Genomic DNA, 288,358 nt, shown 5'->3' with positions numbered 1-288,358 from the left:
AATTAAATTTTAACCTTGTTAACATCTTCATTTGTTGTTTTTATGCCCAGTTCAGACCAAAGATTCCTGATGAGACGAAAATGTTTCAGAACGTTGCAGAGAAAAGTATCAGCGGTGTGAACTGGCCGGTCTGAGCTGGACTCAAGCCGGCTGATAGTGTCACCTGACACTCAGCTGGTCAAATGGCCAGCGGCTGGTTTTAAAGCACGTCACCTGTTTCAACAGCCAATCAGCTTGTAGTGAAGTCTGCTGGTCAAGTCAAAATGACCACAGACGGCAGTTGTCTGTATTCATCATTCAAAAAGGGAAACAGGAGGAGCGTCTTGATGCTAGTTAGCCAGTTAGCACATTAAAACCACAATCAGAGCATATATAGCAGTGAACAATAACAAACCATCAGGAAACATTTCTGCTAAAGAGATAGACTCACAAGTCAGTCTTTAGACGCTTTGCTTAACTAAAGACTGATGACTTTCTCCCTGATTTTGTGTTTAGATGGGCGGATACAATTTCAGAGTTTAAAAAAACTCCCTACGTTGCAGAACCAATAGTAAATCTGCAGGGCGGTCCTTCAGTGGCTCGCTGAACTCTTGTGCTCGTAAACATAGTCCCACTAGAAACACGTGTAGCGGTACAAAATGGCTCAGCCGTGCTCGCAGAAAACGCCGTCAAAGTTCAGTGGATGTTTGTCGCGTTTGCGGCGACACATTCTCACCAACTAAAAGAAAGAAACATAATCTTTTACAAGGCCATGACTCATCCGTCGGACTATAGAGGGAATCGCCTTGTTGTTTACAAATACTTCCGGGTAGAAAACCAGCAGAGCTTTTAGCTATATATATATATATATATATATATATATATATCTATCTCACATTTTTCACATCACTGTATCACCGTTTAGACTAATCCGATGTTTGTAAAGTCTATAAACACAATGTTTGAACAAACATTACTATTTCTTAGCCGTTAGCAGTGTCTGTAATAGGTAATAACTCTTAAATGGTCCGTGAAAAAAATATTTTTCCAGCGGATATCTTAGTTACAACATGGTTGAGCTAGCAAAGCAGTTTTTTGTTGCTATGTGTGGTATTTATTCAGTTTTGGGAAATCACAATGTCTAGAAAGCATCAGTGGCTGCAGCTGACTGGGACAGCTAACACTAGCAGCAAAGCTAACATCAGGACGTCATCTGTTAAAAGCCTCCCGTTGTCGGATACGACATGAAACTACTCCAGTTAGCTCAATCATGTTGTAACTAAGACATCCGCTGGAAAAAATATTTTCTTCACGGATGAGCACACGTTTGATAAAACCGAGTTAAATCTCTCGGCATCCATTTTCAAGCTCTCTGTGTGTTTGTTTCCTTGCGGACGAGAAAAGGGGGAGCGCACATTTCCGAGTAGGCGTGTCCTTTTCAAAAATGCAAGAGGCGTTGCTTTGGTGCCGGCCGTTTTCGCCGGTGTGTTAAACACACTTTAGAAAGGAGTGTCCCCAGACTATCAGAAGGCGCAGATCTCTGATTGGCTGGTGGCGAGACTACTAAAGAGAAAAATAATCTGACCTTATGGAACAAGTTGGTTTTAGTCTCACTCCCTCTGGACTTTAGATCCTCCTTTACTCACTGACGCTTCTCTGCTCCTCACCTGAGCTCAGCTCACAGTCAGAGGGAGGTCATTCAGCGACGAGCTCCACCATTACCATCAGCGATTCAACCAGCTAAATTGGCTGAAAAAAAAAAGACAACAAGGGCTGACGAGAGCCAACTGTGTGGGACACACTACAGAGACCATGGTAACAGACGCTCATCGACGGCCCAACATTGACCATCAGCTTGGTGCATCTGGGCCTCAAGGTTTCACTTTCAGTTCAACTTGTCTGAGGTTGGTACCCTCAGGGTTCTCCAAGTTAAACATAAAACTTTTTAGGACCTTTTTTATTCCACTTAGAATGAAATTTAATGTGACTTCATGTTTATACTGTCAAAAGTATGAACAATATAACGCACAAACTTGTAGAATATCATGGGGGCCGTTCTATGAGAATACGTTGATTTGGTGATGTACATGGTCTTGTTGGTTGTGACGTTACACACACATGCACACACACACACGCGCACACACACACACACACACACACACACAGTTATTTATGAAGTTACAGTATTTATTCCATCCTATGAAAAGAAACAAACAATTTCAGACCTTTGTAAACAAAATTTAAAACTCTGTCAAAGAAATTTAAAACTTTTTAAGGCCCTTTGTTGAAAATATTAAATTCAATGCTTTTTAAAAAATACTCTTAAAACCCTGTAGAGCCATCAGTTAGGAACAAGCTTCATCTAATAAAACAAGGTATTATCAGCTGTTTGATAACATAGTCAAGCTGAAGGCTCAGATTATTGATCAGGTTTCCTGTGCAGAGGGATAAGCAGAGTTAAAGGAGCACCTGAGGGTGGGTGAAGATGGAGGCATACTGCATATTCATAGACGGGTGCATAAATGAGGCAAAGGCGAAGAGTTTTAAGGCACGACTTCAGGGATTTTTCTTCATGGTAAAAACTTCCAAATATGTAATTCTGATGAACAGAGAAGAGTTTTTGGAGGTTTAATCACTGCAGTTAATTCACTCTCAGATGTGTAATGTGATGTTTCTGCTGAGGATCTGACTGAATGTGAAAATCTGACACCAGTTTCAAGGCTGTTAAATTAACAAATTTAATAGATTTTCCTCATACTATCTGGTCTGTAACATGTATTTATCCTCTGCCTAAAACCACTGGGTACAGCTGCAGCACAGGAGGCTGCAGCTGTAGGACCCCAGTTGTTTTGCCACAGTGCCACCTACTGAATTGGACGACCAAGGACCGCAATTTTAAGATTTCAGATGAAAGACAACAAACACGTGTGAGCACTGAAAGTGAATAAAGTTTTATTTGTTTAACATTAAAAACAAGTCTGTTGTCTGGAACTGGACCGGAGAGTTAACGTCAGCTTGCTGAAGTGTGCGATAAGGTTACGTAACGTTAAGTGTGAGAAGCCAATGATAGTTTGCTGCCTGTTAGCCTGTTTGTTTAGCTACATCTGGAGCTACATGGACGCCACACGGACGTTTTGAGCAGACTCCCTTATTTAGCCTTCAGGCCTGTTCTGTTAATTTCACAATCAACACAGGAGGGGTTAGTGATACAGGTGGTTGAGGTCACTTTGAATTAACCCCATACTAACAGTGAATCTCCAACGTTGAAAGAGGACGTTTTCACAAGACGTAATGTACCAAATAATATTAACAAATCATATTTGACTATTGTCCTACTCTCAACTTAGCACCTGTCTCTTTAAGACTCAACCTGAAAAGGTCTGCTCTGATTGGTCAGCGTTTCCAATCGGTCTCCTGTGAAAAATCACCAATAGAAGCTTCTAAACACAACAGGACGTGTTCCAGCAGGAATCTGATCCACAATCAACATCAACAACCCAGATTACATGTTTCCCTGATGTTAGCATGTAGCTACATGTAGCAGTGTACTTACAGCTGGGGAATGACTGTAACAGAGAACAGCAGCACTTTCTATTGTGAAAAATCACCAGTAAAAGCTTCTACACACAACTGCACTTGTTCCAGCAGGAATCTGATGTGAAATCAGGGAGAAATTAACATCAGACACCAAAATTATGTTTCCCTGATTTTAGCATGTAGCTACATGTAGCAGTATATGTGCAACCGGGGAATCAATGAAGCAGAGAATATCGACACTTGTACCAGTAAAAATCACCAATAAAGTTTCTAAACACAATCTCACATGTTCCAGGAAGAATCTGATCCAAAATCTGGAAGAAATTTATGACAGCAGCGACTAGGATTATATGTTTCCCTGATGTTAGCATGTAGCTACACGTAGCAGTGTACTTACAGCTGGGGAATGACTGGCCGAGATTAGTGGCGCTTTCTCCCGTGAAAAATCACCAATAGAAGCTTCCAAACACAATCTAACATGTTTCATAGGGAATCTGATCCAAAATCTGTGAAAAATTAACAACACCAGACACCACCATCATGTTTCCCTGACGTTAGCATGTAGCTACATATGAGTTAGCAGTGTACTTGCAGCCGGGGATTGACTGTGGCCGGGGAGGGAGTTTGTCCTGATCAGCTGTGAGGGTCAAAAGGACAGAGGAATGTCGTCTGCTGTAAAACCTCTGAGGCAAATTGTGATATTGGGCTTTATGAATAAAACTGAATTAGATTGAAGTTTAATTTGATGATCCTTCACTGTAACACTATAAATATATAGCACACAAATGATGGAAAACAGAACAAGTCTTCTTTGATAACATTTCAGAGATCTGACTTTGTGTTTGCACATTCAACTCTTCTGAATATGTCTTAAATCAAACAGCTGTTTGTTTCATCTGGTTATTAATGGACTTTGATTTCAGAGGGTTTTTCTGAAGGATGTTCTGAACGTCTCACACTTTCTTACCAGCTGATGTTTCTCTGTGTACTGTATGTGTTCTTGGAGTTCCTTTTAAAGACATACATATAGCAGCAGATGATCTCACACTGACTCTGAGTCCTGTACAGTAACATCCAGCTCCAGATTGTTTCAGTGTTATTTTTATCGCAGGTAATGGATAACTGTTCTCCCCTCTCTATACTGCCAATTGCTGTATTTTCTAACTGCCTGCACCATAATTACATGCTTGAGAGGCGTGAAGGGTAGCCATTAATGTCAGCCTCGTCAGAGTAAAAGGTGAATGCAGAGTTATAACTCCAGCTAAAAGGAAACTGTCGTCCAATCAGCTTTCCAAGCGCCCGCTGTGTTCCTGCTCCGTCCCCACTGAGATGAGGTCTGAATATTTCATAAGCGATCATTTGAAGGGTTGCAGGAGCTCCCAGCGTGACTAAATATTCACTGAACTGCAACTCACATTTTAACCCACTGGAACGGGATGAAAGGCAGCATCGTGGACGAGACGTGAGCCGCTCCTCTTCACCTGGAGGATCGGCCACGACTCCCTCTGCGCTGATTCTCAGGGTCAGGTTTCTGAAATGAGATCAATTATTCAGTGATGAATTTAAACATCTTTAATTGATGGTAATAGTCATGGCTGGTATTGTATATGAGACGAACCTCAGTGTGAACTCGTTATGCAGACAGGTTTAAGATTTATTGGTTATAATGCTGAAACACTTTGATATTTATAGATTATAGATGCAGTGTTACAGCAAGGAAACTGGGCGTCTCTGGGATTTGGTGTGTTGTTACAGCAGATTGATCAATATGGCGATGTCACTTTGGGCTCAGAGAAACTGAAGAGAACTTTCACAATGTTTGGACATTGCTGAAGTTTTTCAGAGGACATTTAATGCCTTTCAGAACATCAACGGGAAATAAGGGAGAGAAAGGAGGAATGACTTTTAACAAAGGTTTCCAGCCTCATTCGGACCATTAAAGCTGTAGTTGGTAAGGTTTATAAAAAAAACTTCTTCATACTTGTGGAAACTGTCGCTATTTTCACACAGAATATCTGTGAAAAATAATCACAGTCCTCTGCCGACTCTGCTGCCTCGCTCATGACCTCAGTGTGTATGAACAAAAACAACCAATCTGGTTGATTGGTTGAATATAAAACAGGATACAAAGGCCAAATAAAATACAGAATACAAAGTATTTTAGTTCTTCATGAGAGCGTAGCGTTGATTTCAGAAGTCAGGAGGACGCAGTGAATTAAAAAAACAACACAAAAACAATAAAGAAAAACAAACTTGAATTGATTCGATTTGATTATTATTAAAAACTCAAACTGATGTGAAGGTCCAGACTTGTTGGAGAACTGCGACCTGCGTTAAACTCCAGTGTGTGAACATTTGGCCTGAACCCTTCTGATGTGTCCTTGAGCAAGTTGCTCAGCTGCTGCCGGAGCTGGAGGGACCATTTGGTTGCTCATCCTTCACGTCGACCTCCCCAGAGGGACGAGACGAGCACGTATCAATAAAGTCTCCCATTATCATGAACCTGAACAGCAGCCAAACGCTCCGTACTTTGGCTCCACGCTGTATTAATCCTGTTGATTTCTGGAGGCACTTTGTTGCACTCAGTCTGTTTAATGAAGGTTTGAATCGACTCCAACAACCTGTGACAGAGGAGTGCCCTGCACAGTAACTAAGTACATTTACTCAAGTACTGCAGCGCTCTCTCTCTCAACACTTGTCACCCCCATTCGTCACTTAGACACAAAAACATGAGAAAATAGAGTCCAGGTTGAAAAATACAGAAGTTCCCTTTAATATGACTCAAGTTAAAGATCTGAATCTTACTTCTGCCTCTACTGAGACAAATATGATCAAAGTCACATGACCCACAGAGGCTCTCCGTCCTCCCAGGGTCTTATTCTGGACCTGAACACACTGAACCCAAACTTAACAACCTTTGAACTCATGTGTAGCCCAAACCATTTTAAACATCAGGCAGTGTGAGCTGCTGACACGACCACCGAACCTGACGGACCTCTCCCTCACCCAGAGACCCCGGCACCTTTACTGGTCATGTGATATTTATTAAATTCACCCTGTGGTGTCCATCACCCTGTCACCCTGATTACAAACAGTAGGTTAGCAGTCGTCAGTGCAGCTTTACAGACGGCTCAAAATGCTCGTGAGCATCGAGCTTGGTGCCTGTGACACTCTGGTCGTACTTGACTCCAGTGTAATAACCTTCATCAAATAGAAACATATCATTTTTTCTCACTATCACAGCAGCTTTGTCTCCGTCCAGTGACTCATTTATTTGAAGATGACAAACTGAAACTGGCTGCTGATGAATTTCAGCTCACTGTGTCTTCACTGACACATCACAGGCTGCTTTAATGCAGGATCAGGTTTCTGTACTGGTCTATATACTGCTTAAAGTGTGTTACATTATGCCCACTATTTTCTGAGGCATGTCTGTTTTCAGATTCAACCCGGTCTCACTCCAAAGTCAAATACCAGTCGCGTTGTCAGTGAGTTACGCTGTCAGACACCAATGAAAAAGCTGTGCTTTCATGTTGGTGTGATACGCAGCCGGTCGCCATTATTGTGCAACACATTTGGTGCTCTCGTGAGCGCTGGAGGCAGGACGATAAATGTGGGATTAATTGAAAATAACTGTGTTCATGGTAATTAAAGAAAAAAAAATATCCAGTGTAACAGTCAGTCTGTTTCCATGACATCAGAGAAAACTGATTTATTGTGTCAATCTGTGTAAACATGTCAGTGTGAGTGAAATGGTCCTAAAGTGAATTTGTCACAGTGGGACTAACACACTCAGATAATGTGACTCCTGCATATATACAGTCAATCAGACCCAAACTGGCCAAGGCGCTCTGAGCATGCTCCACAGTTTCCGCCCCGGGCTTTGACCCAGAAGTCCAATAGCATTAAATGTGTAAGAGAAGAAGAAGCCGGTAACAACTTGGAGAAATCTACATCCAGAGCTGTGACTTTTTGGACGGACCAAATGTACAGAGCTGTAAAGTTGTCCACCATGGTACCAGTTAGCTGCTAGCTAACCGTAGCTAACTTGTTTGTCCATTGTTTGGTCTGTGACGTAATAGGTCAACAGGAAAAAGGTCCAATACTAACAAGCTGAAAGGGGGCATATCTCCACCTATCGTAGAGGAGTCGCACATACTTGGGTCAATAAATGGATTCCCCTCCCGTGCTTGTATACTGGGACAAGGACAGTAGACCAGTTAAATGTCCTCGTCCAGCTGGGACTGTAGCTCCACTTCATTGTGACTGGAGTGTGTCAGTAGATGTTTGGAGCTCTGTGGTTCAGAGGACTCAGTTATGACTGATACACAGACAATAGCTGGTGATGAGATCACTTCATTGTTGGTTTTGGTATTTTTGTGGAATCTGCTGACAAGACAACATCTATAGAAAATTACCAGATGAATAATTTCAGTAAACTACTTGTAGCAAATAAGCTACGATGAGAAACAAACAATCCTGAACAAATAAACTCTCTGTGGTCGTCTTTCAAACGGAGGCAGCAGAACTCATCTGATGTTTGGCACAAACAGAACCAGCGGCTGCAGATAACACCATGTAGGGGAGGAGGTGATAATGACTTTTTAAAATGATTTGGGGTTATTTGTCCCCGTTTAGGAAACAGCCAGAAACAGAGAACATTTCACTTCAGGCCAACGCGGTTGCTGAGTTGTGCTGTGATCAAACCTCGAGGGTCCTTCACGGCCTTTACACCGACACGCCGACTCATCTGCCGACTGTATGTTTCTGGAACAAAGCGTTTGGCTCAACCTCTTATCTGGTAATCAACGTGAAGAGACCACTCAACATAATTGATATAGGATGTGATGATGGGGTTTTTTCTCGACTCGAGCGCGCACATACACACACACACACGGACGAGGCTGGAGCAGCGGGCGAAGTGGAGACTGAAGAGGAGGGCGTTGTAGAGGATAACTTAAAATTTGCATATGAATAAGAGTGAATAATGAATTCCTCCTACTTGTTATTGTTTGAAGAGAAGCAGCACACGTGTTCGCTCTTAACTGAACAGCGTGCTCACTGCTCATTGTTCCAGACGCTTCATTATTGTCCTGCATCAAAGAGATATTTTAGTATTTCTGAGTGAATCCACTGTAAAACATTATGGCCCATTATGTCACCTCTGCCTGAAACAGCTGCTGTAAAACTACTGTGTTTTATTAGGATCATCTCCTACTCCTGTATCACACTGATGATGATGATGATGATGATGAATATTTGATGTATTTTTCATTTAAAGCACAAATCAGATGAGAAACAGAGACGCTGTAAACAAAGAGCCACATTTGTAAGCGACAGTCGTTCTCAGAGAAACAAAACACGAAAGCTCGGGGACCTGAGTGAAAATGTCCGACAGTAAGTATCTGAGCGTTTTACACTGAGAGCGAGCTGAAGTCCCAGCGGCTCATCTGACTCACTCATCTGAGCCAGTAAAATATAACAGAGCCGTGATGGACGTGGCTCCGGTCTCACCGGGTTTCCTCCTCCCGCTCCTCGATGAATTATGGATGAAATAGTTTGTCTTTAAAAAAAAAAAAAAGTGGTCATTGGGAGAAAAACTTTGAGCACACACAAACAAATTGTCTAATAGTTTCACAACATCTGACGCCAGCTCTCCAACAGTGACATGAGACGACATACAATCGAACCATCACGTCATCTTCACGCAGCATTTAGCCCGGAGTCTGGAGGTCAGAGTTTTGTCATCCTTCACACATTATAAACTCTTTTTTATGGCGGACATCTTGACCTGTCACAGCAGGAAAAGCACATGTGAAACACATTTAAGTTAAAGGACGAGTCATCTGTGTTCTTCATGTTTTCCAAAAGGAAACAGCTGTTAGCAAAAAGCAGTGACGTGGGTTAGAGCGTCCAGTTAGAGCTGCTTTCACACTGACGTGTGGTAACTCACTGCCTCCAGTTACTTCAATGAGGGGAGGCGGCAGAGGGGAAGTAGTTTCCAACATGGCAGTCGGGGTATGAGGTGTTTCTGCCTTCGTGGACATACACAGATTTTGTTCTGCTGTGCTGAGTTCACTGTGTTGAACTTCTGGCAGCTGCTGCCTGGCTTCATCAAATAGCAGCATCATGATAGCAGAAAGAAGACAAGATGGTGGAGCTGATCATGTTGGTGTCTGAAGACCTGGAGTTGCAGAGCCAGCAACTGACGAGGACGACCAGAAGAAGAAGTGGGCCATGAACATTTCTACCAAACTTCAGATGAAAAATTGTCCAAACTGCAGAAATCTTTGGTCATTTCAGTCTCTTCTGTTGTCTTGTTTCAGTCTGCAGCTACATGCCAGCTTCACTTGTCATCACAAAAAAAACCACGTTGCTTTTTGGGGAGCCCCTTCACAGGTTGGTGGTTGTCAAGGCGGCGACCTCGCAGCAGTGTGAAAGCAGCTAATGATATTGAGGTGAGGTTGTGTGACATACTCGTCCATCGACAGCTCTTTCCGGAAGATGAAGCTGTTACATTGCTCTCCTCAAAACCACCAGACTCTGACAAAAAGTAATTTTACCTCTCAGAACACGAGGAGCTGCTGGTGAATCAGTTCCTCCGTGTTACTGTAAGACTTTCAGGACCAAACTAACGTGGCGTCCACAGGAGCACACGGCTCAGCTTCTGTGACGGTGAGAGGGTTTGAGGAATAAAGCTAGTTTAGAAGACTGCTAACAGAGTTGTCAAAGATGGCGTGGCTCAGTCATGAAGAGGCACGTTAGGCACGCTCAGGGGTTCATATGCAGCAGCTAGGCCTGGCTGGTTTTACAGGATTACAGGATACAAGGGTTTTTACAAATCCTGACGGTTTGATTTTCAATACCATCCAAAATACAAACATGCCTCTTCCTGTTAAGATGATGCCGTATTAAGAGGTCAGTTTCTACTGGCTGCTGAGCTGACTGTGAGTGGTGGGGATAACGTTACAGGACTGTAAACAGCCACAACACCAGAGGGAGAGACCTCAGGGTAAAACAGCATGTCTTTACAAATAACTCTGTAGATTAAGAGTTTATATAAATCAAACCAGGATCAGTTCTGATGGCTGATTTAATGTTGTAGTCACATATCGAGCAGAAATGTCAAACATGAATCTAAAATATGAAGATTTGCTGCTTTTCTGTTCGACATCACTGTAAACGGAAGATCTTTGAGTTCTGGACCAAAAGTTGCACAAACCAAGACATGTGAAGACAAACATGTTTTTGTTCATGGACTGAGCATGAATCTGAAAACTAATCTGAGGCCAAAACTTGATCCATACACGTTAAAATAAGCAGTTTTGGCTCAGCCTGCTGCCTCCGTGACCTGGACCCAGATAAACGTCTGAAAATGGACGACGAATGGTAAACTGATGGATTACAGTCCTCGAGTGGAGAAACAGCTCACAGCTTTGCCTCCACGATGATTTCAAGCAGCCACTTTGGACCCCTCACTTGCTGGCATCATGGCCGGCGCCTGTTGTGGTAAATTCCGGCTTCTTGGAGATTATTTGTGCGTCTGGATCACATCTCTGAACAAACAGATTGCTTGGCTGCGGCTCCTCCTCTCTGATACTCAGATGCCGGTGCATCCAAAGTTCAAGCACCTTTATTTTGACGTGGTGATCGCTGAGATGCAAAGACACATTAGACAATTTATGGCAGCACACCGCCCCCCCCCCCCCCCCCTGCACACACATTATGAGCCAATGTCACCTCTCTTGTGTTCAGAGCAGGCGATCCAAACTGATGCTGTAATGAGCTGCTGTTTGTTTGGCTACAGGCTGTCTCAGATGACACATGATGCTGTCACTCACATTTCATGGCAGTGGCCCCCGTGGCACTGAATCACCATCTGAGTCTCTCGCCGTCCCTCGTTTGATCAAAGGCAAGTTCTCAAACAATTTCACCGTTATCTGTGGTGTAAAACGTCCTTATCCTGGCTTTATTTCTTCTTTTTATTACTGCTGTTAAATCTTTATTTATCCAGAACATGTTCTTATTTACACAAATGACTGGGGAAGTTAACTGTGGGGGAGGACGTGTTACACATTATTCATTTGCCAGTACCCACATCTACAGTGATTATGTGCTGCTGGCAGCTTCGCCGGAGCAGGTGGGGGCAAAGTGCCCTGCTCAAGAGCACATAAATTATACTTTCTGACACTCGACCGATCAACTGCAGCTGTACACAGGCCTGAGAGTTTCATGTGCTAAATCAGTCGTTAAAAGAGCCACACTCAGGCCTGTAACTGGTAACTAGTGACAAGTAACCCGACCACCTCCGGTTTTATTTAGATGTAAACATGTTTTTATGGCGTCGATATAATTAAACAGTTTATTTGTGTCATTATTGAAGCGTTCTGGCAAAAAGCTTCACTGTTATGGCAACTAACATTTTAGATTTCCACTCTGCCGCCCACACAGGTCTGCCCTAATTCATGATGACAGCGTCGTGAATCTGTGGAGGCACTTCAGCGTACCTGTCATTACATAAACACCTGTGTGGTAAACAGCTAAACATGTCAGTCTGAAAGGGAAGCTTACACTCTGCTGTTCTCTCTCTGCTTCAGGTCCGATGCACCTGGTTGGTATTTATGCTGAGTAACTGAGTATATTTATATCTAAAGTGTAACTTCGTCTCTTCCTGTTTCACTGAATACAGAGAATCTGTGTTCATAAGTCTATTCACTAGTTTTCTTTCAGCTCCATTTCAGTCTTCATTTGGTGAATCTGCAAAAATTGAAGGTCAGAATATCAACGAGAAACTTTAAATGTCAGTGAGACGTGATTACATCACTGCAGTTTTAACCTCTTTCCATTGACTTCAGAACAGATATTAAGATCCATCCACTGATTTTCAACCACTGATCTGAAGCCAGGTCCCAGGGGCAGCAGGCTGAGCAAAGCCCACCAGATGTCCCTCTCCTCAGAAACGCTTTCCAGCTCCTCCTGGAGGACCCCGAGATGTTCCCAGGCCAGATGAGATCTATAATCCCTCCAGTGTGTTCTGGGTCTGCCCCGGGGCCTCCTACCAGCTGGACCAGGAGGATCCTGATCAGATGTTGAACCACCTCAACATGAAGGAGCAGCGGCTCTACTCCGAGCTCCCTCCAGATGTCTGACTCCTCCCCCTATCTCTAAGGCTGAGCCCAGACACCCTACAGAGGAAACTCATTCCAGACGCATGTATCTTTGACTTTAACGTGGTGGAGGGATTGGTGTGTCCCCGTGATCCTGGGAACTGTGTTGTCTGGGGCTAACAGGTCTCCTGAGGCAAAGTGGTCCCAGGGGAGGGGCCAGACTAAAGAGTGGTTTGAGAAGACCTTGATGAAACAGCACATTCAGGAAAAGAGTACCTGGCCAGTATGGGGACACCGGGGCCTCCCTCTGGAGTCAGACCTAAGGCTCAAACCACGTGGGCTCCATGTCATTCATTTGAGCTGAAGTTTCTGTTGTTTTAACTTAACAGTGAAATAAGCTGCTTGATTTATAAACTGTACGTTGCCGTGCCTTTTCACCAGCCGATGTTACAAAACTTTAAATCATCACTCAGCAGGCAAAAAATAAAGCACTGAGACGAGAGGGAGCCACCGAGAGAAAGACTAAGGACACTGATTCAGATTTAAGAGATGAGCACCAGAGAAGAGGACAAAGACACAATGAATTACAGCCATGTAAACAGTTCGGAGAATCCCGAGGACAGCGACGCCAATCTGAGGTAAGAACAGGACACTGTCGTAGTAGGGACAGGTGAAATTAATTCAAGGCCCTGCTTTTTCAGACTGTCTCTCCTAGAAGGAATTACTGAATTACTCACACGAAAAAATACCAGAAACAGTCGAGTAAACTTTCTGCTCCTGCTCAGCTGACCAATCATGTTGTGACGTGGGTGTGAATGTCAGATAAATAGTTGTGGAAAGTTACAGGGATGTTCCGACACAGACTCCTGAGTCTGAGGATGGACTGATGTGGAGAGAGCAGGAGTCCGAAGCAGTGCTGATGGAGTCGACTTGATAATACTATGATCTGCTGACAGAACAGTCTGCCTCGTTGAAGATGTTTGTTGTCCACCACCTCCTTTCAAATACGCACTGCTCAAAAAACTTAAGGGCAGCATAACGTTCACCACGGCGTCTCCAGACTCTTTCACGCCTGTCACATGTGCTCAGTGTGAACCTGCTCTCATCTGTGGAGAGAACGGGGCACCAGTGGTGGACCTGCCAGTCCTGGTGTTCTCTGGTGAATGATGGAGCTGCACGGTGCAGGGCTGTGAGCACAGGTCCCACTAGAGGACGTGGGGCCCTCATGCCACCCTCATGGAGTCTGTTTCTGACAGTGTGGTCAGAAACAGTCGCCTGCTGGAGGTCATGTTGTAGGGCTGTGGCAGTGCTCCTCCTGTTCCTCCTCACACAAAGGAGCAGATACTGGTCCTGCTGCTGGGTTGATGCCCTTCTACGGCCCTGTGCAGCTCTCCTGGTGTATCACCTGGTCTCCTGGTATCTGGTATCAACCTGACTGGGCTGCAGGTCCCACCTCATGCTGCCAGTAGTGACAAGGACACTAGCAGAAGACCAAACTAGAGAAGAATCAGTCAGGAAGGATAAGGAGAGAGCAACTGTCTGTGGACACCACATGTAAAATCATTTCCTGTTTGTCTCTCCATTGTTCCTGTTGTCACTTTGATTTGCATCAAAGCAGCTGAAACTGATTCACAATCACTGGAATGATCCCTGAAGTTTAACTGACTTCCTGTTGCACTGTGACCATTAAGAGCTCCCTTCAGTTTTTCTTTCTCTTTGAATTATCCTGTTTTTAAAAGAGCACATTTTGTTCGGCACATGGTGGATTTATAAACCAGAGCATGGAAACTAAACAATAAGAGATATTTCAACCTCCTCAGCAGCAAAGGTGTTGAAGTGTCCTCAAGCAAGAACTGCTTGGATTCAAACAGCTGAGCGCGGCCGCAGCTGGCGAGAGCCTGCATCTGAAATATTCCTCATTACCTCGTGCATATGTGATGTAGAGAGCAAACAGCATCCAGCTAAATGTGTTTATTCCAGATGTTCCTACAGGCAGGCGGCTGATATACTGTTGCCCTCCTTAACGCCATGAGAGCTGTTGTATTTCAGTGGAAGGACACGTCAGTCCTGCTCTGCTGTAGCCACTCGCTGTCCTTGAGAGCACGACTGTGCATCGTAGCAACAAAGTGCTTTATTAGACATCCCCTGATAGATCAGGTCTGAGGTAGAACTCATGTCTGCAGTAAGAGTGATGATGTTTGGCTGCAGCTCAGGAGGGAGGCTCCACAGGGTATCTATCACCCGAGGTGACTGGGTGTCAAATAAAAAAGCGGCGCCGGGTAATTTTACAGGATGAATGTCAATACAGTCGATATAGGCAATCATCCGAGGGACGCCTCCCGCCTCTCCTCAGGCTCCTCACTGGTACAGTATTCACAGCCACCCTGGGAATGACGCTCAGGAGGGAGAGGGACTCATGTTCAGAGAGAATACAGTGAAATGTTTAAAGGAAAAGTTTGAAAATTGAGTTTTTGAATCTACTTTTGAGCAGGAAGACAGTGATGTTCTGTATATGAACACTTACTTTAAAGGGTGTTAATTAAGTGAATATGACAATAGGGGTGTAACGATCCATTGATCTATCGTTTCAGTTATCAACAATCCAATATCATCAAATTCTGGTCAGCAGACAGAACACGTCGTACGTAAACAATGCTGTAATGAGATAAAACATGTCGTACCTGCCTGAGCGGCGTCTCACTCCGCTAACTTCTCTCTACAGAAACATCAGCTGCTGTTTCAACCATGTTTGGTTATGATTATCTTTTATGGCCCAAAGTAACAAATAAAGCTGCAGCAGCTTCTTCTGTGACAGACTGTGTTGAATGATCAGATAATATCGCCTCATAACGATCGCAGGACCCTGAATCACATCGCATCCACATCGTATCGTGGCAGATTTTATTGATCAGCAAATATCACATCCTTGTCTGAAGAATCAATATAATATTCTGTCATAATGAAAGTAGTGATTTAGACCCTAATCTATAACCCAGCAAACTATTATCTGTTGTGTAAATCAGCGACCTCCATGTTTGTTAGTGATGTCAGAGGTGAGAGCCGTGTGGAGGCAATCCCTGCTCACACTACAGTGCAGCATCTCGAAAGAAATCCTCACAGACAAGAAGCTGGAACCAGAATATTTAATAATGTTGCTTGACAAATGACTTACGATTAATTGATTATCCAAACAGATGCTGGTTCATCAACCAATCGATTGTTTCAGCTAAAGATCGAAGTAACTTAAAATCCATACTGTGAATTAATATCTCTTACAGACGACCTCAGATCGGAATCTGATTTATCTCGTATTATTATCTTGTATTTGTTTCAGATTTCAGTGACGTGTCGTCTCTGATCACAGTAAAAACATGTGGCGGAGGTTTGTGTCTCGTCCTGAGAGATGGCGGCGATAAGGAGCCCAGACTCACTTTCATGTCTCCAGTTCCGAGTGGGCCAAACAGGAAGGAGACACAGAGCAAAGCAGCCTTTGATTTATATTCAAATGAAACGTATACAGGGGAAATTGGATTTCTCTTTCATTTCAGAGAATGAATTTCCTGGTGGCAGATCGTATTGTATCATCTGGTGGCGTTAATATCCAGCTCTGAGCGTCACGAGGCTGTTCTTCATTACAAAGACTCGGAACTTTTACACCTCCTTGCCACTGAATGCAATGACTATTTCCATTTCTGTCCCCGTGTTCAAACAATACCCCCGAGGCCATTTAAGACATTTTTCAGCACTTTTAATTTACACATGAAAGGTGATAAGGAATCAAAGGAGTCCTGCTTTAAATTCAGAGGAAACTTGTTTCTGTCTCGTGTCCCTGATGTCAACCAACCTGCTAATTCTGTGCCTCAGAGCGAGGCGGCTGCAGGATGCTCCTTTTGTAGGTGTAATTGAGTTCAGTGTGTTTATACACTGATGAAAAATTCAACAATGTACACAGCCATCCTAATCAGGCTGCAGTGGCTCATGGGAAGAAAACACCATCCACCGCTGCCTCCACAGACAACGAGCCGCTCGCCATCAGCTGTGAGGCCTTAACGCCTCATTGTCATCTGGTCGCCGAGCCTGAAACATACATGTTGTAATCCCCGAGGAAACATGCCCAGCGTCACGGCTTCTGTCGCGCAGTTACAGACACAGATACGCAGGGTGACCTGTCTTCATTCAAACCACTTATCAAAACTCTTCTTTTCAAAACAACCTTTACGTGTGTATTTTACTGTGTTTTATTTTATGATCTTTTTAAATAATGTAAAGTGTCTCTGAGTACCATGAAAAGGGTTATATAGATAAAATGTATTTATTTATTTTATTTTATAATCTGGATTTTAACTCCTCTCTGTTCAGTAGCTGTCTGTTATTCACTCACTTTACAGCAGCAAACCACTTTGAAATAAAAGCTCTGTGCCGGAAATTTACTGTACTTCAAAATAAACTTAACACGATGGTGAGTCACTTGCGATCCTTTCAAAATGGACCTGTGATGCACTTTTGGACCGCGACCCACCAGTTGGTGGTATTTATTTAATGTGAATACTCGAATATGGAAGTTACTTAAAATGCCCATCTCTAAGGTTAATTAAACTTAACAAGCGTTAACAAAACTTGACACAAATGTCTAACAGGATAAAATAATGAAGGTCTAAAGGTCAAAGGTCAGCTTGACTGTGACATCATCATGTTTTAACATCATATCTCAGGAACAGAAGGGGAGACATTTGGTGAGACACTGAATTGGTGACTAATCTTGAAACTGTGTGTGAAGCATCCATGTTGGAGCGGTAATAACCCTGCAGCATCACTCAGTATATGAAGCTGCGACATCGCACGTTGTAGCCTGTGATTCAGTCGGCGCTGTCATCGTACAATCTGCAGACATCAAACCTGATGTCATACCAAGTTTATCAGATCCATGTGGCACAGTGTAGCTGCACTAAACTTAGACTGATAAAGTCTCACTGTCTGTAGGAGGATTAAAACTAATAATTTTTTATCATATCTGACAAAGAAAAGCAGCAAATCATCAGATATCAGAGGTCAGAATCAGCAGATGTTCAGTGTATTAAAAATGACAGAAATGAAAGAATGAATTATCAAATTAGTTTGTTGCAGCTCTAAAGTAAGATCTGTCTCTCTGAGCTCGAAGAAACACCGAAATATAAAAGTCTGACGAGACAGAATCTGAGCCGCTCAAAACTATTAACAATCAGACTGTTCACTGAAAGCTACTGACTGTCAGCTGCACGGACGGGTTTAGGATAGTTAATGAAAAAGGGATAAACATCAGAACATGACACTACAGCTCTGTTAAAGAGTTTCACGCTCACATTGTGTGAAGACGCCTCAGACTGCGTTGCGTTTCCTCTGGCACCATCCTGTGGATTAACACAGACCCACACTGACACACTGCTGCAATAACAACACCATTTATCTCCTTATTTCAAGCGTCTTATGTTTTATTGCCACACTGCAGACTGACCCAGGATCAGGTGCGTTAAGTGTCTGTTCACACAAATTAGAAAAACTAAAAATTCTCACTTACAGTTTAAGGTATTCACCCATGTTTTTGTACCACAGGTTTGATTTTATTTCAACAGGTGTTGAGATTTCTGCTGCCACCAAACAGTAGTGTGTAGTGGTGGTGGATGAGGTGGTGTACTGGTAGGAAGATGGGTAAGTTACTGAAGAAGAGGTGATTCTACTCTGCTTTATATTCCAGTGGCTTTTTGGCTGATTGGTGGGAACAGAGACAGAACGTATTTCAGTCCCGCTCTCCACTGACTCTGTACTGAATGACTGTTTCCTTCCTGACATTTACATCTGCTGGCAAACAACACAAAAATACCTAAAAGCTGGTTTGTGGTGGGACGCACCAACAACATGGTGAAGAAACCATAACTACATTTTTACAAACAAGAGCTAACGGAGCTGTGACGCCTGGTTTTGATCTTTGTCACGTAAACTCATGATCCACCTGGTGATTCAATCAAATAGTTGTAAATATTAAAGTTCGCACTACTGGTCATCAGTGGGATCACTTCTCAAAGATAATCAACAGAAGACTGAGACAGATTGCTGTAACGTTTTGCTCTCTGGGAGACATGAGGCTCTAAAATAATACTGAAATGCTGAAATCTGATGTTCTGAGCTAGCTACAGATGTTTTGTCGGCGTTTCAGCCGTCACTGGTTATTAATATAATATATAATTTCTGCTCCTTTATCTTCCACACTGGACCTTTGACAAATAGTCTATATTAAAACCGTTGACCACTTGTTTTGTGGATGATCCTCAGTAACAGACGAACCTTTTCTCCAAAGATGCTGCTGTTGATTCATGTAATTCTTTATTGCTGTGTAATAAACTTGAGTCACCTCTCACTGAGCTGTGGTGGCAGAAAACCTGAAGAAATGAAACTAAAACCATGTGCACAGACTGAAACCTTCACAGGTAAGAGAGATTATTTCCTAATAATTTGGGTGAACTGACCCTTTAAACCTGACGAGCACAACATGAGACACAGAAACAGATATTCAACAGATGAAGCAGAGACGTTAACATGATCACTCTTCTCAGAGACCAAAGACATGACCGATTGTTGTTAAAGTGCTACATGTTGTTAACCAGCTGTGAGGATGTGTGAATCTTTGGCGTGTGATGACAAAGCTTAAAAACATACAGAGATAATGCTGAAGCTTGAACAGGTGTGGCAACTTGCTAAAATGATTTTGTCCTCCTCTGCGTCCGTCTTCTGTACTGATCTGAATCTAAAGTGTCAGGGTCTATGGTTGCTCCTCTGTGTCATGTTCTTCATGGTTTCACATGAAAATAACAAGAGTATCCAAATAAATTAAAGTTTTCTCATCAGTTTATGACAATATTAAATATCTTCTGTCCAAGACGAGGTTTCCCAGTTTACTCCCAATGTTACTCCCAATGTATCCAACAGCAGTAATCCGTCTTGGTTCTCTGTGAGTCTCTGCTTCATAATATTCTACAATGATGCATCATATTGTTCAGAAAACTAAAAGCAGTCAATCTGCACACAGGAAGTTCATGAAGGGATCTCCACACAGTTGGTGAGGCACGTGGCGTCGGAGCGAGATGAACATCAGGATCACAGGCGACAAATACTTGTAAAGTGAAGTTCAATATCCAGAATCAGCCCACAGGAAGTTCGAGATTTTTTTTTTGCCACTCAGTCCCATCTGAGTCTCTAAAACCTGCAACACATCTACAGGAAAAGTTTTTGAGCATTTCGAGTTCACTCTGACTCAGAAGTGTTTGTTCCCCCCCTGCCTTTAGATTAGTGAGGAAAGCCTGTGAATGGAGGGTTGCTGGTTTGATTCCCTGCAGAGGCCCTCTGCAGTTTCTCTAAGCAGCCAGGAGCAGAAGGTTAAATTCATGTTCGAGTTTAAGATGTGACAGCAAACATGATGTTGCTGACATGTGCTCAGCAGAGAGAATAGAAAGACTTGACGTAGAGAGCTGTCACAGATCAGTCTGACACATTTACACCTCAGCTCTACTGTGAAACAAAAACCTTAATGTGTAATCCCTACAGCTGGACAGACCTGCACTTCCTCCTGGCCGCAGGTCTGGGTGGAGACTCAGGTGAGGAGCAGCTGCGTCGGCTTTCAGGAGGCTACTTGGTGACAGAGTCGCCGTCGGGCCTCATGCTGAAAGGCTCCAGGCGCTCGCTCTCAGGCAGCATGTTGTTGAGGCGCTCCATCAGCGGCACCGTCTGGTCGATACCCATCTGGATGCGTCTCAGGATCATGGACATCTCGTTGACCTTCTGGATCTGCTCAGCATACTTGGCGTAGCGTTTCTGGCGCTCCTGCATGATGCTGAACAAAGTTTCCACCGACAAGTCCATCTGGAAGGAAGAAGTCGGGAGAGAGAAGAGAGAGTGTCTCTGACTTCTGATGACACCATGAATCATCCTAACACAACTCAGACATGAATATGATTTAAATAATACAGAAATATACAGTGTGAGCGTCTCTCAGTGACATCACCCAAATTTAGATATAAAGAATAAGAGGCTGGAGGGCGGGACTGTTATGTAAACCTACATCTGTTACAGTCAAGTCACTGCCAAAAGAGTTTGTACAATGTTGATGAAGCTGATCGTCTTCAGGGATAAATCTCTGCATGTCACAGTAACTGGAGCTGTGGTGTCTGAGGTGACTCTCCCTCGCTGGCAGACCGGAAGTAGTTTGTTTTATGTCAACTAGCCAGAGCTAAAGGGAGCAGAGAGAGCTCAGATGCTGCTTTCAAATGTAAGACGAAAGTCGGTAATTCCAACTCGGTTCCTGACTCCCTATCTGCTCAGGAAAACATGGACAAACTGCTGTCTGTATGTCAACTCTCTGCACTTCGGGGCGCCCACTAGCTCACCTGGTAGAGCGGATGCCCCATGTAAGGCTCTGTCCTTGCCACAGCAGCCGTAGGTTCATTTCCAACTCCGGTCTTCGCTGCTTGTCATCCCCCCTCTCTCCCTCCCCATTTCATGCCAGACTTTCTTGTCTATTAAATACCAAAAAATAATCTTTAAAAAATATATAGTCTCTGAGCTTCATGAGCGTCTAAAGATGACCCACAATAATTCCCACAGCAGCACCATTAGTGAGGAGAAACAGCTAAAACAATAAGTCAATTGTCAAACTTGTCTTTGCTCTTTTAAATAATACAACAGCTCAAAACTATGTAAATGGTTGCTGAGCGTAATGGTGTGAATTTTACTTCATAAACGACCCGAATGATCAACTGATCATCAAGACTGTTGATTTTCTATTGATCAGGAAATAATTTCTCTACAACTTAAAATAAAATATTTTCAGACACCCTCTACATTCAACAGGAAACACAGCAGTTAGAATGGCTGTTGTTGTTAAACATTTCATGTTATAGTTTTTTACCTCTTTGATCCTCTTGACCAGTGCGTTCTGGTCGAAGGCCACGGCCTCGGCACACTGGTGGAGGTGGTCCTGGTAGCGAATGCAGAGCTGCAGAACCTGGGCGGCGTCCAGCCTCTCTAGACACACACTGCTGGGTGACGTCTGGCCACTCAGCACTCCTGCAGAGAGCGAAAAGCAAACGGACATGTTGGAACAAAGTAACACTCGACAACAGCGTAACACTTGGTAATTATTGTAATTAGCTATGCTCAGGATCTGACAGAATTACCCCTCTGGTGTGTCAGGAGGGCGCCTACACAGGAAAGTTGGCTCATTATACACCTTCTAACAGCGCTAATGGGCTGCAGCGACAATTAGCTTCACCACACAGAATCTGAAAATGGACTGAAGGGGAGGTGATGAAAATTATATAAAACTCTCAGTAACTTCACATAAAAACTGAAATGATTCAAGTCAGATAAAAAAATCTGGACTGATAACTCTCTATAAATAAATTCAAAGTAGCAACATTTAGATCTCACTCATCTCACTTGTTACAGAGATCACAACAATGAAATTATATTTAATAAACAGATAGGGTGGCACAGTGATGCAGTGGTTAGCATTGTGGCCTCAAAGCAAGACCCCTTCTGTGTGAAGTTTATATGTTCTCCCTGTGTCAGCGAGGGTTTCCTCCAGGTGCTCCGACATGTTCTCCCTGTGTCAATGTGGGTTTCCTCCAGGTGCTCCGACATGTTCTCCCTGTGTCAGCGTGGGTTTCCTCCAGGTGCTCCGACATGTTCTCCCTGTGTCAGCGTGGGTTTCCTCCAGGTGCTCCGACATGTTCTCCCCGTGTCAGCGTGGGTTTCCTCCAGGTGCTCCGACAAGTTCTCCCCGTGTCAGCGTGGGTTTCCTTCAGGTGCTCTGAAATGTTCTCCCCGTGTCAGCGTGGGTTTCCTCCAGGTGCTCCGACATGTTCTCCCTGTGTCAGTGTGGGTTTCCTCCAGGTGCTCTGAAGTGTTCTCCCTGTGTCAGTGTGGGTTTCCTCCAGGTGCTCTGAAATGTTCCCCCCCGTGTCAGCGTGGGTTTCCTCCAGGTGCTCCCACATGTTCTCCCTGTGTCAGTGTGGGTTTCCTCCAGGTGCTCTGAAGTGTTCTCCCTGTGTCAGTGTGGGTTTCCTCCAGGTGCTCTGACATGTTCTCCCCGTGTCAGCGTGGGTTTCCTCCAGGTGCTCCGACAAGTTCTCCCCGTGTCAGCGTGGGTTTCCTCCAGGTGCTCTGAAATGTTCTCCCCGTGTCAGCGTGGGTTTCCTCCAAGTGCTCCGACATGTTCTCCCCGTGTCAGCGTGGGTTTCCTCCAGGTACTCCAGCTTCCTCCCACAGTCCAAAGACATGCGGGTTAATTGGTGACTCTAAATTGTCCGTAGGTGTGAATGTGAGTGTGAATGGTTGTCTGCCTCTATGTGTCAGTCCTGTGATAGTCTGGTGACCTGTCCAGGGTGAACCCCGCCTCTCGCCCAATGACTGCTGTGATAGGCGCCAGCTTCCCCGCAGCCCCTAACAAGGATGACTTGTTATTTTGTCTGGTGAGTGAAGACAATCTAACAGCCACTTGTATATTTCAGCAGCATTTAGCTGGTGGCTGCTGCTGATTTCTAACCCTGCTAGGGTGGGATGAGCCCTTGAGAAAGCTGCATGCTCTTCCGACGCAGTGAGTTCTGTAAATGTCCTCAAAGGAGGAGAGAGGGCAGCTGATGATCTTCTGGACTTTGGAAATAACCCTCTCGAGTGTTTTTCTGTGGGCTGTGGAGCAACTGACGAACCACGCAGAGAAATAGTGACTCAGCATGCTGTTGATGGAGCAGTGATAAAAGGAACCCACAGTTACTCAGCCTGGTTGTTCTTTCTGAGGATCATCAGGAAATGAAGATGCTGCTGTGCCTTATTTGTGAGCATGGTGGTATCTGTATTCCATGACGAGTTGTCATCCCTGTGTACGCCCAGGAACATGACGTCTGAGAGCCTCTCCACGCAGTCTCTGTTGATGTGGATCAGATTTTTTTTCTTTCTGTAGTCGATCATCAGCTCTTTGGTTCTAGAGGTGCTCGGGCCACCACACTGACAGCCTCTGGACCTCGTCCCTGTATACAGTCTCATCCCCCACAGTTGTATCATCCACGAACTTGATGATGGCATATCTCAGGTGTATGGGGGCTCAGTCATTGGTGCAGGGAGTGTAGAGTCGAGGGCTCAGCACTAATCGCTGTGGGGAGCTGGTGCTGAGACTGAGGGAACTGACTCACTCTCTGAGAGCGCTCGACAGAAAGTCTCTGATCCAGTAACAGTATGTGACAGTCCTGTAGTTCAGTGACCAGTCTGCTTGGGATGAATGTGTTAAAGGCAGAGCCTAAGTCTCACATAGCTCCCTGATGTTCCAGCTGGGTTAGTGCCATGTGCAGAGCTGTGACTATGGCATCCTCTGAAGATACAAAGTGAGCTAAATGTGGGCGGGAGGCTGGTAACAAAGCACTTCATGATGACTGGTGTGAGTGCCACCGGATGTTATTAGGAGAACATATCAATTGATTTCACAGAGTGATTAAAAGCTATCAGTGTGGTGTGCAGATCTGTTGTCAGGTTTCTACTTTCAGTTTGTTTTTAATCTAGATCCTGATAAAGTTTTATAGATGTGTGCGCTCTGTCTAGAACTGAAATGGTACTTACTGTATCTCGTGCCCCGAGGGAGGTTTTTTAATTTATGAAAACATATTTCTGTGGCTTCATAAATTCACACAATATCTACCAGAGATGTCTGCAGTGTGTGAGCAGTAAATAGTATTAGGCTGCTTTAGATGTATGGAGGTGTACCTGCTGAGCTGTCTGCCTTACAGATGACACTAAGGTCCCTGTCAGCAGCTGGAAGACTTCAGAAGTTACCTTTTAACAGCGGCTGAAATGTGGGTATCTCCTGGAGTTTGATGACGTCTGGGTCGTTGTGGATATTTCTCATTGACTGTGTCCCCGGAGCCACGACCACGATATCATCCATCTTTGCTTTCTGCTTTGCCGGGGAGGGCACCACTGAAATGAAATAGGTTAATATTAATGTAAGCAGGCAGCAGTTACTATACATGACCTCTCGCCTTTTTGACACTCATGTCCCTGTTGCAGTAAGAGAAGTAATTTTATAATGTAGACAGAGAAAGAAAGATCACACTGACCACAAACAGTAGTAAAAACAACTGAGGAGCAGTGAAGTAAAGTGTGAAGCATTAAATAGGAACACTAATAAACACTCACAGCACTTCACATGAATAAACTGACTGTAAATCAGTGTCAGTGACTGAGCAGTGTTTAATATTAGCTTATATCAAACTCCACCTTCAACAGAAACCGATAACATGACTGAATAATAAACCAGATTAATCAGAGAGGTGATTTTACCTGATGAGCTGTAGTCCGAGTGTTTGTGCTCCGAGTCTCCGCTCTGTTCGGCTCCCATCGTGCTAACGTTTGGCTAACAGGCTAACGGTTAGCTTCCGTTAACGGTTACAGAAACGGGAGCAGAATAAATACCGGATGAATCAAAACGACTCTAAACGACCTCCACACACCCGGGCCGACAACGACAAGACCACGAACCGCAGCAGAGTAACTGAAGGGCAGTTATCGCTGGCTCTGCGGTAACATGCTAACGTTAACGTTAGCTAACGTCAGCTGTTCCTGTTACAGTTTGTTAGCTAACACGTTAGCACACGTTACTGTGAAGCTCAGTCAGAGTTGAAGCAACATCTGCCCCTGTGACGAGTGACACCGAGTTATATTTAAAAACAATTACATTAAACGACACAAAACGACTGAGACAGAGAAATGACTTCAGGTCAGGACGAGGCAACACTTCCGTAAATATTGATCACAAGGTCTGTTCCTTCATTCTTCTTCTGCTGATGTTTAATGGCGGTTAGCAGAACAGCTCTCAGGTACATTACCGCCACCTAGTGGACCGAAGTATAGAGCAGGAGATTAAGAAACCAGCAAAAACCAACCAACAAACAAAAAACAAACATTCCTTCTATTATTCTTATTAGTCTAAAATAATTAAATAGAAGTCTACGTACAATCCTTTATGTCCCCCTAGTGATGTAATGCTGTTCTTCATACACTGCACCAAATCTCCCGTTTGTCTCACGCTCCATTTACCCTCACTCATGATAAAGATCATCCTGACCACTCCACACCCAAACCGCCCAAGGTCATGCTGGAGGTCACGGTGTGATGAAGCCAACAGAACCACATCATCTGCAAACAGCAGACGCAATTCTGAGGTCCCCAGACCAGACCCCTTCCTCCCCCTGGCTGAGCCTCCAGATCCTGTCCATGAACATCACAAACAGGATCAGAGACAAGAGGCAACTCTGTTACTTCACCTGAGTATTTTAACTTTATCCTGCTGCTTCTCTACTTTTTACATTTTTAATATTATATTTTTTACTGCACTTTATTCACCGGTTCCCTTTAGTCACTTTGCAGATGGAGATTTAAACTCTTGTGATGAGCAGATAAAATAAAATGCTTTGTTATACAGAACATTAAAACACCAAACAGTTACATCATTAAATGTATCTGACATGTTGCACCATCAATAGTAATAATAATGATAATAATATTCTAATAGTATAACGTACAAACTCTTTTTAAATGGGTAAAACTTTCAGTCTCGTAATGTCATTGCGCCCCCTAGCGGCCAATTCAGTCCTCCACATAATAACACAGACAGATAGTCAAACACAGTTTTAACTGTAGATTTAATGAACGGGACAAAGGTCAGGCTGAAAAGCACAATTGGGGTGAAAAACACACAACAAGTAAAATGAACGAGTATAAAAACAAGTAAAACACCAACATCTGTCACTGCAGAACATCATGAAACATCCTGGAGACATCAACAACAGCAAAAACATCTTAGAAACATGAACAGATTTCTTTTAACGGTGTTATATTCACAATCAAACCATTTCAATGTGTCGATCTGTAGAAACAGAACAGCTGTATTTAAGACTCTCTTTGACTTATGTTAATAAAATCTTTCACATGTAGTTAGATATAAACAGAGCAGGCCCCTGAACTACAGAAGTAAAGTAAAATCAGTTCAGTAAAACCGCCTCAAACAGAACTCACCATGTGGTGTTTAAGATTTACTACTTTACCAGTTCACCTCATCTGAAGATGAAAACACTGATACAACCAAAGAACAAAACTTCAACAGACTTCCTGCAGGTGATTCGACCTACACGAGTCCCGTCCTCTCTGCGTGCGCCTGGCTCCCGTTGTCTTCGTCAACCAGAGGGTAGGGTCGCAGGTCCAGGGTCAGAATACGGCTGAACATGCATTCATCAAACTGTGAAGGAGAGAACATCGTAGTTAACGCATCATCATCATGACACACGGAAATCAGAGTTCCTCTCCAACGTGTTATAAGAGTCTGTTACATCTGAGTAGACGCCCAGCAAGGCGTCGGCCTTAGAGAAAAACTCCTCCTTCAGAGAGATGACGATGATCTGCATGTTCTGTCTGGACTCGTCTCTGATGAAGCTGGTCACCTGGTTACAAACAGAACAAGCTCATAGAATCCATACAAATAAGACAACACACTTACACCAGGTCCACACTACACAATATTATACAACAGTTCGTTCCGACCAAGTAATGTGATTGGACGAGAGGCATTCCCTGAGTGCTGATATAGAGTATAACATCACTGGGACATGTAGCTAACAGTAAAATCACTCCGCTCACAGGTGTTATAAATATAAATACAACCATTTATTAACCAACTGTCACACCCGCTACACTGACGCAAACTGACGCTATAGCGTTACACCAAGAAGATGGATATTTTCCCCCAAATTACATTTGAATTAAATTATGAGTGGTCGTCAGGAGAGGACGAGGAAAAGGAAAGCCAGGACTTTTCTGTGCAGACCTCCAGGTGTGTTTGAATCCGGCCGTGCCAACATCCAAGTTTGCCAATGTTTCATCAGCCGAACTGAGCGAAGTTCCACAGTTGCAGATCAATGTAAATACAAAGTAGCTTGTGAGTTCCTGGCGTGTGTGCTACGTTGCCTGGCAACGGGGCGGGGGGAAGTGTGTGTTTCCGTGGAGCTACATAACATATTTAAATAATTTATTTCATCACCTTTTGTTAACATTTCCTTACTCAGTATTGCTGTTTAAGCTGTTGTTGAACTGTTGTATAAAAGCAATATCACACTCGAGGTCGTGACGTTGTACTGTATATCATCACGACTGTAATTGTCGAATCACAGCCGTGACGATATACAGTACAACGTCACTCCCTCTTGTGTGATATTGCTTAATTAGTATGTTGTGTAGTGTGGTGTGGACCAGGCATTAAACCTTATTAAAAACATAATGATTAAAGCAGCTGTGCGGAACTTTTTACCATTTATAAAACTGTCCCTAGTTCGTATCACCCCCCCCTTGAAGATCCGCATATTTATTTAACCCAAATAGACAAAAAAGCCTTTCTCTATATGGCTATTTAGCGTAGCCTCGGTCGGGTCGGACACAGTGGAAGTCAGCAAACCAGAATACGGCACCCGGAGGCGGAAGTAAGTCTGCACGCCTGCAGCCATTAAACCACAGAAGAAGAAGGAGCCGAGTTTACGAGTAGGATTTAAGAAACAGACTAAATGACATGTAGTAGGGAGTAGTGAATGATTTCGGACACATTGCACACTCTTGTACAGTAGGTGGTGGTAGGCACCTGGAAGTTGTTTACAATCTGCCAATAAATTGAGAGAAGAAGAAGAGCTGTGTTTACAGAGTGTTCTTCGAGTAAGCGGTACGCAACAGGCATTGCTGAACACATAACAGTTTTACCAGATGTATCTATAAGGACTTGGTTGTACTTTCGATGTCATGGCGGATAAAGAAGGAGCACCATCTAAAAGAAAAAGAACAGAAGAACAGAAGAAGGATAAACGGGACAGTGATAGGGCTCGAGCCCAAATGCGTGTAAACCTCGGTCGGGCATTCACCAAGTGGAGAGAGCTGAGAGATTTGAAAGGTTTTAAAACTGATCCCGAGTTGGCCCTTTTCCTAATCGACAGGTATGTCATTTTTGTTTTTATTTAGAGAATATACCGCAACTTGTTAGACGTTGTTTCACTTCAATATATGACGACATGGAAGTTATAAGCAAGCTAAATGTAACGTTAGCTGATGTGAACCACTTTTGTCTAGTAACGTTACAACAAAATTATCTGTGACTGTGACCATGAACACAAATATACAGCAGGCAGTTGTCCTCCGTTTATAAGAAATTCAGAGCAACACCAGAACATTTATGATTTTCCTCTCGCTCTCCAAAACAAATGCATGCGGTAATTGCTGGTTGCAGTCGAGATTTTACGACACCAGACTGTGGGTGTCATACCGCTTCAACCAAAGGGGGCACTATAATCAATGAAAACGTAAAGTTCCACACAGCTGCTTTACGTAAAAGACACTCTTATGGTTAGTTTTTTCTTATCGCTGTGCCTAACACAACTTTCCCTGCAACAAAAAAAAGAAGTCGCCACTCTGCTGCTGGAAATCCAAAGTGGACTAACTGACCTGACACACAATGTGTTGTTTGATAGCATACAAAGATCTGATTACTAAAGATTCGGGGTGCGACTAACAAATTGTTTTCATCAGTAAATCTTCTTTTTCATTATTCAATTATTCTTTTATCATGTCAAGTATCAGGGAAGATGACTTGATGTGACACATTCAAACGTTCTGCTCCTGAGTCTCACCTTGCTGATGTTAGTATTGTCCAGGGCTGCGTCCACCTCGTCCAGGACGAAGAACGGAGCAGGGCAGAAGCTGAGAGACATGACACCAGTGATGAAGGTCAAATGTCAGAGCCACAGCCATTAAAAACTGATGTAACAAGTACATGATAATGTGCATCTGAAGGAAAGAAGAGGTGAACAAGTCTTTGATTTACAGAGGAACAATAGTCTCAGTACGACTGATAAGAACGAAGCAGCCATGATGGATTCAGAGACATGTCAAGTGTCTCTTTATCAGAGTTCTTCCTGTGAAGTTAACGATGTGAAAGAGGAGATCATCAGGCTCTCTGAACGACACAGCCTTTACTTCATTAGTCCATTCATCAGTTTAAAAACGTCACACGTTCAGTACCTCCAGGCAACTGTTACCCCCAAAAGAAGAAATGATGTTTCTGAAACATATTTCACAGTTTGTCAACAGCTGTGCTGATTCCTGTTTTATTTTTTGGTTTTGTTTCCATAGCTGTGAGGGGTAATTATCCAGCTGTCCGGCTGATTTAATATCCAGCAAACACAGATTATGTTCAATGATTTTAGGAAACAGGATGGTGGTTTGTCAATCTGTCATTAAAGACGTATTCTTCTGTTTATTGTTCTTGTTATCTGGAGCTCTGATGTGCAGTTTAAAGTGATTAGTTTATCTTTCTGTCTGTAACCTTTGCTTCTCACTCAACACAATATTATAATCACGTGTTGGAATCTGATGTCATCTGGTCTCAGGGTTCACACATTTTCATGGACTACATTTCAAAACTTTTCGATGACTTTTCAATGACCCATAATAAAATTTTCATTTGGGAAAAGCACATGCCTCACTGTGTCTGCTGCACCTGCCGGCCCAGTTACAGTATTTTTCTACACGCACACATGCCAGAGAGTATCGCCTTCTGTAAGCAACGCGCCACACTGTCGTCACATACGCATATAACATCTAAAAGCAGAAAGCTTGGCTGGTATAAATCATGGTAAATGAGAACTGTGCAAGATTTCCATCTATATCAAGCATAAAAAGTTGTCTGAGTTAATTTGCCTTACTTGACATTGCACGTCCTTGGATATGCATCGCAGTGTCAATGCTGAAGCGATTTATCCTGCAGCCCTACGTCGATGCATATTCAAGCTATGTTTTGTCAACAGCTAACTTAGAGGAAAAAAAACTGCTGTTATGTTAGGTAATGTGAAAAGTTATCCCCAAAGATGACTGTAACAATTAATTTCATCACACAAAACAAAATTCCAGGAGTTTTATCAAAACTTTCAGTGATTTTTTCAATGACTTTTCCAGGCCTGGAAAACATCACTGTGACATTCCATGACTTCCCCCACGTTTTCCATGAGCGTAGGAACCCTGTGGTCTGTTTCAGGGTTTGATTGTGTTACCTGTGGATGGCGAACAACAGGGCGAGGGCAGCAATGGCCTTTTCTCCGCCAGACAGATTGTCCATGGACATGAAGCGTTTCCCCGGCGCCACACAGTTGTAGTTAATGCCACCGAGGTACGGCTCGTCTGGATTCTCTGCACTCAGAATGGCCTGAAGCACAAACAGCAGTCTGGTTTAATCTCACTGAGTGGATCTCATTATTTAAAGCACCTGGTCTTGTTTGAAACATCTTCTGTATCACCCAGTGTGAAGTCAACGTATTGTTGACACTGTTCAGGTTGAGCTGAGGAGACTTTCATGAGACAAACACACTGGGGTAGGAACCTTTAGTGCAGATGTACACTGACACCTACTTAACCAAGTTTAATGTTCAGTAAATCAACCCTGAACAGCACACACACTCCTGGTTGGTCTGTCAGGTACAGTCAAGTAAGGCTGATTTTGGAGGAGCACATTCTTTACTGACATGACTGTGGAGGAGGAAGAAAATCAACTCAAGTGCAACGTTGGGGGTTATGTTGTTTCACCTGGGCGCTGCTGTTCCTGCAGATTCTCTTATAGATCTGATCGATGACGATGGACACATGTTCAAAGCACTGGCTGAAGAGTTGTAAGCGACGGGCTTTGACCTGCTCGAACTCCTGACTGCATTTTCTGGCTGCTCTGGTGCTGGCATCAAACGCTGACAGAGGTATAAGAAACAAAGTTCAATTAGCAGTCAGGATACTTTAGTTATCACAGTATCTTAGATTTCATAGATACCATCTGTCACTTCGTGTAACTTGTCCTTCACTTCCCTCATCTTGGCCAGAGCTTTCAGGTTTGGCGCTGTGGTGCGATGCAGCACTGCTTCTATAGAGGAGACCGACTCCTTCAGCCGCTCTAAGCAGGCCTCAATCTCCTCGTCTGCCTGCAGACTCTGTACAAACACAAATTCAGTTCATGTCATAGACATTTTAGAGATTTGTTTTGCTCTTTTGATTTTGCATTTGTGATATAATGATTTAAAGATGACAGGAGGTAGCCAATAGTCTTGTAAGATTTATTGACTAAGACGCGTACTCAGGTTCTTACTGCTAAAGCCTCACTGAAAGGTACTGACAGATGTAGTTTAAAGTAGTCCCTACACACCTCTGTACAGAAGGAGCAGCCACTGCTCCAGAAAAAGCTAAACATAAAAATGCATCTCTCTTCCTCCTCATCCTCGTTATCATCTGCTCATTAAAGTCTCTGGCTTCAGCTGCACATCAACATACAAATGAAACCCAGTGTTTCTCACACACTTGATTTATTTCTGGTCACCACAGTATCAACATTGACCGCTGCTCTAAAATCTGAGCCATAAATCCAAACTGAGTACTAATACTCGCAGCGTGAATACAGCCAAAGCCTATGATGATCATGAGGCTCAATGTCTCACCCTGACTTCTGCGTCCAGGCCAGAGTAGTCGATGACCAGAAGTGCTTCTCTCTCGTAGATGTTCATGGTGGCTGAAGTGCTCTCAGATTCTGTGTCCAGCTACACAAAGAAAAGATTCAGACATCAGATAAAAATACTTCGTCTTTTCATTTTCTTCATCTGCTCAGAAGTCAGTAGGGCGTCTTGTCTTTATGACTCTAATCTGAAGGTTTCTGCAGCTCCTGTTATTACAGGCTCTTATTTTTTCTCAAAATATCATCATTTAAGCTCAAATTAATATCCAGCACATTTCCAGAACTGTGCAGGGCTGGTGTTGAAATGGTAAATTCAGTTCTGTCTGTCGTACCTCCACCTCACTGATTTCATCCAGGCTCCCTGACAGCAGAATGACGGGCAGACTCTGGATCTTACAGGCCAACAGCAGGTTGTGTCTGATCAAGCGTTTCTGCTCCAGGGCCGTTTCTGCAGACATCACCTCCCGTTGAAGCTTCACCAACTCTCTGAGAGAAAGAAAGTGACCATCCAAAACTGATCTTCCTGATGGATTGTAACATTTTGGATTTACGAAATACGGTCTTTAAAAACTTAATATTTTGATGGTTGGTTCATGGAATCAAAATCAATCAACTCACACCAATAAACCAGAATTAATCACATTGCAGAGGAAAGATCCCATAACAATACTGTTTCCTTGTGACCTCAAGGTCTTAAAAATGTTGTTACAGATCATGACTAAAAACAGAGTTCTGTTTAAGTAATAATTTTACAGATAAAAACAACCATGGATCATAGTTAAGTTATTGCCAAGACTTATTCTGTCTTAAGAGCCCTGTCAAACAATTTAGAAGTAATACCACATTTTAATGTTTTATATATGGTGTTTAGAGTTCCCTGTTTGTGCAACTTCTCCCAGCAGTCTGCACAGGGAAAACAATCTGTAACAGCAGCAGCATGTCGTAGCAGTAGCAGTAATAATACTCCAACAGCACAGCAAGTTGTGTTAGTAGTTGTGTTACTTGTTGATTTCTTGTAGGATCTTAGTTTTCTGGTCCAGCTCAGCTTTGGCAGCGGACACCTGGCTCTTCTTAGACAGCAGCTGGTTCTTCAGCTCCAGCAGTTTGCTCTGACCCTCCTCCACCGCTGCCAGAAGCTTCTCCTCATCCTCAGGAGTGGAGTGGAAACATCAGGTCAGAGAGGTCTGCAAAGTCTGCTGAGATGTTCATTTCACATCTGTGTCCAGACACAGAACCTAAACACAGATTTATTCTTTAATCTTATTTGGAGGAAATATTCCAAGAGGAGGTGGGTAATAAATATTAACCATGTTTGTTAGTAACTAAACCTGTTATCCTGGACACCTTTAACCCTTTCATACAGGTGGCAGTTTAACACCTGAGATGATACCTTCCTCTGCTCGGCCATGGTTCTCTCCTCCTTGTCGATGGTTTCCTCCATTTTGCGGTGCTTCTTCTTCTGCTGCTCCAGTTGGTCTTGTCTGTACTCCAGCTGCGCTTTCAGGCGAGTGCATTGACTCTCAAACTCCAGCCTGAAAGGAAAATCATATCAAGGTGTTTATGTTGTAAAACACCTGAGAACATGTCACACATCCTAATATCATCGATGCAGTACAAACACAAATCATGTCATTACACACAACTCTAGAATATTCTGAATCTGAAGTTTGCAAACCCAAGCAGTAAGAACATTTAATTTCTGCCAATTTTTTCAGCACTGGCAAAATGGAAGTGCAACGTCTCAGATGATGTTGGTGTTGGACACTTAAACAGTGAATCTTTTATTTGAGCAACTGTTACAGACATTTGTTGACTGCAGTCATACTGTGATGGTATCTTATGCTTAAGTTAGAAAGATTTCCTCAGATAAAACCCTTATATATAAAAAATATAAATGTGATCTCCTCTCCTTTTCAAGTAAATGTTCATCACTTCAGCGTTTACTACATCATATCACAGGTTTGAACTTGATTTAAGTTCAGCAGATCCAGTATATATATGACTGAAGACAGTGGTGTGTTGTTTGTCGTACCGCTTCTTGTCAAGCTCTGTTTGCTGTTTCAGGTGCTCCCGCTCAAACTCTCTGATGCTGTCCACACCGATCTCAGCACAGAAGTCAGAAAACACCAAGTCTTCCATCTAAAGACACACAACATATAAACCGTTAAGTCAAATCAGGTCAGTTTAATTTATATAGGCCAGTAACACAAAATTTGACTCAAAGGACTTTACAATCTGTACAGCATATGACACCCTCTGTCCTTAAAACATGGCTCAGAGAAAGACAAACTCCCCATATTAACATTTTAATCAGGCAGAAAATGGAAGAAACCTGAGGAAGAGCAAGAGAGGGGGTGATTAAGTTTGTCTACCTGAGGCTGTCAGTGAAATACTTTATTTAACCCTTAAGAGAAAAGTTAGCCGTGGAAGCTACACTGTTGTATGCCTGAAGTTCTGACCCATGAAAATTTAGCGAAGCCACCTCATAACGTGAAACATGGCACTGAGACTGATAAAGATACACCAGTGTGGTATTATTCGGTTCAGTAAAAGCAATGAACTGAAATATGAATGGCCTAAAGTTCCTGGTAACTTCAGCATGGGGGTCAGAACTGCAGTCAAACAGGTTCAAAACAGTGTGCAGAGGGAAAGGGATGTCAGGATTAACTGGTTTTGCCATGACTGCGGTTACATAACGTCACGGTTTCATGACCATAAGGATTGTAGAAGCTCCGATATCTGTGGTATCCTGAATCCTGCACTGCAACTCTCCTCTTGTGAGTCACCTGACACATGTACCAGTTTGTTTTGTGTGAGAGAGAATCGTGACACTCAGCTGATCCACTGAGAAGAAGAGCTGTAAAAATGTCAAGAGGGAACTGACATTCTAGCCTCAAATCAGTGTGGACATCTGCTAAATGACCAGAAGGCTGTTGAAGATGAGTATCTAATTTGCAAAGCGTGCCTTTGAAAAGTGACTGTAAAGGGGTCGAACACTTTAAATACATTACAGCATCTTCCAGACAATCATCCACTGCTCTACGCCCAAGTCAAGGTGAAGAAACGTGACTAACTCATGTTCTAAGCCGGACTTAAGCAGTTTAAACAATGTCTCACTGCTTACTTTTGTTACCTTGTGAGGACATTGTCTCACCAGCGTACGAATCTCTCTCTTTATATGAGATAGTGACATGATGCATTGTTTTCTTCACATACTGTGATATAATAAATTCCCTAAACAATAATTGTGAAAACTGTTAAACTGTGATGTTTCCTTTAACAAAAACTGTGATACCAAATCTGATGTCATAACATCTCTGCAGAGACAGTCGTACCTGACTGATCTGGCCTCTGATCCTCTTCATCTGTTCATCCTTTGCCTCCACACTCTCCTTCTGCATCTGGATCTGAGACTCCAGGTTTGCTAATTCACTCTCCATACGAGAAATCTCCTGAAAACAATCAGCAGATGACAAGACAGAGTAAATACTGTGACACTGTGAGTTCATCTCTGCTCCCTGTGTCACCATGACACAGTATATCCTTGTATTTCCAGTGTGCCTCAGGATTCCAGGTGACAGTGACACAACAGGAGCTCTGATTTACATCCACACATAGAGCTGAGCCATGTCAGAGAACACAGTCTCAGTCATAGTATCACATGTGAGAAAGTCAAACTCCTGCGGACCTACCGCTTGGCATTTCAGGATGATTTTCTTCCGAAGGTTTTCCAGCTCAGTTTTGGAGTATTTGAGGCGAGTCTGAGCGCCCTGAGCCTGAGCAATGATCTGTTTCAGCTCTGAGTCCTTCCGCTTCAGCTTTATCAGATCCTGTCAGAACAAAACACAGTGCGGACGTCAACTGGGAATAAGTTACTGACTCTTAAATAGTAATTTCATGCTAGAAATATACTGTCTGAATATGACAGGACATGTTTGTTAAAAACACAAACAACTGAAGCAGTTTTTGAGCTACAAGTAAACTGACTGAAGTTTACACTGAAAGATTTTTTGACATTTTATGTGTTGACTGACGCGTAACTCTGCTGTCAGCTGGTCCTTGCGTTCCCTCAGCTTCGTCATGTCCTTCTCGTCCCAGCAGCGGGCTTTGGTCCGCAGGTAACTGGAGCCTCCAGAGATCATGCCAGACTTTGTAAACATGGTCCCATCCAGCGCCACTGTCTACAGAAAACACATCTGATTACATGTGCGCTGGCAGTAAAGGCCAACACGTTAGTCAGTCAGTCAGTCAGCAAGGTCAGAGCTTCAGAGATGGCCCACGAGATTTACAGTGCTGCCTCTTTAAGGTCACATCCTTATTTTGTATGATTTGGTGCCAAACAAATATATTTAAACTGAACTGAACTGACTCCAGTGTGGCCGAGGTGCTGAGCTTACCTTGAGGCGCACCTGCCCGTCAAAGGCCAAACTCCTTGCATCTTTGATGGTCTCACAAACCAACGCGTTGCCACAGACAAACTGCACCACTTTCCTTAGCAGGGCGGCAGCTGGGCCAGTGTTAACCTGCACAACATCGACCACCATCTTGGCACCTGACATCTCCCGCAGTCGCTCATTCAGAGGACTCACCTGGGCACACAGTGGTGATGGTGATGGTTATCACTGACACTACATATTCATGTACTAGAGACTACTAGAGATTCTGCACACTGAAATACACCAATAACTTTAACGTCTTTGCCAATTTGCATTTTTCACTCACACAGACAAAGTACTTACATCCAAGTAGTCGATGGGCAGGAAAGTTTCACGCTCAGCTCTCTCCGTCTTGATGAAATTGATACAGTCACGAGCTACTGTCTCTGAGGTAACAACAATGGCGTTCATGTTGTGGCCAAATACTTTGGTGACAGCCAGCTGGAACTTCTTATGGATCGGGCTGCACAAGTCAGACAGACGACCAAACTGAGACAGAAAGGATAAAGTATTTAAAAGAAGTTTTTCAGAAAACAAGTGTGTCAGAAATAATTTCATGATACTAACAAATAATAATTTGAAAATAAAAGATTCCTCTTTAAAGATGCAGCCGCACATTAAGGGGCCGTGTCCACCCAAGCGTTTTTTCGTGAGGCCAGTGTAGGCCAGGGGGCATTTACAGTGCCCTACAAAAGCTGTCACTGTAACTTCAGCCGTTCAGTCGCGGTGGAGGAGGAACAAATACCGCAAAGACAAACCATCACTAATTACATGTGCCAAATAACAACAACGATGGAAGAGAAATCTGTTTATACAGTCAGGCCTATAATTATTTGGACAATGATACAGTTGTCGTCATTTTGGCTCTGTACACCACCACAATGGGTTTTAAATGAAATAATCAATACCTGCTTAAAGTGCAGACTCTCAGCTTTCATTTAAGGCTTTTTTCAAAAATGTAGTATGAACCGTGTAGGAATTACAACCATTTCTTCACACAGTCCCCCAACTTTAAGGGCTCATAAGTATTTGGACAAACTAACATAATCATCAATTAAACAGTCAGTTTTAATACTTGGTTGCAAATCCTTTACAGTCAATGACTGCCTGAAGTGTTGGACACATAGGCATCATCAGATGCTGGGTTTCTTCCCTGGTGATGCTCTGCCAGCCCTTTACTACAGCCGTCTGCACTTCCTGCTTGTGTTTTGGGTGTTTTGCCCTCAGTTATGGCTTCAGCAAGAGAAACCCATGCTCAGTTGGATTCAGGTCAGATGATATGACTTGGCCATTGCAGAACATTCCACTTCTTTGCCTTAAAAATGTCTTTGCTTTTGCAGTATGCTTCAGGTCATTGTCCATCTGCACTGTGAAGCATCGTCCAATGAGTTTTGAAGCATTTGGTTGAGTCTGTGGTGGTGTACAGAGCCAAAATGATGACAACTGTATCATTGTCCAAATAATTATGGACCTGACTGTATATTCTGTTTCCTCTCATGAACCCACACTGACCAGCAAGTCCGTCCTCTCTCCCTGATGCTTCAGCTTCCCCTCGTCCAGAGCCAACATGTTTACCTCTGCAGATATTCTGTACCACAGTAACCAGACGCAGCCAAAGTGTCTCAGTTGAAAAAACGCTGCGCCTCCAGAGCGCTCTCAAACGCTCCCAGCTGGGTGTTTCCTGAGGAGTGCCTGGCTCTTTCAGCACTTTGGTGGACACGGGGTTTAAGGGCAACATGAAAATAGCTCTCAGTAAGTATTAAGGCAGACAAGAGACCTTTAAAAATAATTAAATTCTAAATAATGAACGACCATGTAGTAAAGTGGTTTATAGCTACAGTATATTTTAATGATGCTTGAAGGAAAAAAATGTCTTTTGATTTGTAGGGATTATATGGAGGGATTCATTATAATCTTCCAGGGAACTAAATTGAGCCTGAGAGGAGTTATATCAAGAAGTGATGTTTCTATCAGGACTGTGTGCACCTCAGTGCTCTCCAAGGTGCTAATACTACAGCTGGGAACCTCCAGCTTACCTTCTGCAATCAAGGATAATCATCGACTTCACCTGTTTCCTGCCCTTTATGTGTGCACATACCACAGAAGAACTGTCTAAGTTCTATTTGTTGTTTTCAGCGCCATAGACTGATGGTCACCAAGTGAGATCAGTCAGATAGCCTTGTTTGTGTGTCATGTTTTTTGTTTTACTACGGCAGTAAATTCCTTAAACACATCTTCAGTCTCCTGCCTCTCACTGCACATTGGTCCCTACTTTATTCTCTCTGGTCATTATGCCTCTCTGTCTCTTACCACACTTTCAGGGTAGAGCCTGCGGAGCCTCTCCAGCAGCTCTTTGCGCTGCGTCTGACGACTGCTCTCCTGACTATCCAGACAGGCATTCCCCAGCTCCTCCAACACCTGGCCCAGCTCCTGGTTCACCTCCTCGCTGCGCTGGCGGCCCTGCTGCAGCTCTGCACTCAGGCTCTTCTCCCGCTGACGGTAATCCTCAAGGGACAACCTGAAACATGCAGGAACTGATTTTATGTCCTGATTTTAGGAAGTATACGTCACCTCCCTGACAGTCAGCTTTTACTGGCTGTACAGCCATGCTGTAGAAGTTATGCCCATGACGTACGTGCAGGACTTGGTGTAGTCCTCCAGCTTCTCTGCTCTGCGTGTCAAATCATCCAGCTGAGTCTGGTTGTTCCTGATGGCAACCTTCAACAGATGATGTTCCAGGAAAGGTGTCATTAAAGCAGCTGTAATTTATATTTTTACAATAACAAAGTAGTGCAGCAGATAACGACTTAGATACTGGATAGCGTAATATCCCAAGTGCTGTCTTTTCCTGGTTTCAAAGGCTGCTTTACAGTAAAGTCATGTACTTTTCTGATATTACCGGATTATTCTAGTTGTTCTATTATTTGCCTTCTGTCTGCTCTTAGTCATTATATCCACATTACTGATGATTATTTATTAAAAATCTCATTGTATGAATATCTGTAAAAGCACCAAAAGTCAGCCCTACAACATTGTTATCGAGGTATTTGATCAAAAAAGAAATGATGACCTTGTGATATTTCATTTTCTCCACATTGGGTGATGACATGTCAGTGTTGTTAGGGCTGGGCGGTATACCAGTTTGTACCGAAAACCGGTATTTATTTTCGTTATGATATGAATTTTTCATATACCGCAATACCGGTGAATAGCCCAAACAACGTCCGGAACATGCGCGGTGGGAAAGTGTTTCAGCAGGGACCCATTTGTTTCTGTTGTCCAAAAGTGGCCAAAGAAATGTATTATTGCATGTTTCAGGACTTTTCAGGACTAGTATTAATCACAGATTCAGCATGAAACATATTGGACACGTGTATTTCAGCAGCTGTGACTGTTAACAAAGATGTGACGTGGCAGCACCAATGTGGCCCCTGACAGTACCTCCACTTCCTTCTTTCTGCGCTGGTCGAAAGCCATCTTCTCGTAATCCGCTCTGACCTCCCACTGCAGTTTCTCAGCCTGCTGACTGAGGACCGCCCCCTGCTTTCGGGCCAGCTCCTTCAGCTCTGTGTATCGCTCCATCTGTGGCAGAAATACAGTCAAAAACCCACTGAGGGTGTTACAATAATGTCAGGGTGTTTTTCCCCTTCATTTATCAAGGTATCTGCAGTTCAGTAATGTGGCTCTTGACAGCCATCAACAACCAAAGTTGACTGACTTTAACTGTCTGATTAATGGACTTTTGCCATCAAGGGACATGTTCAATTTTGCATCAGCTCATAATGTAGTTCCTTGCAAGATAAGCGTGTGTGGTTGTTACAGCTCTGGCCGTATTTTGATATGTGTCTTAGTTTTCTGTGTCCTTCCTCTGACTGAGTTTTGATTGAGAGTGAGTGCTCTGTATGTGTGAGAATCTCTGTCTCCTAAACTACAGGTGTATCACACTGATTGGCTGGAGTTGGGGCTTCAGTCTGAGGGAGCGTCAACTGCTGACTGCAGATCAAAAATCCTCTGGGTTTCAACAGTCTGACAGCAGCAGCGCTCTGTCCTCGGCCTCCAAACTATTATTATTCTCTATGTCAAACCTGAAGGTTTCTCCTTGGTGACTGGTTCACACTGAGTTATATTTGCTTCACTTTATTGTTAATCTGAATTTATTTAGTCACAGTAATAAATAACTACTTAAACTGCAATCCTACTGTGAGGCATCTGTTTTGGGGTCTGGGGAGGAACAGCTTTTTACACTTTTATATTGAGCTTCTGCCCCCCATGACGGAGGTGTAACAGTTAGATCAAATTAAATTAGAAACATGTAGTGGATGTTCAAGTCTGTAATCATGATATATTGATCACAACAAAACCCCTTAAATCTCTGCTATACATTAGGACCAGATAGTCTGAAGTAAAGCTGCCAAGGAGCTGAGCGATGACTTGTGCTGCACAAAACGAAAACATGATGGCCGACCAGCTCCCAGCAGTGACATTTTAACTGACTTTTGGTTTGACTGGACTTGAGAGGAGTCACCATTGTTTGACAAACACTCACCTGATCTTCATCCAGCACAATGTCTCTGCCCGGGGAGGCTCCCCTTTCCTGTACCTGCCTCTCGTAGTTCCTCCAGGCCCTCTCCAGGTCAGAGATCTCCTGCCGTCCCTCTGCCAGCTCCTGCTCTTTAACAGCCATCAGCCTCTGACTCTTCCTCAGGGCGTCATGGACCTCCTCAGCCTTCTTCATGTGATGTGAGGTGTTCACCTTGGCTTTGATGTACTGGGATCGAGACTGGGACAGGATGTGCTCCTGGGCGCTGAGTGACAGAGTCAGAGGAGGCTTAGGTTAACACAGACCACCAGTGTATTTATATGATATGCCTGTTTCATCAGAACTGAACAGATGCCATCATCAGAGGCCTGGCTGCCTTTAAACATCCCTACACAGAGGAACAAAGCAGCTGGTGAGGGACAAACAAAATATGTCTGGGTGTTTTCTGATATACACACACCTGATCTCCTTCTCGACGTGCTGCTGCTCTCTGTTGAGGCGTCCATGTTCCTTCTTGTGGGTTTTGACTGTCTGTTCTGCGTTCACCACTTTACTGTTCTTAGCGGCTGCAGCCTGCTGTTTCTCCCTCAGGCTGTCGCTGAGAGCATCGATGGCGTTCTCATTGTGGTAGAGCTCAGCCAGGCTCAGCTGCAGGCGGGTTTGGTAAAGGTCATCCACCAGTCCCTGGTACCTCTGGGCCTGGAACAAAATGGAGGTTGATGGAACCAGCCATTTGGTGGGTAGGAACACTCAAGAGAATCTAAGGCCACTGAACTACAGTACAGCTGATGTTCAACAGTCAGTTCATGTGAGGACACATAAATCAGTAATTAAAGATGCTCTCCTCTTCCTCCATCAACAGAATGAAGGCCAGGATAAAGCCCCATAAACAAAATAAATAAGACAAGAGAGTGAAGTTTAAAAAAATCACTTTATGTCATGACATTATGCTACATCTGTATAGCAAGAACATTTTTTCTACAAATTCGGGAAGTCCATTATGCTCTACTTATGACCAGGGATGGGCACAGTTAGTCGACACATAAAGTATGTCTGACTCCGAGCCTCACACACTGGCGCCAGGTGGATGTCTTCTTGAAAGACTTAACCAGAGAGGTGCTTTTGGGGACAGGAGATCCTGCTAGCCTGGATGTATGTGTGTTTGTATAAGTTTGTGTGCACACCCATGCATGAGAGTTACCATCTGAGTGTGTGTGTTTTAAATAGAGATAAATCTGGACGTTAAAAACTCAGTAAATAAAAGTGATTTCTAAGTGTTATTCATTGTGTTGTTGTCATGCTTTGTAGGATAACGTCTGATGTTCATAACGCACGGTGCAGAATGCCGCACAATTCAGTGACATCTAATATATGATTTGGTTATTTAAAAATGTGATCAACGATTTCAAACGGCTTTTATAATATACACATTATTTTTACAGACAATGTTTAACCTTACAGATTAAATTGTGTTACTAATTGTGTTTCCTGAGTGTTTTCTTATCTCAAACGACTCAACTAGGGCTGGGTGATATGACCAAAATCTCATATCACTCATATAGGTCATTTCATATCCCCATAACGATACATATCACGATATAGCACATTTTAATCCAATGAATAAAAAGTCCCCCCCCCCCATGTTGTAAAGCAGAAACACGCCCAAAATATGAAACGATAGACATTTTTCTCTCGTCACACGATAAATATCGTCACATCACACAGCCCCAGGCTCAACTAGTCTAAGGGTTAACTTCCATTTAAACGCCAGGGACATTAGTTGTTGGGGATGTCCCTAGTTCTGCCCACTGAAGCTGTATTTCAGAATACCAGCCTGAGAAATTCAGGCATCAGTTCAGGACAGATGGAATTCATATCCATCATGATGTGCTACTTTACAGTCACACTGCATCACAGTATGACCACCTGCGCCTCGGTGCAGCCCAGACATCCACAGCATTTTATCACAATGCAATCACAGTTACATCATGGCCTGGCTCATTGAGCTCAAAATCCAATCTGAGAGCAGTTAAAGTGTCCAGAGACCAAAATGTTCGTCTGATAGTCCAACGGTGTCTGAGGGGCTGAGTCCAGCAATTCTCATAACCATCCAAAACTGTCAATCTGACACTCACATCCACCACACAGGGGAGTTACAAAAAAAACACATCTGTCACTTTTTGTGTACACAAGCAGATCCATCACTGTGAAGGCCTCACAGGACAGATTGTACAAAAGTGTGTCCTTGTATCGCCAATGATGACCAGGTGTCTCCTCTCTATATGACAGCATGTTTTCTTACCTGTCCTTAATGTGTCAGAACAGCAACACTTCTGCCGTCATGCAGGGTCAAATTAACTTTTTAATTTCAGGTGAACCTGTAGTGAAAGCTGAACTAAGTTATGTTACCAAGTTATTCAATGACAAGTCTGGATCATTCTGGATGCCTTTCTTTTGTTTAGTGCTGCACGATTTGATAAAAATGTGCGATTGCGATTATGGTGGACAATATCGCGATTTGCGATTGCGATTACAATATAATTACAATAAAATATAATAAATAAATGGTATCATGAGTCTTTTTGCTTGATTCAGTGTTTCCCCTACATTATATTAGGGCGGCACTGACCTGACAGTTATTGTTATGGACAGACAGTGAGTCAATGACCATCAACAGACCGAGCACAGTCAAACACGCTGCTCACACAGCAGCGCAGCATGGAATTGTACACACAGCGGAGCGAGCATATGTTGCGTTCAGGCGATGTCATGTAAATGACAAATTCCAGCGTCATAGCACAACACAGCAGCGTGTCAAGTGGGCCGAACCCGAGCAAAGTTGCTCAATTTTTCATTTGTTATGGAGTCCATGATTTCCCTGTGACACTTACAAATGTTTGCTTGACTGTGCTTGGATGTTGTTTTATGAAGCTCTGGCAGCTTTCAGTTGTCTCTTTGTCTTTAACGTTACACGGCTCGGCTTTCTCTCGCATGCACTCTTTCTACTTTTCCTTTTGCTGTCTCAAGTGCTGATATAGATTGGTCGTGTTGCCGCGGGACGTGGCGACTTTAACTTTTACACTTAAACAGCACGTCTTTCTGTTCAACGTACCTGAATTCAAAGTATCGCCATGTAACAGACGTTTTTTTCGCCACCAACTCAGCCTGTTCATGGTCGAGCTCATGCTCTTCTTCAGCGTCTGTGTTGGTCACTGCTGCACGCCGGCTGCACGCACCAGGACAGCTTGTGGGCGTGATGTCAACAAACTCCACACACTACAGGAGAGGCAGTCACGTTCACAGGCACACACGTTAATATTTATTTAGCCTACATTAAATCACAAATCGCAGCCTTTTATGCGGTTATGTAATCGCACAGCCTGACATCGCGATTGCGATTGCGATTAGATTAATCATGCAGCACTACTTTTGTTGTTGTTGTTTTTATGTTTTCAGGGAGACAGTTAAGTCCCTAATTCTGGAAGCAGCAAAAGCAGCATAAGCGATGGTATTGTTGCAGCCTTGTATTCTCTTATTGTTTTCTTATAGGAAAATTAATACAAGCCACAAGGGGTGGGGTGATTCATCCACGTAATTGACTACGAAAAATTTTGCAAAATGTGCGTCGGTGCATCACAAAAAAGTAGGCTGCACCTGGTGAAAACATGGATTCCTCCAGAGAACAAGTGCAGATGAAAACCTCGCCTACAAACTGAAAATGACTTCTCTCAGCAGAACACATGCAGCGCACAGATACTCATAGTGAAAACACCCCAGAGCTCTTTGACAAGATGGCAGCAGAAAGCACCGTCCTGTTCACTTTTTGTCCTACCAAAGCATGATCTATCAGGATTATCCACACGCTGAATGTGTTTCTGCTTGTAGTAGTCACTTAAACTTTCTGCACCGCCGCTAATGATACTGCATGTGTCATCTAACAGCTGTTTTATATTTTCTGTTTCCTTTCACGGGCATGCAAAAGCAACAATATGATTTAGAGATTAGACTCATTTTAAAATATTCCACTACTATCATTGTTTTCAAGAGACTATGATTGAATAAAATATTTAAATATTTATGAGACAATTTTTTTATTTTTGGGTAATTCATATTAATTGAGTTATAACAAAATAACCTTTTGAATGATTGATAAATTAGTCGTTAGATTAGTTGACTAATCAAAAAAATCGTCATATGAATCGATTAAAAAATAATCATTAGGTGCAGCCCTACAAGTAGTCTCTTACACAGACGCCGATGACATCAGCACGCTGGCTGACTTTGTCGTCTGTGGACACTCCCATAGGAAAGCTGTAATAGAACTAGTGCCGGCTCCCAGAGGCAGTGATGTGATTGGATCCAAATCCGTGTACTTCCATACTTCCTCGACCAACAGCTGATTAGCTTTGCCTTACACCCACCTACACTGGAATTGCTGTTCCCCAAATTGTTGTCCGTAGTGCAACAGAAAAGGAAGTGTTCAGTGCATCGCAAGAAGAGATTAAAATGAATATGATTTCATTTGATTCAGCTGCAGAGCTGCAACGTCCACAAGATTGGAGAAATTAAGGATTTACAGCGCGCCGTACCTATGGCAACGCCGTCACGTGGTCTGGATATCCCCGCCCATTTCTATAACAAAACGAAAAAGGAATGTCCCCAGACTCCCATTTCGAAGTAAGGGACGCTGGTCACGCGAGACTACCCTACAAGTGGCCTGCTCTCAGCCAGACAGTTTTTCTGTGAGTGGTTATGAATGTAGCAGGAAAAATATCTGCAAGTGTGTGGTGACTTTGAGGACTGGAGTGAGCAGGCCACCGTAGCTGGGTGTACAGACGGATCCTATTTTTATTTTTGCGTGACTTTACCTCTGCTCTTTCCTGGGACACCTGTTTCCTCTCGACAGTAGCAGACTTCTTCTTGTTGAAGTGAAACTGAGTGTCCTCTTTGGCCTTCAGCAGGGCCTCTTTCTTCTTATTGTACTCTGCAGCGTACTCATTGGACTGACTGATGGTCTCAAACATCTTGGTCCTCTCCTTTGGGTCCTTCAGAGCGATGGACTCCACTGCCCCCTGGTGAAAAACATCGGGACCAACACACTTGTTTGTAAGGCATTATAACAACCAGTCATTATAAATGCTCACAGTCACACCTGATTGTTCTTTAGTTTCACAAACTGGGTCACAGAGCTTATCATTCATACAGCTGTAGGTCTCCTCACTATGAAAACTGTCTCGGCAAAACAGCATAAATATTTTGGGTATATATCAGGGCTGCACAATTAGAACTTACACCTTCACATTTAAACTCACCCAACACTGCTTTCACTGCTGATTAATAAATCTTTAAGACTTTAATAAGGTTCTTCTTCACCTGAACTCAGTGAATCTCCTAGAAGTTAAATACACTGTATAAATTAAAGTGTTTATTAAACACATATCTTCGACCAAATGGAATTTGATTGTTATTTCAGGTCATCTCTAAAATGTAGATATATACAGTGATGCGCTGTACAGTGTTGCTGATGCTGAAAAAAGGATGGGTTATGGTAGCAGGGTAATAAAAGATTTTGAATACCAGTTAGTTTTACAAGCAGGTAAAGTGTAACGACGCCCTGTCTGCAACAAAGAAAATTCGCCTGCAAGAACACAATGTCCAGAAGAAGCTTAAATAGTTGTGGCTTTCTGGAGGATTTGCTGAGTATCATGAGTATGAGTATCATCACCAATTGTTCTAACAGCGTTTACCTGGAACACAAGACAGTTTTGAGCTTTGGTCACAATGCCGATCTTCTTCAGCTCCTCTGTGTATTTGGCCAGAGTGACACGCACCCCGTTGATGTGAAACTCAGAGGAGTCACCTGAAAAATGCAATAAACAGCAGTTATGACAGCACCTGATATATATCAGACCTCTGCAAATAAAACTGCTGTTCATCCTTCTATATGATACTAACGGGGACACCTGGTGAAATATTTCTTTCTTTCTTTTTCGACTGTCTAAAATCTCTTTGATTAAAGTAGAATTGAAAATAAAAGCATTTAAATTCTGCAGACCTTTCATTTCAATATCATGACTTTTGTTATTATTACCCTTTCTAGGAATGGATTAGAATCTCTTTGTGTTAATGCATTTATACAGATCCTGTTTTTTTCATCAGCTGTCTAACTATCAACTGTATTTCGGGCCCATGTGTGTGAATATATATAACAAAAAAATGTCATTTCACCATGCAGGGTTAATAAAGTTCACCTCCTTCCTCCAACTTCTTCATGCACCAAAATGACCAAACCAAATGGCCTGTGTGACGTTATTATGATGACTACATTACTTGGATTAATGGTTATGAATTCATGAATCAGGGCCAGAACAACAGTCATGACTGAGGAGCAGGTCTGACTTTACTGTGGAGCTGGAAGCTCATCTTTACAGCTTTATCCCCCATCACCTGCCCCCCATTGAAACAAACACCTGTGGCTTCCTCAACAGTAAACTACACACCTGTAAATATTATGTACAACTAAGCTCATTAAACTGACCTACTATGGTCCGGCAGAAGGCCGTCTCCTGGTCCTCATCGTCGCAGTACAGCATGGCGACGCGCGCGGTGTCCTGCACCGGCCGCCCGATGTGGGCTCCGTGTATCAGGTCCCGGAGGTGCTTCACCCGGAGAGACGCAGCCCGCTCCCCCATGACAAAGCTCAGGGCGTCCATCACATTGGACTTACCTACAGAGTTTTAACACCTGTAACTTGTCTCTGAATAACTACATTAACATGTAACTTCCAAGCTAACACCCAGCTAACCTACATTTTAAAGAGCCTAATTCATTACTTAAAATATATAATTTACACAAAACAGAGATGCTCTAGTTTTTATATTGCCTACAACAATATATCCAGTTATTAGTTAATATTTCAAATTCGTAAAAAGGGGGATATGTAAAAATTTGTCCAAGAATTAGCCCAGTTAAAAGTAGGGAAGCTAACGTACTTTAGCTAACTAGCTCAATTCAACTAAGCTAGCTAGCTTGTTAGCATCGCCAGCTAACGTTAGCTCGTTAGCTAGAGAGTTAGCAACCGTTATACAAAAGACTTACCGGAGCCGTTTGTACCAATTATACAGTTAAACCTCATGAACGGACCGACAACTTTCTTCCCTCGCCATGACTTGAAGTTTTCAATATCGATTTGTTTCAGATATCCCATTTTAATCCCAGTCAGTGGAGTTAATCAGGCAGCTAATTAATGTGTCAGAGGAAAAGTCAGCTAATCAAAGGAGGCGACAACTAGAGGCGGGAAGACAACTTGTTCCTCTTTAGAGGCACAAAACATATTTTACTTGTTTCTCCACCTTTGTAACTTATATCAGTTCATGTGCTATATTTATCTGTAGTTAAACATACAACAACCGAAGTAATAATAATATTAGGACAGTGTAAAGGTGTAGTTATGAGTGAAAAATTTACTTGTCTTGTATTTGCTCAAAATACACTTAGGGACTGTTCATTGTCAATGGGGGGGGGGGGGGGGGGGGGGGCATGTAAAAACAGATTCTGTATAAACAGTTTCTGTAAAAACAGAAATTACTGTTGGATTTTTAAATATCTGATGGCTCCTCAGACATCGCAGCGACGAATTCTTCTGTCAGAAAAAAAAACAAATCTCAAGTCTGATCTTAAAATAGTGATATTTCATCAAAATCACTTTATTCTACATCTCATGTAACACTTGGCCAAAAATAAACCGTTTGCACGACAAGCGTGAAAAACTGAGCCATTTTTCAACTCCAGGATTTCACCTTCAACTAATTTCTGAATAATACATTTGCAGTGTTGGAGGCAGGAGGGGTCTTTCCAAGCCAAAGCTGCAGGTTTGCTGCCCTCTCCCACAAACCTGCAGCTTTGGCTTGGAAAAGACCCCTCCTGCCCCCTGTGTACGACCCCAGCAACGCTCAAACACATCCTGGTTGGCTGTAGGACCAGCTTCACTCAAGGCAGATACACTTGGAGACACAACCAGGTCCTCAGGTGTCTAGCTGACAAACTTGAGTGTAAGAGGGTATTCATCAACGCCCAACCCTTCAACAACCAGGATGCGCGCCGACACCCACCGTCGTTTGTTAAGGAGGGAGACAAGCTGAGGACCCACCCCTCAACCCCTGATCTGGGCCCACTGAATGCAGCCAGGGACTGGCAGTTTAGAGTTGACTTGGATCAGAGGCTCATTTTCCCCCCGGAGATCGCGACAACCACCCTGTGACCAGACCTCGTCCTTTGGTCTAATTCCTCCCAGCTTGTTTACATCATTGAACTGACAGTCCCCTGGGAGGACGCCATGGAAGAAGCGTATGAGTGCAAGAAGCTGCGGTACTCCATCTTAGCAGCTGAGGCAGAGGACAGAGGCTGGAAAGTAAAGGTGCACCCGGTGGAGGTGGGGTGCAGGGGCTTTGTAGCCAGTACAACAGCAAAGCTCCTTAGGGAGGTTGGAGTCAGGGGACAGACTCACAGACAGGCCATTAAAGAGCTGGCCAGCACCGCTGAGAGGACGAGTCATTGGCTGTGGTTGAAGAGAAACGACACCATCTGGGCCGCTAAGGCAAACAGCTAACCCCGGGACACACACCCAGGCTTGATCAACCTGTGGTGGGCCTGCCTCAGTGGAGGGTGTCTTGTGTTGAATGGCCAAAACACCTGTCGGTGCTGAGGTACACAACTGACAATGTGTCCCGGCGGTAAAGCCTCATAGCAGCCATCTTTCAAGAACTTCCCATGAACAAGAAGTGGTGCTATAAGAGGGACTGCAACATCTAGTCCTTTCAACGAACAAGTTAAATGTTATGTAATTAGATCACAAAATAACTGTGATTGTAATCAGTTACACGTAACGAGAAAAAAGATGTAATTGAAAAGAAATGCCAGGTGTTACATCTCAATTAGTTGACCTGGTATAACAGCTGAACACATTAAGACAAACAGACAGACACAAGGAGGCTGTTCATGACTTTATTGGTCGATATTAAAGTCAGACGTCACACATCAGCCTAGAAAACTGTTTTGAGTGTTAGCTGATATCAAAGTTTCTCTTCCCTCCGTGGGTCACAGCGATCAATAAGGATGATCACGAACATACTCCATGATGTGTTTCAGAGCCAGCCAGGTCTCAGTGGCCGTGGGGAGGATCTGATTGGCTGGCAGGATGAAACCATAGCGACCAGTGTCCCTCAGCTCAAAGGCAAAGGAGTATTTGATGCCCACGTCGTATGACCAGTCGATGCTGCCGCCGCTGGCTTGATCTGAGAGGAGGAGAGGAGAGAGGAAGGTGAGGACACGACGGCAGCCACTTGTTGAACAACATTTGAGTTTTAAAAAGCTGATAACACATCAGCTGGTGTTCAGTGATTTACATGAACACATTAAATAGAAATGAGTCCTGGAATTCTCAAAAAACTGTGATCAGACACAGATGCTGAGCAGGACGTTTGACAGTCGGAAGATAAATCTGTCAGTGCTCTCTGATGGATGTTTACAGATGGATTACTATTGTCTGATATACTGACACTAGTAGCTGGTATCAGTGACAGCAGCTGTATAATCATGATGTTTTTTTAGAGGAAGTGAAATAAATAATTCTTTACCTAAGTTACTGTATTTACTGTGAGCCCATCGGTTCATTATTATTTATCATGATTACAACAACACATTTCAGCCATTTGAGGTGAATCTGAATTTAAGATGCAGTGAAGTTAAATGGACAAAAAGAGAAAAAATAAAGTTACTCACAGATGATTTTACAGATACTTCCAACCTTGTACTGGGTGCCATAGAGAGAAGTGAGTTTCTGCACTGCTGCTCTGCCAACTGAGTCCTGCAGGGACGACAAGGACAAATGACTGTAGTTAAAGTCGAGCCTTTAATTAAGTAAAAGTAACAACACCATGCTGTGAAAGTACTCTACTGCATTGAGTTCCAGTGTGTCAGCCCAGTGATACAAGAAAATGTGGTCCAAAAAGCAGTTGTTCTTTTACCAAGAAGTTGCTGTGTTTCCTGCTGCGATAGTTGCCTGAGAAGCAGTTGTTTATTAGCGAGACACTGCTGCTCTTCCTGCTGGGATTGTGCCCCCAAAATGCAGTACTTTAAGCCAAAACATGATCTTTTCCCAACCATCACCAAGCACCTCAGCACTGTTGATGATAAAGTGCACGACTAACAGATCTGTGGTTTGCAGAAATGTTTGATGCCAACATTTTTTTGTGTGACTGGGTTGAATATGCAAGAAAACTGGAAGCAGTTTGTCTGAAACAGAGGATTCCTGTCTGACTTCAGGGAGATCACTTGTCATATGAAGTACTGATGAGTTTATAATTGGTCGATTCATCAATCCAGGAGCAAATAATTTAGATTTTCAGTAATAAAGCCTGAATAAGATAAGACAGTGTAACCCTGAGTAGAACAGCTGAGACTGTTAGAGCTGTCAGGAGGAAGGATATTGGTTTTTTAAATCATTACGGTTATTGAAGAGAACACAGACAGACGTTTCCATATCAGCTTGTAATAAAATTTAGCTGCCTCGCTGTGTGATTCTCCTGTGTGAGAGCAACTTTGTTTCCTGAGAGGAAAAAGGTGTCAGATTTAATTAACCCTTTGTGTTTCTCCGTCCTTACCAGCTCCGGCTGATGGGCCACATTCTTGCAGGAGTAGCCGTGGGGGTACATGAGCAGCTGGGAGTAGGCGTGGACGGAGATGAAGGACTTGAAGTTTCCGTGGCTTTTGATCAGGTTCACCACGTTCTTCACCTCGATCTCAGAGTGAGCCGAGGGGCCGTGGTAAGATTCAGAGCAGGGGTTCCTGCTGGCACCGGGGCCTGGAGCGAGAATACAACATGACCATTAACACTGTTAAGTTATTCAACACAAAGCAGCAGAGGCATTTCCTGTGTGCTTCTATACCGACCAGCAAAGCCTGCATCCCAGTTCCTGTTGGGGTCGACTCCGCGGCACCTGGAGCCTGGGTTCTCGGAGCGGGTCTTGCGCCACATACGGTCCTGAACATCACACAGTTTCACCTCAGTCAAGCACATAAAGTATGTTTATGGTTTTTTTTTTTTAGGGTCTAAACTGTAAAGCATATCAATTACAACTTCCTCTCAAATATTCACCTGACAAGTAAAATGTCACAAAACCTGGAAAACAAGAAGTAAGATCAAACATGTTTCAGGGTTTAAAAGTCCATCATGTGTCCACTGACTGACAGAGACACACCTTAGAGTGTGTGTAAGCGTAGCCATCAGGGTTGGCCAGGAGCAGCATGTAAATGTCCATGGTGTTCAAGAGGGAGGTCAGGGAGGTGTCCTTACCATAGTCAGTGGCAATCTGTAAACAACAGCAACAACAACAACAAGGCTTTTATTTTGTAGGAGTGACATTCTCAACAGTAAATTTTTTAAGTGTACAAAACACTCTTTCATGTCTTCGTCTGCAGGTAACAACATCCACAAACAAAGAACTAAATAAAATAAAGAAGAAAAAATCCTTATTTTATCCAACATTTAAAACCCCCAAAATATTCAATTTAAAATGAAAAATGACCAAAAAAACACAATAAGACTTTTTAAAATGTTCTTTTTTCTTGAAATATGACTGAAATGATTCATCAGTGTTAAAAAAAATCAAATTTTCTGTTACTTCAGCTCTTATTATGAGACAAATGCCTAAAGGATCTTTTTCTTACAGTCTCTGCAGGAGATCAAAGAAATTTCAATTGAATCTATAACTGAATCTATCACTGTGTTGCTCAGCCTCGTGGACATGTCTTACCTTGTTGGCTGTCCACAGTCCAGTGGCCGGAGACACCCACTCTCTGGAGTGGATCCCCGTATCGATCCAGATGGCGGGACGCTTGTTTCCTCCGGTGCTGAACTAAAACACGTCGACAGAGTTCAAACTGCTGCTGATAAGACTCTGACTGTAGGTGCAATGTGTGTGTGTGAGCTACATGTCGTACCTTGAGCACATACATGGGTCTGTTCTCATACGACCTCCCGATCTCCTGCTTGGAGACCAGATTAGGATACTGAGCCACCAGAGTGTCCATCCAGCTGTAGATCTGTGAGGAGGACGAGTTATAACACAGGCACAGGAGGAAGGTGAGATACTGAATAGAGATACTTACCCATCTGCACCAAAGGTTCGATCATTAATAATTAAAGGCCCGTATTTTAAAACATACTGTGAGCAGAGGAAACACCATGTGCTGAATCAAATACAATAATGATTAAAAAGCAAAATATATCTGGTGTTTTTTATTTGTCATCCTCAACTTTAGTTAACCAACGAGCTGAGCTGATGTCAGACTGACTCTAAGATGGTTTTAATCACTGTGCCACACTGTGTCTGCTCATAAAACAAATACATTTCATATACTTGGCTGTTAATCGACTAATCAACTAACTGACAGAATAAAAAACCTGTGAAAAAACAGATAAGAGGTAGTGACAACTTCAACAATGTTGTCTTCATGTTGTGGCTCTGACAGGAGAGCTGTGCATTTACTCACGTAGTTCAGTACTTTACTTGAGGTGATTCTACTCTGTTACATTTTGGAGGCAAATATTTGACTTTTCACTGTACTCCACTTAATTGAAAGTTTTACTAGATACTTTACAGAGTCAGATTATTCATACAAAATATAAAACCAACTAATAAATGATGACGTTCATAATGCCTTGAATATGAGTGCTGCCATCTTGTGCTTTTGGAGCCAGACTCTACACAGTAGTGACCACAAAGTGAAGCAGCAGTGTAAAGTTTCCGCCCATGAGTCTGTCCAACCAATCCTGAGCAGTGTCATTGATCATGAGCACACTGATTGGCTCACACAGCTGTCAATCATGATACCGACCTTCCTCTTAACAGCATGAAATAACAAATTCAAACTTATCAGAAAAGCGAACCCATGAACAAACATCAGTGTGATGAAAATGACCTAAAATGACAGAAACCATGTTTGGGAAAAATATATTTGAGTTTTCAGTTTGGCTCATGTCCCATCTGTGACCTTATGACCTATACTGTAGCCAGCCACCAGGGATCAGCTGTCATGTCGTCCTTTATATACAGTCATTAAAAATATATATAAAATAAATAAAATTAGCTCCAAATTTATCAGCTGCAACATTAAAGTTAAGCGTACAATAATCTATCAATGATTATTATCCAGAAATATAACGTACATTATTCTGAAATGTGTCATTCTGCATCATGAGAACTTTTACTTTTGGTACTTGAAGTATATGTTGATAACTGAATTTCTTTTTACCAAACTAAGAGCAAATCCAGAACTTTTAGTTGTGACAGTATTTCTACAGCACACTGTGGTGTAACTACTTAGATACTTGTGGTATTCTTTCCACGCCTGTGTGTTTGTCATTAATCAATACTGTGGTGTGAATCTGATATGAAGCTGAGATGAGTTATAACAAGGTGTGTGTGATGAAGGTGTGTGTCTCATGTGTAACTCGAGCGTACTGTCTCCAGATGATGATAAGCTCCGAAGTTAAAGCTCCTGCTGCTGCGCTCCTTCAACTCATTCTGCATCATCTCAGCTTTCTCCTCATCCAGAAGCTCCTGAATGTGTCGTACAGAAAAACACAAATTAATTTTGTCCCTTCAGTCTTAAAATCAGGACACAGGAACTCTTGATGCCTCGACTCTTCTGGTGCACAGGTGTTTCATTATCAGAGTGTGTGTTAATGACTGACTGTGTACCTGCAGGTTGTTGATGAGGACAGAGTATGGGATGTTGTGGGCGTTGAGGTACTCCGTCACAAAGCTGAAACTGGAGCGTGGCACTCGGATGTCCACAGGGAGCTCAGTGGAGACCGGGTGGAGCCAGAAGTCCAGCTGGGATCAGACAGGAAATGATGTGACATCACAGACTGGACTCTAATCATTTATCTTCAGATATGAACTCATGGCTCCAGTTTTAGTTTTAGGCTCCGTTCATCAGCTCACAGAGTGTTATTGACCTGTGGACCACTTCTGTATCTGTACGTATCATTAGCTCCTCTGTACCTGCTGACTCCACCTGAGTTTACATACTGTGATGCAGTGTGTCACCTCGCTGTAAGGTTTAAAGTGGTGCAGTATTATTGTCGGTGCTGTTTTCTCAAAGATAACTGGATCGCTCTCTGTTTTCCTCACAGCCTCGTAACGACCAACGACACATGACACGCTGCATTTTGTTTCTCACAGTGACTTCAGTTGTTCCACCATCTGTCATTTCCACTGCTGAGGCTAGTTACTGACCTGGGTTTAGCTACGACAGGAAAACTTCCTTTGTGTAGTAAATCCAGCCTTCATTTTTCTGCGAGATGGTACCAGGTGGCAGACACACCTGCTTAGTGAAACCGAGGCTGATATGCAGATGGTGTCATTATTCTGCAGCCATTACATTGTCACATTACTTCCTAATGATGAGCTACAGCAAAAACTGTCCTCTGTGTTTCTTTGTCTCTTTTAACAACTTGTTCTTCTTTTTTTGTTTCTTGTTTTGTGACTGAGAGAAAAGTTCAAGTATTGCAACGTGCCTGTGCTCAGTATCTGTGCAAATGGCAAATAAAGCTTCTTGAACTTGAACCATCATAATGCAATCTTTATCAAACCCACTTTTATAACTTTTATATTATATATATTACAGAAGTTTGAAGAGGCCAAAAGACATCGAGTCAAAGTTTTTAGACGTGCATTAATTTACGTTGTGGAGGAGCAGAAATATTTAATAAATAGAATAAAATAAGAGGAGAGGTTAATCTCTGGGTTTATTTCTGTATCAGAGGGCGCAGCAGAAACATGAGCCAGGCCTCTGACACTTAATGACGTTCTGACTCTGTTAACCTTCAACCTGTTAAACTGTCAGGAGGATCATCTCACGCTGAACTCGACTCGTACTTCAGGGGAAGTTCATGAGGAACTGTTTGGAACAAGCAGCTGAGAAAACTGGTACGTAGGTGTTTGTACTGTACACAGTCATTATGCGTGTGTGTGTGTGTGTGTGTGTGTGTGTGTGTGTACCTCCCCCTCCTGCTGCATCTCCAGAGCCTGCAGCAGTTGGATCTGTTCCTCTGTCTCTGCATTGACCCTGATGACCTGATCTCTGGAAGAAGAAGAAATTAATTTCACAGTCTGAGCGTCATTATTTACATTTCATGTTTTCAGCTGATGCTCTTCCTTACCTCAATGTGCTGTACTCCAGGAGGATTTAATTCACTGCTCAGCGATATATAAAAAGTATTTAATTGTGCAGAACAGTCGGTGCCTGGACTCGTGGCTCCCACTGTGTTCCCGTTAATACGACTGTAATTATGATTTAATCCTCCTCTAAACAAAAAGTGGAATCATTTTCTGCCCACTGAATACAAATGTTCTTTCTCAACTCTGACAGTTATGTGACGTGCTGATTATGAGGCATCCAAGGGAGGAAAAAATCCACCTCATCAAGTCTCTAAACACTTTTATTTAACAAGGAGGACTGAGTGTTCTCCTGAATTAACTCCACACTGAGTTAATGGACCTGAACGTGTTGGTGTGAAATTTAATGTCCAAATGAAGATTATTCTGGTATCATAGTTTATTTGTTAGTTAATGTACTTCATAACTCCAGACACAGTCTTAATGTTTCACTGTGTTCATATAAAAACACAGAAGCACCTGCACAGCTTCTACTCTGCATCCAAGTAAGATTTGGTTTATTAATATTTCCTGAGACAAAACACTCAATAAATAAAGTTAAAGACGAATTTCACTGATAGATTTTTCTCAGATTTTGTATATAAACCATGATTCTGTTGTTATTGTCCCGGCCCTACTGAAGAGTAAAGTATTGAAACCCTGTGCAGGCTTTAAATGTACAGTTACACTTAGTGTCCAGTTTATTAGGTACACCTTGCTAAGTGAAAGCACTCTGATGTAACAGCCCTGCAATAAATCCTCCTTCATAAAGGTTATAATGTTCAGTTTTAAAAAGGTGTTGATTTAACTTCATGATCATTTCAGAGGCTGTGGTTCTGTTGAATTGTACGACATTATACTGATATGTGTTTCTATTTTTTTGTCCACCCCATTTACATAACTGAGGGCTGAATAACAGTTCTCTGAATCAGTTAAAAAACAACCACTATAACCTTCATGAACAGAGGGATATCTGCATGAGACTGCATATTTTCAACCAGGTGTACCTAATAAAATGGACACTGAGTGTATAATAAGTATTTTGACGACCCCTGTGTTTGTCACAACCAAAACCAAGCCATGGATTCCAACATAAAAGCTAAAGCATAGAATAAAAGCAGAGACAGATGAACTCACCCAATAAAAACCCTCTCAGCTGTGGCCACAGCCACGAGCACCAGCAGCAGCCAGAGGCCTCTCATCATGTCTGAACGTTCGGACTGTCGACGGACCACCAGACTGTTGGACCTCAGCTCCTGTAGTCTCTTATTCCCATAAGGTGACAGGTGGTGTGTTCCCAGCTTCCTCACTTTGCTGATAATCACTCAGCCCTCCTGTCTGGAACAAAGTTATTCTGAGTCACAGACGTGCTGATCAGGATGTGTTTTATCTGCTCAGAGCTCAGCTGCTGATAGCCACAGCTTTCCCTCAGTTTTTCCTTTACTTCAGTCAACTAGAAAACAGAGGTGTGAGAAGTATTCAGCTTCTGTCGTTAAGTTGAAAATCCCAGTATCACACTGTAAAAATACTGCACGACAAGTTAAAGAACTGTATTCAAAACCTTATTTGAGAAAAAGTGTTATCAACAAAATGTCCCTTAAGAGCTCACAGTGCAGTAAACTGTTTCCTGTCAGTGTTTCATCTTTTTATCCAACATTGTTGGATTAATATTAATGTGTCTGTGTCATGTTCCTGCTGTAGATGTTTCAGGTTGTTCTCATTTCAACTCCTTTATATCAGGAAGTCAGAAAAAAACAGTGACTTTTTCAGCTGATCCAAGACAGGGTATATGCAGGAATCCTGAGGTTAATTTCAATACCTTTTTAAGATTTTTTAAGACCTTCCAAAAAAACCTTAAGACCTCATCGCCACTTCAAGCTGTCTTTAGCAGCAACGCATCTTTAACTTACTAATCAGTTGTAGTTTGCAGTTAAATATATGGAGCACAAACATACAACAGAACTCAGATAAGATGAGACGGATTTTTTATTGTCTTTTGCTCCTCTGTTTGGCGCCTGGACGTGCGCCGTCTCGTGATGTCACACAGGTACGCGCACAGCCCCGAGTGGCAGTCCGAGTGTGCCTACCTACACATCGTTGTTTGTAATAGTTGCGAGGAGGAAAATAAATTATACATTCATGGATACTTTCTGTCAAAGTTTGAATGCCAAGAAAATTTAATACGTCATAAAATCGCGATTAAGACTTTTTAATACTTTTTAAGGGCCTTAATTTTCTGACATTTGACTGATCAACTTTTAATACTTTTCAAGACCCCGCGGACACCCTGCAAGAAGGTTTAAAAGAGTTTATTTAGCTTGGGGGTTGGGGGGCACCCTGTATACCCACACGCACCCTCCACTACACCACTGGATGGTATTATGTATTGGTGTTTATCTGAATGCTGTAAAGGTGCTGCAGAGATTACAACTGAAATATATATATGTATTACAAATATATATAAAAATGTTAGAAGAGAGCTTTGGTGAATTTATTGGACAAAATCAAGTTTAGACAGCGTTAAAATACCAACCATGTAGTTTTTAAATGAGAGCTGCAGTTTTTGCTGTGCTCACAAAATTATTGTTATGTAAAGGAACAGTTCACCCAAAAACAGCTGCTGAACAAATAATGTCCTGTGAAGAATTTGTTGTGCACACGTGTCACAGGAAAACTGAAAATACTTTGTTCAGCATAAGTTTAACAAAAACAGCTGAGTCCTCGAATATCAGGCTCAAACTGATGATGGGCCACAGAGCAGACGCCAAACAGGAAGTGGATGAAAAACTGTGATCTGTAAAATAACTAAAGCTGTCAGACAAATGTGGTGGAGTAAAAGTACAATTTTTAAATGTTTTTATTTCCCAGCTGACTCGAATCAATTTTAGTCCTTTAATTTATTGTCTTAAACAAAAAAAATTACTGCGGCTATCCTACTCTAAGTGTGTAAGCACTATATAGGTGTGATATATCATTATTATTATTATTAGTGTTCTTCCAACTTTGTGCCGACAGTTTGAAGAAGACATGTTTCTGTTTTGACGTGACAAACTCAGGTCCATGAAGATACAGCTTTCCCAGTTTGTTGTCAATGAACCTGACTGTAACAGAGTCCTGACCTCAACACCATCACACAGACACAGTCAGACTGGATCATCCAACACCTGTAGCTGATCTCACTGATGATGGGAGCAAATCTCTTCAGGCAGGTTCCAAAATCTGGAGGAAAGTCTGAAACCAGCAGAGCAGCAGATAAATGCACATGGTTCATGAATCACATGTCAGTGTAACGTTCAGGTGTCCACGTACAGTGACATGAAGTACCTTCATGTGCGTACAGCAGCCAGCAGATGGCAGTACATCACCAATCGTCTGTCAGAGGGTCCCACTCAGTGATAACACTCCGACTCATGACTTCACTCAGTGACATCAGATGAAACAGGCTGGAATTACCCTGAATCTTAAATTATTGATCGTACAGAGAAGATTTAAAATAAAAAATCTTCATCAGTGTCAGCAATAGAGTACAAGTGAGTGGAGAGCTTCTTACAGAACCAGAGCTGAAAGGATCGAACTGTTCTTAAGAACTGATTAATCGAGATCTTAATTAAAATTGCTCCATTTCAAGTAATTCAAACATCTCTGAATTCAAAATGTACTTCAGTAAAAATACAAAAGTATTATCAGCAAAATGTATTTAAAGTATCAAAAGTATTCTTTCCATAGAAATGCTCATTTAATAGTGTTATATTAATATGAATTATAATATTATTCTGGTTTTATCATATCTGATACACTCAAGAGCATTTTTATGTTGTATTTAAACAATGTGGAGACAATTCAAGAAACTTTGTACACTGCTGGGTGGATTAGTACGTTAAGACATTAAAAACATATCATGTTTTTTATGTGAAATGAGTCGTAAATGCAGAAGAGACTAAAACTTGATCACACAGAAAGTGTTTCTGCAGCTGGAGGCGGCTTTTTGTTATAGTTTTTAATGAGAATTAAACTTATTTCTCGCTGTGCTTGTGTTGCTACCTGCCTCATGTTTCTGTGCTCAAGGTGTCTGGTGTTTTTGCAGGAGCGCTCTCTGAACTGAATGACTCCCATCCTCTGCAGGAGGAGATAAAAGCTCTGGAGAGCTCTTTCAGCGATAGACTGATTCACCCAAAGTGTGTGAAGGAACGCTATCGCAGGTCCTTCCTGCCTGCTGCTGTCAGGCTACATAACCAGCACTGCTCACAGTAAACTGCACCATGGACACTTTAGGGACACTATGGACACTTTATAAACACCACAATAAGCATTGTTGTCCCCCATGTTGTTGTTCATTTGCATATTCAATATTCACTTGCACTAAATATTTTCACTTTAATCCATTGCTCACTTTTTATCCACTGCTCGTTATTATTATTATTATTTATTGCTGTTTGTATTTTTTGTACTTTTTTTCTGCATGTCTAGTTTTTTAAATATTGAAATCTTTAATTTGACTCTTTACACTTAACTGCTGTAACACTGGAATTTCTCAATTGTGGGATCAATAAAGGTGTATCTTAGTTAAAAAAAGTTTAAGTCAGAGTCATGCCCGCTCTTTCTCCCATTGTCCAATGGGATGATTTGAGAGGCGGGGCTTCTGTGGTGGTTACAACAACAAGTTTACATTTGGTTGACAATGGAGGAGAAACTGGAGCAAAATGATCGTACACAGACCAGTGGGTGACGTCACGGTGGCTGCTTCCATTATTTTATACAGGACCATGAAAAGGGAATATTCAAGACTGTAGTAAAGGACAGTACTTGAGTAAATGTACTTAGTTACATTCCACCCTGCAAACAAATGACCATTAAACCAACTCCTTGTACTTGCTAATGTAATAAAATGGAGAGTGACCCAGTGGAGCAGACGGCATCATGTCATGACTGCTAGCGAAGGATTCAGGGTTTCGTGTTTGGTTATTTATCCTGAAATCTGCTGGCTGATATCAGACTGTGCATCACACAGCCTCCCAGCTCCCATCAGCTGCTGTGACAACCCGACAAACCCTCCGCCGCTCTCAGAATTAATAAGAAGAGGGTTTTAACGTGTCACTTCCTGTCCTTTTCACTCCCAAACAATCCCATGAGACAATGTGGGAAGGTTGGGGGGGATAACAGGAGCGGGAGGCTACAGGGGACGGGGGAGTTGAGCTGGGGCTTTCCATCTTTCTCAATGTGGAAATTATTTATTGCTTTTCCTGCTGTGTGTGTGTGCGTGTGTGTGTGTGTGTCTAAAAGTTTAATGTCGCCATGAAAAGTGGCTTTACATGCAAATGTGGGTGTAGAGTGTGTGTTTTCCTCCCCTGCCGTTTGCCTCTAAAAGCTATATGAACACGGCGCCCCCGACCGGCCCGTTCCACATGACTTCCTCTGCTGCTCTATAAATAGATCCATTTACATTGCATTTCATGGCTGAGCTGTCTCTCAATATTTCAGAGGCCCACCAGTAAATTGACCATTAATCATTCATCACTCACTTGTTCGTCTGTTTTGTACGTAGCATATACGCTTAGATGTTAAAAAGCATTTCGTAAAACACGATAAAACTTTTTAGTGTCTGATATTTTCTGTCGATAAAAGCTGCAGCACGAGAGAGGAGAGATGACGATGGCAGTTTGTGTATGTTGGTCACCTGAGTACGTCGTGCTCGTGTGATTCCTCTGCCCGGACAGTCTGGTGGTCAGATGACAGAGGAGGTAGAAGAAGTCGGTCACCTGTGACTTCCTTGGTGAGGACAGACTCTTTCCTCTGATTGGATTACACTGTCAGATATCTGCCTGTAGTGTCTCCCTGAGTTTCCTTTATGACTCCGTGCTGTAATTTAACTGTTTGGAGCACCAACTTTCCTCCATCCTCAGATTAACTTTCACCAGAACGAGGCGTAACGAGAGCTGGGTGTGAGTGAGGAGGAGACAGAAAAAGTAAAAGTCAGACCTCCAATTTAAAATGCACGGTGACATGTGGCTGAACTTTCTGATCTATTTGGTGCACAGATGCTGTCACCTGCCTCTGGAGCTGAATACTGAACACTGACTGACGCTGTCCAGGCTGAAAGATGCTCTCTGATTCTGACAGTGATGATGATAGTTTAGATTACTGTTACCATAGTTTACACACTGTATCAGTGCTGGTCATATCTTCACAGCTAAGTTTTTCTAACAACATATAAACTGCTACACAGCTCTGCAAATGAAAATTATTCAAATAAAAACCACATACATATACCCATGTATACACTGGCATCAGCTAAAAGAAGTTGGAAATGTTTTGTGCCTTTCACAGCATGCACATTACTTCACGTTGAAATGACGACAATACAGTCCTGGTGATGTTCTCAAATTCAGCAGTACCTGGCAGGTTCAGTCAGGTCAGGTCTGAAAGGAGCAGGTACAGGCTGGGATCAGGTCTCGGTTTTAGACCTGTGCAGAACTCTACTAGACACCCGGAGGAAACCCTCGTTGACATGAGGAGAACATGTCGGAGCACCTGGAGGAAACCCACGCTGACACGGGGAGAACATTTCAGAGCACCTGGAGGAAACCCACGCTGACACGGGGAGAACATTTCAGAGCACCTGGAGGAAACCCACGCTAACACGGGGAGAACATTTCAGAGCACCTGGAGGAAACCCACACTGACATGAGGAGAACATGTCGGAGCACCCGGAGGAAACCCACGCTGACACAGAGAGAACATGTCGGAGCACCTGGAGGAAACCCACGCTGACACGAGGAGAACATGTCGGAGCACCCGGAGGAAACCCACGCTGACACGGGGAGAACATGTTGGTGCACCTGGAGGAAACCCACGCTGACGTGGGGAGAACATGTCTGAGCACCTGGAGGAAACCCAAGCTGACACGGGGAGAACATTTCAGAGCACCTGGAGGAAACCCACGCTAACACGGGGAGAACATTTCAGAGCACCTGGAGGAAACCCACACTGACATGAGGAGAACATGTCGGAGCACCCGGAGGAAACCCACGCTGACACAGAGAGAACATGTCGGAGCACCTGGAGGAAACCCACACTGACACGAGGAGAACATGTCGGAGCACCCGGAGGAAACCCACGCTGACACGGGGAGAACATGTTGGTGCACCTGGAGGAAACCCACGCTGACGTGGGGAGAACATGTCTGAGCACCTGGAGGAAACCCACGCTGACATAGGGAGAACATGTCGGAGCACCTGGAGGAAACCCACGCTGACATAGGGAGAACATGTCGGAGCACCTGGAGGAAACCCACGCTGACGTGGGGAGAACATGTCTGAGCACCTGGAGGAAACCCACGCTGACACAGGGAGAACATGTCGGAGCACCTGGAGGAAACCCATGCTGACACAGGGAGAACATGTCGGAGCGCCCGGAGGAAACCCACGCTGACACGGGGAGAACGAGCAAACTCCACACAGCAGGGACCCCCCACCCTGGGTTGGGTAGCTGTGAGGCGACGATACTAACCACTGTACCACTGTGCCACCATAAAAACACAAACAAACGAACAAACATAAATATTATTCAGTTGAAGCCATTAAAAGATTTGTGTGCTTCAGAAAGCAGTTCAGTATCTTTAAACATCGGCAAATCTTTGTCCAATAAAACCAAACTTTAACCTCAGAGTTGTTTTTCATCATGCTGCGTTGTTGACAGTGTTTCCCATTGACAGTGATTTGTTAAAAATATGCATCGGGGCGTTCATACTGATGTGTACAGATTACATAAACTGTGAAACAGAGCCACATCTCTCGAAAATCCTCCGTGGCGCTGTCACATTTGCATTCTCCATTTCTCCCAATTGAGTGTTGATGGAGCCGTACATCTGTGCGACATCACAGATGCAGAGAGCGGACAGCCTTGTTTCTCATTATACAAGGACGAGCACTGAATGTTAACCGTCCCAAGGCGCACATCCTAATGGTGAAAATCAGCATTTCTCCTCTTTTAATATTGTTACTTCTGCACACTCGACATGACATGCCTCCCTGAAGACTAACTCATTACCTTTTCCTCCCTGTCAGCCGTCTGGGCTCACAGCGAGCTGACAAACTGTCCTTTGGGCTCTTTAACCCCGTCAGGACTCCGGCACACATTAGTCTTGTTTTTACAGAAAACAGCCAGGCCGCTTCACAGAAACCCCTCCGACACATCGTGCATCAAAACCTCCTGAATCTGTCTCTTTTTATCAGAACACATGATTGGATGATGGAGTGCTTCACTCTGCGTCTGACTCTGCATTATTGCATCGCGCCTGGAGATGTGTTTATTACGTAATAGTCCAAGAAAAGACCAGAACAGCCCAGGAAGGCCTCAGCTCCTGTAAAAATAGAAAGGCAGGCACAAAACGATCGCGTTATATTTAGCAACACCCTCCCTGTCCACTTCTAAGAATAGCAGGGGAGATGTTTCATCCTCAGACTCAGCCTCGGATTTGCCTGAATGTTTCCATCCCTGTACTCTGTGAGTGGAGTGGACAGACGCTGCCTTATGGAGGCTCGCTGTGTGTTTGTGTGCAGGCTGTGGGCTTTCTGAGGTGCACGTCATCAAAATTTTACACACTTATTCCTCATTCCATTACTCATCGCCACCCATTTCGGCGCACAGGCATCTCGCAGCTGATGAGCTTATAAGGGGGAGCCAGGGAAATAAAACTGGCAGATACAGCAGCTCGGAGATTCGAGCAGCTCGCCGTATCGGCTCCAGTGATATTAGATTCATGCTGAGCTTGTTCAAGTCTGCTTTATTGCTTTAGAGTCTCGGTGCTCAACGCAGGTGGTGCCCGCCATGAGGAACGCTGGGACGTGTGATTCCCTGAAAGGTGCACATTAAAACGGACAGTTTTTATGTCAAATAGAGGAAGTGAGGTCTAAATGGACCCGGGCACGAAAAATTAATCGATCTGTTTTATGAGAGGTTTTATCTCTGAGAGATGTTTCTGCCTGTTTCAGTCATTGTGGAGTAAAATTCGATTTGCCAAATCACTTTCCTCTTCAAAACAGGACACTTTATAGACGTACGTTTATGTGCAGATGGTTTTACTGCAGAGATTTTGTTTTTTATTCTATTTATCCTTTATTTAGCAGGAAAGTCCCACTGAGATACAAGATCTCTTCTTCCAGAGAGTTCTGGTGGAGACTGCACCACTATCAGATATAACAGTAATAAAATAAACTATATCACATATTAAAACACAGTCGTTTAATTTGTTCACTGCTTGTGTTATTGTTGTTCTGACCTGAGTGCAGAGTTTGATTCCATCAATCACGCCACTCTAATTAAAGAAATAATGGGACACATGGGAAATTTGCTTCTCCTCTTTCCTGCTGCAGAAAGGAATGTTGGGGAAATCAATACCAGTCTAATATTGGTCCATTTATAATAATACTAGCAGCAGCAGATAATTAGACACAAAACTGGCTGTCATGAATTCGAGGGTAATTTTGCGTGTGATTATTTTGTGCACAAAGTCAGAACATTTCTACACGTGTTACTTAACGAGGCCTGAAGACCTCTTAGAGTTAACGCTGGTTTCCTGGCAGTCAGAAGAACAGCAACAACAAGAGGAGCTGGATTTTGTAACCAGCTATGCTAAGCTAATCGCTGATTAGCTCTCGCTTCATATTTAGCATCGAGACAAACCGGAGTACTACAGGGATCGATTCTGGGACCTGCACTGTTTCCTCTCTACATCTCTGACTCCGTACTGTCCCTACGCAGATGATACAGACTTATATCTGTCATTCAAACAAGAGCGCTTCGCTGCAACATAACGTGCTTCACACTGTGGCCTGAAAAACGTTAAAGACCCCTGTTTTAAAATATAATTCTGGGAGCGCCCAGTACCTCAGTTGCTCACTTAGAGAAAAAAAAAAAAAAAGCGTTGTGGAGCGTCGTTCTTGTGGGCTACCGCAACACTATACCCCTGAGCTTGCCTGAGAAGGACTAAATGCACAAAGCTGCTATTTTTAAATATCCCACGGAGAGAGACTCTCACTGCAGCCTGTTCTATTTTGTTCTGAAAATGTCGGCATGCAGCCTCGTTCTGTGGATGATAAACCAGGTGCAAACTTCCATCTGTGTCACCGGTGAATTACAACAACTCCAGTCACATTTAAGAGGACTGTTTGCGGTGGAAACATTAAACAGACCGAGGGTCTAGGTACCATGTCTGAAGGGTTACTGTTGGTTCCAAAGGGACTACACTGAAAGTGTTTGGTGGAAACAGGGCTTTTGCAATGGAACCAGGGCAACACTAACTTCCATGTCAGCTTACAACCATCATCCCTGCAGCACTCCATGGACCCCCATGGTAAATGTCCAACTTTACAGCAGAAATAAATATGTTTACAGCCTGGTCCAAAAAACAGTTTTGGTCTTTATAGCTAATTTCAACATTCATGACAACCGTACACAGCTGAACTTTTATATAACTCACCAGTTGATTCATTTTTGGGGCAGTCCAGCAAATAATGAGTTACAGTGATCTAGATGACTGGAGACAAAAGCATGATTGAGAGTTTGTTTGTCGCTTATGGAAAGAAATTATATAATTTTGACGATACTACTGATTTGACCGATAGCTGATTTGGTAATGTTTCTAAAATGTTAAGAGAAATTTGAATCCAAATCAAAGATCACTCCCAGATTTCTGGCCTCAGGGATGCACTGTGCTGAAACTAAAATGTTACTGACACAGTCTCTATGTGATTTGGGTCCAAACACCATCACTTCAGTTTTGTCATTGTTTAGCATCAGGAAGTTAAAAGTCATCAGGACCTTACAGCTGTAAGACAGTAGTCTGTTAGAGCGTGAACTGAGGAGCGGTCTAATGGATTTGCAGATAAATAGATTTGTATGCTGTTGGCATAAAAATGAAAAAAATATTTAAGTTTCGGATGTCTTGACCCAGACATGTAGATGCTAAACAGTAAAGTGCCAAGAATGGACCCTTGGGGAATACCACAGGTGATATTAGTGTGGCTGGAGGAGACATTCCCAACTGATATGCAGAAGGTTCTGTTAATAAGGTAAGACCTCATCCAGCATGCTAAGCTTGTTTTTCACTAGCAAAAAATTACATTAGCATTATCAGTTAGCCACAGCTGTAATTGCACAATGCTCACCAAGCTAGCAGCTAGCTTTAGGGTTAGCTCCACTCTTTCATACAAATATGGTCACTTTTGGATCCAAAAAAACCAAGATGTCGACAGCCAAAATGCTAACTGGGAGGCCAAAAAGCCAATGGGTGACGTCATGTTGGCTACGCTGATTTTTTTTTTTTAATGTAGTCTAGTTTTTCTGCACGGACTCGACACTGAAACAGCAGAAGTGTCTCTGCGTTTAAATCTTGTCTTAAAAGCCATTTTCATAGAATTGCTTTTCTACACAACTAATTCATTTTCTTTGTTTCACTGCTGGTCAGTGTTTTTATCTTTCTTACATACATTACAATACCTTCTAATTGTGTATTTTATTTTCTATCAAAGGTGCGACACAAACACAAATGATTATTATTACATCATCAGTCATGATGTGACTTTAACAAATCTGACAGAAAATATAACAGATGTCCACTCTCTACTGTACACTTGTGATATAACATGAACCTACCATGTTCCCAAAGTGTGTGTGTGTGTGTGTGTGTGTGTGTGTGTGTGTGTGTGTGCTTAAGAGTGCCAATTAAAGTTTCTGATTATAGCTTCCAGTGGGCGGCGACCATAATAATATAATAACATGAAGTTAAAAGTCATATGTAGATAAACATACAGAGCCGATAGCAGCAGTAGCAAGTGTTCATTATAATGTTGGACGGGACTGAAACGAGGCAGAGGGAGAAAAGTCTGCTGGCTGTAATTAGCACACTGTCACTTGTTACAAAGCAGCCCACGCCGTTAGCATGTCAGATCACTTCCCAACACCATCAACCAATTGTTTGGTTGCTATTCTGAAAGCATGTAATGACTGAGCCCAATAATAAAACACAAACGCCTCAGATTTAATGGAGAAACATTAGAGCGTGTATTTGTAAAGACAGGAGGTTACTCTGCTCACACAGTGACGCCTCTGCATCGTTCACTGGCTGGACAGTTCAGCAAACAACTGAATAAATAAAATGTGACACACACAAAACAAAAAGATTCACGTGATGCTTTTGTGCACAAACACGCACACATCTTTTCAGAGGTCTGATTTCCTGCACCATGAAGCACATGGTAACACGGCGTTCTGTTATTTCTGTTCTGGAAAAGCCACAGACTTGTTCTCTCTCTGTCGACGCTCCACGTGGTGCTAAATAATGAAGCAGAGACTCCATGAAATGTGATCGTACAAAGGATGTCAGTGTCATATAGTGTAAAAAGTGAAAGGGCTTTGAGGAATCCTTCAACCATGAACTCCAGATGGCTCAATGAGAGCGAAACGACTCTCATGACAGCGCTTCCACCAACGTCTGACGGCTGCTGTCATGTGAAAACTTCATGAACCAAAAACATCTTTCAAAACCTCTGGATAAACTGGAATATATACCAGAGTCCAATTCAGACCTGTTTTTATTAGTTTCTGAAACACTGAGACTTTGTGGATACAAAGTTTTCACCACCTTTAAACTGAACCTCTGAACGTCTCTGCAGCAGCAGCAGGAAATCACAATGATTCACCTGCAGACTTGATTTGTTTGCTCCTACATGTTACTGAAATCAGCCGAAAAGTGCACGACTGAGTTTATACGGAAGATTTAGATGGATGAAAATACAAATATTTAGGATCCTTCAAAGGACGTAGTTTGTGAACGTTTGTTCTTCAGAGGATCTGAAAGCTGTTTTTAAATTATTGTAGAAAACAGTTTAACCAGCATCATTGTGTCTGTGGAGCAGCGTGGATAAAAAGTTCAAGTTTGGTGAATTTTAATCTGATGTACTCTGAATGGCTGAATGCTTTTGCAGTGAGTAAAAATGTAGAACAAATTAATGAACAGTGTTTTTAAGTGTAACAAATCATCACACCAGACCAAACTGAGACCAAACTGAGACCAAACTGAAAACATTTGCTGAGCTAAACATCAGCCTTCAGATTCATTAACAAGGTTTGCTACAAAAACAGCTTTACCAGATGCTACTGAAGTTATTAATATAGCATGAAGTTCTTAAACATTCATTCATTCATTTCTGTATCTGCTTATCCTGTTAGGGGTTGTGGGGGGGGTGGAGCTTATTCAAGCTGACACTGGGTGAGAGGCAGGGTTCACCCTGGACAAGTCACCAGACTTTCACAGGACTGACACATAGAGACAGACAACCATTCACACTCACATTCACACCTACGGACAATTTAGAGTCACCAATTAACCTGCATGTCTTTGGACTGTGGGAGGAAGCTGGAGCACCTGGAGGAAACCCACGCTGACACGGGGAGAACACATCGGAGCACCTGGAGGAAACCCATGCTGACACGGGGAGAACATGTCGGAGCACTTGGAGGAAACTCACGCTGACACAGGGAGAAAATGTCGGAGCACCCGGAGGAAACCCATGCTGACACAGGCAGAACATGTCAGAGCAACTGGAGGAAACCCACGCTGACACAGGGAGAACATGTCAGAGCACCTGGAGGAAACCCACGCTGACACGGGGAGAACATGTCGGAGCACCTGGAGGAAACCCACGCTGACACGGGGAGAACATGTCGGAGCACCTGGAGGAAACCCACGCTGACACAGGGAGAACATGTCAGAGCAACTGGAGGAAACCCACGCTGACACGGGGAGAACATGTCGGAGCACCTGGAGGAAACCCACGCTGACACGGGGAGAACATGTCGGAGCACCTGGAGGAAACCCACGCTGACACAGGGAGAACATGTCAGAGCAACTGGAGGAAACCCACGCTGACACAGGGAGAACATGTCAGAGCACCTGGAGGAAACCCACGCTGACACGGGGAGAACATGTCGGAGCACCTGGAGGAAACCCACGCTGACACGGGGAGAACATGTCAGAGCACCTGGAGGAAACCCACGCTGACACGGGGAGACCACGTCGGAGCACCTGGAGGAAACCCACGCTGACACGGGGAGAACATGTCGGAGCACCTGGAGGAAACCCACACTGACACAGGGAGAACATGTCAGAGCACCTGGAGGAAACCCACGCTGACACGGGGAGAACATGTCGGAGCACCTGGAGGAAACCCACGCTGACACGGGGAGAACATGTCGGAGCACCTGGAGGAAACCCACGCTGACACGGGGAGAACACTTCGGAGCACCTGGAGGAAACCCACGCTGACACAGGGATAACATGTTGGAGCACCTGGAGGAAACCCACGCTGACACGGGGAGAACATGTATGAACACTTGGAGGAAACCCACGCTGACACGGGGAGAACACGTCGGAGCACCTGGAGGAAACCCATGCTGACACCTTAGAACATGTCAGAGCAACTGGAGGAAACCCACGCTGACACGGGGAGAACATGTCGGAGCACCTGGAGGAAACCCACGCTGACACGGGGAGAACATGTCGGAGCACCTGGAGGAAACCCACGCTGACACAGGGAGAACATGTCAGAGCAACTGGAGGAAACCCACGCTGACACAGGGAGAACATGTCAGAGCACCTGGAGGAAACCCACGCTGACACGGGGAGAACATGTCGGAGCACCTGGAGGAAACCCACGCTGACACGGGGAGAACATGTCAGAGCACCTGGAGGAAACCCACGCTGACACGGGGAGACCACGTCGGAGCACCTGGAGGAAACCCACGCTGACACGGGGAGAACATGTCGGAGCACCTGGAGGAAACCCACACTGACACAGGGAGAACATGTCAGAGCACCTGGAGGAAACCCACGCTGACGTGGGGAGAACATGTCGGAGCACCTGGAGGAAACCCACGCTGACACGGGGAGAACATGTCGGAGCACCTGGAGGAAACCCACGCTGACACGGGGAGAACACGTCGGAGCACCTGGAGGAAACCCACGCTGACACAGGGATAACATGTTGGAGCACCTGGAGGAAACCCACGCTGACACGGGGAGAACATGTATGAACACTTGGAGGAAACCCACGCTGACACGGGGAGAACACGTCGGAGCACCTGGAGGAAACCCATGCTGACACCTTAGAACATGTCAGAGCACCTGGAGGAAACCCACGCTGACACGGGGAGAACACGTCGGAGCACCTGGAGGAAACCCACGCTGACACGGGGAGAACATGTCTGAACACCTGGAGGAAACTCACGCTGACACGGGAAGGGCATGGGTTTCCTCCAGGTGCTACGACATGTTCTCCCTGTGTCAGCGTGGGTTTCCTTCGGGTGCTCCAGCTTCCTCCCACAGTCCAAAGACATGCAGGTTAATTGGTGACTCTAAATTGTCCGTAGGTGTGAATGTGAGTGTGAATGGTTGTCTGTCTCTATGTGTCAGTCCTCCCTTCAACCTGGCAACCTGCCCAGTTGATTAATGCAGTAATAGTTAATATAGCGCACATGTTTCCAAACCCTGCATTACAGACTGTAATATCACAATACACACACAGTGAAGCATGCAGCTAACACACACTACAAAGACAGAGTTTGTGTAGCGTGTAAAACACCCCACTCTGCCCCGCCTACGAGATGTGTCATGTCTGTACCCCATGTAGTTCTGCTGCAAAGCCTGACAGAGATCAGTCCTCTGTGCCACAGAGTTTTTGTTCAGGTGTTTAGTGAGGTTTTTGTCTAAATAAAACTAAAATGTGTGACTTGAACCTAAAGATGAGCCTCTTCAGTCTGAACCAGCTGTCACAGACAGGGTTGGGATGTAATGAGAGATGGACACATTGTTTATTTTGGTCTGTTTATGGCATTTGTTGACAGGAAGAAAGTCTTATTCTTTGTCCTGCTTTAGGTTTCAGAATACCGATGCTACAATAGACGACACAGATTTTGTCCTCAAAGTTCAGATACAAAAGAGGCTGCGTTTCTCAGCCACATTTCTTGTGGTTTCTCTGGAACAGGACGGCCTGTCATCCTGCTGTAATGTCTCAGATCTTCAGATGAACACTTTAAAGGTGCAATAGTGTGAAGTACATCTATTCCAGTGTGCTGCTGCTGTTTGAACAGAACAGGAAAGGTGCCTATCAACATGGAGAGCGTCTCTAACAGGAGACAATATTGGTTTCTGTGTTTTAAAACAGGCCACAGTACAGACCGACATGTTCATGGTGTTGTCTTTTCATCCTGTAGTGACAGAAACAACAGAAACAGGTTTGATATGAATATTTATTTATTTAAAGACTCCAATTCTTACAGAAATAGTCATTTAAATTGATCTTTAGTGGCTTCCATATTTCCTATAAGAAGAGTAAAACCTGTGCTGTCTGTTAACACATCACTAACCTCAGTAACTGATCTTAAATACATTATTATGTTTCAATGGACAAATCATTTTGATTAGTGTAATCACAAGCATCATGCAGAAGCCATGAATCACTCCTCTGAGGGCTGATGAAAAATAAGAGCTGATGAATTTTGGGTGGATGAATCGTGGCATAATAAAACACCATTCTGTAGTAAAGATGGCTGTTACAAGGCTGGGCCGCATTATTCTCAGCTGAATGATTCTGTCTCTTTGCTGAGAGCGAGACAGCCCAGTTTTTTCTTTCCTTCCCTCCGTTGGAATCATTCTCCCTCTTATTCACATCACTTCAACCACTGAGAGCTGAGAGAACAATGCTGTGAGATGATGTCTGATGAGTGGCTGTGCACAAGCGAACCAAAACAGAAAAACAACAGTCTCCAAAAGAAACATCTGAAGGCATTGCACAATTCCAAGATTGATCAGTGAGATTTTTAAGGCAAAAAAGTTTCTAAAATACTCCAGAATAACATGTAAAGATGTCATATTACAATTATTTTTTTAACGCATCGATGCATCACTGTTAGAAAAAAATCTACACATGCAAACTTAATGCATGCTATTAAAAAAACATCAGAATAAAACAGGATATTCATCACGAGCATTCAGTTAAACCACCTATTAATATTATAAGGTACAGTAAACAGCGTTCATGTTGTATGTGTGAAGATTACGTGGGCGTTCATATGGCCTGGCATGCTGACACGATACCGCCTTGGCAGAGTGACATGGATGAAGATGAGCGATGGGAGGCAGCGAGGTGTATGAGCCGACTTCATTAAAGCTTGTTTGTCCATTAGAAGCGCAGGCCTGTTTTTATTTATTTGTTTGTTTATTCGCCTTGTAGTCTCCTACACAATAAATGCTTTTGATTGTCACTCCTACACTGACGCAGCCTCAGAGGAACAGTGACTTCACACGTTGCAGCCACACGTGACAAACCCAGCCGTATATGTTAAGACTTCCACTGAGATCCTGTGCAAACAGCGTTCACGTCTTCGTCCTCATCCTCGGGGCAAATCCACGCTTGCCAGAGAAAAGATCTCCATGCTGTCATATCTATACTGCACATCACAGAATAATATGGCAGACATGGAGGTGTGTTCTGTGGCTTTGTAGCCATCTGGACAGAGTTTCTCAACCTCTCACAGGGCTGATCTGTTTTTAATGTTTCAAACGTTCTGTTAAATAAATTGACAGTTTGTTAAACCCCTCCCCTGTACAGCAACTGTCCAATCATAGCATAGCATCCACAGGTATGTTGGACCCGTCAGGCTTCAGATTTCTCTCCATGTTAAAGCGAGCGGCTGCTGAAAGAGAGATACGAGGGCTGAATTTGGTTTCTGTCATTTGCAAAAACATAAAAAAGTGAAGTGAAGAAATGTGTAAATGTTTTTTATCTGAGCTGAAATCATCAGCATCTCCAGCTAACAAACTCACAAAGCTCACTTAGCTTAATATTAAAAGAGGTCACCCATCATACAACCAACAACATTAGTTTTTGGGGTCACAGGTCACGATTTGGGGACGTTCACCCCCCAGTGTTTCCCTCGGAGTAGAGTTGCTGCTCCTTCGTGTTGACTGGAGCCAGTAGGGTTGCAGTGATATACTGGTTTTGAGGTATACCTTGATTCTAAAATTGACAGTGACCATACCGCGTACATTTGCTTATCTTTAATACTGAAAAAAGAATTTTAATTGGAGTGCAAATCTCCCCTTTGTGTTATTTTCAACTTTTTACACAAACTTCCATTAACAAAATGGTTTCAATTTTCAATTTTAGTGATAAAATGTTTGTTTAACCTAAAATAACCCTTCTGTTTTAATTCATTTAAGGATCACTCTGACCAATAATAATTAGAATTTTGTAGCACTGTGATACAGTGAAACTGCGATATTTTCTGAGATGGTTATCATACCATTAAAATCTCATACTACTGCAACCTTAGGGGTCAGTTCAGGTAGTTCAACATCTGATCAGCGACAACATTCACAAACATTCTGAGACCTCTCTCAGAGAGCTCTGAAAAAATGTCACAATTCTAAGAATTTTCTTAGAATGTTGTCACGAGGAGCAACTCTTAGTGCTAGGAAGCTCTGTAAATGGAAAGTGTCACTAGTTACAGGAAGGTCTGGGGTACTTTGCCCAGGCTGGGCCCCGGATAAGAGGATAAAAATGGATGGATGGACAGGAATTTAAATTTTTGTGAACCAATTGCCTTTTAGTTTTTACACATTTCATATTGAGTCCAAGTTTTTGAACAGAATATCTTACACCCCACTGAGCTTGATATCCTGTGATGTGTGTTCCCGGACAGAAGGTTGAGAAACTCTGCTTTTAACAGTGTTAATACTGAGATCAAACATCACGACACTGAAATGACTGTTTCTCTGAGACAACAAGCGTGAAACTCTTCATCTTCACTCATCCCCAGCCTCGTTATGTAAGTGTCATGCATGTTTCATATACAAATACATGTCCTGGATGTACAGTGTATACGAGAGCGTGGCTGTGAGATGACGCTGACATCGTGTCGTGATGAATAAATGAAAGGCCCTGCCTTGTGTTTCAGGAGGAGAGTCACAGAGTCCTGGCAGTTCGCTGCAAGTCAACTCTCCACAAATCATACGTACAGTATATACAGGATATAGAGATATATATATGTACATATAAAAAGACTGTTCCAGCCTGATCTGGGTGGATCTGGTTCAGTCTGGTGTTGCTCCAGTCCGGTACCAGACACCAGTGCTACATTGTGCAATTCAACATCCCCACTGTCGGGCAGGGGCCCCGCCATGAAACAACAGAAGAGTACAAAACCTACCAGACCCCCCGGCCCCACGCTAAGGGACCCTATTCAGTAAAACTGAATAACCAGCTTTACTGGAATGAGTCTCAGCCAACAATGAGATGCTACACTTAACAAGAGATTCTGAATTTGGCAGAAAACTGTTGCTACAGAGTGTTTACTTGTTCATCAGGTCTACTTTAAACATCTGGCACACATGAAACAGACATTATTATCCAACCATTTGCTTACATAAAAAAATACAGGCCTGTCGTTCATGATTTAAATATGAATAACTTATGTATAAACATGAATAAGGCCTGTTAGTCATGATTTAAATATGATTACAGGCCTCAGTATAAAATGTAATACGTATATCAGCAGTAGAAAAGCAGCATTACATAAACAGTTTATATCCACCAATACACAAAAAAGGCAAAATTTGTACAGTGTATAAATGTCTAAGAAAATGTTTTACAAGCAGTTAATAAGTTTTAATGAAGCGTCAACAGCCAAGATGATTTGAGGCGTACGTTTAGAAAAATGTTGTAAACCGTCTCTTACATTGATTCCTTGACTGAATAGGGCCCTAAAAAGTTCTGATAGGATCTACAGTTTGTAAAACACACAGTCGGATGTAGAAACACTGTTCTTCACACATTTACAGGAGTTATGGGGGGATACGGCGGCTGGAGCTTCTCTAAAAGCAAATGTTTTGTGCTTCGTTTAAAGTCACACTGTAAAGTTTTCATGTACACGTTAATGGGCAAAACAGCAAAAAGTTGCATCTGAGTTTCACCCTGAAACTTTCCTAAAAGTGACAGTGCAAATACCTGTTTAGGGTTTGAGTGTTTTCATATTCATTAGGGGAAAAATCTAAAACAACGAGGTCATGAATGTCACATACTCACAACCTGGAGGCTCGAGAAGTTAAGGTAGCTGACTCACTTACAGAGGACAGCAGCTGTGGTTAGTTTGGATTCACAACAGTTACAGTAGATTCTAATGGAGACCCAGTGTCAAGACAAAACCAGAACCACCACCCCCATGGTTGTATGACTCCGCCCACCAGCCCACCCCGTGGTTGTATGACTCCGCCCACCAGTCCAGTGTCTCTGACAGTCTCCATCCACGTCAGTGAAAACATGGATGCTTCACACACAGAAGATCTATACAATCAGCACAGTTTCAAGATTAGAGTCACCAATTCAGTATCTGACCAAATGTCTCCCCTTCTGTTCCTGAGATGTGACGTTACAACATGACGATGTCACAGTCAAGCTGACCTTTGACCTTTTCGATATAAAATGTCTCCCTTTCAGTTTTGTCATAAATAGCATATGAAGTCTTCGGTTAGGGCCAAAACATATTTTGTGAGGTCACTAATGAATAAACGTATTGTATGTTTAAAAGATAATTATCATCAGTCTGAATAAGCCACACCCCCTCAACCAGTAACACCAATACAAACTAATATACCAATATATCTGTAACGTATAAAGTGAGGTCACGTGACATTAAGCAGCAAATAAGTTGTACTAACATTAGCTACATATGCTACTGTCGTTAGCAAACTAACATCGTTTCAGCTAATTTTAGTAAACACCTTAGCAACCTAAGCATAGCTAGCTAAGGTTAGCACTTCATACAACTATTTTGCTGCTTAATGTCTCATGAGCTAACGTTCTACATTTATACATAATATTGTTGTTTCCTTGGTGTTAGTGGTTGAGGGGGTGTGGTTTATTCAAACTAAAGAACGCATGCTATCTTATCTTTCTGATCGTCTCCAGTGAGCTCACACAATTTCAGACTTCCTTCTTCAAGCTCGGGATGTGAAAGAGCCTGATGCAGGAGGTGAGTCCAGACCTGCAGCTCTGCAGCTACACACTTCTCTAAATACTGACTGGATGACAAAGGAGTGGATTATGCTCCAGGATAGATTGTTTATATTAACTTTTTATATGGATTTGTTTTTCACCATGAAACTGTGATCTCGTTAACCTGACGATCAAATGACACGGTCATTTAGTTTTCAGTTAATCTGCCTCAACAGGACTGAGTGTTTGATCAGATCTGACTGACAGAGCTGACGAAACAAGCAACCACAATACTGTCACTGCATTTGATTCAAACATTGTTAAACTGTGATTGGTGCATGGAAGCATGTGACGTTACATTATCCCAGCTAAGCCCCGCCCACCTCAAACCAGCAAAGATAGCACAGACAAAAGCAAAATACACAGAAATCTCTCCATTGAAGTGTCTTTGACCTCACTGCCCACAGGAAGACGCTGACTGAGAAAATAAAAAGGTTTTCGGGGTTTTAGAAATTCGTTGAAAGTCGTTTTATCACAACCTGTACAGCTGTGTCAGTTTCATACATGTACATCGTCAATTTGGAGGTAATTTTTCTGTCGTCATATTTTTTAGGAAAATGACACATTCTCAGTCGCACTAATAAAACTCTGAGGAGCTCAGTTGTTTCTCCATCTGGAAGAAAAAGCTGTCGGTGACTATCACACTTAGAGATCTAATTGAATTGATTATAAAATGGTGAGTGAGCGTCTGTGGAATCCATTTTAAGTGTCGTAATTCTGATGTGAGAACAGCTGCTGCCTTCAGAGCCACCTTCAAGCCTTCAGGAGGTGAGTTTGGTACTGAAATCATTCATGTTTCTGTCGACTGTTCCTTTAAGGAGGCGATTAGCGACCTGCTACCAGACTGATTATTACTTTTAGTGACAATATAGTTGGAAAACATGGAACTAAAATCTGAGCTCACAGTCACTCCTCTGATCAGGATGGGGAGCTGCTAATAAAAACAAAAAGCATCTTTGCATTTTGGTTTGTTGGTTTGTTTTTCTGTGCACGTATTCACAGTGTGTTTCTAACACTAAGGTGTGAGTCACCTGATCTGATAGCTACCAAAGTGCTTCGATTCTCAACCTACAGTTTGGCAAATATTCTATGAATCCTACGTGAGAAGGTGAAAGCGTGAACTCTACAGACCGACACACCAAACAGGTTTTTTTGGCAATATTAAACAAAGTGAGAGGTAGAGAGACGTCAAACTGAACAGAAAAATGCATCTGAATGTTCCATGAAAATAAAGAGACTCTAAAACGTTAACACACAGTCAGGTTCGGTAGTGAGATGTGTGTTTTTGACTTCTGGGCTTGGAGATCCACATTTCCAGAACCCACGGTGGACACGGTGCCTGTGAATGTAAGAGTAAGGCTGGTTCAAGTCCCTGCTGTATTTGATTGGACCAGACTCCTTTTGAGTCAAGGCAGGTGGACGGAGCAGAAGGTCGGAGCGTGGGAAGATTTCAGGTGGGCGATGATGGGTTTGTTCTTAATGAAATATGGCAGTGGTGGTGGTGGTGGGAGGGGGGGCTGTGTGGGAGGGACAAAGCCCTGAGTGCAGGACAACAGTGCATGCTTCTCTTAAACTAGCACATGCTCCATTTATTAAAAAAAGAAAACGTACACACTCTGTAATGAAGACCACGGCGCCAGGGCCGAAAACGTTTTTGTACAAAGTCACAACCTCCAGTTTCTGCAGCCGAAAAATAGGAATCTGAAAGGTTTTCACATTGAGTGGTAAAAATTTCCTCCTGAAAAAACATCTCCACCTTCGTCCTCAAACTTGTAAACATTTATATATTGAGATATTGTGAGAGAAAGAGGAAGTGGAAATAGAAAGAGCAGATGAACAGTGTTCCCAGTTTGGACCAGTTTCAGTCTGACAGCTTCCTGTGGTCCATTTCTGTCCCGCTCACACTTCCTGGTGGAGGGTAGTGATGTCATACCCCCACCATGACCCTTCATACCCCCTCCTTCATCCACTACAGGAAAAGTCCCTTCTTCGGAAAAGTGAAAGCATCCCACTCGGGGGTTTTCCGCATCACACCCACGGCTTGCGGCCAAACGTTTCCGAAAGTGCAACATGAGAGAGCGGCCGATGTCGCCGTGTGCTCAGAAGCTTCCAGTGAAGAGTAGGAAGAAGAAGAAGCAGAGAGAGGAGAGGAGAGACCAGTAGAGTTGGCTGGCCGGCGTCGGAGCGAGGCCTCGGCCTTTAGATTCGGCTTACCCGTCTGCAGAGGAGCGGGTGGACAGCCGGTGGAGGACAGGTGGTGTATGGAGGCGGCAGGGGGCCCGGTTTGATCCCTCGGGTCCTCATGTAGGACAGGAACTGGTCCGGGATCTCTGCCAGTACTTCCTTCGCCAGGCGAGCCATGCTCAGGATGTGGTTTCCACGCCGGTCGATGTAGTCTCTGAAAGGAACGAACTGTGGAGAGGAGAGGAGAAAAGGTGAGGAGACAAGGTGATAAGAGGAGAGGAAACAAGAACAAATAAGTAACGAGGTGAGAAGAGGGGAGAAAACAAGGACAGAGGAAGAGACACGGAGAGTAGAGGAGATGAGATGAGAGGAGACAAACAAGATGAGGAGAGGAGAGGATGCAAGGACAGAAGAGGAGAGGAGAGGAGAGGAGAGGAGACAGTGGGTATAGTTTAGAGGAGTGAGACAGCAGGAGGAGGACAGAGAGACGGCAGACTGAGGATAGGAGGACAGCAGGAGGAGGACAGGAGGACAGCAGGGGGTCAGACACTGTGACCTTTGTCCCATTAATCATAACTCCCACATGTCTCTGAAGACATGTCTTCGTCTTCTTCTGTGTGTACCTGAACAATGTCCCTCTCAGCGTATCGTCCTTGGGACGAGATCCTCTCCTCGTCCCCGTCCAGCTCGATCATCTCTGAGGAGGGAAGCACATCAGTCAAGGCCTGTCAGGAGAACTGGAGCAGCCATGTCACGCAAACACACCACACACACACAGTGTGTGTGTTTGAATCTGCTGGAGCCATTAGCGTGCTGCTGCGTTACATCTCCTCCGTGTGTTGGCGATGCCAAACGCGGCGTGAGTACACTGAATTTGCGTCGCTGAGCGTGAAGCCAGCGGGCCGTGAGCGGCACACAGCCGTGCACATGGAGGGGAAAAACATGCTGTAATGTGTGTAAGCAGAGCGCGGCAATGTGCACCGCGGGGACATCATGCAACCGTGCACACTGACTTCATAAAGCGTGACAATTGGTGAGATCCCGTCGACTCTGCAGCTCATTGCTCATCATGAGTGAGTTTGTTTTTACAGAGGACTGAACTGTAAATGTGAACATGACAAACACACAGAGGAGAGGTGAGAAGAGACAGGGCCAGAAAATACACCACCTCTGGTCTGACAAATGAGAATCCTCCCATCCACTTAACCTCAGAGAAGGAGGAGGAGGAGGAGGAGGAGGAGGAGGGAAATTAAGGGGGAGCAGAATGGAGGAGAGAAGAAAAGAAGGGCTGAAGCGTGTGGGAGGCGAGATAGGAAGCAGAATGAAGGCGAAGGATTACTGCATGCAAATACCACACAGCTCCACATAAAGCGTGCACATGATCGTCACCCTGCTTACCGTCAAACTCCGCTGGGCCAACCCCAACTATTATAATCGACATGGGCAAAGATGCAGCCTGTAAAGGGAGGAGGAGACAAAACAGGCTCATCAAAGAGGGGGAAGGAGCAGCACCCGTCCTTTTCACCATGTGCTATCTTAAACGCCGCAGGCTGTCAGTAAAATGACGAAGTGTACGCTAACAGTCGACACAAAGGAAGCTCAATAGCCAAAATCCGATGCCATTGTTGAGACAGACGGAGTTTGTCCAAATCCATCTGGCTTCTGCAGACACTTTCATAAAGCCTCTCATCCGGCCAGAGTTTTCTAATTTCATGCATCTACAACTTTGTCTAAATCTCCCAAAGCTTGACAGCTTAAAAATGACTCCCATTTACATCTTCCTCCGCCCCGAGCCGCCGCTGAACTTCTGCCCTGCATCGCAATATTGTTTATTAAATCTTGGCCGAGTGGGACAGCAGAGTACAGTCAGAGTGATGAATGATGAATGAAGGCTTTTTTTAGTGTTTCATAACTTCCCCTGGTTATTAGACCGACGCCCAAATTGCTTGAGATATGAAGGGCACGGATCCTCCGCAGGAGAGTAAATAATTACTGTGGAATCTTACTTTACAATAACATTACATCACACGGCGGGGAGGAGGGGGGAAAGGGAAGGGGGCAGTGGGAGAGGAGGCCGCCGAGGCTCCAAATATATGAAAAATCATTACACACATTAACTGTGATCTCTCTAATTAGAAAGCATAGTTATTAGAGCTGAACATCGAAGGATCGGGGGGGAGGGGGTGACCAGGCCCACTCTTCCTCATTAGTGAAGACGAGCAGAGGGGGAAAGAGACGCACTGAAGGAGACGGACAGCTTCATAATGTTTGCTTGTTGGTTGATTAGGGTCTCCATTAGAGGTTTAATCAGAGCTGAACCCTCGGGGGCTCCTCACATGTTTTACAGTAAATTAACTGAATGAATACGAGCGTACAGAGCATCAACCGCTGCCCTCCATGATACTGTCACTGCCTTCTGTTCATGTTGCTGGGTGAGATGGTTTTTAGCTTCATAATGTCTTTAAGTTTAAACACTGAAACACAGAGAAGATAAATTGAGTCTAAATGTGGTACTGTACATTGACGATGGACTCCTTGGTCTGCGCCATGTCTGTGATGACACCGTCAGAGATGATGAGCAGAATGAAGTACTGGGAGCCGTCCGTCACCGCTGAAGCATACCTGAGACAAAGAAGGAGAGAGACACAGGGTCAAAGGTCACATGAGCGACAGGTCCACAGGTGCAATGGACTGAAAAAGAAATTAATTATATTAGAGTGTGTGACTAACTGACAGCTACTTAACAGAGACAGCAGTTAGCTCGACAACATGGCCGAACACAAGTATGTTCTAAAAACCAAAGATATTTAAAACACTTATTTACTGTCTAACGGGAGTCAGTAACTTGGTTTAACAGATCAGTTAAACAGATCAGTACAGTCAGACGCTGATCTGTTTCTCTGACTGTGAGCAGTGACGACAGTCAGCTCGTCTCTGTTCAGTTTAACTTTATTAGTTAAAGGGTTAACGTACGATCAGATGTTGTTCAGGACCTGCTCTCATCCAGGAAGCTGTAACTTCGTTAAAGCCAAAGTAAACTGACACTTCTTTAACACTTTATTAACATTAAAACAGATATTCTGACTTTTCTCTTCTGCTGAGATCCACCTCTCTGTGTTCGTTTAAAAAGGTCACTCCACTGATTTAACACATCAGGACCAACTAACAGGCGACGAGGACGAAGACTCAAGATGACTCAACCTTTGAAACAGTTGTTAAACGTCTTCTGTGACTCTGCAGGAGTTTTATAAAGTCTGAGAGAAATTAACTCTGAGGATGTCACCACTGTTATTTTGGCTCCAGCTCAGAGGTAAAACTCTTTTTCTATACAGGCTCAGAGTTTAAAGACAAACAGAAAGTGTTGCATTATGGGAAGTGTAGGATCCAGTGTTTCTGGAGCTCGACCTACATCAGAGACTGTCTCAAACCACATCACTGCTGCAGTTACATCATCACATAACATCCTGTATTAGATTATTGCCCCTCAGTGATCAATGAAATCAATCCTATTTTATCCAGAACAAATGGTCCAATTACAGAGCGAGTATCAGTGCTGAGCCTGAACAATGTACGCCAGGTAAAATGAGAATCTAGTTATTGATCGTGAAAATTAATATTTTAAGTATTTAAAGCATTGAGTATATACTTAAAAAACATGTACAGACTAAAGTAATCGCTCTAAATGACCACATATGATCCACTCTCAGTGTGGTGGTGTATTTATCTGCAGAGACTCTACCCTCTGCCTGTATTTTATAATTTTGCTGTGTTTGACACTTTGCTGGGCACAGCGTGCAGGTGAGGTGGGACTTTGTAAACAGATAGCAACCAGTAACCATACTGTACGCAGCATCCAAAAGGAAGCTACAAAAATGCATATACAGTTAGAGGAAACACAAAGTGAGCAAAGCATGTGTTCAGTAACGAGAGCGAATCTGGCTTTCAGTTGCACTTTCACTGGTGAGCAGTGAAAAAGACATGGGAGAGACGCTGAGTTGTCCTGTTTCCTGTTGGACAGGAAGGTGTCAGCAGTTAGCTCAGTTAGCCTGCTCCAGTAGCGGATTTTCCATTACAACAAATTTAACATTCCTACATTAGCCTGCAGTGTCGTTAAGCAGTGAAGGGAGGAGGGGCCAAGTCTGAATGTTGTGTTCATACACAGTAACTGACATTTCCTGCATACTGTAAATTCTCTAATAGTGGGCGGGGCCTTTATTTACCTTTACTGCAGAGGATGCCAGACCTTTATTTGAAATATGCTCTTATCAGAGAGGCAGTTATTTCTGATTCACTGTTATATTGTTAAATTTATTGAATTAAAGTCATGTAGATGTACATTATTTTTAGTTACCATGCACGAGACCTTTGGTGTCATTTTTAAAACAGTGAGTAAGAACAAACTAGACAAAAGCCAAAAATGGCGTGCGCCAAAACAGATTTGACAGTTTCTACAATCAGGCTCCACCTTACCATCTGCATCGCCAATTTCCTGTCTCCAAAATGTTGGTCAGCATGGGTCAAAGTTTCTCCATCAACTCTGTTTTTATAGATTGCAAAACCCAAATTGTTCCTGGTGGCTGTTCATCAGTGTGTGAGTGTGTGTGAATGTTTACTGAGTAGCAGGTGGCTGCTCAGTGCACCACACGTCTCTGTAAAACAGATGTGTGGTGCACCGGGCAGTGTGCAGTCTGTTGGCTGATGGAGGTCTGTACGTGTACTGAAGGTACTGAGTGTGTGGGATTGTGAACAGCCACAACTCTGTGTGTGAACTGTGTAGATGTAGGAACTGTATGTATAACTTTTGTATCTTTTAACGGCAGGTACCGCATGTACCCAAGACAAATTTCCTTTGGGACAATAAAGTCTATCTTATCTTATCTTATCTTATCTTATCTTATCTTGTATGTTAGCCTCGGCCAACAGTGTGTGAATGGGTGAATGTGACATGTAGTGTAAAAGCACTTTGAGTGGTCAGAAGGCTAGAAAGGATCTGTACAAGTGCAGTTCATTTATTTAAGAAAATACAGTATATACTTTAAGTACGCAGTATTTTATATGTGTCTTTTATGCCAAGAATCATATACTAATAATAATAATATAATATATATAATATATAATAAACAGTATTTCCAGAGGAAGTGAAAGTCGACCCCACATTCACTCTCATTGGCTTTATCTGCGGGGATTTGTTTTGTTTTTTATGCACTGTGTCCACATTTTTTGTAGCTTCCTCTTGAATGCCTGCTGCTGCCACCTGGTCGCTACACTTTTATACAGTCCCTGCCTTTACCTGCACCTTGTGCACAGGAACGTACTGACCACAGCAAAATAAGGACAAAATAAGTAAATCCAGGCAGAGTCTCTGCAGATAAATACACCACCACACACTGAGAGCAGGTCATACTGTACGTGACCTCTGTATGAGTCTGAACATGGTTTATAGGAGAACCCTGTACAGGATGAATTAGAAACAGTATGGTTTATGCTTTAGAGTTGAACATCCAACAGTCAGGTCTGTTTCTCAGCTCTAAACTAACATTTACTTCAGTTTTCTTTTATATAAACCAGAGTGAAACGTCTGCAGTGATGTCACAGGATCATATTTTGATCGTATATTAAATGACTCTCTTACACACACACACACACACACACACACACACACACACAGTCGGAGTATTAAGAATCCGACGCAATTTGGTGTCACTTTTTTTTTTAGTGTCTTCCTGGGTTAAAGTCAGAAGCTCGGCAGAAGTGAGGCTGAACAATGCAGCTATTCTCAGGCTGAGTGGGCGGACGGTGCTCACAGAGAGGAAGAGATGGAATTTAAAAGCCAACGATGAAAGGTGGGAAAAGTGCTTGTTCCAGTCGATCTTGAGGATCATGAGACGAGATGTGGCAGTCGGGAACATCAGATGGAGGTCGGGAAGTACTGTATTACAAACCAGCATATGACGTTGTATCAGAGGGGATTGGTGTAAATTGGTTGAGTGCTGCTGACAGTTTCCTGTAGTTTCTATTAGAAGTGTCTATTATTTGTTTTTAATATTTAAAACAGTGGCGGAGCGTTTCTGCATTTATGATTTGTTGCTCCAATAAAAATGTAATTGCACTTGAGGGCCCACACGTCTCTCATTAATGCTGTTTTTAATAGTGAAGCGGCGGTACGTGTTTTCTGCTCGGGTCTGTGGAGATTCATTTACTGTTTATTTGTGAGATGGTGGGAGGTGAGACATTATCTGTTAACCACACAACTCTTTCTTTCTTCTGCCGTGCTTTGGGATTTTCTGTTTCTCAGATCCTTCAGGCAGCTCCTGGTCTCCTCCTGAAGACTGTCGCTGCACTTGTAACAGTGAGTATTGACTCCTCTTAGGTGACGGAGCTATCAGCACATTTATTTTAATCTCCTCCCTTTGCTTCACAGATTGCCGTCCAGCAGCCCACACACACACACAAACACACACACACACACACACACACACACACACACACACACACACACACACACGGCTGCAGTGTCACTGAAGCAGAACATTCTCATGGCGGCTTTGTACTCTGTGACATTTGTGTTGTGTGTCAGCCGACCACGTCCCCGGCTGTGATTACAGTGGACCTACCTGGCCACATGGTTAATAACAGGGGAGAAGTGGGTGGGTCCGTAGAGACGCACAGATTTGAGGCTCTGGTAATAGGCCTCCATCACCCCCTCAATGCCGTTGCAGTACGGGTTCTGTGGGTTTCCATTCTGCACAGAAACACAGACACAAAACACTTCATGAGTTTTGTAGAAAATGACTGAAATGTTACTGAGTCACTGACAGACGTGTCCACTCTCAGGATCAGAAGACTCCAGAGTGTCTCCATTTCTTAAGATACACTTGTGGGAAACATGTTTTGACTTGATTTGTGTTTAAAGAAGAAGACGAGCCGTGAACGCCCCTCTTTGCGACTTGACAACTTGAGTATAACGAAGCTAGTGGGAAGGAGGGTTTGCAACTGACATGATGCTGCGTTTGATGTGTCGACTTCCTGACAGCAGCTCTGTAACGAAATACATGAATCTAAGACTACAGAGACAAACAAGACTGATCATTCAGGTTTGTATATGATTAAGAAATGAAATAGGAACACCACTCATTAAGAATTTCAATGTTATTTCCATGTTTGAGGAAACATGAGCTGTGAACATGAGCTCCTCTCTCAGAGTCAGAAACCAGAGGAGACAGACCTCCTTCACACCTGACACGAAAATGTGTTTTGGGTGACCGGATTGTAAGGTGATAGTGTTTGACTACACTTAAACTACAATTATCACCCCGTGGTTGTGTGACTCCGCCCACCAGTCCAGTGTCTCTGACAGTCTCCATCCATGTCAGTGAAAACATGGATGCTTCACACACACAAGATCTACACAATCAGCACAGTTTCAAGATTAGAGTCACCAATTCAGTATCTGACCAAATGTCTCCCCTTCTGTTCCTGAGATATGACGTTACAACATGATGATGTCACAGTCAAGCTGACCTTTGACCTTTTGACCTTCATTATTTTATCCTGTTAGACATTTGTGTCAAGTTTTGTCATAATTAGTGAATGAATTCTTCAGTTATGGACAAGAACATGTTTTGTGAGGTCACACTGACCTTTGACCACCAAATTCTAATATTCTTCAGTCCAGGTGGACGTTTGTGCCAAATTTAAAGAAATTTCATGAAGGTGTTTCTGACATTGCATTTGTGAGAATGTGACAGACAAGGTCACAGTGACCTTGGAGTTTTCAGTATAATGTAATGTAATTTAAATTCATGATGTAATTTTGTGACTGTCTGAAAGCAGATCAATAAATGTGGGCCGTGTGCGCTCGGGAAAGAGTAGATTTTAACAGTTAACTCCAAAGTGAACCTCTCGTTTCGACTGATCCCCATGTCAGTACGAGCTCTGTTGAACCAGGGATAAATGTCTCCTAACAGCTGCTGCAGCACAGATCTGCCACGTTCTTCCACAGAGTCAGAAAGCTTTTGGTCTTTATTAATCTCACTTTGTACCTTTACTTCAAACTGAACACGCAGACACAAAGTTCTTTTTCTTTGCAATGAGGCAAATTAAAAGACAATGTCCTGATCGTGCTGCGTGTGAGTTTGATTACTCTTTAATGTCGTTTCTGGAACTCCAAAAAAAGCCAAACCTCATTTAAAAAGATGAGACGTTCTCCTCAGGCTGGAGTATCTTTGGTTTCCTGTTTCAGGTGTCTCTATACGCCACCAGCTAACAGTCAGTTTACACACAGCAAGTCTCGTCATTGATTTAATGTCAGCTACATAATACTTTAAAAAATGTGTTAAATTCAGGGACAATTAAAAAAAACTTGCCGACACTGCGTCTCCTGCTGTTTGCACATTTTAACACCATGCATCAAAGTTAGAATTAAACTGGTACAGTTTGTTTTGATATTCAGACACAGCGTAGCTCTCGGATAAAATCATCAGAGGGAGAAGAGAACAAAGTATTTGTAGATTTTATATCTCTTTATGGGAAAAAGGCTGGGATGGAATTACATGTTATTTTCCAAACAGGCCTGTTTGGCTGAAAATTGCAGGAAACACGATTACATGCATACTGAGAGACATAAAAATGCCCCCCCCCAGGGCCAAAACATCAATAATACTCCAATATTATCAGAAATTATTACCCAGTATAAACGGCTCTGGAGACTCACAGGCCCTGAAAGATGTAAAATCCAATCTTACATTTCAAATATTCCACATATTTTAGGGAAATGCTGACAGTTTAATTCTCCTGCTGCAGTAAAGAGCATCCTGAGGCTGGTCGTTTCACACTTTAAACTCTGCATGAAGAACGGACACCAGGAGAAGTATTCTGGTGAAAATCTATTGCTGTGAGATTACATTTGTTTTAAGAAGTTATAAAATATTCTGAGCATTTTTCTAAAGTCCAGTTCAGACCAAAGATTCACGACAAGACAAAACCGTTTTCGAACATTGCGGAGAAAAGTATCAGCAGTGTGAACTGGCCGGCCTGACCTTGACTCAGGCCGGCTGATGGTGTCACCTGACACTCAGCTGATCAAAATGTCTGACGGCTGGTTTTAAAGCACGTCACCTGTTTCAACAGCCAATTAGCTTGTAGTGAAGTCTGCTGGTGAAGTCAAAATGACCACAGACGGCGTGTTGGCTTGCTGCAGCAGGTGCTCCGTCCCCGCTGAGCCCTCTGTTTCCGTCCTCACAGTGGGTCGCTGCTGCTGCTGGCTGTATGTGCTTATGCCCCGCCCACACACACACACACATTCTCATTGACTGATGAATTGGCACTGGTTATTTATATTATTGTGGCGTACTGATTAAGAATACAGTTCATCTGATGCTACACTCACCAGTCACTTTATTAGGTACACCTGTTCAACTGCTCGTTGATGCAAATAGCTAATCAGCCAATCATGTTGCAGCAACTCAATGCATTTAGTCATGTAGACATGGTGAAGACAACCTGCTGAGGTTCAAACAGAGCATCAGGATGATGAAGAAAGGTGATTTAAGTGACTTTGAACGTGGCATGGTTGTTGGTGCCAGACAGGCTGGTCTGAGTGTTTACTGGGATTTTCAGCACAACCATCTCTAGGGTTTACAGAGGATGGTCCCAAAAAGAGAAAATATCCAGTGAGCCAAAATGCCTTGTTGATGCCAGAGGTCAGAGGAGAATGGCCAGACTGGTTCAAGATGATAGAAAGGCAACAGGAAGTCAAATAAGCACTGGTTCCAACCAAGGTCTGCAGAAGACCATCTCTGAAGCAACAACACCTTGTCCAACCTTGAAGCAGATGGGCTACAGCAGCAGAAGACCACACCAGGTGCCACTCCTGTCAGCTAACAACAGGAAACTGAGGCTACAATTCACACAGGCTCACCAAAACTGGACAATAGAAGATTGGAAAAACCACATTCAGATGGAAGCATGGATCCATCGTGCCTTGTATCAACGGTTCAGGCTGCTGCTGGTGGTGTAATGGTGTGGGGGAGATTTTCTTAGTACCAACTGAGCATGGTTTAAACACCACAGCCTACCTGAGTATTGTTGCTGACCGTGTCCATCCCTTTATGACCACAGTGTACCCATCTTCTGATGGCTACTTCCAGCAGGATAACGCACCATGTCACAAAGCTCACATCATCTCAAACATGACAATGAGTTCACTGTACTCCAATGGCCTCCACAGTCACCAGATCTCAGTCCAATAGAGCACCTTTGGGATGTGCTGGAACATCATGGATCAACTGTGTGATGTCATCATGTCAATATGGACCAAAATCTCTGAGGAAAGTTTCCCGCACCTTGTTGAATCTATGACACCAATTAAAAAGGGCGTCCAACCCGGTACCAGCAAGGGGTATCTAATAAAGTGGACGCTAAGTGTACATTCAGCCACAAAATAAGTCTGAAAAGCTGCAAATCAGAACAGAGGTAAAGAGAGTTGTTGCATAGAGATGATGCACTGTCTCATCTAGTTGACTTGGTGTGAACAGGCAGGTTTTCAGAACGTTGCAGAGCGGAGCGTTGACAGAAGTCTTCTGTTTCAACTCGTCTTCTCATGAACTTTGGTCTGAACTGGACTTTAGAACGTGTTTGCCCAACAGAAGCTCATCCACCTGCTCCAAACCTGTTTTAAGAACCAAATCTGCTGCAGTGTTTTCGTCTCTCTGCAGCCTGCACATCCTTTGACAGACATATTCAAACTAATGTCTGGTGACAGGGTTTAAGTTTTCCAAAAGTATCCATCAAAGAAGGAAACAACACATTATTTAATCTCCCATATGTTTTGGGCTTTCTAATTATCTCAGTATGAAAGCATCTTGACTAACTCTGCTCGGCCGCTCATGAGTACGATCGGCGCACATGAGACTCCTTTGCTGTGTAAATGGAGCTTGCATAATGACGTGGGATTCAGCAGTGGCTTTCTCCCACTGCGGCCTCGCAGCTGCAGCTTCCTCTTTAAGAGCTGACAAAGTTAAATCCTTAATGGTTATATTAATGCATGTGCGCCTTGTCTCGAAGGTTTGGCGCCGCTGGGGAAGCTGTTACCCAACGCTAAGCAACTTTAAACGCCTCTGGAGGAACATCTGGAAGTGACAGTAGAGCAGGGAGAGGAATCTGGGTGGCTGAGGAGTGGTCAGGACGTCTACAGCCCCGCAGCGCTTGACATTGGCAGAGTGGTACTGTATGGATGAATGAATGGATGGGTGGAGGATGAAAAGATGCACGGCTGAATACTGATGGTGCTGAATGGAGGACGCAGTTAACCCAGATCCTTAATGTGTCCTAAGTGTGTATGATTTCTATATATTTTTAAATGATTGTCATAAAGAACTGAAACTGTCTTTGTCTCTTCAGCAGGAGAAAAAACTGACAGTATAAATATAAAAATAAATAAAGTTGTGTGTTTGCAAAGCCAAAAACTCACCAGCTCATTTGGCTTTCATCAGCGCAGTATGAGCGCTGGCTGAATGGCTGAATTTGTTCTTGTTTTTGGACAGCAGCGTTCATCACCCACCCAGAAACTGTTGCCTGTAATTGGTCATTTGTGTATGAAAGTGTCTGGTTCCATGCTGCGTGTTTTCACTTTACTTTTACAGAGTTTTTTTTTGTTAACATAGTTCTGATACAACTTTATGTTCACATTTTGATTTGAGAAATAAAGCAGGTTGCAAACTTCCTCCAGCTGGTGTGAAGGCCATTAAAAATATTTACTCTGTGACATATTCAGCAGCAGTCTGAGAACCAGTCCAATTTGTTTTTATACCGTCAGTCCTGATGTTAATGTTGTCCTAAATTAACACTGCAAAATCTTTATGTCCAAACATTTTGTCCCTTCAGACGATAAATATCTAAATATCTACTGTAGGATGATCAAGGATCAGGAAATTTGGTTCATGTTGCTCAGTAAATTCAACTAAATGACTCTGGTGACAAATTCCACATCTACCCGATGGACTGACAAATAATCTGATCCAGACAGTCATGTCTTCTCGTGACTCCTCATTACTCCTCGTGACCTTTCATCTTTCACCATCATCAAGTTGAAATTTTTAATTTTGTCCCACAGTTTGTTTTTTGACTCCCGTCAGCTTCAGTTATACTAAATGTTCAGTTCTTTAGTTGTTTGTCCACAGCTAAATATTCATGGATTTATTATTTATTATTGAAGCAAAGACAGCTGTCACCATATTAGATTGTTTTAGATTAATGTCAATTTTCTTTTTGACTGATACCGACTACTGACTGTGTTTTACGGCATCATGTCTGGGAGTGGCAAACTTAACTTCATCTTACTTGTGCATCGACAATAAGATGTCTGTCTGTCCATACATCTATCCATTTAAATTAACACAGTACACATTAAACCTGCCAAATGTCAGCATCGTCATTTCAGACATATATTAACATCCAGAAGTAGCTTTAAGTCAAGCTGTGTCTGCGTACAGCCTCACAGAGCTGCTGACATCTCTGTGGAGTTTTGTTTTTTTTAATTTCTAAATTATTACTTCCATTGTTCAACACTCAAAGCATTTAGCATAGTTAGCTCTGGAAGAACACTGTCACTTTCCCTCTGCGTGCCGTAAATCAATATATTATCAGGGGTGCAAACTCATCAGAGGTGTAAAAGCTGACATGGGTAGTGCCAACACATACTTGCAGACTGTCTTTGCAGTAAGTGCAAAATTCCAACCAGTGCTGCTGGTAATTGAGCCAAGCAGTTTTTTTTATTGATGGTCATATGTTGCATCATGCCACACAGCGCACAGAGTCAATGCAAAACCAAACACGGTCCATCAGTCTGTCGTGATGAAAGTTTGAGACAAAGTCGGCCTCATTCAGCAACTTGGCATCATTTTACTCATTCACACCATGACTTCGTCGTTTCGTGCCAAACCTGACCCGGCGGAGGCCTTGTTGAAAGTGATGATCTTCTTCATCATTGTTTTGTTTGGTTAAGAAGATTATGTGAAATAACTGAACAGGTGTTTGCACACCTTGTGTAGGTTTCAGTAGAGGAAGGAACACACAGTTAAACTGAAGTGTTCATGCGTTATTATGGTTTAGATGACTATTTCAGCTATAAGTGATAAGCTGAGTACATCACAGTTTTTTTGTTTTGGGTCAGTTATTTGGGGCAATTTTTGTCATTTCAGTTTGCTAATTTTAAAATTCTGCCTCTGAAGAATGAGTGAGAAAAACAAACTATAGAGATAAGTTTGTTTTCTAGACGACTCAGTGAAAGACTCACTCACACAACGCAGAGAGAGACAGCAGGGAATCAGGGGTGAGTTAGGGTTTTACTTTAAACAAAGCAGAGTCAGTGATTCTTAAAACAGTGGAAAGACTAACCAAGATGGTTTTAGTGAGAATAGTTTCATTTCTTTTATTTTGTTTTACGATGAGGCAACAAGGCAGTTAAGCTCGTCTTAGTTTAGTGAAAGAAAGAAACTTAAATTCAGAAGGAGTTCGGTTTTATTTTTCTGTTTAATAAAGGAAAAAATAAGTGTAAAAATATTTCCTCTCTTGAGATCTTGTGAGCTTATTTGGTTTATTCATTAGACTAAATAGCTCAGAGTTTGTGCAACTTACCAAAGAAATAATCAGAAACAATACATTGTGTGCCTATATTTAAAAAGGAGAAATGATTTGTAGATTTGTGTGGATGGTTTCATGTTTGATGATATTAAGAGAAAACTGTTTCCTCACCAGGGCGAACTCGTGCGAGACCCGTCCGTCTGGTGGAAGCTTGGCACCAAAGCCCAGTGCAGGAAACATCTTGTCACTGTCGTAGTCCTGGATGATCTCTCCGACGGCCCGCAGCGCCATGGCGTAGTCGTTGAGCTGGTATGGGCTCATGTAATGGAGCGAGGTGGGCTGGGACGGGTTGCCTGGGACCCGAGCGTTCAACACAATATAACACACATCAGCATCAAACTGTAATTACGCCTGCTCCCCCCGGGCTGTGAGTCATATTAAATATAAAAGGAGGGGAGTGGGTGGAGGGGGTTCACATGCAGGCTGGAGTTTAGCTACACAAACATGTCTCCTCAGCACAGCTGCTCTGGAGGCAGAAAGCATCTCACTGGTCGCCTCAAACCTCAGCGGGCAGTGAGATGAACCGCAGCTCGTTCAGTAAAGCTCAGATACATGGAGCTACTAATAAGATGATGAGCCCCAGTGACCTGATGACCCCCCAACATCTCCTCCCCACCATCATTAATGAATCAGATCAATAAAGATGTGATGACTCAGAAATGATGAAGATGATAAAAACAGTAAAAACTAAAGTCTGACTTCATTTGTCTCGTTTTTATTTTTGTCCCTAAATGAGAACAGATAAATATAAATACATGAAAGTAAATGTAAAACCACAGTTGTGACATTAAAGGATGAGGCCGGTGATGTTCTATATTTTGACTTCCACAGACCGTCTGTAGCTTCAGAGCCTTCAGTTCTTTCTGATGAACCTTTAAAAATCCGTCTGTCACATGTCGTTACTTCTTTTTAAAAAAGGCCCAGTCATTCAGTAAACACAGCTGAGCTGGAGTTTTTAGCAAACATTATTAAAACCAGAGAAAACAGATAATTTGTTGGGGACTATTTTCAGCTTTACACATTTGGAGCTGTGCTGAGTATTTCCAGCAGCAGGATGGTGTGTGTGGGATTTAATCAAAATAAACTACAGCTCCCATGTTCGTCACTACACAGGAACACGTGACGCACAACAACAATGTGGCTCATAAATGTGTTTTTAATAGTTTTCTGAGAAAGAATGGAGCTCTGTGGCAGAGAGGAAGATTATATTAGATCAAGACTTTTTTAGACTTTTTAGAGCCACTCGGAGTGAGCCACTCATTTCCAGGTCATCAAATATTGACGCTTTGGGTGGTCAGAACTGAACCACCAACCCAGTGTCTCTATCTGACGACCTGGAAATATCAACCATTTTTTTCCAGAGTCACATACAGCACCTTTAAAATACATTTTACAATAACCAAAGCTGAAGAAAAGAAAAACATATACTGAATTAAATGACTTTCGGTTCAGGACTGACAGTTTTACTCAAATGTTTAATGTCACATAAACTTATGTGGGAAGTACCTGGCATTAGTTTGCAAGTTTTGGGGGGCAAGAGGAGGAGCCCTGATGTATCAGGTTTATATTGGGATGAATTCATTGTTGGTTTTTGTTTCAAGTCCTTTTGTAATAAAATAAGGAAAATAGAATACCACAGGCCTCGTTCTTTAATATGTGTGTGGACTGTTTTGTGTAATATTATAAAGGGAATGAGAGGTTTTATATTCTAACAAAACTTCTGCAAATATGAACAACCGAGGCTGGAACAGAAACTTGTAATGTACTGTAATGTAATTATCTGCATAATATCACCATTATTTCAGACGTTCCTGGAGACGGGGCGTAGAAAAGGGATTTGATGGCAGTAAAAACCAAAGCCTCCTATTTCTCCTGCGACATAAAGATGTCTCCAAAATCGTATTACATATATTAACTTAGTAAATCATCCCTCACTGAAATGAGAACATCCCTCATCTGTGACCAAGGCTTCTGCACAGAATGTGTTTGTTTGTGGTTAAATTGCTGTCACTGATGAATGTACAGCAGTTTACCTGTGGGGCTTCATAAACACTGATGACATGTGGTGACAACCATCCGAACTGGAAATGTCATTTAAAAATGCGTGTAATGAGTTTCTGTACAGACTGAGGCACAAACTGAGAACTTCAAACTGAGCTCACAAAGTTCAGAGGAAAAGATAATGTTCAAATAATCGTCCAACTTTTAGCTGCTTTGCCTTTTTTGTCTCCGGCTGAGTAAAAGTGTCATTAAAATAAGTCAGTTAAAACCGACTTCACTAAAGACTTCACATCAAATAAAGATCTTAGTGATAACCACCAAAGTTTAATCTGTTCGATACACTTTCATCGATAAGAGCAGAAGCTTTCAAACACTCACCATTTGATGCCGTGAAATCAATTGCCACTGTGAAATTAATCTGAGTCCTACAAGAGAAAACAAGTCACGTAAGGAGTTAACGTGGAACCATCAATCACGCTAGATTATACCACAGCATGTTTCAAAGCGTGCAGCGGCGAGCAATTAAGCAGCGGGTTATCGGCAGCTGTCAGTCTTAATATCAGAGCTGAGAGATAAACACCGAGCGGTAATCCTCTCAGCGGAGTCTCTGGAGACTGCACACAACATCACAACTGCAGCTGACTGATTGATGCTGCTGTTTAATATCTGCACAATCATATGAGGACGTTTATGGTGAACTCACCCGCCTCGGATGTAGTCCAGGAAGGAGAGTTCAGTGTCCACCAGGCAGGACAGCAGAGTGACCTGAAGACAGTCAGAGACATGAAGGAAGAAGACAAGGGTCGGTTTCAACTTCTAAGCTACAAGGCCATCCACAACCACGACCTCCTTCCTATCACCATACCTGCTCGCACCCTCAGATCCTCTTCTTCTATTCACCTCACTGTCCCCTCCGTTCGCCTCACTACCATGGGGAGCAGAGCACTGAGCTGCTCTGCTCCCCAACTCTGGAATTCAATCCCCCTGACCTCCGAAATATTGATTCACTCCCACACTTTAAATCCAGGCTGAAAACTCACCTGTTCAGGCTTTCTTACTCTCTTTGAGTGGGTAGATATTTTGTTTATGTTTGTTTTGTTTGTTGTTAATTGTTTAATTATCTTGTACTTTGTATTTTACTGTAATTCACTCTGTATTTTACTCTGTAACGCGACCTTGAGTGTCATGAAAGGCGCCCAGAAATAAAATGTATTATTATTATAACATTACAGCATAAGTAGAGGCTGTTCAGATGAAATCAGAGATCATAAGTTTGTCATTTTGTGGAGATAAAAACAGGAGGTCCGTCTCCCCAACATTCAGCTCTGTGTATCATTCTTTGTTTTGCTTCTCAATATTTTAAATTCTCAAGTTCATTACAGCCACTTCATTTCACTACTGAACCACGGCAAACTCATCAAACACATACATGTCTCTGACTTTAATTAATTTGTGTAAAACAAATCTAATGATTCTTATTCAAACCTGTTTAAAACGTGGTCAGATCAAACTGTCTGGACCCAGAGGTAAAAGCTTTCTGTTGAGCCTCTGTTGCTTCAGTGCACACAGCATAGTTAAGATGGCGGTGTCATTAGGACACAGATCCTACACTGGATACTAAATGTCTCTAAACTCTGTTTGGCCCCGATCACACAGAATGCTTTTCAGCAACCTGAAAATGTTTGTCTAATTGTTTTCAATGAGACTGAAGCTTTTTGTTCGCTGCTTTTGCATTGCTGAGCAGCTCATGTTTTCCTGCTCTATGCAGATCATGTTGTTGCAGGAGCTGCTCTGAACATCTCGAGTTAAAAAAACTTCAACTCAGAGCAGAAAAGCACCTGACTTCATTTGCATTGCAGCTGGTGTTACAGACAATGACCAAAATTAAAAACAAATCACACAAACTCTGGATATAAACTGCTGACTCACCGTTCCTGAGTTTTGGTACTTTTTCTTCTTCTTTCCTTTTTTCTTTGGATTTAGCACCTGTGGAGGAAACATGAGCATTGATCAGCTGTGTGGCGTCTCAGTGAGCTGTGAACGATCCTGATTATTTTATTTCACTCGTCACATGACGCTGCTTCTAAAAGAGGTCGGACTGACACCATCAGAAACCTCAGACTTCTCCCAGAAAATGTTCACGTCAACATGTTTGTGTCTGAACTGATTATTTTATTTTGTATCATGTGTGTGTGTTGGTAACAGGGACGTGCAGATGTCACAGCTCTTGTTTAGTTTGATTGACAGGTATTTTAAACTGAAACACTCACACTTCCTTCAGTGTCAGCCTCCAGTCTGAACCTCAGACGTGTGAAGGGCAGCAGAGTTACAGAAAACACTTCATTAAAGGGAAATTTCAGTTTATTTCAACCTGTCTCCTATCGTCCTAAATTTGTTTCAAGTGACTAGTGACATAGAAATAATAGTTAGCATGTTAGCTGTTAGCCTAGATACAGCCGGGGCGCATAGTAGCGTCAGACCTGTTAAAACGTAAGTGAACGGGCAACCTTCAAGTGCAAAGTTAGTCCACTAAACAAGCTTTTTTTCCACAAAGACCGCCTCATATCGTTAGGATAAATGTCAGAGAACATATAGAAAACGACATGTAAACGTGTTGTGTTACCTTACCGGTGTGCTGCCATGTTTGTTTACCATCTAGCTCTACTTTCCAAAGCACGGCCGAAATCTCGCGAGAACAAGCAGCAACAGCTGGAAGGCAGAACCGGACAGTAGCCTGAAAAGTTCATTCATTTATTTTATGAAAGATTTATAGAATAATGGCTGACTTTTTGCCAGACTTCGACTTTGTGGAGGAGGAATTTGATTTTGCAGAGTTTGATGGCCGCCCTTATTTATTTGAGCCAGAATACACTGACGAAGAGCTTCGTGAAATTGAAGAACGGAGGAGGAGGAGAGAGAGGCGCAACAGGTAGAGGACGAGAGAGGAGGAATGGCTGCTGCGAGGCTGCGTAGCTCTGGAGATTGGTGGTGTACCTGTGAATGCTGTGCCCCAGTGCCTACAGAAGAGGAATGCCTCTGTTGCAAGGAATGGGACCGAGGACGAGACACCTCCACCTGGAGTAGTATCCAACTGGGCTTTATCTAGAGCTCGCAAGATTTCAGGCACTGTATGAGATTGCTGCTTGTTCTTGCGATATTTCGGCCACGCTTTGGAAAGCAGAGCTAGATGGTAAACAAACATGGCAGCACACCGGTAAGGTAAGACAACACGTTTACATGTCGTTTTCTATATGATCTCTGACATTTATCCTAACGATATGAGGCGGTCTTTGTGGGAAAAAAAGCTTGTTTAGTGGACTAACTTTGCACTTGAAGGTTGACCGTTCACTTACGTTTTAACAGGTCTGATGCTACTATGCGCCCCGGCTGTATCTATGCTAACAGCTAACATGCTAACTATTATTTTTATGTCACTAGTCACTTGAAACAAATTTAGGACGATAGGAAAGAGGTTGAAATAAACCAAAATTTCCCTTTAAGAATAAAGAAAATAAGAGTTTAAACAGAATGAGTTAGCCTGGAGAAAATCCAGAGCAGGTTTTAAAAGGCAGAGACAGCATGAGTGTGACGAGATGATGTCACATGTTACATCACATGTGTGCAGAGAGAACGCCGTGTTTTTCCTGCCTCTGCAGTGATTCAGGTTGTGCTTCGTAAGCCCCTCTCCTGACTCCTGACCTTCACTGATTTATGGTTTGTTCACACACAGCTGGTGTAGAAATTAATGGAGCAGGTCAGTGAACTGCACTGAGAATAAAGACGGTGAAAGAGAGTGTTTCCACCGGGGCGGGGCGTCCAAACTTTCTGACTGGGGCCACATTAGATAAAAATACTCGGGGCCAGCTGCTTCTCACTTCACAGGGGTTGTTAAAGAAACACATACAAATGAGACAAAGCAGCTGTTTCATCTTTCAGTGCAAAAGTATTTAACATTTCACCTGAAAGCAGCAGCCCTCGCTGTTAACCTTACGCTTTATTGCTTTGGACATGTCTGCGACAATATGGGAAATATCACCTGTTACATAACCATTCATGTGTTTGTTCACTGTCTGTTAATGGAAACACATTAGTTCCCCCAGCACAGTTCCTTCTTGGTGCATGTTTGCAAACTGTTACTTGACTTGACGGTCCTGCTACTGAAAGGTGAACGGGAAAAATGCAAAGAGATCCTACTTGATCAACCAGGCGCACCACATACAGCTGGGTCGCCTTAAATGTGATGCAATAACAGTTGTAACACATGTTTTCTCTTACTATGTTATTGTCATCATGACATCATCATGTCGACGAGGGGCCAGTACAGTAATAAACATCCAAAATATGGACAGGATTTGTCCACTCTGCAGGAACAGCAGGTTTACACTAATTAGTACAGGTACAGTAAGTAAAAAGTGAGTAGAAATTAATATCCAGGGGTTTTTTCAAATATAAATTTGTGTTTGAATATTGTGGAGCTAAAGTCCACATGTCTGTCTGTGTGTATCTGATCTCCATCTGTTAGCTGAGTTTTCACATCATGTATGTTGGTTCTGGTCTGGAAGGAACGCCAAAGCACGGGTGCGTCCAGAGGCTCATTTGTAACTTGTGTTATGTTTTTTACTGCCTGGATTTAACAGCACAGCTTGGTTACTTCACTTGTATTCATAATATTGTTTACATGTAACGTGTGTGTCTGCTGTTTGTCAATAAAACTTGACTTTATAAATGGACGTTGTGTCTGTAGCTCAGACTGTAAAACTCAGTGATTTGGGGTGTTGCACTGTTGACCCTCCAGAGGTCAGAGCACAGTTACAGACAGACGTCCCCCACATGCGGGGCGTCAGTGGTTTAGTGGAAGAGCAGGCGCCCCATGTACAAGGCTGTTGCCGCAGCAGCCCGGGTTCGAATCCAGCCTGTGGCCCTTTGCTGCATTTCATCCCCCCTCTCTCTCCCCCTTTCACACTTACCTGTCCTGTCCATTAAAGGCAATATGGCTAAAAAATATCTTTAAAAAAAAAAAAGACGTCCCCCACATGCACTCTGTGTTCAGTCAGATGTCAAAGAAACGTGGCGATATCTTTGGTCGTGGCTCTAAAACAGTGGCCCTACGTCACACAGTCAGAGAGGTTTAAGGGTGGCTGTTGTCACAGTTTGTGATCAAAGACAGCCTGGGATAAAATTCTGACTGTGTGATGCTGTAACCAACTACGTCTACTAATGAACCAATAGAAATGAGGCACTGATCTGTGTGACAATGCTAAATGCTAGTAAATGCTAATAAATACACTTAGAGCTCTTGTTCCCCGGCCACGGCCACGTCTATGTTCTCCTCCTCCTTCTCCTCTTCTTCTTCAGACATTTTTCGACACATAAATGCCGCTATAGCGACGGCTCCATTCATGTTTGTTTTCATTTTTCTCTGACCATTACAGGACGTAGATGGATGACGCACACTGATGACGTTTTGTAAGAAGATAAGATCCTGTACTCCTTAAGTTAGCCAGGTTGAATTTGACATTACTGACCACCTTTATAAAGCTCTTTACACGACAGATTCAAATCTAAAGTGATCCTGAGGTCATGGTGAATTACAAACAGCTCTCAGATTGGATAAAACCTGCTCACCTTGAGGAAGACTCTGGAAGACATTGGCAGTGCTCAGACTGTAAATATATTTTAAATCAAGTAAAGTATTTCGTCCCCAACCGTACTGTACGTGTGTCTACATTTGAAATGAGTAGTTCAAGGTGACGTGATGAACTGTAAACCAATGGGAAGATTCCTACAATCAGTAGTCAGTCGGTTCATGGTCAAACTCTGATGTATGTATTTGTCCAGTTTTAGTGAAGATACATGATGTGTCTCTGGACACGAGACGAGAGGAGCAGAGAGAAAAGGAACTGTACGTTCACATTAATGTGAAGAATAGAGTTTTACTGACGCCCCCTCCGTCATGTTCTCGGTCTTTGGGGGTTTTATTTCTGATGTTGATCCTGAGCTCATGTATGCATGCTGCACTGTGTGGGCAGCTCGATGCCAAAAGTTCAAAATTTTGAACACAAGCTGCTCTGACCTTTGTGAGCTCAGCCCGCTGCTGTACGGAGCGCTGAGCTGTAATTAAAGATGGAGGAGGAATTAATAATTTGTGGGGCTTTTATCTTCCACAACTACATGTTAACAAATGTTCATACATGGAAACAAAACTTAATGACAAAAGGTGCTTTTATTCTTGTTTTCCAGCCAGATCTCTTTCTCTTCTATCTGTACATCGAGAGCAAGAAAAGAAACACAGCTCTTTTCATTAAAGATGAATACTGGGTGAAGGTAAATTCTATCGTTCTCCTGATGTGTTCAAATGTAATCTTATACATTACATCGTTTTTGGCTGTTTGAAGGACAAATTTGTTGACATTTCTACAGCAATATAAAACAGATATTAGAAAGTGAATTATGATATATTTCATACAGTAAAAAGCCTTTGTGAAGCAGTTGTGTTTTTTATATGAAGGTTTTATCAAAGGTTGTTTCATTTTAATGGGCAGAAATTCCAAACTTTTCAAGGATCCATGATAAAGATTTTTTTTTTCTTGCCCCATTTGCCTGGCCATTTTCAAACACATCAGATTTAAACTGTTCAAGCACTGTTCAAGCATAAACCATCACAAATGCCTAAATCTTCCTTGTCACGCCTGCAGCTTGTCCAGAATGCTGCTGCAAGACTGATAACTGGCACAAGGAAAATAGACAGCATAACGCCTGTGCTGGCATCCCTGCACTGGTTACCAGTCAATTACAGGATTGAATTCAAGGTTTTATTGTTTGTTTTTAAAGCTGTTAGTGGCCTGGCTCCCCAATATATTTCTGAGCTCTTATGTCCCCTTTTAGATTCCAGAGCACTCAGATCTTCAAACCAGCAGCTTCTGGCTGTGCCTCGATCGAGGCTAAAGGGCAAAGGGGATCGTGTGTTCGCTGTGGCTGCACCCAAACTTTGGAACAGTCTACCTCTCTCCATTAAGGATTCCTCATCTGTGGACACTTTTAAGGCTAGACTTAAGACCCACTTTTACTCTAAAGCTTTTGAGCGCTCCTGAACTCTTATCCCCCTTTTTTAGTCTTTTGTATTTCCACTCTCCAATTTGTTCCTCTACTTTTGGACTTGTGTACATGGGACTATACATCACAATACTACGTATCTTGATCTCTGCACTTTGTTATTTTGTGATTTTACCTTTATTGTACAGCACTTTGGTCAACCTAGGTTGTTTTTAAATGTGCTTTATAAATAAATTTGATTTGATTTGATTTGATTTGATTTGATGATAAATTCAGCTCACGGGCAAACAGGAACGGAGAGCTGAACCCAGGGTGGAAATGACGAAACATACATGATGGTAAACAAAATGGCACAAGGCCACCTGGAGAAAAAGCACTGTGCCCAGCATAACTTTTCAGAGCTGCGAGGACAGAGAAGCTCATGTCTTGGAGGAGAGCGGCCGGCGGACTCTCGATGTTCCTGCTGAGTGTTGGAATTTTATCACCGTTAGCTTTGTAACCTTGAAGTTAAATGTGTCAGCCCTCTGTTAATGAAGCTTTATGATAGCTACCTGGCTAATGTTAGTGTCAAGATATTGCTGTCATAGAAACAAAACCCAAGCCCAGCACGTCATTACAAAAAGCACGGTCAGCACTTTCTTAATGTAGCGCTGTGATGAGGTGCTCCCCAACACCCTGCTGCCAGTTCCTGATTTATAATGAAGATTTCTTTGTTTCCATGGCACAAAAGGGGTAATAAACAACAAAAACAAAATACACAACAACAACAAAAAAACATTATTATCTGTTGTTCACCCAATTGTTATGTTAAACATATCGGCCCAGGATCAGTGCGTCCCTGGGTCAGAGGTTATGATCTGAAGTACGGACTACAGGACAATGAATTTACAAGTGTGTGTGTGTGTGTGTGTGTGTGTGTGTGTGTGTGTGAACCATCACCTCATAGATGTGGAACTGTGACTGGCTCCTGCACATTTCTCTGTAGCTGGTGCTGAAGTCGCCGATAAAGTCGTGGCTGTAAAATAACGAACACACAGTCACGTTCAGCGTCACAGTGAGAAACTCTGCAGTGAGTAAAAGAGCAAAGCCCATAATAACAAGAATCAAACATCCCATAATAATAGTTAAAATGTTTCCATTCCTTTGTAGTGTATTCACATTGTTAAAGCACAGCACAAATCAGGAGTATCACTGACAAGCTTCCTGGTTACTGGAGGCATGGGCATAGCAACGATTTTCATAATTTCATGGAGATAATTAGCGCTGTTGGAATCAGAGTCAGAGATTTGTGAGAGCTCGGGGCAAAACGCACTTGAAATGTCAGAAACGGCCTGTGAAACTAACAATGAAGGGGTGAATACTGCTCCTGAATACTAGGAATTCACCTGCTTTAAATATAAACATGGTCTTTATTCCCCGACCGACTCGATGGAGTTATGGAATTCTCTGTCAGGAGAACGTTCAGGCTGTATAAACAGTTGCTGCAGGTTTTAAGCAGCAGCAGTTTTTATCACTTCATATTTTCTACAGTATTTAAAGTGGAAAACAAGAGGGATTATAAGGACAGCGTGATCTGTGACTTTAATCCCAAATGTCCGTCCCTACTCTGCACACATGCTCTCATATTTTCAGGCCAGTTATTTTATTTTTTAGGAGCGTACAATCTCAGTGTCATCAGGTGTAAATCTTTATATCTCATTATGGCATGTAGATTAATAAACAAAGAAATAACAGAATCACTACGATGTCTATAAGTCAGAGGTAATTACAGCAGTGACTCGGCCCCGGGGCCTCGTGTCTAACGTATACAGTGTTTATTTCACAGCAGGATGTCAGTGGGCTGCTAACACTGTACTGATGGATGGAGCATCATCACATCATCGCCTCAGTTTAACAGGACAAAAGGAAGAGAGTTGTTCCCTCACCCTCCATCTCGGTCCCAGTCGTACACCTCCACCTTAATGCTCCTGCAGGGGATGAGAACATGAAGGAAAATCCCATTAAAAAACCAATTAGCACGCTGATTTACGTCCTCCTGCTTAAAACTCTGGGAACTGGTCCGTGGAAGGCCCGCGGTCCTCCAGTGAGAGGATGAGCCGACGTAACGCAGACAGGAGGGTTTTTATCAGTATACCCTGGTGTCACCCCAGCAAATAAGAAAAGAATTAGAAAAAGATTAAAATATATAAGAATTAGGAAGTGCTCAGACAGCACACAGCACCACTGAGGCTGCCTTGTGTTCAAAGTGACCGATGGTTTTTATGGGAAATATTTGTTTCTGTCATTGGAGAGCTCAGAACTTGTTTTATCAATGCCTTGACTGTGTTAAAAATAATGTGCCTGGTCAACAGCAGGATTCAGGAGCAGCAGCTGTGTTACCTCTAAATACGTGCACAACCCACTCTTCCTGTTCTGCTCTTCTATTCTCCGCCCTCCCTCCCCTCCTGCCTATCTTCCCCTCTTCTCTACGTTGGGTCCTGATGGGTTTGTCGTGGCTGGGTGCTGCGGTGGATCCCTTTCAAAGTTTCCCCACATGGTGGATGAGCTACAAGCAGACCGAGCTTTGCACATCTGTCATGTTTTTTCTTCAGGGTGTTGAAGGTGCGGTCTTTGTCAGTGAATTGAAGGTACACTATGCAGGATTTTCCTAAAAACAACATAAAGGGTTTGTTCAGGATTTTTGAGGTGGGGCTATATGAGGTTCTCCAATTAGACTAGAGTCCAATTAGACTGACAGACTTTAGGTGCGTCTCTTTTAAGGTGGCTAAAATCCGTTTTGCTATCAACCTCCGCCCACAGTGATGTAATGCTGAGCTTCTCTGGAGGGACGCCTGTCTGCTGATGCCGGCCATCATCTACTGAAGGTAACACACTGACTGTAGATAAGTACCTCAAAAATCTCAAACTAACCCTTTAAACAAAACTAATCCCTCTCCATCATCACTTCTGACCTACTCTCAGTGTGTGGTGGTGTAATTATCTGCAGGAGCTCCGCCCTCTGCCTGGAGTTTATTTCCTTCTTGCTCTGCTGTGTTCGGGACGTTCCTGGTCACATCACACAGGTGAGGTCAGGACTTTATAAAAAGGAAGCAACCAGTTGCCAGACTGTAATGAGTAGTGATTCAGTATCAGTGTTCAAATCCACTTAAAGAAAGTGTTAAGAGAACATTTATAATACCGTATTTTTAAGTATATTCAGTTGCCAGTTTATTAGGTACACCTTGCTAAAACAAATGCAGTCTTAAGGCCCAGACACACCAAACTGACTAGCAACTGAGAGAACTAGTGGCAACGAAAGCTGACTCCTGCATTGCCTCACATCACGTGTCTTAACTAAAAAGTTGCACCTGAACACACCACAGAGCAGCCAACCAGCACATCAGCTCTGTGTCATCACTGCATGTGCAGATAAACAGTGTTTAGCTTCTTCCTATGCCGATAGCCCCCAGAGCTCCCCACTCATCTGCCGGCAAAAGTCCGTCAGGTGACAGGAAGCGTGTCATTGATGACTGTTCAACTACCCACGCTGCAATGACACAGAGCTGGTTGAAAATTGGCACAGTCTCCCTAATAAGGTGTCAGTAGTTATTTATATAAAATGTAGAAATGTTGGATGGTTAAACACTGTCACAGGCAGCTGCAGGTCTTCTTTCCTCCGTACTGTATCCGTTATCTAACAGGTGTTGAGTCTGGTATGTGCCAGCAAAGCTGCCACGAGACACAGAGCCAAATCTTAGTGATTACATCATTAAAGACCCAGAGAAATTAAAGAGAAGTTTTCCAAGTATGTGTCCAATATATGTCAATTGTTTCTACACCAAAACTGCTCAGTTTTTTCATTTATTACATCAGTATAAGTGTAAAGATGGTCAGTGAAATGTTTGTGTTTGTTTCCTTGTGTACCTGTCGTAATCTCCGTTACACAGCGCCCTGACGGGAATCTTAAAAGCCTGCCACACCGGGTCCAGAGTGTTCTTCACCACCTCTGTTTTGTGGCAGATGGTATACCTGAGAGTGAGACACACAAAAATATTAACAATGACAAGTTTACCTTTAAGACTGAAATCACGTTTAGTCATCCATTTCCGGTTGTCAAAAAATGATCTCTGATTTTAAATGTGTTTTGTTAACAGTAGTGACTGGCTGGTTTCCATCTGCACAGACAGATACCAGAACAACAGATACCAGAACGACAGGTACCAGAACGACAGGTACCAGAACAACAGGTACCAGAACGACAGGTACCAGAACGACAGATACCAGAACAACAGGTACCAGAACAACAGATACCAGAACGACAGGTACCAGAACGACAGATACCAGAACGACAGGTACCAGAACGACAGATACCAGAATGACAGGTACCAGAACGACAGATACCAGAACGACAGGTACCAGAACGACAGGTACCAGAATGACAGGTACCAGAACAACAGATACCAGAACGACAGGTACCAGAACGACAGGTACCAGAACAACAGATACCAGAACAACAGGTACCAGAACAACAGATACCAGAATGACAGATACCAGAACGACAGGTACCAGAACAACAGATACCAGAACGACAGGTACCAGAACGACAGATACCAGAACAACAGGTACCAGAACATGACATGCTGCTGATCAAAAATTAAGATTCGTTTTACTATTTTTGTTTTATTTATTGATATTATTTTGATTATAACTGATTAGTGTTTGTCGTGTTCCGACAGTAAATAACACTTCAAACCAATTAACTTTCTGGTTTCTTCAACTTTCACTCAGGGGCAAAAATCAGCCTTTAAACTTGAAAAAAAAAAGATTTTTGCTTTTTAAGATAATCGATATTGACTGATATGACAACTTTCATCTTGATAACATCTTTGACCACATCGTCCAGCCCTGATACAGACATACTTTGTAAAAGAATCCACTGTAACAGTACAACTTCAAAATGTTTAGATCACATGAAAAATCAAACTTCCAAGTCTGGATTTTTGAAAGATGACAAAAAAAACCTGATGTGTTTACTTAATGTTTTCCATATGAAATGTTATTCTTAGACTGTACATGTGTGCACATCTTTGCAATTCAACTTGTTATGAGTTCAGAGAAACCAAAATACTTGGTTGTGCTCCTTGTAGTTTCTGAGTCACTTTCTCATCATACTGTATTCAGTCTTTGGGGACGTGGGACAGTTTGTTCCTAAAATATAATGACATACACAGTAAACTGTAGTCCCATGTGCCCAAACTCTTAATACAGTATGATAACGGAAAGTCACTTTCCAGCCAAACAGTTTGACTGATTTTGGAAATTCCTTCTTATCTATTTCTTTAAGTCAGGCCCGGAGGAAACTTCCTTCAAAGGGAAATATAAAATCTTAAGATGCAGGCACTGATGGGTTAAGGGGAGTGTAACTCTAACAGTATTTGATAAAGCCTGATGTTTGGCTGAAATAACAGCTTTCTGTTCTTTTTGATGTGGCACCTAGTCGGGCTCTTTGTGAGCGCGGCGTGCTGCTGTTCTACCCTGCGGCTGAACATTTAGGCTGCATCAGCAAATACCCAGCTGCACAACAAGAGAATGTGTGTCTTCACTAAGACGCTGAAGTCGACTTGAATAAAAGCATCTGCGGGGCAAAGAAAGTGTGACCTCCACACACATTTTTCACTTAACTCCATCTTATCCATCCTTTCTCCCTTTATGTTCCTCTTGTCAACTCTGTCCTATTATCTCTGCTCATCCCTCCTTCTGCTGCTTTCTCCTGTTAACGTCTGGACGGCAGAAGTCACATATACAGCGACTAGAGTTACGTAACATCACAGAGGCGGTTCAGACCTTATATCCTCTGTATGGGAGCTTTTTGGAGCATGAAAAATGTCTATATGCATTTCAGGCGTCTTTACGTGCTGTATGTGTGTTTCTTTTTTTCTTTGTGAGACAGCTGCTTTTGTTAATTCAGCAAAGTGACATCCACAAATACCACGAGGAGGAAGCTGCCTGTCAACTTACGATCCGTCTTCGTTGCTGCGGTAGAAGACGAGAAAAGGATCCGATTTTCCGAAGAAGTCCTTCTTATCCAGCTTGTTCCCACAAAACTGAAGCATCACCGACTCCTGAAACAGAAGGAAGGAAGTACATGTAAAATATAACAATACCAACGTTCAGGCCATATAAAGTGACACATGTGGCTGCATTCACGACAGATAATATTAGATACTGTTGTTTATTGATTCATTCTGTTATAGATTTATTTTGGAGAATAATTCTGATTTTTAAAAGTCGATTCAATCTTTCTGATCTTATCACTCTAATGTAGGACTGGTACAGTCCTTCGTTATCACTTCTGCATCAATTAAAATGACTGCACACATTATATTTGTACAATTTTTTTACATTTTCTTCCACTGAGTCCTGGGACCATATTAAAATTCAATCTTCACCTGCTCCCAGAACAGAGAATATTAAATGGAGATCATGAAGCTTAATTACACCCTCCAACACTCTGATATTATTACCATGATATCCTCTTAAATCTGTAATTAATGATCTATTTTTCAACAGTGCTGTAAGTTATTTGGTACGATGACTTTCCCTTTTGTTCCACTTCTTAATTAAGCAATTTCCTTTGTTTCCCTGGATGACTGGGAGACGAACATAATTACAGTTTTCTAACAGCTGCATCGATTCTGGCACATTGTGTATTGACAGAAAAGAAACTGGAGTTCTCCTGAGATGTTTCTGTGCACAGTGTGGGCGCAGAGCTCTTCATCTTTGATTTGAAGGAAAGTCATTCTTTGACCTAACAGAAAAGAATCTGCTCTCAAGCGTCACTGGAAACATCTTGTTGTGAAGTGATACATATACGGCCGGCAAAGACACCATCAAACGACAAAATGGGCCCAGAACGGCAAAGGTACTTTTCCAGAAATGTCCAAACGTTTGAAGTGATTATGTTTCCCTTTGATGGAAAGAAAAATTCAAACAGACAAAGTCTCACAGTCCCGCTCGGTGTCAAACAGTCTGCTGCATCTTCAACTGAAACCAGTCCTCTGTGGGGTTTTAACTGGATTTTTTTTTTTTTCAACAGAAATAAAGACTCAAACCTCCTCTGTCCAAAATTTAAAATAAATCTGTTGAAGGGAACAGAACTTGTTTGAGTAAAGCAAAGTATCTGTTCTATTGTATTGGACTGTTGTGGTAAAGAAGGAGGTGAGCTGGAAGGCAAAACTCTGGATTTGGATCACCTACGGTTATGAGTTTTGGGTCGTGACTGAATGAGTGAGATCACAAATCAAAGCGACTGAAAAAAGTTTCCTTTGTAGACTTGCTGGGCTCAGCCTAAATTCCAGTTCAGATCAAAGATTCACACCGAGACGAGCTGAAACACTGTCAACGCTCTGTTCTACAATGTTCTAAAAAAGCTGCTGGTTCACAGGAAGTGACCTCATGATGAGACGGTGTATCATCTCTAGTCAACAACTCTCTGTACTTCTGATCTGTAACGTTGACAGGAAGTGACCACCATGAGACGGTGTATCATCTCTAGTCAACAACTCTCTGTGCTTCTGATCTGTAACGTTGACAGGAAGTGACCACCATGAGACGGTGTATCATCTCTAGTCAACAACTCTCTGTGCTTCTGATCTGTAACGTTGACAGGAAGTGACCACCATGAGACGGTGTATCATCTCTAGTCAACAACTCTCTGTGCTTCTGATCTGTAACGTTGACAGGAAGTGACCACCATGAGACGGTGTATCATCTCTAGTCAACAACTCTCTGTGCTTCTGATCTGTAACGTTGACAGGAAGTGACCACCATGAGACGGTGTATCATCTCTAGTCAACAACTCTCTGTACTTCTGATCTGTTACGTCGACAAGAAGTGACCACCATGAGATGGTGTATCATCTCTAGTCAACAACTCTCTGTACTTCCGTTCTGATTCGCAGCTTTTCAGACTTATTTTGTGGCTGAATATAATTTGTAGCTTCTTAAAATCTGAATGAGGATAGTGATAGTGAGATACCTGCTACAGTGATGAAACAAAACCAGCATCAGATGGACTGTATTCATAATCAGTACGCCACAATAATATAAATAACCAGTGCCAATTCATCAGCCAATGAGAATGTGTGTGTGTGTGTGTGTGGGCGGGGCATAAGCACATACAGCCAGCAGCAGCAGCGACCCACCGTCTGACACCGGCACACCGTGAGGACAGAAACAGAGGGCTGGGTGGGGAAGGAGCACCTGCTGCAGCAAGCCAACACCCGTCTGCGGTCATTTTGACTTGACCAGCGGACTTCACTACAAGCTGATTGGCTATTGAAACAGGTGACGTGCTTTAAAACCAGCCACCGAGTTGCAGGTGACAAAATCAGCCAGCTTGAGTTGAGCTCAGACCAGCCAGTTCACACCGCTGCTACTTTTCTCTGCAACGTTCTAAAACGGTTTCATCTCATTGTGAATCTTTGATCTGAACTGGACTTTAGAGATCGGCTGAGGAGCTCAGACATCCGGAGGGGGTTCGCAGTTGAGCTGCTGCTCCTTCATGTTGAGGTGGTTCAATATCTGATCAGGATCCTCCTGGGCGTCTCCTGGAGGTTTTCCAGACACGTCCAACTGGTAGGAGGCCCCGGGGCAGATCCAGAACACACTGAAGGACTGGAAACACTTCGGGAACCTCCAGGAGGAGGTGGAGTGCGACGTCTGGTATGTATGTATGTATGTATGTATGTATGTATGGATGTATGGCTGGATCTGTGATGGCGTATGATGCTTCCTCTTGTTGCAGCAGTACAGTGGTATTTTTAGAAACTACACTTTTAGATAATGTGCTTAGTTCTCTGATTAAAGTCAGATTTCTGGTGTTATAGCAATGTTGGTGTCTCACAAATAATGTCTTTAGTGCTTTCTTAAAGCGATACAGTGTTCAACTGCACTGAAGGAAAGTGTTTAGAGAACAGTGATAAGACTGCATTAGTGTGTACACTGTCAGTTTATTAGGTACACCTGGCTAAAATAGAGGCAACAATCCTGCAGTCAGTCCTTCATGAAGGTTATCATGTTCAGAATATCCTGATTTAACTTTATGTCCATTAAAAGGATGTCGTCTGTGATGCTGTTAAATTATAGTGAGTTATACTGAGAGGTGTTTGTATTATTCTGTCCACCCTCTGTGATATAAATGGGATGAAGGTGGGACTTACTGCAGCCTGCTGTATTAGACTGTATAAGTTCTAACCTAATAAGAGGGCACTTAAGTCTAAGTTCAGTTTGTATAAAACTGTTAATGTTTCCAGTATTTTCATGATATTTATGACAATCTCCTCATTAACACCAGACTGTGTCTCCTGGTCACTCTGAGTTATTCAGTTTAAGCTGTGTGGAGCAGCAGATGGATCTAACGTGTCACTTTTGATGATGTAAAAACCAGAAAGTTGGTTTAATTAGAGGAAAGTACCTGAAAGTCTGAAAGTTTGACTTCAGATGAATCAACAGGGGAACAAAACAAACTCTTACCCTGCAGTTGCTCAGCTCTTCAGCTCTCACTATGATGGTGCCACATTTCTTCCCCGGGATACCACTGGAAAAACAGAGGGAGAAAAACAGTCTCTTTACATCTGAGCAGCCGAAGGCCTCAAACTGTGAGTTTATGACAGGTGGAACAATGGTCTGAAAAACCACTGAGTCACTGGGAAGAACTGTCTGAGTGGTGCAAGATATAATAGATATAATATATAGATTTAAATTTTATCCCATTATAGTTCATTTTTATGTTTTTTCCATCAAGTTTTATAAAAAAACCCCAAAATCAGTCTTTTTTTATCTCCTGCTAAAAAACAAACCAAATCTTTCCATATAGTTATTTACACTTTATAACCCTGTTAGGTGAGACACACTTCAAGGAAACATAAATTTGCATTGTCCCTTCATTTTAGATTTAGTCTTGAGATGAAAATGCTGATTAGTTTTAGTCACATTTTAGTCATTTTCGTCCTTCATAGTTTTCTCAGTGGGCGTTGTTCCTCCATCTGGGTTGTCCCTTATCACTGATTCTGTATGTGACATTCATGGACAGGATCTAGGAGGATGGGGTCCAGTTAGGTGACCTCAGAATTGCATCTTTGCTGTTTGCAGATGCTGTGGTTCTGTTGGCTTCAGCACACCGTGACCTTCAGCATGACCTGGGGCGGTTTGCAGCTGAGTGTGAAGCGGTCAGGATGAGTCAGCACCTCCAAATCTGAGGTCATGGTTCTCCGACAGAGAAAAGATTGTTCCCTCTGGGTTGGGAGAGAGTTACTGCCCCAAGAGAAGGAGTTTATGTGTCTTGGGTTCTTGTTCACGAGTGAGGGTAAATGGAGCATGAGATGGATCAGCTGTTTGGCACACTATCAACACGCCCGACTGCTGTGGTGAAGAGGGAGCTGAGCTGGAGGGCAAAGCTTCCATTTCCTGGTCCACCTCCGTCCCAATCCTCACCTATGGTCATGAGCTCTGGGTAGTGACTAAAAGAATGAGATCACAGATACAAGCTGCAGAAATGAGTCTCCTCTGTAGGGTGTCTGGGCTCAGCCTTAGAGATAGGGGGAGGAGTCAGACATCTGGAGGGAGCTCGGAGTAGAGCCGCTGCTCCTTCATGTTGAGGTGGTTCAACATCTGATCAGGATCACAGCCCAACTAACTGGTATCATCCATCCAGCAGCTTTTGCATTTTGTCGTACTGAGATTGAGTCTGATGTTTCCAGATTCATACTGATAAATGTCTTTTTCTACATGTAGCATTCATCCTCCACACATCGCAGCTTCAGACAGACTGAAGTATTGATGTCGTTAATAATCAGGCTCTATAAGATAGAAGGTTATTCTGTGGTTAAAATGTCACTCAGAAAAACACACAATGTAAAATTCTTCCAGCTGCAGATGCCTGCAGACCTGGAATCTTTCCTCTTCTTCTCAGTCTCATTTGTTTGGCTGATTGTCTGAATAAATATTAATTTATGCTGAATGAAAGCCTTTAAAAAAAATACTAACATCAACATAATATAAGCAGATCCAGTGACATTTCAGCTGCAGAGTTTGTTTACATCCTGAGCTGCTGGAGCGGAATAGCCAATAAAGCCGAGGGAGACTGACCACTAAAAATAGACTCATGAATGCCACAGACCGCAGGCCGGATTCACAACCAGGAAGTGGCAGAGATCATTTCATTTGGATAAGTATTGTCCAGCACAAGAAGAGACGTGGGGAAACGGACGGCAAATTGGAGCAAGGCTTTGATACTTCCTCCCCCCACCACCACCCCGTCACCTGAGACACACCGCCGTCCTTTGATGCACGGGGAGGCATTCAGTGAAATTAATTCACTGTACGAGCAGAGAGACGGCTCGGTGAGGGGCAGATGGAAACATGGCAGAGAGACGAGGGAACAAGAAGGAGAAGAGGAAGAACAGAGTCATAGAAAGATGGAGGAGTGGACGAGAGGCTGAAAACATCAGAGCATGTTTCCACTGAAATGAGACGTCAGACCAAGATCGATATCTTATATATTTCTAATAAAGCTGACATATTATATATTGATAAAGCAACATTTTAATAAATAACAAGCTTGCACTGTACTCAGGATTGAATTCAATAACAGGCTTTTTTTTTTTTTACATGTGCATTTGTATTTGTATTTGAGTGCTGATATTCAGTATAACAGCACTGGGACTTTTAACTCTGTATGTATCACTCTGCTTTACAGCTGATCTGAGCCATTAATTATATTAATCATTAATTATCTGACATTAAAGGTCATCGTAACAAACTTTGCACCACAAAATGAAACATATTATCAAATCAATCAAATCTAATTTAATTGTAAAGCAGATTTGGAACAACCAGAGTCGACCGAAGTGCTGTACCATAGAATAGAATAAGTAAAATAACAGAACATGGTAACAGCGAACGTCAGAGAAGTAAATATGCATAAATAAACAAGTGAAAAGGAAAATAAAGCTCAGAAAAGTGAAATCTGAAAATAAAATGTCAAAGATAAAACAAAAGCTGAAAGGATAAACTGTTCCAAAGTTTTGGGACGGCTACTGCAAATGCACAATCGCCCTTCACCCTTAGTCTCGATTGCAGGACGGCCAGGAGCAGCTGGTCTGAGGACCTGAGAGATGTTGGGTTAGAAAGAGGGCAGAGGGGGCGTCGGTGGCTTAGTGGATAGAGCAGGTGCCACATGTACAAGGCTGTTGCCGCAGTGGCCCGGGTTTGAGTCCAGCCTGTGGCCCTTTGCTGCATGTCACCCACCCACGCTGTGAAATGAAGTTCATTTAGATCATAGTCAACTCGTGACATAATCTGACTATGAAGAATAGATGTGTGTGTGTGTGTGTGTGTGTGTGTGCGCATGTGTGGAGCATATTGTCACATCAGTTGTTTCTGCTGTTCTTTGTTTTTGTGATCCGCCTCCACTCCACTGAGCACAAGTGTGACTTTGTGTGTTTCACACTTTAAGGCAGCAGACTGAACACACACACACACACACACACACACACACACACAAAGTTGTACAAACTTATAACAAGTGTGTCAGAACAAGAAACTACTAAAAATATCATCACGTATCTAAAATAAGAGAGGGGGATAAAAATAAAATGTAAGGACACACAGGCGCACATACACACACACACACACACACACACAAGCACACACCGATCTGAGTGAATGACTGCAGGCCGAGGTGATTACATAACTCAGCGACAGCAACACATTCTTACATCATATTTCTTGTGTGTCATTCTTCAGCGGGCCCATTCAGCTGCAACTGCTCATTGATTCTGCCACACACAGACACACACACACACACACGCTGGACACCACTGGGGTACGAGGCGAGGGTCAGACGACCAATGGCTCGCTGCCTCAGGAGGAAACAAAAGCAACAACAAATTGTTCTCTTCAGTAAACTGGAGAAGAGTTCTGCTGGGTTTGTGTGTGTTTGTGTGTGTGTGTGTGTGTGTTAGAGGATAGTTACAGTGCAGCTGAGATAATATATTTATAAATCTTGCCGGCTATAACTTTGCTGGTTTAAATTAAGTTTGCAAAGAGAGTGATGTTCTCTCAAAGGGACGGCTCAATACGAAATTTAAACCTTATTTTTCCTCTCACCTGTAGTGCTGTTTATCAGTGTAGAAAGTTTTGGAGTGAGTTGCGTGTTGGAGATATCAACTGTAGAGATGTCTGCCTTCTCTACAGTATAATGGAACTAGATTACACTCAGCTTTTGGAGCTCAAAGTGCTAAAAAATACATCTGAACATTTTAACATCAACGTCTCTTTCCAGAAATCCTGACCTGTTACTGAAGACAATCCACAGATGTTGTGTTTGTATCAGACAGAATATCAGACAGGATTGTCTGGGGGGGGGGGGGGGGGGGGGGGGGGGGGTTAAGAACAGTGCAGCAGAGTAAATAGAAATTACGATGTCAGGCAATATGGAGGAGACATGTTGATTTAGAACAGCCTCAATAGAAGCATCTATCTTGTATACAGTAGTCGCCATTGTTGATCTTGCTCCTCACTGGTTGCAGCACACCATTTAACAACAGCACTGACAACAGCATTCCTGACTGTGACTCTGATTGGAGCATTTTTTATTCTAATCAAGAAGCCAGACGAATCAGCTCGATGGAGCGGGAGAACTTAAAGGTCTGGACCCAGGCAAGTGAGCAGTTTCAGGTAGGAACTATTTTCTTTCTACTAAACAACACCCACCAACCGTATCACTGCGAGAAGGAGGCCTGCATCTACTGCTAGCTCACCTAGCATCACTGCACTAACTAACATTACAGCTCAGTCGAGGAAGACGCCATTGATGTTTACATCTTGTCTTGTCACGAGCACGAGCCTCTTGTCCATGAGTACATGAACTGAAGGAAAAAAAAGACACACTTGTTCTGCCTCAATCAAATATCAAAAACTACATTTTAGATGTTTTAAGACTTGTTAAGGATCTGCAGGTATCCTGACTTCATAGCTTTTAATACTTATGGAAATGCTATGGACAGCCCACACTGAAGCATCAAAACCTGCAGTTCCTCTAATGTCCACTTGAGACTGGCTCCAACAGTGAGTCAGTCCCCACAGACCCCAATGTTAATATGTAGAAATAAACATGTTTACAGTCTGGTATAAAAAAGGAGGAAGTAGGTATACTCTCCTGTATATTCCTGTGGCTTTTTGGCTGATAGGTAGTTATACCCTCCACTTCACCACTGGTTAGCATGCTAACACATGAGGCTAAGATCGTAAACATGGTAAATATTAAACCTGTTATATATTAAATAAATATAAAATATTAAACATCAGCATGTTAGCATGCTAACTTAGCATTTAGCTTAAAGTAGGTAATAGGCTACGGAGTGTTAACATCAGGGGCTGACGAAATGAAGCCAGCACAAAAGTACCAAAAACTGCAGTTCTTCTAATGTCCACTTGAGGCTGGCTCCAAGAGTGAGTCAGTCCTTACAGACCCCCATGTTAAACACAGAAATAAACATGTTTACAGTCTGGTACAAAAAACAGTTTTGGTCTCTGTAGCTAATTTCAACATTCATGACAACTGTACAGGGGCTAAATTTTTATATGACTCACCCGTTTAGATTTTATTGAGGCTTACAGTTAAGTACAACACACACGGCCGGCATACGCCGCATGTCAACACGCCCACCTCCATTATATTCTATGAACAGTCAGCTCCACCCTCTCACCCAAATATAGTCACCTCTGGCTCCAAAACACCAAGATGGTGACGGCTGATAACCTGAACTCGAGGCTTTAAAATGGGAGTCCACAAACCGATGGGTGACGTTACAGTAGCTATGTCGATTATTTTATACAGTCTGTAGTCCATTCTGAGAAATCACTGATTTACTGATAACTGCTTTTCAGTCCAACTCTGAGTCAGAGGAGAAGTCTCAGTTTAATCTGTATTTGTGTAACATCAAAACCTTCGTTGTATTTCTGTGGGTAACTTCTTTCTATCTTTTGCCACATAGACTGCTTGGTTCCCTTTCTATTTATGTCAAACAAACTGATGTTTTAATTTTTGTCAGTATTAAATATTTGGTATTAGAGTGACTGGAAACAAGGAAAGAGTGAGAGGAAGACTTCCTGTGTCCCAGAGGATGTTTCTAAGTTCAGACCAACCACACAAAGAGCAGCAGAAGTCAAAGGTTTCATGTCGTGGCCACAGGTTGATTTTTGTTGTTGTAATAGAGAGCAAAACTTAGACATTATTTCAGATGAAAATGTCTGTGATTATTTCTTCAGGGTTCAGCCGAGCCTTCAGTTCAGTTTAGACTTCTTCGGAAAGGAACCGGAAGCTGGCCGCTGACATCTTCCCTTTGGGTGAACTGTCCCTTTTCACTACACACTGTTTCCCATCTCAGCATGTTTACAGTGTGTCATTAGGCCCGCTGCTGTTTAACGATTCATCTCATTTGGCTGATGGAGACAGTGTTGGCTTTCATCAACATCTTGCCTCATTTTCATGCCCCTGCATCGCTTCCCTTCAAACAGCGGCAAGTGATCCTAAAATAACATGTTGATTTTTAATTAATACCACTGAACGAACAGATTTAAAAACCTGAACCTGAACACCTGACGTCAGTGGATCTCTGATTACAGTAATATAACTGAAAGTGAATGGACGAGATGCTCATGTTACAAGTGTGTAATTAAAAAAGCAGAGAGTGTGTTTGTTTGTTGGTGCATGTTGTGAGCATGGTGCTGCTTACATCAAAGGTTTTTCCAGGCGGCTTCCCAGGGAGCCGACGATCTCGCCCAGCGTACAGAACGCCTGGCCCAGGAAGTCCTGCAAAATCATGTACAAGTAAACACATGAAACAGAAATACAGAAACATGGAGAGGTGGCAGAGCAGAGAGAAACAGTCAGGAGGATGTGTTTGACATTTCTTTATTCAGCATGTCAGGTTGTAGCATGACACAAAAAGAGCTTAACTTTCCCAATATGGAGACTCAGAGTGTTTCCTGTTAGATTCACTGATTAATAACTTGTGTAAATCATATGAAGGTTGTTGTAAGATGTGTTTATCTCAGTCACTGAATCAGTTACTTGATATGGATGAAAGTAGGCTGACGAGATAAATGTTTATCTGGGATAAACACTTATCTATCTTATTATTGGTTCTTGGTCTGAAGGTTTATGCACATGTTTTGTAACTCTGTTTTATGACGCTTCTGTTAACACAAAGCTTCATATTGGTTTGTTTAGAGAATCTGTGTTTGCCGACAAAGGGGCTGATGATATATGGACTAAACCAAAACTATGTACTTTAATGATGATAAAAACTGAGTTGGGTTTAGTGAATTATGTTCAATATAATGTGTCTTACTCTGTGTTCAGCTGAGATCTACTTTTCGAAGCAGTGATCTGTCAAATGTTCTCTCTCCTCCCCTCACAGTGTCTACATGTGGTTAAGTGTGATTGGATGTTGCAAGGCAGGTGATGTTCGCTGATTGGACAATTAGCAGAGACTCCTGTCACCAGATTGGTCCAAGGCATGACAGAAGATTTTTAAACGCCAGCTGACAGATGCTCTTCCCTTCTTTCACCTCTGCCACTCCCACAGAAGCCGGTACTCTGAACTGTTAATGTGAATTTGTTTGAGTACCTGCAGGTCAAACTTCTGACTTTGTAAACTAGTGTGTGTGTGTATGCTGATACCTTTGATATTTAGGAAGGTTTTCTGATCAGTGTTTAGTAGGTGAGTTTACTATTTAGAGTTATTAATTGGTTTTCTTGTATTCTTTTGTTCGAGCACTGTAAACAGAACTTTAAAGGGCCAGTGTGTAAAATGGGTTGACAACAGTGACATCAGTGGTCAAATTCTAGATTGCAGGGCTCACTCGCTCACCCCTCCCGTCGGGTAAATGACGGTGGCCTTGTAGGGACAAAAAGCCTTGCGCACGAGTTTTTCAGGAGTAGGTCTATCTAGCGACGAGGTGAATGTTTATTTAGAAATCTAAACCATGTTACGATATTGTAATGAATCCCTCACGAGCAGGAGACCAGAGGAGCGTTCAGGAAAAAGGCCCGTTTATTTGAGCACTCCAGAAACTCCGGTAACACTCCAGGGGGTAAAAGACTCCGTCCCAAACTCTGACTCTTCTAGCGTAACAGACACACTTCATACACACATACTCGTTTACCATACTAAGTGGGGACCCCCTCCCCTCTCTGCTCCACCAACCTCCAGCCCGCACACTGACTGACAGCGTGGCCGGTAAACAGAGCTCAGCTGCTAATTTAGCCTAGCAATATCTCCGGACTATAGTAGCTGCAATGGACGACTTTGAACGCGATTTTGAAGAGTTTCTTGTAGCAGACACAGACCCAGAGCCATACCTGTTTGAGCCGGAGCATACAGATGAGGAACTCCACGTGTTTGATGCTGAGCGGGCAAGAAGAGAGGCTGAATGCACAGAATGGGATTCGGTGCTACTGCTACCATCATTGGGGAGATATATCATCAGGAGGAAAAGCGCGGCAGAGAGTGCATCACAAGGAGTGAAGTTGCGTCTTCTTTTCCTCGCAGATGACAGTTCGGGTTCATTCTCTCCTGTTGCGTGGTAAGTGTGGTCCATTCGCAAACTTTATATCTAAAAAAAACTGCTCTCACTACTCTCTATCGACGAACTAATAACACTCTCTGCTGTTTCTTCCTCCTTCTTCCTTCCTTCTGCTGTCTTCGTTGGTTCATTTATACACATACATGCCGTACATACATGGCGGCGCAAGATGGCGACCTCTCTAATGCAAGGCCCTTGCTATATATATAAAAGCATAATTATAAGGCTACAAAAACAAAAATAATTTTATTTTATATTGATTATACACTTGTATAAACATATTAATGGGTAGAAGATTCAGATTCAGATTCAGATTGACAATAAACCATGCCAAATATTACACACTGGCCCTTTAAGCAGCTTTAGTCAGAGTGAGAATCCCTTCTTGTTTTGCACTGCCATGTTCTTTTCTCTCATTCTCTAGGGAGGTTCAGGGTCTGTGAGTATATTTTGTTTGTTATTCGGGGCACTGCTCAATTCTGAAGCCAAATAAACTGCTTACTTTGTCGTCTGAAACTCTGTGTAACAGGCCTTCATTGGGAATGGGAAGAGTGGCGAGTCACAGCATGTTATGACTCGGTTCCTAACATCGGGACCTAACATTTGTTTATTAGGATATAAATAGATAGAATTTGAGGATATGCACAGAGACCAGTGGTGGATGAAGAACCTGAAAACCACACCTGAGTGAAGGAACAGATATTTGACCAGACAATGACTGGAAAAAGTTAAAGTCAGTTAATAGAATATAACTTAAACTATCTGATAGTTACTGTTCTTAAGTATCAAAAGTATTTTAAGTATGTTAAATGTAATCAAGTATTGGAAGTAAAACTAGTGAGTAAATGCTGGTAATAAAGACAAGATTATAAATTTTTAAATTATAAAATTCTTCTTAACATGTTCTCTGCCTTAAAAATGGAGCGCACATCACATTTGGAGGAAAAACGAGGTCCTCTTCACACCTTAAAGGATTTAAAGAAAACCTCTGATGGTCCAGGGCAGACACACTGCAGTCACCGTGCAGTTAGCTGTCACACATCGCTATCTTCTTTAATCATTACTCTCTACTTTCACTACTCTCTCTGCTGTGGGACGCCATTTTCTGCTTCCATCATGACGCCAGTCTCATTTTCGACTAGCATGTAGCATCTAATCTGACACGCAGCGGGAACCTTACTGGTAATCCAAAGTTCACTGTGGCTTTGACAGCACTAGTTTAGTTCAGACCGCTGATTCTCCAGACCATCTGATTTTATTTTGTAGTAATGGAATAACAAAAATGCTCAGGTGAAAGAAATACACAGAAGCTGGAGTAATGGGACAACCTGAAAACATAATGTCTCTGGTCGAGAGCATCGCTGGCGCAGAGGCATAAAAATAAATGAAAGAATTAATAAATGACCATGAAACTGTTGAAAATAATAATAATACATGTTTTAAACTGAGCTCAGTGCTTCCTGCTTTTTCTGACACAATAAAGGTTTATTCACAGAATATTTTATTTAATTCCAGCAGTTTTATTTTCCAAAGTCTGTTTGGTGTTTCACAGCTGAAATAATTAGTCAATTTATCAATTGGTCGATTAAACACTTAATCAGCAACTATTCTGACATGTTATTAATTATTTCAGTGACTATTCTTTGGTTCCAGGTCATCAGATATGAAGATTTGATTTATGTCTTTGTCATATATCACAATGAACTCAATATTTGAGTGTTTTTGTCTGTTGGTCTGATAAAACAATCACCAGTCAGTCATCTGACAAATTATAATGGGCATTTTTCACTATTTAAAATATTGATTAATTGGAAATGTAATCCAGTATTGAAAATAATTGTCAGTTGCAGCCTTCTGCTATTTTTCATCACTGTACCTTTGTCAATCAAGACAAACGAGACAGAGATAGTTATGTGATGTGACATCCATCACACAGACCAGCAGGGACACGTCAAGGAGGAGACAAAGCTGTTCAATTAAATAAATGAATGAAATGAAATTAAAAAGAATTATATTTATGCACACACTGTGAGCACTGTAGAGGCATACAGAACACAAAATAAGGCTTTAAACAGCAGCTTCTGATTTCATTTCCTTGGCTGAATTTAATGTTTGTCTTGTGACAAAGTGAATTAACGGATATATTTTATTTTGTTCTCTTCCTTGTGTACATGTTGCACATTGACAGCTGAGCCCGGCATGCAGAGGATCCCGTGTCCTTGTTGATCACTGTAGGGTGACCACGAGAGAGGACTCAGATTGAGGAAGAGGAGGAGGAGGAGCCTTTGGCCAGCAAGAAGAGCAAAGAGCAGAGCGAGGGGAGGGGGTCTAAAAGTCTGTATACAACAGGCAGGGAAGGATTGTTCATGCGCGGCTACTGAGGCCTCCCTGACCAGACTGTGTGTGTGTGCACGTGTGTGTGTGAGTAAGCGTGCATGTACGCACATGTGTGCGTGTGTGTGTAAAAGTGCTTGGCAGATGAGCCGTGTCGAGTCCGGCGGGCAGAAAGCTGCTCCAAAGATCTTTGCCGGTGCTGAGCAAATTTCTCCCCCAGCCGAGGTTCAAACAAAAAGAGATGACAAAAACGCTCTGGCCTTTCCATAAGAAACATGCTGCCAGCTCGCCGCCGCCGTCCAGCGCCTCATACGCCTCAGATATCTGAGGCCAAAGGCTGAGGCGCCTCAGATCTGCAGGCTCAGAGAGGGCAGGGGAGGATAAAGGTCAGGTAAGTAAAAAACGATCACAGCTGAATCCAACAAGTCCGACCCTCCTTCCTGACATCTCCTCTGCCCATCTAATAAAGCACATAAAGATTAACTGCTGGATAAAAGAAGAGCTTCACCCAGTTTTAGGTTCTTCAATTGTAAAATACCAAAATGTCTTGATGTACTGGTTTATTGTGGTGTGTGTAATTGTGTCAAGTGTATTTCATTATATTTCCGTATCTGTATTGTGATGCTATTTCATGACACTGACAGTTGTATATGTTAGTCACACTTTGCATGTTAAAGTACATTAAAATTAAAAGCTGTGAACTTTCTGTGCAGCACATCAGTCTATTTCTTGGTATATGAACTATGTTGGAATTGCATCAACCAACTGAGTTAAGACGTCAAGTAATGTCCAGATAAGTGTTTCTGCAGAACATGATGATGTCACAGGGAAGTTGACCTTTGATCTTTGGATATAAAATGTCATCACTTCATTATTTCAATTTATTAAGACATTTGTGTGAAATTTTGTCATAATTAGTGTCTGAATTCTTCACTTGTGGCCAAAAACATATTTTGTAAGGTCACACTGACCTTTGACATTTCACCACCAAATTCTAATCACTTCATTGTTGAGTTCAAGTTGATGTTTGTGCCAAATTTGCGGAAAATCCCAAAAGGCCTTGTTGAGAAATTGCCTTCACGAGAACAAGACGGACTTAACGTCTAACTGACCGTTGACTAGGGTTGGGATCCGGATCCGGTAACGGTTCCTGCAAACGGTTCCTAGATTGTAAAAAAAACAAACAAAAAAAATGTCACGTGCATTTCCATTAGAGTGCAGCACGGGCCGCATATTTCTGTCCGAACCCGACATTATCTAATCACTAAAGCACTGAGTTCGTGTCTCACAGTTGTCATGGTTACAGGCTATTTAACAGGCCGGGCATGCGCCGGGTGCTCAGCGGAGAGGGAGACCTCCGTGTTTGAGACGGGAGCGGGCGGCAGGAGCGGGCGGCGGGAGGTCCGACGCTTCCAGCGAGGGGAGCGGTAGAAATATAACAAAATATGATAAAATAGGAGACACCTGTCTCCCTCTTTCATTTAATTTTCAGCGTTTAATCAAGGCGGAGGCGGGCGGCGGGAGGTCTGCTTCCAGCGAGGGGAGAGGTAGAAACAAACAGCCAATGTGTGTGTGTGTGTTCTGTTCAGGTGTTGTCACGTAAATAACAGTGCCCAAGCATGAGTGCATATAAGTATTTTTTATTACATTGCTGTGGTTAATTTTAATAGTGTTACTGTAGAAATCAGAGAATCACTTTTTGTTGTTATATATTCTCAGGGAGATGATACAAGCTCTAAATCTGAAATACACACCACACACAAATGTGTATTTTCATCTAATTGTACTGTGCAACAGTTAGAATAAAGTTTTTGTATTTGTATGATTGCATTTGTGTTTATTATATACTTGTTTAAGTATAGCAAGTATAATGAATATAATGTAGGAATCGGTAAGAGGAATTGGTAAGGAATCGGACCGTTAAGAAGGAATTGGTAAGGAATCGGAATCGTTAAAATCCTAACGAGTCCCAACCCTACCGTCGACCACCAAACTCTAATTATTTCATTGCTGAGTCCCGGTGGGTGTTTGAGCCAAATTTGAAGAAATTCCCTCAAGGTGTTCTTGAGACACTGTGTTCATGAGAATGAGACAGAAGCAAGGTCAAAGTGACCTTCACCTGTAACCACCAAATTCTAATTAGTTCCAAGTGGATGTTTGTGCCAAATCTAAGGAAAATCCCAAGGGCCTTCTTGAAATATTGCCATCATGAGAATGAGACATACGCAAGGTCCGGGGGTGTACATGTTTTGCACAGTGGCAATCTTTGTCAATCGTCCTTGGAAGAGGTCCGTCTATAATTTTGTCAAAGACGGCTGCTGTGCATATAACCCACTGACCCACACTTACCTCAGTTTTTTTCTTTAGGACTAAGTACATACAGTACATGTGTGCACAGTAATGAGCAGGTGAAATGTCTGTCTAGCTTACATATGAGGTGTCTCAAGATTTAGGAAAATATAATTTTATTGAACATAATAAAAGTAAAAAGTCACTTGACATGCTGCTGTTTTGTGCTATGACCTATTTAAGTGCTGGAAGTTGTTATTTACGTGACAACGCCTGAACGCAACACTGGCTCCGCTCCAACAGTGCCGTGCTGAGCTGCTGTGCGAGCAGCGTGCTTGTCTGTATAACAGCAGTGTGCTGATGGTTATTTACACACTGTCCATAACAATAACTATGTCAGGTAATAAACTGCGCCGGGCTCGGGGTCAGGTTTGTTCAGGAAAATGTGGCCCGAGCCGCACTCTAGCGTGCTCACCTGTGTGTGTGCCGGAACTCTGCCGTGCACGATACAGAGAGCAGAGGACAATTGTTAATGCTTGACCATGTAGAGACAGAAATGACATGATGACATAACACGATAAATAGTATATTGTTATGTTATTATATGAAGCATCCGTTGTGCAAATTAATATAACTTTAGTTTATGAAGAGATAAGACGGAGCCCTCTCCTCTCCTCTTATATACTTTAATCACAAGTGTGTGAATTGACCTGGATATGAAGCGTCTGTAGCACCAAATAATAACGGTTCAGTTCAATTAGTAGTGTGTGTTGAAACCCTGTCCGTGTGTGTGTGTGTGTGTGTGTGTGTGTGTGTGTGTGTGTGTGTGTGTGCGCGCGCATGCTGTTTTTAGACCCTCCCCACTCAGCTCTTATTGGCCAGCTGAGTTTGATAACACTATACTATTGGTGGAACTACCCATGTGCTTCACAGATGATTCGTTAAATGCTAACTTATGCCAAGTTGTTGCCACAAAAAAAAATAAAAATTGAAATGTCCGTCAAGCCGGAAATCCAGCACCACGCCGGAGTACTTTAAGCCCTGCATCTACTGTTTGGAGTTTTTATTTATGGCTTGATCTTTACCTTTCTATTGTCAGGTTTTATCCTGCCTCTGGTGTTGCCTCATTTCCTGTTCTCAATGAGTACTCTTACACAGTTTAGTTTGTATGAAAAGTGCTGCCCAAATAAAGTCTGATTGACTGATTGATAATAAGGGGAATAAAAGTTACAGTAAAATCCTGACATGTTTCAGAGGCAACACCCAGCCAGTACAATTAATTACTGCCTGCAAACAAAGAAGCTATTTCCCTGCCTGGATCCACTCTCTAATCATCGAGTAGAAATAATGAATAAAGACTCTGAAATGAGAAGACTGTTTGTCAGAAGGATATTGGTGTATTTTATCACTAAAAACAAACATGAGTAAAATAAGGGATTGTGCACAGGGCCGTGACACGCGTCTGTCAGAATGAAAAAGCAACATTCGCTTCATCTGCGAGGAAACAGCACACACAGCCTTTAATTAGATTTTACTGTACGCTCCGGCTCTGCACATCTTCGCCTGCAGCCATATCAGCACAAGGTATGCAAACCATATGGCACAGGAAAAACATCTGCTGTGATGGAGGAAGGAGGCATCCTCCAACGCTGTCACTGAAGCTGCCAACAGAGATACTGTAATTGAGTGCAGTTTTTTTTTCTGTTATTTAAAGCGACTGGAGATGGACCGTGCCCGGACAATGGAGCCATCACTGCGTGCCAGATCACCAATCCCACACATCCACAGTGACGACAGGACGCATCCAAGCGTCCTCAGCCTTCATGCTGAGAGTGAGTCGCTGTGCTCACATTGCTCAGCGCTCTCAGAAGAAGCCCCGGGGGCACGCTGGGGTTGGGGCTGAGGAAAGGAACTGCCTGCAGTTGGCAATGAGTATGAAGCTGGGTAACAGGAAGAGGGCTGGGGGCGGAGATGGAGACCAGGTTATAGACAGAACTGGAGCACAGTGCTGCTGGAGCTTCTGTTTGATCTGAACGTGAAGGATGGAGATGAGGGGCAGTGAAATTTGAAGTTTTAAATAAACACAGAGGGAGAACTTGATCCAGAAAAGTTTTATTATCAGAATCACTATTTTTTCATCTGATAGCCAATAAAAGAACTAATTGAACTAGAATCACTGGCCCATGGTTGTATGGCTCTGCCCACCAGCCCACCCTGTGGTTGTATGACTCCGCCCACCAGTCCAGCGTCTCTGACAGTCTCCATCCATGTCAGTGAAAACATGGATGCTTCACACACAGAAGATCTACACAATCAGCACAGTTTCAAGATTAGAGTCACCAATTCAGTATCTGACCAAATGTCTCCCCTTCTGTTCCTGAGATATGACGTTAAAACATGATGATGTCACAGTCAAGCTGACCTTTGACCTTTTGACCTTCACTATTTTATCCTGTTAGACATCTGTGTCAAGTTTTGTCATAATTAGTTTATGAATTCTTCAGTTATAGACAAAAACACGTTTTGTGAGGTCACACTGACCTTTGACCACAAAATTCTTCATCAGTTTGTTCTTCAGTCCAAGTGGACATTTGTGCCAAATTTGAAGGCACTCCCTACAGGCCTTCTTGAGCTATCATGTTCACAAGAATGAGACAAATATCTTATCAGTGCATCGTTGAACCCAATAAGATGTTTGTGCCAAATTTGAAGAGAATATATATTGAGATATCACGTGCACGGGAATGGGACAGACAGACTTATAGACGTATGGATGGACAACCCAAAACACAATGCCTCCCGCCATAGCTAGCATTGGCACGAAGGCATATAAATGCAGTACTCTGACACAGCACAGTGGCACAGTGACCCCACTGCTGACAAGCTATTTGGAGGTTTAAGGGTCTGTATGCACATTTTTTTGGGTGTTGGGAAGAGCTTCATTCCAGGGGGCTTTTTTAATGAGGGCTTTTTTTAATGATGTGCTGCGCATGGGTTTTGTTTCTATGAAACCAAGCAGCTAACATAACACTATATTGACAGAGAGCTGACACAGTTAACTTCAAGCTCACAAAGCTAACGCTGATAGAAGCACAACACTCAACCGTAACATCCAGAGTCCTGCGGCCGATCTGCTCCCGAAAAGTGAGCTGTTCTGTCTTTGCTGTGACAGCTAGCAGTAGCCTAGCTAAAGAAGCTGCAGTGACATCACCGGTACCTTTCTGAAAAGTTCAGAGATCAACTGAATGCGCTCAAAGCAGCTGCAGAAAAAAGGTGAAGTGCCCTGAAAAACCCCTGAACAGCGCTTTTCTCCAGACGCCAGCTATTTTTTCTGGACGCCATTTCACATCCCAACACCAGAGATGGCCGACTATAATAATGCACAGGTGAAGGAGCCATAATCTTTTTTATAGAGATAATGATGATAACATTCTCTTTTAACCATTTTATTAAACACAGGATGCTTAAACGCGTTTACACAAAGTTATGTGTTGAAGTTTTGTATTTTTGTTATTCTGATTTCAGACACAAATATATTGGTTCCAAATATCAGTTATTGGTCATTCATTCATTGTTTCATTAAAGCCTGACAGCTGACACCTGACTCTCATCCTTTATTTACATTTTGATGAGCTATCAATTCCTCCTGAAGTCAGTGCTGAAAGCCTTTAACTACAAAATGTTTTTATTCCAATATCATCTCTTTGTTTAATTCATAAAGCATCTTATCCGTACATTGGCGCTGCTGATGATTAATGGATCAGCTGATGAGTAAACTGACAGGAAATCATCCAACGAGCCACTGTTTCCGAAAGCACAAAACATCTCTTGGAAAGAGCAAATCCATTTATTAATTTGCTCCTAAACATTTGGCAGGAGATTTGGAGAAAAAAAGCCATAACCTGTGGATGTCTAAAACCTGAGGCTCCTGAGATTGATGACTAAACAGGGATATTCATCAAATACATATAATGGAGAAAGTGACATACGCCCTCAGAGTTCACCAAAATAAACACAAATAAACGTCCGGTCAAGATGAATCGAGTTCATTAGACCCTGAAGACATAAAACATAATTACTACTGTGAAAGTTCTGCAAAGGGAAATTATAAAAGATCCCCAAATGTGACAAAACACAGGCCTGTGTGATGATGAAATGTAACGGAGACTGTGCTGCAGGGTTTTGTACTTCTTTTCTTTTAAAATCTGTTTTCATAGAATATATATTTGTCAGTAGAGTGTTTGTTATTGTCCTTCGGTAAATACAACGGCTGCCAATACAAAACTACACAACTGTACAACGGTATACCATCCTTTACTACTGTATCCTGTTCTGTACTATATTATTAATGCCCCTGCCTGTGGAACCACAAGACATTTGTCACACTGACTCTCTCCACCTTCACATCCTTTGTGAAAACACAGATTTTCCAGCCGACATATTTGGTCTGATCTCAAATCTAATGGTGACACACCAGTTTTGCATGTTGATAACTTTATGATGATTATTTTAAACTTAACTATGTGTGGCAGGCGGCACGGAGGAAAAGAGGAGGTGCACCAGGTAGTGACACCTTTAACATAGGGAGGAGGAGGAGGAGGAGGAGGAGGTTGACGTACAAGGTACTTTAAATTTTAGCAGTGTTGTTTTTTTCCGTATGCATTTTGCAATATTTTGTAATAAAGTGTTTTTAAATATTATCCATTTGTGTCTCTGCAGAGCATCAGTGATCCATTAGCTGTTCTTGGTGTTTGACCGTTTACATTGTTTGGTTTTGTTTGGTTTGGTCTTTTCTTTGTCTAGTCTGCCCTGGCTCACATTGTTTGGGTTAAACATGAGCATGTTACAGTCCTAGAGGATTATTAATGTGCACCTCCTCCTGTACTGCCTTAATATGCACATTCAGCACATCCAATGCATCAAAACATTGTTTTCTAGTTGGAGCTGCATCTCGTTTTCAAACTGCATGGCTTGACTAAAATGAACAATGACAGCAATATAGTTCACGATGAGCAGCGCTAAAATCAACCTGCGTAGTTGTCCCTCCATTGTGACATTAGAAAGTGTCACATTTATCTTGCAAGTGTACTCTTCTTCAACGTTTGCTTTACTTCCTGGATTTTTCCCACATGGAAATTCTGACCAATCAAGAGCAGCTTTCTGACGCTGGCATTTGATCTGGTCCACTTGTAAATGCTGCCACACGAACATGAGTCCCTGATTCAGACCAAAGGAGATGACTCTAGGTCTGACAGCATCTTCACATCCTTTATGTTCAACTGTGATTCTCCTCGATTGAGTCTTCATTAAATGTGTGTAATCCATCAGAGTCTCCTGAGGTCTTGTTCAGCTATTAAATCATTAGCTGTGACATTTTCATCAACAGCTATTATTATATACACCGATCAGCCAAAACACTGCACCCACTGACAGGTGAAGTGAACAACATTGATCATCTTGTTACAATGCATCTGTTGGGAAATCTTGGGTTCTGACATTCATGTAGATGCCACCTGGCACACCACAAAAACTGCTCTTGAGTGGCCCAAGGAACATGACGGAGACCTCAACAAGTGCCATTGCCATAAGGGGGTTTACTTGGTCTGCAACAGTGTTCAGGTGAGTGGAGTGCATCAGGTAGCATTTACATGAATGCCAGGACCCAAAGTTTCCCAATGGAACACTGCACTGCAACAAGATCATCAATGTTATTCACTTCACCTGTCACGGTTTTAATGTTTTGGCTGATCGGTGAATAATATGTACAAGTCAGAATAAGTTAGAAAAATAGTCAAACTGCTGAAAAGTACCTGAAGATATTTAAGACAGTGTAAAACAAAGTCACAAAACATAATTAGAAGTGATGCTAATTTGTGCAGCTGCTTCTTATTTCTGTGAGTTTCTAATTGTGTTGTCAGCTCTTCTTTTACTCTGACAGATTTTCTTTCAGTAAAACACCTCCACATCTGTAGTTATAGTAACTGTTAAGGAACTGCATGTGACTCTGAGCCTTTAGGTTTCATATAGTTTCATGTCTTACAATGGTGTTGCTACAGGATTGTTCCTGTGACGCCACTCTTACCTGTGACATTCTGATTCATATCAGGCTGCTATTGTACTGGAAGGATAAACATTTGGCTGTATAATATCTCCATGAATGCACGACTGATTGTTGAACAGCTGAGGTGAAGGAGACACTCACGTGTTTAGAGAGGTTGTCGCTCTTGCAGTCCAAATCATACCTGTGGAGAAGAGAGGAGAGATGAAACATCAGAGCGGGAGCTGTGATAGGCTGTGAGCTGAGAGCAGCAGATCTGTGACTGAAAGGCTGCCAAAACACCAATTAGTAGTCAATGACAAAAGCTCCTCTCACTCGTCACCTACTATTAATGCGAGACACTTGTCCGCTAATCACTGCAAAGAAGCTGTTGAGGTTTAAAGTAGGCTCGTGATTATGCCACCAAAAGCTTTAGTGATCTGATTTCATGCGTGACGGTATGACAATGTTAGCGGCCACAGTGCAGCTAACGGCTGAAAGTGTTTCACTTCACACAGCAAAGTCCCCATTTTCCAATTTTAAGCATTGATCAGTTCAATAAAAGATATAAAGAGACAGATAAAAGAAGAATTAAAGAGATCTGTCACTGGAAAATGACACATTAAAAATACTGCATAGTTTATCTCACTGTAACAAGAAAATGAAAGAGGAGACGTGAAACAGAACAAGCACGTTTTCACTTTGGATTAAACATGGTCAGAACTCTGCGAGGAATCAGCATGAATGGATGTTGGATGGATGGATTAATGCATGGATGGATGGATGGACGCATCCATACTTAGATATCAAGCACAAACTCACTAAGCAGACTCGGATGAAAGTTCAGGGTTTTTAATCAGGCAAAGGTTGGTACATGGGTGGTCAGTCACACTGGTGAAAGTATCTAAAATCAACAGGCACAAGGGTGGTCACAAGTAAAAACGATCACACACACACGGAGGGAACACAAGGGAAACACTAGACCTTATACTCAAGGGTAAAGACCATCCGGTAACAAGGGGAAGACAGGGACTTAAACAAACTGAGAAAAGGGAGACAATGAGGCACAGGTGAAACACACTGAGGCACAGCTGAAACACACTGAGGCACAGGTGAAACACATTGAGGCACAGGTGAAACACATTGAGGCACAGGTGAAACACATTGAGGCACAGCTGAAACACACTGAGGCACAGGTGAAACACATTGAGGCACTGGTGAAACACATTGAAACGCAGGTGAAACACATTGAGGCACTGGTGAAACACATTGAGACACAGGTGAAACACATTGAGGCACAGGTGAAACACATTGAGGCACAGATGAAACACATTGAGGCACTGGTGAAACACATTGAGACACTGGTGAAACACACTGAGGCACAGGTGAAACACATTGAGGCACAGGTGAAACACAATGGGACACAGGTGAAACACATTGAAATGCTGGTGAAACACACTGAGACACAGGTGAAAGACACTGAGGCACAGATGAAACACATTGAGGCACCGGTGAAACACATTGAAACGCAGGTGAAACACATTGAGGCACAGATGAAACACATTGAGGCACTGGTGAAACACATTGAAACGCAGGTGAAACACATTGAGGCACAGATGAAACACATTGAGGCACTGGTGAAACACATTGAGACACTGGTGAAACACATTGAGGCACAGGTGAAACACATGGGGACACAGGTGAAACACAATGGGACACAGGTGAAACACATTGAAATGCTGGTGAAACACACTGAGACACAGGTGAAAGACACTGAGGCACAGATGAAACACATTGAGGCACCGGTGAAACACATTGAAACGCAGGTGAAACACATTGAGGCACAGATGAAACACATTGAGGCACTGGTGAAACACATTGAAACGCAGGTGAAACACATTGAGGCACAGATGAAACACATTGAGGCACTGGTGAAACACATTGAGACACTGGTGAAACACATTGAGGCACAGGTGAAACACATGGGGACACAGGTGAAACACATGGGGACACAGGTGAAACACATTGAGGCACAGGTGAAACACATTGGGACACAGGTGAAACACATTGGGACACAGCTGAAACACATTAAGGCACAGGTGAAACACATTGGGACACAGGTGAAACACATTGAGGCACAGGGGAAACACATTGAGGCACAGCTGAAACACAATGGGACACAGGTGAAACACATTGGGACACAGGTGAAACACATTAAGGCACAGATGAAACACATTGGGACACAGGTGAAACACATTGAGGCACAGGTGAAACACATTGGGACACAGGTGAAACACACTGAGGCACAGGTGAAACACATTGAGACACTGGTGAAACACATTGAGGCACTGGTGAAACACATTGAAACGCAGGTGAAACACATTGAGGCACTGGTGAAACACATTGAGACACAGGTGAAACACATTGAGGCACAGGTGAAACACATTAAGGCACAGGTGAAACACATTGGGACACAGGTGAAACACATTGAGGCACTGGTGAAACACATTGAGGCACCGGTGAAACACATTGAGACACAGGTGAAACACAATGAGGCACAGATGAAACACATTAAGGCACAGGTGAAACACATTGAGACACAGGTGAAACACAATGAGGCACAGGTGAAACACATTAAGGCACAGGTGAAACACATTGGGACACAGGTGAAACACATTGAGGCACAGGTTAAACACATTAAGGCACAGATGAAACACATTGGGACACAGGTGAAACACATTGAGGCACAGGTGAAACACATTAAGGCACAGGTGAAACACATTGGGACACAGGTGAAACACATTGAGGCACTGGTGAAACACATTGAGGCACCGGTGAAACACATTGAGACACAGGTGAAACACATTGAGGCACAGGTGAAACACATTAAGGCACAGGTGAAACACATTGAGACACAGGTGAAACACATTGAGGCACAGGTGAAACACATTAAGGCACAGGTGAAACACATTAAGGCACAGGGGAAACACATTGGGACACAGGTGAAACACATTGAGGCACAGGTTAAACACATTAAGGCACAGATGAAACACATTGGGACACAGGTGAAACACATTGAGGCACAGGTGAAACACATTAAGGCACAGGTGAAACACATTGGGACACAGGTGAAACACATCAAGGCACAGGTGAAATACATCAAGGCACAGGTGAAACACATTGGGACACAGGTGAAACACATTGAGGCACTGGTGAAATACATCAAGGCACAGGTGAAACACATTGGGACACAGGTGAAACACATTGAGGCACTGGTAAGACACATTAGGGCAGGGCAAGAATTTACAAAGGAGGGAAACTTGACAGGACACGGGATCTGAAACAAGATGAGACAATGGATACCAAAATAAAACAGGAAACACAGAGATGACAAATGAACATGAATCTAGGCAACTTGATGGGTCAAGACATTAGACATGTGTGACATGCACATTGCTCCACAAGGTGTGCCTGTTTCCCTGGCTGTTCTTTCTGTTACACAGCTGCTGTTTTTTGGGGTCTTTCTACAGACATTTCCACACACCCAGACACACAGACATGACTGCTTACTGACTTTCACATTTATTTGATTATTCATCATTATTTTGTGAACAAATAAGATTTTAGCTCTTTGTACACTCGTTGATGCAGCCTCAGAGAAAGGCTGGAACAACATTACAGTACCGATGTGAGCATGTGTAGTCCAGTATTCTCTGCACTTTGTAGCACACATTCAACACATCCCTGTATGCACCTGTGTAAAGATACAGTGTGTTTGTGGTCTAGCTGTTGTTTATCTGTTTTCATACCTACTTGCCTATGAGGTAGATTATATCTGTTGTTTATGTCTGGTCATCTTTGTTTAGCTCCAGTACACTGTCTCTGTTGAGCTGCATGTCTGTATCTGTATGTGCCTGTAGATTTGTTCTCACGGTGTGTGTGAGGATATCGTGAGAGCTGCTGACAAGCAGAGTCCAATTCCTCGTACGTGTCAACATAATTGGCCAATTAAGTTGATTGTGTTAGTGACAGGACAGCTGGCAGACGTCTTAACAGATTTAGAAATACAGTTAAGCTCAAGCACGATGACTCAATGTCACTTTTGATGAAACTTTATACAGTTACACATCTCTCTGTTCGGTTTTAGTATTCCAGCTGCGTTTGACTGTGTGTGTGTGTGTGTGTGTGTGTGTGTGTGTGTCTGTGTGTGTGACTGCCTGAGCTTCATCTCATCACTGTGTTCTCACGTTCTGAAACCCTGATGACTAACAGAGCGTTCACACGAACTTTTCAGGACTGAATTTGTGCAGAACAAAATCATTATTTCCAGTGGTAAGAACAAGCTGTAACAAAGCGTCCTGCCCTGATTTGCTGTCAGGTTTTAAACTAAACTACGCTGACCTTTGACCCCGAACACACTGACCTCTTCGATTAGAGGCCAGTGGGATTGTGGTGTTGACGAGAGGCTGAAGTTACAACAGTGAAATCTCACTGTAGAGAAGGACAGAAGAGAAATACATTTGTGCATCAGTTATGTAACTCTGCACTTTGATCCTAAACAATCCTGACATGACAGAAAATATCTGAGAGGACATGAACGCCAGGTTAGAAAATAAATATTCTGATTGTTTACACTGCAGTGCATCATGGGAACACAAAACAATATCTTTATTGTCACTGTAAAAACACAGCAAGATTCAGCCTTCAACTACAGCACAGAGCTGAAATAAACAAGTTCATACAAATAAGTTCAAACAGCAATAAATAGAGATTATAAAACGTATAGGGCATTTCAGACAAAAGTCAGAGAAATACCTGAATTAAAATCAAAATCAGACTTCATCATTCGACTCCTGTATTTTAACACTGTCAGACTCACAATGGATATTTTTTAAAAAGTTGATGCATCAGAGACGTCATATTCTCAGGGCTGCAAAATTACTCAAAATATTATCACGACTGTAATATTAGCAATATCCAAATTTAAGGAGCTGCTGTTTGGAGGTAAAATGTGTCATAACATGATGTTATAAATAAAGCGCTATGGTGCTGTAGAGATGACCCAACCTACGAATCATAATCCAAACATAAGGGCACATGCTCATCAGGTACAGACGACAACAAAAATTACATCATCATTTTTTTTATTATTTTGTTTTTGGTGAAAATTAAATTTTCACAAACAAAAGTGACTTTTGCATATGGTGCAGCCTTATTATTTTTCATGCCACACATTCTTTATTCTTAGTCAAAACCTGGAGCCTACATTACCCACAATGCAACCTGAATGCTGACAGTTTGCTCTGAGATTTCCTCACATATGTGGTAGTGGGGCTGCACAATTATTCAAATTTAAGATTTTGGCTTCTAACAATTCAATGAACATGATAATTTTGACTTTTAAAATGCTTTGCTCAGAGAAAACTCTGCTGCACATCAAATCAAGCGCTCCGTGAACCTGGCAGGAGTGTAGCTAAAGCTTTAACCACGCGGGCTTTATTTGGTAAGATAGCACGGGATTGCTTCAAAGTTAGACCAAAAAGTGTGCAGACTGGGTTGGGGTCCATTTAGGTTTCAAACATCTCGCTAAAGGCTTTAAATATATTTGTTCAGAAGTTTGGACATAACCAAAACATATGCATTAAGTCTGCTGGCTGGCCTCTATATCGATGGCATAACATTTGGATATAACTTTGTCAGTCTAGTGTTAGTAAGATGAGCTCTATGAACCACTTCCAGCTGTATTACGTATGTTGAGACGATGTGGTAATGCATGCATCTAGTCTAAGATGGAGTCCCATTAGTCGTCTGTTAGAGCTGTTCCAAGAGTGCCAGGCCATTTTTATATTTTCAAGAGTGTGGATTAATATCATTAATGAGCTTGTCTATCAGGGACATCAATCCTCTATGATCTGAGTTTAATTCAAGGATGCGATAGATATGTGATTCTGCTAGATTATTTGGAAATGAATTCAATGTGTTTCTTTCAAAGCTTGAAATTTGAAGGTAATGGAATAAATAGTTCTTAGGTAGATGATACATCTGGGCCAACTGAGAGGAAGATGCAAATATATCTTCTATGTATAAATTATGGATTGATCCGATCCCCTTACTAAACCATAATGTAAATGCATCGTCTGTACACGAGGGAGAAAACATGTGATTGGACTTAATGGGGGGGAGGGCTGAAGCTCCTTGCATGGATTATGATTTTGGCCATAATTGTGCAGCACTGTGCAGAAACACTTCCTGTAATCAGAGTTCCCCTTTAAAACATACAACATTTTTTCTTCCTGTCCACACAGCTTTCCGTTGAAAATTTGAAAAAGTAGATTTCTCCCCAACTTCACCTGACAGCACTGCTCGGTCTACAGAATAGTCACAGTCCGACACACTCGTCCATCCTGTGCAGACGCATTCATCCAAACCCATAAGTAACATCATGCAAACCATGTGATCCACTCGCTTCTCTGGAGAGCAATTTATCCAGCTTTATTTACTCCCCATAACCCGTCACCTTCCCGGGCCTCTCAGGTGTGCGTCAATATGTGTGCGTGTGTGTGTGTGTGTGTGTGTGTGCAGCAGCGTGCAGCCGAGTGTGTAAAAGGGAGAGCCTGAGTGTTTCTTTCTACAGACAGCATGCCATGTACGATAAGGCGTCTGCTGACACAACTGGGAGACGCTGTGTGTGACTACAGGAGGGGGCTGGGGGGGGGGGGGGGGGGGGAGACGTTCCTAATGTTATTCCATAAGAGCAAGGGAACACGCTGCTGTTACGCAACGCACCAAAGGCAAAATGCACAGGTGCGCTTCATGTTCTGTTCACCCTTTGCTTCTGTCACTACCAAATGTTCATAAATGATTCATATAATCTTATTTAATAATGAGACCCAAACACAGAGAGCAGCGGGGGAGGGGAGGGGGGAGGAAAACATACTATTGATATATATATACCATGTACGGTAGTCAGGTCGAATCAGTTTGATTTATACAGCCCAGTATCTTAAATCACAAATGTGCCAGAGGTGGCTTTACAATCTGTGCAGATACACCACCCTCTGACCTCTGACCCTCGAACCAGAGCAGGAAGAACTCCCCTAAAATAACCTTCACATGGAGACTCTGTCAGAAACCTCAGTGGAGCGGAGGGACCGCTCCACCAAAACATGTTGTGAACACACACTAAACCAACACTGTAAAATTACAACGCTACAGTCAGTACGACCAAACTACTGACTGACTGTAAACATGTATGAAGAGTGTATTCAGCTGGACATGTTCCCGCACACCTACAAACACACACATGTTCACCACACCTACAAACACACACGTTCACCCACACCTACAAACACACACGTGTGCAGGAGCATGCCTGTGGATATTCTCATTCATCCAGGTCATAGTTATCTCAAGGCAATTGAATCTAACGCAACTGGACTTGGTTTTGTCTTAGAAGATGTTTCACCTCTTATCCAAGAGGCTTCATCAGTTCATACTTGTCTGACTAGGCTGGAACTAGTCTGGCAAACTGGTGTGGAAGCACCCAGGTATTTAACCTCTGGGGAGGTCTTCACAAGGCAAATGATGTCACTGGTTCATTAGTGCTCCAATGGTGTGTCAACGACAGTCGTTGAAACTCCTGCTGCAACGCTGCAATTGGAGTCGTTAGAGTCACATGAGGCCATTTGTGAATGACCATTGTTTTTAGAGGTTAAGTTGTTAAACCTCCTGGGCAAGGATGAAAGGACAGCATTATAGGTGGGGGATAGGTGGTGTCGCAGACCTGGTCTGCGACACCACCTATCCTAGTTCCAGCCTAGTCAGACAAGCATGAACTGATGAAGCCTCTTGGATAAGAGGTGAAACGTCTTCTAAGACAAAACCAAGTCTAGTTGCGTTCGATTCAATTGTCTTGAGATAGGTGTGCAGGAGCACGTGCCCCACGGCGCCTCATGAGTGAGTGACTGTGTGTTTACGTGGATGACATCACTCTGCATGGGCACTGGGCCAGACAGGGTTTCTGTTGGTCCTGTGCTGTCTGTCTTGCAGTGTGTGTAGTGTGTGGTGTGTAACGGGGGGGGGGGGGGGCGGGGGGCAACGATGACTAACGATGGCACACAAACAAACGAGGCCAGAGAGGCGGGCAAACAACAGCTGACAGTTCTCTGACACTTGAGCTCCGTCTCCTAACAGCTTTATAAAACCTTCATAAAACCTCCACAGCCGCAGATACGAGATGCTGCACCACTGTGTTATTAACACAAGTTCGATGGTCTGATTGGTCCTGACAGATTATACTGAAGAAACTGTCATTAGATTATTTTCCCACATTGTTCAGCCCTACAGATGAATGTTATGCAATAAATATTTGCATGAGACGTGATAAAAACTGTTCTGTCGATATATAAGCATGAAGGACTCTGAATCATTTTTCAGATCTCACCTTCTTACAGAATAATGGTCCAATTTTTTTCAACAATTCAAATGTAAATGAGTTTTTTGTTTTTAAATACATTTGAACTCTGCTGGTGTTTGTCAAAAAAGAGTATGGCCGAGTTTAAGGTTGAGTTATTATTGTTTCTGATTCTGCTGATTTGTTGTTCGAATCGTGGGTCTATTTGTGACATGTTTTTGACAGAGAGGATTCCAGTGCAGTAATTAGTCATAAACAAAGAGGTATTTTGTGTTTCTTTCTGGTTTAAAGATAAAATTACATGTATGATCAATTTCATCATGCACAGGTTACATGTTTGTTGTTGAGTTTTTGCATGAGTATCACTGCATGTTAAACTTGGATGAGGGAGCGGCTTCCTCTTGTAGATAAAATCATGTCAGTGCAGTGATTTACATTTTAATGTAAAACTACAGTCTTCTGTGTGTCTACAGATATTTCCTAAATTTATACAGGTAAATTTTACATTTTATATTTTCTATATTCTAAGTTATTAGGGATGCTTTGTGCATACTGTAAAACCTTAGTTAGTAGCCCAGGTTTTTATTTGCCTAAATCACTGAAGTCAACAGGCCTATATTTGAGACGGGCCTTAAATTCCTCTCACACAAAACTGTTGCTCAGCAAAGACAGAGAAATACAATCAAATTGTTCATATAAATTAGTCTGAATATTACTGTATAAAAATTAGGCTTCCAACAACAAATCCGTTATGAATCAGTCATTTGGTCTAACTCCAAGAGACAGTTATGACACTCGTTTTATGTCACACAAGGATTACGTCACCCGTCAAACCGACACAACTCCACTTTATCCTGTTAAAACATTTCTCACAACTTGGATTAATTTTATTAAAAAAAACCTTTTGATTGTTTTGTTCTGAGGAACCTGACGGACTGAAGGAATATGAATAACTCACAGGGTAATCGAGGAACGGACACATAATCTGACTTCATGACCAATTCAGAGGTAATGTACCCTTTTATTTTTCTTCCATCTCTTGTTTACCAGGCCAATTAATCAGAGGGAATGAATGTCTTCTTTGGTGTTCATGGTCTCAGTCTAATGAACTGAATCAAGCTAACGATGTGTAGAGTTTCAATACTGACACAGTTAACACATTTATATTTGTATGCACAACCTATGAGCTCACTAACACTAGCTCCAGTGGGTAGCCAACAACCTGATTTATACATCCAAGGAACTTCTATAATAATGAACTGCTTGGCAACCAGACCAGGCCTCTAATAGAGACAGGCCTTTATCTATCCATCTATCTATCTATCTATCTATCTATCTATCTATCTATCTATCTACCTACCTGACCTCTTTAACAGCCTGGTCAGTGCCAGCTCCGGTCTGCCAATATACTACAAAGAGCACATACGTACTGAGCAACATTCAGTTTGTTTCCACAAAAATGTTTATGTGAAAATGAAGCATTTCTTAATGACTATAAAGTTCTTATACATTTTAATATACGGAGCTGATTCCTGAAATCTGATACTCTGGATCACTCTGGCAGAAAAATCTCCAAACCAGAGAAATAAACAGAGTTAATACAGCTATATTCTCCTTTTATTCCTTTGGGAGGATTTTTCATGTCATTTTTTGAGCTCTGATCCAATTTGCCACACTTGATTAGACAACAATCCACCCTGAGGGGCTTCCACTGGCTTCACTGAGCATCTCATGTTTCAGTTTATAAAGGGGAGAAAAGAGGAGCAGTGAACATGGCCCGCAGTGAGATGGGGGTTAACAGGATTTCCAGGCACGGATGGCAGCAGAGGAAGCAAAGTGTGTCGTGGCTTTGGGGTCTTTGGGTAAAGAGAGCAGGGGATGGTTCAGCAGCAGTGCGGTTGCTGGCGGTTTGAGGGGTGCTCGCTGCTGTCTGGCTGTATGAATGTCCTGAAGGGATGTGAGGCGCTGAGTGGGAGTGAGGGGAGGTGGAGGAGGTGAGGAGCTACAGTAAAAAGACTTTCAGACCTCAGGACAGAGGAGAGCAGGGTCACCGCTGGTTCTGGGAGAAATCTGAGAAATCTATGTGTGTGTGCATGTTACAGCTCAACATGAGAGGCAGAGAGGAGACTCTGCACATGTTTCACTGTACTCTGTGTCTTTTTACCTCAGTGTTGTAGGTCTTTAACATTTCAGATTATTTATGTCTGTGCATTAAGCAAAAAATTGAAAATAGCAACAGACCCATGTTATTACCTGGAGGTAAAGCCGCCTCTCCCCCACAGGGCTGTAGGCTACATACTGTAGGAGTCTTAAAATGTGTTTGTCTTGTTGTGTTATTGGGAGCCAGAACAGAAGGAGTCATGGCTCAAAACCAGCCGCCACTGCCCGGCAACGAAAACAAAGACAACTATAGTTAAATGTGATAAGACCAAAGGACTGGACGGAGGCCATCATCAAAAATGCCCACATGTGCAGCGCACACTTCATATGAGGTTAGGAAAAAGTATTTCATGTTGTAGGGATGAATAACGTTATGTGTGTTAAGGGTTATCATGTCCACCTCATCAGAAACTGGGGAGGGATTAAGAGGAATATTGGATTTCTCTGGAACGCTAACCCGTTGGTCAGTGTTTACTTATTCAAGTAACACTCACGGTCCCGGAGAGTGAGTGACCTGACATGGTGCGTTGGTAAATTCAGTCTGACGCTCTACACTAAAATGAGAGCCCTGTTGGTGGAAGAAACGGAGCGTTATATTTCTACATGAATGAACCAACAGTTAAGTTAATCACACATTCACTCTGCTCGGTGCTCTGCTGCTCCGTCTCCACAGACAGAGTGTCCAGAGTGAGAATATTTCAGAATATTCCCTATTCAGAGTGATTTGTATCATCTTATCATCTTCACTGTTTGAAACAAGCCAACAGAACCAGCTAGCGCTAGCTGACATCTGAGGAGAATTGTTTTGCCTCCAGCTAAGCCCCGTCCACCAAAAAACGTCACACTGTGTACTAACAGTAAGGGTCTCTGCTCTCCGTTCACATAACATATTTTAATTGTCTGTACCGGAGGTTCGTATGGAGTTTGACAAACAAGTATGCAGATTCTTATCTGTGGAATCTTGTGCAGAGGGACTTAAGAGTTTCACACACTGGATCCTCTCGACTGTTTCAAATCTCTGCTGCAGGAATTTTCATCATCATCTATCTGCCGATGTCAGGGTGTGTTTTAGCTGCTCTTTGTAATCATGTGTAGTCGCCCCTGTTTTTATGTTTTTATGGTTCACTTACAGCATATATTAACAGACTGTAATCTCATTTTGTGTTTTATATTGCTTGTTTTAGAGCTGTATATTTTTTACCTTGTTTTTTTGTTCTGTTGTCTGTCTCTAACTTTATGTTGCTGCCTGTCTCGGTCAGGACACTCCTGAAAAAGAGGTTTTTAATCTCAAGAGGTTTTTTTAAGAGTTGTACCGATACCGAAACCAGTATCAGAAATGCCTACGATACTGCATAAAATGCGGCATCGGCGAGTACAGCCTATGACCAATCCGATACCACGTAATGCCTCACATCATTACGCATATTCATGCTATCATTTGAACATCGCCATCGTGATGTGCGCATGTGCGATAGTCACATCGCAGGACATGCGATGTTTTCTCTTTTTTTAGAACATGTAAACTTTTGTTTTGCTTCAGAAAAGCAGCTCTGAAGCTTCACTCGTTGCTCCGCTCCGCTCACCTCTCTCTCTGTGTCTCCCTCTCTGACAACAGCAGCCCCTCCCCCTCTCATGCACACGCTGCAGTCACACACTGAAAATGAGCGACATGCAAGAGGGAGAAACAGTAAAGGAGGATTTATGCCTGGTACACACTACACGACTTTTCTGCCCGTTCTTAAAGTCACTATGACACATTACACGATTGTGGAGTCATAAAATCGTGCCATGACTTTGCCGACAGACATGACACACTACACGAGTGTGATGTCATCGGGTTATTCTTGTCCTATTATTATTACTTTTATTATTATTTGAGTCACTGTCTGTTTATGTACCAGCCGAAATGTTGTTGTAGTCACCTAAAAAGCGCCAGCAGACGGCAGGAACTACATTTGAAGTACCATACGTAAACATTAAAGTCACTGATTTCTCCACAACAAGTTCCTGCAAATGTTTCACAATAAAAGCCTATTTAGAAAATTGAGGGATTCTCTCAGCCGAGGTTATAAGGGGCTTTTAATTTGAAACAAGTTCAGGAAGTGTTGAGTTTGAAATGACAGCGCCATGCATTAACTTTATCAAGCCAACGGGAGCGGATAAAAAATAAAAATATAAAGAAACAGAGGGAATGATAAATTACGACCCTTTCATAATGTAGTCTGTTTCAAATGAAGCTGGTAGCCTCTGCAGTTATGGTGAGTAAAAGCCCCACCACTATTTTTTAATTTTCTTACTTTAAAGGGATAGTTCAACATTTTTGGCAAATTCGCCTATTGCCGTAATGCCTATAGTCATATGAGTAGGTACATTACCTTTAATTGTCAGAGCGTGCTGTTCTGAGCTGAAATGGAGGTAAACGGTACAGGTCCCTCTCTCCCTCAAAACTAATCAAATACACCATCAAATGACTCCAAAACGCTCTAGTGGACAACACATGGCTTGCGCATTCCCCACGCTATGAAATAATAATGTATAATTAAATAACATTATGACACATGAAGCAAATACTCGGAACTACTTTCTCAAGTAAACCACTGGGCGGAGTGACACAGTGCGCAGCTGAGACAGTGCCGTAGTTATTGCTTGTAGCCATTTGCGGTATCGTCAGCTGGACGCACCAGAAGGTTTGAGGAAAGTTTACAAGTGTTTTTGTAAATCATGGTTTACACATGCATTGTAAAAGGTTGCAGTAACAAGCCGAAGACGTGGAGCAAAGTGAAGTTTCACGTAGTTCCAACCAGTAATACGGACAGGATGAAACAATGGCTATTTGTGCTGGACATCAACCCCAACACGCCTGTGGAAATGGTCCGAAAAATGTTTGTGTGCTCCTGCCATTTTTTACCAGAGGACTATGCTGAAAGGATGGAGCGCAGAAGCTCAGGAATGGTTCAAGCACTTTTTTTCAAAGATACTGTCATACCATCTGTCGGCATCACATAACGAGCAGACGTGGTAAGTGATCGTTGTGTATTTTGCTCAGCTAAATGTTGTTGTGGTTATGTTATGGATAAGTGCTTGCCCAGAGCATATAGTGAAGTGACTGGTATTACTTCTCATTGTTGGGAATAAACAGACTGCGAGGGAACATTTTATGTTGTTGTTCCTTCAGGAGTTGTGGTGATTTATGAGTGTGGAGTTAGCATGTTCTCCCCGTGTTCCAGTGATTATTTTGAGGCGTACTCTATATTGATATTGCACAGGTGTACCTAATAAAGTGGCCAGTAAGCCCCACATTTACACCACCGGCTCTGGGTCTCCCCTCAGCCCCTGGTTGCTTGGCAGCCTCAATCTCTCTTCTTGCTCTCTCTTCTTCCAAAAACTGTAACTCTTCCTCTGTATATTCTGGCTTCTTCTCAACAAACTTGTTGTTTTGATGACGGGATTAACTGCACTAAACATACGCTGTTTGAAATCACTCAGCCCAGCAAGTACTGTATGTCTGGAATGTAGTTCCGGCTCTGCATTTGGCTTCAAAACAACTCTGTCTCGTAATATTACATTATTATTTCATAGCGTGGTGAATGTGTAAGCTACAAGTTGTCCACTAGAGCGTTTTGGAGTCATTTGATGGTGTATTTGATTAGTTTTGAGGGAGAGAGGGACCTGTACCATTCACCTCCATTTCAGCAGGCAGCTCTGCTCCACAGATCTCAGAACAACAGGCACTGACAATAAAAGGTAATGTACCTACTCATATGACTATAGGGATTACGGCAATAGGCGAATTTGCCAAAATGTCGAACTATCCCTTTAAGTCAAATGGTGAAAATTCTTGTATTTTTTAATACAAGCCCTACATTCTACTGTAGCCTTTAAAATGTCTTTTTTACCAAATTGTGTGACTCTTTAAACTGTGTCTTGATTTGTGTCAACACTAGATAATAATAATAATAATAAAAAAAGAAAAAAAGTTTTATGGCATTCATGCTACTATTATGTACAGTACAGGCCAAAAGTTTGGACACACCTTCTCATTCAATGCGTTTTCTTTATTTTCATGACTATTTACATTGTAGATTCTCACTGAAGGCATCAAAACTATGAATGAACACATGTGGAGTTATGTACTTAACAAAAAAAGGTGAAATAACTGAAAACATGTTTTATATTCTAGTTTCTTCAAAATAGCCACCCTTTGCTCTGATTACTGCTTTGCACACTCTTGGCATTCTCTCCATGAGCTTCAAGAGGTAGTCACCTGAAATGGTTTTCCAACAGTCTTGAAGGAGTTTCCAGAGGTGTTTAGCACTTGTTGGCCCCTTTGCCTTCACTCTGCGGTCCAGCTCACCCCAAACCATCTGGATTGGGTTCAGGTCCGGTGACTGTGGAGGCCAGGTCATCTGCCGCAGCACTCCATCACTCTCCTTCTTGGTCAAATAGCCCTTACACAGCCTGGAGGTGTGTTTGGGGTCATTGTCCTGTTGAAAAATAAATGATTGTCCAACTAAATGCAAACCGGATGGGAAGGCATGTCGCTGCAGGATGCTGTGGTAGCCATGCTGGTTCAGTGTGCCTTCAATTTTGAATAAATCCCCAACAGTGTCACCAGCAAAACACCCCCACACCATCACACCTCCTCCTCCATGCTTCACAGTGGGAACCAGGCATGTGGAATCCATCCGTTCACCTTTTCTGCGTCTCACAAAGACACGGCGGTTGGAACCAAAGATCTCAAATTTGGACTCATCAGACCAAAGCACAGATTTCCACTGGTCTAATGTCCATTCCTTGTGTTTCTTGGCCCAAACAAATCTCTTCTGCTTGTTGCCTCTCCTTAGCAGTGGTTTCCTAGCAGCTATTTGACCATGAAGGCCTGATTCACGCAGTCTCCTCTTAACAGTTGTTCTAGAGATGGGTCTGCTGCTAGAACTCTGTGTGGCATTCATCTGGTCTCTGATCTGAGCTGCTGTTAACTTGCCATTTCTGAGGCTGGTGACTTGGATGAACTTATCCTCAGAAGCAGAGGTGACTCTTGGTCTTCCTTTCCTGGGTCGGTCCTCATGTGTGCCAGTTTCGTTGTAGCGCTTGATGGTTTTTGCGACTCCACTTGGGGACACATTTAAAGTTTTTGCAATTTTCCGGACTGACTGACCTTCATTTCTTAAAGTAATGATGGCCACTCGTTTTTCTTTAGTTAGCTGATTGGTTCTTGCCATAATATGAATTTTAACAGTTGTCCAATAGGGCTGTCGGCTGTGTATTAACCTGACTTCTGCACAACACAACTGATGGTCCCAACCCCATTGATAAAGCAAGAAATTCCACTAATTAACCCTGATAAGGCACACCTGTGAAGTGGAAACCATTTCAGGTGACTACCTCTTGAAGCTCATGGAGAGAATGCCAAGAGTGTGCAAAGCAGTAATCAGAGCAAAGGGTGGCTATTTTGAAGAAACTAGAATATAAAACATGTTTTCAGTTATTTCACCTTTTTTTGTTAAGTACATAACTCCACATGTGTTCATTCATAGTTTTGATGCCTTCAGTGAGAATCTACAATGTAAATAGTCATGAAAATAAAGAAAACGCATTGAATGAGAAGGTGTGTCCAAACTTTTGGCCTGTACTGTATCTATTTCTTAATATTTTACATAGAGTTTTGGGAGTTGAGACATACAACAATTCATATCCCATTCATTTTTATTTTACCTGCTGGTATCGGATCGGGACTCGGTATCGGCAGATACCTAAGGTTCAGGGATCGGAATCGGTATCGGGAAGGAAAAAGTGGTTTCCGTACATCTCTAGTTTTTTTGGTGAAATAAAGCTTCAATAAATAAATTAAATTACACATATGGTATGCTTCATATTGTATTTTTTTTCATTATCCTCAGAAGCCTGTTAACATCTGGCAAAGGAACTGCTGATGATTCAGTTCGGGTGATTTTACATTTGTTTAAATGTGGATTAATGTACATCGTCCCTTTTAAACAAATAAATTGAAACTGATCATGTCTGTGTGTGTTTGGGAAATTTTGTTCTTTTTCTGAAGGCAGACATTTGTGTGTGTGTGCGTATGTGTGTGCGTACGTTTGTGTGTGTATGTGTGTGTGTTAGCCATGTCCTCGCTGCGAGTGATCGTAGTGCCATCAGCCCAGCAGACAGTAACGGGGCCTGATGCTCACCCACTCACAAAGAGCCCTACAGGGAGTCGGCCGGGCCGCACAAACGCACACACACACACACACACACACACACACAAATATCCCTCTATATATCTGATCACACATGCCTACATGCTGAGGCACAGGCCTACACACACATATACACATCACCAGACACAGACTGTTGGTACAGTGGGAACACAATACACTGCCTACACATGGACACACACACACACGGACACACACACAGCCCTACAGGACCAACGGCAAGCGTCTTTCCTTGACCTTCAGTGTGACCTCCCACAGTTTGTAAGCAGCGTGTGTCTCCGGCTGCCGACAGGCCAACAAGTAAACAAACAAAAGAGCGGTTGCATATTTCATGAGCTCTCGTGGGAAAACGCGTGAGGCTGGAACAATAGAGGAAAATACAGATTATCATAATTACTCCGACAGCTCGACTTTTAGGGCTTCATGGGGAAATATGACTTTTTTTAACTTTTAACACAAGCATGACTCCAAATCCAGGTGTTTCTGATGTGGTCGTGACAACATGTAAATATTCAGTTTGTAGCTAAAATAAATACTTTTCTGTTTTAATCCTCCGACAGACGGAGAGACTTTATCAGTCTTCTAAGTTTAGTGCAGCTACACCAGGGCTTGATGCTAACGTTTTCCCAAGGAGCACATGTGCTCCTAAGTTGAAAAAGTAAGGAGCGCACAAAGAACTTTAGGGGCACAATGTAAATTGATCAAATAATGTGTTTTCCGTAATAAACGTGATGCAAATAGACATTTACAAGCAAAATTATTTAATGAATTTGTATACAAAATGTACAGAAAGGTAAAATCATCAAGTTTTGAAAAAGTATTGCAATTTAATTTTGTCTTTAATGTTATTATCTTATATATATTATCTTTACAGTATGATTCTTATATAATTTTATTACTATCCTAAAACATTCTCCAGGTCCTCTGAAACTCTGCAGGACTTAAGCCTCTTTCACACAGAGCTTTTTAAAACCGCTTTGCGCTGGCTGTCCCATCGTTTGTCTATGGAGAGGGCAGCAACGCCTGACAAAGCAGCACCGCTACCCTTGGCGTCATGCACGATATTCATTGTGCTGACAGTGGCTTGGAAAACCACCCATAACCGCGTCACACGGGGAAGAGGGAAGAGGGAAGGCGGCTGGAGTTCCTCCAACATTTGTGGTTAGATTATCATATTTTTTTATTGACAAAAATATAGGCTGCTTCGGCTGATGTTTTTATGCGCACATGTGCCCCTAAATATTTTTTACAGTTCGCACACACCTATTTTTAGTCGCAAATGCGAGTGAAACGCTTGCACTGTCGAGCCCTGTACACTGTGCCACATGGATCTAATAAACTTGGGTACAACATCAGGTTTGATGTCTGCAGACTGTACGATGACAGCGCCTACTGAATCATAGGCTACGACGTACAATGCAACAGCTTCATATACTGAGTGCACAAGGATGCTGTAGGGTTATTACTTCTCCAAGTGTGAAGCAAAACATGGAGGTTAATATAACTAATAAAATTATTCTTATCATTAATAAAAGTTATAAAATGTCTGAAAAAATGTTAATAAGATGTTTGAATGTCTGGATTTGTACTTTTTTTTTATAAAATCTCTGAAAAACATTATTAAAATGAAAAAAAAGTTGATAAAATCTCTTGAAAATATTTGTAAAATATCTGAAAATATGCTGATAAAATGTTCAAAAATTATTATTAAAATGTCAAAAAAGTAAAAATGTCCAAAAAATATAAGTAAAATGATCGAAAAAAAATTGATAAAATGTCTGACAAATATTCATAAAATGGCCTAAAACATGCTTATAAAACATCAGAAAAATATTATTGAAATGTTGAGAATAAAGTTACTAAAAATATCTGAAAAGTATCAATAAAATTGATAAAATCTCTTGAAAATATTTGTAAAATATCTGAAAATATGCTGATAAAATGTTCAAAAATTATTATTAAAATGTCAAAAAAGTAAAAATGTCCAAAAAATATAAGTAAAATGATCGAAAAAAAAACTGATAAAATGTCTGACAAATATTCATAAAATGGCCTAAAACATGTTTATAAAACATCAGAAAAATATTATTGAAATATTGAGAATAAAGTTACTAAAAATATCTGAAAAGTATCAATAAAATGGCCAATACGTTGATAAAATGTCAGAAAATTATTATTAGAATGTCCAAAATTATGTTATTGAAATGTCTGAAAAATTTTAACAAGATGTCCAAAAAATATTTAATAAAATGTCAGAATATATTGTTAGAATGTCTAAACCCGTCTGTTTGTTTGGGTTTGGCGTTGATCAGTGGGTCATTTCGTGCTGCATTTCTATTGGTTGGTTAGTAGACATAGGTGGTAACAGCACTCACACAGTGAGATGGTCATCCCAAATTTCTGACACTGTCAGATTTACCCCAGGCTGTCTTTGACCACAAGACCGTGACATCCTCAAACCTCTCTCACTGCTCAACACAGGACCACTGTTTTAGAGCCACCATCAAAGATATCCATTAAACCATGAAAGATAAATGTTCTTGACTTCATGTCAAAAAGAAACTTTACAACAACTTCACATTATTAAGGACACCCCCCTGATTTTCAACCAGCTTTGTGTCACAACCATGTGGGTCGTATGTGTAAATGAAATGTGGTTAACTTCCCTCCGTCTCACCAGCAGCCAAATATTCACCCTCTCTGGAACGGTTGCTCAGACTAGATTGTAGCCACCATGGACACCATGACTATAGAAGTTGATTAAGGGAGAAACTGCCCCTCTCTCTCTAAACCTCAGATCAAACTCTATCAAACCTTAAACCAGGATTCTGTCACTGTCTTGCCTATATGATCACAAAATAAAATGGAGGAGAACATGATGGGGCCTCAAAATGAGCTCTGAGGGACCCCTGAGGTGTTTGTTGTCTGCTGTGGTAGTTAAAGAATCTTGTGTTTTAACAAAGCAGGTTCTGCTTGAGCGCTGAAGTCTAAGAAAACTCTGTGCTGACCCAGAAGATACCCACCCAGTGCTTAAGGCAGTCAATTAAAATTGTATGATCAACTGTGTCAAAAGCCGCACTTAGGTCTAAAAGGATTAAGACCGAGCAATCTCCTGCATCTGCTACAGAAACTAGGTTGTTTGTTTCTTTCATAAAAGCTTATTTTGCACTGCAGAACAGCCAAAAACAAATTCATAAAAAAATGGAAAATATTTGATAAAAATACAATTAACAGAGGAAGGAGTACAAGGTCTTCATCAGTTAAAATGAACCAACTTTTGTAGGTCGTGTGACTGTTTGCTGGAAGATCCTGTTTACATCCAACTGTGAGGACAAACTTGTCTTTTAATGGATACTGAGGAGAAATGACCGATACTGAAAATGGATCATAATCATCACAAAATGCCAAGTGTGTGATTCACTGTGTGAGCGTGGCCCTATTTTGTCTCAAAGCATTGTATGAATGAGATGAATTCACATGGAAACACTGGTGGAAAAAGTGGCAGGAAAACTTGTCTTTTATTTAAAAGGGAGAAGACTTACATCTCCCTCTGCACAGACCATGAATATTTCAGTCTTCGCTCGACTCTGCTCCACACAGAGCGACACCCACGCCCGCACAACACACACACGCAAACACACACACACACACACACACACACACACACACAGCAACACGCATAAGTCAATTGTTAACTCACAGGTCAAAGCGTAGATTTTGCCTCTCCTCAAAGAAATAGTCCAGGATGAATTTGCGGACGAAGTCAGGGTTGAGGGTATTGTCTATGACTTCTGTCCGTCCAAACTAGAGGAGAGATGAGAGGGTGATGTTTGATTAGCAGCTCAAAGAGTCATTCCACAAACTGGAAAAACACCAGTGAAAAACCCTACATAATGTAAGAAATAACAGTCCTGTATATCGGACATTAAAAATTACACTGTTGTTAAAAAAACAAAGCCTAACAACGTGCCAACATGCTGCATCTCAAATGCTTCATGTCTAATATCATTCCTCTTTCAAAGCGCTGATGATTCACCACGAAACCAGCTGAAACTTGTAGCTACTTGTTAGGGTGTAATGATCCATCGATGTGGATCAATATATCAATTCAATGATCAATGAACCAGTATTATTGATGCAAAGTGAAAACATCTATCTATATCATCATCTTTAGGTCACGCCTTTATTTTAAAATCCTGTGTCACTGTCAAACAGCAGCAGGCAGATAAGGGCGAGCAGCCGAGAGACAGATGACGAGGATAACGTTGTTTACTCGGGAGTAAATCAGCAGTGTGGAAATATTTTGGATTTCAGAGAAAATACGGGTCAACAGACAGGACACATGTTGTGTGTAAACAATGACTTTATAGTGATATATTTCAGTCTGCTCTGTCCACAGTCCACAGTGGCACAGAGGCTTTACAGCTAAAAGCAAATTGTTCCTAACAAGCTGAAACAACAACTGTTTATGTCTCATGTCGTGTTCACGTAAACCAAATGTGAATTTTTAAGATTGAAGGCTAGGATATTTTGTGCTGACTCTCTTCATCAAGCAAATAACTCACATCATACGTGCATGAAATCGCTTTATCACTGAGTGAACTTACTGTGTTATGTCCTCAGCGTCATACGTCCACAGAGGATCTCATTGCTGATTGGCTATCACGGCACGAATCAGTTTAATCAATTTCACATCCATTGTGTCCATCGTGCCGCTCTGCAAGAATTCACATCTACTTGCATCTTTACATTGAATTTAAATGTAATTCACTCCTGTGAATTGTTTTATTTGCTCCCAGTGTGAACACAACATTACGGCTCAGCCTAGTTTGCCTAATATCTTCATGTTTATGAGCCATAACTTTACCTGCAGGCAGTGATTCTTGTCAGCAGCAGAGAGGACAGAGGACTGAGACTGACTGATGTCTCTGTTCTTTATTCTTCATAAAATTCACTCAGTACTGTGATTTCAGGAAAATGATTTATTTAACTGACATATCAGATTTGTTCCCAGTGAGATATTTAGTATTTAGTGAGTTAATATTGTCACTTTGCTTTTTTTAATATTACTGTTGCTGCTCTAGAAATAAATAGTAAATTAAATATTCAGTTTTGATCCTGTTCTGAATTTATTCTTTTTGAAAAAGACTTCCTTGTATAATTTACATTATTAGTTCTCTGAAATTCTCTTTCACGTTGTAGCAAAAATCAGTATTGTGACTGAAATATCCCAAATCAGATCGATATCAAATCGAAGTGGAAATCGGTTTTGATCGGGACCTTGTGAGTCAAAATCAAATCGATTCAGGAAGTCAGCCCTAATTGACAAGCCACAAGAGTTGCAAGTGACATCATCAGCCTGCTTGAGTCCAGCTGAGACAGGACAGTTCACACTGCTGAAACTTTTCTTTTCAACGTTCTAAAATGGTTTCATCTCATTGTGAATCTTTGGTCTGAACTAGGGTTGCAGGGATATACCGGTTTCAAGGTATACCATGATATCAAAGTTGTTGGTTATCATAAGTGAGCATGTGCTTTTCTACGATATTGGAAAAAAAAGCAACTGGACGGAGAATCTCTTTTTAATTTTACTTATTTTCTAAGAGGAGACTTTTTACACAAACTTCCATAACAAATGTTTCAATTATAGTATTAAAATGTTTGTTCAACCAACAATAATCCTTCTGTTTTCATTCTGACTGATAATAAGATCAATTCTGTGATACCATGAAACCACGATATTTTCTTAAAGCTTATTCTACCATGAAAATCTCATACCGTTGCAACCCTAGTCTGAACTGGGTTTAAATGTCCAAAAATTGATACTGCACAGAGGATAAGCCGCTGTGATGCCACTGATAACGTGGTCAGTGCCTCCCTCAGGACAAATTGGACAGTTTTTAGAACGACCAGATTTTCATTCACCATTTTTCATCCATCCAACGATTTTGTTTTCTTAAGATGAACATTACAGCTTTACAGGGCTAATATATGGTTTGTGTGTACATGAAATGATTACATGAGTAATCACTTTACGTGATCATTTAGTTACTTAATTAGAGTTAAAGACTGACTGATACTGGCTCAGTAGCCAGAAGGATATTGGGACGTCATGCGTCCTCAATCTATTAGAGAGTCACAGGAAAACTATCCTAAGGCTGCACAGATTCTTCAAAAAACCAGACCTGGAGCTTTTTTCACATTATTTACAACATGTAAGCTGCAATTAACAAAGTGAGGACACTTAGTCCCATTCATTTCGGCACTCGTTAAAACAACGCTTGTGACCCTGTAGGACCCAAAAATGAATCTGCAATTTGCAAGCATCAATTATTTGTCAAACATGACGCTGCCCTTTTTGCAATTTGCATGTACGCAGTGCTCACAAAATCTCTTTAGTGGAACAGGCTGCTGATCTGAGAGAGACCCGAGGATAATTAGACCTGCTCCAAAATGCAATCAGCCCCAACACAGAGAAAGAACACCAACACCATAAATATAATTAAGACAACTCCAGTCCTGAGTCTCACTTCCTGGGAACTAAGAGGACCTGAAAAGACCCCTGGTTTACACACACTCAATCTGTTTCTGTCACACAAACACGATAAAGCAACGTCATCAAACACCTTCTGAAAAGAGACGCCTGCGTGTGATTGGCTCAGCACACTGGGTTAAATGTGATAAATTAAGACCAATACATTGATCCAAAAGACTTAACCCTGCATTTCTGAGGGTAACAAAAACAGCATTACTTTTCATGTTCTTATCACTGATCAGATACTGTCAGCTGGCTCACAGGCCGCCCGCCCAAAAACTTACTGTATCCCTCCGATATGACTTTCTGAAGGCAGCTGCCATTTAAGCTCCTTGGAAGCTTTCAGTGGTTATACTGTAAATGATTCCCCCACACGTCCACCCCTGTACTCACCTCTCTCCATTCCCTGTTGGCTATTCCTTGAGTGTACAGCACACAAACTGTTGAATTAGAAACAGAGGAGAGGAGAGAAACAAGAGAGGGTTAGACTGATTGAAGAGTATTTAACGGTGGACAAAAAAAAAAAAAAACACTGAGAAGTCTGCTGAGAGCATGTTCTTTCCCCGGACCCCAACATGAGAGGAAAACTCCCTAATTAAATGTCACTAGAAATTTGCCTTGCAGCATGATGATATTTGAGAGAGGGGCTGGGGAGGGAGGGAGGGGGAGGATGGGGGTGAGTGAGTGAGTGTGTGGGTGGAAGAGAAAGTCCTCCTTAGTGACATTCGAGCGTCTCCGTCCGCGGAAGTCTTGGAGTGTTTTTTGATTACGGACCACCAGTGAAAACACAGCGAGGCAATCAGCTGGCACTAAAATGACATTTAATTTGCATTCTAGCAGCCTTTACTGTATTCACACACACATCTGTCACATGGCAGCCACTCACAACTCTGAAACCCCCGGGACCACACACTCAGAAATCTGTTTCAACTGGTAAAATGTTTACATCATGAAAAAGTCAGTGGAACTGTGGAAATGCTAAAGATGGACGTGTGTTAACATGATTAAATCATAGTTTAAGTTCCCCTCCAGACACATTTTAAAGCAGGCAGAAATACTACTTACTCCATTAATATTTTATATATGGATATATATGGTTTATTCCACATAAAAAGTAAAAAGAAAACTCTGAAAACACGCTGGAAGCAGGTGTCTACTCTTTTTCAATCAAAAATTCTGTATCTGGCCTCTCGCCCCACCCACCGCTGCAGCTTGTCGTAGGTTTCGCTCTCTCCCACTGTGACACAGCTTTAAATCAAAGTGTGGAAACAGGCCTGCAGCTGTGAGACTAGTACTTTGTCGACCATTGAAAGACCAGCGTGCATCAAGATGGCTAACGTACGTGTTTGAGCCTCAGTCAGACCCAGATGTGGAGTCTGTCCTGCACCAAAATCAACGACTAGTAGTGGTAGGTGAAAATTGATGCAGCATAGTATTGCAATATTTTTGTGTGGTAATACTGTTTCGATGCTGAGTTCACTGTATCTGACTCCAAGTATTGATATTTTTATTACATGACATAATTATTACAAATACAAATTTTTGGTAGCCTACTGGAATAATAAAATCTTTGTATTCAAGGTGAGGTGAACAGACTGAAAACGTTATCTCATTAGATATAAGAGATGTTGACAAAGTTTTCCTTTGTTGATGTAATCTGCAGGTGAAAAAAGGTAATAAATTGCAATATGTTTGAAATGACAATAATATTGTATTGTGACTTCAGTATCATGATAATATCGTATTGTTGGGCCTCTGGTGAGCAATTATCAGACATATCAGATAGTCAGTGTCGTTAACATCTTTTATTGGTTCAGTATTTCCCACAGGTCTGAATTCTGTCACTGGCTGAGGCAGACCATGGTGTATTTAAGTTCATGCCAGTAGGCACAGGTGTGGCTTATTGAGGGAAGCAAACAGTTTTCATCTGTGCTCAGATTGAGATTTATGTGTCTGTTATTGAACTTTGTAATGAAACTTATTAGAAGTTAAACGGACATTACGGACACTGGTGAGACAATAACATATGATGATATAAACCTTTGGTAAAGACTGGCGATCATTTCTGAGTACACGTCCAAACAATTCAGCCAATTAGCAGCCAGCAGTGGCTAAAGTATAAAGCAAGTCCCTATAGTGGAGACTTTAACATCATTAAACATTGTAAAAGAACAATATCTTACTGCCAAAAATCAACAGAACACATGCTTTGGATATTTTTCGTGTGCGTGCATCCCTTTGTCATCTCTCCATGTCCCCTCTCTGAATCTGGAGGTTGTGGATCATGATGCAATGTAGGCAGAACTCTTAATGTATTTTTTTCCTCAGCAGCAGTTTGTTGAGTTTGAATTGTGGGGCGGAGAATTGATCAGTTGATCAGTTTTTGGTCAGCTTGATCAGAGCTGATTGTTGGATTAGAGGAGCAGCTGCTGCAGAGGCAAGTTAATGCAAACTTTTAGATCTGGCTCTGGATCGCAGGGTGCATGGTTTCCATGGGAACACTGCTGGTTTCATCTGCTGTAATTTGAAACGACACCGCTGTTGTTTGAGGAAACGGAGCTCTCTATTTTTTAATGAATGAATGAACGATTAAGTTTCAGTTTCTGCATTCTGCTGCTCCATCTTTGCCTAGAGTACGCTCTGTGCTTGAAAGTGTGGTGCTCTGAATGTCCGCACAATATCATTAACCACCACTCCTAATGAACAGTCCAGCCCAGAAAATAGAAAATCAGTATGTGGCAACAATGCTGATATCGGGCAGGCCGGCACATGTAAAAACAAAACATGAAGTCAGACCTTCATTTACAAAAGTTTATCAGTAAAATATAAGATACTGATTGACACCTAATTTTCTTTTTGCTGATTTATCCTGTGTTACAGTTCATGATGCTACATTTACTTTATATAGCATTAGCTGACTGGATGGTGCTGCAGATTTAAACCTTATTTAGGTCTTGAATATTTTGCAACCTGATTTAGTTCATCTCTGTTTTGAAACTACTCAGTAATCACAACGTTAGGAAGACAACCTGTTTTAGAAAGAGTGGGTGAAATCCAATCTAGTTGCTACATCCGAAAGAAATGGAGTAAAGACGTCGATCTGCACTTCAGCTGTTTAATAATCGTCTGTCCTCTCTCTGATATCTACACTAACAAACCACACACTGCTCTGTTTGGTATGGGTGATATTTACTGCTGTAATCTGCTGTAATCTGAGCTCCATCTTTTGGGAATTATCTTTAAAAAAACGCCTCATGAGGAAGGCAGAGCGACCCGTTTCCAACCCATTCCACCTGAGCAACAACGATCGCCAACTCTGAAAGGCTACAACAACAACAACAACAACAACAACAACAACAACAACCTCTGTGTGTCCTTGTCCTCTCTGGTCACACAAAAGCACTAAAAAGGAAAAGAAAAGGAAAAATACAAACACATGAGCCTGTTGGCTCGTGTTGAGTGCTAAGTGTCCACTAACATGGTCTGTGTTGGTGGAAGAGCATCCATGGGGATGCACATCATGGCTGGTGAGCTGGGCAGGTTTTATAGCTCAGTGGTTACAGACACACTGATCTGTAAAGTCCAGCTCAGACCAAAGATTCATGAAGAGATGACATTATTAAGTCAAACCCTGAAACAAAGGACAATAATGGATGCGTAATAATGGAGAGAATGTTGGACAACTAATGAAGCTCTAGCCAAAGTTCAGTCAGGAAGAAAATACTCTGCATGCTCAGGCTGTAAGTTTTCTTTCTCACCCTGCCATTTGCTCCTCACACACATGGTCACTCTTTATCTCGAGCTGTCATTGTCCGGGGCTCTCAGAAGAGTCATCAGCTGATTAACAATCAACCAATAGCACAGTGACACACCTTCTCTGTCAGCCTATCATCTCACTGCTCCTCATTTTAAATATGGTTCTTTCTTGCCGCAGTCGTGTGCACCCTCCACCTTCCCATCACCGCAGAGTCTTTACAGATTCATCAGCCTCATCCGCCTCATCATCCTCAGAGTCATCAGCCACAACCATTGTCTGGACTCCATGGAGGGATTTATTTTGCTGCCACTCAGATGTCCTCAATCACAAAATATCTCCCTCTGATGTCCAAAGACTTCTGTTAAATCATCTGTTAATCTATTCACTCACATTCTGTATGGAATATTATATTTACTTCACTCTCCTGTCTCTTCTGATTGAAATATTACAGCTCTGTGCTCCTGGAGGAGTTCTGACATGTTTGCCTTTCAGCATCAACACAGAGACCCTGCAGCAGCCTATGAGATAACTGTACATCATCATTTATTTGCTGAATTTGTACCACTCTTTACCCTTTATCAATACACCAATATTTCCACCTCTCCCGAAGCGTAAAAACTTTTTTCTATATTTTCTTCATTTTTCATAAAGAAAGAGATGGAGACACAACTACTGAAGCTCAAAGGGAAGAAAACACTATTTATTTGTTGCATAAAAACTCTATATCAGGGTCTTAGGGACAAAAAAAACACCTGATGCAATCAGACGCTCTAAAAAAAGAACTTGAGTGCAACTTGTGTCATCTGATTATGAAGGCAACACCCTCAGCTGAGGCGACTTGCATTATCATTAATTACAGCATTAATTGTAAATTTATGCCTGACTTAATGTATGAGCTACCACCAACTGATGAAGTAACATGACTGATTTAATCATGGCTTCATTAACAGTTGTGACTGTGTGTGAAAATCATCCTATCTGATGAATCCCAGTTTTTCTCCTCTGAAAACTGACATTTCCATCTTTCAGAGCGAAGCTCCTGCCGCGCTCAGATACGCTATATTATTACCAACATTTTGTTTGTGCGACTCGCGGCCGTGTTGAAAATGTCACACTGTTTTTGAGCGCAAACACAGAAAAACAAGTGTCCTAATTACCCTGCGTCTGGTGCGACGGCGGCCATGCTGTCAGTCTGGATGTTGTATATGTTGCATTGTGGGTGGCGTGCAGCGGGTCTGGGCTCAGCTGCTTCAATATACAGTCATCCTTTAATCTTGCAATGAAGCATCAGATGACACATGGTCTCCGCGTTATTGTGTGGACGGGGATAGCAATACATCAATCACACGCCTGTAAATAGCGATGCATCCTCGCCATTCGTACAGCCGTACTTTCAACTCTTTATTCACGGGCTGATAATGAGGTAAAACCCTGACAATAACACGGCCAACACTATCTCTGTTTTGAATGCAGGAGATACTGACGGTGTGTACTTTGATAACACTCCCGTCTGCTAAACGCCCTTTTCCAATCTGCTGAAGCCCACTGATCAAAGCACGTCCACGTTACTGCACACACACACCCACACACACACAAACAAACAAACAAACAAACAAAACACAGGATTGTTGTCTAGCTTTATAAGCTAATATGAATATGGTGCGTGAGCCTGCCTGAGGCCCTGGATGTGTGTGTGTGTGTGTGTGTGTGTGTGTGTGTGCGTGTGGCTCTGCTGAGGCGGTCTAATGCTGTGTGACTGGGGCCAGTGCTGTCAGCAGAGCAGAGACATGGACGCAGCACAAGTGCCTCCTTGCATAAATGTTGGTGCGGGCGGGGATGCTCATCCTCCTCTCCCACCGTCTGACACTTAAAGGTCCAATCCGCGATTCTGGAAGCTCATCAGTTATGGGTTCATGCACACCGGCCAACACTTAAAACACCTTTGGGTTCGCTGTGTAGCACCCAGGTGGCAAAGAGCGGGATATTTTGGGACTGAAGCAAGGTGATGCTTAAAAAATGCCTGGTAACCAAACCCCAGATGAATACAGGGTAATTTATCATTTCATCATAACTCAGAGAATTCTCTTCCTGTCATGTTTTTTTATTTTTAGAGGGCTTTTAACAGACAGGAGGACTGTCACAGTCCGTTACAGAAAACAAAGCCGGCACGATAGATGAAAACAGCAAGGAACTACTTTACAGTCTTCAAGCTTGTGTGTGCACGAGTGCACGTGTGCATGTGTACGGGAGTATAAGAGGTTCTGCTCTCAGCATTCAGTCAGGCTGAGGTTCAATTTTAACAATCATCCTGACAAGATAGTTTTTGCTCAGATAACCGAGCACTACTTTTTTGAAGTTTTTATTAACTTGAGGATTGAAACCAGGGTCTGAAGCTGACACCCAGCAAGCCCCAAATTTTCCATTTTGGTGAGTAAATTTCAGAAGGCTATCCACCACACTGGTGGGTAAATGTTTGAACCAAAATATTCAGGTAATAATAAAAGTCTTCTGAGAATCTGTATCGTATTAGTTGGTCATTTAAGAAGTATTTCACTGCTGGAGAGATGCTCTTTTAATAACACCAGGATGTCTCTGCTACAGAAAGACACAAATACTTTTAAAATGGATGCAACAGAACCAGAGAAGACCGAGAAAAAGAACGCTTTACCCCGGAGATAGAAAACCTACGACTACCAGAATGCACAGCGCCGCACTGGACCAATAAATGCACCCACTGGTGGGTGAGTTAATGCAAACACGTTCATTTGAAACTATGGCGGCCAGCTGACAAGAAACGACCTGGTATTACAGTTTAACAGCAGTTGAGACATGTTGTGAGAGAAACAAACTGCGCAGTAAAAGAATCTTGGTTTAGATTTGATCATTTGATCTCAGTTTTTCTGCCTCCATTCTCCCTGTGCAGGAAAGCATATGGCACCCACTTCCTGTTCACAAACTCTTGCATTTACAGCTAATAAGGGCACTGAAATATGTTTCTGAAACCACTGTAGGTGAGTGATAGGCAGTACAGTAAAAAAAAACAACCTAGATCTATATTTGATCAGCAAGGCCTAGTTTTACAGTTTGATTGGTCTGAGTTTTGTGTAAAGTAAAACTAAGTAGGTATAAGTAGTAAAAGGTGGTGATAGTCAATCAATCAATCAACCAATCATCGACCAATTGTAGCCTGCCGTCTTCCACAACATGCACAGGTGATCAGGACGGAGGTGCTGAGGACCGACCTCACTGTTCCACCTGACAGCATCAACAATCAAAGCTTAATGTTTGATGACTGTTTCATGACCTCACGTGGCGGTGACGGTGGACCCTGTGGCTGATCAGCTGTGTGACACGTTCGGCGTTCTGCTCATGACATTAAATGCCAGCTTTTGGTATTTAACAGTTTTCCATGCGCTGTGTCACACGAGTCAGTTTAAAAAACAAATTAAGGATTGATAGCCAGCTCTGGTGTTTACATGTTCGGTAGAGACAAAACCATTCTCTAAAAATGAGAACTCAGTTTGCACGTTTAAAACTTTTTCCATCCTGCACTTTACCTTTCTCTATCAAGGCAAATTACTGTTGTACTGCAGACTGGGCCTTTAAGAACCTCTGGACCAGTTGGCAAATTGAACCCCTGCTGTCAAGGGAGTGAGGAGTGTGTGTGTGTGTATGTGTGTGTGTGTCCTTTAATCCGTAGGAGGGAAGTGGCTGGTTTGTGTGTGAGGATGATCTGGTTCCCCTCACTCACGTTGGGAGGGAGAACAGTGACGAATACGACCCCTGACATATGCAAATGCCTACTGATTCACACAGGCGAGGCAGAGTGTGTGGGTTTGTGTCTGTGTGTGTGTGTCCATGTGTAGTGCATGTATGCCTGTGCTGGTACAGTTTAAATCTGCCTGCATGTGGTGGATGTTTGTCTGTGGATATTTCTGTTTGTCTGCAGAATTTAATGTGCACGTGACTGGGTGTGTGCTGTGTGTTTGGCCTGCTGGGAGCTACAGTGTGTGTGTGTGTGTGTGTGTCTGTGTGTGTGTGCGTGTGTGTTTGATAGCAAAAAGGCTTACTTGGATCAGACTTGGAGAACGTGTCTCTGTCCAGCAGGTTTCTGGAAAACAAGAAAACAAAGAGACACGATGACATAAAAATAATTGCACAGCTCTCAAACAAAGACGTGAAAACAGGAAGTCATCTCATCACTAAACCTCGCTTAATTAGCTCCCTCACTGACCCTGACAACATGTTTAACCATAATCCTCCTCTGACTTGATTAACAAAAGCCATTTCATCCTCCCATTCAGGCAGCAGCATTAAACAGACTATAAAATCGAGCTTAAAGCAGAGTTCATTTATATTTCAAACATACAGAGAAACAGCGAGGAAAGGACCTATTTTTCACTTTTCTGCTCTCCCTGGGTGCGAGCAACAACAGTGCAGGCTGCCATCAAATTTAGATGACACTCCAGTCCTTGCTCTTTGCACGGGGAGGGATAAATACACTGAAGAGTCCCTTCACAGAGCAGATGTTCGGCACCGCCAAGGTACTCCACGGTTAAACAGCTCTGAAGGAATTAAAAATGCACACAAGATGACAAGTCGCAGCTGCCTGGGACCCAACAAGAAAGAAACGGAGGAGCAGCTCGGGCTCGGCGAAGGGAAACCCAGCTGTGTTACGTCAGTGGTGGGCCTTCGTGTTTTAAACTCTGTGTCATTTGCTTACAATGTCCAGGTCTCAGGAGGAGGTAGCCAGGAGGACAGAGACGGGGCGGACAACACCCAAAGGGGCCGAAGTGAACCCTTCACTCACCCACTCAGCTTGTACTGCTGCCAAGTCCTACATTAAAGCTCCATAAAGCTTTCATAGAGCTAACCCAGAAAATAATATGAGTGCAACGGCCGTCAGCAGGAAGTCCAGTGGGACACATTACCTCAAAATCTACTGTTGTGAAGCTGCTCAAAGTATTTTACACCACATCACAAAGGTAATACAGGCTTAACGTGTACAACTAACTACACTCAATTGAATCATATTTTAAATCAGAAGGCCGATTCAGTGGGCACAGGAATGCAACAAAACCATAACAGTAACTGGCCGCAGCTGTTAAATTGGATTTCATTAAGACTTAAATTCAAAACGTTTACACTGTCAAAACTGCTGCACAGTGGCTTTTAAGTAAAGCACCACTTCTAAAGGAGAATTTAGGAATAAAAATACTTGTGCCTGATGTAACTAAACCAGATATGTCCTCCTTTGTAGTCCCTGTTCTATTTTTCTTTCTCTCAAAATCCTGGCTGCTACACTACCATTCAAACGGCTTATGAATTTTCATCAGCACATTTGTTCTGGAAGCTGTCCTGACTAACAGAGTCTTCAATAAAAAAGACATTCTTCATTTTATGGGGACTTTCATTGCTCCCTGCTGATGTCAGATGATTATTATAAAGCAAAGTGTAAAGATATATGCAAAATAAAACCTTGAGAAAACCAAATTAACTTGCAGACAGAGTACGACTGCACTCTACACTTGTATGAAAGTCTTGATGGACAATTGTTTTGGAGCAGCTCCCATCAGGATAAAATGGAGTGTCGTTCAGTTTGCAGTTTAACAAGAAGACCTCCAAGCTAAACAAGTGAATTAAACATCTGTCATTATCTTCCAAAATGACTATTTATTACAAATGACTGATACAAGAATGATTCATATGACCACGTTCTGATTCTTGGTATCATGGTATACCAGGGAATTTAGTCGACTTGCACCGATTCATCGGCAGTGCTCAGAATCGGGCTGGTTTTCACGTGTCACATGACAGACATTGTGTAACATCAGCAGCACGCACACACACGCACATGTGTAACTCACGGCTTGGACGATGTGAGGAAGTGAAACATGGGTGGCTTCTCACCTTAATCATTCATGCACACACATCAAAAGAGAGAAGGCGAGGTGCGTGTTGAAGATGCACGTGTCTGCGCGCTTAATGTCGGGCACGTCCTGAAGACCTGTGTGAATTTTCCACAGGAGATATTTTTACTTTTTTGTCTATTCAAGAAATTACCCACAAATGCTATACACCAAGAATTATTATTTCATTTATCTGTTTTTATTAGGCCTGACCCAAAAAATTCAAAGCTTCGAAGCTTCGTTCGATGGCACGGGATTCGATTGTGAAAAAATAAAATTTGAAGCTTCGGCGCTTTTTTCCCGTTTTTTTGGGGGAGGCCTTAAACGCAATACTAACCCCCACCAGTCCGATAGCTGGCAGACATGTCCAAGAGGTCATCAGATGTGTGGTTGCACTTTAAAATATGCCCCGACAACCCCCAGAAAGCAGAGTGCCAGATTTGCCAAAAGCAATTGGCATATCACAACTCAACAACAAATTTGGGAAATCACTTGAAAAACGTAAGTAGTAATTAAAAAAAGAAAAAATCTCCGACAAGGAAATAGAAAGCCCGACGCACAATGGAGACCTGCTATTATCCTGCTTGAACACAGACGACTAAATTCTTTCAACAATGTGACTCAAAATAATGATAAAATAGATTTTATTGATGTAAAATATGCATTTTCCAGTTCCACCGGTCCACTCTGAGTCTGGTGTCAGAGACACTTCTGATGCTCTGAGTTGCGCACCTGTTTGATTGTGCTGCAGTATGCGCCAAGGGTTTTAATTTAGTGTTCAATCAAAAGTTAAACACTACTTATCACCGACCATTAGTGTTTTTGATTATTGAAAAGCTGGTTGTATCATGGCTAAAATGTTCTAATAAAACAAAGATAGAAAATATTGCAATATCTTGTATGCTGTAAAGCGGTTTGAAAAAAATGAACTCAGGATCGGCCATCCAAACACTGCAAATCAGCCCAAAAAATTTTAATCGGTGCAAGTCTAGTGTTTAGAAATCCCAATGGTACCGTCAAAAACACACGTCAACGTCACAGGACCAACTATAAACAGCTGAACTGTGAAAGCAGAGAGACTGCAGGGTTTATTTTCACATCTAACTCTGTGAGTTAAGGCTGTATTTTAACCAAACCAGAGCTGGTGACTGTTTTATTGGACGGTGAGTTTAAAGATTGAGGCGGAGATTTGCGATGCTTCCATCTGAAGTCATGACTTGTTTACTGCTTCGTCTTTGTCTTCTGGCTGTCTTTCTCATTTGGTGTACAACCAAAGAATCACCAAATAGGCACATTCTGAATATTTTTGCTAATGAGAACGAACATCTTTCCTGCTGGAGTTAGGACTACTGGGTAATTACACACAGCATCAGACGTATGCTAACATGGTGTTACTTTTTTTGGATACACAACAACAATGGTGCTAAGCATATAGAAAGCAAGAAAAAGAGACTGAATACAACACAAAATTCATAACAGGCGTTGCATAATTGAATATCTTTCTATGGGGGTGGGTGGTAGGGTCCTAAAATAATGTCACAATAAAGATATTCTTGACGGTATGACAAATTTGTCCAAAAAAGTTTATTTTATCATTAATTTATGAAGATTGAATGGCAACAAAATCAGTGATGTATTTTTACAGTTTGCTTTTAATGTTCAGTAAAAACTAAAGAAAAATGATCTCTCATTTCTTCTCAGAGTGAGATTCAGATTCTGTCACAATATTAATAGTTCAACTAAATCAAATCTAACACTAATTACACATTTAAACAAATGTCCCCTGGGATCTCAATATATAAATCATCTCTGATCATCAGGCTGTAACCTGTGACAGGCTGTTAGGAGACAGAATCACTGTGCTGCTGCCAGAGGAGCTGCTGAATGAGTTCCCTCTGAGCGGACGCCACACTTTATTACACACTACTGAAGCTCCTCCTCTTTTGGGAACCACCGTCAATATGTCAACAAGTCAAAATATTGCCAATATCATGATATAAATTTTTCACATCACAGTAAAAATGATACCAATATTATAATGAAGGAGGTGATATGGCACAGCTCTATCTTTCTGTTATCGTGGACACCTGAGGATCATATCATGGCCGACCAATATCATGTTGAGAGATGATCTTGTCATATCATCCAAGCCTAATAAGGACGGTCCTCTCCCAGCTTGAGGAAGACTGAAATGGGTTAAAATATTATTTTTCAAAGGATCAGGCTGTCATGTGCACAAACTCACACAGACATCAACTTAGCTTAATGGGGTCGTGCATGATGACAGAAGTGACAAATTTGGAGTGTTTGGATTAGACTGTGCAAACAGACAGAGAGCAGAGAAATGATTTATGCTGCAGGAGAGGTCTGACAGGTCTTTATGGACATTTGATGCCTTTCTTTCACTGTCACTTTTGAACTCCTGTGACTGACGTGAATTAAAGCTGCCCTCAGCCATCATGCTCTGTGACATTCAAGTCACAACAAACTTTTTACAGCCAATTTCCAGCCCACAGAGTGATTGTGATTCTTAAAGGGAGATTTTAGGTATCTCTTTAAGCTGCAGTAATCGCAGCAGCGTGACTTCGTCCATATTGTGCTCTGTTGACAAGAGACAGAGAGAGACGAAGGAGGAGAGGGGGGAGACAGAGGCTCCTGCTATCATGCTAGCTGCGGGGCGAGCGTTCTGTCGCCCGTCCTGTCCTGTATGACAAGCAGCGAGTGTCTTGAAGCCGTTGATGGCTAGTGATGTATCTAGATCAGGCACTCGTGTTGTGCTGAGCCCAGTGTGGCCCAGATGGTAAAACGCCACGCTCTGCTGCCTCGCTGTCAGGGCCACCCACCGGCCTTCCCCCGCCTCTGAGATCTTAAATAAATGATAATAAGCGATGGAATCGGGCCCAGTCATATCAGGGCTGTGTTTACGACTGGCGGAGAGTCTGAGAGGTTGTGCAGGAGTGAGAAGTGGGCGACTTCACCTGCCAAATGGGATAAATGTCCAATAAAAAGTAATACAGTACTCTCAGAGGAACACGAGTGGAGGCAGGGAGCCAGTGAAGGAAATAAGATGAAAGACAGGACACATCTGTATGTGTGCGAGCGCTGGCAGAAGTGCACACACTTGTATGGATATGGTAACCTCCCTCTGAATCGTGTGCACCCGTGGGCTCCCACCTGGCCCTGATAGAGATGGGCGACTCTTTAAAAAGCCCTTTCCACCGCGGGCAGCCCTGGAAACGTCTGGGCAGTCCGAGCAGAGTGCCTCGTCGTTCATCAAACATTTACGAGAGCGGTCCCTCCTCGACACCAGAATTACATTTGAAATCCCACCAGTTATATCACAGCCACCTAAACATGGCAGCTGGAGCTTTAAATACCTGTATGTGAGGAGGAAGAGGAGGGACGGGGGAGGAGGGAGCTTCCATCTGCGAGAGCAATTGAGATGAAATTTTCTAAGATGTGTGCTTGGAAAAAAAAGGAAGATTGCTGCAACCAGACATAAATAGAGGATCAAAAAGGATTTCATCCCAACAGGAGTGTGAGTGTGGGCTCTGGGAAATCACTTATCATACGTTTTTAATGGAGTGCTGCTCTAATTTCCAGAAAATACAAGAAAAAGAAAAGGTGATGCATTCAAAGGAAAGACTGTGTGCATATATACAGCACCATCTGCCTTTGTCACACACCTCTAAAGCCCTGTTTCCATCAAGCAGTCGAGTTCGGTTCAGTTCTGTATGTATTGTTTCTGTTCCCACAGCGAAAAGTTGTGGATGGTACCAACAGAAGCGTTCCTTATCGTCCCCATGTTTGGCCCCCCCTCTGTTGGGGTACCTAGCACACAGATCTGGTACTAAAAGGTGGAGCTAGAAACCCTGCAGTCTGATTGGTCAGTAGAGGATGGTCACTCTGCTTTTATGTAACCTCTGTTCATAAATGAGTAAACTAGAACTATAAAATGAAAGGATGTTTCGCTGCCTCTCACAGCAGCTGTAGACTGAGAAAAAGTAACTTTATTCATTTGTAATGTTGTGTTCATACTGCGCGCAAATAAAACAATTTGCACAAGTGAATAACATGTGAAGTCAATGTAAAGACGTGATTAGATGCAACGAACACGACCTGAATGACACAAACTAAGCGGCACGAATGAAGCGAGTAGCGCGATTTCGCAACATACGCTTATTCGCAAGAGTTAAAAAAAAACTGAACTTAAGCAACCAATTCATGCCACAGTAGCCAATCAGCATTGAGATCCTCCAGCAACATATGATGCTGAGGACGTACTAGCAGAAGTTCGTGTATGTATGACGCCATGTATGACACTAGCTATTTGTGCATATGTAGTTAGTCAACGCAAAATACTCTAGCATTCAAACTCATGCGAGTGATGCGATGCAAATATTCGCATCATGTTTGTTGTGAACACGACATAATGTTACTCAATGCATGAGTTGATGATGGAATCCATCAGCACACCTTAAATTTCAATGTGACAACTTTGACCATCACTTTAGTTTTTATATGACAGACTCTTTTAGTAATGACTTTAAAATATAGATTAATGTCTGCGTGCAGCCTCGTTCTGTGGACGATAAACCAGGTGCAGATTTCCATCTGTGTTTAGTTTAGTTTATTTAAGGATCCCCATTAGAAGCACACGAATATGCCTCCAGTCTTCCTGGGGTCCTGTGTCACCGGTGATGAGGAAATACAGCGAGTGCTGGACAGAGCAGTGAGTGACAACAACCCCGCCCACATTTAAGAGGACTGTCTGAACAGACCAAGGGTCTAGGTACCATGTCTGAAGGGTCACTGTTGGTTCCAAAGGTACTGTACTGAAAGGGTTTGGTGGGAATGAGGCTTAAATGTCAAACAGGTTCTACGATCCATTTTCCATATTGTATTTAAAGTTTTAAGAGACCCCTTACTATGAAAAGTTCTCATGCTTGATGCAGTTCTGTACCACCTTTATATTTTGGAGGAGAAGCTCTTTTCCATGTGAAGATAATGAACTCAAAGTTAAGCCCCTTCACAATGTGATAGAAATGTTTATTTTGGGCTAATCCAACAAAGTCCTGGTAAATCAAGGTGCTTCATTGTACTGATGCAAATATAACAAAAAGTTATTGATTTAAAAGTTTACCCAGAATATCCTGATACACAGCGATTACAGTAGGAGAGCTACCACAGGCAGCCTCTGGCTTCCATTCAAACAATATTAAAATGCATGTAATAAAAAATATCAAAGGTCCACTCTCTGTCTCTCTGTGCTTCCAACTTCACACACTTAATTCAGCCATCAGCCTTCATATACTCAACTAACACATCTAAAACAAGTATGTTCCTTTAAAGCATCGATCACACAGAAAGTGTTATAGCAGTCGGGGCTGCTGTTGCAATAGTTTTTCATGAGAACGAAGCTTTTTGCTCGCTGTTTTTGCATTGCTACAGGCCTCGTGTTTCTGCGCTCTAGGTGCCTGGCATTTTTTGCCGGAGCACTCTGAACTCCTCGAGTTGAGAAAACAAATCAGAGCAGACAAGTGCCCCAACAAAAAGCAGTGCAGTGCGCCTTGTGTTTTGCAACCTGCAAAATGCTTTCTGTGTGATCAGGGCCTAAAGATACACTCATCAATTTTCCTATACTAACAGTGTTTCAAATGACTATGTGTAATGAGAAATTAATCACAAAGAGAATGATCCCTGAAATAAAGTTTCCCCTCAGCTCTTCCAGGCATTTTAGCATCTTTCAGCTTAATGTTTTGGTTGTACAGCTCATAACTATAATGCTTTGTTTCGCGCTCACCGCTCTCAAAGCATCATCTCCACCAGCAGCAGGCAGCTGTTCACTACCAGTCAGCAGACAGACAAAGGTTTTAGAAAGCAGCTGTTGAACATTGTGAAGCATTAGCAGCTAAACAACCAGATATTTCCTTCAGCAGTTGGCTGAGACCAAAACAGAGCTATCCTGGACTTACATTTATCATCACTTTAATGTTAATGGTGTTTCAGTTCTGCTGAATGTGCAAAGAGTAACTCAATTAAACATTTTAAGAACTCTTAACTAAGATAATGGAGAACACCCACCAAATAACACACAGCAGGGATTCCCAAACTGATACCAAACAGAACAATTAAGCTTTTGTTTTTAGTTTTAAATGCTCCTGCAGCCCTGTGGTTGTCCCCCAATTTTATTTTCATACTTAATTTGATCATATAGCTGTCGGGAAATGAGCACACATCAAACTAGTGAAACTTCCATTAACACAACAATTTCCAACTGTTCAGCTTCCTCCAGCGACCTTAACACATGCTAAGAGATGGATGTGAGTGTGTGCACTTTTAGTCTGGGCGTCCCCGGTGGGGTTGGAAGCATTAACCCTGGCAGCCTCCGCTCACCAGACTCCACAGGAGCACAAGAAGCAAGGAAACGTTCTCAGCAAGAAAACCTCCTCGTCTTCTTAAAGCCAGAGAGCTACAGACTGCAGGGTGGGCGGTCACTCTCATTGTGTAACCTCAGTCCACGAGTTTGACATTTAGCCCTGCAGCTCATGCGCAGGTTTGTTTACTGTTGGTGCAGCAGCGATTGTCTACAGAGCTCTAAACCATCTCATAAAGAGTTTCCACGCAGTAATGAACAACACAGGCTGGTCCTGCTGGGAGGATAACATCACATCAATAAGGTCAATTGAGTCTGAGGAAAACTGAGCTGTCCTGATCAATCCACCTTTGAAGCACCTGAGACACTCTCTTAACTCTCAATGATTTTCTCTGATGCTCAGTGTGTGTGTGTGTGTGTGTGTGTGTGTGTGTATGTGCTGAGGGGAAAGAGATGTGCATCCAATAATAACCTGAAGGAATCCCACGTCACTGAGAGAAAGTCAAAGCATCAGCAGTCCATGTAATTTTAAGGATTACTGCAGAATAATGACTGTCAATGACTGAGCAAAACTCTCACAGTACAACCATTAACTCATGTTGTACATCATCACTGATTCCTTCATCCCTGTCAGTGCTCACCAGTCTTCCTCCTACATGTGACCACCAACATTTCAGAATCAGAACTGAGCTTTCAGGCACCACAGTGCTACTTCATTTCTTTACACAAAACAGTCATCTAAATACCTAACAGTAACACTGCTGTATGAACTCATGTAAACACAGTATTTAGATGAGTCAAGGCCAGAAGAGGCTAAAACTGTGTATCTGATGTTAAAAGTGCTCAGTGAATTCACACTTAGAGCATCTGGTCTCACTCTACAAAGTTGTTTCATGTCATTGTGATCTGCAGTGAAAACAACAACCAACCAGGAGCTGGGAACAGGAATATTAGGGGTGCACAATAATATTGGTATCGGTACCAATAACAGCCTTAAAATGAACAGAATCAGCCAACATGCTTTTTTGTAGTTTGCACAATGGATGAATATTACATACGCTGATAAGTATGGTGGGCCATCATGATAAGAGTCTGTATGTATAGAAAAAGAGACTTGATGATCACTAAAATGATGTGTCGGGGAAAAGTGGATATATCCATCAAATGAGTTGTTACACATTGGCATATCAAATACCAGCAAAAAGTCCAATATAGTGCATCCCTAATGAATATATTTCGTAAGGAAACACAAGCTGAGCTGGAACTGATGATCTTGATTAACCTGATCAACACTGGTGTAAAAAGTATTCAGCAGGGCTCGACAGTGTGAGCGTTTCACTCGCATTTGCGACTAAAAATAGGTGTGTGCGAACTGTAAAAAATATTTAGGGGCACATGTGCGCATAAAAAAATCAGCCGAAGCAGCCTATATTTTTGTCAATAAAAAAATATGATAATCTAACCACAAATGTTGGAGGAACTCCAGCTGCCTTCCCTCTTCCCCGTGTGACACGGTTATGGGCGGTTTTCCAAGCCACTGTCGGCACAATGAATATAAGTCCCACTGTCGGCTGGGTGGGAATAAGTCAAAGTGTGGCGGAGGAGATGGACCGGGTTAAGCGGCGGACCTCCGGGGAAGCCCTCTCGCCTCTCCCCGCAGTTAGGGACCGTTCTCCAAGCTACCGCTGCTGGGCAGCGTGGAAATAAGTCAAAGCGTGGAGGAGATGGACCGGGTTAAGCGGCGGACCTCTGGGGAAGCCTGCTCCGTTCTCCCCACAGTTAGGGACCGTTCTCCACGGCCAGGCTGCCGGCTGGGTGGAAATAAGTCAAAGTGTGGAGGAGACGAGGGACCGGGAAAAGCGACGGACCTCCAGGGGAAGCCTGCTCCGTTCTCCCCGCAGTTAGGGACCGTTCGCCACGGTACCGCTGCTGGGCGGGGTGGAAATAAGTCCTGCAGAGTTTCAGAGGACCTGGAGAATGTTTTAGGATAGTAATAACATTATATAAGATAATCATATTGCAAAGATAATATATATAAGATAATAACATTAAAGACAAAATTAAATTGCAATACTTTTTCAAAACTTGATGATTTTACCTTTCTGTACATTTTGTATACAAATTCATTAAATAATTTTGCTTGTAAATGTCTATTTGCATCACGTTTATTACTGAAAACACATTATTTGATCAATTTACATTGTGCCCCTAAAGTTCTTTGTGCGCTCCTTACTTTTTCAACTTAGGAGCACATGTGCTCCTTGGGAAAAAAGTTAGCGTCAAGCCCTGTTCAGATCTTTTACTTGAGTAAATGAAGCAATACTTCAACATAAACATACACCAAACTGTGATGCTTTCAAACTCTAACTTCAATAAACGTCCTGGCTTCCATTGGCGCCTAATCAATAAAGCAAGTGAAGTGAAGGGAAAGCATCAAAATATACTTTACATACAGATAGTAAAGGAACTCATGATGCAGTGTTATTGATTGATTCTAAATGTATTCATTTATAATATATATTATACTACTGAATTAAAATTATTGATGCATTAATGTCTGAAAATATTTTTTAATGTTGCAGCTGGTAAAGGTGGAGCTAATTTCAATTACTTTATAAACTGCCTGGTAGCTGAATATATATAATAATACATCATCATTTATTAGTAAATTAGTATTAATAATCTAAATCTGCTAATCTGCTCAGTAACTAAAGCAACAGAATGTATGTAGTGGATGAAAAAGTACAATATTTGCCTCCAAAATTGGAATGGAGTAAAAGTATAAAGCAGCATGAAATGGAAATACTCAAGTACAGTACTTGTGTAAACGTACTTATCTCTTATTATATAAGAATAAAGATCAACTGCAGCCACTGTTAATGCACATTTACTAATCACACTCCCTGATAAAGACAACACATACATATACTGTAGATTAACTATAAAGCATTTAAAATGACAGCAGTTTATACGCCATATCTACAGTCTGCTCACACAGTTTAAAATTCCTGGATTGCGTTGAAGTTTCAAAGAACATATGTCTGGTGGTGATCATGTAAAGGCACTGATGATGCAGTATAGCACATCTGTAAGTGACACGTTGCTCTAATGACTGTCTCGCCGCTATGACTGAACAGCTGCCTTTCCTGTTTTAATGTCAATATTTGCTCGACTTCCTGCCTGTTTCTTTGTATTTGACTGATGTTTTATTTTGTTATGATTTTCATGTTAAAAATGTAATAAAAATTTTATTTGAATTTGGATTATTTGAAGTTTAGAGCACGCTAACCACATTCACATCACACACTGTGCTCAGCAGAAACCTTCAAACACGACTAATCAACAGAGCGTCTTCCAATCTGCCCACATCAATCACGGAGATGGAGGAAAGTGGCTATGCAAAAGATGAAAGCAGAGGAGCAGAGGGGGTAGGAGGTGAGCTGGTTAGTAATGTGATGGAGCCATGTCAGCTCTCTCAGGTAGCAGGAGAGGCTACAGTGGCTGGCCGGGGCCTTAATTAGGCCAAATGATTCCTTCAAAAACTCATTAATGCAGCCACTCAGCATGACCCTCACTGGGTCTCCTGCGGTTTGGCCCCGCCACAAGACCGCCTTGATCTGTTGGTTTTATGCTCTTTGCTCTGTTCCACCTAAACGGTGGAGGATTTGTTAAACCAAGGACTTCAGGTAGAGAAGCTGAAGGGCAGGTAACACAGGGAAGGAGAGGAGGAGAGGAAACAGGAGGTCTGTGCTATAACGTTAAGTTGTATTTCTTTAGTCTTTGTTAGTCTCAACAGATCTACCTGGTAATTAATAAGAACAAGTGGAACAGGGTGGAAATGCATTAAAACAACAGGTATGAAAAATTATAATAAAGATAATAAATCAACAGAAAAAGTGATAAATTACATAAACAAACCGCACCTGGAGGAATTTCTGCACCTAATTATAACAATGCACACAGTCACAGAGCGCCTCACTGCTCCGAAATCACCCTCATGTTTTGTCATGTAATTTGTGTAAAGTCTGCTTAGTGTTACAAATACAGAAGCAGGGTTGGAAATTAGCACCAGCCACCAGAAAAATGCTGGTAAAATATGCAAGTGGCTGCTGGACTTGCTTCACTCACCAGCCGACCAGTGACCAGTAGAATTTTGATTTGACCAGTCACAGTGGCAGGTTTACAACAAAGTTCATTTCCATTCCTGTGCAGGAGGAACTGCTGCTGTATGTTGACCTCCAGTCATTTTATTGTCAAATAATACGGCAATAAATTGTTTGTGTAGATTGTACTGCTGTCTATTACATTACTCTTTCAGTTTTTTGTGTTAAAGTCAGAATGTGTCTCATGACGTTGCGAGTGTGCATGTTTCACTAACAACACTGACTGTTTAGAGTGCTCGTACACGTCGTTGTCGGTGGTGCTGAATGTGTCACAGCGGCTGTGTACCGTTTGCAGATTGTTTTTTCTTTTTAGGCAGCTTTGTATAAACTAGAAGTTTACATTTACAAGTCACATACACAAGTTTATACACATTTAATCTTGTTGTTGCCTCTCTGTAAAGACTTTTTCATAAAATATGCATGCATGAACATGTACTTTCTAAGACGCAGTGCTTTACAGAGAGGTAGAGAAACAATTAGTAACACTTTATAACACAGCCCACGACTTAAAGACTTCTTAACTCACAGTATAATATCATCATATACTTTTGACACCATTTCAGAATGTGTAGCATATTAAGTTGTTAATCTGGATATATACAAGGTGTATGAACCTGCTGAATGCACACTGTGCACAGAAACTTTAGGGGCCCCACACAAGTGCCAGAGCAACGCCGTTGCAGCACACACGCATTCCTCCCAAGCGCCTTTATTTCAGGGCACAACAGCTGCACCCTGAGATAAAAAGAGTTTAAATTTTGGAATGCAGCAGCGTGCACTACACGTCACGTGATGAGGACCAACCAATCACAGTCGACAGACATCTTTCCCTTCTTTAATAAATATCAGTCTGTGATAAATATGAAGAAGAGGTTGATCATTTTTGTGCAGGGTTACCCAGTGCTTCATATCTGTCACACAGACAATGTTTTTGGGCTAATACTCACTTACAAAACAGCGCCCAGGGTTGCCTGTAGGGTTGCCTAGCAACCTCAGACGCAACTTGTCGCTGCACTCTTGAAAGCTGGCACAGAAAAGGCACAAAAGAAGCACCCAGCGCCCGACCTCGAGTTTCCTAGACAGTTAAAGACATGCCATGTGTATGGCCCCTTAGTAGAACAGCTAAATGGGTCCGTCAGTGGTAAAGACATATTTTGACGTTGCTGGAACACCCAGGAGAGAAGTCCAGCTCGAATATGTGATTATGTGACCAATGCCAACAGTAAACAAGGAGGCAGTCCCGAGCGCTTCTAAGGTGTCAGGTTGGGGTGGTGGATGGGTCACAAAAAAAACTGACTTCTTCCCGAGACTTTCCCTTGGAGCCATATGTTCAGATCTGTGTGAATTTTGAGTGAACTCTGAGACATTTAAAGGTACATCCTTGCCATGTTTCTTTTCCTAAACCTAACCACAGTAAATTTATCTTAATTATGGAATTGTATTTTAAGGACGTAATATCATCCGTGGGGCGCAAATTCATAGGATATCATACGATCTTCTCCCCCTGAGTATAGTTTCCATCATTTAGGGTCTTTGGTGAATGTAAAACAGTGTGCAAGACATTAGCTGTAAGCTACAACCTCGTCTGATTGTACACCTGGCAACATTAAAAGTGTGTCGAATTAGCTATTAGCAGTTCCTGTTTGCACTGTACCCACAGATCTACAGACTTCTATTAATGGATAACTCTGATACTTATAAAGCTTAAAATATGATTATTCTCAGGCATGTTCTGGAGTTATAAGGAGTGTCTTTTTTAAATATATTAGTGATGGACATTGGAGATAACTATATCCTTGGGAAGTGTAAGGCACACTCAATCTAAAAATATGTGTATAACTTCTGCATGTTCAGAATTTTGACTTAAATTGCAGCAATTGGGCACTAAGTGTTTTAGCACCTTGATTGCCTCCACAAGCTGCTGCTGGGCTGCTGACCGTGCTAAATCAGCCACACAAACTACAATAACTAACTTTTACTATTTTTAAACATGAGCACACACCTGTGCCTTTCACCTCCACTGTACCTCTGCCAGAATGAGGCACCAGTCGGACTCAGCAGCTGTCAGACAGACTCAGGAAGAACTCTGCAGAATCTGCAGTGTGAGCACCAACAGCACCACCGCTTATGGTCAGTTACTGCTCAGAGCTTTTCAGGTGTTACATGAGAGGGAACGGAGATCATAACTGTTCACAGACACAGATGAGTGCCTGGACAAGCAGAGGGAACCATACGACCCTGAAGAGCAGAGGCAATTAAGCTACTGTAAAAATCCCATTCCACAGTCTTGATAATTTATCAGATGCTTCCTTTTAGCAAGAAGCATCACAGACCTTTGGCTCTATGGCACGTTTGCAATCATGGAAACTGCATCCATATCACAGCAGCACATTAAACATCTGCTTTTCCTGCAGCAGCCACTACAGCAAAGCTTTTGGTGTTGGGTTTTCAGTTTCTGGGGAAATGTTACAAAGAACAATAACCAACCCTGTAATCACTGTTGGTCGGACAAAAGAAGAAACACCTGGTTCTCTGTAAACCTCAAGCTGTGGTAACTTGTGATGAACATTTTTGACATTTTAAGGACAATTAATTGCAGAAAAATAATCAATCATGATGAAAATGATCTTCAGTTGCAGCCCTACTTTAAGCCTTTTCTTTCAGCATTCAAACACTGAGGGTTATTTAAAGACGTCCTCGTCTTGTTCGGATGTAAACCTGCCTGATCCTGCAGCCATGCTGGCTGTTTGCGTGTACAGTACTAAAACATGAGAAACATGCACGCAGGATTCCTTCTCTGCTTCAACAAGTCTTTCTGTCTCTTTCTTCACTTTCCTTGTGGAAAGTGCAACATCGGCTGTGACACATCGACCGGCCTCTCAGCAGGTCAGCGTCCAGCTTCAATACAGCCACATCACAACACGTCAATTCTTCGACAGGATACACTTCCTACCTTTTGTGCCCAAAGGTCACTGCTATCTCTCCACTGTGGACCGCTCAGATCAGGTGACAGCCACGCCAACGTGAACGCCAACATCTTTGTGCACAAACATTCTCAGAGGACCGAGCGTCTGCAGCTCTAAAGGCCCGCCTGGCTCGCTGTTTATGCACAAAACTAAACTCCATCTTTGTGTGTGTGTGTGTGTGTGTGTGTGTGTGTGTGTGTGATCAAGGACTTGTGATCAGGAGCGATAGGCACTCATCAGTCACACGGTGCTGCTGCAGTGGTCGGGGGATTTTCTTCCCACCGATGCACAATATTGGAGTTGAGTTAATCAATCTGTCAGTTCTTCTGCTTGACTACACACATGATGAGAGCGGCCATGGTTTGGATTTATTGAGTGAAGGAGGGCTTTCACTGAAGGATGGGATCTATCTAGACTGAATGCTTCAGTGGCTTCGCCGACACACAGAGACACAAAAGTGGGAAAATCACACCGCCCACCAGCTCAGGGCTGGTAAAGTTTGTGTTGGTGAGGCTGCCGAGGGTGTCGACTCTGCTGTCAGCTCGGCAGCTAAAAAACAGCCATCAATTGTTGTTTTCTGTTAAAAATAATCAAAGTAAATGGTAAACAATGGGTGTGTCTGACACGCAGTAGAAACTTTACCAGCCACTTCATCTTATGGATGAAAACATGACAGCACAGGTGTTCAGGTGGTGTTACAGAGAAAAATGAACATGTGTGAACATCATCAAAGCTTCAGATTAGAGCCACAATGATTAGTCAATCAACGAAGAATTAATCGGCTCATTTATGCTCCACATTAGACTCAGGGTCCAAAATTAACACCTGTAAAGCTCCAAAATGAGGCTTGATTTCCTGTTTGGCGTGTAAATCCGAGAATGCCGTCTACTTGGCTTGGGCGGTACCTACTTTTTCATACCCTTGTACCTCTCTGTAATTTCACTGCAGTATACGGTACATGACAGTATTAATGTGCAGCGCCTAGGCTTGGGCAATATCCATTTTTTTTATACCTAAATACCTTCCTAACATTTTACCAAGGTTTACAGTATATAACGGTAGATATGTGTGTGGCACCAGCTCCCCGCCACCGCTGTCCGACTGGTGACTTCACTCCATTCGGCAAGCTCTACTCGCATTTCCGGTCTCATAAATACACAAAATCAACTCAAAAATGTCAACAAAGGCAGGCCCTAATATTCTTAAACCTATTTTGCTTATGAAACAGAGAAATAAAGCTGTATGCTTTCTGAATTTATGTTTCTCTATTTTACCAAACAAACACAAGCTTAATTGCTTTGTTAACTCATCTTAAAACTAGGGGTGAGTCTGTGTACACATTTACACGTGTTTGAGATCATAAACGGTTATGAAAAATTAGTACACGAAAAACATTTTTTTTTAGGAGGGAGGGGGTGATACTAATTGTTGACTAACTGTGATAGACTGTGAATATGACAAGAAATTGTGTGAGATCGGGTTTGGCAACAGGTCAGTAGCCTACGTGCTACGTTCTATTAAAACGGCACAGCCGTTAAGGGGGTCGTTCGCCAGTTGGCTGCAATGAGTACCGGGCCATCAAATCACAGCATTTTTGGAGAAATGAAACAACAAACAAAACAAGCGCACAGACCCATCGGTGGTAAAGTGGCGCACATGACTCGTGCTACAGACGGACGGACGGACGGACAGACGAGCCACGTATCTAAAGCAGGTAATACATCTGGCTACATCTTTCCCACATCAAATATCCATGATCAACTAGTCCCGCATGCGTTAAAGCGCACACAATTCCGTGTCCTCTCACCGCAGATGCTGTGATTTGATGGCCCGGTACTCATTGTAGCCTATTCTTATAAGACCCAATAATAATAATAATAATAAGTTACTGTGGACCTATATGCCATGCTTTTTAATAAAATGACCAGAGGAGTTCCCTGAAAAACAGGTAAAGTCAGCCTGAATTACTCGCGTGCATCCCCGGTGAAAATCGCTGACGTGCATGGGAAATACGGCTTCTACAGGCTCGCCATAGCTTACTGTCAGGACTCAGGGACCAGAATTCGGGATGGCAGACCGTCGGGATGGCGATATTTCGGAGTGGCGGCCTGTAACCGTTGGTTAAATGGCCCGTTCGGTTGCATTTCAGATAACTGGGGCTTTACTGGTATAATGCAATAGCACCACCCAGCGGTGAAACCCGTGTACACGTTTACGTGAAAAAAATGACCCACTCTAAACGTTCAGAGATTTTTGTCCACGAACTCACCCCTACTTAAAACACACTTCATTCAAACTCAACTGAAACAAAATAAAACTCACCAAAACCGTCTTGATTAATCTTGTTAGTTGTTTAGTTAGTTCGTCCACTGTTCTAACAAACACCAAATCTCAGCTGCGTCTTTCACCAAACTGACCTACGTACGATGCAAACTACATGCAAAACATCCACATTACAGCCTCCCCAGTATGAGGTTAATAAAAAGAGGAGCGTCTGTATTTTTGACGGCTTCGGAAATTATACCATCGGGATTTCTAAATACCCTGGTATATCATAATTCCGTGATACCACCCAAGCCTTCAGTTACTGAAGAACACAATCAGGAGATCAGTCAATAATTAAAGTAATCATTAGATGCTGCCCTGATGTAGACCTTTTGATATGTTTCACTGCCCTCTCTGTTGAATGTTTCAAGCCATTTACACCTCCAACCACAGTCAACAGTGATGTCATGTTGTACACGTCTACATCACTGCTGGAGCCAAACAGGATTTTAAGCTTTCAGAGTGCTTCAGTTGAAGATATGCATGAAACAGATTTCCAAAAAGAATGGTTAAAATCGATGCAGCAGAGATCAAGATATCCAGTCTTTTAGTCCAGACTTATTGGTCATGCTCCGAAAATTCTGGACCCTACATTTCCCATAAAGCAAACAGATAGCATCTTTCATTAGACTCTGGCTGTCTGGTAAACACTCCTGCCTTTAAAACTCCACACCTCCAGTTTGTAACACAGGCTTTCTGTTATAAATAAGTAGCCTCTGAGCTTAGAAAACAATATTTTCTCAATATATTATCTCACCCCCAGAGGTGCTGAGATATCTGTCACTGAGATTTCTGCCTCTGACTCAATACAATGGGGGGTAGTGGGATTGTTTGTGCTCCTCACAGCATTGGAAACTGACATAAAACTCTATAAATAATGTCCCAGTCCTCCCTAGGAACACTTAGAGCTGCCTCCTACTGAAGAAATAGCACGTATGAAAATTGTCCTGTGGCTGTCCAGAGTATCAGGGACATTGGTTTGTGTGACCCTGTCAGTCACAGCAGCTGGACGCTATATAAAAAATGTTGATTCTAGACTCCAGTTCTCACGGTCAAGAATCCAAAAGGCAAATAACAAAACATTACTCCATAATTTTACATAATAACTAGTCTGGTCCTCCCCCCTGTGAGACGTGACTTAAATATTTTTGTCCATTGCAGGTTGCTGCTGTAAGCTGTCCCAAGGAGCCGTCCACACTGGGAGCCGACAGAAACAACACATCATTTAACAATCCTATGACTCAAAACTCCCCTACAACCACTAATGAAATGTTGCTGCAGTTTGTCATCTCGCTGCCAATCCATCTCCCATAACTACACGTGTTCCTATTCATGGTTACATGCGACAGATCTTACATTATGTTTTATAGCCACAGCATTTTGTAAGAAAACATGATTCATAACTCTCAACAACAGAGCTTTTCTGTCATGATGCCATCATTTCAAAACAACAATTATTTTTGTCCAGATGGTGGCTTCATAATTTTGGAAAAAACATCTTTGCAGGCTCAGATCTCAAAATCGCTGAGGTCATTACCAGGCTGACTTCTTTTGTTGAGTCTTTATCAGGCTTTTATCTTAGACATACATAAAACAGCAACAACAGCTGGCTGATTTTGGGTCAGTGGAAATTCAGTCCAAACTCTTTGTTCTTCTGCTCAAAACAAGACTTTACAAGACTTGGTTTTCCAGTAAAATAACACAACACTTAGAGCAGGATGATGGTGAATCATCGAAGATCACAATATTTCTGACTAAGCCTAAATAATATATTTGATCATTGTATTACTGATGAGTTTAGGAGTGACCGGTCCTTTTAAAGATGAATCAACTAGTCTACAGACTAAAAATCAAGACTCAACTATTCTGATAACTGATCAGTTATTCAGTCTGCTGTCATATAAAACAGAGAAATGCAGCAAATCTTTACATTTGAGAAGATTATTGGTGCTTTGGACTGAAACTGGATGAAATAAATCAAATATCAGACACATAGACAGATCGATAAAATCATTTATCAAGAAATTAGGATGACCAATTATAGAAATTATTGATAATTATTGATAAGGAGTGCCATGTAGGTGTAGGCGAGTCTCCTCGGCAGTAGCAGCATCTAGAAATTACTCCCTCCCTCTCAGCCTCATCTACAGTACAGCCCTCTATTAGTGCTACAGTGGGGACGGAGTGGAGGAGCTGCTTCAGTAGTAAACCTATTTTTAGCCTATTTTCATCTCTCTCTTTTTTTTACACTATTTATTTCCAACTTTATGAATGTTTGTTTACTTGCTTGTTTTGTTGACTAGTTGGCACCTGATCAGATGTAGCACTGCTTGTATATTCTTTGTAAAATGACAATAAAGGCTTTGTACAGTCTGAACCACACACACCATCAGTGCATGCTTCATCCAGTCTCCACACACCAACATCCATAGAAAAATATAACAATTTATGGATTACATCATTACCACGCAGGAGAAGTGCCTATATATTGTATTAAACACATAAATTCTCACAGATGTGCATGTGGCAGCTGTATCTGAGCAGCACAGCAAAGACATGTCAACTCTGACCTCCAGCTAAAGGCTGCAAAGAGACGCACCACATTCAGCTGTATCTCCCTTTGAACTGAACGTTCAAATCCCCAAATTGTATCACTCAACCATCACCACTGTACACAGAGACACAACTGACCCTTAGACGGATTCACATCGGTTTAAAATCAACGATAACAGCAATGAGCGCGAGCAGAGTTCCTGGTGCGTTTACTCTCCACTACATCCATCCACCTCAGTGACCGACACTTACTCCCTGTCAGGAGTCAAATCCCAAAAACCACACAACAGTCTCACACATGCAAACACGTCCTCTGTGTCTCTGACACACTGAGCAGCAGTGTGTACTCACCTACAAGAAACCGTGAGTTCAACTTTGGTGGCAGGTATCGCAGCGGTGAAAGGGTCTGCGTCCCCAATACACGCCATATTCATCGAGCTGCTGCCTGGTCGATCACAACTCGCCCCGTATCCAGCGCCTTAACGGCGGCATGAGAGGAACCGAGAGGAGAGGAGGAGAGAAAGAGAGAGGGATGAAGAGGAAGCCTTGAAACCACAAGATAACGAGCCGTTTGGTTCTGGAAGCGCGAAGCACCGGAGAGGAGAGACGGAGACAGAGAGAGACAGAGAGGGGGAGAGACGCGGAGCTGCAGCGCGCCGGAGTCGCGTCTCTGTGCGCCTCGGTGCACCGGAGGAGAGAGGAGGTGTGGAGGGGAGGGAGGAGGACACACTCACAGGGGGAGTGTACTGTAGTCATCCATCTGGAAGAGCCCCAAAGCTTCATCTCCTTTTCTTTAGGAATTAGTTCAGAATATTAAGATTAAATGTAAAACACAATCAGGGTTTGGGTGTTGGACATGAGATTATTTGGGGCGGACATTAAAATGGTGAGTGTTACAACTGCAGGGTAAAGAATTAAAACCTCCGAAACAGCAGAAAAATAAGTTAAATACTGGACAGCCATGTTGACGGCTCATGGGACTGAACTTTCTCATGTAACACACGATACAAGCTGACGTCATTAGCATTAATTTGACTATTAGCATAACTTCGATGTTGTTAGCATAAACTTGACGTTAGCTAACAGCTAACCTTCCTTTACTAGCAGTCACCGACCGTTTAAACCCAGAAAGTGGTTTCAGACCTTACCATTGATCCGTTCATATGTTCAGAGTCCTCTTAGATTCTCAATCCTCTCAACAAAAGGAAATATATTTTGTCCGCTGCGTGAAAAATAGATTTTTAACCAGTTTCTCAACTCTCTTTCTTGTCCGCCATCTTTGTTTTGGTACGGAAACGGAGGGAAACAGGAAACAGGCTACAAATATGTTTTTATTTTTCAGCAGAGCAATATTTTATTTAGTTTCTATTTTTATTGAGACGGATATATAAGAATCTGTGTATATTGGAAATACCTTGATATTAACATGTAAGTGATTTTAAATTACTCTGAGTTTTTCATACATGGCTACCGGTAGTTATTTTTATTTATTTATAGAGAAACTGGCTCTGACCTGAATGTAACATGCTAATATGCTAATAAGCACCCAAACATTTGTTTATTGATTTTAAACATTTAGCAAGTTACACAAACATACGACACCACCACTGTAAGTAAGGTTTTTTCTCTGGGGACCATAAATGTCTGCACAAAATGTCATGGCAATCCATCCTGAAGGCAAGTTGTTGAGATATTATACGCTGGAACAAAGTGGTGGACCAACCGATAGACCACAGCCATGCCACAACCTTGATATCACACACAAACACTTCAGCTTTCATCCTGCTGCTCTTGTCAGCAGTCACATCATCAATAAATACAAGAGAACCAGTTCCACTGGCAGCCATACATGGCCATGACATAACAGTACCTCCACCATGCTTCACTGATGAGGTGGTGTGCTTTGGATCATGAGCAGTTCCTTCCCTTCTTCCTTCTCTTCTCTTCCCATCATTCTGGTAGTTGATCTTTGTTTTATCTGTCCATAATATGCTGTTCCACAACTGTACAGGCTTTTTAGATGGTTTTTGATAAACTCTAATCTGGCCTTCCATTTTCAAGGCTAACCAATGGTTTGCATCTTGTGATAAACCCTCTGTATTTATTCTAGTGAAGTCTTGTCTTGCTGACAAGAGCAGCAGGATGAAAGCTGAAGTGTTTGGGGCACCATTATCTGCTCAGATTCAACTAAATGCTTCAAAACTTGGACGATGCTTCACAGTGCAGTTGGACATTGACCTGAAGCATATTGCAAAAGCAACCAAAGACATTTTTAAGGCAAAGAAGTGGAATGTTCTGCAATGGCCAAGTCATATCATCTGACCTGAATCCAATTGAGCATGCGTTTCTCTTGCTGAAGCCAAAAGTGAGGGCAAAACACCCAAAACACAAGCAGGAAGTGCAGACGGCTGCAGTAAAGGGCTGGCAGAGCATCACCAGGGAAGAAACCCAGCATCTGATGATGTCTATGTGTCCAACACTTCAGGCAGTCATTGACTGTAAAGGATTTGCAACCAAGTATTAAAACTGACTGTTTAATTGATGATTATGTTAGTTTGTCCAAATACTTATGAGCCCTTAAAGTCGGGGGACTGTGTGAAGAAATGGTTGTCATTCCTACATGGTTCATACTACATTTTTGAAAAAAGCCTTAAATGAAAGCTGAGAGTCTGCACTTTAAGCAGGTATTCATTGTTTCATTTAAAACCCATTGTGGTGGTGTACAGAGCCAAAATGACGACAACTGTATCATTGTCCAAATAATTATGGACCTGACTGTAAATATGTATAGATTAATGTTTATAGTAATTGTCAGATAAAATGAGAATAATGTGGGGAAAAAATGACACTTTGTCTGGTATGTGAGGAAAGCATGATTATAATTTCAGTCTTTATTTTTTCAGGTCCTTAAATGTGTAAAGGTTTGTGTGTATATATACTGATGACACAGTGGAGACAAAAATCTGTTTAGCTAAATTCTGTGAGGCTTACCATCTGCCTGTAAATTGGTATGTAGTAGTTTTGGTTAAGGTTAGGGGAATGAATGTAAGTCATGACCACGTCCTCACACAAGTGACAAAAACAAATGTGAGTATTTGTGTATTGTACCTCTACTTCACACACAGTGTGTTTACATGGCTTTTAAAATCCACGTAAACATGTTAGTGTGAGTGAAATGGTCCTAATGTGAATTTGTCAGAGTGAGACTAACACATCCAGATAATGTGACTCCTGCATGTATACATACAGTCAATCAGACCCAAACTGGCCGAGGCGCTCTGAGCATGCCCCACAGTTTCCGCCCCAGGCTTTGACCCGGAAGTCCAATAGCATTAAATGTGTAAGAGAAGAAGAAGCCGGTAACAACATGGAGAAATCTACATCCAGAGCTGTGACTTTTTGGACGGACCAAATGTACAGAGCTGTAAAGTTGTCCACCATGGTACCAGTTAGCTGCTAGCTAACCGTAGCTAACTTGTTTGTCCATTGTTTGGTCTGTGACGTAATAGGTCAACAGGAAAAAGGTCCAATACTAACAAGCTGAAAGGGGGCATATCTCCACCTATCGTAGAGGAGTCACACATACTTAGGTCAATAAATGGATTCCCCTCCCGTGCTTGTATACTGGGACAAGGACAGTAGTCCAGTTAAATGTCCTCATCCAGCTGGACCTGTAGCTCCTGTTGTTTATTAAATAGCAATGATGTGAAGGTGATGAAGGAGACTCCACTGACACCGTCTTGCTTGTATACAGAAAAGGTTTATTACAAGTAGTACAGCATCAAATCAAGCATCTAGATTGCCTGGAGAGGGTTCGAAGCTGATATGAACTGAAAAACAGCCCCAACTACCCTGCTTATATAGGTTGGTTGTTTTTGTGAAATGTGAGACAAAGTAAAACAGACGACAGAGAGACACCCTAGTTGGACTTCAACAATCCTTGACCTGGGCCATAAATACCTTCTTGAGTGTTTTTGGGAGGCACAGCAAGCAACTCATCAAAAATGTTGTCTTTTTTAGATTTTGGTATAATAAATGTGTCCAGATGTGATCAGGGATTGTTGCTGGAAGCTCCTTCAGCATGGTCAAAGAGGAGGTGCTGCCTCTTTTTCTCCCAGGCAGCTGGCAACTATCACAATATTTTGGGTGGTGATATTGTATCCATACACGGACGCCACGTATCAAACTTTTTATTATATACATTACTCATTTTTTCAAATACACATTTTAATAAATCATTTTGGCCAGTCTTTGCCTCTAATGAGGCTTTAGTGATACAGTTAGGGTTAAATTAAGAGTTGGGCATGAACAAAATGTGTGTGTTTGTATTTGTATTGAAGACAGACACCCTAAAAGGTTAACATGTCGTGAGCTTTTGTTCTAAGGTTACAGTTATAATGATTAGGTTTGAGCATGTGACGATCAGGGTTACGGGTGTTGTAAACCTCCAGGGAATGAATGTAAGTCAATAAAGTGTCTTTACAAAGCGTCAGTGTGTGTGTGTGTGTGTGTGTGTGTGTGTGTGTGTATGTGTGCACGCACGCGGAGGTTTTCTGTTAATGCGGAAAAACTACTTTCAGAATGCTCTGCAGAAGAGGGCAACCTTCAGACAGCCGAGGAGAAACTGTACTGTACTTAAAGACCAATAAGAAAAGACTCACAATAGACCTGTGAGTGGCTGATAAGGCTGTTGATCAATAAACTCATTGATTACTTGGCTGGGAGCCTAAATTCATTCATTTTAAACCCAAATTTAGGACTGTTTTGGAACAACAACTTCCAACTTCACTTTTTCTTTTTAAATGTAAATGAGACTTTGTTATTCTTGTCTGTTAATTCGGCGGGATACGAGGGGTGAAGAGGCCCCGTGTGCGTGTAATTAAATGATCTCTTTTCCCAGCGGTAGGTTGACAATTACTGCTCCAAAAAATCATTTAATTACTTGTTTGCACTAATGTTATGAGCTCCTCTGATCGTGTGGATGAGGTTGAATTATCCAAAAGCAAATTTTCCTTACAGCCACCCTTTAAAATATAAGTAATTAAGATGAAAAATGGCAAAGAAAACAGACAGTTGGCTTTCCCTCCATCAAAATATGAAGTATTACTGGCAGCAGAGCTGACTGAGTTATCCATGTGGGTGGGAGAAAATGCAATTATCCGTGCTTGGAGTGTAAATGGAAAGTAATAAAACTAACAGTGTGACTTAAATATACTAAAGTAAGTTTAGAAATAGTGGTAATTTTGAAATAATTAAAGACATGCAGTGTTTAAAAACGAAACGAAGAACACCCATGGCTGATAGGTAATCAACTGAACACGAAGAAAATGGAATAATTAGGCCTCACATGGATCATAAGTATTCAGTGTACCTGCAACTCACTGTCCTCTCCACCCATGTGGAGCGAGCTGCTCCTGTCAACAGCGTATCAGGTAAAAAGGTGTGTCACATGAGCTAAAGCCAGAGTCACAGGCAGATGACAGAGACCACCTGAGGAGCAAAACAAACTCAATTAAGCTGCTCAGCATGAAACTGAGAGCTATAAATGGGAATACGCGTGTCAGCTCCAATTAGTCTGAAGAGACAGACAGAGAGTTCATTCTGCAGGTCAAACACCTGTTAGATTTGTGAATTAAGGAGCCATGTGCTTTCTGTGGGGTGATACGGGTTTCCACTGACATGTATGATGTCACCCTCTGTGTGGTCAACATGCAGTCCGAATGTTTTCGTCATCGTCGACCCCTTTTAATTTAAGTTTTACAGTAAATGAATTCTACTATGAGTGCTGGTGTCCTATCTGTTTTTTGGTCTTTTGGCCAGTTCCGTGGAGTGGAGTTATGCTACACAGACACACTGTTGTTTGTCCACTAACTAATACATTTAGATATCAGATTTTATTGTACGTCTTATTTATTGCCGTATCACTATTGTCTTACCATCAGAATTTATTTTCAATAATAAATTGAGAAATGTATCATCTAATCTAGTCTTCCCATTTTTGTAATATAATAATATAACATCAGGGTTTATGGTATGTCTTTATATTAATATTGTATTTTTATTACGCCTCCACACACCAGCAACAGTTGTGGTCCGAAGCATGATGTTTTCAGGATGTCCATCCGTCTGTCTGTCCCATTGTTGTGAATTCAGTATTTCAGAAACCTTGAGGAAATTTCCCCATTTTGGCACAAACAGTTACCTGGACTCAAGGATGAACTGATTAGATTTTGGTGGTGAGAGGTCAGAGTTCTCTGTGACCTTGCTTCCGTCTCATTCTTGTTGAAGCGATATCTCAGAAATGCCATGAGGAAAGTTCTTCACATTTGGCACAACCGTCCACTTGCACTCAAAGACAAACTGATTAGATTTTGATGGTCAAAAGTCAAGGTCACTGTGACTTTGTATCTGTGTCATTCTTGTGAATTTGATATCTCAACAATAACTTGACGGAATTTCCTCTAAATTGTCACAAATGTCGAGTTGGACACAAGTATGATCTTTTAAGATTTTGGTGGTTAAACGTAAAGTTTACTGTGACCTTGCCTCTGTCTCATTCTCTTGAAAGTGGTATATCAGGAATGCTTTAATGAGAATTTCTTCCAATTTGGCACAAACGCCCACATGGACTAAATGATGAACTGATTAGTCTTTGGTGGTCAAATCAAAGGACAACATCACTGTGACCTTGCATCTGTCTCATTCTCATAAATGCAATATCTCAGAAACACCTTGAGAAAATTTCTTCATATTTGGCACAAACGCCCACTTGGAATGAAAGACAAAGTGATTATATTTTGATGGTCAAGGGTCAGTGTGACACGTTTTTAGCCGTAACTCAAGAATACATACACTTATTATAACAAAACTTTAACAAAATGTCTAACAGGATGAAACGATGAAGTGATGACATTTTATATCCAAAAGGTCAAAGGTCAGTGTCACTGTGACATCATCATGTTTTAACATCATATCCCAGGAACAGAAGGGAAGACATTTGGTCAGATACTGAATTGGTGACTCTAATCTTGAAACTGCACTGATTGTATAGATCTTCTGTGTGTGAAGCATCCATGTTTTTAGAATTTGTAGCTTCTTTGCAGAAACATCCAGATTTGAAACACCGCCTGCTGTTATGACTTCATGTGAGTCTGGACAAACACAGATGTAAACTGTAACTTGACTGGTTGTTGGAGGCATTCAACTGTGAGGTGGTAATTCCAGCTGATACAGTGTTAAGATGAGTCTGTTGATACACCCCTACTGTTCTGGCTTTTTACATCTCTAAAAACAAACCAAAATAATGTACATGCATCAGCCTGTATCGCATAAAGTTCTGTATGTAATATACTACACAGCCAAGAGTATGTTGGCCCTTAAAATTTACACTCATTCCAAAACCATGAGCATTAATCTGCTCCTATTACAGAGCTGTTACCTCCCTCTCCATTCTGTATTGAATGTTTTGTCGCGGAGCTGAAGCTGCAACCTTTCTGCACGTTAATATCTCACCCATTTTTCTGAGTCACATTTTGGATGAGGGAACTGAATGTGGCTTTCACAATTTCAGTGTAATTTTCTGGCTAAAATGATGCATATAGTTACACTGCACCCCCCCCCCCCCCCCCTCCTCGTCTCTACCTGAATTCAGCACCTGGCAATTTGTGCAACATAAAAACGCCCACAAGATGATCTGACTCCCATTTTCCTCGAAGACATTAGGGGAGGAAATGAATAAGAAACTTATGACCCCTATGAATTTATTTAATTTCGTCTTGTGGTGGTGTTGCTGTCCTGCAGGCTGCTGTCCTGTGGCTACACCTTCTCAGTCTCTGAGACTTTGATCCAAGTGGGTTAAACACAGAGAGAATGATCATCAGGGCTGTTGGAAGCACCTTGCTCATTGTGCTTCATGCCAGGAATAGGCTACAGAAGACATTTGAAATCCTGATCAAGTGTGAAAACACTCAGCTTCACACATTTAATTACTGTTTTTGCATTTGTTAACAAGTACACAGTGTTCTGGATTAGGTCTGCTGGGGTTGTAGGAAAAGTTAATAATCAGAAACATATAAAAACACTTTGTATCTAGGATTTTAAAAAACAGTCACATCTATATCGGCTCTGTATCCAGTGCAAACAGGAAGGGAAGGAACGATGGAAATGGTTAGAAAAGATAATTGATTTCTTCTAACGGGGCTCACTGTGGTGTGAATAGTCTTAAAAGTGAGGAGTGATGAAAACTGAAATATCTTAACAGCCTCTGATTGTCATGAAATCTAGTGCAGACATTTATGATGGATGAATCCTCATGACTTCGATGATCACCTGACTTTGCCTTTAGCACCTTCAGCAGGTCAGAGTTTTCACTTTGAACGTATGTTTGGATGGATTGCTATAGACCGAATCACCGTGAGATCATGCTAACAACAACAATCACTTCTAGGCAGAAAACTGACAGTTGATTGCAATTGCAGAAATATGTAAATTTGCAAAACTTGTTGATTTCTGTTGTTATTTTCTAAGTGTGACATTTAATGATATATAGTTAAACACAGTGGTCCAACCTGTCTGGTGTTTCTGCTGTGATTATTTTATAAACTGTGTAACTTTCCTATCATCTTTGATTAACCAAGGCTGTCGGCACAGATGCTAAATAATGTCCTGCTGTGGACGGGGACACAGCAAATCATATTTTAGAGTCTGGGTTTTTTTTATATGACTTCAGTTACTCGTGGTTTTTTATATAATGACTTCAGTTACTCGTTAGAAAAGACTTTTGGACAGAAAGGTACAGCGGTGAAAATATTCTAAATATAGCATACACTTAAACTGATATTGATTTTTTTGGTGGGCCTTTCTTAAGTGGCTACAAACTAAGTGAAGCAGAGTTTGCTCAGCGCAGTTTGATTTTATGTATGACATTCCCATCAGCCTTAGCTGTACTTTGCTAACAAATTACCAAATGTTAGCATCAGTGGTGTGGTGGTGGTTGATGAGCTAGGTGTACTACTAGGTTGACAAGCAGGGTACCAAGGAGGAAGTAGGCATACGCTCCGATATATTCCTATGGCTTTTTGGCTGATAGGTAGGTATACCCTCCACTACACCACTGTATATTAAACCTGCTCAACATCAGCATGTTAGCATGCTAACAGCATTTAGCTTAAGATAGCAGTCTGCCTTAGTGCAGCCTCAAAGAGATGCTAATGTGGCTCTTGGTTTTGGGTAATAGGCTACCAAGGCCTAGTCCACATGAGCACAGGTATTTTTAAAACCAAACTTTTTTGGCCTCTAGTTTTTAAAAAATCAGTGTCCATATGAGCGGTGTAATAAAAATACCTCCGTCCACATGACACCGCAAATTCCACTATCAAGCAATGTAATACACATGCCAAAGCAGTAGGTGGCGATATAACTCCTAACTGTAAGGCCCTTGTAGCCAATCAGAAGGCGGTAAAACGTCATTACTGGAAAAAACAACAACAGGCATACTATTACGCAGCAGGAGCAGTCTCCGTAATAGCACACTCTTGCGCCTCTGTTGCTGGATGTGGTTGAGTAGCGTTAGTTGTATGATACAGCCACAAAGTGCTGATATGCTGCTAAATAGCAGCAGTATTTTGTTTAGGTTCATCCTCAAATCGTCTCTCGCACACACTGGATCGGGTAATAACACAGCTGTTTTCTGTTTACGTCGCGCACTGTGACGTCATATAATGGAGATGAGACAAAATAACTGCAGTTATCCTGTCCACACATGACTGCTAACACCAGACTTTTCCAAAAAGTTCACCCTGGACTCTGGTTACAAATAACTCCGGTTACAGGGGCCCAAAACTGCGGTTACGTGTGGACGAAAGGCCAAACCGTGAGCAAAGAGTCACGGTTTTATAAATACCGCGTTGGTGTGGACAGCCCCTAAGTGACAACTTCCGAAACTAAAAAATAAAGCCAAAAACTGCAGTTCCCCTAATGTCCACTTGAGGCTGGCTCCAAGAGCGAGTCAGTCCTCATAGACCCCCATGTTAACATGTAGAAAAAAACACGTTTACAGCTGGATACAAACAAGAAAACATTCATGACAACTGTACAGGGCTGAATTTATATGTATATGTTAACATTTACATTTCTTTATAAGATTATTTTTTGGGCTTTTTTGCCTTTATTGTGCAGGGCAGGGTGGTGGGGGGTGACATGCAGAGATGGTCGCAAGCTGGAGTTGAGCCTGCGACTGCTGCAGCGAGGCGTTGCCTCTGTACATGGGGCACTATCCACTACGCTACCAATGCCCCAACGTTTACATTTCTTTAAGGCTTAAAGCTATGCATAATTGGGCAGGGCTTCTTTTAGCAACAGGCTGTCTGCAAGGCGTCACCACAGTATATGAGTCCGATCCACCCTCTCATCCAAATATGGTCACTTTGGCCTCCAAAAAAACAAGATGGTGACAGCCGACATGCCAAACTTGAGGCTTCAAAACAGGAGTCCACAAACTAACAGGTGACATCACAGTGGCTACGTCCATTATTTATACAGTCTGTGGGAAATGTCAGATGATTTTACCTCACAGGCCTCTAAAAATATTCAAATCAAACAATCAGGGAGGAAAATTAATTTACTGACATAATGCATCATGATGAATGGGTCATACGTAGAGCTGAAGAGATTAATCGATAAGTTGTCAGCTGTTAAATTAATCACCAACTAATTTGATAATAGATTAATCATATTTAGTATTATTCCTAGAACAAAAAAAAGTTTAAAAAAAAATGTCCAATTCCAGATTTTTAAATATGCATATTTTTCAATTTCTTTACATCACAATAAACTGAATATCCTGTTGACATTTGAGGACGTCATCTTGGGCTTCATGAAACAATAATTGTCATATTTCAACATTTTCTGACATGTTATAGATCAAACAACTCATCCATTAATTGAGAAAATAATCAGTGGATACATCAGCAATAGAAATAATGGTTTGTTGCAGCTGTAGTCATGAGACAAAAAGGTTAGGTCTGATTTCTATCAGGATGCTGAGAAACTACATTTTGAGAAAAATCAATATCAGCCCACAGAAAACGCTTAGCTCTTTATTTGTCAAATCTAACAGATGTGTGACCTTTACTTAACCAGGAAAGCGCTTCACTGAGATTAAAGAAACATGCTGACGTTAGCATTTGGCTCAAAGCACCACTGTGCCTGAGCACCTCCTCACAGAGCTGCTAACGTGGCCATAGACCCGTGTTTCAACCTGCTTAGTTCTGCTGGGAGCGATGACATGAGGTTATACGATGGGTCTAAATGACCTCAGCCTTTATTCAGTACAAGTGCAAGAGCTTCATACAGCAGCTGAGGGAGAGATCCAGAGCTGGTGAGGCGGCGATACAGAGAGTGCCTGACAAATGAGTTTTAATACTGGGGGAACTATTTTATCAACTCTTTATTGGAGGACTGCCTGTAACTCCTCGAAGATACATTTATATTCTTCCTTAGCTTTGTTATTAAGTCTTTGGAGATCCATAGCAGCCAGGAAGTCATTAATAATTTCAGAGTTAAACTTTGAGTGAGTATTGAAACGCGAAAGAAAAATCACGTGTTAAGATTCATCCTTTAATATCTGAACCTGAGCTGAGCGAGCAGTTTAATCTAAACGCTTGCACGACTTGAATTTACATTTAATCCCCTAAATTGTAAAGTAGTTTTTGTTGTAAGCTGTCGACATATCTGAACTGACACAACTGTATTTTATTAATTCCTCTGTGCCACAAATAGATTTCAAATTATCAGAGTATGAAGCCTCTCTGACGGCTTCTAATGACCGACTCTTCAATCTCCCTTTCTCTTAATTTGCAGAGAGAAACAGTCTCGCTGTGTTGGATACAGAGTTTTTCTGAAATGTCTTAACCTCCACAGCCCTGCATGACCCTCTGCTGGATTCATTACTACAACCTCATGTTGTGCAGCTGTTTAAACCCACTGAACTTTATTTTAAACACCAATTAAGATCCCAAACTTTCCAAAGATATTAAAAATATCGAGCTAAAACTTTAGGAAATGTGCAAAAAGTTCTATTTTAATTTGAAGTCATGGCATCAAAATACAGTGTAGTGTATATTAGGGCTGCAACTAACATTCAGTCAGACGACTCATGTTTAAATATTTATTTCAACAGCAGAACATAGTTAGAGTTTGGCGTCTAGACTCCGGGCTCATCACCTCCCACAGATATGTTTACATGAGATATATATATAGATATATATTGTGCATTTTAAGGGTTGTATCTAAATGACAATAAAAGTCAGTCAAAGTCTAAGTCTAAGATATTGGGAAGTGATGATGAAATCTCTTCCCTCCCTAGCCGGAGCCTGCAGGTGGATGCTGGGGTGGAGGTGGGGCTGAAAGAGCAAGCGGCAGTACTGATGCAGGGCAGCAGCAGTGTTCACAATGCAAAGGGAGAGCTGGGATGATTTTGCAGCTTAAATAGACCGCAAAATTTGGAGGGTGTGTTTGTAGATGACATATGGGGAGTGATGTATGGCGTGTGTGTGTGAATCAGTACAACTCGAGTTGACTGCCTGAACTAACTCGCAGGCGTCGCTCTATTCATTTTTGTTACACATTAATCTGATGATTATTTTCTTATCAATAGAATTAATTGCTTAATTATTTCATCTGATCTCTAACTTAACTAAAATCTCTACCTCTTGGTTGTTTGTCTCTGCGCAATGGTCATAGTGTGATATAGAGTATAAATTCTTGAGGCCAAAAACATGTTTTGTGAGGTCACAGTGACCTTTGACCTTCAACCACCAAGTTCTAATCAATTCAATCTTAAGTCCAAGTGGACGTTTGTGCCAAATTTGAGTTTGAGTAAGTGTTTCGTTCATTGTTGTGTCCAACTTAACATTTCTGCCAAATTTGAGGAAATTTCCTCAATACCTTCATGAGTTATCACATTCAAGAGAATAAGATGGATGCAAGGTCACAGTGACCTTTGACCTTCAACCACCAAATTCTAATCAATTCAATCTTAAGTCCAAGTGGACATTTGTGCCAAATATTAAAAAAAATTACCTTGGGGTGTTCTTGGCATTTCCTGTTCATGAGAATGAGATGGACTGAATGAGATGGATGTCAGGTCAGAGTGACCTTGACCTTTGATCACCAAATTCTAATCAGTCCATTTTTGAGTCCAAGTGGACTCAAGTGGACTAATTTGAGGATATTCCCTTCAAGGCATACCTAAGATATCAGTTTCACGAGAATGAGGCAGGAGCAAGGTCACAGTTACCTTAATCTTTGACCACCAATATCAAATTAGTTTATCTCTGAATTCAAGTAAATGGTTGTGTCAAATTTAGGGAAATTCACTCAAGGTTTTCTTGAGATATTGCAACAATGAGAATGAGATGGACATGAGGTCATGGTGACCTTGACTTTTAACTTCCAAATTCTAATCAGTTTAATATTAAGTCTAACTGAACATTTGTGTCAAATTTGAGGACATTCCCTTTAAGGCGTGCCTGAGAATATCACTTTCATGAGAATGAGATGGGAGCGAGGTCACAGTGACCTTGACATTTGACCACCAACATCTTATCATTTCATTCTAGAGTCTAAGTGAATGTTGGTACGAAATATGAAGTAATTCCCCTAAGGTTTTCTTGTGTTGTGCAGACAGATGGAGGGATGGAGGGACAACCAAAAGCATAAAGCCTCTGGCCACAGCCATCACCGGTGCAGGGGCATTAAACTCTTCTACATCAGCAAACAGGCAAAAACCCTGAAAATATTCACCTGCCTGTGATGTCAGACAAGACAAAACAGCTAATCATCACATCTGAGAAACTGAAACCATCAAACATTCGTCAGATCTGCTTGAAAAATGACTTAAACATTAAAGTTATTGTCAGAATAGTGACTGCCATCTTATTTTCTACTGTTTGTTTCCAATGTGAGGGAAAGTAATTAAGGGAAATAGTTTAAGGGGTCAAAGGATTATTAGTTTCTATCCAGCTTTACTTTTGTAACTAGTGACACAACAAACAGCAGACACAACCAGAGCGGCTTCAGACCCAGAACAGTAGTAATGATATGGTTATATGATTCAGATATAAACGCAGTTAAAGGGCACAGCCTTATTAATGATGGCTCTTTCTGAAGGAAACTCTCCCTCAGTTAAAATCACCTGCTGTGATTTGACATTGTTCAGTAGAAAAAAAGGGGCTTTGTAAACTAGTTTGTTCTGATGCAGGTCAAAAATCTCTCTCTGAGGGGCGGAGACGAGCTTGGCAGCGGGCAGCAGCGCTCGGTAAAAATGTGCACATCTCTGCATCTTGAGAAACAGCTGGTTGTGCTGTTTTTAAATGAGGATTAATGGACGCACATCAAAGAAAGTGGCAATTGACCAATGAACACATGTGGTGTTGGTGAAGAAGTCAGCAGGAGGAGCTGTTAATGGAGACGGCTTTGTTAAACAAGATGTGCGTCTGTGTGGACAGGAAGTGATTTAAAGTCTGAACGCTGGCACACAGTGAAATAATACTGCAGAGACTTCTGAGGAGCTCTGGGTCAGATTCAACCCGACATAACCTCAGTGTCATCCGTACACTGTCACAATGTAACACTCACATCAGGTGGCCGGTGATTGGTGCTGCCTGTCAGACAGTGCTGCAGATTGATGACGGCAGACCCTGATGGCCCCCCCGAGTCGTTGATTAGACATCTGAACAAAGTGTCAGTGTGAGTGTTCTCGCTGGATCCAGGCAACATCACATCCACGTGTCAGACTTGCTACATCTTGGTCATTTTTATTTATATTGCCCAAAATCTGGGCTTTACAGTCCGAACAACACACAACACCCTCTATCATCAGACCCAGGTTTGGTTAAAGGGGCAGTTCAACCTAAAATTAAAACTTGTAATCCTGTTTATCAGTCTAGGTAGTTTTGGTGTGAGTTACAGTGTTGGAGATATCAGCTGTAGAGATGTCTGCCTTCTCTCTACTATAATGGAACTAGGTGACACTCGGCTTGTGGAGCTCTACATTTGAAAAACTCAGCATCAGTGTCTCTTTCCAGAGATCATAACCTGGTTAATCAACAGACCTTGTTGTGAGCAGTTTCACCTTGGAACCATTTTCTTTCTGCCAAACTACACCTGCCGACTGTATCACCATGCAGAAGGATGTGTGCATCTACTGCTAGCTCACCTAGCATCCATGAGCTAGCTAACATTACAGCTCAGCAGAGGAGGACATTAATTAATGTTTACATGCAAAAAACATTCTTGTATTTACTCTGAAAAGAGACTATTCCTACAAAACTGATAACATGGTTAATGAAAATGAATGTACCACCAATATTACCATTAACATGAAGCCGTGCATATTCCAGTTAACATGCCCTAACATATCATCATGTCAAACATAAAAATGTAAAAAGGCTGGAGCTGCTTGTCATATTTTTCAAAGTTTCCCACTGGTGGTGGACATGTTGGAGCGTGTGTACACAGCCTCCCTTTTTCATTCCTTCAACCACCCTCTAGAAAAGGTCAACATTGTCATATTTGCACATATCCATGTTTAAAGTGGGTGATTTTCTCCTTCCAACCAGAAATGTGGGCTTGTCTTTTGGACATGCATCTCTCGCCCACAGCACTACAAACTGTTGGAGAGTTTGTTTACAACATATCCACGACAACACACTGAGCCGACTGTAAACAGAAACGAGGCTGTGTGTCACAAACTGCAGTAAAACCCCCATTAATCTTTATACATTTTATTAAGACCTACCATCATGACTGTTGTACTGTATCCATGTTCATTGTCTCTTGCTGCTCTGCATCTGTGTGTTGGTGCTTCTAACATGCTGTTTGTTGTTGTTGTGCTGTTCTGATGCTCTGCTGTTACTTGTTGCTTTGCATTGCTTCTGTTCTAGCATGAGAATTCCTGTTTGCTGTAGTGAATGTTGTCCTTATGGTGTCCTGTGTCTTTGTCCTGTCAGTTTTATCCCTTTATTGGTTTAAAACATCTTGCCAAAGGATGTCAGTTAACAATCAGCCAGCTGGCTAACACTGGCACATTTACAGAAACACTGATTAATGTGCGTTGTTCTCATAAATACATTAAAAGAAATGAATGAGACAGATTGTCTGAATGTGCTGTGTACATGTCCAAATAATACTCTTAAAATCCGAATATCGGCATATCCCATGTCTTGACTGAACAAAGATAAATAAAGAATATCTACACAGAATATGTTGTTTACATGACCTGTGTCAAACTCTGAATATTGTCATATTAGGAATAATAGTTGAAATATTAATGTGCATGTAAACAGAGCCATTGTCACGAGCACAAGTCTCTCATTCATAAGTAGATGCACACTTCCTTCTGTGAAGTGACACAGTTGGTGGGTGCAGTTCAGTAGAAAGAAAACCTTGTTGTGAGCAGTTCCTACCGGAAACTGTTCACAGCAAAGTCTGTGGATTATCTTGAGTAACCAGGTCATAATTTCTGGAAAGAGACAAAGAGACATTGATGTTGAGTTTTTCAAATGTGTTATTTTGTGTACCATTATACTCTACGGCTGAAATCACAAACACTCCACAACTCACACCAGAACCATTTAGACTGATAAACAGCTCTACAGGTAAGAGGAAATATATGTATCCCTGATTTTGGTGTGAAATGTCCCTTTACGGAGGATCAGCCGTAAAATGATTACTGAGATAGAAGAAAAGACGACAAGAGGTCAGCTACAAAAAACGTATTCAAATTTATATATATTTATCTTGCTCCGAACAAACTTAATCATACTGATAAGATTTAATAGCCTTATCTTTCCAGGCTTTCTGTAGGACACAGTTACAGCAGATGGAAACATAAAAGTGAGTTACAGTGTGTAGTGCAGAGGCCAAAATGGATAAAGTAAATGTAAAAACAAGTATGAACATAGAAAAACTAATACAGAAAATGAAACCACACTGAATATATACACTGAACAAAAATATAAACGCAACACTTTTGTTTTTGCTCCCATTTTTCATGAGCTGAACTCAAAGATCTAAAACATTTTCTATACACACAAAAGACCATTTCTCACAAATATTGTTCACAAATCTGTCTAAATCTGTGTTAGTGAGCACTTCTCCTTTGCCGAGATAATCCATCCCACCTCACAGGTGTGGCATATCAAGATGCTGATTAGACAGCATGAATATTGCACAGGTGTGCCTTAGGCTGGCCACAATAAAAGGCCACTCTAAAATGTTCAGTTTTATCACACAGCACAATGCCACAGATGTCACAAGTTTTGAGGGAGCGTGCAATTGGCATGCTGACTGCAGGAATGTCCACCAGAGCTGTTGTCCGTGAACTGAATGTTCATTTCGCTACCATAAGCCGTCTCCAAAGGCGTTTCAGACAGTTTGGCAGTACATCCAACCCGCCTCACAACCGCAGACCACGTGTAACCACACCAGCCCAGGACCTCCACATCCAGCATGTTCACCTCCAAGATCGTCTGAGACCAGCCACCCGGACAGCTGCTGCAACAATCAGTTTGCATAACCAAAGAATTTCTGCACAAACTGTCAGAAACCGTCTCAGGGAAGCTCATCTGCATGCTCGTCGTCCTCATCGGGGTCTCAACCTGACTGCAGTTTGTCGTCATAACTGACTTGAGTGGGCAAATGCTTACATTCGATGGCGTCTGGCACGTTGGAGAGGTTTTCACTGTTCAGGGCAGATGGCAGACAGCATGTGTGGCGTCGTGTGGGTGAGCGGTTTGCTGATGTCAACGTTGTGGATCGAGTGGCCCATGGTGGTGGTGGGGTTATGGTACGGGCAGGTGTATGTTATGGACAGCGAACACAGGTGCATTTTATTGATGGCATTTTGAATGCACAGAGATACCGTGACGAGATCCTGAGGCCCATTGTTGTGCCATTCATCCACAACCATCACCTCATGTTGCAGCATGATAATGCACGGCCCCATGTTGCAAGGATCTGTACACAGTTCCTGGAAGCTGAAAACATCCCAGTTCTTGCATGGCCAGCATACTCACCAGACATGTCACCCATTGAGCATGTTTGGGATGCTCTGGATCGGTGTAAACGACAGCGTGTTCCAGTTCCTGCCAATATCCAGCAACTTCGCACAGCCATTGAAGAGGAGTGGACCAACATTCCACAGGCCAAAATCAACAGCCTGATCAACTCTATGCGAAGGAGATGTGTTGCACTGCGTGAGGCAAAAGGCAAAGATACTGACTGGTTTTCTGACCCCCCCCCCAATAAAGCAAAACTGTACATTTCAGAGTGGCCTTTTATTGAGGCCAGCCTAAGGCACACCTGTGCAATAATCATGCTGTCTAATCAGCATCTTGATATGCCACACCTGTGAAGTGGGATGGATTATCTCGGCAAAGGAGAAGTGCTCACTAACACAGATTTAGACAGATTTGTGAACAGTGTTTGAGGGGAAATGGTCTTTTGTGTGTATAGAAAATGTTTTAGATCTTTGAGTTCAGCTCATGAAAAATGGGAGCAAAAACAAAAGTGTTGCATTTATATTTTTGTTCAGTGTAGATCCAGAGAGTTGGGGCGTGTCTTCATGATACTCGAGTCACTTTACAGATCAGGATAAGAAAATCATTAAAGAGAAAAAAAAAAACACATAAGAAGACAGAAACTTATCTTAAAGAAATAAAGAATACCTGAATGGTTGTAATGTCCACCATCCAACTCTCCCATCTTTTCAAAGACATGTCCTGTTGCAGTGTAACAGAAGAAGTAATCCTCTCCATCCTACAGATTTCATATACTGTATAATGTCAATCCAATCATCGGCTGTAATTTTTTTCCACTTTGTATAAATGGCTTTCCTGCTGGCTGCACTTCGGATCCAAAATCAATATCTCTCATGAGAGGGAACCTGTCCAAAGACACAATATAGGATCTCTAGCTTCAATAGAATGTCCACGTTTCCTTTTTGTAGCTTCAACCTGTCACTCAATTAAGACAGAGGTTTAAAGGGTACATTCCTCTGTGGTGTCTCTGCTGACCACTCAGACATCTGAAACATAAAGCTGATATTAGACAGATATTTTTAAGGCATCACAGTCAAAAAACACTGGTTTAATTTGGGCTGGATTGACAACCGGGCGAAGCCTCAAGGCCTCAGACCCTCAGGGACCTCAGCAGCTCCATCTTCATTATATCAGCTGGTCTGTAATAATCGGATATTGTAGATTTGTTTTGGAAAATGTGGCACTGACACTGATGATCAGCTGTTATGATTCTGTCTGTGGATGGTCCTGTAATAGATTTGTTTTTCATCCAGTGACTGGGTGGTCAGCAGCAGCTCATCTCTGCCCTGCGGCGTCCCGCTGGGTCGATCTGGAAACTGAAAGGAGGATTCTGAAATATTCTGCTGCTTATTAGCCAAATGCCTAAAATGTCAGTGAAGGTATTTTTGGACATTGACAGCTCTGAGGATGACTTACACTGAGGCTGGTCAGGCCTGCAGGTGGTGCTACTGCCATCTTGTGGTCACTGCTTCAAACATCTGGAAGCAAAACTCTGTGAAACCTTCACCTGCTTTATGGAGAGAAGCTTCACCTGCAGCAAACAGGTGGGAAAAGAAACTCTGGGAATCAGAGCAGGAGATAAAAAAGGAATAAAGAGCTCTGAGCACCAGCGTTTGACGCTGTGTGGACGAATTAACACTAATTATACACACATCTGGTCCTGTGAGGAGACGAATGTGGGACAGCCTTTAGACACATTTAGTTTATGAGATCCCTGAGAGGAGCAACATGTTGTGTCTCTGATTGATAACAGAAGAAGAAGCTCTAAGAATTTATCTGAAAAAACAAAACAAAACAAATGACTGGCTGTGAGCAAAGAAGCAACATTTAAAAAAGCAGATGGACACAGTGAGGGACGTTCACATGCTTTGATGATCTTCTCCTCATCTCTTGTATAATACATATATCAACTGTTACACGTAAAATGTGACAAGGAAAAAGGTGCAACATTTTAACTCCCTGGGACCGGTTGCACAAAACACCTTAAGTATGACACAGGCTTTATTCCTCTGTAGCTGAGGGACTTACAAAGTTGCACACAATCCCTTTAAGGTTTTCTTGGTTAAGTAAAAACTCATTTACTGCAGTAAAAGTTTCCATGGAGATTGTTTGTTTGCTTGGACTCACGCTTGCACCGCCTGTTATCGTCTCACAGAGTTAGCTCATAGTTCGATAGTGAAAAAATGTCAGAAGAAAAGAAGACAACAAAACTGTACTGGTCAAAGGAGGAAAAGATGAAACTTCTGGAAGAATAGTCATGGAAAGAACAAACTACAAAGTAGATCTGATCTCTAAATATAGAAAACAGAAAACGACTGTAGGAAGAAACTGCAACGAAAATTAATCCTGGTCACAGAACACTCTTCTCACTTCTTACTCCCACTCTGGAAACTTACTGAAACTAAACAAATAATAAAGAATGATAAAAAAACAACAACAAAAAAACAAAAAAGAACAAGAATCATTGCCTGTGGTTGTATGACTCCGCGCACCATTTCCACCCAAAGTGTCTCTGACAGTCTCCATCCATGTCAGTGAAAACATGGATGCTTCACACACAGAAGATCTATACAATCAGCATAGTGTCAAGATTAGTCACCAATTCAGTATCTGACCAAATGTCTCCCCTTCTGTTCCTGAGATATGACTGATTAAAACATGATGATGACACAGTCAAGCTGACCTTTGACCTTTTGACCTTCACTATTTTATCCTGTTAAACATTTGTGTCAAGTTTTGTCATAGTCATAGTTAGTGTCTTCAGTTATGGCCAAAAACATGTTTTGTGAGGTCACATTGACCTTTGACCTTCGATCCACCAAATTCTAATCAGTTTATCGCTGAGTGCAAGAGGACGTTTGTGCTAAATATGAAGAAATTCTCTCAAAGCTTTCTTAAGATATCACGAAATTCACAAAATGAGATGAAGACTGACACAAGGCCACAGTGAACTTTGACCTTCAACCAGGAAAGTCTAATCAGTTGAGTCCAAGTGAATGTTTGTGCCAAATTTGAAGAAACTGCGTTCACGAGAATGCGACAGATGAGGTCACAGTGACCTTGAACTTTGACCATCAATTTCAAATCAGTTCATCCTTGACCCAAAGTGGATGTTTGTGCCAAATTTGAAGACATTCAGGGCCCTCATTAGATATCGTGAAATTCACAAAATGAGACAGAGATTGATTCAAGGTCACAGTGACCTTTGACTTTTCACCTATGACCACCGAATTCTAGTCAGTTCATGGTTGAGCCTAAGGAGACATTTGTGCCAAATTTGAAGAAATTCTCTTAAGACGGATGAGGTCACAGTGACCTTGAACTTTGACCTTCGACCACCAAACTCAAATCAGTTAATTCTTGACCCAAAGTGAATGTTTGTGCCAAATTTGAAATTCTCTCAAGATGTTCTTGAGATATCACATGGGAGGGAAGGACGTCCATATGTATGGACAACTTGAAAACATATCGCTATTGCCGACACAAAGGAATAATACAAATTAAAACTTATAAAAATACAAAACTATAATAACTGCTCTAGGAGACAGAAACACAAATGTGTTTCTCAGATTTGGAAAAACAAATGAAAATGACACATCTAACTGTTGCTGTGTTTCAGTCTCCAACCTGCAGAAATAATAACAGCACTGTTAAGTCTTTAAATGAAGGTATAAAGAATGACTCAGAGCTGGTTGTTTTTGACAGATGGCATTTATTCTCACCAAGGCATCTGACATTAGAATCGCTACAGAGTCCGCCACTTGGGAATGGCTGCTAAAACTCCAGAGTGGGAACGCCCGGGATATGTGGAACAGGGACAGCATTACAAACAAAACGAAGATGAAAAAAAAAAAAAAAAACTAACCGTAGGCCACTAAACACAATCTGCCACATCATTGGAGGAAAAACTCCGTCCAAAGCGTCAAAGCTTGTCAGTCTTCCGTCAATTCTGGTCCTCTCGGCTCTCGTGTGAGACTGTGCTCAGATCAGTGGTCCCACAAAACTAACATTCAGTCAGATTTTTCTTTTAAATACATTGTTTACATACATCAGATATGTACTTGAAGAAACGCCTACAACTGCTGTTTGACCGAACATTCAGAAGTGACAGCACACAAACACGTCGGTTACATGACGGAGACCACGAGCGTCTCCAGGAAGGCCCCACAAGGATCAGAACTGGGAGACAGACGTGGTTAGGCTCACGACACAGGCAGAGTCTGAAGGCCTCTCCTCTCCGAAAACAAAAAAAGAAGATACCATTACACATATATACAAACACGCTGCCCGATGCGGAGCGGACCTCACCCGGAGTCCATGACAAGAAGCCCTCTGATAGGGTGGAGAGAAGGTGAGCACGTGACGTAGCAGCATGGGAGTTAGACGACGGTGACTCAGTAGTGTGGGATCAGTGAGTGTTAACAAGAAGAGCGAACATACGCTTTACATACGATGAAATATGAACAACAAGTGTAGAATATCCTCAAACGCTGAACCTGCTCACATTCACAAAGGATTACGTGTTTCTCAAAGACTGTGGCGGTTTCACAAGTGCTCAAGAGTTCGACATTTTGGGAAACACTTCTGCTGGAGAGTCAGATGAGAAGTGATACCAGCTACAGTCTGTTAGCTTAGCTTAGCATAAAGACTGGAAGCGAGTGGAAACAGCTAGCCTGGCTCTGTCTGAAGGTAACTAAATCTGCCGAGCAGCTCCTCCTCCGCTCCCTAGTCAAGTCATTAAATATTGCTGCACAGCTGTCGCAAGCTTTTTCCATAGACTGTGTAAAAGAATGGTCGTAGCTCCCGTGATGTCACCCATTGGTTTGTGGTGTCCCATTTTGTGGCCTTGCGTTTGGCATTTTGGCCTTTGCCATCTTGGTTTTGAAGCCAGAAATGATCATATTTGTACAAGAGGGTGGAGCTGTGGAGGAGTGAGGAGTGGAGCTGACTGAGAAGCTGAGGAGCCTGTCACTCAAAGAGGCCCTGCCCTTAATTATGCATAACTTTAAGCCTTAATAAAGTATTAACAGGTGAGTTATATAAAAAATTCAGTCTCTGTACAGTTGTTAAGAATGCTGAAATTAGCTACAGAGACCAAAACTGTTTTTTGGTACCAGGCTGTAAACGTGTTTTTTTCTGCTGTAAAGTTGGCTTCATTTCATCAGCCTTGGAGGTTTCGCTTGGTAGCCTACTGCCCTACAACCAAGAGGCTACGGCCATATTAGCATCTCTGTGAGGCTGCAATTAGTCAGACTGCTACTTAAAGCTAAATGCTATGTTGGCATGCTAACATGCTGATGTTGAGCAGATTTAATATTTACCATGTTTGCGATCTTAGCCTCATGTGTTAGCATGCTAACCAGTGGTGAAGTGGAGGGTCTACCTACCTATCAGCCAAAGAGCCACAGGAACATACAGGAGAGTATACCTACTTCCTCTGTTTTTGTACCAGGGTGTCAACATGTTTACATTTTAACATGGGGGTCTGTGGGGACTGACTCGCTCTTGGAGCCAGCCTCAAATTGGAACTGCAGTTTTTAAGCTTCATTTTTCAGCCTCTGAGGTTGATGCTTGTTTTTTTTTTCTGGACACTCCCACAGTTACTTCAGTTGTTCCATCGCTCACCACCACCGGTTGCTGGGATAGTGACTGCAAGGACCTCACTCTGAAACACTTTGGTAACTGGGGATAGCTACCGGGCCCCCAGGAATAGTGTTGGGCTATGAAGCCAATTTCACATTGTGGCCTGATAGCATAACAACAACTTTCAGGTCTGTCTGTAACATCTGTAAATCCTTGAATAATTTTTTTTGAGCTTCACCACCCCCGAGAATTGAGTCAAGATTTGACCCATTTGGTCTGACAACTTCTTGAAAGACCAAGTTAGAAGCACGGGAGCAACGCTGTGGAAGATCCAGGTGACTTTATAACTGGGAAGTCAAACTTTTTTGGTTTCATGTGCCATGGAGCAACTTTCAAAGGAATGAACAAGGCCCCATTATATCTAGTTCTCTTAACACATCTATCAAGGTCTATCTTCTTCCTGTTTTTGGTTGCACAATGATTAATGCACTTCTTTGCCTTAATTTTCTTCCCAAGATATTACACTCACACTTATTCTATCCAGTGAACACTTACTTTATAAGTTAAAGTCATAAACTTTGTCTATATTTACTTTGATCCAAACAAAAACCAAAGTGTAGAAATGGAGTTAAACCCACAAATTGTTATTTGAACACTTTGGGTTTTGTACAGATTAAACAAACGAGATTCAGCATGTTCACCCGTGAGCTTCAGACCTGCACACAGTCAGATTTTCTTCCCAGAGACAGCAAGCTGTTTCCCTGTTTCCAGTCTTAATGCTAAGCTAAGCAGCTGCTGGCTGTATATTTAACAGACAGATACGAGAGTAGTTTCTTCAAACTCCCAGCAAGAAAGCAAATCATCATTTTCCCCAAAATGTCGCACTGCTGCTTTACAGTGAGACTGTTACTGTACAGTGTGTTCTGTTCACGGTGCAGTGCAGGACAGCAAAGACGACAGAGTGCACAATTTTGGTCGCTGATCTTAAACAGCTGCAGGAATTGAGGAGCACAGAAGCAGGAGAGGGACGTTAAGGGGAACGGTGATTTGTCTTATTCACATACAGTAAAGCCACTTTTTGTTATTTGGGGGGAGACAGAGCATAGGGCGGGGCTGGTGAAGGTGCGGGGGGACATTAGTTCTGCTTCAAGTGCAGAGAAACAATCCAAAGAAATTGGAGAACTGGGGTTGTGAAGACCAGCTACCAACCCGTTAGCTCTGCCACACTTTTCTCCTCCAACACTCAGCGTCCTGTCGCTTTTATTCTAATCTAACGCTGCTGAACTTTTCCTGGTTAATGTGTGTCTGCAGGTGGACTTCATCCTGATGCAGCACTGAGCAGAGCTGAGCAGCAGAGATATTTTCTACGAGTGTGTTTTAAATAAACATCCTGTGAGTTCTTATCTCCACGGTGACGTATCGTCTACAGCGCAAGAGAGAAAAAGATGCTGCAGAGAGTCGTTAATGACACAGAGAAGTGAAACTGATCATCACGACTCTCTGAGCACACAGACTCTAACAGAGGAGTGATTGTGCTAGTTTGTGTTGAGATGAGATTACTTCCTGTTGGCTCAGTCATGAAGGTTACATGGCGTGGAAGGTGTGTGTTTAAGGAGTCAGCATTGGAGAAATTAGGGGTCAAAGTGCAGGGCAGCAGCATCACTAGATGCTGTTAGTGTCAGTTCAGGCATCAGTTACTGGCCACCTCGTCCACATTGTCAGTCGCCTCTAAAGTGCTGTCCAGTCCACCACGTGCACGCCAGATCTTCACAGTCCGGTCACTGAAACACAGGAACACAAAACATGAAGGAAATTATAATCCAGACGCAGTCAGATAGCAAGACGCTGCGTAGGTGCGTTAGCTGGCTAACTGATGTCTCATTTGTGAGAGACAGAGAAAGTAGGGCATGGAGGGGCGGATTTCACCCATTTTAATTAGTAAAAAAATCAATATGTGGTGGTCCGTGTTAATATTGATGGATTATTTGACTCATTGATTTTCAGGGGGCAGCCCTGCTAAACGCCTAAGTAAGCATGTGCTGGTGTGTGCTGGTGTGAGACTCACTCGGAGGCGGTGAACAGGTGGCTGCTGTTGGTGGAGATGCCGGTGATGGGGCTCTCGTGGCCCTTCAGCTCCCCCAGAGTCCCCAGTGTGTCCGTGTGCCACAGCTTGAGCACCCCGCCTCTGCAGCCGCTCAGCAGGGCCGGGGACCCGGGGACGACTCCCAGCGCACAAACCCAGTCACGGTGCGCGTTCGGGACTTGCTGTTGGAGAGAAGAATGAAGGTTTGCAAAGTTTTGAGAATCATTTCAGCAACCTGTTGCTGCAACTGCATGAATCCCTCAGTTTCTTAAACTTCACCCTGACGTATGAGAGGACTGGTGCTCTCAGACGAAGTAAACAAGTCTCTCAACAAACAACAAAACAAACCTCTCACTGACAATATTGTTAAAATCTGAAACTCAACATTAAATTATAAAACTTAATGTTCAGTTTTTAAAGTTTTCTCCAACTCTGTTCTTTCAAAATGTGGTTCAAAACTTTTTTGTTTGCCGTGACTTTATATTTAATTAAATTTGCATTATTTATTTCATAACTCTCATATTTTTCTGTTTATTCTATTTTATTGAGATGAATTTGAGCTCATTTATTATTTAGATATCTTTTCTTTAAACCTTTTAATGATGCACAAATAAACCCACCTTATCTCATTTAACCAAGAAGCCAGACCTGAGCACCAAAGCAAACACCTAAATATTTCATAGCACCCTCCTCAATCTATCTAATATATCTCTATATCCACCATCTCACTGGTCCAGTACCTGCAGCAGGTCTTTGCGGTCCAGGTCCCACTTCTTGATGCCGTTGTCTCGAGAGCCGCTGAAGAAAATGTCCCCCTGGACCACCAGCGACTCAATGCCATCGTAATGGGGGGGTTCAAAGTTGTGTGTGGGGCCGATGCTCCCCAGAGAGCCTTCAGTGACGTCAAACAGCTGCAAGAGACACAACACTGCACGTTAAACTGTGTCACAGATACAGATACAGTACAGCTTTAATGTGCCTTTTGTTGTGAAATCTAACATTCAAACTTTGAAACCACAGCAGCTCTGTATTTTATTATACTGAAGATAATCATCCTGTTTTATTTGTGTATACTGGAGCTTCAATGGGACCCGTTTGGCTCATTTTCAGGTTGTTGTTTATAGTTGTATTTAAGGTTTCTACTAGAACATGTTTGCCTGCTTCAATGTTCTAAAAACACTTTATTTTCCTCGTCCTGTCTGTGCTGGAACAGCTGTATTTAATCTCTGTCTGAGATGCTCCGTTTTTGCGCCTGTCTCTTTAAGCCCCCTCCCAAAAAAGTATGCTCTGATTGGTCGGTGTTTCTAGGTCTTCTGCATCTCGGCATCCCTGCACCATCAATGCAGCCGAGGAATGACTGTGATGGAAAACAGCGGCACACAATAAAAGCATCTAAACAAAACTGGACATGTTCCTGCAGGAATATGATCCGAAGTCGGGGAGAAAGGGATGGGAGACTTAAGACTTATTTCAAGTTAAGGTTGGTTTTTAAAGACAAGTGGAGGAGGGAAAGTAATTTGGCATCTGTCTACGATCGCACCGAGCAGCTGGTGAACTGGAGTCTGAGAGTTGGAAGGAGACAGTGTGATTTTACACCAGACTAACTTACCTGTTACTAGGCTGAATGGTGGGTTACTGTCTAAACTAGTCTGGCTGTATTGAGAAGTTTTAATGGTGGTTTAATCTCACAACAGTTTTTCCTGACTGTTGCCAAAGTTTAGGGCAAACACTATGGTTACCTGACTGTCCATGACGGCAGGTTACAAGGAAAGTTCAGGGGGAAGGGGCAGGAGCTTTTGTGGTCTTGCAGAATTTAAACTTGGATGTGTGATGTCATGGGCCAAATTTAAAAACTTAAATATAAAATTAGAAAAAGAAATAGAAGAAAATGTCTTGCAAAAAAGGCACTAGTCTAGTCAGAGGACAAATCTGTGCACCTGCTGCTAGACAGAAAATAGTACAGAAAAAGTATACTAGGTCCCCTTTAAGTAACTTATATTTTGAATTTTTGAATCATATTTCAGAATCATGTCCAGGTTTTCTTTGACAGGCCTCACAGGAAACACTGAGGTGACGGAGACACACCTTGATGTAGTGGTCTTTGGAGCCGGTGATCACCAGGTCCTGGTTGCTTCCGGACTGATCCACAGTCAGACACATGACTGGACCCAGGTGACCAGTCAGCTTCCCTGTGGATGCAAATCTGACACAGAGACACAACAGATTAATTCAACCAGCGGCTTCAGTCTTTATATCACGATGCATACAATGCCAACACTGTTTTACTTGATAAATAATTCTCTCCTGATAAAAAGTGTCATGTGGGTAAACAAAGTTTGGATGAATGGAGTTGGGAGCGTTCAGTCTCAGTTCATATTGATTCAAAGTTATTTCAATCATCCAGGCTGCTGATTATAATCAGGTTTTACTCTCTAAGAGGAACAATTCATCACAACGTGTCCTGGCTGCAGCTAAATGATGGACGACAGCTTTGGATTGGATCCTGTCAGGTGTCACAGTGAATGGCAAAAGAAATTGGGCTGTGAATTAACTGACGGTGTGTTGAGTGAGGATGTGGTGATAATACGGAGAATAAAAAACAGACTGCCGACATTGTTTCATGCAAAACTGGACTTTAACACAATGTGTGTCAGATATGGAGACATTTTTTGAATCAACATTTTCTTTCAGTAATGATGAAGTTTTATAATAAATTTGTGGATTTTCACTGAATAATTTAATTGAATTTTTGAATCATTTTTTTTGGCTTCGGCCTTTATTTGACAGGGCAGTACTGAATCGTGAAAGGGGGAGAGAAAGAGGCGATGACAGGCAGCGAGGGGCCACAGGCTGGAACCAAGCCCGCTGTGGCGAGGTCATTGCTTTTGTACATGGGATGCCCGCTCCACTCACAGAGCTATCGGACACCCCGGTCCACTTACTTAATTTTCAACAATTCTCAAATTTCAAATGAAGTAAATGGTGATGATATTCCATTAATATTTAGAATCTTAGCATTAATATTAAAACTACTGGAGGCTGACAGGAATGTGATCACTGAGGTTTAGAGGCATCCTGACATCAGTCAGTCAGTCCGCCCTGTCCCGCCTGCAGTTTGTTCAAAATGAAGCATGAAGACTCCTTACTGGTACCAGAAAGAGAGACCATAACTCCCTGGTACTGGCCTCTCCTCACTGGTTACCAGTTTGAAATACAGAAATAACACACACCTGCTCACATCTTAAGACCCGCCTCTTTCCTGTAGCCTTTTAAGTATCATTAGGAAAAGACACCTGTCCACACTGCTTAACACATGGATTTTATTTTGTTGTTTATACAATGTTATTTCTCTGTTATGATTTTGTCCTAATATTTTATGCTCATATTCATTTTAATTACATTCTCCTATTTATGGCTGTTTTTATTTGATCCCTCCTGTGTTTTTTTTTCTTTTTTCTTTGTGAAACACTTTGGTCGACATTTGTTGTTTTTACATGTGCTCTATAAACTGCTACAAATGTGAGCCTAAAGCCTTAAACAATGGATGGACATAATCAAGAAGATCTTTACAATGGAAAAGATTTATTTTCCCCTGAGGTCTACGGAAATAATATATTCCCCAGGAAATGGGAAACATGGGCTGTCTTTATTTCAGAAGACGTGGATGCAGCTTTAGTGTGAATGTCTGTGGACAACAAAAGGACATTTCTGATGGGGAGTCATGTATACTCAACTGGTGCATGGCCACAGAGAGTTCTCTATGGCAAAAATACTTTAAATAAAGAGTTTTAATTTTTTTTTAAAAAAAGTGTGTGCTCTATGAACAAATCTGACTTGCCTTGACATGAACCCAAAGTGTAAAAGTAACATAGAAATCTTGACCCGCTGTTGGAGCGGATCACCAAACTCATTCAGAGTCCTCCTCTGGGACACCGACTGAACGTACAAAACTTCATGACAAGTCAACAGTTATTAAGATGTTTCACTATCGATCCCTAAAAACACTACAGAGGCTGAAAACACACCAAACACATCTTCAGTTGTCACACACCAAGTTTTCCTGACAAGGTTTTTAAATTCCTCTGCTCACCTTCGCAGGTCCCAGACTCTGACTGAGTTCCCGGCGGCGGCATACAGAACCGTTCCGTTGGGGTTGAGAGCGATCTGGTTGATCTGGTTCTCTCCTGCTGGGATGGTGACGGTCCGGCTGGTGTTGGCCGAACAGACGTCCCCAACATTCACCTGACCAGAGGACCTGAGGACACACGGACGACACATGAATCGATCTGTAGCGAGTGATTCCCACACTGCCAAGACTTTCAGGGTGTAAACTACAACATACTTTGGTTCAGATGTGACTTTATTGACAGATTTATTTTGAAGTAACTTAGTTAAGAAAAATCCTTAAATATATAGATGGTTTTATTTCACTCTAAAGTCATAACAAGTTCTGCTGAGCACTGGATAAAATTCATTTCAGTCTGCAGCCTGAGACCCATTGAGACAGTCAAACTCACGTTAGCACTCGGATGCACTTGGCCGAGTCTCGGATGTCCCAGACTTTGATGTAGGACGTGGAGACGGTGAAGACCAGACTGGAGCTGTAGCGGACTGACACCACGTTGTTGGGGTGACCAGCCAGGGACATTATCTCCTGACCCGTCACCAGATTCCACACCTTACAGGTCCGGTCTGTGAGAAGACACACAGTCTGACATCATCCATCTGCTACTTATCCATCGTCAGTGTTTACCTACAGTAGATGTCAGTCAGTGTGCCTCCAGTTTAGAGAAGCAGACTGGAGTCTGACACAGAAGCTGAGAAATGTACTGCTGTGAACCGTCGTGTGACTTTGATGTGTTAAGGCCCAATAACACCAAACCAACTTCAGAGAACTAGCCAACTCGCTCCTCGCCTCATGGTGCCTGTGTCACGGCCAAAACCTTGGACATGAGCACACCGCAAAGACAGACAACAGCCAACCAGCACGTATGGTTTATACCTGCATGAGAGGAAATAACCATATACAGCCATATTCTCAGGAGATGGAGGTGGCTGCAGTTTGGAGCCAGTCACTCCACTCTCCAGTTAGATTTAAAACAGTTGGAGACTGCAATCAAACTGATATTTTAACATACCAACATCAGCTCTAACAGGAAGTGAGTGTCTCTGACTGAAGGCTGCTGGAAACTGGCGGGAAACTGTCTGACTTCACGGCAGCTTTTAGTCACCGCCTCCTGCTGCAGCCGCCTGATCTCGTCTACTTTCCATACGTAGTTCATCTTGAATGAGCATATTGTCTTCCAGAAAGGGAAACAGGAAGAGCGTCTTGATGCTAGTTAGCCAGTTAGCACATTAACAACACAATCAGAGCATATTTACCGTGCGCCAGTGAACAATAACACAAACCATCAGGAAACGTTTCTGCTAAAGAGAAAAATAATCTGACCTTATGGAACAAGTTGGTTTTGGTCTCACTCCCTCTGGACTTTAGCTCCTCCTTTACTCACTGACGCTTCTCTGCTCCTCACCTGAGCTCAGCTCACAGTCAGAGGGAGGTCATTCACTAACAGCCCCTGTTGTCTCTGCACACACACCCCTAAAGACTAGGGTGACAGATGCTCACCAATGACCCACAGCCAACTGTTGTCTTGGTGCAGCAGAGCCTTTGAAGGGTTTCAGATTCACCAAATACTGGATGGATGCTGTTATATGGATATAACAGCCTCAGTTCTCTGTCAGACTGTCTGACAGTACAGCAGTGAATATATTCTAAATACAGCCTCTGATTTAAATGGTATTGTGGCTTAAACACGTTTTGCTGTTGCCCCTTCCACAGCAGAACATCGCTCAGCTTCTGTGTCACTGCTCCAAACTATCACAGTGTGAGCACACCGACCGCCGTCTACTGCGGGTAACACACTGACCATGGATAAGAACCTCAGACAACCCCATTGAAAAAACTCCAAACTATCTCTTCAATGATACCAAAACAGAACAGAAATTAAAAATAAGAAGCTCTTTCCCATCTAGTTGACTGCTAATTAATTTTCCTCCATTAATCATCATGAAAAGCTCCTTCACAATAAGAGTCTTACTGTTTGTATGATGTCATTTTATTGCATCACTTCATTTACCCGCATTGTGCATATGACAATCTTAATTAATCCCTGTCAGCTTTTATTTGCTGTAATAAAAGCATAGCAGCAAGTCAGAGTGTAATAAATCAGCAGTAACAGGTTGACGGGAGGAATACCAATGAGGCAGAGAGGATATTGGGTATTAACCTTTGGATCCGGTGAAGAGAAGGTCATCAGTGCAGTCGACACAGAGAACAGCTTTACTGTGTCCCTCTGCCACGTGGACGCACTGCAGCGTCGCTGAGCGGCTGCTCTTAGTGGCCGGCACCGGGTTAATGACGCCCCTGGAAAACACACACACATCTGTATCAGTACACACACACGCACACTCTGGACAAAACGCTGTGTAATAATCTGAGAGCAGCACAGACACAAAGTCATGCACAGCATGCAGCTCTCGCGGCTGATGAGCACGATGCTGCAAATCAAAAATAGAAAGAGATGACGAGAGCAGCTCAGAGAACAAATGAGGGGACAGCTGTGAAGAGACACAGACACCTTTACTGAAGAAACCCTGCACCACCCGGAGCTGCTCTGTTCCAGCCCATAACAGATTCCCACACCCAAAGAGACAAAGACAGATAATCAGTGGAAACCAGCGGTGTCAAATCATCAGAGACCGCAGGGTCAACAGCATCACAGGAACACAGATCGATCACTAAGTGGCTGGTCGTGAAGACAAACTGGTGTCTGGTAGTGTAAATGTACGACCACTGCTCTCTGACAGGAGCAGCGATCAGCGTCAGGGCAGCAGCGGGATGAGCGGACGGAGTACCACAGATCCACACATCGATATTCAGGAGTTTGGAAAGAATGAGCTCTAAGACCCGCTGAGTGCAGAATAAAAGACTCACTGAAATAAAACAAGACTGATTAAAAGGATTACTGAGGGTCCAGACTCAACAGCTGTAACAAGATTAACAAGATGCCACTGTTTGGGTTTATTGTAATTATCTATTGATCCCACAATGTTCCTACATCCTTTGTTTCTAACCACATTATCTGTTCATGTCGGGTTAATCTAGTGTTCTGTGAGAGTGGGATGAAGCTGCTGGGAGAATCTGGTGTAATAAGACGTCCTGTTTCCCCACAGCCACGCTCAGAGTCTCAAAATGTGTCGACACAAACAGTGAATGAAGGTCATGAGGAGCAAAGGATCCACACCACGTGCGTCTGTGCTTCAGTTTCACCAAATGTGACATTTTAATGAGCCGTGTGACAAATAAAAAAGACAAACTGTTGTACTTGGGCGGGTTGGAGAGAGGAGGGGACGCAGAGCGCAGGATGTGTTTGGACGACAGGTGGAGGCGTCCATTGGTCCTGGAGCAGAGAGAGGATCCAAAATTCCTGAGAAGCTGCGGACTTATACTTGGCATTTCCAACCAACCAACAAAATAAAGAACACACTATGTTTACAGAGATGGGTTAACTGTCACCAGCGAGTCTGTTTAAATGGATTTTTCCTTAAATTCAATACAGCTGAAATGAAAGGAATATAACGGCCACACGGACGGTGGAAAACAAATCTTCAGTCCTACAGTGCGCTTTGCAAAATAATCAGCGATGTGCTTTTAATGAGTCGAGAATTATCCAACAAATATCATGATAAACCACAAGTATAGTCTCCTACCGTTTAAGGACACTTTGCTGAACTAAATGACTTCAGCTACAACATAACAATCAAAATGAAAACAATACTTCCTTGTGACACTGCAACATTGGAGTGTGTATCAACAGATTTCTACAGTAACTCAGGACGTAAGGCAGCGTTCGACAGATTTGGGAGAGACATGCTCTCGCTCCTCTTCAGCATCCCTCCTTCACTCTAATCTGATTAGAGTAATCTGGTTCTTACTTATCCTGCAGGACATTAGCAGCACGCCACAGACACCCTGTCATACGGCTCGATGCAGCGATGTGGTTACTAGGACGAGCAGCGGTGGGGGGTACAGGAAGTGGCGGGCTGCTGTTCAGGTTCCTGATGATGGGGCCGGGGAGGAAGACAGTACGGCTGCCAATTAAGCTGCAGCATAATTAAAGTGTGCGCTGAGCTGTTTACACACTTCTGGCAGGAGTGTGGGAGGACTGCACGGAGACAGACGGGAGACGCATATGCTGCATTCACGTCATATGGAAGAAAGTGTCAGGACAGTTTGACAGGAAGGAGTTCTGATTCATCTGAAGACATGAAGATGACTTAACAGAGGTTTCCTGTTCCACGTCCTTCACTAGGTTTGGAGATGAATTTCCTGCTTCACCAGAGCTCCACAAAATATGTCTTTGTACATTTCACAGCAGGTTATTCAACATTTCTTATTTATTCAAAAGCCTGACATTTCCAACGGATCAACCTTCACAACAGCCTCTCTCCTCAGCCCCTTTAACGTCGTCAAGATACAACATTTGTTTTAGTGCTTTTCACTGTAACGAGAAAATCAGCAGCTTCAATCGAACTGAAGCCGAGATAGTCTGAGGCTGTGAGGCTTTAATGCCTACACACTGGAGCTGTCTGCAACACCAGTTTTGGGGAATCAAAGCTTCATTGAGGAATATTTTCAACTAATCGAAGCTTGTCGATTTGCGACAGCTGAAGCATAGAAGCATTCGGCTCAGCCCTCATACACACTACTGACTGTACAAAAGAAGTGGATGTGGCCATCCTGATGTCACACATTCATTTTTGGACGTCTGTTTTAAATCCTCGAATCTGGCTTTTGGTCGTCATGATCTTGGATTTCTGAAGCCAGAAGTGACCATATTTGAACGAGAGGGTGGAGCTGTGGAGGAGCGAGGGGTGGAGATGACTGAGAGAGATGTAATCACAAGGTGGCCACGCCCTGAAGCGTACCTCGCTTTATCATCTATTTTACTCTAAACAGGACCGTAGTTTACAAAGTGAGCATCATGTTGTGCTGAAGACGTCAAACTAGAGATTTAGGGGGCGTCGGTGGCTTAGTGGTAGAGCAGGCGCCCCATGTACAAGGCTGTTGCCGCAGCAGCCCGGATTCAAATCCAGCCTGTGGCCCTTTGCTGCATGTCATCCCCCCTCTCTCTCCCCTTCACGCTTACCTGTCCTGTCCATTAAAGGCAATATGGCCCAAAAAAACTAGACATTTAGACCATAAACTCAGTGGGTAAATGTAGGCTGACAAAACGTCCTCTTTTGCCCAGACATGTCCACTTTTCACGTCCTGTCCGGGGCGTTTTTATAAATTGATGATAATGTCCGGTTTTCCTTGTGTGTGTGTGTGTGTGTGTGTGTGTGTGTGTGTGTGTGTGTGTGTGTGTTAGAGTGCATCACGGGCCACATATTTCTGTCCGAACCCGACAGTCATTCTGTTTTGTTATGTTCGAAACTGAACCGAGCCCGACATTATTTAATGACTAAAGCACTGAGTTTGTGTCACACAGTTGTTATGGTTACAGGCTATTTAACAGGCCGGGCGTGCTCCGTGGGTGCTCCGCGGAGAGGGAGACCTCTGTGTTTGAGACGGGAGCAGGCGGCGGGAGGTCCGAGGCTTCCGAGAGGGAGAAATATAACAAAATAAGATAAAATAGGAAAACCTGTCTCCCTCTTTGATTTTATTTTCAGTGTTTAATCAAGGCTGAGACGGGCAGCGGAAGGTCCGAGGCTTCCAGCGAGGGGAGAGGTAGAAACAAACAGCCAATGTGTGTCTGTGTGTGTTCTGTTCAGGTGTTGTCACGTAAATAACAGTGCCCAAGCAATAAACAGGACAGACAATAGGATTTTATTATTTTTACACTACATTTTCACTGAAAGCTGACCGAATCCGCCCCGAGCCCGAAGACAATTTATACATTTTTGACTGAACCCGGCCGACCCGTCGGGACCTGTCGGGCTCGGATCGCCACACTCTAGTGTGTGTATGTGTCCCCTATCTATAGGGGCCTATCTGAATTTCTGTCTTTGAGAGATATTATTTTGTAATATAACTGAATTTTCTATCCATACATATGAACTTTAAATATATTAAAATTATAAGGCATCTTTGAGTAAACTGTGAGTATCATGTAAGTAGGCTATTTCGTGGCCGGGCCGAGTTTCTTCTTTTTTGGAAATCAAAACATGGTCACCCTAGTAAATGTTCACTGAGGTCAGAATTTAAATGAGAAGTCGGCTCATTTTCTCACAGACTTCTACACAATTGGACTTCTTGTTGCAACCAGTGGAGTCGCCCCCTGCTGGCCAATAGAAAGAATGCAGGTTGAAGGCACTCCCTGAATGGCTTCACTTCTCAGTCTTTCCAAAACCGGACCGTAACTCTGTCTGTAGTCTCCTTCACAGCTGAATGAAGCTCCTACATCAAGGTGCAGAGGATAAATACAGCAGCAGCTTTGGGACAAACTTCCCTCTCTGCGGCAGAAAGAGGACGTGTCATAACTACTCTCAACCATGGAGAAAAATAAAAATGACTCCCATTTTATGTTCTTCATATGTATTTGTAGCACTTACATTCAATCTGTATGTGCTGCTGTTGTTTAGGCCTAACTGAATTTTTGTATATTATGTTTTTATGTGAACGTCTGTATGAGAACAGGCCTACAGACATCCGTCTTAGTGTGAGCAGGTTACGTTTGTGAGGGTAGTTCTGGAACTTTATTTGCACAAAGCGTCTTCCATGTACAACACAATACAGCCTTGCACATGGTCAGGAAGTCTGTATCGGTGCAGACTCGCTGTTAGAAGGCAGCACGGCACGGTGCTGCGCCACCAGCAAACAGGAGATGTTGGTGATCGAGAAAAACCTGTGGCCCGTGGCTCACGGCTTTACACACTCTTCTCCTTTGCCATGTGACATGACTGCAGCAGTACTCAGTGCTCATGTATCGACCCCATGCTCTCTCACACTGATCATGCGTGCAGCAAGAACGTAAATGTTGTTTCAAGTTGGCAAACAGCTGATGTGCACAAAGCCCAGAGTGTGCACACGTCATGCCAACAAAAACTCAAACACTAAAATATTTAGACTTTTCTGAGTAACCACTCTGAACACATAAGATTCAGATATCATCAGCATAAACACTAACCTGCTGTCTCCCCATGTTAGACATTTTGAGACATGGCGGCAGGGACTAGAAACATTTTTTACATGCAAATACAAGTCGTCATCACATGATATTTTTCATCAGAGCCTTCCGCTCGGCACATTCTTCCATTTCAGTGTCACAAGACTTTACTGATGAGACAAAGAAAGGGAGGAGACAGTGATTTCATTGGTCAGTAGATCAGCAGCAGAGAAGTTGTTGAGCAAGTTGAACACTGAATTTGAGTCAAATCTACTCATCAAAGAGACGTTTGAGAAGAAGGAAGAATCTGACTTTAAATTCAGTGCAGAACTTGGCAGGTCAAAGGTCATAACACCAGGCGCAGAGCATTTTAGATTGAGTTGAGACCACATGCTTCTTCAAAGCAGGAAACCGACAGAAGGAGTATTAGTAGAGTTGAAGTGAAGTTATTCTGCTTTTTTTCCCGGCTTTGCAGCCACAGTGTCGGCATCAAGCTCTTACTGTTTAATCTCCTTGACCTTTGCCCTGTCGGCCGCTGCCTGTGCCTTGTCATAGGTCTTCCTGCGAGAGAGTGGCGAAGGCTCCGGAGCTCGCTTCTCCACCCCTGGTGAAGTTCTGGAGCCAGAACTGATCATTTCAGTGTCATAAAGTTTTCCACAAACAACACAGAGACAGTACAGAACAGAAATCATGATAAAACAACAGAAGATGTGAAACACAAAACACAAAATCATGACAATGATGAAGAGATGAGCATGCAGTACACAGAAACACATTACCTGAGATTTAAAGTCCCAAAACAGAGGTGGTTCTTCGCCAAGCTCATGTTTAACTACTGAGGCTACGCTAAATATATTTCTATCACTTTATCAGCCGATGGATGACTTTCAGCCAAGGCTCGTTTATATACAAGTCAATGTGCGCCGAGGTTTGAAGCATAAACATTATTAAGCCAGTTAAAGCAGTGTGGTTAGTAGTTTTGCTTTCAGTGTGTATCTGAGGTTTAATAAAGAATTAGAGAGGCAGTTTCTGCAGAGTCGGTCATAAATCAGTCAAACACATGTTAATATCAGCTCCTCTCTACATGCTTTTACCTCACAGGATTTATGAGGCTGTTTGATGTCAGGATGCTCATGAATAATGTGAAACAGAACAAAGTGAAGCAGAGGACGTAAGCAGCAACATCAAACATGCAGGAAGAAAGGAAGGAAGGAAGGAAGGAAGGAAAGAAGGACGTGGTCATTACTGTGTTAGCGACAGAGTGCCGGGCCCTGGACTTACATGCTGCCCATTTTAGAGGAAAAGCCAGGGGAGAGAGCTGTGTAGTCCCTGACTGATGAGCCTGACGAGTCTATGTCTCCTCCCCCCTCGGGTGTTTCAGCCAATGGCATCATCGGACCGGAGAAGTCTGCTGTGGGTGCGTCGGGGGCGGAGTCACTGTTGGCGTACAGCAGCTCCATCTGAGTGGTTGTCCTCCTGCGAGCCTGCAGAGCACAGACAAGAGAGAATGAAGACAGGAAGTAGCGGGGGAAATACTAGTGCACACAGAGCACGAGGCATGAACACGCCGTGATACCTTATTTCTTGTTTTGGTCTCTCCGCAGAGTTTCATCAGATCTGATGTCAAAGTGCTAAAAGGGAAACATGAGTTTAATATGTGAGTGTTGATAAGCATAAACACAGTAAATATGACACAAAACATGACTCATCATATGAACATAAGCACGGCTCAAAATGCCACGCACATCTGCATGGGATTGCACGCAAAATCTGAGCTGTGCATGAACTTCTCCGCTCTGCGTGCACTGATTGGTGCACGTAATATGAACTGCTGAGTTTGACTCAAAACTGATGTTTTGATTTTTGTTTAATATCTTCATGCTGACTTGCTGATATTAGTGAACACTGTAAATAAAAAATTACACTATAATGGTTTCATGTAGCACACTTATGTTCATTATTAATGTGCACTGATTTTATCGAAATATTTTAATAGAAAATAAAGGCATTTTTTTCAATAACCTCCACTTAAAGGTCCACTGTAGGATTTAGAGGGATTTATTCAAGAACAGACATGACGTTAAAACATGATGATGTCACAGTCAAGCTGACTTTTGACCTTCTGACTTCATCATTTTATCCTGTTAGACATTTGTGTCAAGTTTTGTCAGAATTTTCTTGAGTTATGGCCAAAAAAGTGTTTTTTTGAGGTCACACTGACCTTTGAACACCAAAAACTAATCAGCTCATCGTTGAGTCCAAGTGGGCGTTTGTGCCAAAGTTGAAGAAATTCCCTTGAGGCGTTGTAGAGATACTGTGTTCGCAAGGATGGGACATACAGACAGACAACCCGAAAACATAATTGCCTCTCACCGGTGCGGAGGCATAACAAAAACATAAATAAAACAATAACATAAAATTACATACAATAAGATGCGTAAAGATAAACTTACTTTCCCTCTGCAGACGGACTCTGTGCAGATTCATCACTGCTGCTGTCGTCTCCATTTTCTGTTAAATGAGATCAATAAATAATATCAGAGTTTACAGGAAACTGTCGCTGATGACACTCAGACAACTCCTTATAACTTTCTACAGTGTTCTTTAACAAGTACACTTTGTGTTCTACTAAATAATTTATCACTTTCATTGAAGGGTAAAACAAATTCTTTTAAAACTTTATTTTTTTAAATAGCTTCTCAAAATGGACATAGAAAAGATGAACAGGGGAAGCAGATGAGGGCGATGTCAGCGCGGCGCCATGCTGTTTTACCGACAAACAGAAACGCGGTCCTCACTGAGCTCAATGGGATCAGACGGATCGAAGAGGGTGAGAGGTCAGAGAGCGGCCGGGGGGGGGGGGGGGGGGGGGGGGGGGGGGGTTTGGGGGTATGAAGACAGATGTGTGGGCGAAGACAACAGGGTGGAGGAGTGAGAGGAATCATTAGTCCGATGCTCCCGATGGGGTCAGCTGACCTACAGCGTCTGACAGAGCTAAAACATCCACGTCATACGGCTCCTGTGGAGGGTCCTGGGTTAGCAGGGTGCTAAAGCATGGAGGCTGTAGCACATGGTGAGCTAGGAGGAGGAGGAGGAGGAGGAGTGTGTCCAGATGAGGGGAGGGGAGGAGGGAGCAGACAGATGGAGGGAAGCCTTGGTTGCATTGCACCTCATGCACCTGTTCCATGTTATGTTCAGTTAGTCGTCACAGTGCAAAGGGAACCATGCATCCAGAACACAAACAAGAGTCTTTGTGGTTTCACTTACCAGCTGGGATGTTACCTAGCTCTGTAAAAACATAAAACAAAAAACAAAAGGAAAACGTGGGGGAACAGAAAAAAGGCAATGCACAAATCAAAAACACTGTCCCCCGAAATTCTACAAAAATAAACCAAAGAAAATAAAGTGCAGCTACTGTAACAGAGACATCCTGCTGTACAGAGGCTGGGAAAATATTTACTACTCAGAAAGTCCTGAAAATTTTGATGGAAAACTTTCAGTAAAATCACTCTGTAACATTTTCTATTAGAGTGATGTTTTCTTTGGACCCGACTCGAACTAAGGAATTATGGGTCAGATTTTTAATAATTCGACCAGCTTCTATTCAGCAGATGACAACAGGCAAGAGCATGTCAATAGTCCCAATCATGCACCAGACCAGTAACCCAGTCCACCTCCTGAAAGCCGCTCTAACACACATTTAGTGACAAGTTTTAAACAGAATTTACTCATGAAAAGATATTTCATCATCATCATCCCAGAATAAAATCTGAATCCCAGTTTTCTTTGACATGATAATAAGGACACTCCCAGGAGGTGGGCGGGGTAAACCAGGGGTCTGGTCTGTGTTTTGGGTCCGTCATCTTCACTTTAACGTCAGCACAAACGAACGCCATCGTTACCTTGCAGCGCGTTCCCCAGCAGTGCGTCCAGCTCCGGGTTGAACTCGGCCTTCTCCTTCAGCATGTGAAAGAGCAGCTGGTTCTGTGTGGCGCTAGTGATCTCCGTCTGCTTCAGCCGGCCCTCCATCACCTTCACCTGAGACTCCCGCTGGGCCGCCTGGAGACCCTGAACAAGTCACAACGAAGACGTTAGAAATGTTTACTGTCCATCTCAAAGTCACAGCCATGTTTCTGCTATATGGTAAAATAACTGTATGTGTAACTACGTATCATACGGAGGCCCTGTTCATGCCTGGGGAGCATGGGAGTCTGAAAATTGTCTCCGTAAATTGTTAAACACAGAGGTCATGTGATAATATTGATCCTGCTGGAATCAGCATCTCTTTGATTTGGGCTCATATTTAGGTGTTTGGCTTTCTCCCTGCCTATTTTCTGCCTCTTTCCTGGTGGAGAATCATGACGGCTGCATTGGAGATTACAAATGAAAGTTCTGGCAGCATTTTGGTGCGAATACAGGAAGCTCGTGTCACTACATAACATGGAGCCTCGTTCAAAGGAAGAGCTCAAATCCATCAGAAGAGCAACACCTTGACAGATGATGAGACGGACAGCATGACGGGTGTGTCTGAATCACTTCTGTTTGTTTAACCTACATTTTAAAGAAAAAGGAAGGTTGACACCGACTTAATTTCTCCACCAGTGGTGCCGTGAAGTGTTTCTGTGATGTGAAGAGTGTCATCTCCAATTACAGACCAATCTCCAACCTGCCTTTTTTGAGTAAGATTTTAGAAAAAACTGTTTTTAAACAACTGAATGACTTTCTCTGTGACAACAGTATGTTTGAGAAATTCCAGTCTGGCTTCAGGGCCCAGCACAGTACGGAAACAGCTCTAGTCAAAGTTATTAATGACCTTAGAATTAAGGATAGACCGATACATCGGCCGGCCGATATATCAGGCCGATATTTGAGTTTTTTACTTGTATCGGCATCGGCCGATATGCGCGTGGGTTCGCGGATTTATTTTTCCCTGGCACTTTTTTTCATTTGAAAGTATGTGGTTAAGTTGAACAAAGCTGTTGAATCCTACTGTGTACAGTAGTTGTTATTTTATTTATGCTTCAGCTTAAATATTTGTTTATTTTATAAAGACATTACTGCAAGATTTAAGAGCACTGAACTCTTTTTTTTATTTGAATGTATAATAATAATAATAATAATAATAATAATAATCTACCTTTTCTACCTCAACTTTCCATCTTTTTTTAGTATTTTTTACTGTTCAATAAATGTTTCTTATTTTAAACTTGAGACCTGTAATATTTGTTATCATTGTGTCATTTTTTTGTTGTAAATTGAGGGAGCAAAAGCAGTATCGGCTCCAAATATTGGCTCAAGAAAATCGGCAGTCCATAATCGGTCATCGGCTAAGGGTGATGGAAAAAAATCGGTATCGGCATCAGCCCTAAAAAATCCTGGAACAGTTCTTGAATGGTTCAGATCTTATTTAACCAATCGGCAGTTCTATGTGGCCTTGGATGACCATTCCTCCGACAACACTAATTTGACATGCGGGGTGATTTGGGGTGGAATTCTTTTGTTTGTTTGTTTTCTCTGTTTTGTTTTTCTGCCTCTTTCCTGGTCAAGAAATCATGGAGACTGTGTTGGTGATTATAAACGAAGAAGAACGACACCTTGACTGAAGATGAGGACAGAATACGGTAAGCACCAGTTTTCATGTAATAACATCAGTTAAACTAAGTGAAATACAGACTTTATCAAATATGAATGTTCAGGGAGGATGAACAGGGCTGGAGTCGTTTATTTCTGTAGCTGATGAATTTTTCGGAACTTCTGTCAGAATAAAACAGAGAAATGTAAAAACCCATTTCACTTTCTTCTGCATGGTCTAAAATTAATTTTATTGGGAAAAACACAGCAGGAACAGAGACTTTATCAGAGACCATGTAAATTAAATTTATCATCATGATGTTAATGTGGCAGATTTTGCCAAATGGGCAATTTTCATCTGCGGTCTCAACCAGGTTCATGTTAAAACTTCAAATGGCCCAATTTGGGCTGAAAAATCAGGCAGCAAGAGGCGCTGACGTGTGCTGAAGAATCTTGGGTCTTGTTGTGAAGCAGCTGTGAGCACAGATAGTGGTAAACAGATGTGATTATTTACTGATTATTATTGTCATTACAGCTGGTACCTTGTTAATGGCCATCGACATGAAGTGATCCAACAGAAAACGAGCTTCTGTCAGAGTACAGGAACCAATCACTGCAGAGACGTCCACCGTGTCGCCTTCCTCCTGGATTTAAAAAAGAAAGAAGTGCGAATTTATTTAACTTCAACAATAAAACTCTTCATCTCTCAGAACGTTTCAGAAACTCCACCTGATCTGGTTGGTGATGAGATAAAACTGAATCATGTATCTAAGCAGCCTGTTCAGCCCGTCTCACCTTGGTTTCCTCCATCTGCATGATGTTGGCCTGACAGTCTGCGATGCTGTCGTTGATGTAGTCGATGTTCGCCGTCAGCGCGTCCACCTCCTCGTTGAGAGGAAGCATGGCCTTCTCTGCCTCTGGTCCCTCCTTGACCAGCCGGTCCCTCTTACGGATGACCTTCTCTTTACGCTTGGTCAGCTCCTCTCGTTGCTACGAACCGAAGAAAAAACAAACCCCACACTGACTTCAGACATTTTTACAGATTTCAGAACATGGAGTCATTTCTAACTGTGCACATGGCAAATGTTATGGCGAGGAGCCAAAGGTTTTCTTAACAGATGCTATGCAAGGTTTTTTGTTTTCCCACTTTACCTTGAGGAGACGGTTCATGTCGGCCTCCATGTTGGAGATCGTCATCCTCTGCATGATGACGTCAGTGATACGGCGCTCCAGGGACTGCCATTTATTGCGGGCGATCCTGGTGGAGTAAATACCGACTGTACGCCTGTAGGAGGACCTGCGCACACACACACACACACACACACACACACACACACACACACAGCATACACACATTCAACACATCAGTGATGTACATGAGCTGTAAACATGGAACAGATGCAGACTGATGCAACAGAATCCAACATAAAACATCCATGATACATGTCCTGATGGAGCAGGTGTAAAATTTCTTCCATGTACAGTAGTTTGATGTTTGAAGGATAAAGTCTGGCCTGTTTTGGTTTTTAAAAAGCATCTATATTTAGCATTCTTCTTCATTTTGCCTCTCTGGAAACATTACCGTGCACACACACACACACACACACACACACACACACTCACCGGGTGCCGTTGGGAGCAGCGTTGCCAGAGGAGTACAAGCGTCCAGATGGAGGTCTGTGGGCAGAGTCCTGCATCGGTTCTGGGAGATTAATTTTCCTGACGACCTTACCTGAGGTGGGCCTGGCCTGCCTCCTCAGAGCCGTCACCTGACACACACACACACAAACATGGCGAACAGAAACGTGAGCACAAAAAGCAAAACACACGCCACATGTATTTCTGCATCCATAATGTATCAGCAGTGTTTCTGCATACATTATGTAAAGGTACAGTCCTGCTCTGCTGCTGCTCACCTCCTCAGTCTTCCTCCTCAGGATCAGCTCCTGCTGCCTCTTCTGAGCCTCCAGTAGCTTCAGCTGGTGCTAAAACACAGTTACAGCATCCACACTGGTTAAATAATGACACTGAGACTCCGAAGCTCTGATTCAAAGAGATGAAATGAAAGCCAAAAGCAAAAAGAGGATGTCGCTAACGTCCCCGTCACTGACCTCCTGCCTGCGCTGGTCTTTCTTTAATGAAGCGATTTCTCGGTTTCTGCGAGACTCATTCATCCTGTTCTTCTCCTGCTGCTCCTTCATCTGCTTCATGAGACGCACCTGAAACAATCCAAACACAAATATTCATATTGTATATAGGCCTACACAAACAGCATCAAAGTGAGTCGATACTCGAAAATTATCTGCAGATCTGTGAATTTTTTTAAAAATTATGAACCACTTGTTGAATCCTGTCTCTTTAATCTTTCTTTATCCGTCGGTGTCAAAATGAAATCTGAGTCATTTCTGTTTTTAAACCAAAGAGCAATAGCACTCCCTCTCGTGTGATGTTGCTTAATTGTGATAATAATTAATATCATTATTTATTTTGGGATGAACTGGTCCCTTTATGGCCAAAATACTGTGCATGGGGCACGGATATGATGCGTCACAAAAGTGGAGCTGAGCAGGATTTTGATCTGCAACACCAGCTGGATGAAAATAACGTGCAGCGTGGCGCCTGTGGTCAGTGGAGCAGCTTCAGTTTGACCATAATGAATATGTTGCATTTTGGGCTGTAAGCCTGCTGAACCAACTGAACCACTTGTTTCTGATGCCACCCTGACTTCATTTATAAGCACTCCGTCGACTTCTATCTTTATTCTAATAGAAGCAGCTCCTTCCACACTGAACTCTGGATATGATACACCACAGCCAACAAAGGAAAAATCACAGCAGGCAGAGACCTCTGATTTTTCACCACAATCATCAAAGTGCAGTTTTATCGCAGTCGTCCTTAGAGTGGACTGACTGCTGTAACAGATCGCACCTTTGTCTTCTTCATTTCAGCCACGTCCATCTGAAGCTTCTTCAGCTGCTTCTCGTACTGCGACTGGTTCTTCAGCAGGCGGGCGTGTTCCTTCTGAGCCGACTGGAGCTTCTGGAGCTCCTTGTTCATCACACTCAACTTCTTCTCATACTCAGCCTTGATCTTACGAGCCTTGTCGTCTGTGCCGCTTTCTACTGTATCTGAAAGTGTGCAACACAAAAAATCATGGAAAACTGAACTTCCTGAAAACACTGAACACAATTATAGCTGCTGCGCAGCGATGGGTCGGATCCGGGCATTTTTAGGCAATTCTGAGCAACAAGCAGAAGAATTGGCAGACATTTAGCAACAGAATCTGCCTTTTGCATCAGCTGAGAGGCTTGAACTCACAACCTCTGAGACTAAGAATCAATTTCTATCTCACTGAGCTAATTAGTCAGTGACAATTCATGTGTAGCTTCACAAATTGACTAAGCCAGATGTGTAGGTTTAGCAGTCGTCCATGCATGGAATTTATTTTAACAATGACTGATTTGCTTCATTAGTGAAAAACTGATGTTTAACTAGTTGAGCTATGTGCAAAGTGAGAAGCCTCAGATGGTTTCACACTGAAGTATTGACACTGGATCTTTGTGCAAAGTTTGGTTTATTTTTAAGCATGAGAAGGCAGATTTTCTAGCAGAAAAAAGACTTGAAGATGCTGCACAGTGATCAGTCACGCTCAGGCAATTTTAAGCAATAAGCTGGAGCACAAGAAGATGATTACATTACAATGTGGATTCTGCACCAGCTGAGGCTCGAATCCGCAAACTCTGGAACCCAAGACGGTCATCTACCGCTCTGAGCTAATTGGCAAGTAGCAACTCAACAGTGGCTTCACAAACTGAGTAAGCCATTCACTGTTGTGTAGGAAAGCAGCCATCCGTGCATGGAAAGGCAGATTTGAAACCACTGTAAAAAATTCAGTTATTAAGACAAAAATCTGAAAATACACATATTGCATCTAGACAGCATGGAGATGTTGGTAATTTGTTTGTAACAATGATTGATTTGCTCCATAAGTGAAAAACTGATGTTTAAAATTGCCATTTTTACATTGACTCCAACTGTTCACATTAGAGCAAAATTCAAAATGCTGTCAAAAATTCAGTTTTTGAGATAAAATTCTGAAATTTGCCACACATCATCTACCATGACTCTAGAATTTTGTCATTTTTTTCATGGACATTGAAGATTTATTTAGCAAGAATTTGCATGTATATGGTTACAGTACCGTTTACAGTCAAACATTTTGATGCACTGTAGGCTCAATTTTTGATAAATCAAAAATCTGAGAAACGTAGTTTGTGTAGGACAGTCTGAAGAAGCTCTGTAGCAAGTTTGGTGTCAATTGAGCAAAAACTGTGGGAGGAGATAGGTTTAAGAAGTTTTACAGTTTTTGAAAAAAACAGTGATGAACTTCATAATTTTAATAGGTTTAAATGTACAAAAGTTTCTTCAGTATTGGGGCTACAGTTTGATGAAAGCTGTGAAGTTGTAGCACGTATGGTTGATTTGTTATGAATTTTCAAAGTTTTGAACTTCAGACGCTTGCTGTAGCGCCACCATCAGGACTATTGGCTTGAGTTTACAGCTGAGGATATCTGGCATGAGACTGGACCTTCCTCGGAGGAAGAGGAAGAAGAAGAAGAAGAAGAAAAAGAAGAAGAAGAAGAAGAAGAAGAAGAACTAGGATTACAATAGTGTCCTGGCAGCTTAGCTGCCCGGACCCTAATAAAACTGTAGAAGAACTTTAAATGTTAAAACTCAGTCACTTGTGTTTGGGAGAGTTTCTAATGAAGCGCCCACACGGCACTGCAGATAAAAGCATATTTCCTTTAATGGTTTAAAAAGTCAGAAACTTTGATCTCCAGCTGTCACAAAGTCTCTTTTGTGTGTTTTTTCTTTTTAATTCGACGAGCTGAAAACTCCTCCGTGCTTTTAAAATCTGCATGAGACAATGCTTTGATCCATTAGTGCTGATAAATATAAATGTAACTGTCATCGTCTGATGGCTGGTGGAGAGCGCTCGCTCTAAAGGTTTCTCTGAAGTACACAAGTCTGCAGCGTTTTTGTTTTTTGTGACTAAAGAACAAAAAAGTGACATCAAACATGTAGGAGAAATATAAATTCTTCCAGCGTAAGAAGGCCTCTAACACGCTGCGCTCTGAGACTGAAATAACTCATCAAAAGGCGCCGACAGTTAAAGTGTATTCTGGTGGGTGTTTTGATCCCGGCTGCCTGAGGATGTACAGTGTGTTAGTACAGTTCTCTTCCCTCTGAGCGATACATGACTCCCCCCCTCTGGCGTCCTTGTCTTACTCATGTTCTGGAGGACGCGGTCCCGCTCCAGCTGGGTGTCCCTGATCTTGCACTGCAGCATCATCAGCTTCTGCTCGTACTGCTGTTTGAGCGTGTGCAGACGCCGCTGGCTGTTCTCCAGCTCGTCAATCAGCTTCTGCTTGATGGCGATCTCGCAGGTGATGTTGGCCAGATCGGCCTGGAAGTTCTCTGTTGGACACACGTGAACAGACACACCGTCACGTTACTGTCACAAACACACAGCATGTTTTGTTTCTGGTGTTAACAGATGATTTTACACTCGATGTCCCTTTGGAACTATTTAATCTTACTTGAAGAATCTTTTTTTCGTTTGTCTCATTAATAACTTCACTTCTGATGTTCTCTAAAGTTTGAATAAAACACACAACAAGTGAAGGCATCAACATGAGCTGGATGTTGTTGTTGTTGTGCTCCCTGTAGCAAGACAACAGTTAACAACTCTCACTGAGTAAAAGTGTTTAAGTCCTTATATTAACAGCCGTGACTCAACATTTACTGAGCAGATTATTTGGCTTCGCCCGGTGGCCCTCTCTCTTTGTTGCTCGCCTCAGTACGCCTAACTGTTTAGTTCAGAACAGCTCTGTTTGAAGTTGTAAACATCTCATCACCATTTAAAAAATGAACTGCTTTCCTTCTGCCCATTACGTCGGCGTTATGTTGCTTTCCTTCTCTCAATGAGTGTTTCTGGGCTGTAAAACCATCTAACTCAACTACTGAGTGTGTTCCTGACCCCCAGTTTACCCCGCTGCAGCTGAGCTGAACGAGAAAGAACTATATCAGAATTGTACGTCTTCATTTTATAGTTTTTTTATAGAGTATTTTATAGTATAAATGTGTCCTAACGTCACCAGTATAGATGACGGTCACAGTCATCTCTCACTCAGCAGTGTTCCTGCATCTTGAATGCATCTATGGTGAAATAATCACAAGTGTTCAGCTCTGCATGGAGGTGAAAACGTCCCTAAAACCAGAGGTGGGAGAAGCATTCAGATCTTTTACTTTATTTTCCCATGTTTTTCTGTCAAGTGACAAAGTGCAATGAGCAATAATCCTTCTTGCTTAGGGAGACATCTCCTTCTGAAATCTCACTGACTTTTCCACATTGTTGAAATCAGTTAAACATTCAACCCTCAAACTAAAAAAGTCTGTTAGAAAACACTAAACTACACTTTCTGTTCTCTCACTAATGTTTCTATCCTTATTTTTCCTTCAACATGTCACCTCATGTGATTTCAGAGGGAAACTTCTCTCTGAGAGACACTTGGTCACAGAAACAAACAGACCAGTGAAAGGTAAAGAAACCTTTCTTTTCTCTGTAGGATCCTTTTTATAACGTTGTCAGACACTTAGAGTGTCAGTCTGAGCCTGTCAGTGACCAAACAAACACATTCAGTGGACGCACAGAGACGGAGCACAGTTACCTGTAGGGATTATGTGACATTAATGCTTGGATGATCAGTAATTACCTCAGACTTACTCAGGATGAGTCTGATCTTCATCACCTCACCAGCCACACTGTGCAGAGTTTCCACCTAAATCCCTGATTTTACTACATCCTCTGCTGCTGAGGTAAAAAATCTTGGTGTTACTTTAGACTCCCTGTTTAACAGTGCATTCGTTTTAAAATCCTCCTCCTTGTCTTTAAATCCCTGCATAGCATGGTGCTGCCCTACTGTACCATTCCAATCTTCTGCATTCCTACACACCTCCTCGTTCATTGCAATGCCCACTGACCCTCGACTCCCCCCTCCAGGCTCTGTACTATGGGGGACCGGGGCCTTTAGTGTAGCTGGCTCTCATGTGTGGAACGCTCTTCCTCAGGGTCTGCCTCATTCACATTAGTTTTATTCTTTTAAGTTGCAACTGAAAACTCATCTTTTGCAAACAGCCTTTCCTTATATTGTGTTATTTTCCACCAGTATCCAAACACAGTTGTGTGTGTGTGTGTGTGTGTGTGTGTGCTGCAGGTTGGAGTGTGTATCTGGTCTGTCAGTGGTTAAACAGCTCCCCCTGGTGGAGAATCAGCAGCCTCTTTAAGGCGAATGTGTGTGAGCGATCAGACATTTTCTTCCTTGTACCTTTTTCGTCTGTCTCTGAGTCAGAATCATCTGAGCTCTCCTCCACATCCATCTCCTCTTCCTCCTCCTCCTCTTCCTCTTCTCCTTCCTCGTGGTCGCTGCCCTCCTGGACCTCCTGAAACGTGACATACTGACACTTTAATATCTGAAGCAGGGCCGGGGCATAAGGCCTGTAAATTATACTGCATTACTTTTTTTTTATCACAATACAGAGCATACATCTCGATATTTAACCTGGAATAACCTCGCAGCTGATGTTTGACACCGACTCTGAACACTTAACCCATTTCAAATATGTTTTTTTTTTTTTTAATCTTTGCATGTCTTGTTCTGCACTTTTGACATTTTTAATGGTGACTTAAAAAAAATTATAAATCATTTAGTAATTAATTTTGAGGAGTCAGTCTTACCATTTCTGCCTCCTCGTTGACTCGCTCCGTCATTTCCTTCTCTGTACCCTTCTCCTGATCGTTGTCAGGAACTTCCTCCTTGTTGGCACTGAAAGATTCAGACATTGGTCAGGATTATTCCTCTGTGACGGACACATGATGCACATGATACGCCTCCAGGGCTACTGTACGTCACATGGAAACAAGGAGCATATTTCTAATTAAACACCTGCAGGTAATGACGATACTGTTTCTGTTTTTTTAACTGGTGAAGGACAAGTTTTGTAAATTATATAATAATACAACAACTCTGTCTTTTTGGCAAACAAACTGTTTTTATGGACTTTAACACTGTGAAGCAATAAAGCGTCTCACTGTTAATGACTTTATTAGCTGTGATGTATTTGACACTTCTGATACTTTATGAGAAAATGTATTCTTTAAATGAACCATAAAGCACACAAAGCCTTCAGCATCATCTCATCACGTAATGAACTATAAACTCTGAGGTGACGCTGCTTCTTTAAAATGAGTTTGTTTGTGATAAAGACAGCGTGTTGCTTTGACAAAGGAATCTCATCAGAGTCAGAACGAAACCAGGAGAAGCAAAGAAGCATGAAAGGAATAAATAAATAATAGTTGTAAATCAAGTCCATGAAGCAGATCTGTTGGATAAGTGTTTTATCCAAACTCAGAGGGTTAGCGATGGTTAGGTGGTGTTTGCACAAAATCATCTGGATTATCTGAACAAAAGGAAAAAGAAAGATTAACACAGGAAAGTGAGAAGAGATATTTATCATCCAACGATGTATTATTTAAAGGACTGATTAACACAGTCTGTTGGGGCGCACAGTGGCTCAGTGGGTTTAATTCCAGCCGGCGGCCCTTCACTGCACGTCGTACCTCCTCTGTCTCCTCCTCATGCTTCAATAAAACACTGTCCTGACATTACAGGCAAAAAGCCCCAAAACTCATCTTTTGAAAAACCTAGTCTGTCAAACGTTAAAGAAGACGCAACTGTGCGCAGAAGTTTTAACCTTTCACTTCTGATAATCTGAGAGGAAAAAGTTAAAAATAGATCGCTAATAGATAATTGATGGCTGAGTGGTTACAGCGCCATATAACTGTCGTGTCGCCACATCTTTACCGTTAAGTAAAATAACTGAAAGTGTAACTATAAATCATGTATTCGTATACTGAAGCTGAGAATTGCCATGCTTGCAATTTTTCTTTTCATGCTGTTGTCTGGAGATCACAAGCTTTGTCTTCTCAAGATAATGAGGTAAGAAACTTGTCATCATGAAAAAAACAAAAGGGTGTTTCCTCTTATTACCTCCGCCAAGGAGGTTATGTTTTCGCCGGTGTTGGTCTGTTTGTCTGCAAAATAACTCAAAAAGTTAAGAACGGATTTTGATTAAATTTTAAGGAAAGGTGGATAATGGGACAAGGAACAGATGATAGAATTTTGGTGGTGATAGGTTGAAGCAAAGTGGATAAAATAATAAATAAATTCTTTCGTCTGACAGCCTCAGCAGCAATTCCAATGTCTAAAGACGGTGAAAATAGCGCCATCTGGTGGCCGGAAAGCACGTCTTATTCTACTTGCTAAATATTGTTGTAATTCTAAAGTTGAAATTTATGTTCTGTGTTGGAAAAAAGAAAGTGAAAAATACAAAAAAACATTATATTCTGTGTTGGTACAAAATAAAAACGAAATAAATACACCACAGTGTCTCCATGGTGAAGGCATACATAATCTAATAATGATAGTGATGCAAATAACCTAATTGTGAAGCAGGCTGCAAAATCTGATGCAGGGGGGAGGGAACATCACCTACTTGGCGGAGGTCTGCACTCTCTGAGTGCTTTTCTAGTTATTTAAAGTGTTTAGCAGAGATCAGATGTGCTACGTCAGCAGAGACGGAGTCTTGACAACTGTAGCAGAAAGTTTCAGTCTGTAATTTAACGTCTGATAAATCATCTTAATCTCTTGTTTTTTCTTCTCTAGAATCAACAAATAAGTTGTTATCAAATCAAATCACGTTTATTTATAAAGCACATTTAAAAACAACCAGAGATGACCAAAGTGCTGTACAGAACATGTGAGTCAACATCAAATATCAATTAATCAAAGAAATCAGCATAATGTAGTGCAACAAGGACCAGTTAAGGGCAATCAAATGCCAGGGAATACATATGAGTTTCTAGTTTTGCCTTGAACATAACTACAGTGGAGGCACGTTTGATAGAAAAAGGTAAAGCACTCCACCGCAAAGGCCCGATCCCCCCTGCCCCTTGACTTTGAACGAGGGAGCCAGGAGCAGCTGGTCTGAGGATCTGAGAGGTCTGGGGTTGGTGAGGGGGCACAGGAGCTCAGAGATGTACTGGGGTGCCAGGCCATGTAGGGATTTGAAGACAAACGGTAGGATTTTGAATTGCAGTGCAGAGATGCCAGGACAGGTGTAATGCTTTCTCTCTTTTTTGTGCCGGTTATTAGTCTGGCAGTAGCATTCTGCACCAGCTGCAGACGGGACAGAGAAGACTGGTTGATGCCGAAATAAAGTGAGTTGCAATAATTGAGGCGAGAAGAAATTAGGGCGTTAGTGACAGTTTTCAGATCGGTAAGTGAGAGGAATGGTTTGACTTTGGTGATATTTCCTTTGACCATGGCACTGATTTGTTTTTCAAATTTGAGTAATGAATCAAATATGACACCACCATAACGAAACTCATGATCTGAAGGTAACTGCATTAAAAAATACTAATTGCAGGTACAGCCCCTCTCGGCTTCTGGAGTCACATCCATTTTTCGGAGCTTTTACTGAAATTAAAGTTTTAGAAAAAGGCAGAAAAAAATGACTTCACTTTCTTCTTCATGATCTTTCCCGAAAAACAGGGAAAAAATTACTCAGAAAAACAGAAAATATTACTCAGAAAAACAGGGGAAAAAATCACTCAGAAAAACAGAAAAAAATACTCAGAAAAACAGAAAATATGACTCAGAAAAACAGGGGAAAAAATCACTCAGAAAAACAAAAAAATACTCAGAAAAACAGAAAATATTACTCAGAAAAATGGGAAAAATCACTCAGAAAAACAGAAAAAAACTCAGAAAAACAGAAAATATTACTCAGAAAAACAGAAAAAAAATACTCAGAAAAACAGAAAATATTACTCAGAAAAAATCAGGGAAAAAATCACTCAGAAAAACAGAAAATATTACTCAGAAAAAAACAGAAAAAATTACTCAGAAAAACAGAAAATATTACTCAGAAAAAACAGGGTAAAAAATCACTCAGAAAAACAGAAAATATTACTCAGAAAAAACAGGGGAAAAAATTATTCAGAAAAACAGAAAATATTACTCAGAAAAACAGAAAAAATTACTCAGAAAAACAGAAAATATTACTCAGAAAAACAGGGGAAAAAATCACTCAGAAAAACAAAAAAAAAATACTCAGAAAAACAGAAAATATGACTCAGAAGAACGGGAAAAAATCACTCAGAAAAACAGAAAATATGACTCAGAAAAACGGGAAAAATCACTAAGAAAAACAGAAAAAAAACTCAGAAAAACAGAAAATATTACTCAGAAAAACAGAAAAAAATTACTCAGAAAAACAGAAAATATTACTCAGAAAAACAGAAAAAATTACTCAGAAAAACAGAAAATATTACTCAGAAAAAACAGGGTAAAAAATCACTCAGAAAAACAGAAAATATTACTCAGAAAAAACAGGGGAAATAATTATTCAGAAAAACAGAAAATATTACTCAGAAAAACAGAAAAAATTACTCAGAAAAACAGAAAATATTACTCAGAAAAACAGGGGAAAAAATCACTCAGAAAAACAAAAAAAAAATACTCAGAAAAACAGAAAATATGACTCAGAAAAACAGGGGAAAAATCACTCAGAAAAACAGAAAAAAAACCTCAGAAAAACAGAAAATATTACTCAGAAAAACAGAAAAAAAATCACTCAGAAAAACAGAAAAAAATACTCAGAAAAACAGAAAATATGACTCAGAAAAACGGGGGAAAAAAATCACTCAGAAAAACAGAAAAAAACTCAGAAAAACAGAAAATATTACTCAGAAAAACAGAAAAAATTACTCAGAAAAACAGAAAATATTACTCAGAAAAAACGGAAAAAAATCACTCAGAAAAACAGAAAATATTACTCAGAAAAACAGGGCTTTTTTATTTGTCAAGTGAATGCAATACGCTTCTGTACAAAAGTGCCTTGATGATGTCATTCTGTATGCAGCCTACCTATCAATTGTTTTTACGCTCATTAAGCACAGATATTATCTGATCAGAATTCTCCCATTGGTCTGAGAGTCACACACTTTAACCTTCCAGGACATGTTCACCAGCACCAGTTTTTTCTAATGGAAACCTGCGATGACCTTTGTTGCATTCACAGACTGTGACAGTCAGTAAAAACATAAAACAAAGATGTGACAGAAAGCAGGATGATGTGAGATGGGTCAAAGAATGAGCGGAGGGTTCAGACACAGGATCTAAACAGATACAAGCTTTTTACAGCGAAAATAAAGTGTTTTAATGAGGGGGGGCAGCCAGTCTCACTCCAGGTGTGAAATAGTACCTGCGCAACGTAAATTAAACATTAAAGTAAAATGCTGAGTCAGGGTAAGCAGAGGATGGCGGGGGGCAGGGGGGGGGGGGGGGGGGGGGCAACAGGAGGGTGGAAGCTCTGACAAACCTGGCGTCATCAACCTCTTCCACCACCTCCTCCCTTTCCTCCCTCTCTCTCTCCTCCAACAGCTGCTGGAGTCTTCAGGGAGGGGTGAAGGGTCAAACGACAGAAGGAAGCAAGAGATGAACGGAGGAGGAAGAAAGAATGGAAGGAAGAATGATCAGAGGAAGCTCTGCACTCACAAAAACTCCACCCACTGCATCATCCCCCACCTCAGCTCCAACCTGGAGTCTCTGATGCTGCTCATTTCTCATCAGGTTATTCTCACAGTGAAACTCTTCTGTTTATCAGAGTCAGAATACTGTCACAACATCAGTCCACGTTATAAACATCAAGTGTGCAGGTAATTCATTGTTTCATGTCTGTAAATGATGCACATTAATTATTTAAGCATCTTTTAGCTACGTCGTGTCTCAGTTTACATCATGACTGAAGGTCTCTTTAAATATTCATGTTCCAATGTACAAAGTGTTTCTTATTCAAATAATCAAACAGTCAAAGTGAATTCTGGGTGAAGCAGGCGGTGATGCGCCTTTGAACAATGTTGAACGTTTTAAAAATCTCACAAAAAGTGTCGTTCCAGTTTGAAACTTATTCAGAAAGTATCCGCAGTCAGAAACAGTCGATTTTAGATTTTTAATTTTTAGTCCTCTTACCTTTTCTTTTTCTTCTTCTCTCGTTTCTTCAGCTTCTCCAGGTCTTTCTTGGCGAGTTCGATGATGTCAGAGGTCTCCTTTTCAGGTGCCAGCAGAGTGGAGGAGAAGGAGCCGGGTCCTCCGTACAGCGACTGGCGGTTGGAGGCACGAGACAGATTCTTCCTCAGATTCTCGTTCACAGCTTCACTCTCCAGGAGTTTGGCTCTGATGGAAGAATCCAGGGACACAAACAGGAAGATCACACGTGACCCAGAGCAGAGTTCAGGTGTTCTTGAGATATCGCGTTCACAAGAATGGGACAGACGGACAGGCGTATGGGCGTATGTACGGACGGACAGACAAGCCGAAAACAAAATGGCGCAGAGCCATAAAAATGGTTATTTGACCCTGATGGAGTGAAGACGTAGAAATGAATCGGGGCACAGTTTGAATTTACTTCATCTCCAGTCGCAGATTTTTACCTGAGGTCTTCGATCTCTTTGATGTAACCTTGAATCATGTTTCCTATTTCTTCAGTTCCACCTTCACCTGGAAGACAATCAGGACACTTTAAAATGAGACACAGGGAGAGACAAACTAAACATGTCTGTCCTGTATTGTGACTGAGCCAAGAGCAGAATCAAACACTTCACATCAGACATAAGAATAAAATAATGATAATAAAATGTGGAATATTTATTTGCCAATAATTAAAGAAAGACTTGATGAACGTGCAGGTTTGAACCGACCTGCCCTGGCGAGCGCCTGGTTGGCCTGGTCACTGAGCAGCTGGGTGAGCCGCGCCCTCTGGGCGTCGATGGTCTCCTGCATGGCCTTCACTCTCACCCTCAGGTTGCTGTTCTCCGTCTGCAGCATGGAGTTCTCGTGGAACATGTCGCTGAAGCTCTCCACGCCGTCCTCACCCATCAGGCGTTTACCCTGCAGGGAGGAGGAGACAGATCAGAAGACGACACCTCCCCTCGACATGAAATATGCCCTGCTTCATTTATCAGACTCCTCACCGTCTTGTACTCCATCAGCTCCATCTGCAGCCGAGCGATCTCCGTCCTCAGAGCGCTGATCTGCTGGCTGGCCTTGTCCTGGTTCACCATCACCTTGTTCTTGATGTTCCTCGCTCGGTTGGCGTACTTTAACGTGTTCAGCGTCTCCATGAAGTCCCGATCAGACGGGCTGATGCAGGCGATCATCACGGTTTGGCTGAAGCAACAAGGAGGCACGTGTGTAATCACATTTTTATTATTTTATATATATATATATATATATATATATATATATATATATATATATATATATATATATATATATATATATATATATATATATATACTGCAAAGGTTTTATTTTAATTCTTATAATTCACTGTTGGCTTTTGATATGTGGAAATATCAGCGAAAATATTTTGATTTCACTATAAATGACTTTCAGCTTCTTAAAAGGTTAAATTATTCTGAATTTTCTTCCAGTTCCTCACCAACAGATGTAAATATCAATGATTGGCATGCAGTGTTATTGACTGATTGATTGATAGTCCCTCCTGCATATGCTTTACTAAAAACTTTATCAGTGTCTTTTATCATTAATGATGAGAAAGACATATTTTATACTTTATATTAAAGATACTCTTTATGTTCCTTTATTCTGCAGTTGATTCCTGTGCTGATTTCATTACAACAGGTTGTCAGATAGATTTCCTGTTTCCCCTCTGAGACCTCTGACCACTGAGACTTCTCTGGGCTCACACTGCCTCAGATGGTAATTGTGATAGAAATGTGAAATCACCGACCTGTTTCCTCCCAACGAGTCCTGCAGCAGTCGGGTGAGTTTGGAGTCTCTGTAAGGCACATGTGACGACCGCTTGCTCCGGTCACCCAAAGCACTGATTACATTCCCCAGAGCGAGCTGCAGCAACACAGACGAAAACAAAGACGAGAAATGTGGTGATTTAACAGTTTACTAACAGCTTTTTATTCCATCACTGCTTTTTGGATCATTAACCAAATAAGTCTGTTTGTAAAGTGTTAACAGTTTTTAGTCTGATGGTTTTCACCTCAGTCAGGCAGGTAGGAGAGAAGCTGTACGATGTAAAAGAGCCAAAGAGCCAAAGAGCATCACATGCAACAAATGCGTTTACTTTATACTAAAATATCTTCACTGGCTCTCTGTTGATTTTAGGATCCTGTTCAAAACTCTCATCCCTGCACCAGATTTCTATTTTATCCATATTTTGTGAATTGTGATTCTTTGTTTTGTTTGTTTTTTGTGTGCATATAGTTTTGCTAGTTGTGCACTTTTAACTACGCGGCTCACGCAGTCAATTTGTCTTCTGCTTCCTTTCGTGTTGAATAATGCTCTTATGGAGCACTCTGTGACCTCTGTCTGTGAAACGTGCCATATAAATAAATTTGACTTGATTTAACACAACTTCTTATTTTCCTGGTGATCCATGCGTAAAGTTTTATATTTTTACCACTAAATGTATCACCTGTTGATTTTCTCCACCCGGCAGATATCAGCCGATACTGATGACGTACTGATATTATTGTGCATCCTTACTTAAAATGTGTCCTTCCTTCATGAAAACACTGCAGCTAAAGCTCATTTAGCCTTTCACTGCTGCAATCAACACGTTGAAGCCACAACAATTCATCTATTAATGGATCAGTTGTCTACTATTAAACTCAATGCAACTTATTTTATAATCAATTTATTGGTTTGAGAAATTTTTTAAGGGGAAAAAAAGGTATAAAACCTGATTCCTGCTTCTTAAATGTGAATATTCTCTGGTTTCGTCACTCCTCTATGATAGTAAATTGAAGAGCATTTGGTTTTGGACAAAACAAGTAATTTGAGGTCGTCATGTTGGGCTTTGACGTTTTTCATGATTTTAGGTTAATATAGAAAATAATCCACAGATCAATCAACAGTGGAAACATCCCTTAGCTGCATATTAAAAGCATGCCACTCACAGGTTTAATAACAAAATATGTGGGGGGTTTTTAAAGATTATTTTTATGGCTTTTTTTTGCGTTTATTAGACAGGATAGGATGAGATTTTGAGTCAGGCCCACCACTACTGCAGGAAGGACATGGCCTATGTACACGGGTGTACACGGGGCACCTGCTCTTCAAGCTGAGCTACTGGGCGCCCCGATATATTGTATGTTTGTCCTTCCTCTGCACTGTATTTTTCTGTTCCAGTAGTGGATGATTTTTGAGGCTGGACAAGTATAAAATTGAGCCACTAGATGGCGCTCACGTTCTGGTTATATCAGCAGCTCTGGCTCTGACTCTACAGATCCTGCAGCAGTGACCCAGAGGACAGAGAAGAAGAAGCAGGAGGAGGAAGCTGCTCACCAGTCCACAGTTGATGGAGATGCCCTCTTTGGCTCGATCGCCCGTTGCTCCAGTTCTCTTCAGCCTCTCAGAACCAGCCAGATCCACAAAGTGGAACTTGGCCGTCAGCGTCTCATACTCGTCCATCTCAGAGTTTCCGTTGGAGACTCTGTTGTCAGTCTCACTTTCTTGCTGAGTAACAATGACAAACAGAAACACTGTTAGTGACACAGACATACACGACACTGCAGCGTGTTACGGGGACAGTGTCAGTTTAATTTCTGACAGCAAACTGGTAAAAAACTGAATCCCTCTGTGGCACAAGTCCTGTGTTCATCATATATATTTTTAGTGTAAGTCTATACTAACATTGTCGGAGGCACAGACGCGAACTTGGCACAGGTGGATGGTGAAGATGGCGTGGGATCGAGAGCTCTGGACGTTCATCTGAGTGCTGGCTGTGGTGCGAGACAGAGCGCCGAGCTTCAGGCACTGCATCATCTGAACAGGTGAAGAGAGAGAGCTTTAAATATTAACACACAGGTCGAACTCTCTGTGATGCAGCGGGGATAAAAAACAACAACAGTAAATACTCTCAGGCGTTTATGAAAGTAAACATCAGAGCAGGGATGAATTATATATGAGTCATAACGAGAGTGTGGGTAAAGACCCTGTGGTGGCACAGAGGTTCACGTTCAGCAGCGCAGATACATTAATAAATATTCATTACAGTCATTAATAATGACAGTTACTAACACACACACACACACACACACACACACACACTTGGTTACCTCGGCCTCGGAGGACACGGTCCGTGTGGTCACTCCTACGGTGTAGATCCCCCCGGTGGCGTCTTCGTGGATCTTGATGTGAGATTTCTGTTTCATGTCTCGTGTGGAGTCGAACAGGTCCAGAACCTCCTCGTTATAAAGCTGCACGGAGACAACACACACACACACACACACACACACACACACACACGAAAATGATTTTAATCAGGCAGATACAGGACTTTAAATCATGGATTAAATCATCAACATTCACAGAAGATCTGTACGGAAGTTTTCACATTTCAAAGAATCATTTTACAAAATATATTAAACAAAAACAGGAGACAGAATTGAACACACAGATTACAGAGGACAACTGGACAGAGACATGTGAGACACTGCAGGTCCCTGAGTGAGTTTGGTTTGAAGAACACTGTGTGATTCTTCATCACCCTGAGACTAACAGCACTACAACAGGTCTACAGAGACACGGCTTTCGTTGGAGACCATGCAGAACCTCACTGACCGTTTATTGTCATGTTTTCTGGGCCAAATTCCAACCATATTAGCAAGAGATTGTAGCTGAGATTCACAAGATACTTGGAATGGATTTAGTCTATTCATGTATTACGTTATACCTCAGAAAAATACCTGAAACTGTCCCACACAGAGAGAGATATTTATTAAAGATACTTTTGGCAAATAGCAGATAAAACTTAACTCGCAAATACTTATGAGTTGACCCTCCAACATTGGTCCAACAGTTGGGGATTATAAACCAAATACACTGTATGAAAAGACTTTTATTTATTTTAAGGCCTGAGCTCAAGAAATGTACAAAATATTGGGAGAAATGGATTGTGTATAAACGCCGCAGAGAAAAGTGTGACACTGTATGCTGAGATGAAAGAGGAAAAATGTGCTGTGATTTGACTTCGTAACACCCGTCATGACTTCTTATTCTTTGTTTCTTAACCCACTGAAACCTGAAGTGACATCACTTTTCTTGTGCTGCTTACAGAAACCTTTCACAAAGATTTTTAAACCTTTAATTTGTGTGATTTCTTTCAAAAACATGGGGAAAAAAAAGCAGTGAGCAACTGGGTAAGACGTGTCCCACAGATTGCGAAAAATGAACAGATTCAGAAACTTATTTAAAAAGAAAAAACATTTAAAATTAACAATTTAAATTTATGTTGTTAAAAATATTTCTTTGTTTTTTAACTGTCTTTCTTTCTGTCTTTTTAATAAGTTTTTCTTCAAAGTCTTGCAATTTTTTTGGGTCATTTCTTCTGTCACTGCCCTTTGCCTTCTTCCCATGTTTTTGAAAGAAATCAAGCCAATTTCCTCAGAGGTTTCAAAGGTTAAATAAAAAAATGTTATAAAAAAACCACAGAATATCTGAAGGTTTCAAACTCCAAACTCCATTTGAGAACTCTGGATCTTGACTTGGCTTTAGGACCGATATAAGAACCAAAATAATACGGCAAGCCTCCACTTGTTCTTTATTTTAGTTCTCACTGGCTGATTTTTGACTAAAACAGGTTGGTGAACATCTGGAAATGAAACCTTGCCGAGTCCATCTGTACTGTAAGCATTAAGTGCAGGAGTCACATCGAAGTGAACTGATGCTGCGTGTCAGAAATATTTCAGTGATGAGGTTTGACGGAGCAGTGCTAGAAAAAAAGACAAAAAGGCCAAACATAATTCTGTTAGTGTCAGACTGAAGTATCTGTCTGACATTTGCCTTAATTAAATATAAACTCTCTGATAATCACCATCATCCAAAGAGTTTCCTCTCTGAATAGATAATCTGTCGAACCTGCAGTGACGTCTGTTTCTCTTTGTGCCTTTAATTCAACATCTGTGACTCCTTCACGTCCTCAACAGTCTGAATTTAATTTAAGTTTCAGTGTCTCAGGATGATTTGGATTTTTCCAAAAAGCTTTCTGCATCTTGATAAACAAAATCTGAGGAGACATGAACAACTGTGGTGTAAAAAACAAAAGGTCAGATTTGGAGAATCTGAGCAGTAACTCAGTTTCTGTTGGAGACAGTTTTGTGTCTGAAACTATGTGACCGTTTGATTCCTAACCGCAGCTCATCCAGTTCCAGGTCTCCTCCTGGAATCTGAGCGCTGCCACAGTCTGACGGAGCGCCACAACTGTCTCCTCACATTATTCCTGTTAACTGCTTCCTGTCTGGACTGACACCCCTCCTCACACCTCCTCACCCCCCGATGACAGCTGCTGCAGTTCAATTGTCAGTGTGGATATTTTCATGTGATGCAGCGCTGGTGTCGCAGCTTGTTAAACGGGGAGTGTCAACAATATGAGCCTGACCCGTGACATCTCTGTCGAGCCTGCCGCTGGTGGGAGACACATTAGATTTTCTTTGCTTTATTCAAAGCAGGTAAACTAATAAAAACATGATGGATGAAGCAGTGATGGCGGTGCGCGTACCTCCAGGAACTGGGCATTGATTTTAAACTCAGGTACGGGGCGTCCCTGCTCCTGGGCGGCCTGTCGGCGCTCCTCGATGCCCTTGAAGAGGTGGTGGACAGCGCGTGGGATGATGCCCAGCTCCTCGTCTGAGATGTTGACGTCAAAGCCCGTCCCCATGGTGTACGTCTTCCCTGAACCCGTCTGGAAGGGGAGAGGGAAATACGAACACGCTGTTAATGGAAGTGTGACGAAACAATACTTCTACACAAAAGTATCCCAATACTCTGCTGTATCGATATGGTGTCAACAGACTGAGAAATGTCCACATGTATTTGACCTTATGGTGTATTTCTCCTGCGCCCTGTAAAGAGCACTTTGTGTATCAGCTTTTAAAAAGAACTTTACAAATAAAGAATCATTACTGTTGATTCATTCTGTCATGTAGAGTTCTGATTTACCTGCTTTTATTTTGTGTTTCCATCTATTTTAATGTAGTTTTGACCTCCTTTATTTCCCAGAATGCCCTCTGACATCCCCTGAGATGACCTCACTGTATTTCCCAGGGGGCTATGCACTCAGTCAGAGAGCTGGTTTGCCCATTTAGAATTAAAGGAGGCTTCTGTCTGTTTATTTAAAGAATGTCGCAAATTGAGTTGATTGTCAAAGAAGATATTTCTAACCATTCACCTGAACTTTACTTTGATTTTTGATTTAGCACAAAGAACAAACCAGTTTCAACTGACACACAGCAGACACCACAGTCCCTCTGAGAGGTCAGAGTTTGTACTTCCTCCTCTTCCTCATTTCCTGTCTGTTTCTATCTGCAGCCTCACCAGGCAGCGCTGATGTGATGGAGCCGAGTGGGTCGCTCTAAATCTAGATTGGTCACTGTAAAACTGCAGAGGCAAACAGGTCTGAGCCCAGCCAAACCAACAGCACTGTGTGTGTGTGTGTGTGTGTGTGTGTGTGTGTGTGTGTCAGAAGTAGGCCAGCAGTGACAGAAGCTGTTACTGGGGAGATATGGGTTAATATGGACTCACATTAAAGATGTATAGAGGGGGGTGTGTGTGTGTGTGTGTATGTGTGTGTGTGTGTGTGTGTGTGCATGCACTTTGAATCATGTGAGTGCCGTACAGCAGGAGTTCCATCACCACGGCAACCTAAGCTGCAGGGAGGTACAGGAGGAGGAGGAGGAGGAGGAGGAGGAGGAGGAGGGAACCACGAGGCCCAAACTTGCATGTTATTTCCATGAGGTGAACTCAATGAAAAGAGGGAGGAGGAAGTAGAAGAGAGGAGGGAGTGACTGAAGGAAAAGAGGAGCAGGGCGCTTGATGTGATGATATTTATATATTCATTCTATTTCAATGTGTTCATACTCATGTTTGTGATACAGTCATTTAAAGTCCTGTTTCCACCAAGCAGTTCAGTTCAGTTCAGTTTGGTTCATGTTTTTCCATCTCCACAGTGAAAAGTTGTGGATGGTACCAACAGAACGGTTCCTTAGCGTCCCCATGTTTGGTCCCCCCTCTGTTGGGGTACCTAGCACACAGATCTGGTACTAAAAAGTGGAGCTAGAAACCCTGCAGTCTGATTGGTCAGTAGAGGACGGTCACTCTGGCTGACTGCCGGCAACTTTTAAGGTGGAACGTTTACTTGTAATGTTACTCAATGCATGAGTTGATGACGTGAATCCATCAGCACACCTTAAATTTCACTGTGACAACTTTGACCATCACTTTAGTTTTTATATGACACACACTTTTAGTAATGACTTTAAAAATATAGATTAATTTGGAGCGGATTATGTGAAGGTCATATATTCTAATCCTCACTTCCTGTGGGCTACAGCAACACTAAACCCCTGAGCTTGCCTGAGAAGGACTAAATGCACAAAGCTGCTATTTTTATATATCCCATGGAGAGAGACTCTCACTGCAGCCTGTTCTATTTTGTTCTGAAAATGTGGCGTGCAGCCTCGTTCTGCGGACGATGAACCAGGTGCAGACTTCCATCTGTGTCACCGCTATCAACCCCGCCCACATTTAAGAGGACTGTCTGGACAGACCGAGGGTCTAGGTACCATGTCTGAAGGGTTACTGTTGGTTCCAAAGGTACTGTACTGAAAGGGTTTGGTGGATACAGGGCTTTACACATCCCACGTGGAACAAGCCACGATACATCATGTAAAATAGATACACTGCCCACCCCCACATACTGCATTACTAAGTAAGATGTTTATGTACTGTAGGCAGATTTTTTTTGTCCACAGACAGAGCCAGCTGTTTCCTCCTGTGTCCTGTCTTTATGCTGAGCTAAGCTGCAGAAACTGCTGGCTGCAGCCTTATAACAATGGTAACAACAATCTTCTCCTCTGACTCTGAGCAAGGCAGCCAATCAGTATATTTCCCAAAATGTGGAACTAATCCTTTAAAAACTACAGTTGGACAAAAACAAGGTCACAGAGGTTCAAATTCCACAACAGGAGTCTCCTCTGCTCTCCTTTCACCCAAATGTCAACGCTCTCCACCTCTCCATCACCCCCCCCCCGTCTCTCCTCACACACAGATACACAGAGCTCATTCCTCGACATCCACCCAGCTGTAAAGCACCGTCACCGTCAGCACTGCAGCTGTGACACCGAGGACAAAGACTTGCCTGTCCGTATGCAAAGACGGTGGCGTTGTAGCCCTCGAAGCAGCCCTCGATCAGCTTCTCCGTGCAGGTGGTGTAGATGGAGTCCTGCTGGGAGTCCATGTCGAACATGTAGTCGTAGGTGAAGGACTTGTCTTTGCCCAGGATCACCTGCGGCTCCCCGGGCATCACGTACGTACAGATGTGACATCCCTCGATCTTCTCTCGGGCCAGCTGAGGACGAATCCTGCAACACACATAAAAACAAAACATGAGGAATGAGGAAGTACACTTCCTGACCACTGTATTAGGTACACCTGTACAATCTGATGCAACCCATAACAACAGGTCTGTCACATATCCAGCCTTTATGGAGCTTAGAATAGACAGTTCTTATTAAAGCTTTCTGAGGAGGGTTATATTAACTCCATATTTATTACTGAGGAGGTCTTACTGATCTGGGCTCAACAAAAAGGATTCCTTGATTGCCCGGGGCAAGTTAAATGCCATGTTCGGCTAGTTAAGCTAGCCCGATCAGGCAAGTGGTACAAAAGGATTAAACACACTGAGTCATCTCACTTCCTTCTCATCTCTGTTGAGACATCTGCACTATTAATCAGGAACTTGTGAGAAAATGGCGGCAGTAAAGACAAAGTTTATGAGCTGAAGTGCAAGTGAGCATTTCAATGATCCTGAAAACAGGAGTTTAGTTGGGTGGCATTAGAGGAGGTGGGAAAAACTCCAACTTTGTATTGCACAGTTTACTGCAAGTTTGACAACAAGGCAGATAAAACATTGTTTTTCAAAGACACGTCAAGCTTCCGAAAAATGTTGCTTGAGTGCCAAAACACAAGTTGTTTAGTTTTCTGTTTTTTTGATGACTGCTGATACATCAAACAATTTGTACTGTACATGTACCAACAGTCCAGCTCTAGAGCCTCTTTCCAGATTTTTTCAAAGACAAGACAGTATTAGAGTAATAAGGAGCAGCATGAATGGCAACTGTAAAATATCGTATCATAAAATTTAGGTCCCGACCGATATGGATTTTTTGGAGCCGATGTCGATTCCAATATTATGGAATAAAAAAATCCGATAACCGATATATCGGCCGATTAAATTTTTACGTTTTTCAACTTAAAAAAACCCGAATTACCTGCTTTTGATGGCTTAAATATAGTTCAAACACTCGTTACAAATATATAAATTGAAGGAAGAACATTTTACTATTTTCAAATACTTTTATTATCAGAAATTGTGTGGAATTGGGGCGTCAGTAGCATAGTGGATAGTGCCGGCGCCCCAGGTACAGAGGCATTGCCTCGCTGCAGCGGCCGCGGGTTTGAATCCGGCACGCGGCCCTTTGCTGCATGTCAGTCCTCACTCTCTCTCTGTCTCCCCATTTCACCTTCTGTCCTGTCAATAAAGGCAAAAGGCCAATAAAAATAATCTTAAAAAAGAAATTGCGTGGAACAAGCAGCATACGAACAATTTGAACACAAAATAAATCAAAAATATGATGTGCAAAATGATGGGGGATGACATGCAGCAAAGGGCCCCAGGCTGGACTCGAACCCGGGCCTCTGCGGCAACAGCCTTGTACATGGGGCGCCTGCATTTTATTAGTGATGAAAATATAAGTGTTAACATCGGCCAACTTTTGGCCGATAGCCGATTATTCTCTAATGGCTATAATCGGCCGATTAAATCGGCCGGCCGATAAATGGGTCGGGTCCTAGTAAAATTTAACTTGGACAATCAGCTTCTTCCATAAAGGGCTGGTAAATCTGAAACACATCACCGACTGAAATCAAACTGATCACAGATTTAAAATCCTTCACAACAAAAGGTCAAAGGCTGGTTAAAAGCAAATCAGAGCTGGAGCCACACTCAAACGTCTACAGGGTATTAATGTAAGTGTTTTTGTGTATTATTGTATGTGTATTTTAGTAAATGTATTGTGGTATGTGTATAGTGGTAGGTCTACTGTAGTCGATGTATTGTAGGATATGTTGTGATATTTGTGTTGTGGTCATTTTTACTGTGGGGTGTGTATTGTAGTGTGTGGATTGTGGTTTATGTATTTTATTGTGCCATGTTTACAGTGTCTTGTGGTTGTATGATGTTTTAAACTTTATATTTTTAATAGCATTGTAGATCTACATGTAAAAGTCCAACTAGGGACAAGAGTTGAAAAAACACATCAGTCTCATACTCATACTACTGGAACTATGTTAAACTGCATCGTCCCTATCAAATAAAAAATAAATAAAAATGCAGAACATGATGATGTCACAGTCAAGATGACCTTTGACCTTTTGGACATAAAATGTCATCACTTCACATTACTGTTTCACATTACTGTTAGACATTTGTGTGACGTTTTGTCAGAATTACTGTGTGAATTCTTGAGTTATGGCCAGAAACATGTTTAGAGCAGCATATTCTAATCCACAGCTATTGCTTAAAAAACATTACCACTGAACCCTTGTGGTTCTGAACTGGATTACATCATATTAAAATGTGTTTCCAATGTTTATCTACGCCTCCTGTTTGTAAGTGGGACGTGCAAAACATTAGAAACACCTCAACATCTTTTGAAAGCGCTGCAGGGATTCCTGTTGAGTATCAATGATTCACATGAAATGTAAATATGCTGCAGCAGTTTAAAAGCTCATCTGAATACAAACAGGTTTCACCAGCAGCTACAAACATAACCTGTTTACTCAAGGACACATTAACAGGACGTACAGTAGCTGCTGAAATGTGCCGTACAATCACTGCTGTGGGGATCAAACCTGTGGATCACTCTACAATCCTTTCACCATGCTGATGAAGAAGTCGGCACAATCATGGAGCTGCTTCATTAAGAAGGAAACTGGAGACAGACACATCATAATTACAGCGCTGCACCTGCATGTTTTCGACTCTCAGCTCAGAGTCAAACTTCCTTCAGATGTAAATTCTGAAACTGTAAATCTAAAATGTTATTTTGATTAATCCTGAATCACAGAAACATGCTGAGCTTGTTTTTGTAACTGCAAACATTTTCATTTGCTGCAGATGTTCAGTTTCTGTGCAGCAGAGTCTGCAGGGTTCAACGTCGTAATCTGACCCAATACTTTGTCCCATAAAACCTGCCAGCTGGGTTAATATGTACTCATTTAGTCTGTCTGTCTGTACGTGTGTCTGTCTGTCTGTGTGTCCGTGAGTCTGTCATGAAGCTGAAATGCTGTATGTTAGTAAAGCTGCCCCGACAGACTGAAATCTGTCGGGATTAACTCGTTTACTGTGGACATGAGAGGAGAAAGACAGAGAGAGACAGAGGCCCTGTGGGCTGCAATTAAAGTGAGCATTTATTTCTTTAGTGAAAGAAAGATGGTGTATCCAACAGTATAATTCAAGGACACAGACAGTAGAAACAAAAGCACAACTTCTCCACATTATCCCGTCATCACAGTCTAATACAAGGATCTAATTAAAGCCTCATCAGTTTCTAACATCTTGACAGTATAGGTTGAAAATAACCCCCATCCTAAATTTGATAAAGACAAAAAAAAGGCCTGACAACAGTTACAGCCGTTATAAGCTGTAAATATCTATATCAATACTGTTGTATTTTAACCCTGACAGAAAGTCTCTTTAAGCAGGTTAGAATAAGACTTCCATTATTCCTCACACACACACACACACACACACACAGTGGGGAGCAGCTCAGTTAGAGCAGAAGTCTCCTGCACCCTCTTATTACACTCAGGACATTTATTGAATCAGTACATCAAACTTGTGTTTCAGGCCCTCCAGTCGAGCGTCAGCTGCTCAGACATGATGAGAACATGAGAACTCACAGTCTGAAGGTCTGCAGGGACCGAAACATTAGTTTGATGTACTGATTCAGTATCTTCCAAGAGCGCTGTGCACGAATCTTCTTTAGTACAAGACACAGAGCTGTTCTACTTTTAACCTTGTGCTTCATTAAACATGTTCTAATGTAATGGTTATCAAACCTAAACCTCCAGCAAGCACCACAACACTGCTGTTGTCCCATCACAGCAGGGACTGAAGGAAGGAACTGACCAATGACAGTAGATTATTGAGGGTGTAACGCAGCAGCATCACATCATCATCTATGTTCTCTTCACTCTGTGGTTAATTGTGACTGATCTTTCAGAGAGTATGGCTCTGTGGTTTCAATCAATCAATCAATCAATCAAACTTTATTTATATAGCGCCTTTCATACATCAAAAATACAACCCCAAAGCGCTTCAAACAAACTCTCCTCACGAGTTCAGCTCACAAACCGGCCTGAAAGAAAAGCACCTGACAGCGGCCCTGCCAGCCTCTCTGTCCTCTGAGGATAAGGGCCTCATTGTGCCTCTGTGTTCAGGGGGAGAACAATGCTGCAAGGGGAGCACAGAGCAGCCATTGTGTCCGTCTGTGTGACACTGGATCCCGGCGCTGACACCAACGCCACGGCTGGAGGATTACATGGCTGGACGGAGGCGAGGGAGGAGAGGTAATGTCCTGCTGGAGGTCATGGTGTGTCCGCAAATAACTAGTCAGTCGAGTCAGTGATGAAAACTGCTCTTTATTCATCTCCTGGCTCTTTGTCGTAACACTCAGTGTTGTTACATTAACTCTCAGGCTGCTTGACTCCTGGTTGATTTTAATGTTGGTCACTGATGAGATCCAGGCTCGTTCCTCTGTCGCACTTTGTCTTGAAAAATATCAAGAAACCACCTTTATCGTACGGTACTGATACAGCAGCAGACAACTGTAAAAACTGAACTTGACGAAGGTTTTTTCATATCAAAACATTTAAGATTTTCCTAGAGCAATATGGTTGACCTGACTGCCTCGAACCTTCAACCACTGCTGCTGTTTTGTTTTGTTTTTTCAGCTGTAACCTGGTGGAGTAAAGTGAAAGGGGGACAAATGAGGACAAAGACCAGGTGAGACGAAATGCAGAGCGTTATCATGCAGCCCGACCAGCTGTGTTCTGAGTTACTTATAAGTTAGAGAAACATTGTGTGCAATAGTCCACCTTCCACCTTCTCTCCCCTTTCTATCACTCTCTAACACACACATAGCAGCACTACGTCTTACTAAAGCAGGTTTGGCTTCGGGTGGTCTCGTCACATCTCGTCAGAGCTTCAAATATTGAGTCAAACAATGCAACATTGGATACGGTTACATGATAGCTTCTCATTCAGAATTAAATAAATCTGAATGAAATCATTCGGAATTAAAGTTTTTCCAGGTAGTTTACATGAGAAATGAATGAGGGTTTACACGGGAGATCAGTTTAATCGCCTTTATTCGGGTCTGCGCAAGGTTTGGGGCAGGGAAGGTTTCTGATTGGATAGGGGGCGGGGCGGATGTTACGTGTTTACGTTTACCAGAAGAAAACACTGTAGTCCTCGCTCCAGATAACAAGATGCTTGACGACGCCGTTCTTAGTGCCTTTTTCGGGCTTGTTTTGCTTATATTCTTGAAGCAGCAGTACAACAACAACCTTGTTCTGCTAATGCTTCGTCTGTTGAGGAGGAGAAGAGAGGTAGAAGGTCGAAGAAGGGAGACAGAAGACCGTGTTTTGGCATATGGAAACCGGTGAGTGCAACGAGCCCGACTGCTCTATCTCAGCCCGTTGCTATGCCCAGAAGGGCAAGGAAACGAGCATGCGCAGAAAGACCGGAATGAACTTAGAGAGGAATGAATGTTTACATGCACACAAAATTCTTTCATTCGGAATGACAAACGGAATAAACCACCCCCTTTAATCAGATTTAATTTTAAATCGGAATGACCGTTTACATGACCACTTTTAATCGGAATGGCGAATGAAAATTCCGAATGAAATTGGAATTAAACTATCCATGTAAACGTACTGATTGATTTGCGTTTCCTTTCTGTGCCAAGTTGTGCCACAATTCAGAGAGTTGGCGAGTAATTACAACAGACATGAGGAGAGTGGAAGTCTTTTACAATGGATGCCCCAGATATACGCCAAATCATCTGGCCAAACAAAATCTCCAACCTTCAACTGTACAAGAAAACAGGTAGCCAGAGCGTCATCAAGGAAATCACACACAGATGTTTGAGATGGCTATGTCACGTGCTGAGAATGGAACAGGGCTGAGAGTCACCTTAAGATGGACACCACCACCACCACCACCAGGCACAAGAAAACCTGGGAGACTCAAAACCACCTGGTGCACAACTGTGACACTGGAGCTGTAAAAGATGAGCCTTTCATGGGGGGAGGTGCAACATATACATTTATGACATGACACACGAACCTTCAGATGTAATTTAACACAGCGTATGTCATATATATATATTCAATGACTGCAGCTCATTAAAGTGATCATGAACACAAGATGTTCCAGGGGTGGATTACTGCACCATCTCTGCAGAACAAACCAGGCCAATCAAACATCTCTGTGAGTCTGTCTTCAGTGTAACTAACCAGCCTTCAGGCAGGAGTGGGAGGAACTCAAAAGAAATTCACACATACTGCGGAGTAACAAGACAAAGAAACAAATCTCCTCAGTTGTGTTTTACTGTTTGGATCTCACCACGCTGTTGTTGTAATGTAGTATAAATGTGATCTCAGTCAGAAAATCAATTATCTTCCATGTCAAATTCACTGGTTTTAACCAATTACATGTTTCTGTGGACTCAGAAATCTAATCCTCTCCAGTAACCACATGAGGGAGGGGAGGTCTTTGTTTCAGATCATTTAGCTCACTAATTGGGTGTGTAATCCTGTCTGTTTCTCTCCCACAGCGCCGTCACACCCGGGAATCTGATGGATTTTTCCAAATTTACTCTCTTTTCATCTGCATGTAACCAGTGAGACGCCTTGCTGTACCATCAGGATTTAAGGGAATATTTGTTTCTCAATAATGCAAACATTAATATTACATAGTTTAGTCTAAAATCATTTTTTGATACAGGAAATATATACCTTCTTTTTTTTATTTTTAGGCTTATTTTTTACAAGATGTCAGTGACACTGTGGACTGATGTCAGAAGTCTTCAGACGTACTGTGTTGTTGATATGAACACTGCTGCAAAATTCAAAATGAAGGATGACGAGTGAATTTTTAATGAAAACGGTGAGTTGCTTTTTTTTTTTTAAACATATTTGAGGAAAATCAAGACAATACTCTTGCTAAAATTGTGATATTGATTTCAACCACATTGTCCCACTCACTACAATAAATAAAGCTTCCAGGCGGAGTCATTAGTTGCAAGTTACTCTGACTCACTGCATTTAGACTGTGGCTGTAAACCTGCCATTGACCAGCTATTTAGGCAGGAAACAACAACAACCTCCAGCTAACAACCTACACGAAATGTCAAGTTGTGACAAAGATTTGAATTGTGCATTGAGGCATGTTGCTTTTCTCTTTGGGGGGATTATAAAGATCTACAGTAGAAGAAAATGTGTGAACACACCTCAGAAAAGCCCAAACTCCATCTCACAGATGCCCAGATGTTGATTTGTCACGTTTTAACTCTGGCAGCATGCGCCGCTCACACTGACCTCACAACTGTGTGAAGTTGCACTGTTCAACTTCACATGAGCATCTATGATATCACTGTAATAATGTTCTGCAAAAAGTCACACACACAGTCAGCAAATCGTCTGAGGTCCTGTGAGTTTTTTCAGAGCTCAAGTACAGTCAGGCTTCAGTCTGGCTATCAAAAGATGTTTGTATTTTTTTCAGTAAAAGCTGAATCAAATGGTTGATATAAGTCTGTTAAGGCCAAAACACACCAACAGCGAACATTGCGCGTCAAAAAATATGCCCCTACTACTTTCAATGTACATTTTCTTTTACAAAGAATCAGCCATTTTAATGACAGACCTCCGACACTATTTTGCAAGGGAACAGTTGCTGCATCCTGGGCTTAGCTCCGCCCAAGACGACTGTGATTGGTTTAAAGAAATACAAACAGGGCAGAATATTTTTCCTTTACAGCAGTATAATAATGTGTGAGACTTTTCTCTGGCACTGACTCAGCGCTGTGAGACTAGCTGTAGATTTCTTTTATAAAGTAAAAGTGAAACACACTGTGTTTAAAAAAGGAAAATTCATTTGAGTACTGGTGGAGGTGGACATTTTGTGTTGGTATAATGTGCACATTCTGACAACAAAACTTTAAGACTTGACTGAATTTAGCCAGATTAATAAATCTGACTGATTATCTTTAATAAATATTAAAGTGGTCTAGTTTGTAAAAAAGTAAAATGAGAGTAAACTGAGCAGCACTGTATCAACAGGAGTCATGACGAACAGCTGCGGTGACTCGTCTATTTTAGGAGTTCTGGCGCTACAGGGGAGGAGCCGAGGTCATCAAAGTTCAGGTGAGGGTCTGGGTCAAGGGTCATGATGTCTTCACAGCAGAGACACGACGTCTGGCTGTCAGTTAGTGATTCAGATAAATACACAGGGGGTCCAAAACATGGATGTTTAAAGAGACCTGGACACAGTGCTGAACATGGCGCCCTGTTCATTCCTATCAGAGCTGCTCAGTGGTGCATGAAGCCAGAACGGTTCAACTGCTGCGCTGCGTATAAACTTACCTGGATGATCTGAGGATGATCTGCACTACTTCTGTACTGCATGGCTCATAGAGCAAACGCACTTAAGACTTCCAGTACTAACTTCCACTTTAGCGCTTTGCTAACTTGAATGGTGATAAAATTATTTAATCTTGCGGCTCTTCCAGACTCTCCAAATGTTCATGGATCAAATCCTGATAATGAGACCAGTCATTTCAGGGGGTTGTGACGCTCAATAAATGTATCTACTGATTTACAGACGTCTCTTTTGCCACGTAAGTCTATAGGATAAAGTCTTTCTCGGCTGCAAGGCATCTGTCGTACCTGTCAGATTTAATTACTCTGTTTTGCCACTAGAAAACTGGCTTCAAAGCCCGGGGCATTTTCCGGGGGCAGAGACAGACATTTAAAGGGACATTGTGTAACATTTTCAGTTGTTTATTGGCAAAAATTGATGTCTTCATTCATAAATATGTCACCATTAGTGTATTATTACCTTCACCAATAATCTGACTTATTCTCATAAAAGGAGAATTTCGGATTTGTTTGTTGTGCTGGTAAGTCGTTTGGGGGGTTCCATAATGTTTCGCCATCTTAAGAATACATCCGCCAGCAAGGGACATACAGCCCCGCCTTCGGCATTTTCGTTGAGAGCCAGGCCAGCACTGCGTTACTGAGAAGCCCAAGGAGAGGAGCAAGAGTCCCTTCGCTACTACCCTGGCACTACTGCAGCATAACAAAGTTCCACTCTTTGAGCATAATGCAGGATCATGCATATGCAGCATCACGGGAGACGCAATCCTCGTTACCAAGAAAGCGCCAAAGGGAATCAAAAAGGCAACGTGACCGGCGAATTCAAAAAACGAGGGTCAACAACAACAACAGCTGCTGAAGGAGAAAGGTAATGCAATCACAGGCCAGTGATGCGAGAAGAGGGATGAGGTGTGTGAGGTTGAGCCACTTGTCAGTTGTCAAAGGACAAGACGTGATTGGTTTGTTTCCATTTACACCCGCCCCAACAGTCCTACATTGTAAACACAGCCAGCATGGTGAGGAGGGGGTTTGTCAAATCGCGTCACGTGTCTGTGTAGGAGCCTGAATGAATACTCCATGAAGTATCGGATGATATGGTTTCATCAGTGTTATCATAGGTTTTTGGTGCACAGCGGCTACCGTTGTTGCAATACGCATTTGAAACAGTGAGGCGCTAGAGTGCACTATCAGTTTGAATGCAAGAGTTCAATGTTAGATGGGAGAAATTCCTACACACTGTGGCTTTAAGGCTGTATATCACACTGACTCTCAACTAGGGCTGGGTATCATTTGAATTTTATCAATTCCAATTCTGCTTAGTTTTGAGTCCAGTATTGGGAGGGAAAAAATAAAGAGGTCAACTATCAAATGTTTTTATTCTCATGTTAACTCAACAACCACAATGTAAATACAAATGTCTGATCCACACACAGACTTCACTTATTGAACCAATGGTGATTTGAGCCTTGACTGATGCTCTGATGCCAAAGTGAACCGTGTGCCAACCCTGCTCTCAATACAAACAGTTTGGATTCAAGTCTGTCTCTGAAAACCATTTAAAGCACAGCAGTTCTAAATGCTTTGTTTTATCTGCACTAAAATTCACAGCTCATTTCTGAGCTGCTGGTGTTCAGCTGTAAACACTGGATCACACCCAATCCCGCTGCCACACCTCCCCAAACCCTCCAACCCCAGTCAGACCTCCTCCTCTCTGCATTCAATAAATCATGGAGGGAGGAGTGAAGGAAACAGAGGTGTGTGTCTGTCTTGAGACTGCAGTCCACGGACTCCCTTCAGCTGCATCTGCAGCTACAGCTCTCACCCAAAATGAGATTTACGATGTGGAACAGAGAGATGGAACCAAATAAATGCAGCTCAGAAACTTAAGAAACTCTTATTCTCATCATATCTGGTGGCATATTTGATATTTCTGTCAAAGGACAGACAAAGAAGTCATGGATCTGACACTACATTATGTCAGGCCTTTCATTATTCTGTAATTTAAGTCTCTCTGTTGCTTTTTATTACATTGTATTAAAAAAACTAGGTATTTGAATATTAAATTTTCAGGGAAATGAATTCTCGAGCTGATGCAGCTCTAGTTCTTTCACAGTGATTTAGTTTGTGTATGACTTCATCACTGTCTGCAGACAGAGCGCCGTACTGCAGAGAACCTGGCTGCTGCTTCGATAGAGGAGGAGAAACGATTCAGGGCAACCTTTGTTCGTGCACACACAGCCAAAAATCAAAGCCACACACACAAAAGCTGAATCTCCAGCCCCAGCGGTCTCTGCTGCAGACTGGAGAGTAAACGGGACGATCTTTATGTGAGAGATTCTGCTGAGGGCAGCATGCGGCTGCTTCGATGATGTCACCTGCCGCTGAGCTGCCCACTCAACTTTAAGCAAATGTCTCGCTGTCCTTCACAGAGGGGACAATTAAGCCTGTGTGAAGGACAGAGGGAGACAGAGTGTGCAGAAGAAAGAAAATGTAATAAGAGAGAAAGTGTGTGTGTCTTTGTCACACACTCGGCACAATGCCAGACACTGAAGGTCGGCGTCCACGTGTTTACTTGTGGTTGTTGTAATCGTAGTGAGGCGGGAGGGAGAGGGGAGGTGATTGCTCCAAGGCTTCAGCTTTCACCTGTTTCCTTTCTCACCTTTCACCCACCGTATGACACGTCAGAAAATCATTTTTAACAAGACATCATGTGAAAAGAGGGCGGGGTTTAAATCTTTTCAGTTTACTACATCAGGATGATTCAGAACTGGTCAGGTGAGTTATAATTACAGGAGCATGTAGTTAATCACCTCTGCTGCTCTTTGCTGTCATTTGTCTTCATCTTCCTGTCAGTCACTTCCCTAAAAATGGCAAACAGCAGTCCTCAGGGCCTTTAGAGACAGTTTGAGAATCTGTCAATACAAGTTCACTCAGGTGTGTAAGACAACCTCAGAGACAGGTTTTAAACACCACAGGAGAGATCATGGGTCCAAATCTGTTGCATCAAGGCCTGAAACAATAACTACTTTTGTTGGACGGTTTATTTGCTCAGAAATAATTGTGATTAACAATATTTTTCTCATTTTGAGAACATTTTATTCCACTGATATTATAACAATAATAATCCATCCATCCATTTTCATCCTGGGTCCCAGGGGCAGCAGGGCAAGCAAAGCACCCCAGACGTCTCTCTCCTCAGCAACACTTCCCAGCTCCTCCTGGAGAACCCAGAGGCGACCCCTTTTGACGCAAAGGAGCAGCAGCTCTACTCTGAGCTCCCTCCAGATGTCTGACTCCTCCCCCTATCTCTAAGGCTGAGCCCAGACACCCTACAGAGGAAATTCATTTCAGCCGCTTGTATCTGTGATCTCATCCTTTCAGTCACTCCCCAGAGCTCATGACCAGAGGTGCGGCGGAGACAATCTATGTCCCATAGGTGGTACATAAATCGAAAGCTTTGCCTTCTGTCTCAGCTCCCACTTCACTACGACAGTCCAGCACAGCGCCCGCATCACCGCAGAAGCTGCGCCAAACAGCCGATCCATCTCACGCTCCATTCTACCCTTACTCGCGAACAAGACCCCGAGATACTTGAACTCCTTCTTTTGGGGCAGTAACTCTCTCCCAAACAGTACGGAACAATCCACCGGAGAACCATGACCTCAGATTTGGAGGTGCTGACTCTCATCCCGACCACTTCACACACACTTGGCTGCAAACCGCCCCAGGTCATGCTGGAGGTCACAGTGAGATCAAAACCAAACACACAAACAGATATAAAAACCATCAGATTACACAATGAATGACTATAAAACAATAAATGTCACTGAATTTGAATATTTGTACTAAAAGTTACAGAATATTTATTTTCAAGGTCTAATTTCACAGAATAAATGTCTCAGACTACTACAGTGAGGTCTGACTTTATAATTCATTATTTTTTATTGCATTTCATCACAACTTTGTCATAAACATTCCTACAACACTTAAACACAAACTAATAAGGTACCGTTCCCATAATACTTCAACTGCACTATATTCTACCACACTGTTCTGTCCTCATATAGAGACACTGCGTGCTGACAGCGGTGATGTATGTTACACGTGTATGCATGAAATCACCTCTGCAGTCTGAGGATTAGTGCAACAGAGCTCAGCTGGTGTGTGTGTGTGTGTGTGTGTGTGTGTGTGTGTGTGTGTGTGTGTGTGTGTGTGTGTGTGGTTTAAAGAGAACGACTTGAACCTGTGGGAGCTGGAAACAAATCTGAGTTTCACAACACCCTGAAAGACTTAAAGCGTGTGTGTTTAGAGAGGAACGAGGCGCCTCACAGAACAGGAGCAGGGTATTAATGTACAGAAGTTGGTATTAGAATAAAGTCCTGGTTTTCGCAGCAAGTTTAATGTCGACTGCAGTTTGGCTCCGGCCTCACATTTGACTCCCCGATCAAAAATAAATTGGACAGAAATATTCGGTCCAACTGCAGAGAAGTCAGAGGAATGCAGGATAAATGCATCACAAAGATCCTCTGAGGTTTCAGTGGAAGCTTTCAAAGTGGCGTGCTGTACAATGAGAAGGTACATTTTTAGTATCAGACTCTGTGCTGGAAGTGGTTTCATGCTCTGCCCATTGAGCCAGACAGGACCACCTACAACACCAGACAAAGAGCTGCGAGCACCATCTACTTTAAAGCGAGCAGCAGACCACGGATGAGCTGCAGGAGAAACCAGCAGCACACGCAATCACACACATCCATCACCAGTAAAAGCTTTAATGTCATATCTGTGGACGTTCAATATCCACCAGTAATATGTTTTATATCTGCGCAGCTGAAACACTCCGTGCTCTGCGTGACATACAGGATGGGGTTGCCATGGTGACCGGTAATGGAAGCGGAGAATTAAAGTCATAATCCGATCCCAGCGGGATATAAAGCCGGTCTGGCCGACTAAGAGATGCCAGGAGGAGGGGCATCAGCATCCTGCCGCCCGTCACAGACGTCAGGTTTTCTCTGTGACTCCATCCTCGAGACTGAAGCACCAACATCAGACAGGTTTTATCATATAATTATTCTTTAACCACTGAGGAAATTTTACCTCTGTTCAAGTCTTAGTCAGACCTGAGCTGCACAAAACTGCCTCATCAGTCTGGGTTAAAACTCTTACATTTAGAGGATATGAAATATTAATCAGCCCAAAGCTGAATTAAAAGAGAGCTAACCTCGGGTCAAGTCTTAAAACCTTCTTCAGTGTCTGTGCTGCATCAACTAGATAAAATCATCAAACAAATGACAACAATCTTCAAATAACAAATACTAGAAATGAGACAAATATGAAGATGAGACACACAATTCAGGCAGGAGAGAAAAATAAATCTGCCTCTAAAACTGTCTGATATCTAAAAACAACAGGCCTGAGGGAGGTGAGACGTTCTGTGTCCCAGAAACACAAACTCAGACGTCTGTAATTGTTTTCTAATCACTTCAACATAAAGGATATTTTAGAAACAGACTTTAAAATTTGACATCATCAGTTCACAGTTTCATCTTTCAACAGGTAAAAGCTCGTCCGTCCGTTTTAGTAATATTTTTTCAGAAATTTTATCAACAATTTTTCTGCCATTTTATTATCTTTCATTTCTGACATGTTTTTTTTTTGGTTTAGATTTTTCAGCCATTTTATGAAAAACTTTTTGGACATTTTAATCATTTTTTCAGACATTTTACTAACTTTTATCCTAACATTTTAACAATATTTTTGGACATTAAAAAAAAATTCAGACATTTTTTAAAAAACATTCAGAGATTTTATTTATTTATTTATTTATTATTTTTTTTAATTTTATTTATTTATTTTTATTATATTTTATCAACATTTTTTCTCACATTTTGTTAACATTTTTCAGGCATTTCCATAACATTTTTTTTTCAAATATTTCAATAACTTTTTTTTTATTGTATTAATATTTTTCTGACATTTTATTTATTCTATAAATGATAATAATAATTGCATTAATCTTGTTAATGAGAGCCTTTATGTTGTTCTTCACAGCTGGAGAAGTAATAACCCCTACACTTGACCTCAGATACAGCTCTGTGGGAGCTGGAGCAAGAGCAGAGCAGGGTGCCGAACCTCAATACTTGTTTGTACAGACTCAGATGTGACCTGTAGGACTGAGGATCCAACACTGTCAAAGTTATAACCACAGGTCCATCAGCTCCACTATCCACCTCCTGATTACTCAACACAGCGATCTGTAACTGAACCAAACTTTAAACTGAGTCATATTTATTTTATAAATGCTTTTGTCTACATAGACGTGGGTGTTTCAGAGCAACAGTAACTACAGAGAACAAATTCATCACATATTTTCACACACAAGGTCAGAGCCTTTAAAAACCACACACACCCAGACCTGTGCCAGGACACACTGCCTGTGTTTTATAATCTGAGCACGAGGTTCAGGGAGGCTGACGCTGCCCTGCTGCTGCTGCCCTGCTACAGCTTACTACTCCATCTTCCTCTAATGAAGCTCTGGATACACGTGGATATCCCACTGATCCTGGAGCTCCAAAGCCTTTCGGAAAATGTGCTTTCAAAAACAAACGAGGCTGCGGCAAGTCCCTGTGGCACGCCGATAACGGCTTTACTGCTTCCTGCAGGTCAAAGGTCAAAGAGCAGACCACCCCGATCATTACCAGGGAGGAGCAGAGGAGGGACGGTTAGGAAACAGGAGGTGTCAGCGAGGGATCATCTGTAGCTGTCGACATGGAGAGGGAAAACTGATCTTCTTCTCAGCAGCATGCTGTACGCACACGTTGAATTTACCTGCTGAGTCACAACCACACTGATTTTCTTGAAAACAAAACCTCTGTTTTTGCATTGTGTCCATACTGACTGTCCAACTAAAAAGGAGCCTGAATTTATACTCAAGAAGTGTTTAAGTGTTTCTCTGCAGTTTGTCTGAAAGAGGTCACGACCCAGTGTCTTCGGTCACCTCAGTGATGTAACGTTCATGTCACCTGTTCACACCTGCCTCCTCACCTGTCGCAACAAATCTGACTGACTGAAGAATAAAATGTCTCAAAGTGTGAGACGAAAAATGTCTGCTGTGAACGTGGCCTCAGAGTTTTTATTTCAAATTAGTATTATTTAGAAGTGAGAATCAGCTGAGGCCCCACGAGACAATAAAGTCAAGATACTTAAGTCATGAAACAATAGGACTGTGATTTTAATCAAAATTGGGATAATATAATTCATAAAAATCTATAATTAGTGTCTGAGTATTAATAGAATATTGCCACACAAAACATCACGGTGCTAAACTGTATTGATTTTTTTTAACCACCATCCAGTTACTGTAACTGAAAACTGCTGGTGAAGCGATGTGTTTAAAGCCTCGTCATTTTCCTGCTCAGTAGGTGCACTTTTATTTGTGGACACATGAGTGAGCTCTGAATGATGCGTCCTTTTCAGGAGTGGAAACACTCACCCAAACACACACACACATGTTGAACCTAATATGAGAGGTGTTTAATTTAATTTGGATCATCTGGCCCAACAAATAAACTCTTACTGTTTACAGCCATGTGGCATCACTGATACAGATATAATATCTTAGCAGAGTCTAAAAACAACAGCTCGTTAGCATTAAACCAGTTGACATCTCTGTTAAGACACTGACAGGTGATTCATACTAAAAAGTGATGCTGATGTTGCAGACAGTGGCGCCGTATAGGGGAGAAAAGTTAGGACGATTCCAAGGGCCCCTGACTGACAGGGGCCCCAAAAATAGGTAGAAATTTATATAAAATTATTAAACCATCAGCATTAAGAACATTTTTTTCAAATATAATAATAAAATTAATGATCTCTTTGTTTTTACTTGTTTTGGCAGTAAAAGTTAAATATCCCTATTGACCAAAAAGTAAACATCCATATTGACTGCCCACCCCCCTGTATCTGCATGAAATGGTTTGGTCCTGCCTTAGTGCACTGATGGTGACGGTGCCTAATAGCAGTCAGCAGCTGCGCTAGAACGCTACAGATATTTATATTGAATCAGTTTTCCCTGCCCCTTTTACCAGACTCAACAACACATGAGTCAGAAGCAGCAGCCCTGTCTTCCCATAACTTTACCCCTCCCCGTCCCAGTGAAGAAGGTGAGCAACACATGCCAGTTAGCATCACTGCAGGGAGTCTGTGGGATTTCTCGCTTGCTCTTTTTTACCAAAAAAAGAAAACAAAAGCAAATTTGGGTCAATGTAAATCTGTAGGATTTAGTGTCGTTCATTTATTGGTATCAAAAATCTGCTGTTTTCATTATTCTGAGATGATGATCTTAACTTATTTTGATTGAAAAGTTAATGTATATTCAAGTTTTTTTTTTAAGTCTTTCATTAATGTTAAGAGAATTTTCCATTTTGGGATTTTACAATAAAAATTACATTTCATTCATTTCACACACATGCTGAGAGATGACAGTAACTGAGTAAAGACAGAGAGAGTGAATACCATGTCACAATGGTACCTGGCTAAATGGGAACAGTTGACGCTGAGGTTCATGGTCAGACCCTTTAACCTCTTCTGTCTTACATTACTGCAGCTTTAAAAGCCTGATTTATCAGATATTAAATGTGTGAGTCACTCATGGTGATCGATACATGGGTTTTAGGGTCACATAAATGTTTAAATGCCACTGCAGAAGCGGAAAAGTTCTCAAACTCGCTAAAATACTAGAACTAAATACTTAGAAATTTACACAGAATTCCTGTATCGTGAATATAATTTAACTACAAAATAACTGCATGTGCCCTCAGTCAGTCGCCCTTTGATCTGTCCTGACACATTTCATTTCAAACCTTTATCTAAGACTCAGGAAATCAATTAACAGAGAGCCTCATTTCCACTGATGCTGAGCTTGAACCAGAGTCCTGCACTGGGTTGGGTACCCGCGAAAACAGTTGATTTGCGGGTGTTTTTTTTTTTTGTTTTTTTTTTTAATTTTCCCAGGTTCGGATCTGGGTGGAAAAAATAACATACGGGTCGGATTGCGGGTTTTAGATAAACACATCAAAATTAATATAAAATAAAATAAAATAAAAACATAAGTTGTAAGCTGGTTGTAAGGCTGTGACCGCAGCTTGCACTGCGCCATTTCTGGGTCATTTTCCGTGCAATCATTTCCGGGTCAGCAAAACAACAATGGCAGAGGACGTGAGAGCAAAATTACAGAGTGGAGAGTACAAATTAGCTGACAATTCATCCTCAAGTGCTAAATCAAAAGTCTGGGAGCATTTTGGTGTTATCATAGATGAAGAAAATAATCAAGTCAGTGGGTTCGTTGCTTGTAAAAAGTGCAGGAAAGTGTTGTTTTACGATAGCCGCAAACTGGGAACTTCATCATTGAAGAAGCACTCGGGGTCGGAGTCGAGCTGCTCTGGAAATGTCGCTGCCACAAAAACAATCGATCACTTTTCACAAAAAAAAAGGTGAACTTAAAGCACCAAGAAAGCAAGACCAAGAGACTGTTACCAAACTAGCAGTAAAGTTTGTATGCAGTGACATCAGATCTTTCGAAACGATGGATTCTAAAAACACATGACGGCTCGTAAGTGCTGAACGTCGCTCTGGACAGAAAGTAAGTCTATTATTACACATGTAAAGTTCCTTTACATAGATTAAAAGTTTAAAAGCATTAAACGTAACAAACGAGTGCTTTTACACTCGTATGGGAGAAGAACACAGAGGGTTGATGATGGAGCTGAAGTCAGGTTTTTATTGTGAGAGCTGCTTCATTCAGGTCATTGTTTACTCACTGGCACCCTAACTGTGGCGATATGCTGTTCAATATTCAGCCAATATGACCCAAAATGATTACTTTAAATCCGGATTACGGGTCGGGCTGCGGGTCGTGTTTCAACGGGTCGCACCGGGTTGCGGTACTAATTGGCCTGATGCGCGGGTTTGCGGTTCGGGTGCGGTTTTCTACGTCCCCGGGTCGGGGCGGGGCGGATCCTGAAAATTGGACCTGTGCAGGACTCTGGCTTGAACTAAGACGTTAAAACCAATCCATAAGCAAAGAACCATCCTGCACACCAGTTAAAACACAAATGAAATCATACAATAGCAACATATTCACACAGATAACAGGCTCAAACCAGAATAGCTGCAAATATTTTACACCTGTTTCCAGGATGCAAAATTATGTTTTTGTCCACCAACTAACAGGCTACATTTCACCAGCTACTCAACAGACTAACACTGTTTGTTATCCAACTGCACATCTACCAGCTGTTTGCATATTTTACCAGCATTTGGATACTGGATGGTGCTGATCATGAACCCTGCCTCTTTCACAGAGCTTCATCTCTGTGTCACCTACACAGTTATATCAGCAGGTAGAAGAAGTTCAGTCTATAAAACATGGATAGGTTACTGAACAGGTCCAGGGGACCCAAGTGTCAGGGGGCCCCACTGGCCTTCACTTGCAAAATGCCACTCAAATTAATACATACAGAACAGGAAGAGACTCACAGTGACCACAAAGAGACACCGAATGAACTAAGAGACATAAAATTAGCTCAAAGAGACACAAACTACGACAAAAAAGAGACATAACAACCACAGGGAGACACAAAATGACTAAAAGGCAACAAAAAACAACCACAAAGACACAACACTACCTCAAAGAGACACAAACCAGCACACAGTCTGTGTGTGTTGCTGCTGTGCAGGAGAGGTGGTGGGGCCCGTTTGTATATCTGTGCCCAGGGGCCCAATGTCTCAGGATACGTTCATGGTCTCACACCTTATAACAGTCATCACAGACCACATGGCCAGACATACAGTACAGGCCAAAAGTTTGGACACACCTTCTCATTCAATGCGTTTTCTTTATTTTTATGACTATTTACATTGTAGATTCTCACTGAAGGCATCAAAACTATGAATGAACACATGTGGAGTTATGTACTTAACAAAAAAAGGTGAAATAACTGAAAACATGTTTTATATTGTAGTTTCTTCAAAATAGCCACCCTTTGCTCTGATTACTGCTTTGCACACTCTTGGCATTCTCTCCATGAGCTTCAAGAGGTAGTCACCTGAAATGGTTTCCACTTCACAGGTGTGCCTTATCAGGGTTAATTAGTGGAATTTCTTGCTTTATCAATGGGGTTGGGACCATCAGTTGTGTTGTGCAGAAGTCAGGTTAATACACAGCCGACAGCCCTATTGGACAACTGTTAAAATTCATATTATGGCAAGAACCAATCAGCTAACTAAAGAAAAACCAGTGGCCATCATTACTTTAAGAAATGAAGGTCAGTCAGTCCGGAAAATTGCAAAAACTTTAAATGTGTCCCCAAGTGGAGTCGCAAAAACCATCAAGCGCTACAATGAAACTGGCACACATGAGGACCGACCCAGGAAAGGAAGACCAAGAGTCACCTCTGCTTCTGAGGATAAGTTCATCCGAGTCACCAGCCTCAGAAATCGCAAGTTAACAGCAGCTCAGATCAGAGACCAGATGAATGCCACACAGAGTTCTAGCAGCAGACCCATCTCTAGAACAACTGTTAAGAGGAGACTGCGCCAATCAGGCCTTCATGGTCAAATAGTTGCTAGGAAACCACTGCTAAGGAGAGGCAACAAGCAGAAGAGATTTGTTTGGGCCAAGAAACACAAGGAATGGACATTAGACCAGTGGAAATCTGTGCTTTGGTCTGATGAGTCCAAATTTGAGATCTTTGGTTCCAACCGCCGTGTCTTTGTGAGACGCAGAAAAGGTGAACGGATGGATTCCACATGCCTGGTTCCCACTGTGAAGCATGGAGGAGGAGGTGTGATGGTGTGGGGGTGTTTTGCTGGTGACACTGTTGGGGATTTATTCAAAATTGAAGGCACACTGAACCAGCATGGCTACCACAGCATCCTGCAGCGACATGCCATCCCATCCGGTTTGCGTTTAGTTGGACGATCATTTATTTTTCAACAGGACAATGACCCCAAACACACCTCCAGGCTGTGTAAGGGCTATTTGACCAAGAAGGAGAGTGATGGAGTGCTGCGGCAGATGACCTGGCCTCCACAGTCACCGGACCTGCACCCAATCGAGATGGTTTGGGGTGAGCTGGACCGCAGAGTGAAGGCAAAGGGGCCAACAAGTGCTAAACACCTCTGGGAACTCCTTCAAGACTGTTGGAAAACCATTTCAGGTGACTACCTCTTGAAGCTCATGGAGAGAATGCCAAGAGTGTGCAAAGCAGTAATCAGAGCAAAGGGTGGCTATTTTGAAGAAACTACAATATAAAACATGTTTTCAGTTATTTCACCTTTTTTTGTTAAGTACATAACTCCACATGTGTTCATTCATAGTTTTGATGCCTTCAGTGAGAATCTACAATGTAAATAGTCATGAAAATAAAGAAAACGCATTGAATGAGAAGGTGTGTCCAAACTTTTGGCCTGTACTGTACATAAATATCATGTCACAATTTTTTCACATAAAAACAGAGAGAGGAAAATAGTAAGAGTGTGATGTGTTCGGGTGCACGTCTGGACTCAGAAATTCCAGCTGTCTGCCCTCAGAGCAGCGTCAGCCTGGACTGCAGCGTCATTCAACCATGTGCTGTTGACACAAGAGTCCCATCTCTGTGTCAACCACAGGACAGAGACACAAAAGCTCGGCCTGAAACTGTGGACAGAGTGTGTGTGCTTTACTGTGTGTGTGTGTGTGAGTGTGTGTGTGTGAGGGACACATCAGCCAGCCGCCATCTGCAGCTTTCAAGGCAGCCAGATAGCAGATAACAGGTTAGGTAAACACAGCCACCGAGGTCGAGTGGAAGTCAGTTAACCATTTGCATCTCTGTCTCATATAAGATCTTATTTCCTGCCATTATTTGGCGGTCGGAGGCCAATCAGCACTGAGAGGTTTAATAAAGACACCACTCACGTGGAGTGTTCACACCTGCAGCACAATGCAAATGAAGCAGCAGCTCATGAATATGCAAATTCACACAGCTGCGACATGACGCCCGCAGGTGGTGGAGCGGGTCATTTACATACAGCGCCTTCAGCTACGGTTCATCCACGCCTGCTTTTTAGGAGGCACACAGGAAGGTGTCTGGCAGCCTCACTGTACGGAAGGTGTGAGCAGTGTCTGTGTGTGTGAAGAAGCTGTTGTATTGTTCTAGTAGCTGCACACAGATCATGATCTAAAAATGTCGCCTTCAGAAATGATGCAGAAAGCCGAGTCATTTCGTAGCAGCCGGTCACCAGACTATCACAGGGCTGACACATAAAGACAGACAACCATTCACACCTAAGGACAACTTTGGACTGTGGGAGGAAGCTGGAGCACCCGGAAAAAACCCACGCTGACATGGAGAGAAGCTCCCTCACTGTGTGCTCAAGGACGCCTTGTCGATACGGAGATTGACAACTGCTGAAAATCCTGTTTTATTGTCTGTTTGATACCATCAGTCAGTGTGTTTCCAGTCACAGTGAAGCGGAGCTACAAGTCCAGCTGGATGAGGACATTTCACTGGCCTACTGTCCTTGTCCCAGTATACAAGCACGGGATGGGAATCCATTTATTGACCCAAGTATGTGCGACTCCTCTACGATAGGTGGAGATATGCCCCCTTTCAGCTTGTTAGTATTGGACCTTTTTCCTGTTGACCTATTACGTCACAGACCAAACAATGGACAAACAAGTTAGCTACGGTTAGCTAGCTGCTAACTGGTATCATGGAGGACAACTTTACAGCTCTGTACATTTGGTCCGTCCAAAAAGTCACAGCTCTGGATGTAGATTTCTCCAAGTTGTTACCGGCTTCTTCTTCTCTTACACATTTAATGCTATTGGACTTCAGGGTCAAAGCCCGGGGCGGAAACTGTGGAGCATGCTCAGAGCGCCTCGGCCAGTTTGGGTCTGATTGACTGTATACATGCAGGAGTCACATGATCTGGGTGTGTTAGTCCCACTGTGACAAATTCACTTTAGGACCATTTCAGTCACACTGACATGTTTACATTGATTTTAAAAGACCGACACAATAAATCCATTTTCTGCAGAGTCAGATCACAAGACATGTGGTAGACATTGTAATGTAAGCAAATATTGCATCGTGATGAAACTGGTGATTTACACCCCTAGTTACTCGCTGGTTGACAAGTGTCAGGCTGTCCAAAACAAAATCAAACCAACATTCTTAGTTTTGTTGTTGTTGTTTAACAAAAGAAGCAATTTTAAGACACCACACTGGACTCTCAGGCCCTGTTTAGACGACAACGGTTTCTCTAAAAACAGAAAAATCTGTCCTTTGCGTTTTAAAAAACTTCTGCGTTTATATGATGACGTTATTGAAACAATCCCTGTTCACACGGAGCCGCAAAATCTACTGGAAACGCTGCAGTATGCACGCCAGGCCAATGGGTGGCAGTGTAAATGAGGTGGAGTTGCTACAGTAACAGATCTACACTTCACTTCAAATCAACAGGGTGAGCAGCACAAACAGAGCTCTGCATTGTTGTTGTGAGGGTCGACTTTCTCGCGCATGGCTAGTGACTGGAACCGTAATGCGCATGTGCGAAAACTCTCCGTTTTCAGAGGAACTGCATATTGCAAGTTTACATGACAACGAAGATGCTGCCGTTTCCAAAAAATTGCACCCTGGAACCCGTTTTCAAAACACTGCGTTTTCAGGCACCCAAAACGCCGCTGTTGTATAAACGATCGGCCAAAACGCAACTAAAGTTTACCGTTTTCAGCTGAAATCGTTGTCGTATAAACGGGACGTTAGAAACTGAGAAGAGCATTTCTCACTTTTCTTTTTATCCATTTTTTATAAATGAAATGATTCATTGTGATGAAAATAACTGTCCATGTGATATGTTACAGCTGAGCAAAAAAGTTTTAATCACAGCGCCTCCATTAGGTCAGTTATACATTTTTAATAAACTGGCTTAAAGACAGTTTAAAAATTCATCACCTAAATTAGGTCAGTGATGCTGGAGATACCACAGAGAACCTCTAATATCACGTTTAATGGACACACACACACAATGACTCATGAAGACGCCCGCACAGGGAGAGAGCTGGGCGTCTTCATGAGTCATTGTGTGTGTGTGTCCATTAAACGTGATATTAGAGAACCTCTAATATCACGTTTAATGGACACACACACACAATGACTCATGAAGACGCCCAGCTCTCTCCCTGTGAAGTGCACACACAGCCTCCTGACAGAAATAACAAGGTGGCAGCTCACTATGCAAACACATCTATTTGTGACTGTCTGAGGCCTATTTGTGACATTCTGCTGGCACTTTCATGATGATGGAAGTTAAGTTACATCCACTTCCTATTAATGGCACCACGTCCACATTTAGACCCTCGCCCACTTCAGCTGAGCCCCTTAACTGGACAGATCTGAGAGGAGAGAGCTGAGCACACAAACAGAGTCAAAGTGAAACTGAGCCAGCAGGAAGGAAAATGACAAAAAAAGGCCAGCGGAGGAAGACAAAGGCAGCAGCACAGCATATTTGCATGGGTGTGGTGAACATGAAGCCTCTCTGTAATTACGTCCAATTTATTTTGCATGACCAGCTTGTTTCCCAAGTGCTACATAATGGGGGGAGGAGAAAGGGAAGGAGGAGGAGGAGGAGGTCCACATGTGGTGTGCGAGTGGCTCCACAGTTGAAGGCTCTGTGTGTGTCGGTGCAGATGCGTCTGGCAGAAATGTGCTGACTCCTCAGAGGTTGTGATATAGATAACTGAGGTCTTCCAGCAATGCGGCGGCCGGTCGTGAGGCTATTTTGGGGACGAGCTGAGTTTAAGTGTAGGCTATGCTTAGCATCGTCTTGAATGAGGAGCCTTCTGTCTAGAAAGAAGGTCACGGCGGCTAAACACTGGAAATGTATCAAGGTTTCACTCTAATTACTGTGTTACAGAGCCGCCTGTCACCGTGACTCAAGCCCGTTACTAAAGATAATTTAAATATCTGATAATTAGAGTCCTGCTGCAGAGACTCTCTGCTGTGGAGACGTCTGCAGTCCTCACACAGAACTTTAACCAGCTTTGTTTGGGATGTTTGCAGGGCTGCAACTAAAGATTATTTTTCTTTTTTAAGAATATATTTTTTTTTACATACAACACAGAATAAAGCAGCTCAGACATGACAAATAAATTGAGCAGCTAAAAATAAGAATAAAAAAACACTGGGCACGATATCCATCCCCGACCTTCATCACCTCCGACAACAAACAAATAAAGAGGCCACACAGACAAACAAGACTGATTTACAGGAAACGTACAGAAACTAAGCTGTTTCAGAAACCCCTGTAATTTGGAAGATGACAGAGCAGGTCCAATGTTCTTTAAGTAAAGGTCCCAAACTTTATAAAAAACATCTACTGAGGAGAGAAACATATAAAAAGATTTATGTGATTTATTTGTTTTTAATCAATCATTTAGTCTTAAAAAGTTTCCCAGAGACGCAAGAAATGTCTTCAAAATACTTGTTTTGTCTGACCAACAGTCTAAACACCAAAAGGAATTTAGTTTACAGAAATAAAACATAAAGCAAATCTTCTTGGGCTGGCTCCAAATAGTCGACCAAACGTTAAGGTCATTAGTCGGCAAGATTTCATTGGTCACTTAGTCGCAGAAATAAAAAACAAACAAACATGAAACTCTATTAGGAGCTTCACCTTGTCAAAATAAATCCAAACCGATATGACTGGACCATGTGTGACTTTAATTTGAAAGGACAGACACAGGAAGTGTCCACGCTCAGCAGTCAGACAGGAGTCAGGTTAATTTCCAGGGCTGGTACCTGCGGTTATTCTACAGGCTACATGTTGGGCAGGAAATCCAAAGTGTGGGATCATTTTGAGAAGGTGAAGGATGAACCCAAAGTGATATGTAAACTCATCTTCATTGGTCGACTACAATCATGACGTATCATCTGAAACATGGAAGTAGCTACATGCCCATTAGCCCACAGCGTCATCAACAGGCGGCTCGCTCAGTGTGTGACGTGCACTTGTAGATAAAATATAGGCCTATATTAATGAAGGTTCATCCATCCCTTTTCAACAGCTTTTCCGCAGCTGCTCCTCCTAGGGAACCCCGAGGCGTTCTCAGGCCAGAAGAGACATATAATCCCTCCAGTGTGTACTGGGTCTGCCCGGGGCATCCTACCAGTTGGACGTGCTGAAATACCTCCAACAGGAGGCGCCCAGGAAGATCCTGATCAGGTGTGAGTCACCTTAACTGACCCCTTTCGACATGAAGGAGCAGCGGCTCTACTCTGAGCTCCTTCAGGATGTCTGACTCCTCCCCCTATCTCTAAGGCTGAGCCCAGACACCCTACAGAGGAACATTTCAGACACTTGTATCTGTGATCTCATTCTTTCAGTCACTACCCAGATCTCATGACTATAGATGAGGGTTGGGACGTAGATGGACCAGTAAATCGAAAACTTTACCTTCTGGCTCATCTTCCTTTTCACCACATCACTGCAGACGCCGCGTCAAGCTCCTGATCCATCTCACGCTCCATTCTACCCTCACTTGTGAACAAGACCCCTGGATACTTGACCTCCTTCTCTTGAGGCAGAAACCCTCTCCCAACCCAGAGGGAACAATCCACCGTTCTCCAGCAGAGAACCATGACCTCAGATTTGGAGGTGCTGACTCTTATTCTGATCGCTTTACACTCGGCTGCAAACCGCCCCAGGTCATGATGGAGCCAACAGAACCACACTTTTTAAAAAAAAAAAGGGATCAAAGGATGTGTTCCAACTATCAAGGTATCACACTGCTCAGCCTCCCTGCGAACATTTATTCCACGGTGCTGGAAAGGAGGCTTGACTGATTGTCAAACCTCGGATTCAGGAGGAGCAATGTGGATTCTGTCCTGGTCCCGGTCCTGGAACAGTGGAGCAGCTCTTTACCCTCGCAGGGCTTCTGGAGGGGTCGAGCAAGTTTGCCCATCCAGTCTACATGTGTTTTTTGAAGGCTTACGACCGCGTCCTACAGGGAGTCTTGTGGGGGGTGCTGCGGGAATACGGGGTACTGGGGTCGCTGCAACAAGCCATCCAGTCCCTGTACGACCAAAGTGAAAGCTGTGTCCATATAATCGGTCAGACATGTTCTCAGTGGGATTTATCAGAAAGCTCCCATAGAGTTTCTGTATAATCTCACAGTCAAACTCTAGATATTACTGTGACTTAGCAGAGTACTTCTGTAAAATTACTGTATTTACCTGCATGAATTTCACAATAAAATTCTAAATTTAGTTAAATATCACAGTAAAAGCCTGTGAGGTGATAATAATGTCATTTATTGTGAAATATTACAGTTACATATTCTAACTTCCTGAAAAATAATTTGCTGTGCAGATTTAATCTGCAACGTTTTGGATGGTCAGTTCATAGATGGATGTATTTTTTTATACAAACATCCAGAACATTCTCAGGTTTTAGATTTTAAGAGGATTTGCTGCTTTTCTTTGTCTTGTGTGATTTCAAATAAAAATCTATGGGTTTTGTTCTGTGGGAAAGGCAAAGAAAGCAATTTAAAGTCGCCGCTTTTTGGCTTCAGGAAATTGAGGAACTGCACAGTTTTCAGACCAATTAAATTATTAATTACAGAAAATAATTGGCTGATGAACTGATAATGAAAATAGCCTGCAGCCCTAAACTGCAGGTGGTAAAAAGAAAGAATTCTGGGTACAGGGAGGTTATTGAAGGGCATCGGTTTCAATGTTTAAAAAAAAAAAAAGAAATAAGAAGCAGCAGGATCAGAGTTCATGGTTGTTTCATGTTGGCTGAAAATTCCAAACGTCTCAAACATGAGTCCAAACTGCTAAATTCAACTCTGAAAACTGCTCCAGGTGCAGCCCGACTATCTTGTCAATAATAGTGGATTTTCTTGTGTTACAGTTTTCTGCGCTGGCCTCAGGGAGTCTGGATGGTTCTCTGTTACTTTGTCTGTGTATGTGTTGTGTGTGTGTCGGGTATTTGCATCCGCTCTGATCCACATTCTTTTATTAGAGAAACGGCCTGAGGGGGAGCTCACTCGCTGCATCGCGCTTTATTACTGCTCCACACATGCCGTGCATCTTTTAAGTGTTAGCCAAAGTGTTAAAGTGTTGGCCAAGTTACCCAGACGGAAGCTATGAATAACACCTACTTTGCCCGCAGCACTGGCTGAAGGAGGAGTGTGTGTTTGGAGCTCTGCAGAGGTCGGCTCTGAATAGACTCCACTCGTTACTGTGGAAGATAAACTGACCTCACATCAGATGGTTTTTATGGTCCTATGAGGAGTGCACTCAGGCTGACAGACAACATGATTTTATGGTGTTGGTGAAGGACGTGTGTTTTCTCTCTGCACCTGCGATCAGGCCTCCAGCTGATATAAACTGTTCTCTGTGCAGCCGTTAGCTGAGCTCAGTCTTTGTCTTATCTGTAAAAGGTCACAAAATAGTGACAAATATCCTTTTACAAGTTTCCAGAGTCGAGGTGACATCTTTGGTTTGCTTGTTTTGTCCAACTAACAGTCAAAAATCCAAAGATAATTATTTTATAATCACACAGAAGAGAAAAAGGCAGCGATTGGTGAATACATCATTATTATTACTATATTGTATCATGGTGAAACTGGTGATTTACTCCTCCATAACATGTTTCTTTCCAATGTTATACAGAGTACACACCCTCCTTTACCATCAGCAGGTGTTTAACACAAAGTCTTTATCTTAAAGAAGCTCTCAGTGCGAACATGTAAAACTGTAACTGCACACATGGGCTGAAGTGTTACAGCAGACTAACTTACAACAATGGGAGGAAACAGATAACACACACACACACACACACACACACACACACACACACACACACCATGGTTACTGTTGCCATGGTCACACACACCATAGTTACTGTTGCCATAGTCACACACTGTAGTTATTGTTGCCATGGTCACACACACCATAGTTACTGTTGCCATGGTTACACACCATAGATACTGTTGCCATGGTCACACACCGTAGTTACTGTTGCCATGGTCACACACCGTAGTTACTGTTGACATGGTCACACACACACCATAGTTACTGTTGCCATGGTCACACACACCATAGATACTGTTGCCATGGTCACACACCGTAGTTACTGTTGCCATGGTCACACACACACCATAGTTACTGTTGGATGGTCACACACACCATGGTTAATGTTGCCATGGTCACACATACCATAGTTACTGTTGCCATGGTCACACACCGTAGTTACTGTTGCCATGGTCACACATACCATAGTTACTGTTGCCATGGTCACACACACCATAGTTACTGTTGCCATGGTCACACACACCATGGTTATTGTTGCCATGGTCACACACACCATGGTTACTGTTGCCATGGTCAAACACACCATGGTTACTGTTGCCATGGTCACACACACCATGGTTAATGTTGCCATGGTCACACACACCATGGTTATTGTTGCCATGGTCAAACACACACACACACACACACACACACACACACACACACACACACACACACACACACACCATAGTTACTGTTGCCATGGTCACACACACCATTGTTACTGTTGCCATGGTCACACACACCATGTTTACTGTTGCCATGGTCACACACCGTAGTTACTGTTGCCATGGTCTCACACACACACACACACACACACACACACACGTCACCATAGTTACTGTTGCCATGGTCACACACACCATAGTTACTGTTGCCATGGTCACACACACCATTGTTACTGTTGCCATGGTCACACACACCATGGTTACTGTTGCCATGGTCACACACCGTAGTTACTGTTGCCATGGTCTCACACACGCACACGCACACACACACACACCATAGTTACTGTTGCCATGGTCTCGCTCTCTCTCTCTCTCACACCATGGTTACTGTTGCCATGGTCAAACACACACACACACACACACCATAGTTACTGTTGCCATGGTCACACACACCATGGTTACTGTTACCATGGTCACACACACCATGTTTACTGTTGCCATGGTCACACACCGTAGTTACTGTTGCTATGGTCACTCACACACACACACACACACACACACACACACACACACACACACACACACGGGTCAGCGGCTCACTCCTGACAGACTGGCTCGGCTCAGTGGAAGCGAACAAAGCTAGAGGTCTGTGGAGGCTTTAGGCCCATTGGGGCTTTTGTGTTTGCGTGGTGATGCCATGGGTAACCAACACACATCTGAACGCCCCCTATCCGAGCTGGTCCTCTGCCAGTCCTGCACAGGCCCCGCCCACATTACTGCCCCTGTTCCTGCTCACATCAGTGTCTTGCTCACTGGAGAAATAAGATCAGATATAAATCCTGAATAAAACCTAGGTCATGGTCCATGGTGCACTGTCTTTGATTTAAGACTAAATATAGTTATATTTGGGCTGTACTGGACTGTTGGATTCTCTCCTCATGTTCTTCCAGTTCCTCTGCTCCCTCTTGTCCTTAGCTGAGAGGCCCCTCTCTGTTTGCTCTGTAAACCCCCACAGCTCTCGTCAGCTGCCGTCTCTTGTCCTCTGAGTTACGGCCCGCTCATTAATCTAACAGCAGATATCTGCTCTAATCGTGCAGCTCATTTTAACAAGCTTTTCTACCACCGTTAACCACGTCCCTCCAGTTGGCTCGTGAGCTGTAACCTGGGGCTTAGACTTACTGACACCAGTTGATGCATGCCTCCATGTCATTACATTAAAGTAGGCCTGTAACTTAAGCTTTAAGAGGTTTAGGGATTGATTTAATTCCATTATGTTTTGCCCTTCAGCTGAGCATCCAAATCAAATCCTCACAGGGCGAGAAGACAAAGACAGAGGCATCATGCATCTTTAGATCATGCGTCTTTAGATTTTCTGGGCTGCGTCATGTTATTAAATGGTTAATGAGCTCGGCAGCAGCAGCCAAACTGCAGCACACAAAGTAGTTAGAGCAGATAGAAACACAGTCCAAGTCCCGCCCTCTCACTTTGATCGGCGCTATTCATGTGTCAGCGCCTTGACAATAAATGATGGCTGCTGCTGTATGTTTGTTGTGTTGCAGTAATCGTCCCAGCAGGCAGGTTCAACGAGTCCTCAGTTCCACCTGAGCCCTTCCCTCAATGAAGACAAACTGTTGTGACGTCTTGTGCTGCTGTGTCAATAAGCCCACGACAGCAGAGTCAGTGCACGGTCGCAGGGAGCTGTGCTGTGTCTCGCCCTCTCTGTGCAGAGGTAAACACACACTATAGACTCTAATGCATGTTGAAAGCACATGTTTTGAGCTTTTGTTGCTTCTGTGGAAGTTTGAAAGAACAGGACGGCCTCTGTTGAGATAAGCTGAGGTCTTAAACCGATTAAACAAGCGGACCCCTCGTTCTTTAAGCAATCCTGTTGGAGGCACTGTGCAATCTGGGCTCGAGCATTATGGCTCAAACTGCACACTGAAATCTCTGGACTCCAAGATAAGCTCTCTTTCCATTACTCACAGTTTGTTGACACACACCTTCCTCCTGTGTAGTAACAGGGAGCATTCCCAAGTATGTTGGAGCTCGCTGGGTTTATTTGCATTTGAAGCAGCTGAGAGAACGAGTCATCACACCCAAGTTGAACTGCCTGTTCACGTGCACGGTGAGACTTGTCAACAGTCCTGACAGTTGGTAGCAGTTAAAACATGTCACTACGATCTGCAGCCCGGCAGTAGTCATAGTTTGGCTTCCTGAGGACCTCAGGACGGGCTGATACAGCGGCGTATATGTCTCTATCAGCTCGTCACAGAATTCCACAAAACACCTGAAGTTTGCTCCTTAAGTGTGACACTTAACCTTACCTGGGGAATTTATTTAAAGGTGTTGCACAGAATCTCTTAAAAGGTTTCCTTAGTCTAGGAGACGTTTCGGCATTTACTGCACTGAAAGAGTAAAAGTTGACTGTTTCCATAGAGACCATTCGCTAACTATTACATTTAAATAACTTTGATATAAGGTCAAGCATCTGAACAACTGAGTTTTTTTTTTAATAATAATGTATTGGGCTTTTCCAATTTTAACAAACATTAAATGGCCTATTAATTAAATGTTCAGTCTTTGCGGTAAATAACCTGCAGTGAATATCATGTAAAAAGACAAGTAAATAAAAACATAGTGAGTAAACCAGAGTTGAATCCAGTCTACAGATGTTACAGTCAAACAGTTTGGATAGTTCAACCAGTTGTCTGAGATCTGTTGGCAGATTTCTGGTGACATCTTAGCCATGAGCGATATATATAACCACGGTCCCCAAGAAGGACGCCTTTATGCTTCCCCTCATCAAACTAACTTGCGATGACGCTCTCATCCAGTGTCCGAGCATCATGGGTACTGTCAGGTCACTGTGCTACAACGTTGGATATTTTATTTTCATGACTTCAGACTAACTGGACACTGATTGTGTGTTGTTTTTTTTTCTGCTGACGATCTGATCCTAATTTTGCACAGGTGCTTGTACCCTGATGTGGGTCCTGTCTATCACCCTACATAAGCCCCTTTTACACTGCCAGATTTTCCGCGAATCTTGGGCTGTTTTGCCGGCAAGCTGCAAGCGTTTAGACACACAGAGCCCGACTGGCGAGTTGATCCGAGGTGCCCAATTTTCCGCCTCGTAGGGTAGTCATATTGGCAGAACCCTTTTAGTTTAAAAAGCCCGAGGCGGCCTTCTGCAACAAGAGGGGCTGTTGAAGACTTGTGGGAGGAGCTGTTGATGACGCCGCACATGCGAGTCACTGGCGGTGGATAAACAGGAAACAGCTGATAGCAGGAATTAGCGAGCAGCTAGTAGCAAGAGGGAAACGCAAACCTGACAGACACTGTAAAGATGAGCAACTGGGGAGACAAGGAATTGCGCGCCCTCCTTGTCCTCGCAAACGAAGAGGCCATTAACCGTCAGATGACGGGGACGGTGAAGGACAGGCCGACTTATGAGAGAATCGCTGAAGGACTGACCAGCCATGGCTTCCCTCCCACGTCACTGTCTACGTCACACACTGAGCTACACGTTTTGTTACTTGCTCACGCCCCCCAGTGCCCCGAAAAAGGTGCATTCTGTATAAACAAAAGTAGGCAGGCGGCATTTTGTATTTATACTGCCAATGCTGAAAAAAGACTGATTGGGCTTTCCTGCAAATTTGCACAATTCCTGTTTAAAAAGGGCTATAGTTCTGGGAAGCTGACAACGTCAAAAACCTGCGCCGCTATCTCATCCTGATCTGGCTGCTCCTCCAATAAAAGAGTTCATACAACTGCGCTCAGACAATGGGAGGGCGTCTAGGATGACCAACAGAGACGAACTCAGGGGCTCTGAAGACTGCTGGCAATGCTTGATAGTTTAACAGCCTTCAAACACCCTCCTGATGAATAGGAGAGGAACATTATGTAATGTACAATATTACTATTCAGTCTCATGCACTGTTACTTAAAAGGACCTTCACCCCCTTTTCCCTTCCTTTCTTTTATTTAATTATCCCCCTTTTTTCTACTGTGCTTTGTTTTTAATATGGAAGCAGTGTCATGGTGTGTTGAACCTGTATCTTCATGGACTTTAAAGGTAGGGCCGGAGGGGATGGGAAGGAAAAAAGGAAGTAAAAGTATTGATTCACTTGTAATTCTGTTTAATTGGCAGTTATCCTTGTTTTGTTGTTGATTGCTAAACATGATGTGCTGTTAAAAGGGCTGGTGTTATAAGCTGTAGATTCAGTCTGCAGCTTTGCAACTGCAAGAGTGTCTAAGTTGTGTTAAATTACTTTGTATGTTGTAATGTTTTGCATTGTACTATTAAAGTATCTGCCATTTTCTGTGGGAGGCTGTGACTTTATTTACATGAATTTATAGATTAATACATGATGTTATTATTTCTATTTGCAGGCCAAAAGAAATTCTAAATTTTAATTAAAAAACGTCATATAAAAAAACAAAATGTCGCTGCAGACTCATCCCCGGCTCTGAGCTGAGTGTCACTCCTGTCTGTGGAAACCGTGCAGTACTAATTACATCACTGGTTTTACAGCTATCATTTCACCCTGAATGCTTCAAAATTATAGATGATTAGTTGCAGTCTAAATGCTAAAACTGCCCAAAATATTTAATTAAGAAACCGTAACTGTGCTTTTTTGGGTCAGTCTCAGAAAACGACCTGGTTAGAGTGAAATGTAGCGTGTTAAAATCTGGGCTGTAATTTTAGTTCCTGGAAGCAGAACACAAAACATCCACATCGTACTGGATTAACAGCAGGTTGCACGCTCTTAGAAAAGACTTTTAGAAAATGCAAGTCATTTTGAACACACACTTTCATCCAGTGTGGACAAACATGTATTTTGGGGAGGTTTTTTTTTAGTTAGAGGCCAAAATTTGGTTTTCAATTTACCTTCACAGACAGGAAACTGGCTTATATGTCAATTCTGTCAAATGTCAATATTTAAGGCTGAATATGCACTTTAAAACAGCGCCTGGAGGAAGATCAGCTCTGCACTCAAGATATCTGGTAAGTGGGATATGATACAGTGGTTGTTATGGTTGCTTAGCAACTTCAGACGCAGCCTGCCTCAACACTCTTCAGATTCAGACATCATTAATCCCACCAGGGGCATTTTGTCTGAACAGCTTGCCTTGCACACACACACTACAACACACAGTAACATGCAGACACACAAAGAGATGAGTAAGAAATAAAAATCAAAAATATGCCGAGGAGTTCAGTGAAATAAAGGATTCAACAAATAATAATAATAATAATAATAATAATAATAATAATAATAATAATAACGTCCTGACGGCAACAGAGAAAATTCACCTGCAAGAACAGGATGTCCAGAAGAAGCTAAAAAACTCGAGGTGTTCTGGATTTGGATTTGTTGACTGCAAAAACAGGTTGAGTCCTGCTGTGTCACTGCTGTGATCTCAGAGCAGATTTTAAGGATGCCATTCAGACTGTTTTTGTGTTTGAATATGAGGCTGTGAAACCAGCAGATAACTGAAGATCACAGGAGGCTCTCAATAACAGACTGACAGAGACGACAGAGGATGACGAGACTGACGGATAAGGAATTAGTTCACAGAGAAGGTGATTTAACTGTTGCCCTCGCTTCACAACATCTGCAGTGTTTACATCAAATTTAAGATATTCATCAAAAAAGTACCTAAATATTTGTCAGATTAACCCTTCCCATAGTTTCATTGTGAATAATGCTCTTAAGGTTGGTACAGAGGAGGCACAAGAGAAGCACCCAGCACCCGACCTCGTTTTTTCCAGGCAGTGAGAGACACGGTGTGTCCCGGGCATTAGTCAAGTCAAGTCAAGTATTTATAGAGCACATTTAAAAACAACAATCGTTGACCAAAGTGCTTTTCAATGGATACAATTATGCACAACATGAAAAATAATCAACCAAGACAGCAGAGTTCGCCTTGAGCAAATTCATTGAAAAAGATGAATATCAAACAATATATATTCTCATGATGCATCACCAAAAGCTAAGGCAGAGAGATGGGTTTTTAGCCCGGCTTTCAAAATATTTAAAGAGGGTGAGGATCTTAGTGTTTGTGGCAGGCTGTTCCACAGTTTCCGACCAACAACTGATAAAGAGACAGGTGATGATTCAGCTCTGTGGTCAGTTTAGTTTGTGGTCTTTATTCTAAATTCTAAAATCCGGTCTAGCAACACTACAAATGACTACGACTGGGAGGACATACTTACCTCCCAACTGGATAATACCAATATACCGGGGTGCCATGTAGGGTTAAGGTACGGACACACCACACCGACATCAAAGAACTAGCGGCGACGAAAGCCAACTGTTGCGTCGTCTACGTCACCTCATGTCGCCCTGTGTCAGTTGCATTTGAACACACTACACGGACTACATCTGACGGCCAAGTAGCACGTACGTTCTGCGCCTGTGTGAGCGGAACGGAGTGAGAGAGTGGTACATCCTGTCAGCCGAGGGGTTTCCTATCTGTGCAGCCGAGCACCGCAGCACCTCCACGGACTATTACATCCAGACGGTCCCGGTGTTTCCTCCGCAGGCTCCACTTCACTCAGCTGCCCGATAAACCCACTGCTTCTTCACACTTTAACCTGAATAACAAACCAGGTCTCGGTGCTCCGGTTGGATCCAAACGGAGAGCCGGGGCTAGCTGAGAAGCTAGCGGAGGCTTTCAGGTTAAAGTGTGAAGAAGCAGTGGGTCTGTCGGGCAGCTGAGTGAAGTGGAGCCTGAGGAGGAAGCACCGGTTAGCCCCGGGTTCACTACAGGCAGATTCACTCGCTACAGGGGTGAGGAAATAAAACCTGAACAGCCAATCAGAGTGATCTCTCTCACCGACAAGCAACATGCTCAATTGTCCAAAAAGCCGCCTATGCCGAAGTGCCGACGGTGCAGGACACACCGCAAAAACTAGGCCGACAGACGCTCACCGACGACCCGACTTTGGTCAACGGCTGACCCTTGGCTTGGTGTGTCAGGGCCTTTACAACAGTATGAGATTTTCACAGTTTGGTAATCATCTCAGAAGATATCACAGTTTCACAGTATGACAGTAACAGAAGGGTTATTGGTTTAACACATGGTTTATTACTTTAACTGAAATCTGAATCTTTTCTTGTTGTTCCGACATCAAGATTAATTCTCAAAGGCGATCGAGCGTTTACAGTCAGAGCTCTATGACTTTGGAGTGACCTGCCTGAGATCAGGGCCCCGAACTCAGTCTCATCTTAGAAATCACTTCTGGAAACCTGCTTAAAATGACCTCTGGGATTTTAACTGCTTTAATTTTGTCTGTTTTACTCTGTGACGTTTATTTGCTTTGTCTTTTATTCAGTTTTGTAAAGCAATTTGTAACCGTGTTTTTTGTATAGGTATTGAAAATACCAAAGTGAATTAACCCCCCCCCCCCCCCCCCAAATGTCTGCCTCAAACTGTTAATAATTGGGTTAAAAACCACAGCTGTCTGAATGCAAACCTTCATAGTACCATATTCATTCAAGGGTCATTTTATGCACAGCGTGACATCAGCACAGGTGTTTTTTTCTCCTACAACTAGAAGGACAAACAGAAAGACACGAGCAGATCAGCTGCAAAGACACCTGACCACATGACAGACTCCTGACGGGACGTGGCACTGACTGGTCCCACTGTAGTAACAAATATCACTCCAGGAGCTGTATTTGTAATGAAGTGCTGTTATTCACCTCAGTTTACTCCCAACAATACACGTCCTGCTTCAGTTCTGCAGCCTGCTGATTTCATACAACTCCCCGAGTGACCTTTACCCTCCTCCTCCAAACACACTGACATCTATTGACGCTGTGTCTCTGTGGATCTGTCCCTGTGTGACTGTTAACTGCTGGTACAACATGTCACCTTCAGTAAGAGCCTCTTTTCTTAAACATATTCTGCTGAAACAAATCTCAACATGACGTCACAGCCGCTGCGTTTTACAGGAGACATGTCTGAAGCAGCCACATGATGTCAGCTGTTTCTGAACGGAATCATAATGTGGATTTTTCCTTTTAAAATGGGAAATGGAATCAGGAAGCTTTGTACAAACACGCTCCACACACACACACACACACACACACACAAGATGATGATGCACTTTTGTGATGAGGCTGAGCAAAGGAGCAAATCCAAGCACGGACAAGATGAACGGATGCAGGAGAAAGAGACAGGATGAAACAATACAGCCTTTATCTCTCATTTCATAACGGTCAGACGGTCCCTGAAAGGCCTCAGAGAGACAGACAGAGAGGGGGAGACGGGCAGACAGACAGGCTGGTCTCCCATTATGCCACTGTCACTGTGCCACCTCACCATCTGGGTGGGAGCGGCCTGCTTCACCACAAAAACACATTAAGTGTTTAACATGTTTGGAGGAGAGGAAGCTGTTTCTGATCAAGCTCACAGATCTGAGACTGAGACAGAGCCTGTCTGCAGACAAAGAGTAGAGCTTAATGAACGCTCCACTGTCCTTTCCTTGAAACCTGGCTGTCAGTGAAGCTGCCCTCTCATCGATTAACCGTCTGTCTGCAGGAGGCTGAGAGGGGCAGCCAGGCTTCAGGACACACAGGCTGACTGTCTGTCTGTCAGATGGATGATATCATCCCTCCTCAGTGTGCTGGAGACAGGCCTGTGTGTGTGTGTGTGTGTGTGTGTGTGTGTGTGTGTGCGTGTGTGTGTGTGCGTGCACCTGTGCAGAGGGCGTGATGCTTTAAGGTTTCTGCACAAAAAATAAATGTGCATCACACTTTAGGAAGCTGCAGATCACAGCGGAGGTGCAGAAGAGAGCAGGCCGAGAATCAGACCTGAGGAGCGGCAGCAGCATCACGAGGTGCCGGCTGCAAGTGGGTCAGCGTGCTAAAATGAAATGAGGCTGATCATTTATAGATACAGTGTGAGTGTGAGTGTGTGTGTGTGTGTGTGTGGATCAGATGCTGCTGCTGACCTGCAGGTGTTTGCTCGGCCCGCGGCACTGACTGACAGGTGGCACCGGGTAATGAAGCACCAACCAGCTGATGGAGATAAATAAAGAGAGCCTTACCTCAGAGCCACCCGGACTGAGCTCTCATCCTGCCCCGTCGACATGATTCCTCTCGGTACACAACAAAACGAGCGTATATCTGTGTGTTGGCTCCGCGCCCTGCAGAGGAGCGAGAAGAAAGTGCGCACTCCCCGTCAGACAGGAGGCAGCAGGCGGCGGCAGCAGCAGGCAGCGGACCGAGCACCGGAGCTGCTCCTCACCTCGACTCCAGCGCCGCCATTTCAAACTCTCTAATTATCTTCACAGGTTTTAAATCGTGATCTGCGCTGCGCGTGTGTCCGCATGTCGCATGTCGCGTCTACGTGCGCCGCATCTCTGCGCAGTTCGGCCCGGATGCTTTAGCTCCGGCTCGAGCCCACATGCAGACTGACGCTGCCGCTGCTGATAAGTGACACACCGCCGCGCGCGCACACATCAACACACACACACACACACACACACACACACAGATAAATACGCATCCGCACGCGCCGCCGTGCCTCTCCGCTGCACGTTTACACACCGGGGAGGGAGCCGCAATGCGTCAGCAAGACACGCCCTCTCCGGAGCTGCGAGATGACGTCATAACCAGACTGTTATGCACATTTTTGTGGGAAAAAAGTCAGAAATACACTTTAATTTTTACAGTTATACATTTATTTGATGGATTTCTTTGTGTAAGATTCTTCTGAGCTGCTGTTGAACATGTTTCTGACATGTTCTGTGGAGCTGAGCTCCATTTACAGAAGGGTGATGTTATTTTTATTAAGGAAAAAATGATCATGTCTTTATTTTAAATTATTTCTTTATGTCCATAAAGGTCAAAGGTCTGAGGGGAAATATTCACCACTGCAAGCATGGGCTGACACTTTACTTGGAAACAATCCATCAGGATCAGGATCATTCACAGTCCCAGACACACTTTTATTTTTAAGTACCTGTGTCCCACATTTGTTTGTTTGTTTATTGAGATCCCCATGTGCATTGCAGTAGTTATTCTTCCTGGGGTCTACACAGGTACAGAGGGACAACACAAAACATACATTCACACTAAACAACACATCATAATGCACATCCACTGTAAAAGACACACTAACAGTTAATGTAACACACACAAAAAGAAACTAAATAAATCTGCTCTTACAGAATCCATAATAATCTAACAGATAAATATCATCATGTAAGTAAGGGATAATGTGCAGTGAGCCGGTGACTGTGGAAAAATAACTCCCGACAGGCAGCGTATGTTCAAACATACAATAATTCCCAGATTCTGACCACTTTTAAGTCGAAGCTAAAAACATTCTTGCTTGCTTCACTGCCTCCTCCACCCTGTCATGACTGAAACCTTATTTTAAAACTCAATCAAATCATTTTAAATAATCTTTTTATCTTTGCACCTGTTGTTCTGCACTTTGGCTTTTTTTAAAAAAAAGAAAAAAAATGCAAATCATTTAGTAATTAATTTTACCTTTTACATATTTTTACTCTTTTCTGTAAAAGAGTACTGTGAAATGTGCTGTATGAATAAAGCTGCTTTGCCAAAAGAATAAAATGCCCATGAAACATTTACACACCAAAGAATTCTAGTAATTAGTAGGTTTATTTTCAAGTAAGGCTCTTTTAGCAGTTTTTTAAAACCACATATTATTTTGTTGTAGATGTGATTTGGAGGTGAATTCCAGTTTTGCATTGCTCAGTATATTACTGTATGTTGGACCGATGTGGTTTTGGATCATGATAAAGTAAAACAACCTCCAGCAGTCTGTCTGTGCTACAGGACAGGTCTTTGTAAAAAGTGAAAGTATGGGTTTGTATTTTTGAAGCTTATAGTGAATAGCACCATCTTTAACTTAATGTGAGATCTCTGAACACAGGTGAAGTTCTGAGGTGGCAATCTGAATCATTTCCATGGGCTCCCCTCGTCCCACGGGCCCCATTGCAACCTCACAGCCTGCACTGCCTCTGTTTACGCCCCCGGTAAAATGCAGTACGCCAAAAACACCAGGATGTTCTACTACATCTGGCCAGATTTTGCGGTATGCATGCCAACATGCTACTTTGCCTATTCTGACCCACAATCCTCTGAGCAGACAGTACATCACATGGACCGAGGCACAAACAGATTAAGGCTTAACAGCTGATTGACAGCTGTCAGAGGTCGCGATGAAGGCTGACCGCACATTCAAGTAACTGATGACCTGCTTAATAGTGATAATTGGAATATTGATTGTTTCAGTGAACAAAATTATCAGAACTATTACAAACAACAAAAGGACATAACTATAAATATATCACTGACAGAACTGTAGATATAATTTCACTGTCACAAGTAACATCAGTTAGAAACTACAGTCTGTGCAGTTAGAACTTTAAACTACACACACTGCAGACTAATAACCCAGCAAACAGGGAACCTTATGGGAACATTCCCTGAAGGTACTCTGGGGGTTTAAAAAGAAGAAGAAGAAGAAAAAAGATAGACTGAAACAGTTCATGTGAGCTCATCAGGAAGAACTCAGCACTGATTTCATGTATAGATCAATTGATGACATTGATTAGGCTATAGCAGGGGTGTAGTCTAATCAATAATGATGCTCAGCGACACAACTGCAGGTTGTAGAGAGAAGCAACACATCACAGATCCAGCATCATTTCCAAAGGCACACTGCAACTGCAGACAAACAAATTCACAAACAAATAAATAATAACTCCCCTCCCAAACAGCGACTGCATCTTAGCAACCGTTGCTAAGCACTGCTGGTTGCTCTATGACATCAGAAACAGGTGGAAAGTCACATCAGGAGGCTCCTAAGGATAAAAAAACATCCTAAAAAGACAAAAATGAGAAGCCTGTTTATGTCTCCTGTCCTGACAGTGACACGTAATGTTTCCCCTGATAAAGAAAAAAAAAAGATTGCTGCTGTTTTTTTTTTTTGTTTTTTGTTTTTTTTTACCAAAGAATAAAAGAAAGAAAAGAAAAGAAAACACAGTCATGTCGGAGATGGATCTGGATTTCTGAGGACATGTATAGCACATGACACCATTTTTAATCTATGTGCCTGTAAAGAACACACCTGCAGGTCAGTTCAGTCTGCTCTGTGTTTGTGATGTCAGCTCACTGCTCACTCACTGTAAGGAAATCTTTAGCGCCACCCTGTGGATATGAGCCATCATGACACTGTGAGGACACAGGAGACAGATGAAGATGAAGTGTTGGGGCAGTGAGAACAA

The 288,358-nt window shown here is 42.4% G+C and overlaps 5 protein-coding genes across 11 annotated transcripts; all 5 read right to left on the bottom strand.

Annotated features, from left to right (window-relative positions):
- Positions 1–18,069: 18,069 nt before the first annotated feature.
- borcs5 (BLOC-1 related complex subunit 5) lies at positions 18,070–25,466 on the bottom strand. The gene is made up of 4 exons (XM_033636097.2): positions 24,981–25,466; positions 24,474–24,617; positions 21,559–21,716; positions 18,070–20,513 (listed from the first exon to the last, which is right to left on the bottom strand). Exons 1-4 carry the CDS (start codon positions 25,036–25,038, stop codon positions 20,280–20,282), a joined length of 594 nt encoding a protein of 197 aa, XP_033491988.1. The 5' UTR covers positions 25,039–25,466; the 3' UTR covers positions 18,070–20,279.
- Positions 25,467–26,341: 875 nt separating this feature from the next.
- smc1b (structural maintenance of chromosomes 1B) lies at positions 26,342–48,441 on the bottom strand. Its single transcript, XM_033635654.2, has 25 exons — positions 48,289–48,441; positions 47,729–47,917; positions 46,938–47,050; positions 46,059–46,262; positions 41,651–41,889; positions 41,197–41,455; positions 40,092–40,232; positions 39,286–39,368; positions 38,961–39,168; positions 36,954–37,139; positions 36,612–36,803; positions 36,249–36,395; positions 35,907–36,044; positions 35,550–35,666; positions 34,247–34,353; positions 33,605–33,746; positions 33,217–33,362; positions 32,547–32,700; positions 32,201–32,299; positions 31,543–31,699; positions 31,308–31,462; positions 30,779–30,930; positions 29,360–29,429; positions 27,026–27,136; positions 26,342–26,934 (listed from the first exon to the last, which is right to left on the bottom strand). Exons 1-25 carry the CDS (start codon positions 48,395–48,397, stop codon positions 26,824–26,826), a joined length of 3,729 nt encoding a protein of 1,242 aa, XP_033491545.1. The 5' UTR covers positions 48,398–48,441; the 3' UTR covers positions 26,342–26,823.
- Positions 48,442–50,179: 1,738 nt separating this feature from the next.
- On the bottom strand, positions 50,180–57,709 carry cpa4 (carboxypeptidase A4). The gene is made up of 11 exons (XM_033634528.2): positions 57,552–57,709; positions 56,259–56,340; positions 54,954–55,088; positions 54,714–54,812; positions 53,191–53,292; positions 53,004–53,105; positions 52,449–52,559; positions 52,141–52,231; positions 51,852–52,051; positions 50,971–51,055; positions 50,180–50,483 (listed from the first exon to the last, which is right to left on the bottom strand). The coding sequence occupies exons 1-11, from the start codon at positions 57,617–57,619 to the stop codon at positions 50,296–50,298; spliced, it is 1,263 nt and encodes a 420-aa protein (XP_033490419.1). The 5' UTR covers positions 57,620–57,709; the 3' UTR covers positions 50,180–50,295.
- A 20,255-nt stretch (positions 57,710–77,964) lies between these two features.
- LOC117261641 (copine-8-like) lies at positions 77,965–182,638 on the bottom strand. Its single transcript, XM_033634036.2, has 20 exons — positions 182,423–182,638; positions 161,850–161,890; positions 154,416–154,462; positions 151,188–151,291; positions 130,862–130,901; positions 118,182–118,258; positions 111,916–111,979; positions 108,401–108,504; positions 106,307–106,411; positions 104,329–104,370; positions 103,343–103,418; positions 97,280–97,336; positions 96,054–96,115; positions 95,729–95,775; positions 93,461–93,642; positions 86,323–86,450; positions 82,228–82,330; positions 81,107–81,164; positions 80,332–80,405; positions 77,965–79,936 (listed from the first exon to the last, which is right to left on the bottom strand). Exons 1-20 carry the CDS (start codon positions 182,503–182,505, stop codon positions 79,724–79,726), a joined length of 1,707 nt encoding a protein of 568 aa, XP_033489927.1. The 5' UTR covers positions 182,506–182,638; the 3' UTR covers positions 77,965–79,723.
- Positions 182,639–205,650: 23,012 nt separating this feature from the next.
- On the bottom strand, positions 205,651–285,648 carry kif21a (kinesin family member 21A). 7 transcript variants are annotated; one of them, XM_033634931.2, is made up of 35 exons: positions 285,146–285,648; positions 246,937–247,159; positions 244,300–244,482; positions 241,859–241,999; positions 241,434–241,565; positions 241,086–241,256; positions 239,515–239,630; positions 238,733–238,928; positions 238,460–238,649; positions 238,193–238,259; positions 237,732–237,935; positions 237,082–237,153; positions 232,376–232,463; positions 231,966–232,080; positions 229,867–230,055; positions 227,506–227,705; positions 226,689–226,796; positions 226,494–226,562; positions 226,201–226,346; positions 225,730–225,874; positions 225,373–225,567; positions 225,120–225,221; positions 222,909–223,074; positions 222,274–222,294; positions 221,460–221,517; positions 220,583–220,637; positions 220,288–220,490; positions 219,508–219,633; positions 214,126–214,262; positions 212,356–212,530; positions 211,929–212,093; positions 209,924–210,041; positions 208,579–208,749; positions 207,821–208,020; positions 205,651–207,536 (listed from the first exon to the last, which is right to left on the bottom strand). In XM_033634931.2, exons 1-35 carry the CDS (start codon positions 285,187–285,189, stop codon positions 207,446–207,448), a joined length of 4,782 nt encoding a protein of 1,593 aa, XP_033490822.2. In that variant the 5' UTR covers positions 285,190–285,648; the 3' UTR covers positions 205,651–207,445. The 7 variants fall into 7 exon arrangements, with proteins under 7 accessions (XP_033490822.2, XP_033490823.2, XP_033490827.2 ...); XM_033634932.2 differs by having other exon boundaries at positions 219,508–219,621; XM_033634936.2 differs by lacking the exon at positions 219,508–219,633.
- Between the last annotated feature and the right edge of the window lie 2,710 nt (positions 285,649–288,358).

This window comes from Epinephelus lanceolatus, chromosome 5 (genome assembly GCF_041903045.1).
Source record: "Epinephelus lanceolatus isolate andai-2023 chromosome 5, ASM4190304v1, whole genome shotgun sequence".
Classification (NCBI taxonomy): domain Eukaryota; kingdom Metazoa; phylum Chordata; class Actinopteri; order Perciformes; family Serranidae; genus Epinephelus; species Epinephelus lanceolatus.
This window is presented reverse-complemented; position numbering and strand designations above follow the sequence as displayed.

What these genes read in the sequence shown, in the direction of transcription:
- cpa4 (XM_033634528.2), bottom strand. Translation starts at nt 57,619, where the DNA reads ATGATGAGAGGCCTCTGGCTGCTGCTGGTGCTCGTGGCTGTGGCCACA. An exon ending in GCTGAGAGGGTTTTTATTGG is followed by an intron (nt 56,341 to 57,551) that starts GTGAGTTCATCT and finishes TTCTTCTTCCAG; the next exon opens with AGATCAGGTCATCAGGGTCA. An exon ending in AGATGCAGCAGGAGGGGGAG is followed by an intron (nt 55,089 to 56,258) that starts GTACACACACAC and finishes GTCTGATCCCAG; the next exon opens with CTGGACTTCTGGCTCCACCC.
- smc1b (XM_033635654.2), bottom strand. Translation starts at nt 48,397, where the DNA reads ATGGGATATCTGAAACAAATCGATATTGAAAACTTCAAGTCATGGCGA. An exon ending in CTGTTGTTCGCCATCCACAG is followed by an intron (nt 29,430 to 30,778) that starts GTAACACAATCA and finishes CATGTCTCTCAG; the next exon opens with CTTCTGCCCTGCTCCGTTCT. An exon ending in ACAATACTAACATCAGCAAG is followed by an intron (nt 27,137 to 29,359) that starts GTGAGACTCAGG and finishes GTTTGTAACCAG; the next exon opens with GTGACCAGCTTCATCAGAGA.
- borcs5 (XM_033636097.2), bottom strand. Translation starts at nt 25,038, where the DNA reads ATGGGAGCCGAACAGAGCGGAGACTCGGAGCACAAACACTCGGACTAC. An exon ending in ATTTCAGCCGCTGTTAAAAG is followed by an intron (nt 21,717 to 24,473) that starts GTAACTTCTGAA and finishes CGCTCTCTGCAG; the next exon opens with GAGTGCTGAGTGGCCAGACG. An exon ending in TGGTCAAGAGGATCAAAGAG is followed by an intron (nt 20,514 to 21,558) that starts GTAAAAAACTAT and finishes TCTTCCTTCCAG; the next exon opens with ATGGACTTGTCGGTGGAAAC.
- kif21a (XM_033634931.2), bottom strand. Translation starts at nt 285,189, where the DNA reads ATGTCGACGGGGCAGGATGAGAGCTCAGTCCGGGTGGCTCTGAG. An exon ending in TCTCCATCAACTGTGGACTG is followed by an intron (nt 239,631 to 241,085) that starts GTGAGCAGCTTC and finishes GTGTTGCTGCAG; the next exon opens with CTCGCTCTGGGGAATGTAAT. An exon ending in GAAGAGGTTGATGACGCCAG is followed by an intron (nt 232,464 to 237,081) that starts GTTTGTCAGAGC and finishes TGAATCTTTCAG; the next exon opens with TGCCAACAAGGAGGAAGTTC.
- LOC117261641 (XM_033634036.2), bottom strand. Translation starts at nt 182,505, where the DNA reads ATGAATATGGCGTGTATTGGGGACGCAGACCCTTTCACCGCTGCGATA. An exon ending in CCAAGGAGTCCATCGTCAAT is followed by an intron (nt 81,165 to 82,227) that starts GTACAGTACCAC and finishes CTCCCTTTACAG; the next exon opens with GCTGCATCTTTGCCCATGTC. An exon ending in TGGCCCAGCGGAGTTTGACG is followed by an intron (nt 80,406 to 81,106) that starts GTAAGCAGGGTG and finishes TTCCCTCCTCAG; the next exon opens with AGATGATCGAGCTGGACGGG.